Source organism: Epinephelus lanceolatus, chromosome 7, assembly GCF_041903045.1.
Source record: "Epinephelus lanceolatus isolate andai-2023 chromosome 7, ASM4190304v1, whole genome shotgun sequence".
In the NCBI taxonomy this organism is placed as follows: domain Eukaryota; kingdom Metazoa; phylum Chordata; class Actinopteri; order Perciformes; family Serranidae; genus Epinephelus; species Epinephelus lanceolatus.
This window is the reverse complement of record NC_135740.1, coordinates 30,850,982-31,139,339: the sequence shown is the minus strand read 5'-3', so window position 1 is coordinate 31,139,339 and position 288,358 is coordinate 30,850,982. Positions and strand designations below refer to the sequence as shown.

At 40.7% G+C, this 288,358-nt stretch overlaps 13 protein-coding genes and 2 non-coding genes across 28 annotated transcripts; 6 read left to right on the top strand and 9 right to left on the bottom strand.

Moving 5' to 3' along the window:
• Positions 1-64,520: 64,520 nt before the first annotated feature.
• tnmd (tenomodulin) lies at positions 64,521-140,918 on the top strand. 2 transcript variants are annotated; one of them, XM_033632804.2, is made up of 7 exons: positions 64,521-64,702; positions 70,802-70,936; positions 108,781-108,921; positions 119,704-119,811; positions 127,850-128,009; positions 133,013-133,107; positions 140,157-140,918. In XM_033632804.2, exons 1-7 carry the CDS (start codon positions 64,655-64,657, stop codon positions 140,364-140,366), a joined length of 897 nt encoding a protein of 298 aa, XP_033488695.2. In that variant the 5' UTR covers positions 64,521-64,654; the 3' UTR covers positions 140,367-140,918. The 2 variants fall into 2 exon arrangements, with proteins under 2 accessions (XP_033488695.2, XP_033488694.2); XM_033632803.2 differs by having other exon boundaries at positions 64,525-64,702; positions 127,847-128,009.
• A 5,005-nt stretch (positions 140,919-145,923) lies between these two features.
• On the bottom strand, positions 145,924-191,886 carry elf1 (E74-like ETS transcription factor 1). Of its 3 annotated transcripts, none has more exons than XM_033633219.2 (10): positions 191,095-191,886; positions 158,483-158,788; positions 157,951-158,007; positions 154,630-154,804; positions 153,640-153,744; positions 153,356-153,517; positions 153,134-153,217; positions 152,240-152,432; positions 151,714-152,073; positions 145,924-148,970 (listed from the first exon to the last, which is right to left on the bottom strand). In XM_033633219.2, exons 2-10 carry the CDS (start codon positions 158,552-158,554, stop codon positions 148,151-148,153), a joined length of 2,028 nt encoding a protein of 675 aa, XP_033489110.1. In that variant the 5' UTR covers positions 158,555-158,788; positions 191,095-191,886; the 3' UTR covers positions 145,924-148,150. The 3 variants fall into 3 exon arrangements, with proteins under 3 accessions (XP_033489110.1, XP_033489109.1, XP_033489111.1); XM_033633218.2 differs by lacking the exon at positions 191,095-191,886 and adding an exon at positions 178,937-179,246; XM_033633220.2 differs by lacking the exons at positions 157,951-158,007; positions 191,095-191,886 and adding an exon at positions 178,937-179,245.
• Positions 191,887-192,110: 224 nt separating this feature from the next.
• trnae-uuc (transfer RNA glutamic acid (anticodon UUC)) lies at positions 192,111-192,182 on the bottom strand. The gene has a single exon. It is a non-coding gene; the product is annotated as a tRNA-Glu (tRNA).
• A 697-nt stretch (positions 192,183-192,879) lies between these two features.
• Positions 192,880-198,433, top strand: ube2a (ubiquitin-conjugating enzyme E2A (RAD6 homolog)). Its single transcript, XM_033633160.2, has 6 exons — positions 192,880-193,068; positions 194,346-194,426; positions 194,647-194,672; positions 195,265-195,354; positions 195,497-195,585; positions 197,364-198,433. Exons 1-6 carry the CDS (start codon positions 193,025-193,027, stop codon positions 197,490-197,492), a joined length of 459 nt encoding a protein of 152 aa, XP_033489051.1. The 5' UTR covers positions 192,880-193,024; the 3' UTR covers positions 197,493-198,433.
• A 45-nt stretch (positions 198,434-198,478) lies between these two features.
• nkrf (NFKB repressing factor) lies at positions 198,479-204,128 on the bottom strand. The gene is made up of 3 exons (XM_033633159.2): positions 203,723-204,128; positions 202,595-202,719; positions 198,479-201,476 (listed from the first exon to the last, which is right to left on the bottom strand). Exons 2-3 carry the CDS (start codon positions 202,683-202,685, stop codon positions 199,183-199,185), a joined length of 2,385 nt encoding a protein of 794 aa, XP_033489050.2. The 5' UTR covers positions 202,686-202,719; positions 203,723-204,128; the 3' UTR covers positions 198,479-199,182.
• Positions 204,129-205,623: 1,495 nt separating this feature from the next.
• On the bottom strand, positions 205,624-227,376 carry septin6 (septin 6). Of its 5 annotated transcripts, none has more exons than XM_033632883.2 (11): positions 227,245-227,376; positions 225,315-225,429; positions 222,916-223,111; positions 220,887-221,073; positions 217,703-217,864; positions 216,332-216,428; positions 213,471-213,639; positions 213,141-213,273; positions 212,812-213,002; positions 211,719-211,771; positions 207,793-210,201 (listed from the first exon to the last, which is right to left on the bottom strand). In XM_033632883.2, exons 1-10 carry the CDS (start codon positions 227,272-227,274, stop codon positions 211,768-211,770), a joined length of 1,284 nt encoding a protein of 427 aa, XP_033488774.1. In that variant the 5' UTR covers positions 227,275-227,376; the 3' UTR covers positions 207,793-210,201; positions 211,719-211,767. The 5 variants fall into 5 exon arrangements, with proteins under 5 accessions (XP_033488771.1, XP_033488769.1, XP_078025569.1 ...); XM_033632882.2 differs by lacking the exon at positions 211,719-211,771 and adding an exon at positions 211,369-211,415; XM_033632880.2 differs by lacking the exons at positions 207,793-210,201; positions 211,719-211,771 and adding an exon at positions 205,624-206,811.
• A 1,744-nt stretch (positions 227,377-229,120) lies between these two features.
• On the top strand, positions 229,121-234,076 carry pttg1 (PTTG1 regulator of sister chromatid separation, securin). Its single transcript, XM_033632884.2, has 6 exons — positions 229,121-229,243; positions 230,792-230,884; positions 230,987-231,123; positions 231,229-231,316; positions 231,740-231,901; positions 233,944-234,076. The coding sequence occupies exons 2-6, from the start codon at positions 230,797-230,799 to the stop codon at positions 234,021-234,023; spliced, it is 555 nt and encodes a 184-aa protein (XP_033488775.2). The 5' UTR covers positions 229,121-229,243; positions 230,792-230,796; the 3' UTR covers positions 234,024-234,076.
• A 126-nt stretch (positions 234,077-234,202) lies between these two features.
• Positions 234,203-240,331, top strand: sowahd (sosondowah ankyrin repeat domain family d). Its single transcript, XM_033633028.2, has 2 exons — positions 234,203-234,431; positions 234,671-240,331. Exon 2 carries the CDS (start codon positions 234,786-234,788, stop codon positions 235,770-235,772), a length of 987 nt encoding a protein of 328 aa, XP_033488919.1. The 5' UTR covers positions 234,203-234,431; positions 234,671-234,785; the 3' UTR covers positions 235,773-240,331.
• rpl39 (ribosomal protein L39) lies at positions 237,238-241,653 on the bottom strand. The gene is made up of 3 exons (XM_033633029.2): positions 241,526-241,653; positions 241,080-241,183; positions 237,238-237,457 (listed from the first exon to the last, which is right to left on the bottom strand). Exons 1-3 carry the CDS (start codon positions 241,526-241,528, stop codon positions 237,409-237,411), a joined length of 156 nt encoding a protein of 51 aa, XP_033488920.1. The 5' UTR covers positions 241,529-241,653; the 3' UTR covers positions 237,238-237,408.
• On the bottom strand, positions 239,072-239,208 carry LOC117261515 (small nucleolar RNA SNORA69). The gene has a single exon (XR_004502048.1). It is a non-coding gene; the product is annotated as a small nucleolar RNA SNORA69 (small nucleolar RNA).
• A 1,581-nt stretch (positions 241,654-243,234) lies between the features above and the next one.
• upf3b (UPF3B regulator of nonsense mediated mRNA decay) lies at positions 243,235-246,812 on the bottom strand. Its single transcript, XM_033633027.2, has 10 exons — positions 246,572-246,812; positions 246,191-246,297; positions 245,993-246,099; positions 245,796-245,894; positions 245,420-245,530; positions 245,262-245,305; positions 244,986-245,174; positions 244,739-244,896; positions 244,338-244,656; positions 243,235-244,257 (listed from the first exon to the last, which is right to left on the bottom strand). Exons 1-10 carry the CDS (start codon positions 246,680-246,682, stop codon positions 244,108-244,110), a joined length of 1,395 nt encoding a protein of 464 aa, XP_033488918.2. The 5' UTR covers positions 246,683-246,812; the 3' UTR covers positions 243,235-244,107.
• Positions 246,813-247,416: 604 nt separating this feature from the next.
• Positions 247,417-249,746, top strand: ndufa1 (NADH:ubiquinone oxidoreductase subunit A1). Its single transcript, XM_033632780.2, has 3 exons — positions 247,417-247,665; positions 247,779-247,868; positions 249,584-249,746. The coding sequence occupies exons 1-3, from the start codon at positions 247,564-247,566 to the stop codon at positions 249,602-249,604; spliced, it is 213 nt and encodes a 70-aa protein (XP_033488671.1). The 5' UTR covers positions 247,417-247,563; the 3' UTR covers positions 249,605-249,746.
• Positions 249,747-250,764: 1,018 nt separating this feature from the next.
• nkap (NFKB activating protein) lies at positions 250,765-256,288 on the bottom strand. Of its 2 annotated transcripts, none has more exons than XM_033632517.2 (8): positions 255,709-256,288; positions 253,896-253,976; positions 253,673-253,737; positions 253,492-253,584; positions 253,361-253,403; positions 253,080-253,271; positions 251,793-251,942; positions 250,765-251,656 (listed from the first exon to the last, which is right to left on the bottom strand). In XM_033632517.2, the coding sequence occupies exons 1-8, from the start codon at positions 256,143-256,145 to the stop codon at positions 251,482-251,484; spliced, it is 1,236 nt and encodes a 411-aa protein (XP_033488408.1). In that variant the 5' UTR covers positions 256,146-256,288; the 3' UTR covers positions 250,765-251,481. The 2 variants fall into 2 exon arrangements, with proteins under 2 accessions (XP_033488408.1, XP_033488409.1); XM_033632518.2 differs by having other exon boundaries at positions 253,492-253,581; positions 255,709-256,285.
• A 1,456-nt stretch (positions 256,289-257,744) lies between these two features.
• On the top strand, positions 257,745-270,561 carry zbtb33 (zinc finger and BTB domain containing 33). Of its 3 annotated transcripts, XM_033633518.2 has the most exons (4): positions 258,224-258,357; positions 259,282-259,426; positions 262,891-262,987; positions 268,319-270,561. In XM_033633518.2, exons 1-4 carry the CDS (start codon positions 258,350-258,352, stop codon positions 270,193-270,195), a joined length of 2,127 nt encoding a protein of 708 aa, XP_033489409.1. In that variant the 5' UTR covers positions 258,224-258,349; the 3' UTR covers positions 270,196-270,561. The 3 variants fall into 3 exon arrangements, with proteins under 3 accessions (XP_033489407.1, XP_033489409.1, XP_033489406.1); XM_033633516.2 differs by lacking the exon at positions 259,282-259,426 and having other exon boundaries at positions 257,745-258,357; XM_033633515.2 differs by lacking the exon at positions 258,224-258,357 and having other exon boundaries at positions 258,744-259,426.
• Positions 270,562-272,641: 2,080 nt separating this feature from the next.
• tmem255a (transmembrane protein 255A) lies at positions 272,642-286,020 on the bottom strand. Of its 4 annotated transcripts, none has more exons than XM_033632437.2 (10): positions 285,724-286,020; positions 281,443-281,585; positions 280,232-280,294; positions 278,280-278,369; positions 276,084-276,149; positions 275,821-275,906; positions 275,575-275,646; positions 275,096-275,258; positions 274,816-274,962; positions 272,642-273,922 (listed from the first exon to the last, which is right to left on the bottom strand). In XM_033632437.2, the coding sequence occupies exons 1-10, from the start codon at positions 285,779-285,781 to the stop codon at positions 273,779-273,781; spliced, it is 1,032 nt and encodes a 343-aa protein (XP_033488328.1). In that variant the 5' UTR covers positions 285,782-286,020; the 3' UTR covers positions 272,642-273,778. The 4 variants fall into 4 exon arrangements, with proteins under 4 accessions (XP_033488328.1, XP_033488327.1, XP_033488330.1 ...); XM_033632436.2 differs by having other exon boundaries at positions 275,096-275,264; positions 285,724-286,005; XM_033632439.2 differs by lacking the exon at positions 275,575-275,646 and having other exon boundaries at positions 285,724-286,008.
• Between the last annotated feature and the right edge of the window lie 2,338 nt (positions 286,021-288,358).

The following is a 288,358-nucleotide window of genomic DNA, read 5'->3' as shown; positions in this document are numbered from 1 at the left end:
GTGATCAGGGCCTAACTGAACAATCAATAATGCAAAATTGGGGAAATTCAGAGTGCCATGACCCTGTTCCTGAGTATCTGTATGCAACAGCTGAAGTGATTAAACAAATCAAGTAGCTACACCAGGGGTGTCAAACTTATTTTAGTTCATGGGCCACAAAGACCCCAATTTGATCTCAAGTGAGCCAGTAACCGGACCGGTAAAACCATTGCATAGTAGCCTGTAAAAAACAAAGCTTTAAATTCGTCCTTCTCTGTAAGTGTAGAGAAGTAACATTACAGGAAGCTTACATCCTGAAAATGTTCACAGTTAATGAACAATCCATTTTCAAAACAAATGATGAACAGCCTGAGATGAAGGCTGAAGGATGAAAGAAAAATGGGTGCAATCAAAATCAGATCAAATCAGGCTTTAATGGTCATCTCACCAAAAAACACTAAATCAATAAATACTAAATTAGACATCAATAAAATACAATAAAACCCTAACTATCCAGCAATAAATCACAAACTAAAATCCACACATCACACATCAGCAGTGACCATTTTCAGAAAAGTGACAACTGGCATTTGGCATTTTAAGTGACCGTGTGCAGTGCTGTGCAGTGTGTATAAGGTACAAGGAATGGAGAGTCCAGTTTAAGCAACTTAAACTTTTCTGCCAACAATTAAATTATCATCTCTGTTCTTAGTTGTCCTTACAAGATGTTGTATTTTTCGCCATAATAAGTGCGGTAGTGGTGCTAAATATAATTCCTTGACCACTGAAAGGTGCTGTGAGCATACTGAACACATTACCTCTGAAGAAATAGCAACTGGTTCATTTGGACAAACTGGAATAGTGGTGCATTTAATTGAAAAAGTCTGCAATTTGTACACTTAGCAAAGTCACTGAGTGGGCCAAAGTGGACCCTTTAGTGGCCCGCGGGCCATATATTTTGACACCCCTATGCTACACAGTACATAAACAGATGGGCTAAACTCACAGATACAGCCACAGAGAGAAATTGAACCAGAAAACAAGCTAGCAAAGAGACAGAAAATGTATTTAACTGACCTTATTTGACATTGACGCTTTTTATGGAGTGGTTGATATCCATGTCACATAACATCCCTCTTCACTAGTTGCTGTTGCTTGAAGTCACCTCCATCGCTGCTAGCTGACGTTAGCTAATGTTAACGTTAACGTTATTCCTAAAAAAAACACACAGTGGTTTATATCATTAGCAACACTGGAAAACAAGATAACGTTTCCGTTTTTTACACTTAAATGACATTGTTAACGGTCTTACCGTTAGTTGAGAGTCCAGAGTATGACTGGCTTCACATACGATAAAGTCACTAACTGCTTTAATCAACTTCACCTGGCGTCCCTTTGGTAGAGTCGACCTGACTGCAATACCCCGTTTGACCACACAGGAATATAAGGGCACAGCGGGGCGCTGTTTCACTCATTTCAACAACGAAATAATCGCCCAAAATGAGAAAATGAAAATAACTGAATATTTCTCAAATTAAAATATTAGTTATCGTGAATAGTAAATCGATCCTGGCTTGCCTTTGTTTCCTGAGAGAAAACGCCACTGTATTTATGAGGGGGCACAAGAGAGTCCAGGCTTGTTGCCATAGCAACACTGAAAACCTTCAGTGGTTCAGGAAGTATTCAGGGGCCTCATTTATAAAACCTGGCGTAGGATCCATACTAAAAGTTTACCTACGCTGAAAAGCTGAAAAGTGCGTAAGCAAAAAAGAAGTCGGATTTATAAAACCATGCCTACGCACACCTGCAAGCACTTTCCCTTTATAAATCACAGTCCAACCGGAAAGTTGCGCAGCAGGATTTGATTCATGTCCCTCCCTCTCCACACCCACAATTCACCATGTATGGTCATGCAAATTACCTCATGAATGTGTTTTGCATATAAATAGGCATGATGGATCCACGGCATTTCACGCTGAATCATGGCAGCAACCAGAAGAAAGAGGAACTTTTCTGAGACAGAGATCGAGGTGCTTGTGGATGAGGTGTCAGCGAGACGGGAAACTTTATTCGGCGGCCATTTAAGTGGCATTACCAACAAACGAAAAGCCACTGAATGGCACGCTGTGGCCACGGCAGTAAGCGCGGCTGGCACAGAGCGCAGTGTCGCCGAAATAAAAAAGAAGTGGTCGGATTTAAAGGTGGAGGCAAAAAAAAAAGTGGCTTTGCACCGCCGGAGCGTGGCGGCTACAGGTGGGTCCAGAAAACACATGAAACATGCACATGTGGTGAAAGTTCTGAAGCAGCATTGTAAAAACACAAAAAGGATTTAGGCACATTTATCTTTAAACAAAATCTGATAAATGCATGTGGAATTTGTTCTCTTGCACATGTAGTCTACATTTGTAAACTAGGCAATAAAAAAATCGGAATCTGCTAAATCAAAATATTCAAAGTGAAAACTGTTGGTCACATTTCAGATTAAATGTTGTGAATAAGTCCTAAATATAGCTACATCGAAATGTTAAATCTAACGGCACCCAATAGCTGCAATGTGGTTTTATGAATGAAAAATGTAACACTACTTAATCATGCTTGCAAGGTTCATTTTCTGTGATGTTGCCGCCACCCCTTTGTGACTCTTGACTGAGCAGAAAAAGTAGTTTTACACAGGTGGCGGCCGTACCATGGAAGAACCTACACCACTTCACACCAAAGTGGCTTCCATTCTCGGACCAGCCAGCATGTCTGGTGTTGTGTCAGAGAGGGAGGGGGACACAGATTTTGCTCAAGAGGAGAGTGGTAGGTTACAATTTCATATGTTTATTCAATCAAATGTTTGTACAGACATGTGGCAATAAATGTGACTTGTGTCCTCAGTCACGTTACAGGTGGTAGCAGTGGGCGAGGAGGAGGAGGAACAGGTGGTGGAGGAGATTCCCAGCACGTCTGGCACGGACCCGTCTGTACCCAGCGCGCCCAGCGGATCCAGAGTGCGCGGAGGTGGCCGGGTTCTCACCGATCGCGTCCTGGAAACACAGCGGGAAACCATCAGTGCCATCCGTGAAGTCAGGGATGAACTAACACAAATACGCATGGTCATGCAGAATGTGTGAACTGATTTCATCTGCAACTGACGCAATAAAACAGTTACAAAAGTGAAGCGCACTTGCCTTTTTACACACGCCGCATCACTTCCTCACGTAGCCTTGCTCCATGCTGATGTTCCTCATGTCGGGGAGGTGGCTGTGGGTCGGGGTCTACGTGTTGCGGGGGGGGGGGAGGTCAGGTGGGAGAGGGATTGCATCCCTCAGTGCCAAATTGTGCAGTACTCCACACGCTCTTATAATTTTGCACACTTTTCTGGGGTGGTAGAGCAGCCTGCCACCTGAGGCATCTAAGCACCTCCATCTATTTTTTAGCAGGCCGATGGCGCGCTCCACAACGGAACGTGCACGGCCATGCGCTATGTTGAAGCGCCGTTCCTCCGCACTCTGCGGGTTTGGAAATGGTGTGAGGAGCCACCGCCTCAGTGGGTAGCCGCTGTCACCTGCAAGGTATAACCAGAGTAATTAAGAAGCAGACTCGAATTACAAAACATTCCACGAGCGCCACTCAGTGACAGTGGCAGCAACAGAATGGGCCAAATAGAGAAAAGAATTTACCCAACAGAACAAGTACAGTTGCATTATGTGAGAATGTAATACTTACCGAGGAGCCAACCATCACGACCAGCACCTGCCTGCAGTCTGTTCCCTACACCGCTGTGCGCCAAAATGAATGAATCATGTGTTGAACCAGGCCACCGTGCCACTAAATTTGTCAACATCATTGAGGGGTCACAAATTATTTGTACATTTATGGTGTGCACATTTTTTCGGTTCACATATACAAATTCGTTCTCGCTGGGGGCTCTTATAGCAATGTGGGTGCAGTCATTTGCGCCGATTACATTAGGGAAACCGGACATTGCTGCAAATTGCCTTTTGCTGTTGGCCTGTTCAACAACAGTGTAGGGAAACCTGATGTAGCGACTGGTCATTTGGATTATCCCATCCAAAACAGCTGGCAGTGCAGCACTGAGGGATGGCTGTGATATCCCAGACCTATTCGCACAGGATTTATTATTAATTTCTATTTCCTGAATAGAACAGAAATCTATAAATTGAATTTATATCAATAGACAATAAAAGAAATAGGCATACCTGTCGGATAATTCCCTCTGGAACGAGCCCGTTGCTAGGAAACCCAACGCTGTCAGCACTTTAATGTGTGCCGGTATGGCGCGGTTCCGGTGGGTTGGTCGCTCTAAAATTGGACTCAATTCAGCAATCAGATCCAAGAGCAAGGCTCTAGGTAGTCTGAAACGGCTTATTAGCCAGTCATCATCATGAGCCAGGAAATCTTCCCAATCTCGGAATACCCTCTCCAGTCGGATCCGTCCATTGGCATGGTCTTCGAGAAGTGCAAGTGCATCCATTGTGCCTTATTGCGCACGGCTGCCACTGAATGGCTATTTATATGCGCTCTTTCCATTAACCAATCGTTCTCACCTTGTCACAATTGTCTCCAAAATGTGCTTAAGCAAGGTCTGTAGTTTGCTTAAAGTTACGCACATTCCTACGCTAGTCTTTTTTTTATAAATCCCAATTCTTGCGTAAGAAGTTGCGTACGCACTTCCAAGCCCGGTTTTGTGCGTAAGCAAGCTTTATAAATGAGGCCCCAGGTCTTTAGTAAAAGTAGTAAGTCAAGGTCAGGCATTCAAAATTTTACTTCAATAAAGGAAGTATTGGCAAAATGTAGGCCTACTTAAAGTACTCTATCAGAAATAAAAAACTAAAACATCCTGTGCAGAATGGTCCATTCAAAATATATATTTCATCATTGGATGTTAGTTATTGATGCATTATTGTGTGAGCGTTGCTTTAATGTTCATCTGGTAAAGCTTATAAAGCTAGTTTGAACTACTTGATTTACTGCCAAGTAGCTCCATCAGAAATAATCAGTGTTGGGGCTTCTGCAGTGATGCAGGAATTGCGATGGACTGTTGTGGTGAAGAGTGAGCTGAGCTGGAAGGCAAAGCTTTCAATTTACTGGTCCATCTACATCCCAACCCTCACCTATGGTCATGAGCTCTGGGTAGTGACTGAAAGAATGAGTCGCAGATACAAGCGACCGAAATGAGTTTCCTCCATGGGATGGCTGGGCTCAGCTTTAGAGATAGGTTAAGGAGCTCGGACATCCAGAGGGAGCTCAGAGTAGAGCCGCTGCTCCTTCGCATCAAAAGGAGTCAGTTGAGGTGGTTCAGGCATCTGATCAGGATGCACGTCCAACTGGTAGGAGGACCCCGGGCAGACCCAGAACATGCTGGAGGGATTACATATCTCGTCTGGCCTGGGAACACCTTGGGGTCCCCCAGGAGGAGCTGGAAAGCGTTGCTGGGGAGAGGGACATCTTGGGTGCTTTGCTTGGCCTGCTGCCCCCACGACCAGATGAAAATGGATGGATGGATGTGATCAGTAACAGTAACTGAGGAAAAATGTTATTAAATAACAGTTGCTAATCAAAATGTTGGTGATTAGCCTAAAATATTCTGTTGCTTTGCGTCCTTTGACTGGGCAGGAAGGTGTTCTTTTGGCACAGCCTATTACAAAAGTACAGTAGTATTACAAAAGTAACCAAATATAAGTAGTTACATTACTTTGCTTAAGTAATTAGAACAGTTATATTACTTATAACATTTTTAACAGGGTAACTAATAATCTATATACTACTACATTTCATAAGTAACCTTCCCAACACTGATACCAACACAACACAATGTATTTGCTAATTATATTTTGCATAAGTAATCAGAATCTGCCAAGTAACTAATGAGTAAAGCTGTCATATAAATGTAGTGGAGTACAAAGTTACAATATAAGCCTCTGGAATGTAGTGAGGACACGTAGAAAGAAGCAGAAACTGGAAATACTCAGGTACCAGTATCTCAAAATTGGGTTTTATGTGTTTGTCTGAGCTTATTATAACCACACACATATTTTTCTTTGTTTCGAGTGCTGGATAATGATTGGTTGCTATATGCAAATGTTTTCTTATTTGCAAAGTGCAATGGCCATTATTTTAAATGGATGCACTTGTGTTTCTTCACTTTTTAAGTGGCATCAGCACGATGAATACTGGACAGCAGACAGACCTCTCTCCTGTAATCATTCTTTTTACCACGCACAGTTAATAATCTCGTTCATGTGTGCTTTGATGTTTTAACATTCCTCAAGTCCACACTGAAATGTCAGAGTCGTGAAGCAAACCTACAGTACACTTGTCGCTGGAGGAGGGTACTGCAGTCGCAATATTATTGCTTTAAATATCTCTCTGTCTGAATATAACAGCAGTTTTTTCTAGAAGAACGTGTTTTAAAACTTAAAGAGTTTTGTGTGTCATATCATATCATCATCATATCATATCACCAGTAGAGCCACTGGTGTCTTAAGAGACATCAAAAAATTCTCAACTTACATTGGATATCTTAATAATGACCCAGTTGCCTGAGACTGTTTAATGCTTGAATCGTGATTTTATGCTCAAACTTTAACAACAAAGAAAATTTGAATAGCATACTTTAGATAGTAGCCTCATCGGTGCTTCATCTTGAAAGGCAGTCAAGGTACCTCATTTGAAATTATAAAAATGTAAATTAAATCCACATTTTGCAGCAGCTGGTGTCTTTATGTCAACATATAAATGATGTGAGGTCAGTCGCAAAAACGATTTAGTGCAATGGTACGCACAGTAAATGATAATCATTGAGTTAGTGGCAGCTTTACTGTATAAGAGCGCATAAAATATGACAGAATGAAAAACACTGGCTGGTATTATCGTTCTGTGAAATCCAGGGATGAGATAAGTGATGTATACTAAACTGTACCCACAATGTGTGCTTTTGTGCCACCCCCAAATCCATCCACTGGATTTTGCAGATAAAAGGGGAAACCGCCTCTAACGCTAAGTGAAATGATTAAAGCTTTTATTGGGGTAGTCGGTGTGATTTTAACCTCTGAAAAGACCTTGCTTAATGTTTTAGACCAGATAAGTAGCATTAGCCTGAGACAGCTTAAGAGTTCAGACCCATGCATGTTATTGGAAATCAGTTTCAAGATGATAGGGGCCAAGAGGGAATATAGGGATACTGTATATCTTATCTGTGAACCTCGGGTGTTTAATGGGCTGTCTATAGGATTATCGCTAGCCTCAGCAGATGTTCATTTCCAAAACATATGTCAAGGCTTAAGCCTGGTGTAAACACTACCAGTGGACAGAGTTTATCAGTTTTGGAACAGGCTCCATATTTACAGCCCCTAAGCAGTTAAGCTGAATATGTCAGTGGCACAGGCCTCTCCAACAACCAGCCCATCACTTTGGCATGGCAGGGCACTGGTGAGGGCATGTTTCATCAACACTAATGTTTGTGTTTTAAGAAACAAACTTGGTTCATACTATCGATTTTGAGCTAACTGATTCAAGAATGTGAGAAAATCTATATTGATAGAGTTTCTGCAGCCAAAATCATGTTTCGTGTGTGTGTGAGAGTGTGCGCCTTTCTGGTCTGAGCTACCAAACAGTCATGAAAGGCTAAAAATGCCTCACATAACTGCCTACTGCATTTTAGAGATTGCTGAAATTCATTTTCGCTTCTCCACCATGAAAGCCACCTCACTCTCATTTAAAGGAGCTGTTCCTTGACAACCCATTTGTGATTCCACATGTAGACCCCCTTTTATAAAGCAAAGGTACGCTGATTCTTCATAGAAAAGCTCAATGTTACGGTCGAGCCTTTTCACAATCCTTTGGATTAATGGTTTCACTCTTCAAAACAATGCTAGTACTCACCAAACATGTACCCACAATGTAAGATATAGAAATAGTTGCCTGCACAGGAAATTGAGGGAGGAAGATTGGCATGAGAGCTTCCCTCAGGCTCATACAGTCACTAACGCCAATTCATGGAGAGAATTTCAGTGGGAGATAATGAACAGATTTTTCAGAACACTACAAATTGTGGCAAAGATGAATCCAAAGCAGTCAAGTACATATTGGAGGGGATGTGGAGAGACCAAGGCTACTTATTTGCATATATTTTGGCAATGCCCATTGTTAGATAACTTCTTGAAACCAATTTTTACCACTGTGAACAAGGTATTAGATGTTAAATTGATAAGGGACCCTCTGACAGCAATTCTTGGGATGAAGCCACATGTAAATCATTGTAGGAAAAGGCAGTATCTCTTACAAATATTATAAACAGCAGCAAAGAAAGCCATTAATAAGATGGCTTATAAAGGATCCCCCATCTATGCCAAGTGGTATACAATTCTAAGAAATATTTGTAAAATGCAAAAAGTTACATATAGAGGAAAAGAGGGAATTTTTTTATCAAAAGATGGACACCACTGATGGAGGTAATGGGGCAACACTGAGACTGATAATTGTAGAGTTGTATACTTAGAAAGGAACCCGACTGTAGATGGTATTCTGAGGCAGTCTAATATGACATCTTAAAAGTGAGAAATTTATTTTCAATTCAATTTTATTTACAAAGCCCAATATTACAAATCACAATTTGCCTTAGAGGGCTTTACAGCATATGACATCCCTATGGAAAAACTCTCCCAAAGAAACCCTTTAACAGGGAAATAAAGTCGTAGAAACCTTAGGAAGAACAACTGAGGAGGATCCCTCTTCCAGGACAGACAGACGTGCAATAGATGTCGTACAGAACAGATCAATATAATAAATTTACAGTTGATCCATATGACAAAATGACACATTAAGAGAGAGACAGAGAGAGATGCATGGCAAACTGTAATGACGACAGCTACAATAACATTAATTTTAGTTTTAATATTATGTAATAAGCGGCACAGTGGTACAGTGGTTAGCATTGTCGCAACAGGGTTCCTTATTCGAACCCAGGGTGGGGGAGCCCTTCTGTGTGGAGTTTACATGTTCTCCCAGTGTCAGTGTGGGTTTTCTCCGGGTACTCCAGCTTCCTCCCACAGTCCAAAGACATGCAGGTTAATTGGTGACTCTAAATTGTCCGTAGGTGTGAATGTGAGTGTGAATGGTTGTCTGTCTCTATGTGTCAGCCCTGTGATAGTCTGGTGACCTGTCCAGGGTGTACCCCACCTCTTACCCAATGTCGGCTGGGATAGGCTCCAGCCAAATCAAACAACAATAACCAATTTAGTCACAAATACAGAGTATTAGAAGAATCACAAAAAGATCAAATCAAAGTTTCATAAATTAGTGATACATAAATACAGTTACATTCCATCTACTCATCTATACAGGACTCATCAATATGTGTTTAATTAATTTTTTAAAAGATAATCTCCTACTGGTGTGTCTAACATTAAATGGGAGCATATTCCAAGCCAAAGAAGCTCTATAATGAACAGTTCTCATCATACATTTTTTTGTGGTTTTGGCACCACCTGTGCTCACTTGTCAAGTGTTATGTCCATGGCAAAAACCTGAAAATTCTATCTGTTCATGAAAAAAATGCAGTGTACCATTCCATATAACATTATGCATGACATCATGCTGGGAGGAGCTAAAATACGGTGCTGACGTATTGCGGTAAGCGAGTTGTGTCATTTCCGGTGTTTCTGTGACAGTGTCTCTGTACTGCTCTGGTGAATTCTGCTAGCCTGCTTTCTCACCTCAGTTGCTTTAACGCTGCTTTAACGTCTACTTCAAGTCATAACCCACACTGGTTCTGTTTAAGCACTTATAGCTCTCCTTCTTTCTACGACTTTCTCGCTAATCTCTTAGCTGTTGTTTGCACGCTCTTAGCCTTGTTAGCTACTTTAGCTTAGCCATGGCTTCTCCTTCTCCTGCTCTTTCTTGCCCGGTGTGCCAAATGTTCAGTTATGCCTCTGCCTCCTTTAGCGACAGTGGTAATTGTAATAAGTGTAGCTTATTTGCTGCGTTGGAGGCGAGGCTTAGTGAATTAGAAGCGCGGCTCCGCACCATGGAAAACCATTCAGTAGCTGCGGTAGTTAGCCAGCCCCCTGTAGCCGGTGCGGAGCCACATAGCATAGCCTTAGCCTCAGCTAACTGTCCTCCGGTAACTCCCGTTCAGCCGGGAGGTTGGGTTACGGTTCGCCAGAAGCACAGCTCCAAGCAGAATCCCACGGCTCACCACCAGCCTGTTCACGTTTCCAACCGCTTTTCCCCACTCAGCGACACACCCGCTGAGGATAAAACTCTGGTTATTGGCAGCTCTATTCTGACGAACGTGAAGTTAGCAACACCAGCGGCCATAGTCAAATGTATCCCTGGGGCCAGAGCGGGCGACACTGAATCAAATTTAAAACTGCTGGCTAAAGCTAAATGTAGATTCAGTAAGATTGTTATTCACGTCGGTGGCAATGACACCCGGTTACGCCAATCGGAGGTCACTAAAATTAATATTGCCTCGATGTGTGAATATGCAAAAACGATGTCGGACTCCGTAGTTTTCTCTGGACCCCTCCCAAATCTGACCAGTGATGACATGTTTAGCCACATGTCATCATTTAACCACTGGCTGTCCAGGTGGTGTCCAGCAAACGATGTGGGTTTTGTTAATAATTGGCAAACTTTCTGGGGAAAACCTGGTCTTATTAGGAGAGACGGCATTCATCCCACTTTGGATGGAGCTGCTCTCATTTCTAGGAACCTGGCAAATTTTATTAGTAATTTAAATCCCTGACAACCCAGAGTTGAGACCAGGACAGAGAGTTGCAGTCCTAAACGCCTCTCTGAGCTTCTAGTTCAGTTACCCAGCCATAGTTTTCATAGTTTTATACAAACGGTGTCTGTCCCCCGACCACCTAAATTATTTAAATCTAAAATTAAACAAAGAGGAGTTGTGCATAACAACCTCATAAAAATTAAAACCTCTTCTGTGACAGAAAGACAAAACAGGAGAATTAAATGCGGACTGTTAAATATCAGGTCTCTATCGTCTAAAGCAGTGTTAGTAAACGAATTAATATCAGATAATCATATTGATTTACTCAGTCTCACTGAAACCTGGCTGTGTCAAGATGAATATGTTAGTCTAAATGAATCCACTCCTCCCAGTCATAATAATACCCACATTCCTCGAGGCAGCGGCCGAGGAGGGGGAGTTGCGGCCATTTTTAACTCTAGTCTGTTAATCAGCCCTAAACCTAAACTAGATTATAATTCATTTGAAAGCCTCGTTCTTAGTGTTTTACATCCGACCTGGAAAACCTCGCAGCCACTTTTATTTGTTATAGTGTACCGTGCTCCTGGCCCGTATTCTGAATTTGTATCTGAATTCTCAGAGTTTTTATCCAGTTTAGTTCTTAAATCAGATAAAGTTATTATTGTAGGCGATTTTAACATTCATGTCGACGTTGATAATGACTCCCTGGCTACCGCGTTTATCTCATTAATAGACTCCATTGGCTTCAGTCAGGGTGTACATGAACCCACTCACTGTTTTAACCATACCCTCGATCTAGTTCTGACGTATGGAATTGAAATTGATAACCTAAAAGTCTTTCCACAGAATCCCTTGCTATCAGATCATTATCTGATTACTTTTGATTTCTTTTTACTCGATTACACGCCACTCAGCAACAGTTACTATACTAGATGTTTATCAGATAGTGCTGTCACAAAATTTAAGGAAAAGATTACTTCGTCGTTAAATTCAATACCAATACCTTCAGTAACAGAGGTTTCCCGTGCCGACTTTAACCTCTCCCAAATTGATCATTTTGTTGATAGCGCCGTAGGCTTGCTGCGAACAACGCTCGACTCTGTAGCTCCTCTTAAAAAGAAGTTAACAAAGCAAAGAAAGTTTGCTCCTTGGTATAACTCTCAAACCCGTAGGTTAAAACAAATATCGCGAAAATTTGAAAGGAATTGGCGATTAACCAAACTGGAAGAATCTCGTTTAATCTGGACAGACAGTCTCAAAACTTATAAGAGGGGCCTCCGCAATGCCAGAGCAAACTATTACTCAGCATTAATAGAAGAAAACAAGAACAACCCCAGGTTTCTTTTCAGCACTGTAGCCAGGCTGACTGAGAGTCAAAGCTCTATTGAGCCTTGTATTCCTTTAGCCCTTAGCAGTAATGATTTTATGAGCTTTTTTAATGACAAAATTCTAACTATTAGAGGCAAAATTCATGACCTCCTGCCCTCAGATGGTAGGCCTACCTATCTAACCTCAAACACAGCTGTAGAATCTAATATATATTTAGATTGCTTCTCCCCAATTTCTCTTCAAGAATTGACCGCAGTGATTTCTTCATCTAAATCATCAACGTGTCTCTTAGACCCCATCCCAACTAGGCTACTTAAGGAGGTCTTTCCTTTAGTTAACACTCATATATTAGATATGATCAATATATCCCTATTAACAGGCTATGTACCACAGTCTTTTAAGGTAGCTGTAATTAAACCTCTCCTAAAAAAGCCCACCCTGGATCCAGAGGTGTTAGCCAACTATAGACCAATATCTAATCTTCCCTTTATGTCAAAGATCCTTGAGAAAGTAGTCGCAGACCAGCTGTGTGATTTTCTCCAGGATAATAATTTATTTGAGGAATTTCAGTCAGGATTTAGAGTGCATCATAGCACTGAGACAGCTCTAGTTAAAATTACAAATGACCTTCTGATTGCTTCAGACAAAGGACTCGTCTCTGTTCTTGTTTTATTAGATCTTAGTGCGGCGTTTGACACAATTGACCATCAAATTCTACTGCAGAGACTGGATCACTTAATTGGCCTAAAAGGTTCAGCACTAAGCTGGTTTAAATCTTATTTATCTGATCGTTTTCAATTTGTTGACGTTCGTAATGAATCATCCTTACGTACCAAAGTTTGTTTTGGAGTTCCGCAAGGTTCTGTGCTCGGACCAATCCTATTTACTCTATATATGCTTCCTTTAGGTAACATCATTAGAAATCACTCTATAAATTTCCATTGTTATGCGGATGATACACAGTTGTATTTATCGATGAAGCCAGAAGAAAGTAATCAATTAACTAAACTCCATAACTGCCTTAAAGACATAAAAAATTGGATGAGCACCAATTTCCTGATGTTAAATTCAGACAAAACTGAAGTTATTGTTCTTGGCCCCAAACAACTCAGAGACTCTTTATCTGATGACATAGTTTCTCCAGATGGCATTGCTCTGGCCTCTAGCACTACCGTAAGAAACCTCGGAGTAATATTTGATCAAGATTTGTCTTTTAATTCTCATTTAAAGCAAACCTCACGGACTGCATTTTTTCATCTGCGTAATATTGCGAAAATTAGGCCTATCCTGACCCGAAAAGATGCAGAAAAATTGGTCCACGCTTTTGTTACCTCAAGGCTGGATTACTGTAACTCTCTATTATCAGGTAGCTCTAGTAAGTCCTTAAAAACTCTCCAGCTAATTCAGAATGCAGCAGCTCGTGTACTAACAGGAACTAAGAAACAAGATCATATTTCTCCTGTTTTAGCTTCTCTGCACTGGCTCCCTGTAAAATCCAGAATTGAATTTAAAATCCTACTGTTAACTTATAAAGCTCTAAATGGTCAAGCTCCGTCATATCTTAGAGAGCTCATAGTGCCATATTATCCCACCAGAACACTGCGCTCTGAGAACGCAGGGTTACTCGTGGTCCCTAAAGTCTCCAAAAGCAGATCAGGAGCCAGAGCCTTCAGCTATCAGGCTCCTCTCCTGTGGAATCATCTTCCTGTTACGGTCCGGGAGGCAGACACCGTCTCCACATTTAAGACTAGACTTAAGACTTTCCTCTTTGATAAAGCTTATAGTTAGGGCTGGCTCAGGCTTGCCCTGTACCAGCCCCTAGTTAGGCTGACTTAGGCCTAGTCTGCCGGAGGACCCCCTATAATACACCGGGCTCCCTCTCTCTCTCTCTCCCTCTCTCTCTCTCTCTCTCTCTCTCTCTCTCTCTCTCTCTCTCACTCTCATCCTATTACTGCATCTTGCTAACTCGGCCATTCTGGATGTCACTAACTCGGCTTCTTCTCCGGAGCCTTTGTGCTCCACTGTCTCTCAGAATAACTCATACCGCAGCGGTGCCTGGACAGTGTGACGTGTGTGGTTGTGCTGCTGCCGTGGTCCTGCCAGATGCCTCCTGCTGCTGCTGCCATCATTAGTCATTAGTCATACTTCTACTGTTATTATACACATATGACTATTGTCACACAAGTATACTGTCTGATATTAATACATACTTTCAACATATTGTACCACAGTAGCCAGAACTATAACTATAATATTATTACTTTCATTAATGTTGTTGTAAGCTACTGTCATTACCTGCATCTCTCTCTCTCTCTCTCTCTCTCTCTCTCTCTCTCTCTCTCTCTCTCTCTCTGTCTCATTGTGTCATATGGATTACTGTTAATTTATTATGCTGATCTGTTCTGTACGACATCTATTGCACGTCTGTCCGTCCAGGAAGAGGGATCCCTCCTCAGTTGCTCTTCCTGAGGTTTCTACCGTTTTTTTTTTTCCCCGTTAAAGGGGGTTTTTTTTTGGGGAGTTTTTCCTTATCCGCTGTGAGGGTCTTAAGGACAGAGGGATGTCGTATGCTGTAAAGCCCTGTGAGGCAAATTGTGATTTGTGATATTGGGCTTTATAAATAAAATTGAATTGAATTGAATCAAAAGACAATATTTTAATTTATCCTCAACAGTTAACCACGATAATTGTTTATGCATCTCAATTACATTGGCACGGAAAGAACAATGGAGAATTAATCAGGCTGCTCTATTCTGTGCAATTTGAAGTTTTTTAAGATGTTTCACAGCAACACTTGACCAAATAACAGGGCAATACTCCAAATGTGACAAAACCAGTGACCGAACAACGTCACACATAACAGAAGATGGAACATAAGCAGACCATTTCCTTGAAATTGCAATGCCCTTTCCCATCTTCGAAACAATATGATCAATCTGATCAGACCAAGACAATAAATTATCTAATTTAATACCCAGTAATCTGGCCTTAGTCACCTGCTCAACTGATACCCCATCTACAAACAAGTTAAGTGCAGTGGCATTAGCAAGAGCATTCCTACTTCCAAATACAATGTATTTAGTTTTGGCAATGTTTAATACCAGCTTGTTCATTCTTACCCATTTGGTTATGTTATACAACTCAACCTGAAGCTTCTCCCTCAGCTCAAATGCAGTTGGTGATGTACAGAACAAAGTAGAGTCATCTGCGTATATAATTAAATCAGCATTTTTAACAACACAAGGTAAATCATTTATAAAAACTGAAAATAAAAGTGGACCTAAACAACTTCCCTGTGGGACTCCACAAGACATATTACCACTGGCAGAAAAACTACCATTAAAAAATACTCGCCGTGTTCTGCCAAAGAGATAACTCCTAATCCAAGCCAGAGGTAAGGATAAATGCTATGCTATGAGAATGCTATAATCAATGACATCAAAAGCAGCAGTAAAATCCAGGAGCACAGCACCTACTAGTTCCTTGTTATCCATAGACTTTGACCATTTATCAGTCATGTGCACTAATGCTGTGCTGGTAGAGTGCCCTGGTCTATACGCATGCTGGGCATTTGTAAGTGATGCATTTCTATTAAAATAATTAAACATTTGATTGAAAATAATTTTCTCAAGCATTTTACTAACCACAGGGAGTATACAAATAGGTCTACAGTTAGAACCAGTAAAACCTGTCTTACCATCTTTAGGTAAGGGTATAATTTTAGACACCTTCCATGGCTCAGGACAGATCCCACTAAGTATGCATCTATTAAAAATATGGCAAATTGGCTTAGAAAGTAGTCCAGCTGCAACCTTAAACACTTTTCCATCCAAATTATCTGTGCCAGGGGATGTGTTATCTGAAAGGGAGAGCAACATCTTCTCCACAGTGTCTTGGTTAACCGTATCGAATGAAAAAGAACATGTTGTCTCTCATAATACTGTTAATTATGTTGTGTGTTAAATTGACATCATGTGATTGCATGCCAGATCTCAAACTGTCAACCTTATTGATAAAGAAGTTGTTAAAGTAATTAGCAATTTCATATGGCTTGGTGATGAACTGACCTGCACTTTCAACATACATTTGAGAATAGCGTGACTTCTTACACATAATTTCATTCAAAGTCATTTGCAGAATTGTAGATTTTTTGTTTAAAATATCCTTTCATTTTAATGTAATTTAACTTGGTGACTTTATTATTGTTAAAGTAATCAAATTATGGTCACTGCATCCCACTGCCACTGAGACAGCCTGTGAACACATCTACTGTATATTAGTGAAAATATGATCAATACAGGTTGACTTATTCATACCACCAACAGTTGTAGAAATTCGTGTAGGTTGACTCACAACTTGGAGCGTGATAATTATAACAGTAGTAGTAGGCAGTAGGCAGGACCAAGACAGTAGTGCAACCATGACCCACAATCCAAGCATAGCTATGTTACGAGGGAACCAGCGAGACAGTGGAGCACAAAGGCTCTGAAGAAGAAGTCGAGTTAATGACATGCAGTAATAGGACATGAATGTTAGCAAATGATGAACAACCAACTTTTCAGGATCCGAGAAAGACAGAAGGAGAGAAGGGGCTTGATGTATCATAGGAGGTCCCCCAGCAGACGAGGCCTATGTCAGCCTAACTAGGGGCTGGTCCAAAACAAGTCTGAGCCAGCCCTAACTATAAGCTTTATCAAAGAGGAAAGTCTAAAGTCTAGTCTTAAATGTGGAGACGGTGTCTGCCTCAGCTGAATCAGGTGGATGGTTCCACAGAAGAGGAGCCTGATAGCTACTGTTCTACTTTTGGAGACTTTAGGAACCACAAGTAACCCTGCATTCTCAGAGCGCAGTGATCTGGTGGGATAATATGGCACTATGAGCCTTCTAAGATATGACGGAGCCTGACCATTTAAAGCTTTGTAAGCGAGGTGAATGATTTTAAATTCAGTTCTGGATTTTACAAAATAAGGAGGATATTTATTCTCTACTTTTTAATAAATAATATGTACAGTTTCTTATATTGGATTGCATATGTATGTCTGTGTGAGATAAACTTATATATAACCCATGTTTGATTTTATTTTTGTTTGTTTATGTTATGTTTTGGTCATTTACAATGTTGTTATTTTAATTTGTTTTGATTTATTTTTATAAATGTTTCTATGCTGTATTGTTGGGACCTATAAGACCTTATAAATACTGTCAGGCCTTGTAACCAAATAGAAAAAATGTTTTAATAATAGAAAAGTGGCCTGAAATCGCCACATATACTATGTGAGTTATACAGAGGTCGCCACCTGAACAGTGGAAAATCTGCAAATAAAACATCAAGAATCATACATGACAGTGGATGCAGGCAGAATATGCAGTAACAATATTAGGGTTAAGCTCAGCACATCCAAGTGGGGTCTTAAGGGTCTAGTGCAATGTCTCTATAAAGGAAAATAAATGGGTTTTAAATACAAATGTTCCTCTGACTTTTAACAGGCTTTTCTACACTGGGACCGTTTTGTCTCTCCAGTGGCACAAGGTTCATTGACTTCAACAACTAGCAGAGAGTTTTTACAACAAATTTAACCACAATCTGGCAAACAACAAGCTACAATAACACTAGAAACAAGTTAGTAACATCTCTCTGACATAAATCCTAAAGCTTTAATTGGAGCAATTTATCAGCCTTATTCGCCTTTGCCATTTGCTCTTTCCTGTTGTGACTGTAGCTGTAGAGTATACTCACTGACAACATACTGTAACTTTCTCTGCAACAGCATTGCCTTATTTCATAAGCTTCCATTCTATATCTTTCATACCAAGGCCCTCATGATGAATACTCAATTAAGAACAGTTCAAAGATGTTATTTTTTTAGACCTAAGCATGGCCCTGATGTAACCACTTCATCACAATAAATATAGACACACATGCTTCCATTTATTTTGACCATTAAAAGGCCACTGCTTTTAGACGTGTATTAGCCCCTACAGCTGCAAAGCTCAGACTGCAGAGACTCTGTCATTGTGGTAAGAGCTCTGACTGACTGAGAGACGAACTGTGCCAAAATTGTCTCCTGATGAGTACATCTTGTGCTGTGGGTACACTAACTTGCTTCTTTATACAAGTGTCTTCCAGCTGCATTCTCCACCATGATATATATCTATTTTTTTTTTCACTTGTCGTGTATGTGACAGTGGCACCGCCGCTGAGATACTCAATGGACTGTCTGAGTCAACAAGCCAGGTGGTAGGCTTGAACAGCATGCCCAAAGTCAAGGTAGCAAAATATGTGCTCACAACAATGCTTTTATACAAATGTTATTCTATAAATACAGCATCAGGAGAGGTTAAAGGACAAGGATCGTGATAGTCTATAATTTTCTTACTGTCAGTCCGTAACCAACAAGTTGATCCTACTCACGAGTACTGTCTGTGCAGCCTAGGCCAAACACAGCTTATTCCTCTGTACCACAGAGCTCCATTGTTATCCATAAATGCATCGATGAGCTACACTGTTGCACATGATGACTTGTTCCCTTACAACGATGAATGGCCACTGTAGTTGTTGCTGCCAGAAACACTCACTAAAGCAGTGTTTCTCCAACTTTTCTCAATTAATAATGCACCCCCTTTAAAGTACTTTCCCAGCCAAGTAGCCCCTTACAAATGGCTGTATAAAGAGGTACAATAATGCACTGCACCATCAGTGTCTGATTAGCTAAACAACCTTGTAACTGAAAAACAATGAAAGCTACATTTCAGCTGTTTAGAGTCAGTAAATTCATGTCAAAATATTAACTGTCATTATGCAATAACACTAAGTGGCTGCAGTAAACGGTGTCTTTTTGATAATTTGCACTTACAATTTAGTGATGTAAATATTTTACAGATTATGCATGACTTTTATTTTTAAAATCAACATTTTTTTTAAGTATCTCACACACACCCTGCAGCACTCCAAAGTACCCCTAGGGGTACACGTACCCCCATCTGAGAAACACAACACATTCTCAATCCGACCTTGTCAGATATTGACATTTCGGTCATGGACCTTCCATGTCAACATACGGCGTGAAAGGTACCCTGGGTGTGTTGGTTGTTGACGTTCTGGGACACCGTGTCAAGTTCTGCCTGTTACATGCATTGTCCTGTCAAATTATATTTCTGTTTTCACAGGAAATTTAACATTTACATTCAGTCTCTTTCAAAATAAACACAACACCACAAATCAATGATTTTTAACCTTCAACAACAAACACACATGGTTGGGTTTAGGCAACAAAAGCACGTAGTTAGGTTTAGGAGAAAAAGGGTGAAAGTTGGTGTTTATTGGTCCCATCCACCAATAACAAAAAAATTTTTATAACAAAAAAGAGTAATTAATAAAGTCTAGATGTTTTATTAAATCATCGCTGACCTCATCCTTTAATATCTTTTCAAAATAAGCTTCTGTTCAGACATATGACATACTGCAGACATGAAAAAAATGACCCCTTTTGGGACAGCTCTCCATGTCTGAATTTTAATTCAAAAAACAATTTCCATGTATGTCAGAAAATTGACAGCTTGACTGTCAGACTGATAAATAATATAGACAGAAAAAACGTCTTTGGAGAGTGATTCAGATGCCCATTGGGAGGTATGAGTCAGGTCAATTTCAATCCAGACACTCTGAGAAGCAAGCGGGAGGAACTGACATTGTCACGGCCAATGTAAAATGATCCCTGTAGACACTGAGAAGATTAAAAAAACTCAATAACAGCAGTATGATCATGTAAGAGATCTTTTGTCCAAGAGCGTTGACAACATCAGATCACTGACCCAACAGAAAGCACAGTGGATATCTCTCAGTCACTTGTCTCCTTGATGATGTAATCACAGAGCTTGATCTCACAGTTTTTCCTGTTTTAATCTGCCTGTCACCAGAGCATATGTCGCTGTCAGGTTCTCACACATGAAACTGATATTTCTTAACACTTTTAAAAATTCTGCTGCTCAGTGGATTTTATTTATGTGCCACTGAGGCCCATGGGGCTGCAGGTTTTCATATCAACAAAATGCCAGCCCACCTGACTTCACTAATTAGTGATTCCTTTTGTGACAGAAGGCGTGCAGTCTCGGGTTTGAAGGAAAACCTGCGTACAGATGGCCCACAGTGTAACTTTGGGCTGAACGCTGACTGATGTGATAAAGAAAACATATTATTCTGCGTCTAATTTCTCTCTCTCTGTTTTCTGTTTTGGTGATTGCCTTAAGAAAAGCTGGTATTGTTTTAAATCAAACATGGCTGACTGAGGTGGAAAATTTTATTTTCCATTCCAACAATTATTAATTTAAAAAAGGGTTGAGGCCAACATAAAGTATTCATTTACTGAATTCTGAGTAAGGTTATAGACCACTGACAGCTCACTCATTCACTCATTAAATGCCTAAAAGGCTTTGACAGCATCAATGAATCCTATATATTTTATGCATTCATTTATCTTTGGTTTTACGCTCAGGTATTGGGTAGCAGCTCTATCTACTATCCCCCCTGCAACAGTTAAAACAAATGTCTTGGTATATGTATCTTTACTCCTTAGCTGCAGACTAAGACCCGTTACCCAGTCCTCTACTTTGAACCTCTATCCTTTGCAATTTGTGCTAGGCAATAGGGTTGAGCCTAATGCTCGGATGATGACTATCCAGTCCAGATAATGTACTTTTTACAAGTATATATTTCGAGTAAAATGTGTCAATATCCATGTTCTTGATGAAGGAAAATCCTGATTTGGGTAGCTTTGTCAAGTCCGTTGTGATAAAAAATGATGTGAATCTCAATCCTGATATTTTTGCTTTGTAATAGCCTAATAATAGATATTAGGGTTCAGCCGAAACATCCAGAACAGATGATGTACTTTTTACAAGTACAAGTATGATCTGAAAAAAAAAAAAAAAATGTGTCGATATACCTGTGATGAAGGAAATTCCTGACGAGGTAGCAGTTTTCTAGCAGTTTTCTATCTCTTACTAAATTCTGGGATTGTTTGTTATAAATACTGCAACTTCTGATCAACTCCCATCATTTTTAGGCTCAAAATAACAACCTCTGGTTAGGTCCCACCCATTTCCGGTATATGCCCCACCCACTTTGGATTTAGACCCCGCCCTTTCCTGGTAGAGATAAAGATAGAGATGATTAAGTCAGTTGAACAGATACAGATAGTGCACTCAGTCATCTCCAATAAATATACCATCTTCTGAGCAGCGTATCAATATCAGACTTAAAATAACAAGTTCTTGTCAGGAACCACCTGTTTTTGGTTTAAACTCCACCCTTTCTGAGCACAGATATGGACACAGAGCTGGAGCAAAGCCCTAATAAAATGTAGCAAAACGTTTATTTAAACAGAAACAGTGGTGCGTTGGACACCCTGTTGTGTTACACAGCCGCAATGCATTGTAGCATGGCAGGGTTTAGTTCAGTTCACTTAAAAAATACTTCATTGACATGGACAACACACATTTACATCGCCAAAGCAAGCATGAAATTAAAACAATGATTTTATAGATCAAGATCCACCAGAATTGGTTTTGCTGCTGATTAGGTACATCTCTGACACACCCATCAAACCAGAGATAACATACCTCAAGGCCTGTTGCACACCGTTTCACCCTGTTTCGAGGAAACATGGCGTTTAACATGGAAACCGAAGCAAAATGGTGCACACCGTTCAGCAGATTCAGATAATGGCGTACTCATTAATCCCTACTAAGTAAGATTAAAAAAACGTGAAAAAAGAAATACTTTTACACTGTGAATGCTTTAAAGTCCTCCTGCAAAGACATTATAAAGTAAGTAAAAATGGTAATTAATTTATAGCTAAATATTTTGTTTAACATGGTTTTCCTACATATAGTAAAAAAACAACTCTAAAAAGGGTCTGGAAGCACGTCTACTCCACTCCAGCATTAACCACGTTTGCTGTCAAAACCTTTACTATGCTAATGCTAACCCTCACTCGACAAGTCTGCTCTGCGATGGAGGTTTTAGGGTTTTTGTATCAAAGTCTGTGCCCTGGGTGAAATGTGTCCTAAATTAACAGCATTTGGCTTTCCTATTAGTGACGTACCTAATCTAGTTTGCCCTAACGTACATCTAAATCTCAGATTTTACAAACATTGTCCCCATCAGTAGAGGACTATGAAAACACCTATGTGACAAACTTTGCACAGTCAGTATAGTCAAAGTCAGACATTTCAGGGGAAAAAAACCTAAACAACCTTTATTAAGATGGGGTAATATGTGCAAATACGAAGGTGAAATATAGCTATTTATACTATCATCTAAAAATAAATTTAAATGACTCCCCCTGCACCCCAAATGTGTCTTGTTATTCATTACCAGTGGTATTTGAGCTAGTTAACTCCTGAGGTAAATGATCTTGTTAAGATAAATTGGAGCCTTTCCTCTCAGTTTTCCAGGTGTGATATTCTGGGAACCCTTATTTGTGAAATGAATCACATGAAATGAACCTCAGGCATCAACAGAGCCAGTTTTATTTCTTAAAATGTTTAGTTTATTTGGTCCAGGAGTTATTAAGACTATTAAAGGTGAGAGAAATAAAAGGTTGACCCTCTGTCAAAGAGTCTGTACCCTCTTTATGGAATTCCTGTGATCTGATGATTAGTAGTAATAATGGCACCTCTGCCTCTTTGTCAGAACACGAGGCACAGTCCTCCATACTGTATATAGGCGACTTACTTACGTAGTACCTAATGACCTAAATCACCTAGTTTGCATGGAAACAGGGTTTAAATACCCCCCTCGCCAGCTCTGAATAGAGCAATCAGAATTAAGCAATAATGTCCTCTAAATGTGTTAGATATAGAGTGATACAATACAAGATCTTCTATAGCACATAATGGCTGACAATCATTTTGACCGGTGCTGGTGTGGTTGTGGCAGCAGTAACTCCTTATTACATTTACTATGGGAGTGCCCAAAGGTGAGAGCTTTTTGGTCGAGATCATTTCAATAATGGGTGTCATTTATCCTGTCTATTTCTGCTGTTGTGTGCGCTAGGTCAGAAACCTGAAGTAATGTGTTCATTCACTGTTAAGTGTCCTTTACCTTGGGCTGCCTCTGAGCCAAAAGAGTGACACTGATGAAACGGAAGAAGCTCAGAATCATCTTTCTTTGCAATAAATTGATGGTTGAAAGGTTACCTCAGTTTGAGAGCAGTTGGCCTTCTTCTTAAAAACTTTAATAGGAGTTTGGGCAGCCAGTGGAACAAAGTGCTTAAAATTCTGACAAACCATTTAATTTAACTCTTAATACTTTCCGCTCTACAGGAACGTAAATGGCTCAGCATGCATTATATCTATACAGTATACTGTATGTTCTTATATATTAATGTGTGATGTCTTTCAGTAGGCTATACTGTCATGAAAAAATGATTGAGGTGTAGAGCATTGTTTATACAGCTACAACAACTTTGACATAAACAAAAGTTCCTCAGTTACATCATTAACACAGAGTGGGCTCAACGCTATAACTGATTAAAGTTTTAAAAGCATCATATTGAAGAGTTTTAAGTCTTAAATTAACAGTCAGGTGCCTACATGTCAACTGAAGCAGTGTTTCATTCCTGAAATCATTCCTCCTGTAGCCATTAAGAGATCCCTTATTGTGATTTGATTCCGATGTAAGTGATGAGGGACTTAATTGTAAAGTTTATTTGATGTTAACAAATTGAGAACCTATTCTCTAAAGGCCTAATCACTTCCACTCTGTCCTTACCTTCCCAACTGAATTATGAGCATTAGCTTCTTCTAATTTCATAAATGGTGCAAGCACGGGTAGGTCCAAGTTTGAGCAATGCAAGCCTGCTAATTAGGAAGGCCAACAAAATGATTTTTAAAGGGACAGTTCACCCCAAAATCAAAAATACATATTTTCCCTCTTACCTGTAGTGCTATTTAACAATCTAGGTTTGTTTTGGTGTGAGTTGCCGAGTGTTGGAGATATCTGCCATAGAGATATCTGCCTTCTCTCCATTATAATGTAATTAACAACAACTAACAACAGCAATCTCTCTTTTCAGAAATCATGACCCGGTTACTCAAGATAATCCACAGACCTTGTTGTGAGCAGTTTCATGTAGGACCTATTTTTTTTCTACCAAACTACACCCGCCAGCTGTATCACTGCACAGAAGGATGAGTGCATCGACTCATGGATGAGAGGCACCTGCTCATGTCAGCGCATAATGTAAACATTAATGGCGTCCTCCTCGGCTGAGTTGTAATGTTAGCTAGCTCAGTGGTGCTAGGTGAGCTAGCAGTGGATGCACGCTTCCTTCGATATGCTTTTTCAGTTGATGGTTGTAGTTCAATAGAAAGAAAATAGTTCCAACATGAAACTGCTCACAAGAAGGTCTGTGGATTATCTTAAGTAACTGCTCTAATGCTCACCAGTTAGGGGTTACGATGGACAAACAGGGACCTTTTCTGTGTTTTATGAGAGGCAATACTGTTTATTTACACCATTATTGCATTAGGTAATGAGGACAGACAAATGATGTCTGGCGATCACGGGAGCTCCTCTGAACCCCATTGACGTAAATCCCTTAAAAGTAGTTGTCAATGGGGTGTCGGTGGCTTAGTGGTAGAGCAGGCGCCCCATGTACAAGGCTGTCGCCGCAGCGGCCCGGGTTTGACCCCAGCCTGTGGCCCTTTGCTGCATGTCACTCCCTCTCTTTCTCTCCCCTTCACGCTCATCTGTCCTATCGATTAAAGGCTTAAAAATGCCCAAAAAAATATCTTTAAAAAAAAAAGTAGTTGTCAATGGCGCATGAAGACTATAACTCCAGAGGAGCTCTACAGGTTCATATGCACATTTTTTTCCAACTGCCTATCATCACCCAACAGGAGAAATAATAATAAAATCTCTAAGTGCATGCCAGTTAACTTGTCAGTGGCAGATGCCATAGACTAAAGCTAACTTAGGATGGTCAGTTCAGCAGAAGGCTGGCTGAAATTAATGCTCTCTTTTACAGTTTAACATAAGATAACATAAAACTTGATTTATCCTGAGGGAAAGTGTGCAGCAGTTGCATTGCAAGTGGTAGAGCTGCAATTACAGAGACTGCAAATACAGACTCTAAGACAACAAAGAAAGGTTAACATGACATGTTCCTTTTGTTAGTCTGGATTCCTTTTCTTTACCTACAGGTCTTTATTCTTAAAGAGACATGGTTTATAATGTAATTTCCAGATCTGACTTAAGTATAAAAAGACATTAAAAACAGCACAGCGTTGCTATTCAATACCAGCCACTGTTCACAGCCAATCAACAAGTATAGCTGGATGATTACTCAAATCCACGGAAGTGTGGAATTGGACAAATTGAAGTGCCTTTTCACCCGGCTCAGTGATTCTTATAGTGTCAGGCTAAAATTGAACTACTCCAAAGCTAATTGCGTAACAACTTAGAGTGCCTGCACCCAAGAGTTATGTCGAGAATTGAATGTTACTATGGACAAAGACACATAATGACAATCAATTCCAGAGCGAAAAAGTAAAATGGAGCTGCTTTCAAATCAAAGTGAGCTCTGGAGGAGGCCATGGCTGAGGACATCCATATGAGCCCTTTTAACTATGTTCTATTACAAAATTGCATTAGCAAATGAAAATCATTCATCAGGATCTATTGTTTGTAAAATGTGACCTTACATTAAATGAATTCCACATTGTCACTTCATTCCTAGGGAACAGAGAGAGAAAAACACAGAACAGAATCAGTTATAAAGTTTAATATATTGCCAAAGATTACCTAATGGCTGGTGGTTTGTGCTGAGGAGAAAACTCAACATTCAAGTGTAAAAGAATAAAAACATAAGTCACTTAAGGACCAGAGTGAAGAAAAGTTCTGCGATTATGTGGTTAAAGAGCACAAAGGTAACTGGGAAAAAGTAGGCAATGCAAAATGGGAAAAAAATACAACTTTAAAGGTGTAATGTAATAAACTAAGAAAAACAGTAGCCTCCTGAGACCTGAACTGTTGTTTAGCGTGCATTTTTAATTTCTCCCAGCTATAGGACCTAATAAGTATAAAACAGTAAGCACTGTCTTTGAACAGTAAGTAGATTTTGAAAAAAGATGTCCTCATAGGGGGACAATGAGTTTATATTTAATTGTCACAAGTGCATAATAAAATTTAAAAACTGATTGTTTCAATGGTTGAAAATTGCTGAACCAACCAAAACCAAAATTGCAAATCATGCAACTTATCTACAAGCCTTCCTTTTTTAAGTCTGTATACATTTTCCTTGTTTCAAATTCCAAACTAGGACTGTTAATTTTGTCCGTAGCAACAGTCAGTCACACCTAATTGTGAAATGCTACCATAATACAATAATAAAGTCCCAATGTCCTCAAATGAGTACTTCCTAATTTATAGTGTTGTAGCTGGTTACCTTTGCTAAGTATGTCAAATATGTATGCCATATTAAACTATAAACATTATGAAGCATAAATAAATAAGTTTCAAACATAATTCTGTTCCTGTATCAGGATCGTCTGTGAACTGACTTGGTAGAAATGGCCACCATCTTGTTTTTACACGGACTAGTATATTGTGCTTTTGCTACCACTAGATGGCACAAAAAGGTGCCCATGAACAAGGACATCAGGGACCGTCTTCTCAAAGCTTCCTAACACAAAGAGTTGGTCCTAGTGACAAAATTCTAAGAAAATCCTTAGATTAGATTTCTCAGAATTTCCCCTTAAAGTTAAGACTAGGTTCTTGTAAACATTAAAATTATTCACAGAGCATCTTAGACCTTAAAGGAGCTCCTAAGGTGAAAAACTGTTAAGAGCAGGGAGGAAAACTTTTAAGAGGCTTAAGAGTTTCTTAAGCAGAGGAGAAAATGGTGTAAACACAAAGAGGTTGGAGAAATATTTTCCAAACGCTGGATGACAGTGAGTCAATGAAATGCTACAGATTAAATCATGCAGGGATAATATGTGTGGTTGATCTTATTAGGGGTACGCGCACATTTCACACCTAAAGCTATAACGGCAGAAATAAAACAATCACAACACTAAGATATTTAGAAAACTGGAGAAATGCAACAGTGCATCAGTGACGACTTGGGTCTGTCTCAACCTTCCATCAGCAGAGTGATCACACTAACAATGACCGCACTTTCACAGTCAGCAGTTCATTTAATTTCCACTGGCTGTCCACACCTTGCAGGCTCACAAATGAGTGTGTCTGTGACAACCAATCACATCTGTTAAAAGAATGCATCACACCTAGCAACGGTGTCAACCACACCCCCTCACTAAGGTAAAAGTTTCTACCCCTTCCTTGCTCAGAGTCGCTCTGAGAACTTTCCTAAATCACTCCTAAGCTAGGACTCCTTACAAAGAATGTTTAGGCTAAGTTTGGAGCTCTCTGAGAGTATTCTCAGAATGTTTGTGAATATGGCCCCAGATCTAAGGGAAGCAGAATGAAGTCTAAGGTGCAGCAAACCCCAAATGTAATGTCGTCATATGAGGACACAGGGTCACAGGAGGCTACAACAAGAAATGGCAAGGCTATGTGTATGAAAATAAAGCCTTATAATGTATTTCAATAAAAGACTGGAAGCTGTATACGATAATCAAGGGTATCTTAAGGTGTTATGTGCCTCTAAATTGATATGAGAGCTCTAAAGATCAACTGAGAGACAATATCAAGTTTGCAGTATCATCTTTTCCCCCCCCTAAACTATAATAAACTCTTTTTTTTTTTTTACAAGGTCATATGCTTAATCAGGGATTATATCATATTACTACAGATAAAATATCACTGCTGACTTACCGTTAAGCCGTCTACCTGAGCAGCAGCAGAAGGGTAGCTCCATCCCACTGGGCCCTAATCTGCACCTCCATTTAGCCAATTTGTCACTCAACTAACGCCTCCTGTTCTAGGACTGCTACATATACATATCTTGTGGTCTAAAATGCTATATACAGAAACAGATCAAAGATATTAGAAACAATTGGCGAGGATTACAACATTAGCAATGACCTGATCTTGCTAGTCAACGAGATGGAGGAAGCTAATGCTAGCGGCCTAGCCAATGGGGCTACTATTTTAGCAGCCATACAATCATTGAGAACAGATTTCTCCACTCAACTAAGAGAGGTTGTCTCATCTGTGTTTTCTCTGAGAGAATAACTTTAGCCGCGACCTGCATTAGCAAAGTTGAAGACGACATTTCCTCGCTTACCAGAAACATCCCTTCAGAAGAGAGCGCATGAGCTTACCCTAGAGCTGGACCATCTCGAAAATCAACACCGGAGATCAAATCTGTGACTAATTGGCCTGCATGAAGGAGCTGACACATTTCCATCTCCAGTCACCACAGATAAACTATCACAACTTCTGCATCACTGCCCCCATAGAGATTTTATTCAGTCCATATTTAAATTGTTGAACAGACCACATGTTGCAGCAACATGTGGAAAAACTTGTGTTGCCACTGTTCTTGTTCTTTTGACCTTTCATCTACTGAATGGTCAATGGTTATATATAGACTGGAACATTTGTACACTTAAATACTTACAGAGAGCTGCAAATCCAGATAATAACAAGAATAGCAGATGGTTGAAAGGTGCACAATTACCTGAAATATCCATGAGGATGTGAAGATATTAGATATGGTTCATTAAAATTTGACACTCACCTCTCCATGTGCGCATCAGTTGCCCTGCAGTGTAACGCCTGAGAATCAGATTTCTGAACTCTGCTGTTAAAGGGTTAAATATGTGTTTGATAACTAATCCGGATTTTAAAGTGGAGGTTGTACAAGGCTATGGTGGTGCAAGAGAGATACAAAATACACATCATATACTGCTGGTTGCCAAGCAATTCTAATATAATGTCCTGCAGCTGTTACTGCACGCAGAGAAATAGTGACATGTTTCCAGCCACAATAATGAGAATAGGACTTTCATGCTATTCCCAATTCTAATTTCTAATTTTCACTCTTATTTCTGGGACAGATTGGTTTTACGACACATTTGCATCATCTTAAAGTTAATGTACTGCAGGTAATATGACTTTCACCTGTGGGCATTTTTCTCCAAAAGCCCAGCGGTCAATTCATTTTTAACAGCATATGTGCCCTCATACATCCAGCCTCTCAAAAGGAACACAGTCATATCTAATCATTGACTGGCATTTCTATAGAGTGATATTATATTTGCCTTCTCTGCTTGGCCGGTATATTATTACAGCACGTCTCCCAGAAGACCACTTCAGCCACAAGGTTTCTATGGTAACCACCATTGTACCAATACCTTTTATGAGTTCTGTGGACATCACCCCCTAATTACTTTCAGAGAACAAATCCTCATTTCAGATATATCCAGCTTTATTTCTATTCATTATGGGGGAGGGCAAAAGGTGCGAACAGCCAAAGGTGTAAGTATCACAAAACACACTGTTCCCTATGGCTGTGCTCAAAAAGTGAGATCAGGAGTGATGCAACTGGAAAGAAACTTCTCAGGATAACAAGTGTCGAGCTTTAAACTACCCTTCAGATGGCCAATATTACATGAAGGATCATGGCAATGATGCAGCAGAGATGATGTGTGTCCTGCGCGACAACCTTATGAAGGAGAGGCCAGAGTCTGCTCCAGTTCGGTTTATAGAGCTTCTCCTTCCTATAAAACTCAGCTGCACTCAGGGGGGAAATATTTCCTCATCCTAGTCACACCCAGCATGACCCAGAAAACCAAACGGATGGCCATGATTGATTCCACCTGCACCTGTTCCATATTCAAACATCAGCACGATCGCCAGAATAAATGTTGGCATTGTGCATTTCTGCAAACCATGGATATGATACATCTGTGCGTTATTATACAGCAGATATGTTCAAACATTATGTTTCTTAATGTCTCAACAACACAGTAGTTAATGTGTGGCTATGTTTAGGCACAAAAGTACTTGATAATGAATTAGGAAGGATCATGTTTTGGCTTAAAATACCTGCTTTGGATGTGGTAATGCTGCTAATGTCTCACTCAAAAACACGGTTTTGGTGGCACAGTCTCAGGCAGAAATGCTGCCGATGTCTTGCTAAAAACATTTTTATTGGTTGTTGGTGTCAAATAGTGATCTGCAGCTTGGCAACCGTCTCACCTAGGTGTCATGCCATCCACCTCCACCTCCACCTCCACCTCTGGATGACAAGTCAGCTTATATACATGTTATCAGAACTACATCACTTCAGAAACATTGACATGATATGTATGAAACATAAAAATGTAATGTAGGTGTATCCGTGGTTTGCAGAAGTGTGCAATGCCAACATTTTCTCCTGGTAATTGGGTTGCAGACAAACTGCTTACAAACAAACTACCTTATTATTTTGACACCTGACCCAACAACTGGGACCTGGCATTTATGCTTTGGATTTGTCACAGTAATAATAGCATCTAAACTTTTATTTATCAAAAGTCCAGGTGGTTAAAGGATAAGTTGGTGCTCTTCTTCTGCATATTGTTATTCTCAACGATATATCTGTTTGACCCCTGTTTGAGTGACAGTTGGTAAAGAAACTACAGTACCAATCTGATTTAGGAAAATTCTTTTCACTTTTTCAAAGAATAAAAGCATATGTTTGTGACCTGTTGAGTCTTCAGTAAGGATGAGATTTACTGGGATTTGCTGACGAGAGCAAAAATAGAGAATAAAGGCGGCCTGATCGCTTAAGATGACACAGTAAAACCTCAATATCTCCTGTCTGATTCTGGCTGGGGACTTCAGTTGCATGTGTTACCCCTCCCTCTCTCACCATGATTCCTGTCTGTGTATCTACTCTCACTATCCTACAAAGGCAAAATGCAAAATTATAGAACAAACTATTGGTGTGAAAAACAAAATACTGACAACATTTAATTAAAATCCAACCTAAAATCTGAGTTTTTCCCAGAGGCCCAAATGGATAAAACTTAACCAACTTCACCCTCAGCTGTGACAGGACCAATCTGCAAGTAATTTCCCATATAAGATGCAGCGTGTTATCTTCAGAACAGCAGAGGTCACAACTCCCCACATTTTTATGTTAGCAAAGGAAGCCAATGGTTAACCTCTGCTGAGTATCAAGTTGGCTGCCAACACGGAGCTACAAAGTTCTGCTGGAATCTGCTGACTGTGCTGAACTCTGTAATGACTATTTTGTAGAGCTTCCGAGTGTGAGGGTCGTACACCGGCCTGTCCCACTGGAAGAAGTCTCTGACTGGATCCCAACTGTGCACAGAAATTACCTCATGGACCCCAAGTCTGCTCTGCTGTAGTGCTGGTGTCAAGACACATAAGCAGAGCTGTCAATCTCACCATCAGAGCACATTTTCAATTAAGATCTTAATGACGGCAAAGCAGTTGTTCCTCGTGGTGTTAAACCGTGCATTCATCAATTCCTCCACAATGTGAGAAAATCAACAATCAGCATCTTTTAATTAACAGACTCCAAATTGGTCTGAACTGTTGACATTTGCAGGTGTGTTCATGTTTATTTACTGTGACACTCATTAAGTTTGGTTCAGAGCTGAGATCAAGCTGAGATCGAGCCTGACGAGTGATATATCCTGTACCTCCTCTGGCAGGTGTTGACGTGCGCCGCAGCTGTCTCTGCAGCTGGGCCCTGGTGGTTGTAATGAGCGAAGACAACACTCTCTCTGCGTCCTCCGATGTTCGCATCACGCGGAAAGTCAATCACAAGCTATCATTGCTACTTAGACTTTCAAAGTACATTCACAGCATGTAAAACCCGACACAGGAGAATAAAGTGGGAAGCGTGGAGGTATATGGCTGCGAGCGCATAGCATAAATATTCAAAGTGTGTGCTGTTTCAGAAAAGTAAGAAATAACGGTGGTAGCTGGATTATTTTGCAGAAATTCTCGGATTTATTAGGGGATGTGCTTTCCTGCTCTTCTGCCAGTAGTCAAGGCTGACGCTCACAGATACTACATGCCCTTTCAGCTCCTACAATCTGCAGCTCATGTTTATGAAAAAAGGCAGCTAATGCAGAGGTGTGACACACTTTAATCATCGTCTTTTTAAAGCCACGCTCATTGCATGTACTGTACAAAAAGCACTGACCTTTAAGTATAGTCCATTTGAAAATACACTTACGAATGTACATGTATAACCTTAATATACATTAACACCTCCATTTGAGAACCTTCCCCCGACATTACAGAAAAACTGTTCATAAATACCTGTCACTACTAACTTCATGTTATACATTACAACTGAGAGTCACTGTCACTTCAGATGTGTGTGGGCAGTAATGAGCTACAATCAGAATTTGATGCAATCAGTCAGATTTTTGAAGGCTCATTTACTTTGATATTTTATTTATTTATTTATTCAAATGATTGGTTGTGTTTTTTTCCAATTGCATATGATGAGGAACGATGTAGAAATGTTTATGTACTGTTAATTTTGATCTAACATAACTCCTTATGCAAGGGTGTGGGTTTTATTCGGAAATTGGGTGGACCATTGCTGGACCTAGAACATTAAGGGCCCTAGGCAAGGTTCCACTGGCACCCCCCCAAATATCATTAGTAGTACTAGTAGTAGTAGAACTTTTATTATATCTATTATATTTACTACAAACAAGAACAAGCAATTTTTAACAACTTCCCTAACAAACAATAATACATAACAAACATTAAACGGCCCCAGATGGCTGCCTTTGTCACATGTAAGAAGATCCACCACTGGGGGGGGTGGGCACATATGACACAGGGGGTTTGGGGGTCCTGCACAAGAAAATTTTCAGCATTGTTATGCTGCTATGATTAACGAGGCTTGTGAATCCTCATTCACTAAGGCTAGTAAGCACATAACTTTGTGTTTCTCCCAACATGTTGCGTCACATGGACATGAAAAATATGACCTGTGTTGTGTCTCAAATTACATACTTCCGTTAGCACACTTCTATGTAGTATACTATGTGCACTATGTATTCATTGGCGTTGTGCGCGAATTTCGACAGGGTAGTGTGCCGTTGTGCATTCACCGGAAATGACGACCGCAAATTAGCTAGTTAGCAAACTAGCATTAGCATTTGCGTTATCGTTCATGGTACCAAATCATTACAGACTGCTAAATTAACCCAGTAAACATACTGCTGGCTGATACCCAAGAACATTATAGTGGCGCTTAGTGCAAAAGACAAAGAAGTCTTTGTACAATGCGGCGACGTTCAAGGTCGCACAGTCCTCGACCGCCATCTCCTGTTTGAAAAGTGGTCCCTCCCCTTCCACTACGTAGCCAAGATGGTGACCGTTGAGGGCGAGAAGTGCCCATAGTTCCACACTCAACTTCTTGAACGTTTTGAGTGCACCATCTGGGTACTCATAGTGCACTGCATTTTTCCATACTTCTCAGTGTGAACGCACTTATGCACTCAAAATATTAAGTGTAAGTACAGAAGTACGCGATTTGAGACACAGCACTGGACTTCCCTGGATGAGCCTGTGTGTGTGTGTGTGTGGTTAACTCACCACCAAGCCACCGCTCTTGCTTCTTAAAACCGGCTCAGTCAGGCCAGGTGACTCCTATGGATACCACTCAGGTGCATTTCCAGTGGGCCAGCCGGCCAACTTGCTCTTTGATGCGGTTGTTCAGAGTAAAAGATGCATTGATAGTTCATGGTGGTGTGTGTGAGAAACACTTTCTCAGTCTCTTTTGTCTTCAGAATGTCTTGCCTCTGGCGTCTTCCTCATGGCATGCTCGATCCAGCTCAAAGGCCTGCCAAGCTCTCCCACAGGTGCCACTGATGGATGCTAATGAGTCCATGCCGACACCCCCTGAGTGTGACGTCAGTCCTGACCCTGCCTTCTATCACCTGTCTGAACAACACCCATTTTGGTGATTTTGTTATGCACCAAATTGTGCATTTTCTGCATTAACTTATGTTGTTCGTTGGCAGAGTAAAAGTCTTTTGCTACTGTAATGTTTTTATTGCCTGAATACTAAATTCACATTTATATGTGTACTGTGTTTGCCCATTAGAGAAAATCTCAAATAACTTAGCAGAAAAGTCAAGGAACAAGTGCCTGTTTGAGTCATTTTATAAACTGAATGTCAGCCAGTGAAATGTGTGTCTCTGTGCTTTCTGTAACAATTTGACTTCATCTTTTTATGTAGGGTTGTCAGCATTAAAAAGATCTATTGAAAAGAAAGAGCAGGATTATTTAATACAGAATCAACAGCACAGGAAGTCAAGGAAAATAAATTAAAAAGTTGCCATTATTTACAGTCTTCCTCTCCGTGGCATGTGGAAGGGAGGCGGGGGAGAGGAGAACAAAAGTAATGAGAAATATTTGAAATTGTTATTACGATGTGAGGGCTCCCCCCTTAGGGATAAATAGTCTGTGCAGATAGGTTCGACCTGGTACCTGGATTTTTAAGGAGCCCGGCCCATCTGCATGCGCAAGTGGACACTTATAACTGGCATATAATTATGGACCAAGGATATGGCAACCTTGCCTGGGAGTGTGTATGCTTGGATGATGCGAGACTTGTGAAAGTCAAACAGCTACTTATGAGTTGAAGGTGCATGCCAGCTGACATGAAAAATCTGGTTTGTTGGCCTAAGGGCAGCAAAGAATGTTGATGGGGGAAGCTGGAGGCTTGTGATTACTCCCTGAAGCATGCAGCGCTCTGCATGACGAGCTACCTCCACATGACTCGGACATCCACAGTGACCTCTAGACAATGGTCATACATTAGGATGGGCTCTGTGAAGCTGGGAGACAGAGAGGAGGGAGGAGGGAGACGCACTGTAACAAGGAGATCAGTCAGAAATGTTGACAGCTCTATGCTCAATCCACCTCTGTGCATCCAATCAATTACTGTAATTCGTTCCAGCTGTAGCCCCAGAGAGTAAACACTGAGCAAGGAGTATAGCAGCTAATGATGGTACCTCTAGGAATATGAATATTTTTTCCACTGCTCAATACTTGTCTAAATTTTCATCATTATTTTTGTTGGCCTGGGCAATAAAACACACGACCCAAGCCAAATTTATACGTTTCTTCAGAGTAAAACATGTCAGCTTGTGTAAAAGTTATCTGCTTTGCTGTGAATTTAATTTTGCAAAGTAAATCTCCAGCCTGTTGAAATGTCAAACGCTTAATGAAGCTTATCTGCATGCGCTGTATATTATTTTACTTACTTACCATGTATTTCCATTTCCTTAAACTAACTCAGATTTTCTGCACAAAAAAAAAAAAAAAAAAAAAAAAAAAAAATCCCAGCACAGCGAACATATCATTAAATGGCAAAGTTGTTCATGTCTCTCAGCTCACAAATGCCAATAAATTTCTTAAAAAAAGTGTATCAAAAAACACCCTCAAGACTCTTCGGTTTGGGTCTGTGTGGGTGTTTCATCATTGTAAGAAGTTTTGTCTTCAGTATTGTCCAGCATGATGGCTTACTTGTGCTCACAGAGGAAATAACTCAAACGAGGAGGTGCACGGATACAGGTGGAAAATTGGGTCTCATGAGAGTGTTTTAGATGTATTGTGGATCGGGAGTCACTAGATAAGTCAGTCTCAGTCCAAAGTTTCTGACAAGGTAATGGATGGAGGCAAAGTTGCCGGCTGTTGGTATAAAACCATGAAGACATCGCGAGCCACTTAAAAGGAAGAGCAGCTTTAATAACATGCTGTCTTGCTTTAAGCTTCCTATACAGGAGATTGCATGTGTTTTACCTTCAATTTAATTCATTCAGTTTTGGTCCGTTTTACGCAAACAAATACTTCAACTGACAGCTGTTGGGCACTGACAAGATAACAGTAAGAAAACAGAGGACAGGTTGAGGTTTAATTGGCTCCGGCTGTGATGTTTAAACTCCTCGGACATGCCTCTATGTTTGCCTTACACCGTGGGGAAAAAAAACTCTCTGAAAATGCTGGAAAAAGTACGAGCGCCAATAAATATCACCAGTTTTGTGCTAATCATGGTCTAATTATATCACAAAGTAATTACACAGCAATTATAGCTGCTATTATTTCTGAATGAGCACATTTAAAAGGGAGAATACATATGAGTTGATTAAAATTATACATTAGGTGATTCAATGAGGAAATGTTATAAAGTAAATTACTTTGTCCCTTTGCATGAAATATAGTTTAATCAGTTTAGTTCCATTTGATTAAATTCACAGATAAATGGGTAGCGTGTTCCCCGTCCCATGTTCCCACTCTGTCTTTGTAAGAAATTAACCTCTTTAACAGGAATGCACTACCTACTGCTGCAGATGCCGAATCGTCCATACATTTTCATTCTGTGCATACAAGCATAAACGGCTTGGCCTGAAATTGGCTTTTCAGTGATTTCTGCGATGTTTATTCATCCTATACAATCTGCTGCAGGCATGGCGAGCAGTCAGCTGGCTATCAGGGGAAGTCATAGCAACAACTACAATGAGAGGGAAAGCAGGAAGAAACAAATTAACATCAGCGCTCCACATACAGCGTATCAGACCTCGTTCAAAAACATACTGAACATCAGCATTAGTGTTTTTTTGCCTTTCAGTGTGCTTCATGGATGGAAGGTGCCGTAGCCTCGGGCCAGATCCTTCATCAGACTTGACCAGCTGAGGAGGAGGAGGGCAAGACTAACAATACACTTCCTGCCCCTAGGCAAAAATCAGCGCATTACAGCTGTGAGACGTTCAACAAGCTTCTCCAGCAGAACTGTTGATTTCCTAAAAATCTAAACCTTTATTTTTGTGGTTTTCTGTGTTAAATAAACATTGGGTGACACTTTGATTTCACCCCAATTATTTTGCACTCATACAAATAACAATTAATACATGGTTAATGGCAACCAACAGTTACTTCCTCTGCAGATTTTTATCTTGATTAAAGGAACGCTACACAATATTCAGGGCATTCATAAAGTAGCAAACAACTATTAGACTTGTAAAGAGATACAGTGGGTTAAAGGTGTCCTGAGCAGAGAATGAAGTCACGCTACCTTTGTTTGTGTTGTTATCCGAGCCTCTATATTTGTTGATGTGGTGGACGGTCTTGCCATGTTATTATTTCCTTTATTTCCTTTATATCCTTTATTTGGAAATACATTAAAGTAGAGACCTCATTTACAATGTAGTGGAGTAAAAATAATAAAAGATAAAAATAAAAGCACTTCGACACAGAAAAGCCAAAGAGAAACTTACATAAAAGTGGCAACAAGAAGTAAAAACAATAAAGTAAAGATGTAAAAGAAAATAAATAAAAGAATCAATAATGAATCGCATGTTAGCATACAGTATGTGAGTCGCTGTGTGTGTATCCCATGGGCTAGCTCATCACTGCCGCTCTGTACTGCACTCATATGGCTGTTTGTGCAGATTTTTGGACTGGTCGCCTTGGGAAAAAAAAGTCCTCTCTGGTCTGCAGCTGTTGTTAGCCCTGTTAGTGCTGTTAGCACCGTTAGCTGCAAGTTCAGCTACCTCCATTTTGAGAGCTATATGCAGACAACTTCTGAATTAGGCTTGGGCGGTATCATTGTATTACAGCACACCAGGGTATTTGGAAATCCAGACAATATGATTTTCAATACCATCAAAAATACAGATGCACATTCTTCTATTAACCTCATACCAGAGAGGATTTAGTGAGGATGTATTATATGTACGCGTCACCAGAGGTCAGTCTGGTGCAACAGGCAGCTGAGCGGACAAACATGGTGACTGCCAGTGGAAGGGATAACGTTACAGGACTGTAAACGGCTGGCCAACAGAAAAAAAAAGAGAGGGGCCGCAAGGGAAAACAGCATATTTTCAAATCTTACTAGGTTTTATTTTGACCAAACCAAAGTTGGTGATTCTTGAAAACTAATTGAACAGCTCTAACTGATGTAATCATGCCCATGTCGGTAATTTTGTATTTTTGTTTTTGCATTCTGTAAATACCTTCCCCACTGTGTGTGTGTTCATAGTGTCCTCTTAAAAACGTACTTGTGCGTGTGTGACTGTGCCCTGTCCAGTCCGCGACCTGGAAGCAACACAGAGGAGAACTCAAACACTGAGCCAACTGAGCAACTTGAGCAGATTGTAGCAAAGAGAATTGCTATGTCTGTCATTTGGACACATCTTGGCTTTCATGAAGCTGACACCGAACAGAAAGAAATCAAATGTAAACACTGCAGAAAAAAAACGTTTCAGTGACCAAAGGTAAAACCACAAATCTGCTTCAGCACTTGCAGAACAGTCACTTTAACGAATATGAACAGTGCACAGCTTAAAAAAGGAAAGACTGACAAGTGCCTCCGCAAAGATATATACTCTTTCATTGAGCATATTTACAGTACAAACTTTGTCAGTGAACTATGAGGGCAAAAACAAAACAAAACAAAATAATTGTTCAGTAACCTTAATTATAAATAACAAGGCAATTAAGTTAGTCTTAGTTTGGTAGAAGAACGAAACTTAAATCCAGAAGGTGTATGCTTGTATTTCTCTGTTTAATAAGTAGAATAGATTCAAGGATATTACCTGTCTGGACATTTTGTGGGTTTACTGTTTATTTAGTAATGTTAGACTGAAAAAGCTAAGCGATCTCACAAACACAAATACCATCATATACTGCATACCCTGGAGAAATGTAAGAACGGTATAAAGATATGAAAAAATGGACCACCAAGCCCACTCTGAATTATAGATACAGTCTGAATGTCTTTTACAGCACCTTAGCTGTTTGGCAAATTGTTTTCAAATGTCGGAATGTGGAACCAGAAATGTTTGGCATAAATTAGTTATTAAAATGGCTGCATATTAATTTTCCGTTGATCAGCAAGCTCTAAAATTGCTTTTAACACACAGTAATGTAAGTCACAGTACAATATATAATGACATTTCTAAGTGTTATTAGATATATGAATGTGTCAACAACTATAACACTAATGACTGACTATATAAAATAACAGTTTTTATAATGTCAAATGTGTTCATATGGATATGAAATATGAATCAGTTCAGGACTCAACTTCAGGAATCTACTTACCCAGCTTCCATTTTTACTTGCCCCTACATGAATTGTTTTATTTCTGAGTAGTTACCAAATAACAAAGACTTATGCTAATTGTCATGTTTTAAATTTATATCAGTAAATGAATCAGAACAAAGACTCAGTGTGTCACAGATGTAAAGCAACAAAAGGGCAGGTGTTAGAAGCTGCAGCTTCAGCCTACACTTTTTTTCAGGCTGCAGAAGTGTTATGTTAGAGTCATGTTAAATTACTTTATTGTAATGTTTTGCACTTGTCATTTTCTGTGAGCGGCTGTGACTTTATTTACATGAATTTGTAGAGAAATACATGATATTCTGATTTCTATTTGCAGACCGAAATAGATTCTAAACTCAACATTTTTGCATACTGAAAACAGTGTGACAATCCCCCCTTATTCTCCCCAGAGATGGACTCATTAGACGCTCACAGGAATCCTCTAACACCACCCAACTAAACTCCTGTTCGCAGGATAAATAAAATGCTCGCTTGCACTTCAGCTCATAAACTTTGCCTTTACCCGCCACCACTTTCTTGCGAGTGACCGATCAGTACTGTGCATGTGCATCACTTTACAGAGATAAGAAGAGAGTGAGATGACTCAATTCTTCCATGATCAGCTGTCCGTTCTTTTTTTTTACCACTTACTGGATCGGGCTAATGAGTTGCTAGGTTTACCAGCTCAATGTGGCATTTTACTTGCCCTGGGCAATTTGGCAATCCTGATTGTTGGGCTCTGATGATAAATTCATTCTAGTATTCATTTATTTATATAATAGTTCCTCACTCCTCATGAGCAAACTCCATCCACTAATGAAGTCCATGTCTATGAAGTCTATGAATTTATTTGTCAAACTTCTATCTGTTTTCAATAATGACGCTTCAACTCTTCAACATGCCTTCACTTTTACAGTTTTAAACCTGCTGTGAATGATTTGTGTGTGTGTATAAACCATCAATAAATGTTGTATATTATTACATATTATAACAGAATAGATGTGCCTATATCTGTTCGCAACTACAATATATAGCACTGTAAATAGACTATTAAATAAGTGTTTATACTCTGGGTATAATGTGGTCATTGGATACAAGAGATTTGATAAAATGAGATAAAAATCCAGCGCTTCCAGTCCTGCTTTCAGTGGACGTGCTGCAGCCAATTATCATTTAAACTCTGTTTCTATTACAATGATGTTTTTATATCGATGTGAGCAGCATTTTCTTGCCTGTTCACTTCTCTCGAGTGTTGCATCAGATGAGATATTGGAGAAATACTGAATTTTCTGTTGCTGTTTCATCACTAAAGTCTACCATTACTGCACCGCTGCCATTACAGACACTTCTGAACTTTATTACATTCTTGTAATAGCTCTACGAAGGTCATTTTGATCAAATATTCATAACCAATGTCCATTAAAAGTTCAGGTAACACTCGGAGAGTCTAATACTGAGACTGACAAAATGCCATGGTTGAGTATTACAGACTATGTAGCTCTGTTAAGTTCTCTCTGCATCTTAAAACTTCTCGGTGACTAACTATTACCGCTTCTGTTAAGAGTTTTAGGCGCAAACGGTTTAAAATAAAGGAAATGTGATGAATGTCTATGGCGAGCATTAGATGAGGTTTCTTCTTCTACTCTTTTTACTAGTGTCACCCTTCAGTGAATTCCCTAACGTTTGGTAGTAGCTGAGCACAGACACAAGAAGAGCCATTATTGAATTTTAAACCGTGCACGTAATTTAAAGTGATGAGGTGAATTATTCCTCTCCAGCAAATTAAAATATAGTTGTGTGCTGTTCATGGCCTCTTCTGATGAAAGGAAGAGAAAAATGACTACATTAAAATAATTTAGAGCCCTTCTTTGAATTAGGGTTCTCAGAAAGTAAAGGTCCATATGAATAGTCCACGGCCTCCAAAATACCTAATCTGTGGAGGCAAATCATGATAATTAATATGTGATGAATGGGTCTATTGTGTCCTGCTGCTCATAAGCACAAAGATAATGAAGGATTGACGTCTATTTGTCTTGTGGTGCATCCAATTTATTTCCATGGGTTTTAAAAGAAGCATGGCCCACATTAAACTAATTCACATAATAACCTTATGAATGCCACTGTCCAGCATTTCCATTACTTAATTTTTCAAATAAAATACAGTTACTTCTTTAAATTAAACTGGGAATGAAAACATGGATTTACAATCTTAAACCACACAAGGTAGATCGGCCATGTTACAGCGAGGGTGTGCCAGTTAAAACACTACCTGTAGTATTGATCTGGGTGAAAGCTGGCATCCACTGAGCTCTACTTGGTGTGTAACGCTCTTTGCTGGACAAATCAGAGTTTCTGCAGATGCTTTCAATCACAGTTGCGGGGAATCTTTCAACAGATGCTCTCATAAACCGTCGCAGGAAAACCGGAGTCTGCTGCCAAAAGCTGTGCCACAGTCATACAGCACAAAATCCAAGAGTACAGAAAGTGCAGGGCTCTCATTACTGAGGCCAGACCTCAGAGAAGCAAAGTAATATAGTATTTAATGTTAACTTTATGAGTCCTGGTTCATCAGTTTGGTTTGTTACTCAAATTCTTCAAGCTGGCCTTTTGGCAAAAAATCAAAACTGAGTAAAATTGTGAGTTATTACTATGAAGGATGTGGTGAGATATTTACTCAAGTTGACTTTAAGTCTCTCCACCACCTTTAAGAATTATTCAACTTTTTACTCCATTACATGTATCCGACAGCTCTATTTAAGATTTAATGGACAGAATACATTTAGGTTTAAAAAATATGATAAAATATAGACGTTATAGATCAAGATCTGCAGTATACACTATAGGAAAAAGGAGTTTCACTCTGACAAACTACAACAGAGATACGCTGCTTACAAATATAAATGCATACAGGGAGCATAATTGCACATTACAGGTAGCCTATTTTGACTTTTGATACTTTTAAGGTGCTGTTCACCCCAAAATCAAATATACATATTTTACACATACATATGATCTGGCCAACATTAAGATATTCCTCACGGCTAAGGAGGTGGAGGAGTCTCTGGAGGGGCAGGAGACAGCCACTTGCCTTGCCTTGTGCCATGACAATAAATCCCACCTTCGCAAGATGAAGGTAATTAATTTACAAGAGTCAGATTTGACCTTAAAGATCCAAGTTAAAGGGACAGTTCACCTCAAAATGAAAAATAGATATTTTTATTATTACTTGTAGAGCTATTTATCAGTCTAGATTATTTTGGTGTGAGTTGCTGAGTGTTGGAGATAACAGCCATAGAGATGTCTGCCTTCTCTCCATTACAATGGAATTAGATGGCACTCAGCTTGTGGTGCTCAAAGCGCCAAAAAAATACATTTGAAAAACTCAACAGCAATGTCTCTTTACAGAAATCATGACCTTGTTACTCAAGATAATCCACAGACCTTGTTGTATACAGTTTCATGTAGGAACTACTTTCTTTCTACCAAACTACACCTGCCAACCATGTCACCGTGCAGAAGAAAACATGTGTTTGGTAGCTAGTTATCCTCCTCTTCTTCTTCTTCTCCTTTATTGACGCATTGCTACATTTCTCGGCACGTTACTACCAACTGCTGATCAGTAACATATTGTGAAACCATGCTCACCAACCTACATGCATATGTGTACGTGAGTGTACTTATTTATGTCAGGATATTATATATATAGGCACTGTTGATATGTATACCAATGAAAAGTTATACACCAGAATTCATATAAAACCCATGCAATCGTGAGCCAGTTGTACATTTATAACCAGTGTTGGAAAGGTTACTTTTGGTATATCATAGTTACAGATTACTAGTTGCCCTGTTAAAATTTTAATGACTGATGTAACTATTTTAATAACTTCATCAAAGTAATGTTACCTATTACATTTGATTACAGTTACTTTTCTAACAGATGTTTTAAACTGGGAAATTAAGCCGGAAGGAAATACAGAAATAGGCTATGCAGAAAGAAAGTGTTCGTGCATGGAAAAAAGATCCAGAGCAACATAATTAATGTTTTTTCAACATATAACATACAACATACAACCTTTGGACTCACCAACATTTTGATTAGTAACTGTAATTTAATTATATGTTTTTTCTAGCAATTGTAACGGACTACAATAACATTTACTTTTTAATTTAATTACATGTAACTAGTTACTCTCCAACATTGTATACAACCCATGTAATCTTGAGGACTGAGATCACATGACAAATGCACTTACGAGAGTATAAGGAGGAAAAATGTGCATAAAAACGCAGTTTGGGGTGGTGGATCGGTCAAACAAACACAGGACTTTGCCTCAGGAGACCAGTGTTTGTGTCCCGTATTAAACCAAGTGAACTTTGAATAATTTTAAGGTACGTGATAATCCAACCATGTGGATTTTCCTAAACCTTACCTTCATAACTTCATATTAAATAAACACAACTTTATGTACATAATGTCACGACAACAAATCACGATTCTCACAATTCATGATTTTCAAGCATTTTGTGCCCAAGCTATGCCAAAGAGCAAGCCAAACTTTCAAGGCACACCTGTATTTATATCTCAGAACAATAGCTTCTATAATGTGTGTTATCACTCTTATCATGATATAAGACATAAAAGAATAAGAAAAAATAAGACAGCTAGCTTTCCTGATACTGTGGTAGGTCGTCTTTGCTGGTGCTTTGTTGTACTCTGCTCCGTACATTAAAACGTTCCATTCACTCACAGCTTTCTCATTTTAAATGTCATCATCCCTCACACTGGCTGCCAATCAGGGCTTTCAAAGTATCACATAGTTATAATTCCCACACACCAACGATGACAAATAGGTTCCCCGTAATTATTTTTTTTAATTTATTAATTAATTATTTTTAGCAAGAGTTTGCCTCTTCATTAGGAAATGGGTGCTCACAACATACAGATATAATACAAATTCATTCATAACTTTTTGTAAAGGCCAAGCTGAATATTGCCATAATAATGTGTGGATATCACAAAATCCCACAGCACACCTGGACTGGCATCACGGTACAACAGTTGGCAGTAGGGGTGTTAATTTGTTCATTGTTAACTTATTAAATTTCAAATGGAGTGCTGTATGGGAATACATTTTTTTTAAATGTACGTAAGTCACCTACAGTTCACAGTTTCGGCGCAGAGTGTCCCAGCCTATGTTGCAGATTTTATACAGACACTACAAACTGGATCAAGATTAGTAGATTATAGAGTATAATAAAGTGACAGTGCATGTCTCATAAACTTAAGAAAATGGATTTAAGTCAAGGATCTCAATACTTGTTTGAGCAATGTGCATATGTTCGATCTGGTCTGCAACACAACAATTATATCGGGCTGTCTCACTGTGCTGTTTTACTCACCACCCGCAGAGGTGGTGGATGGATCAGACGAAAGGTCAAATAAGGTATGCTCTAAGTTTAGTTGTTTGTTCCCCTCGTGTGTTTACCCTTGAATTCTGCAGTAGCAGAAGACACCGCTTCATCAACAGAGCCAACATTGTTAATCCATCTCTGCCACTGTTGTTTACTGTTCTGCCTCGTCTCGCTTACGTCACTCCACCTCAAGAGACCTGATTCAACATTCAACTTTAACTTTACTTGTTAAAGACAGACCCATTAAAAGGCCTCGTCGCTTCAACAGCAACATCCATCCTATTTCTTTTCCAGTGACTTCTCATTTGAACGTTGCAGTTTTTTCACTGCTTCGTTTTCAGGGCAGCAACAGAGGTGATATTTTGAGGCGCACACCCTGCAGTGGTGAGTTTTACAGGGAGTTTAAGATATTGAAGAATTACATGAATAATAGCTCTGCGTAATTCAGCCAGCTTGGTTGTTAATATGTACTTACTGCAAAAGACAGACAGGCTTTTTTTTGTAATGGCAGGGGTTAATTCTTGTAATGGTCCAGTTTTCAACAGGACCTCTGCGGTTCCCCACAGCGAATCAGTAATAATTGCCTGGGAACCACTTCCCTCTTTCCATGGAGCCGTTCACAGGAGCCGTCTGCACAGCCTCTACTTATTCTGCTTTCCTAAACCCTGGAGGGTTTAATGTTCTGTGTGCCATTCACCTTGTACTATTTTAACTTTTGTTTCCAGGAGATTATTGGCATCATTTAGCAAACAGTTGTTTACTTTCATCACTGGAGATCCAGATGTGTCCTCAGCAGGGGATTAAGATTACAGCTCGTGATAGCTGCATGTTATAATCCAATTAATGCATGTTCTAAGATCATTTGTGTACACTCACTGCCTGTATTATCTCATGACGAAGCCCTTTGTTCACAGTGAATGATAACAGATTGCTCACATTCACTACACTGTCTGTATTATCGTGTTAGATCTCAGATAAATTACATTATCGAGTTATTACTGTGTTGCCTGAATACGAGATGTAAGATCACAGTTTGAGAGCTGCTGCGTGCGCCTGTTGTCACAGCCCAACAGGTGTAATGGTGTTATCACAATGTTTTCACAGATCATTTAATCCTCGTTCACTATAGCTCAGTGTTGGCTTTCGCACATTGTGCCAGCTGTGACACGTTGGTTTATGCTCCGATTGCCCAAATCTCACACATTATATCGTTTGGGAATTTAAAGCTGGTGCACTTCCAATTACTGTATGTGGCCTTTAAAGTTGATGATGTATAGAACTGTTTGCTTTACCACGCTAGATTTAATTCATGAAGAGCTAATCTCATTTTTAAAATTCGATTTGTCACAATTCAATTAATTTGGTTTTAGCTAAATTAGACAAACGTGATTTTATCTATTTTACATTACATTCTTATCACCTACTTATTACTTATTTTTCAACATAAGTTTTATTATTATTATTATTAATTTTATTTAATTTTTTTTTTTACATTTCTTTCTTTCATTTTTAAAAGATTTCTCCTGTGACACTCAGTAATTATATCCATTTAGGTAACAGTAACTGCAAAATGTTAATATTAGAATTATCCATGTTTGGTTTGCTATGTTATCAAGTTCAGTACATTACCTTGTTTTCTTTTTCTGTCCTGTGTGTGTGTGTGTGTGTGTGTGTGTGTGTATTGTAAGTCACCACTGTTTTGACTGTGCATATATAACTGATTTAATAATAAAGACATTTTTTTAAAGGCACTTTTCAAACCACTCAAGGACACCCAAGTCAGCAAGACAATTAAAAAACAGGCAGCAACGTATCCAGACAACGTAAATACAAACAAAGCAGTAATATACAATGTGTTTAATTAGTTGAATTATATATTCAATCTAATTCTACTTTATCACTTTAAACAGAGATCTAAAGACTTAATATGTTGTTCAGTGATATGAAGCATGAATAAAATTCCCACATTTAGATGTTAGCTTGAGGTGTGCAGACTTCAAGTTTCAGTCTCAGCAGTTTTAAAAGCAGTAGCGACACTGACAGTCGTACTGTAGGTAGCAGTAAGTACATTTTAGCTTTTGAATAACAGCAGAGGACGGGCTGTGCCACATGACAAATTGTCAATTTCAAATCATTTAAAGCTGTAATAACTATTTTTTGGCCACTCCGGGGCAGAGAAAACAAGCCGAAAAACAACAACAACACTGTTATTAATGGTACACCTGACTAGGACTATACATAGTCGAATCTGATCGGCCAAGTCTTGCCTATTGTCGACTGATTTTTTGTTTTATGATCTTCATTTTCATTTGCAAGCATTAGTCTCCATTTTTTTCACACCAGACAAAAGAGCTGAAACATCTAACTCAACAATCTATCCTCTTGACTTGGCATAAGAACTTATTTCATAATAGGATATACTGTAGAGTCATGTTCTTATGTGAGGGCTCTGGTTAATGAATTTATCACAAAATAGGTTATGTATCATGATTTATTTGAAGAAACCAAATTATTTGATGTGAAAATCAGACATTCACCACCCCCCATATAACCATAACGGAATGATCCTTTGTTTTATATCCACATTTTCCTGCAACTGCAATGATTTGACTTTGAGACTGGCAATTAAATCTGGCTCCTTATCGAATTGTTGAATAGTCAGCTATTCAATATACTCATACAGTGGTTCATATGATAACCTATAAAAGTTCATACGCAACAGTTTGTATAAAAATCCTATGAATAAACATGAATGACGTTATGTTTTTAATGTAAAGTTAAGTAATTAACATTAAGTTTAAATGGTTAGATTCAGGCAAGTTAAGGATAGGTGTAGGAAAATAAACAGTGAGGACGTACCTTAAAAGGATTAAAAGTTCACTCAAAGCTCTGAACACCTGTGTCCTGGGGGAAAGTCCTGTGTTTTGTGACCCATCCACCCCAACCTGCCTCCCATCAGCGCATTGGTCATGTGATTGCAGCCTTCAAAACTACATGGGTTATACATGAGGCTCGTCATTATGGGATATATACAAATTTCGGAGCATTACTTTTAAAGGAAAACGTGCGAACAGTGCATGAGAACAGCCTGGATGAGTTGGGGGCACCCCAACCACATCATCAGTAGTTACAGAGCAAAATTATCATTCATTTGGAGAGATGTGTGTCCAATATTTACTGTCATTTTAGCTCTGTTTTTGGTCTCCACCAGCTCCAGCTGTCAAAGTATCCTTGGGCAAGATACTGAGCCCCAAGATGCTCCCGATGGCTGTACCATTGGTGTGTGAGTGGTTACTGAGTAGCAGGTGTCACTATGTATGGTAGTCTCGGCCACCAGTGTGTGAATGGGTGAATGTGACACTTTGAGTGGTGGGAAGACTAGAAAGGCGCTATATAAGTGCAGTCCATTTACCATTTAAATGTTCCAATATGTTCACCAGCTAGGTGCTAACTGTCTGTCTGCTGTTTGGTGCTGTAAATAGCTGAATGCTTTAAAGCTTCGTAAAGTTAAGAGGAATCGTAGAGTCAATTCATAGGAATCTGTTAATTTGTTACTACGGGTGGACGCTTAAATCAGTCGATCCATTTTGTGTTATAAATTAAAAATAGGGTTAATAGATGTTTTAAGTATGCGCAATGCCAGAAAGCACAAAAATAAAGCTGAGAGCTTTAGATTGTTTCTTTATTTTTACCAGATGGATGCAGTTGAATCAGCATAATCCATAATTAATGGATCCATGCAGTGAATGAATAATTACACCCATATTGATAGTAATTAATTTTATCAATATTTAATGAGTGACAAGAAAATGTTCTCACACTGCTTTAAGCAGGGTGAGGACGGTAATTTAAAAACAAGTTTTAGTTTAAAGGGTTCAACTTGTTTTCCATGTAAAGCAGAACTCCATTAAGCAAACAGCATTACATTTATAACTATTTAGATGGATCACTCCTTTGTTTCCAATAACACATCAGGTGCAAACAATTAACTTCTGATTTATTAATGAATGTATAATCAATAGCCCCCAAATAAATGAGTTTAGGTAGTATTTCATTACATGGGCGCAGATCATTTGTACATGATTAAATCATTTTTGGCTATTTTTCATCACCTAGGTGGCTGTAATTAGGCTGCTGTCTCTTTAGAATAGTAAATTAGTGTGGGCGTTTTTTTCACAACAATAAATTTGGAGGTTCAGTTTGAGTAAATGAAGGTGTAAAAATGAAAGTTTATGTTTAATAATGTCTGCAAAAATCATCCAGGAATTTGCAGCTTTTCGTTACCTGAAGAACGACTGACATTTTATTTGCACTTGCATCAATCACTGGTTGTTTATCATGTCCCAATATATCCTTAATCTCCTCTACATCAACAATAGCTGTCTAACGCTCATTAATTGTGGATGACTACTTAAATCACTAATGACACACTATGAGCCCAGAGCATGAAATATTATAGTAACTAATTCAATATCAAACAATTATAGGTATCCTCAATCAATAATAAATCATTTGGTAATTGGTCAGGATGCTACAACTGTAACAGAACAGCACAAACAAGTTGATATCTGGATGTACTAGACTGTGTGTGCACCGGCAGCCAACCGTGACAAGCAAAGTTTCCAGTACTGAGCAGAATTTTCCCCGTAATAAGTCCACAGAATAATAAGAGCGTAATAAGTGAAGCATATCTTCTGCCCTATATAGAGAATTCCCTCTCCCTCTGCACCAAACAAAGCTTCTGAGGCCTACGGCTAATCACTGCCCTTTACCTGTTGTCATTCATCTAGAGGAGTCAATTGGTCTGCTTCTGCAGGGTGCAGAGGTAATTACGATTTGGCTATGACTTGCGTTTGGCTCTATTGTCTGACTCTGTGGCGCACATGCTGGGATATTGGGAACTTGAAGCTCAAAGCTCATTCAGGAGAGTTCCACTTTGACTACACCACTCAATGTTCCCCCAGAGAGCTCCTCCACTAACTAAACAAAGCTCAGCCAAGATGAGTCAAGATCATCACAGTGAAAAATACCTGGGCCTATTTTTATCTTCCACTCAGAGGGCTTTATTTGTTGAAATGCCATTTTCAATGCATCCTAAGGCGCAGAATATTTTCTCTTTCACTGCTTCTGTTTCATTTATGGGTGATTGAAAAAGTTGCAAAGCAAGAAGAACAATTTCACAATATTGCTGTCTAGATAATTTTCACAGATCTGCCTCTCTTCAAACTCTGAATTGTATTAATATTTAATCGCATTATAAATTGGATGAGGAATACAATTATGTAAGTAAATACACCTGTCCCATCAAGCAAGAAATTGAGAAAATCCCCCAGCAAGTAGCTTTACTCTCAAGGTGAGATTTGGGAAATTAATGTATAAACTTGGGGAAGATTTGCAGCGCCATAATCCACATTCCTATTCATCTAGTTCCTCAGTGTGTCAGAGGAACTCTGTGGAGATGGTGCATGGCTCCCTCAACCTCCTTATTCTTCTTATTTAATGTCAGCTAGAACCAAAGTCTGAGTGAATAAAATAGCCACTATTCTAATTCCATTTCATACTTATGTCTCACAGACAAACATCTGGATTTATAAATAAGGAAAGTGGTAAAATGTGAAGCTGGGATAAATCACACACCAGATTTCAAATGTTATTATGTTGGCTCCTTACTGTCTTTTCAATTTTGTGTTTCTCATCTATAAAAGTAAATAAAAAATTGGCTTCCTCTTGAGCAAATGAGTTTCATTTTACAAAAATAGACAGGTATTGTTTGAATAAAGATACATCCAAGAATATTCCAGCATATATGACACAAATATGGTCATAAGTGCAACACACACCGCCGCCATATGCCGCGCGTCAAAACGCCTGCCTCCATAATATTCTATGAAGCAACCCACACTGGCGCCGGCCGCCGTACCGCGCCGCTCTGCTTCAGCCCACTGCTCTATTTCCAGCGCGGCCGGCGCTCATGGCGACGCTGCGAGAAAAGCCTTTTATGTACGTTTCGGCCGCTGTAGTATCAAAACCGGTTGTTTCAAATTTTTAATAAGATGACTCTGATAAGAAACTCACCCGTGAAATCCAAGTTGCTGTTGCCTCAAAGTTTTTCCTCTTCTTCTTTTGTTACTAGCAGTTGGCAACCGTTGGCAACTAGTGTAGGTACAGCCACCTAGAGGGCTGGGGTGGGAAATACACGTCAACGGTGCTGCTGCGCGCCGCTGCCAGTGTGTGTTGAGGGGGGGCACTTGACGGTCACAGCACCGCGCCGGCAGCGGTGTGTTGCACTTAACTATGGCACAAAGGCAAATATTTACGCGACATATCCTCATACAATGGTTCGTATGACATCTAACAAATTAGTGCCCCATAAATGATGTTACGTACTTACCGTGAAGTTACGTAGGTTAACTTTAGATAAGTAAAGTTATGTTTGTTAGGTTCAGGAAAAGAAACATGGTGACGATGTAATTACTTAAAAGCACATGGTTCCAAACACACGTCTCCTGGGGGAAAGTCCTGTGTTTTGTGACCCATCCACCCCCAGAACCTGCTTTCTGATGTGGACTTTGGGTCTTTATACTCCTTCCCTCTCTATACCTGTCAGTGCATTGGTCACATTATCATAGCTTTCCCAATCAGGTGGGTTGTACATGAATCACTGGCTTATGATTATGTAAGTTATACAAATTGTGGTGCATTACTTCTGTATGTAGAACAGTGCATGAGAAAAGCCTGATTTAGGCTGTACCGCTGTCCTGTGAAGTTATTAGAGCTGCACCCAACTAAGAATTTTCCCAGCCAACAAACAGTCGTCAATTAGAGCCATTAGTCGACCAGTCACCTGCATGTTTATGATATTAATTCAATTATTAAACTATATATTTTGGGCGGGGCAACACAATGGTTTGAGTTGAAGGTGTGAGAAAGAATAGTATCAGTAACATTGTTAACACTGTGCTACATTACAGAGAAATCCAAAACCGTACTAATGAACCTTCATTAATATAGGCATATATTTTATCTACAAGTGCACGTCACACACTAAGCGAGCCGCCTGTTAATGACGCTGTCGGCAAAGCAGTAATGATTGTGCTAAGCGGCTAATGGGCATGTAGCTACTTCCATGTTTCAGATGATACGTCATGTTTGTAGTCGACCAATGAAGATGAGTTTACATATCACCTTGGGTTCGTCTTTCACCTTCTCAAAGTGATCCCAAACTTTGGATTTCCTGCCCGACATGTTATTAACTAGCCTGTGGAATAACCGCAGGTACCAGCCCTGGAAATTACCCTGACTCCTGTCTGACTGCTGAGCGTGGCCACATCCTGTGTCTGTACTTTCAAATTAAATTCCCACATGGTCCAGTCATATCGGATTTGATTTATTTTGACAAGGCGCAGCTCCTAATGGACTTTGTTTGTTTGTTTGGTTTTGTTTTTTTCTGTTACTAAGTAACCAATGAAATCTTGCCCCCTAATGACCTTTCTGATTGACTAACATTTGGCCAACTAACTGCGGCAAAGAGTTTTATCCTCTGCCAGAGTTTGATTTGGTTTGGTTTGTTGGTTTGTTTATCAGCAGGATAACAACTAACAACGAACAAAAACTATGGACCTGAATTTAATGAAACTTGGTGGTAGAGTGTAGCATAGGTCAAGGAAGAACCCACTGACTTTGCAGTGGATCCCAAACACAGTTGGGCAGATACACAAATTATTTTTTACTTTTGTTAACATTGCAATTCAGGGTATTGGCCTTGGCTGAGGTCTGCGTGTTTCAAATTTAATCATTTCTAACTATAAGAATACACTCACAGCAAAGTGCAGATCAGTAAGGGCCTCTATGCAAGTCCTAAAAAATAAAAAAAAATGCTGCACATCTCTTCACTTACAGGAATCAAGACGGTATCTCTGTCAAAGAGAGGTAAAGAGTTAGAGAAGTTGAACTTTCAACTGACTATGATCAATATTATTTATTAACAATGAATCACATGGTGCTCAGAATGATGACCAGTGATGACCCCTCGACTCAAGGAAGCTTTTGCAGCAACTTTCACTTCATTGTTTTGTTTTCCAGCCTGCAGCTTTAACGATTTTGGTTCTGTATCTCAATTTGCGTCCTGACACACTTACACTTTATATTTTGAGTGCACGAGTACTTCACACTGAAAACTATGGCAAGTGCAGTGCACATCAGTACATGGATGGTGTACTCTTAACAGTCAAAATGGAATACTTCTCACCCTCAATGGTGGCCATCTTGGCTATGTAGCATTTTTTTTGTGGTTGACAATTGTGGTCAGATATTGGCAGTATGATCCATCTGCATGTAATTGCAATTAAAAAGAAGAAGAAAAAGAAGACAAAGGAGTGTTTAAATGTTGTGATCATCATATCTGGTAAGTGGTAACAGATGTGTTTAAAACAACACTACCCTGTCAAACTTCACACAGTAACACAATAGGCAAGTAAGTACATGGTGTACTACATGGAAGTGTACTCAGCATTATCCAAATTGAGACACAGCAACTCTCACCCCTCTCACAGCATCATTTTCAGCTAATATTTCTCCATATCAACTGAAATCATGATAATATGTCGGTGGTGTGTTTGCAGCTTGTTTCCACTGCCCCCAAGTGGCCAAAATATCTACTGCAAGTCTGACAGGGAGGTGTTCTGGATTTCTAAATTTGGAACTTAAACCCCAAGAGGAACTAAACTTAGGGACATTTTTTAGACCTTGTATTTGTTGTTGAATAACAGGACTTTCGTGAGAGTAGTGCAAAAAATACATATTCAATATAATACTGATTATCAGGCACAGTCTGCTTTTTCCACTATTTTAGTTCATTTTTAGTAACTCTGGTACTAATCTTACTCCTAGTGTTACTCTTTCAGGCACTTGTTTTGCTTTTGCTCATTGAAAACACTTCTTATCTTGTTTATTTGGATATTTTGCCAGATATTTAAATGAGGGAACAAAGACCACGCCTCAATCTCATCCATTCCCACACTAAAAGTATTTAAGCACACCTTATCCGTTTCCCTACCCTTTGACTCCGTTCTCACATTCTTCCCTCTCAAGCCCCTTTTTCGTTATTTGTCTTTTAGCTGTTAACTCTCGCTTTTCTCTGTTTCTCTGCAGAATAAAGGAATAACCAGGGGGCTCTATCCATAGCAGAGCAGGCGAAGAGATGACTCCCCCATACTGTTACGTCTTCCTCCCTTCAGCCAACACTTGACCGCTATCAGATTCCACCCTCCACCTGTCTGCGACCCTAATTTCTTCCATCATTCCCCCCACCTTCCTTTCTTCCCTGTCCCTACATCCCCTCATCCCTCCATCCCTCAACTCTCATCCCCATCATCCATTATACATAATAAACTAATTACTATCTATAACTCTATTGGTGTGGTCTTTGTTAGTGAATACTATTGTTAAGAATAATAATAATAATAATAATAATAATATTAATATAGTATAGTTCCTAAAACTGGGCCCAGTGAGTGACCCTGACCCGGGGAACCCACTGGTTGTTTGTTTGTTACTGGTTGTGAATCGTTTAATACTGCACTTAATGTCACTGTAATTTGAAGCATGCTCTTGCACAACAATTTCTTTTGGGATAAATAAAGTTCTATTAAACTGAATTGAAATTAAGTTAAAAGATGGATTTGTAATCAATCACAGACTAATTAATGAGTTGACGTTATTCATAAACCCAAAATATTAAGAGGTGTAGGAGATCTGAGTGTTCTGTGTCTTGAAAAATGAGGTTGAAAGAGTGCAGAATTTGCTGCTTTGTAATGAAAAAATAACCCGTTGGTGGGTGGAGATCAAAGACTGTATTTGCCAAAGAATATTCTAAAAAGTTGTTTGTAATGTTGTATGTTTTATATTTATTTCTCCTTTATCCATCAGGGGTAAATGTGGTATTATAAGAGTGTTTTAAAAGATGATGAAAATGTTGTGTAAAGTTTGTATCTGGTGGTTTAAGAGTCAAACGACTGATCAGTTAACTGCATTTAAAGCGACTATAAAAAGAAAACATGGATCAAGCATGGTGCAAGGAGAAGAGGTGTGTGATGGACTCAGATGTGCCAATTAAGAATAACTATTGCAAATGAATCTGAACTGACAAACATACAGACACATCTGAGCACTCTTCTACTACTGTTATTTTGCTGGGACTCACTGAGTATTTTTACTCTTAGGTATTTGCAGTAGTAGTATATCAGCACGACGTGTCAGGCCTTTGCCACAGTCTGTTGAAGAACCAAGTGACTCCTGGGAAAAAGAGCACTGTGTAAACTTCCTCATGCAGAGGTACACTTCCCTCCTACCGTCACTGAAGCACGAGGAGGATCCTGAAAGATGACGGATGGAGGCTCTCAGATCTTGCGTCCAGACCAAGTCAGGATCCGTGACTGCCTCTTCATCATGAGCCCGTTCTTGCCCCACCTCTGCTGCTCCTGTAATGAAAGACTGAGGTGGTGTTGTAGCTGCATCGAGCCAGGAGGCGGATAATCAAATCACACAGGATTATGTGTCACATTTGACCTGTATGGACCCAGTTTCTGTGCTCAGAAGTGTGATTCAAGCCACAGAGGAGTTTATTTTTCTGTCAGTGTCTGAGAGAAGGAGAAAAAGTGAGCAAGAGAGAGACAAATAAATTCTCAGTCCTGCTGAATTTTTCTATTTTTTTCCTGTATGTCTATCTCCCGTACACATATTCTTTCCACATCTTTTTCTCTTTCTTTAGCTGTGACAGTCTCCCTTCATGTGGGAAGGGACTGTTAATGAATGTGGATGAGCACGTGGGAAATGTGTGGGTTTCCACCGCAGCTTTCTCTCTGAGTGACAGAAGCTCGACAAGGCTTTAGAGGCTGGCTTAAGAGTTAAGAAAAGCAAACAAGGAACAGCTTCTTTCCAGATGGCCACTGCAAAATAGAGCAGAATATACTCGGCAAGTTTGTGGAGGCAGCGCCTGCCTGAAGTACGACAAGTCATTTTGAGCAAAACTACTGTTGTCTGATGGAAAACGGGTCTATTTATATATATATAAAAAACCTCACAGGATCCAACTTGGTCTGTTGGATTTGTAATGGGCCTTGCTGTTGGTCACAGCGCTCAGTCTGTGTTTGCAAAAGTGACAAATACAAAAGAGAAAAATTCCTATCAAAGCTATCAGGCCTGAAGCATGAAGAGGATAGAGTAAATGTTTATTTTGCGATTCTTCCTGGTTTGCTAAGGCTGCTCCCATCAACCTCTGCTCTAATCTGTGAGTATCTGGTATGCACTCCAAACTAAATTGCTGTTTATTCTATTCTGCGGGTGTGAAAGCCCCAGCCTGCCGCTGAATGCTATCGGGGGAATGAGGGTCCCAGGATGCTCAACTCTGCTGCTGACACAACACTATTCCTGAAAGACCTGCCGCTTGATTTACCCAAGCAAAATGTCACAGTAATTGTGAAGATTTATATCAATGGGAAAGAGCTGACGAGGTCCCACAGCTATCAGATCTGACAGACTTAATATGTGCTCAAATGTTGCCTGCCACACTAAAGGCTTGCAGGTTGACCAATTTTACCCGGAATGTTCCACCTCAGATGGTATTGACCGAGCCGTCGTTTTTCACTTCTGTAAATCGAGTGTGAAGTGGAACTTTTAGGTTGTGAAATTGTGTTTTTAATAAACTAGAATCAGGACAAAAAATTTTTTATCAGCTTTTTGCTTTGTGTGCCATCTGAGACGTTATGAAAAAAGAAAGACTGACAGGCGGTTTGTAAAAACAGGCTGATCGCAGGTGTGCTTTGATACCGTGTCCTTCACTCCCTGCCACATGATATGTTCAGATGGAATTAAACAGGCAGTGTGTGTTTTTCATGTCTTAAAACAAGTGAACAGGTGGCATGCTGTAAAGATACTGTCAGCTATACGATGCAGTGTGTCAGAAAAGTGCTGTGGTTGATAATGATGGTGGCATGATAATAAAGTTAACATTAAGGTACACAAAATGCTGAGTAGGCTAACAGCAAGAGGGCTAACACAGTAACACAATAAGTAGTTCCTGAATAACTGAGTTTAAGACAAGTTACTTGAGAACAGACTGTGTGATGAAACATTATGTAATGATGAGTCCATCAACATGTGTAAATCAACAGTTATTTCCATTTCAAACCACTTGCTAGAATAAATATTAGCACTGTGCATTTCTGCAAACCACAGGTATGTTACATTTGTATGTTTCATATGTAGTGGATATATTGAAACTTTATTTTTCTTAATGTTTCATTTTATGTTGTGACAACGCTGTGGTTAATGTGTGGTTAGGTTTAGGCACAAAAACCACTTAGTTGGAGTTAGGAAAACATCATGTTTCAGCTTAAAATACCCCACTTTTTTTCCGCTTCGAACACGATTGGAAATGTGTTGAGCTGTGGTCAAAAATACCCTCCTTTGTCGTCACAAACAAGGCTGGAAACCAGTGGCGACTGCTGGTCTTTCAAACAGGGGAAGCTCACTTTAACTTTACATCATCATTTGTCATATTGTAACGATGCAGTAACTTAAAACATTTAATTGAAGCCATTTTTTAACCACACTCATGCCATAGAATCACAGCAAAACACACCTCAATGATTTTCAGATGGGTTTAAACACCTTAACTGTGGTGAAAATGAGCTATATGGCTTATGGAAATAAGGAACTCCGGACGGCACTTTGTCAGAAGACTCCACTCGCAAATTTCCGCATGGGACTGAGCTCAAAATGCGAAGCGCTGTCAATCACAAAGGGGTTCAGCCTTTTAGACAATTCCTCCAATCATCATGCATACACCCAGCGTCCTCTCCCGCCTACCGCTCCATTAGGTCCCAGGGAAGCTGAGCCTCCCTGGAAGTGACGATTTTGTCGCATTTATCCAATGACCGTCTCACTTTGCTGCATGAAAAAACCTGCTCAGCGCTGTCTCGTATGCTTGGTGGCTCCACGTCCACCGTGCTGACACGAGAAAGAATGACAGGGAGGTCGCGTTTGAAAACTGGTGATAAACAGCTGACATTTGAACATCATAGTCATGATGTGAAACGCATCCTAGCGCACCTTTAATGCAATGTAAATTCTTATTTTAATGTAGATTCAATAGCGCATATTTGACCATTTCTTTTATGAAATTTTAGGGGAAGCTCGGCCTCCCTTGTTGTCTCAGAGCAATCGCCCCTGCTGGAAATACCCCAACCTCTCTTTAAAAAATAACCACTTTCATCACTATAAACACAACGAGGAATGTTCCCAACCCTCATTAAAAATACTATTTTTTTGCGCTACACACACAGATGGAAATGTTCCAAACTTATGTTAAAAATACCTCCCTTTGTTGCTACAAACATGGTTGGAAATGCTCCACCTCTCATTATAAAAAAATCTGCTTTCATCACTATAAACATGGCAAAGAATGTCCCCAACCCTCGTTAAAAAAAGATACCTGCTTTTTGCACTATAAACACAGCTGGAAATGTCCCAAACTTAAAATCTGTTTCTGTCACTACAAACAAAGCTGGAAATGCACTGACCTGTGGTTAAAAGTAACTATTTTTGTTGCTACACACATGGCTGGAAATGCCCCGACCTCTCGTTAAATAAGACTAGGTCAAAACATAGTGTATGGCTGGACCATGTATTAAACACTAGACAGCTTTTAATTTGAAACAGGAAGTGGTGGCATTCACTCAGTCTTGGACTAACACTAACAGTGCTGGAATCACTGTAGCAGTCCTGGCAAATATAGTACAGTAAAATGAAGAACAATACACTTAGACACACTGACACAGCAGAAGGGACCTGCTTTCTATGGAGATGTAACATTTACCACTGATCAGGTTGCTTTTTACCTGATTTAGTACAACCCATTCGATTTTGCATCGCATAAATAAGCCTTACAGCTAGCAGTCTTTCCCTCTATTTAACATTTAATAAAAGAAATGTTACAAAATTTGTCAACTGATATTGTTTACAGACAAAACAACTGTCTTAAATTTGACACGTTTTCCCAACATATATAACATGCTAACAATATTACCATAAACCTATGACATTTCCAACTGACTCTACTCATATGAAGCCAGAATAAATCACACACAAGATTACAAGTACAGCTGAAAATGTCCCGAACTCTTGTTAAAAAATGACCTGCTTTCGTCACTACAAACACAACGTGAAATGCTGACCTGTTGTTAAAAAATACCCACTTTCGTTGTTCTTGAACAGCGGTCTACTGGTTGGCTGCCATCTTGCAAAGGTGTCATGTCATACCAGATCCTCTTTATCTCCTGATTGGAAACACAACACATATACATGTAATCTGAACATCCGACTGTAAGTATGAAGCTACATATCATATTCATGTTTTGCTGAGACATAAAATAAAATGACAATATTTAATTCTGGTAAATGGACTGGCCATTTTTGTGGTTCACCATTCATTCATTCAACCTTCATTGATACAGAGAGGTTCAATGAGAGCAGTTCACCATCACATTATTGTATATTTCTTCATTATGATGACACAAAATTTCAAAGTTTGTTCATCAGTTTAATCTAGTATTCATAATGAATGGTCTATTATGTCACCAGGGTTATGGGGTAGGGTCTTGTTTTTGAGTTTTTTTATTGAGCTCTCTCTCTCAACAGGCATGAGCTTTTTTTGAATCCAACAGACCATCTAAAATTGCTGTTGTAGTCCCAGGAAGGAGACCGTAAAGGGTAAATAACACAAAACTCAAAGGTTTTATAAGGTTGTGGTTGTTGACATTAGATACCAAGCAGTAACTCACAAGAAGCTGAGCATAACAGAGAAAAACAAGGAAAAAATGAAGTCCATATGAGAGGTTTCTGCGCCTCATGATTTAGGCCTATTGCAAAATGTTCAGTACAAATGTAGGAAGTTGTGAGCCCTACATGGAGTAAGGCAGAACCGGGCCACCAGGAGGTGTGCTGAACTTTGAAGCCAATTTGACATAGTGGCAAAACCATGTAACTACAACTTCAGCATCCATCATGTGATGCCATGGGACCAGAGGTGGAAATACAGTATAGACAATGCAGGTAGTGCGGTTACACTGGGGCCCATGAGACGGGGGGCTTATAGAGAGAGTGGGCCCTCCAACAATGTGCTGGATGGAGAATGGGCCCTTATGAGTGATTCAAAGAAGAACGAGATGATTTGTGCATTATAACTACCTTACGCCACTGCATGGGATCCAGATAGATTTTTCCCATAGAGTTACAATGTAAAAAGACATCTGTAAATCAGTGGACAAATGTTTTTGAGTGTCACAACCCCTCGCAAAATGATGTGTTTCACTATCAGCATTTGATTAGGTTTGATAACATTTCGAAAGTCCAGAAGTCCCACACAATCAAATAATTTTATCCCCATTCGAGTTAGTAGTTAGAAGTTAGCTGATTGGCGGATTGAGCAACTTTTATGAGAATGAATAGGGCTGTGCCTCCAAATCTGTATCCAGTTTTCTTTATATAATCCATGGACAGAGCGTTAGAATGTGGAGTAGAGCCCTGCGCGGGACTGTTTTCTTCATCCCGCTCCTGCCCGCTCCCGCTGAATTTCTGACCATTACCTCCCGCAACTGCAACGTGTGTATTACACTCCCGCCCGCTCCCGCAATGTGTATGTCCATTCCCACCCGCACCCGCAAAACTCTGAGAATTTATGCCCGCACAATAATAGAGATCGATGATTTTGTGTCTTCTCCCGTCCCGCAGGAGAAAACACGTCATTTTATAGGCTATTAATAAAGAGATTCATGGGGTTGTTTGTTTCGTTTCCCTGGCTTGCATGTCTTTTGACGCACTGGTCAGGAATAGCGCTCCTATTTCGTTGTTTTCCTTTAGTTTTTAATGAAATAAAGGCTGTTTCATATTCTATTCTCCTCCTCTGTATTTTATTTATTTTTCTACCTTTATATAATCATGCAGTGACTGAGGTTAAGGCAGGCCTGGCGCCAGGATGACGTTACTGAGTCGGCGGTTAAAAATTACGAGGGGGCAAATCTTTATTATGCAACATAGGTTCACAGTGAGTTATAAAGAACGCGCAGCCGTGCGTAATTGTCGCGCATAATGACAGCTCGTCGCCGGTGAAACACAATAAACTGCGCGTCTTCTTTCATGTTTGTCTCATGACAGATGGAGCTTACAGACAGACAGACAGACAGACAGGTGGAGCAAGTGGCAAATTGGTATGAAAGCTGGTTCAGGGCATATTTGTCCATTTATGAATAACGCTTATGCATGTGCACCAAGATCCCGCAGTGTTTTTTTTAGCTGCCCGTTCCTGCCCGCAGCAAAGCGCGCTTCCGCAATATTTGCGTTGGGTCCCGCGGGACAGGGCGGGACCCAGTCCCAGTGCAGCCCTCTAATGTGGAGGTCAGATGGGTGTGCTGCACATCAGCCTGTGATAATGCCATGGGAGACCTTAAATTATTGACAGTAACCACAGTTATTCCCTAACCATAAACAAGTGATTTAGTTCAACTATGGTCCTACCGCATCTATAATTTATTTGTACTATCCATAACCTAGACTGAAAAGTCCAGAATTTTATAAATGTTTTGCATTAGACTTTAAAAAACGTTGGCATTTAACAAAATCCAGAACCAACCTATACTGACGTTCTTGACGGAGACAGAAAAATACAACCCTGGCTGGTGTGTTTTTAGGTGTGTAACTGGTTTGAACACTGGAGAAAGTAATTTACAGAAAGCAGCAGGGCATCCTGATGTGCCATGCCAGCACTACATCCTGGGTCTGAATCCTGCCCATGACCTTCATTATGTGTCATTATCATGATCTCGCTCTCCCAGTCGTTGCTGTCTGACTCCACTTACTTCCAGTACAAATGAATCATAGAACAGAGTGCAGAGACGTCAGTCACTCTGCGCTGTATAGGGGCTGTTAACAAGCCTTGACTTACAGAATGACATGTTACTAAAAACCTAAAAATGTATTTGTTTGTAAGTCATGGCTCACCTAAAGCTGAATAATAATAAGAAGACATTAAACAAAGCAAACAGAATGTAACAAGGTTAACGTTTCCACTGCAGTCCTGACCAAAGGAGAAAAAAACTGCAGGTGTCATTCACACCTTCCCTGAGCCACACTGACATTTTCAAAAACTATAAATGGTAATATGCGCGTATGGATGAGAGAAATGACTGGGTACCGTCGGATGGCATTATTAAGCTTGCCAAGAGCTGTATAAAGTTCTGAGGGTGCCAATACTTGAAGAGCTTCAGTTACTGCTCGTGTTTTTTAACCCCTCCCTTGTGAGCTCCTTAAACTAGTTCAATACTAATTGCATTTATTTGTATAAAAAAAACAACTAAAAGGCTTCCCACGGTGAGGTCTCAGTGTGCACGACAGAAAACATAAAGAAAAACGCATCGCTTAGTTTAAAAATTTGAGTTTTTAATCTTGTGTTTTTATTTTCCCTTTGAAAGTTGCTTTTATCACAGACACAACAACATTATTCGCAGTCTGTGGCAGGCCAGAGCTCCTCAGATGACCTCCAGATGCATTTTTACATACCCCCTCCACTCCAGAAATGGGTTTTGTTTATTGTTGCTTCACTTGGATGTTTGAGCCTCACTGTGCAGAATGATGTTTGTGCACTAGAAGGCTGTTTTTCACATTCATCACACTCTCTGTGCTCAAATCTCAGTTCAATAAGTGAATGTGTGAGCATGATTCTGTGACATTACAAGTAGTTTAGAAACCAATAATAGTCCAATATGATGTGTGATGTGGAAACTTCAAACCTCAAGTGCAAACTTTTTTACTGAGAATGGAAAGTAGGAGACATTTTGCATCCAGCAGTTAAAGGGACAGTTGACCCCCAAATCAAAAATCCATATTTTCCCTCTTACCTGTCGTTCTGTTTATCCATCTAGATTGTTTCAGTGTGAGATCCTGAGTGCTGGAGACATCTGCTGTAGAGATGTCTTTCTTCTCTCTAATATAATGGAACTAGATGGCACTCAGCATCTGGTGCTGAAAGCACCCAAAAAATAAATTATAGAAACTCAACAGCAATGTCTCTTTTCAGAAATCGCCACCCGGTTACTCAAAATAATCCACAGACCTTGTTTTGAACAGTTTTACACAGGAGCAATTTTCTTTCTACCATACAGCATGCGTCAACCATTTACCACACAAACAGTGATCTCATCCCTACTTGCTGTATTTTGCCTCTTGGGCAAAAGTGACACTAGGAGCAGCCTTTTGCATTGTGTCTTGATGCAGAAGGTAAAAGGTTTAGGCAACAGTTAAAGTTAGTTAAAGTTAGGAAAAGATTGCGGATATTGCTAAAAAAAAACCCACCTGGCTTTGCCACAAACACGGTGGTAAGAAGGGGGTCAGTGGTTAGGTTTAGGTAACAAGTGTACGTTAGAAAAAGATCACAGATGTCACTACAAAATACGTCCAGAAAGGCAGCAGTGTGACGCTAAAAAAAGTTAGCTTTGAGTACCACAAATATTGCAACCAATGTTGTTGTTTGTTGGTTTTGACCACTGCTTACCTGGGGGTCAAAATCTTGTGTTTGTTGGACCCATCTATCTCCCCTCACATCCACCATGAGTTTTACACTCTTTACTATTTATGTTGTTACACTGCTTTACTACTGACTATGTCCTTTACTCTAAGCACCTAATAATGACATGGATGGGTTTACGTATGAGTCGGTGGTAAGCTGGGTGTATCTCACACAGCCGCTAAAGGGTGGGGACATTGCCCAAGAAGGATATTTTAACGCTCTGGCACTGAGACCAGGCTGGCACAGAAGGAAGTGTTCATCTACTTATGGACAAGACGCTCATGCTCACGACAGTACGAGACGTAAATATGAATGGAGTCCTACTCTGCTGAGCTGCTCAGTGGTGCTAGGTGAGCTAACAGTAGATGCACACGTCTTTGTCCATGGTAATACGTTTGACGGGTGTAGTTCGATGGAAAGAAGGTCCTTCATGAAACTACTAACAACAAGGTCTGTGGATTATCTTGAGTAACCAGGTCATGGTTTCTGTAAAGAGACATTGCTGTTGAGTTTTTCAAATGTATTTTTTTTTTTTTTTTGGCACTTTGAGCACCACAAGCTGAGTGACATCTAGTTCCATTATACTGTATAAAAGGCAGACATCTCTACAGCCCATAACTCCAACACTTGGCAGCTCACACCGAACCTTGATTGATGAATATCACTACAGGCAGGAAAATATGTATTTTTGATTTTAGGATGACCTGTCCCTTTAAAGTTTTAAAACAAATTGCATAGATTTAGTTTGTTGTTTTATCTAAAAGAAGGAGTGGATTTTTTTTTTAATTTGGAAAAAAACATTCAGACAATAATTATTCCAATTTGAGGATTTTTATACGTCTGAAAACATGTCTGGAGGGGATCTTTAAACTTCTGTCTTCAGATTACAGCTTTTGCTTCATTCCTCTTTTACCCCCGTATGTGCACAAGTGCAAATTATTTTCATTTTTTAAGCCTGAATCTTTTCATTATGCTGCTATTCAGTCGTCTCAGTTCTTGTTTACGGTACCTATTTGTTGCAGAGTGTGCAGACTGACTGACTAGGGAACAAAAGCAAAGAGCAGGTACTTGAACTCTTTTTGATACTTCAGAAAATATAACTGAAAACATCAGCATCTGCACTATGTGGGTACAATTTACTCCTTTTTTTCCACATGCAAACTTTGTGTCCTCCATGCAGGAATCTTTTGAAAGTACTGATTCACTATAGTATTTTCATCCAAGTATAGTATGTAATTTATTCAACAGAAGGTTTGTCTTTCAGTCTGAATCCGTTCGTGGCTTCCCACCTTTGAAATGGGAGCAGGCAGGCGGGCGGGAGAGACATCTGCCTTGCTTTTAATGGGTATCACAAATGTTTCAGTAATTCCACTCCACCTGAAACTTCCCTCCCCTTCAGCACACTCCCAAATTACAGCACTGGAATGAAGCTGGGACTCTTTGCCTTGCAGTACGTTAGTATTTTCCCCAGCTAAAAGGATCGGAAAGATTCCTCCTGTGGGCTTGCATCATGGAGGCAAGCAGTCAATCCAGCAGTCAACAGATTCTTTGGAAAGATGTGAGTCCAGTTTTTTTTTCTTTTTATGGCTGACTTATTGCACTTATATTAATTGCAAAAAAATATTTAAAATAAATTCCAACATTTAGTTTCTTTATGAATACTGTGCAGAATTTTAAGTCACTGTAGTGTCATGGGAATGGGAGCACCCTTAAAATTTTACAACTCAGTAAATTAAGAGTTGGTGGCAGTAGTGGTGGTTTAAAGTGGGGAGGGGGGTTTCTGTGATATTTGAATGTAAGCTTAAAGTAAAATATGACAGAAGTCTTTCTTTAAAGGAGCTGCTGCTTGATCTCTTGCTCAGTGATCTGGGTTTTTCTCAGAATAATAATTTTTCCATCTAATTCCTTTTGGCTTCTCACCTTAGCTTCCTTTCTTTATTTCCACTCTTATATTCAGTCTCACCTGAACCATTGTATTTGCTTTATATCTACAATATCCTCCCTTCTCACACGCAAGCAGCATTAAAATATACACCAAGACTTGTCTGTATTTGAGACTTTATTATTGAGGGAGAGAGGATTTTTAGCTCTGAAATCCTTCTTCTTCCTCCACTTCTCATACTTCACTTGTTGCAGAACTTGCGAACAATAGAGCAATAGGGGTAAGTACCTACACTGCACAGTGTTATTACCTTTCTATATGTATGTGGAAAAAACTCTTTTAATGTCCATCAAAGGAAAGGCAAGTGTTCCAGCAGAATCTCATCATAGCTACACTGTAGGTGATGGATGAAAAATGATGATGATTAAGAAATCACCTGTGGCTTCATATTCCAGAACAGTTTTTTTGCAGGAATTCAAATGCTAATATGAGCGTACCCCAGTGTGATAAACCACTGCCTCTGCTTATTGGTTATGTAGGCTACTGTTTTTTTCCCCCTGTTGTTTTCTCGAGGAAGAGCTCCCTCCCTGCATGATAACAGCAGGGGGCTCCAGGCACTCTTCCTCACAAAGCTCAAGAGGAATTGCCTGGCTGATTCTGAACTCCAAAACCTTTAAACACTAGTTGGCGAGTGCTGCGCACTCAGACTGCTCACTCTGTCTCCATCCCTGCCTTTATTTCTGTCTGTCTGTCTGTCTGTCTGTCTGTCCGTCCATCTGTCTGTCCCTCAATCCCACCCTCTTCCTCTGAGTATTCGATATTCAAAGCACAGGCAGAGAGAGGTTTGTCCTCTAGTAAAGTTTCCACTGCTTATGCAACCTGCCACATGAGAGCAGAGGATTTCAACAACCGTTTTTTTTTTTTGTTGTTTTTTTTTCCCTTCACTCTGAAAAATTCACAATGAAAGGAATTTCTGGCTCTCTTATTGTAGCACCCTGTTTTTCATCATGCCTTAGGAATGTACTATACTTTGATGTGCCTCACGCTTCTGTGGCTACTGTCTCTAATATATCAAATAAAGAACGTTAACAATGTGGAATTCATTATGGCAAAGGTTTAGTGTTTAGGGGGCTATCTTGAATAATGTGTCCTCTGTCTTTCTCCAAAGTCATGCTGGTAATGTATTTACCAATCAGAAATTCAATCCATATCCAGCAAGCACACAGTCTGACTGCTGTTATTGCTGGATGCTATTTCCTCTCATGCGTCACGCCACCTACATACTTTAGTTTTTAAGAAAATAAAAAGGTTATGTGAAATATATTTCCAGGATGATTCAGGGTAGGGATGGGACTGCATATGATTGTAACACATGTTGTCATAAATGGATTTCTTTATATATGCTCCCTTCAGGTAATATCATCAGGGATCATAAACGTAATTTTCATATCTACGCTGATGACATGCAGCTATATATTTTGCTCAAGCCTGATGATAACAGTGCCCTGTGATCCCCGACTACTGGGATGGCAGCAGTTAAAAAACTGGATGAGCAATAATTTCTTGAAACTAAATGAAAATAAAACTGAGATACTCCTGGTTGGCCCCCAAGCTAAAAGAGATCTCTTATAAGCTTGTGTATCTGGCTCCAGAGATTAAATCTGAAGTAACATTCCTGGGCATTGTTCTGGATTCAGAGTAAAACTTTACTTCACACATAAAGATGGTGACCAAAACAACTTTTTATCACTTAAGAAACATCGCCAAGGTTGTTATTTAGTTTATTATCTGCTGTCTCTTTATTGTCTAATTTTATGATTTTATGTCCTTTTTGCTTTTGTTTTAATATGTGGCACTTTCACTGTGAAGCACTTTGAGCTTTTGTATGAAAAGCGCCCTGTAAAAAGAGATTATTATTATCATAATTATTATCATTTTTGTTGTGTCCTGCAAGAGGCTGCTGGGCAACCAATATTAAAAAGGACTCTGTATAAACAGGCTGAATAAGATCTTAATCCAACCAAGTCTCACTCTGAAGTTGTTGAAATCAGGTGCTTGGGCAGTATCAGACACTGACGAAAAAACCCGTCCCTTAACGTCGGCATGATGTGCGTCCAGTCACGGTTATAGTTGCGGCATCAGGGGGAAAGTTAAGGCGGTGAAAGTCTGAGTAGGGTGGGTAGGTGGGGTGTGGATGGGACCAACAAGCACTAACTTTCACCTGGGAGAGCAGTGTTTGTGTCCCGTAAGATTATGAAGCCAAACTGTGTTATTTTTTCCAAAACCTAACCATGTGTTTTTGTTGCTGTAACCAAACCATGAGTGTTTGTTGTTGGAGGAAAAAAAACGTCAATTTGCGGTGTTGTACTGAAAAATGGATGTGGATTTTAAAAGAAGACAATGCATGTAACAGGCAGAACTTGACACGGTGTCCAAGAACGCCAACAACCAACACTCCCAAGGTACCGTATCTGGACGTGACCAGACGTCGATATGTGACGAAGTCGGAGTGAGAATGTTTCGCTTGATTAAGCACTGGCGGACTTCACATTCAAAGATATAATGTAATTTCATTAGTTAAAAAGCCTGCTTTTAAGATTGATTGTTTTTCACCTTGTAAGATGTGCGTCCGCTCTGTGATGCAATAAAAACATTTGTTTCTTTATAAAGTGTAAGGTAAAGTATTTCCAGTATGTTTTAATGCCATTTCTAAAGAGTTTCAGGCATATTTAATGATTATCCGTAATCACAATTACTGCCACCAGGATAATAGTGACAATTTCATATCAGCCTATGCCTAATTCTGGATAATTATTTTAACAGCATGCAAGTCCAAATGCCAGAAAACCCATTCAAGTATTATCCAAAAATTATTCCTGCATATTATTTTAAGAAGTCAGCATGTTAAAGTGCTGTCCAATCTACTGCAGCTTAACTATGGTAGCAGCCTCAGCCACAATAGGAAACCAAAGCTGCTTTATCATCGTTTTAAAAGAGACGAAGATAAGCAACACCAATTTTGCTAATTGAAGTTGGTTCGTTCTTTTTTTTTATTTTACATATCTGCTTTTCTGTTGTCCTCTGAGACCTTCAAAAGTGGTCCAGTGTGAATGAGAAGCTTTCATTTTCTCCCTGCTGGAGCTCTTGTGGAACAAAAGCCCGTCTTTATTAATTTGTGGCCTGAGCTTGGGGAATTGACTACAGTGGGCAGAGTTTTCATTTAAGGAAAAGTTTAATAAACGTAACCTTTCTGTAGCACTTGTAGCTGTCTGTTCTTTCCTGCACTTGGCATTGGGATGGTTATATTTTTGTCATTAGTAGCCTCGCTGGCGGAAACATTTTACAGATGAGAGACCATATCAAATGGCCTCTCTTTGGAGTAAATGCAATACTGATAAAAAGGAAAACTGAAAGGGGGAAATATGCATTCAGACATGAAAATGATACATTGAAGCAATAGTTGGACATTTTGGGAAATGCGCTTATAAGCGTTCTTGCTGAGAGTTAGATGAGAGGATTGATTCCACTCTCATATATCTCCGTTAAATAGAGTTGTGGAGGGAAATATTTCAGGCGTCCCTTGCTCCGAATGTAAAAGTCCCATTTGTTTCTTCCCGTAGACAAAGATACGTGACTCACAGTTGGAGCACTTCTACAGCTTGAATGGACATGAAACTCTTCTTCTTTGATAATAAAAAAAAAAAAAATCAAAAGCATGAGCCTATGTATTTAAAGGGTAACATCAGTATTTATTTAAACCTGAACCCTTTTCCAATGTCTTTGTGTGTAAATGACTAATAGGAGCTTTTAAAACTGGTCCAGTTTCAAGTGACAGAGCAGCAGCTGTGAGACAGGCTGCAATGTAATACCTTGGGGCAACTGAGCATCATCAATTTACATCAACCAAAAGAGCTTGTTTCACCACTGACAGACTCAGATTATTATTCTATGTGTTTACACAACATTACGGAAAGGATCCCTACAGAGATAGACCTTTAAGTTTAAGGGTAATTTCCTTTTTGTTCTACCAGAAACAGCCCCAAAATCTGGGGGTTTGGCTGAATTCTGCCACTACTGCATCGTGATTTGTTCACAAAATCTGGTGACTATAGCATCAGCCTGTGTGATCATTATATTATCCAGTTCTGTGTTTCAAAGTGAGGTAACATTGAAGATATTGTTGAAAAAAACATGTTGAACTGGGGCATCTGTGGCTTGGTGGTGGAGTGGGCGCCCCATGTGCAGGGCTGTTGCCGCGGCGGCCCAGGTTTGGCTCTGGCCTGTGGCCCTTTGCTGTGTATCACTCCCTCTCTCTCTCCCCCTATCGCACTTGTCTCTCCTATCCATTAAAGGGTAAAAATGCCCCCAAAAATATCTTTAAAAAAAATAAAAAAATGTTGAACTGGAAATACAGAATGGGGGGAGACAATTCCAGACTCAGCAGCTCCTCGCACTCTACAACTATATCTGAGGCTACAGCCAGCAGCAAGTTAGCATAGCTTAGCATCAAGACTGGAAACTGCCAGATTCTGTGTAATGATAACAAAATCTGTCCACCAGCACCTGTAAAGCACACACATTAACCCATCATGTCTCATTTCTTTAATCCCGACAAAAACCTAATAGTTAAAACAACAACATGAGGTTTCATGAAGGGTTGTTTTGGGTTACCAACCACAAACCAGTGAGCTTTAGCAGCCCAGTCACCAGAAGAAAATGTTGGCGTTGTACATTCATATCATATCAATGTTTCTACAGTGATGCAGTATATGATGTGACTTACGTCGGAATTCCACTGGATGCATGTTGGTTGCGGAACGATCCGCTGCGTGCTCCGCCGTCCGTCCGTCAACACCCACCGGCTGCGTTTGTGACACGACTTCCTGCCCCGCACAATCTGCTCTGTGCTGAACTGCTGCATTGTGCTCCGGCATCCGGCGAAAATAGAAGTCCTGTGTATCTGTTGTGGAGGGCTCCGGAGCGCCGCAGCTGTGACGGAGCTGGAACGCAGCACAGTCGGTGGAAACACACACATTGACTAGAATTGAAACGTATAGGCTCCGCTGCCATTCCGGAGCACAGACGCAACCCACACGCATCTGGTGGAATTTGGGGGTAAGATGCCTGCCGAGCTGCAGACCACTGCAGACATTCGAGACCAACAAACAACAAAACTGGTTGTTTTTTAGTGAGTCATTGCTGCATTTCCAGTGGCATTTTAGGCACCAAATGTGGGTGCTTTTTTAGCGACCGTCCCTCTTTTTCCAGCGTGGATATTGCCCCAAAAAGCAGCTGTTTTTACCAAGACATTGCTGCGTTTCCAGTGGAGATTGTGCCACCTAAATCTGGTATTTTAAGCCAAAATATGTTCTTTTCGTAACCATACCCCAGAGGTTTTGGTGCCTAAATCTAACCACCGTTAAACTGTAACATTGTTGAAATGTAAAGAAGCATAAAGTTTTAAGATATCTGCTACATAATAATGTACACACGTAATGTATCCATGGTTTGCAGAACATATGCCGACATTTATTCTGGCAATTGGGTTGGCTTTGGAGGTGCTGCTATGCTGTGTTTTTTTTTTTTTTTACATTAGAACAGAGCCAGGTTCACTGTTTCCAGTCCAGAGAGTGATCTTCTTATCTATGTCTTGGCAAGAAAGCAAGAAAGCATATTTTCCACAACGTCAAACTATCAACTCATTCTTACCAACGGGCTGTGAGGTATTGTGTTAACACCATGTATAATATTGAACCTACAGTATGTTGTTCACAGGTAGAGGCGGGAAAAGAGAAGAAGGCCAAGTACCACACCTATCAGCGAGTGGCTCTGGTTCTGGCTCTGGTCTTCCTCGTTCTGGCTCTGTGTGTTTTCAGCCTGAGATATCTGTGGAGCCCAAGTCTGGGGAAGGTAAGACATAATTATCACCTCATTGTTTGCCAGTCACCAGCCTTATTGCCACTGTCTGTGGTTAAGTGTGGTCTTCAGATGAAAGACGCATCAGCAAATCATACGTCAAAGACATAGAAAAACCAGAGTAAGGAAAATGGACAGCCACACAAAGAGCCAAAGGCAGTCTCTGTCGTGTGCATTGTATCCCACTAGATTTAAAGATGTGTGGGCTATGGAAAAGACAGCTGTGTTTTGCTCTGCTCGTGTTTTGGCTGTCAGATCTGTAATTTCATGAATTCTTGGACCAAACCACAAACCGCTTTTTGCTGTTGCGAATGTCGGCCTGTTGCATTTATCTACTTTCTGCTCGCATTGTAAACATCTTCTCACAATGAAGGATTCTGATAACTCAAAGCTGACCCTAATTGCTGTTGACCAGAGTGGCTGCAGCAGGACTGAAACCTCTTGGCAATGTAATTGGGATAAACTCTTGTCCTGGCAATTCATCTTGTAAAATCCAATTCAATCACACTTGATGGAGAACATTTTCACTCGGCTCTTTTCCCCTCATTTTCCCAAGGGGCCAAAAAAGCTAATTTACCAAAGCTAGGAGGAAAAATACATCAATAATTTCACATCCAGGAATTGGAAGCTCTATACGTTCTGAGCACTTTGCGAATGAGAGAGAAATGATTACAATGAAATGATGGTTAACACATACATTTCAAACCTGAGTGTCTGCTTTGTGCAATAAATGCTATGAGGTGAACAGAGGGAAATGTACCGTGCAGGATGTTGCTCGCTGTTACACCAACATCTTTGTTATGCCTAATAAACATTAATTCAGAACACCCTCTTTCACCATTCTGCTCTTTCTGCCTCCATTAAGACACAAATTTCAAGTGCCGACAGTCTCTTCTAAGCCCGGGTTAACCAAGGTTCATCTGCACTTCCTGCGTAGCCGGTATTGTCCACGTTCCCTCCTTTCAACACAGATATGAATCACCTTTGAGCCATCTCCTTTGTCCTTGTTAAATATTTCATGCCGGAGGTAGAGCAGTCATTATTTCCACTTTAATAAGCTGTGATCATTCTCACGTGGCACAAAATGTGTTGATGGCAGAGGTTGCCCAGGCGATGAATATCAAACCTGTGGACCCTGGGTTTTGCTTTAATGGGGTCTTGAGGGGGAGGCTCGTTCTCTGGCCTCCCCATCAGTGAGTGAGACGGAGCCACTTCAAAGGAGATTGACCTGTCTGTCAGATGGGAAGGACGCTCCCTCAGACACAGCAGGACAGTAAAACTCAGGTATGTATCCTCAGTAAAACTATCTGGAGACGACTCTGAAGGTAAAAAGATGGATTGATATGGATGCATTAGTTCTCCTGCATCGACGTGGCAGCCGGCAGCACCTTGTTTGGTGAATGGGTATTGGGTCCAATGCAGCAGGACACTTGACTCACCAGCTAATCCTGAGCAGCGTCTGGCACCTACATGTATAGACTCTGGGCAGCAGAGCACAGGATCTGAAGCCAAGGGGAGTGTACATCATTTATTTTAAGAAGCAGCTGAGTGGGGGTTGTTTTTTTATTTGAGCACATAGATGAGCATTCTGGTGACAACTCATATTCAACTAAAGTAAAATGCTTCCCTCGGATTCCTTTCACACATGGAATATATTAGATCTGATACAACAAAGACACACAGACACATACATAACTGTAACCATGGCTCTGATGGTTTTAATTATCTCCCCAGCTCCAGGCTGCCAGGAAACATACTCAAATCAAGATTAACCAGAGTCCACGGACGGTCCTTATATAAGATGATGTTGAATTAGTTACTCTTTAAAGCTGCACTGATCAATATTTCTATATTAACAATGCATCAAAACATAATGTGTAATGTAAAAGCATGGATGGATTACTGAATGGGTCTATCGGGCACAGGCACAGGGGCCAAAAGTGACAGAGAGCCTCCTGGCCTTCAATGGCAAAATGTCGCTCACATTAACACCTAATGACCAGAAAGAGAGTAAACATGATGACGCAGACTCACAAAAAGACCTCGAAGACATGCAGAGGAACTGCAAAGAGACAGAAAATAATGACAAAGAGACAAAAAAACAACAAGGAGATACATAACGAATACAAAGAGACACAAAACAACTAAAATGACATAAAATTACCTCAAAAAGACCCAAACAACTACAAACTGATGCAAAACAATCACAAGAAAACACAAAATGACTACAATGAGACACAAAAGGACTTGAGAGAGACACAAAATCACCTTAAATTTCCCCCAACAACTACAAAGGAAACAAAATGACAACAAAGAGACAAAGATGAGTAAAATGCTGACATAAGAATTCCCCAAAGACACACAATACCACCATGAGGAGAGACAAAATGACTACAACCACTCAACAACAACCCAAAAAATTAATTAAAATTACCTCATAGAGACCCAAACAACTACAAAAAGACACAAAACAACCACAGGGAGAGACAAAATTACCTTAAAGAGACCGAAACAACTACAAAAAGACATAAAATTACCACAGAGACACACAAAACAATCATGAGGAGACCTGAAATGACCACAAAGAGAAACAAAACAACCAAAAAAAAAAGACTTAAAATTACCTCAAAGCCACCATAGCAACTATAAACACACACAAAACAACCACAAGGAAACACAAAATTACTACAATCAGACACAACTTGAAAGAGACACACAATTAAAGAGGCCCAAAGAGGCCATAACAACGAGACAGGAAACAAAATGGCTAAAATTCTGACACACAAAATTACCACTTAAGCCCTATTCGGACGGGATTAGTTTTGCATAGGGACGAGGGGTAAAGTAATAATTACCATAGATTTTAGTCCCGTCCGAATGTGCCATGTCAGTAATCATTACCGCATGATGTCAGTAAAGATTACCGCGACTTTTACCTTCTGTAAAAGGGTCCAGGACAATTACCTCAGGTAATACTAATCCCGTGCGAATAGACCAGCAGTAAATATGTGTGTTAGGGCGGTCAAAAAAAAAAATCGAAGTTAGAAATATATTCAAATATATTTATTTTTTTATAAGTTCGAACCTAAATTTGATCATTCGAATATCATTAATAATTAATTAATACTATCAATAATGTATATCACGGCAAATCCCGTTCGGGCGGAGATGGCTCGCGCACGAGCCGGGCCAGAGAGGGACACAGCGGGAGGGAGAGGCGCCGACAGAGGAGCCCGCTGCACCAACACCACCCACTGCGCTGTCCGTGATGTGTGACCTGTTCGGGGAGACATACAGGGAGAGTGTTGTACCTGCTGCCTCCCTGCCTACCCTTTTTGAAGAAGAGATGAAACGTTACCAGAATGAGACACCACTACGAACCGACCAGGATCCACTCTTGTGGTGGAAAACTACGCACTGAAGTATCCAAACATTGCTCAGATAGCGAGACAGAAGTTGATCATACCTGGCACTATAGTGAGGTCAGAACGGGTGTTTTCATCCGAGTGTCACGTTCATATTGCGTCAGCAATAAGCATCTTATTTTTTGTGTGTTTTTTTTTTTGTAAAAATAAATAAATAATAATAATAATAATAAATTCTAATATTATTCAAACTCTACTAAATTAATTCGAAAATATTCGAACCCAATTTCATGGTGCTTTTGACAGTCCCATCATACGCACATGACGGCAGGACGGGACGGCGGTGCGTGAATGGATTTACCCCTCCCACTTGTGGTAGTTTTACTGATATTTCTTATCCCGTGCGAATCGGCCATTAATATTACTGACGTCCTGTGGTAAAGTGACATTACCCCACGTGCCCATGTAAAACTAATCCCATCCAAATAGTGCTTTAGACACACGAAACAGCAAGGAGACACAAAACAACCCAAAAAAAGAGACAAAACAATCACAAAGAAACACAAAATTACTACAAAGAGACTAAAAGATGCCCAACGACTACAAAGAGATGCCAAATTGGCTCAGGGTCTGTGTGTCTTGCTCCTATGTAGGAGGTGGTGGGGACCTTTAAATGACCATGTGCCCAGGGACCTGTTGTCTCACAATCCGCCCATGTGTAAAAGGTGTCATTTGAAGCTCTCATAAACTCACTGTACACTTCCTGCCCAGCACTACGAGGCTGACAGACAAAGTTAGCTGGTGAACATAGTGGAACATGTAGCAGCTCAAGAGCCAGATATTTCCCTCGGGAGTTAATAGAGAATGAAAGAGCGAAAAAGGAGACTGAATATTGGACTCACATTGGCAGGTGGACAGAAATGTCCCCGTATGAATGCTAATGTTGCCATAACAACTTTATAATATGATAATATATTGGTGTTGTTTTCACAGCCTGTCGTGCCAAAATATCAATTAATGCAGGTTTAAAGGTCCAGTGTGTGGGATTTAGGGGCATCTATTGGCAGGAATGGAATATAATCATCAGAACTATGTTTTCATGAGTTAATAATCACCTGAAAATATTGATTCTTGTTGTCTTGGAATGAGCCATTTATATTTACATATCAAGTGGGTCTCTTTCAAGGAGTCCACCATGTTGTTTAGGTGACTGTAAAGCTGCTTTCACACTGCCGCGCAGTAATCGTCCTGACAACCACCTACCTGCAAGAGCATTCCTCCAATAAGCAAAGCACTTTTAAAAGCAGCTGCAAGACAACGGAAATCAGTGAAATTACCAAAGGTTTCTACATATTTGGACAGTTTACCAGTCATCTGAAGTTTGGTGAAAAAGTTTTCCCAGGTCTAGTTTTTCTTCTGGTTGTCCTTACAAGTTGCTGGCACCATAACTCCAGGGGCTCTAGTTTCGCAGACCGGGCGAGGCGGGGGCGCAGCGCACTTGCGCTTCGCCAACTGGGTGTGGCCAGGTAGATTTTGCAAGTTTGGCACACCGTGCACCTGGCGTAGCTACTCCTGTTTCCCACCTCCGTCCCTCCTACCTGCGCAAGTCGGAAAGAGGGAGGAGAGAAGGCGTGGAGTGGGTTTTACACACATCACACCAATCAAATGAGCCCCTCTCCTCGTCCTTAAAGGGAAATTTCGGTTTATTTCAACCTGTCTCCTATCGTCCTAAATTTGTTTCAAGTCACTAGTGACATAGAAATAATAGTTAGCATGTTAGCCGTTAGCCTAGATACAGCTGTAGCGTCAGACCTGTTAAAACGTAATTGAACGGGCATCCTTTCAAGTGCAAAGTTAGTCCACTAAACAAGCTTTTTCTCCACAAAGACCACCTCATATCGTTAGGATGAATGTCAGAGAACATATAGAAAACGACATGTAAACGTGTTGTCTTACCTTACCGGTGTGCTGCCATGTTTGTTGTTTACCATTTAGCTAAGGTTGCAAACGGTCCCATTCCTTGCAACAGAGGCATTCCTCTTCTGTGGGCACTGGGGTACAGCATTCACAGGTAACGTTACACCACCAATCTCCAGAGCTAAAGCCTTCCAGCAGCCATGCCAACAGGTAACATTAGAGGACGACAGAGGAGGAATGGCTGCTGGCACACCGTCCTTCCAGTTTAAAGTTGGTGGTTGCTGGACCCATCCATCACCACTCCCACCCATCCTACTTGTATTTTCGCCCCATTAATTGACATTGTTGTCCCGTTGTGTTTCCCCCGATGCTGCCAGCACCGTTACACAGTAACAGAAACCTGCCGCATATCATGCTGACATGAAAGGATGGCTTTTTTGGCTATGTCTAATGCCAAAAGTCACTGCCCAAGTGCTAATAATCATTGACTTCAAAATGAGACTAGGTTGGCGCAGCAGTGTGAAAGCCCCTTTATTGTCATTACAGAAACCTCTAAATAGCTCTAAATAGGACCATTCATGTTTTTGCATCAGCCATTGTAGTTCTCCTACAAGCTCCACACATGTAAAAAAATGTCAGTTCTGCAACCTCACCACTAGATGCCATTGAATCCCACGCACTGGACCCTTAAAACACAAATGGAACATGTGCTCCTAGTACATGCATAAAGACCTCAAAACCTGCCAGTGCATTGATGACCAAACTGTAGAGAGCACACAATGTATTGAAGAAGCTCTATATGATATTAACAGAGATTGTCTGCACACGGCTCTCAACATGGAGATGGCTGGCAGCTAATTGGACAAACAATGCAAACAACGGTAACATTGCTAACAGAGCTAACAGTGAAGCAGAAGTAGGGCGCTACACTTCTGCAACGATTCTTTCCAGGTATCAGCTTTATGAGCACAGTGCAGAGTGTTAGCAATTAGCTAACCCATGGGACACACTCACATGCACTGATGCACAGGCAGCTGGATTGTCTACCACAACAAAGAACAGAGAAGCGCAGATTACAACACTTACACAGAAGGAGCGTGACTTCATTCTCTGCTCAGGACACCATTACTCCACTATATCTTCACAAAGTTAATAGCTGTTTGCTGCTGTATTAATGCTCTGAATGTTTCTTTAAAGTAATAATCATTGGAAAAGAAGTGTGCAGGAACTGATTCACAAGTGTAAAACAAGTTTGCAGAGAGAGCTCCTGATGTGATCCCCTCTCAGCTTGAATTCACTTCCTCCTCCAGCTGTTTTGACAGATTCTGAGACTGTGAGAGGTGCAAACTAGCTGCAAAAGTCACATCCCTTTCACAGCTGAAAAATGAAAGAGGTGCCGGAGCACACTAGGAAGTACTCTAATGTTAGGTGGTGTTGAACAGTATGGCGCCTTACTTCCAGCTTTAAAACAAGGGATACTCCGCTCTCAACTGGACTTTTTTCAAGTGAAGGATCAAAACTGACAAATCCGAGGATCCACAGCTTTGAAGATAACAAGCAAAGGAAACTCTAATGCTGCCCTGGATCTAATTACTAAAAACATTGATTAGAAAATGTGTTCTGCACCCAAAAAAATCGGTTCTTGCACACTCTCATGCATATTGACGACTGCTTAAATTACTTTTATGCTCAGTCAATAGTTTAACTCGTGTACTCGCACTAAAAACAATTACTTATGGCTATCACTCAAATAAAACACATATTATATCTAACATATTACAGAGCACTTTGATGTCAGCACTTCTAATTAAAGTTAAAACCACAGCCTGACTGCAGCCACGAAACACTTCTCGTCTCCTCTCTCACGTGACCTCATGCACCCGGCTTTATATAAATAACCACAGAATGGTAATTTGCTCTGTGCATTGTATTTCAATATGACATGACAACCACTTGGGATCGTCTTTTAATTACCTGAAAACATATGTTGTTACACAGGCCTGGGGAAGATAGTTTGCCATCGTTTTCTCTGCATGTGTGTGTGTGTGTGTGTGTGTGTGAGGGCGTGGTTGTGCATGCAAATGTGTACGCATCGGTGTGCACTGTGTGTTTCAGTGTGTAGATTAGGTGCCTCTGCATTCTCTTTTGGCTTACGGCAAATTTCTGTTTACTATGTGCTCATTATTGTTCTGGGCCACAAGTCTCACTGGGGGATTTTGCCTCCTTGTAAATTAATCCTCTGTTATTACCAGTTTACATCAGCAACTCCGTGAAAATGGAATCTGGCGGGTGAATCCAAGAGAAAACTGAGAATAATTTGCCTTGACGAAGTTATTTTTAAAAAATTGTAAAGAGTAAAAATGAGACGTCGACGTTGCCTTACAGTGCACGGCAGCCAACATCTAAATTTTCACATCATTACATTTGACATATTTAGTGCTATTTTTAATTCATGAACCACTTTGAACGAGATTATCTGCAGACCAGCAGCCAGGCGCAGAGTGATTGTGGACCTGTAGACATTGTAAACCAGTTTTTCCTGTGGAACATTGAAGAGCTCACAGGTGTTGTTGGGCTGTATGGCAAAACTGCCTGAGAAATACATGAATGTCAGACCTGAGGAAAGTGCTCCATTATTCAAGCTGAAATTGCATTGCTCACCTTGATGCCTTTCCCTCTCCGGTCCCAAGGTAGCTGCTGAGTTGTCGCTCCTGATGGCCTCTTAAATGCCTCACTGTCAGGCCCGGCTTCTTTAATGAACACTGCTGCGCCTGCTGCTTTTCCACTGGTCACAGGTGTATGGGTTTTCAAGGCCGGGCCCCCCTTTGTTTATTTATTGCTCGTAGACTGTGTATACCCAACAGTCCCCTCAGTGTCCAGATGTCAACATGCAACAGGGGAGAGAGACACAAGATTTGATCATGATATGATTCTATCGTCTTTTTTTTGTCTCCAGGAACAAAACAAGACAGCTTCTCCTTACTCTGTGTTTGTTTACCGTGTCTCACATGGAGGAATTATTATTCTGGGGAGGCAACAGGGCTTATCTAAACAGCTGGTTTGGCGGGACCTTTTGGGGGGCCTGCCCCTCAGTCTGTAATCTTTTCTGATTTTACACGTCAGGCTCATTCATTCATTAGCAGGCCAGTGTCCACTGGTGTTTCTCCCTGACTGTTAAATTAGGCCGCTACGGGCTCCCTCCTAAGATGATGCATTATGCCCTCTATTCAGGGAGCAGTCAGGAAGAGGGAGGGGATGCAGACTGGGAAGAACAAAAGAGAGTTGTTTTAAATTGTTGCCAGTGGAGTGCCTGAGGTAGGAAGGCTTCATGGCGGTTGTGGCACATTGCCTTCTTCTGGGACAGTGACTGCTACAGAGAGTGTGACAGCACTGCAAAGCCCACTGGGAGTTATTTATTGTGCCATACAGCACTTTAGCACGTCTGTGATTTTCTTTTTAGAAGCTAGAATAGCACGAGTGTAGGAAGGATCAGCATCTTAATTGCCAGTACTTCATTTTGCCAATCCACCAGCAGCTCATGTGCAGCATGTTGTATGTACAGTGCGCTGGGTAAACAGACACAAATGCTCGCCTTTTCTTTTTTCCAGACTCTGTGTTTCTCTCTCGTCTCTGTCTCACCACTGTGACTGCCAAGAAGACTCCTCTGCTCTGTTGTACAATTTAGAATGTGATTGAGCTTTCACATCCACTTTCGCTCTCCCAGTAAGTCTGCACCGCTTATAGCCTCGACGTGCATTCACAGCCACAATGCTGAGGCAGGGAAGTGAACAACAAACTGGAAATACTCTGTTCGTCTGTCGTTTCTCAACATATTTGAGGTTGCAGATCAAAAATCTGCTTTTATGTTGCTGTAAACTCTCATGATTTTAGAAACGAGTAAATCTCTATTCTGAGAAATGGGTATGTCAGAGTGCTCGGCTATATATCTGTCAGCAATTAAAAGGTTGCATTGACTTTTTGTGAGTTTGCCCCATTAGTCACCTTGCTCAATGTGTGAGCAGAGAGCGGCAGTTAAATCATCCCTTCAGGTCTCTGTCTGCTGCTCAGTCTAACACTTCATGTTAAATAACCTGAGCTGATTAGCCATATTTTAATGTGAGAAAATGAGAACTTGTAACAGCTCTAAAAGTTGGAATGTTAGCTAATTTTAATGACATGCATCCAGACCTGCCAGGCTCGTTAGGGCCTTTTTTTTTTAAATTGGTGAAATAAACATGAAAAATCAGCAAAAATAACACTATTTAAAGGAGATCTTTCATCCAGGGAAACTTCAAGTGTTTACTCAGGAAATGAGCAAAGTAAGCCAGACAGCTCACTTTTCAGAGCTGTAATGAAGCTCATTAATGATGAGGTAGTCATTCCAGATGTTGTGAAGTCACAGTATAAAAAATTATTCTTCAACATACTGGATAATACAGCTGGTGGGCTGACCTACTGGGACTTAATGCAGGTATCACTTCAGCATCACATGTGACAGTTTGAAAACAAAGGAGGGGACGTGACCCTACAGGGGGGGAAGACAAAATAGCTTAAGCAGCACAAAAAATGATTATAGGGATACTTTGCCGATTTCCAGCTTTGTATCATAACAATGTGGGTAATATGTGTAATGAACTATGTTAAACTTCCCTCCATCTTACCAGCGCCCAGATCTCCCTGCTCAAATTTTCACTGGCTCTCAGGCTGTTGCTCGAACTGCAGGGTGTATTTTCACATTTTCATATGCCGCCACCACAGACAGAGTATAGAAGCTGTATGTGCTGATCATACAGGAACCAAGATTCCTCCACAGTATTGCCTATGTCTCCCCTAAATTGTGTTCAGGAACATGTTTAAGTGCACTGTTTGGCTGTAACACTAGAATGTGTGAACAGGAAGGGGGCTCCATACTGTTTCCTGTATTGTAAAAACAGGCTGAAAAAGCTGAGGTCAAAGGGTAAAACTAGGCAGTGCTGATTAAATATAAACCAGGTTTCTGATACTGTGTTTGCTATGTCTCACCTCAGATGTTTTCAGAAACTGTAACTCCAGATTGTTTGTTACCAGCTGGCTGCCATATTGTTTCCTGTGGAAAAACGTCCCAGCTCGCATTACATCACCCACCAGCAGGAGCGCTTATTGGTCCAGTGTGGCGCAGTGCATTCTGGTAGTTGTAGGCTTTATACCTCTTGAAGCAAAAGCAAATGCCAGCAGCCATTTTTCCTCTGTTTTCTCTGATCATATAGAGCCCATTTTAAAAGTATTTCCATCTTTCTACTGTATAGACAGCTTACTCTAATGAGAAGACTATCTCTCTTTAATAATTACACTCTCCTGTGGAGTTTTCTTGTAAACAAACACAGTTTATATTAATGTGTGTCACACCACCTGTGTCCGTGCATGCATGAATTTATGTTTTTCATTGGGCCTGCGGTAGTAGAACACAAACAAAACAGGGACTAGCTCATGTAAACATTGCCCACTAGCAAAAGAGAGAGATGACTGGTTGCTCTATACAAACGTAGTCAGATGCTTGTGGAGAACGGGAAACAACAAGAGCGACAGGAAGGCATTCCAAGCACTCCGAAAAAATATAGAAAAATGAGGAAGTAAATATTAAAAAGCAGTTACTGTTGTGGGTAAATCGTAAAAAGAGCCAACATGCTTGGACCACTGCAGGTCTTCATCAGGGCTTTTTTGTTCAATAGCAGCACTTGTGGTCAAAAACTCTACAGAGCATCTTGTAGTCTGTGCTGGAACACCTGTAATCACCCTCTGTCTGAGAAGGCTCAGTCTCTTTGAGTTCCCCTCCTGACAAAACCCAGTCTGCTCTGATTGGTCACCATTTTCAGGTCTTCCGTATCTCTGCGTCTCTGTCATTGCAGCCCTAGAGTGATGGTGACAGTGTAAAGCGGTACTACTGTGAAAGCCTCTAAACCAAAATGTTACAACCGGACATGTCCCAGCAGGAATGTGACCCAAAACCTTGGAGAAATTAAAAACAACAGCAACCAAGATTATATGTTTCCCTGCAGTTAGCATGTAGCTACATGCCACAGTGTTCTGGCAGCAAGGGAATGATTGTTTAAAGTGGCACTTTCTCCCATTAAGAAAACCAACAATAAAAGCTTCTCAACACAGCTGGACATGATCCCAAAGTGGGAGGAAATTAACAACACTGGCTACCGAGATTATATGTTTCCCTGCTGTTAGCATGCAGCTTCATGTAGCAGTGTATGTAATGTAGACACTTACAGTTGGGTGCCTGGAGCAGATGACCATGTAATAATATCTTTCAAGAGCTGACGTTGGCTCGTCTCGATAGTAGGGAAAATGCTGGAAATGGAGTATTCGAAGTGGTGTGAAGCCTTAAGTTTTAGCTCAGGGGGATTACTTTGACATATGTCAACCTCATTATTTGAAGCTTTAATATGAACATCCATCATTCTAACATTATACATATGACAGAATATAAGGAAAAGCATAATAGGGGACCTATTATGCTTTAGGCAGACATGTCAGTCAGAACCAAGGGATGAAGAAGCCTATCTTGGTCAGTAAGTATTTGTCATGACCATCTCAAGAACGATGGCAAATAAAGGGAGAGAGACCAAACATGCACTCCATTTAATTGATTTATTCACAAAAACAAATTAAATTGCAAAAGAGATGAGATGTGGATGGCACTAAAGTCCGGGGTGTAAGTGAGTGGATGTGTGGGAAGTACTGGTGGGCAAAATGCTAAGGGAAGCAAACAAAGCTCATGGAGAGTGTCTCCCTGGGAGGCCTAATGTGGCAGCTTTTATAGTGACTGGGAGCACTGGGCTCAGGTGCTCCCAGTTAGCCTACCAATTATGTACCTGCAAGAGAAGAGCAAACAAGGCACAATGACACAGGCCGGAGGGTCGTCACAATGGAGTAGGGAAATTTTGTCTTTTGTGTTTGAAAACTCAGTTTGGGCAGAATTTAACTTCCACTTTTCATTTGCACAGAAATTAATGAGAAAAATGCATGAAAAGAAACGGTTCATGATCTGATTTTAATAACTCCAACTTGTGACTGGCTTATTAAAGTTAAGTTGATTTTCACATCAGGGGGCGTAAAATCTTGTCGGCCTCCAAAGCAGGCCACAACAGAAACAATAATAATGTGCTGTCTAATTAGCAGCTGGACCTCCTTATATACATGTACTGTGCGTCCATGTTGTTCCTCTTTGTGTCTCGGTGTTTGACACACGGTCATGATTTTTCAATGGTCCACTTGCCCAAAGAACCACTTAATACCATGTTTAGAATGCATTATATTTTGATGTGCCTGAACACTCTGAAGTATTGTACAGTGATTTTTTTTTCATATTGTGTGGTGGATGTGTAGTTATCCAGCACTCATCACAACGAGTATGATGGATGACAGCTGCTGCTTGGCTGCTGTGTCTCATTTGCCCAGAAAATGTACTTCACTTTGTCAGCTGACGGTGATAAAGCTTGTCAAGATCTCTTTCCTGGTATTCATGGTGGCAGCGGAGCTGACCCACTGACCTGCCTGAGCTGCTGCAACATGAATGTATGAAATGGAAAGGTCCAATTCATGTTAAATGTAAAAGGAGGAGGATGGCTGGTTTTTTTTGTTGTTTTTTTCCCTGCTCCCTCTGCTCACAGAAGCATCGTTTTGGAAACGCTGCTTTCTTCCCACCAGTTTTGCGAGGGGTCTCAGGCTCCTTAAAGTACAGTGTGTCCTCTGGGCTTTTGTCTCTCGCTGAGATAATGTGGGGCTCATTAGCTGTCTGGCAGGAACAAATAATAGCCTGGGTGAAATGTTGCAGGGTTTAATTAACAACAATACTGTCATACACTACATATTAATATCAAAATTCATTCCTGCTGAGAAACAGATTTTTACACTGTCTATCAGGACTGGAGTTTGAACATCCTAACACATGCTGTGTGACTTTACCAGTTTACACCTCTAAAACTGCATTATTATTATCACTGGACAATTACACTGTATAGTCATATTAACAAAGTAACTAAAGAAAGAAACAGCTCATTTTCTTATATTTCTGCAGTAATAATTACATGGGACAGGTTTCATATATGTATATATCAAGGTGCAGACGTTCTGAAGGTGGTAATTGGAATTTCAGTTATATTATAAACTTGCAAAGAGCATTTGTTAACGATGGTAACAATGTTTTGTCTCATTTAGACGTGTGTGTGGAAGTTGAATAGCTGCTGTCCTCTTCCCCGGTGTATCTTCACCTGATTTTAGCTTATTTCTTATCTCTAAAGCACGCGACCAGTCGTATCTATGAGTAAATTCTGACCACAGGATTTTGTTTTATCAAAGAAGATGGGGAAATTAAGTAAATGTTTACTTTTTGGGGATTGCAAACTTCGAACAAAATTCAAATTCTGAAAATTTGTGTGAACATGCACAACACTGCTTGTAAAACAATATCTACGTGTAGTGCAGGTCGTTGTCATCCACTACTCATAGGTATACTACGGGAAGTAATGCACCACAACTCATACATAACCCATGTAATCATGAGCCAGTAATTTGTGTATATCACATATAATTGAGAGGGCTGAGATCACGTGACCGAGACATTGACAGAAATAAAGAAGGAAGTAGTATAAAGGCTGAAAGTGAGCGTATGGAGGCAGGTCAGGGTGGTGGATGGGTCAAACAAACACATGACTTTCCCCAAGGAGACTGGTGTTTGGCACCATGTGAAACCAGGTGAACTTTAAGTTGTTTTAAGGATACGTCGCAATCATGTCTCTTTTCTGAGACCTAACCAAAATACGTTAGATATCATACAAATCATTGCATGAGGATACGTTGCATAGTGACTTTAGCGTTATTAAACTTTTTGGTTATGTCTAGGTATTGGCAGCACTTGTTGAGATGCAGAAAAAGTCAACATAGATGTGAGTCACAAAACATAATATGATTATAAACATTTAATTGAAACCATGATCTCTCCATAACCTCAAGGGGTTTAGCTTCCTGGACACAACCACAGATCTCTCCTCACGATTCTGTTGAGGTAGATGAATGTAGTGCTTCATGTAAGAAGAAGCAAAAAAGGCCCAAATTGTAATGCACAAATTGGAGGAGCTGCATTTCGCTTCACTGGTGTTGCACGATTTCACATGACAAACAATTGAAATGCTTAAGGGGTTGATTATTCACTCAAAAAGTTGTTCCATATAAATATAATCCAGGCAGCGATTATGTTTTTGCAGAACAACATAACTGACCCTTCGCTAAGCCCCGCCCCTTTGTGATGGTCAGACAAGCTGTCGCAGTTAGCATGGAGCCCACACTGTAACTAACTGCACTCCCTGAAGAAATATCATATTTTTGGAAAAATTAAACAGTGATTCCAGAGAGAAGCAGACAGAGGGGTCTACAGTCTGTGTTCGAAGGATATATCCAGGATGTCAAACTGACTCAGCAGCAACAACAGGTTAAAAAGACAAAGATAGTTAGAAGCTAAAGCCAAACTATAGGCTACAAATCACAGTGTAAAAGTGAACCACCACATCACTGCTGATTGCCACAGAAGACAATGAAAATAATCTCCTTCCAACCTCTCCAGCTAACAAGTATCACCGTTACACATGCCCCAGGCTCAATGTTTAGCTCGAAATCCACAAAACCAGCCATATCAGACCCTTGTCTGAACTGGCCAATGCTACACTATGATTGGCCACTCTGCGTTCAAGGGATGGGATGTAGCAAAGGGTCAGTTGGGAGTATAATTAATACTATGTTGTCATAATTTGGGTTAGAATTCGTAATTGGGAAGGCTGCAATCACATGATCAATTCGCTGATGGGAGCGAAGGGGAAAGTTGTATCAAGAGTGATTATAAGGCACGTCATCACCATGTTTCTTTTCCCTAAACCTGACCTATGTTACTTAAACACGTTCTCACTCCAACCTTGTCACACACCAATGTTTGGTCATGAACCGTCCAGATATGATGTGAAAGGTACCCTGAGTGTGTTGGTTGCTGACGTTCTGGGAAGCCATGTCACCCTACTTGGAGTTTCACCACTTTGACTTTCGTTCTTGTCCCGCCACGTTCCCCCGACAGCGCCTGGCACGTATCATGCTGACGATAAAGGGCGGCTTTATCGTGAGGGTCTGACACCACAAGTCACTACCCAAAAGCCGGATTTGGACGTTTCGGAGTGAGACCAGGTTGGTAACTTTACTTACTTAAACCTTACTCACCAAACGTAACATTAAGCACATATCTTCATTAGCGGGGCGCTAATTTGTTAGATATTATACAAACCATTGTATGAGGATACATTGGTTAGCACATAACCTTCAAAATGCAGCTTCCTGGAAACTACCTCAGCTGTGACGGTAATAGATCTGACCTCAGCGTGTTTTTTTAAATCTTATGTAGTCAAAGGTCCGCCCTGCATCCACCCCATTACAGTAATCTCATGGTAATTAATAAATTGTCAACTGTAATCGTTGCAAAAAGTATTTAATTAGCCTCTAAGTAAATCGTCAATAAGTGTCTTCAGTTTCCAACACTTGACCTAAACTGGCCACATAACAGGTTGTTAATGGAAGTGACATTAGCTAATAGTCGATGAAGGGCGTTTAATGTTTATACTTAAACCAAAGCAACCTCATGACCCCACTTGACACCAACTTGCTCATTTACCTCATTCACAGAAAACAGTCATATTGGCTGCTCCCTCTCCTCATGTTCCACTCCCAACCAGTGGCAAAAACACTAAAAAGCATTAATTTGCTCTTGTAGAGTGCTTAATTTGCATGTCTTTGATTAGTGTCTGACCGTGATGGACCACATAGTTTTCAAATAATGATGCTCCAGAGTTTGTTTTTTTTGTAATTGTATGAGACAATGTTAAGCTGCATAGACAGACCCAGACCACTGGGAGCATAGTGTGTTGTGTTCCCCCATTGGGTCTTCAAAGTATTTTTCAGTGTTATTAAAAAAAGGGCAGAGCAGCAGTGACATGCAACCCACTCAGGGGCCATGGCAACAGACCAAGAGCCTCTCATCAGTACCCATAGTCCCAGTGTGATGGCCCAGTGTCTCTGCATAGGACTATCACTGCCTCTTTTATTGTGTCTTCAAGGCAGAGGCATGGTGTGAACAATGTTTGAACAATTATGAGCCTGTATATCTCCCAGAAGCTCTGTTAGGAATTGTTCTAACAGCCTACCTTGTTACAGGCAGCACTGGCTCGTTCTATATGTTATAAGGCACAGATGAAGTAACACTGGGAATATCAGATGTGTTAGGATAAAAGAAGAGAGGTGATCGTGCTCTTGTTGTAGCGATTCCTGACTTTGATCATCCTGACTAAACCACGGATGTGTGCCGAAGCTGCTGTTATTGGTATATGTAGCAGAAACATTATCTTGGCATTTTTGCAGTAAGCTGAATGCAAACCGGCTTTTATTGCTTTCCACACACATTTTTTTTATGCATACGTTGGCACGCAGATAAATGCACTACATGCGCTACTGATAAATAGCAAGGCGACTATCTATTGTCATCTGTTGGTGAATTGCCACTGAATTTTAAAGTGTCACATCCCCAGTATTGAGTGAACCTGAGCAAATGGAAAGCATTTTTTTTTTGCCCTTATGAACCACAAGAAGTTCAGCCTTCATTGACTTTTAACAAAATGCTACTTTCTTTTCCTTTAGTGGCTTGAGTGGCTTAAAAACTTTCCAGTTGCTGTTAATGCCGTTCATCTGGCCAAATTATTGCCTCGCGTCTAAATGATCCAAATTGCAGCCTTACAGCTCTCACAAGCTGTTTCTTAAATGCCACTTAGCTGCTGGATCCCAGAGTGTGCTCTTGTTGATTTATTAGGAGGTGGAATGGCTGAAAACCAGCAGAGCAACAAGGAGACGTATCCATTATAGAGGTCGTTCACCTTGTGACTGTCTGCCTCATACTTCAGAAGCTTGCTTGCAGTCACTCCTTGCAGTCTTTTGTCTGCTGAAGCCTGTGTCAGATTGTGAGATAACAATAAGCAACAGGATTCATTCAGCGCTCCTGACAAGCCGCAGACTGTTCTTCAGCTCGACACACAGTGGTTACCAGGCAGGGAAAGGCACAAAGGGAAGATGCAACATGAAACAATACAATGACAGGGAGAAAAGAGAAATGGCACAACACAGTCGAAGCCCAGGCCTTTATGTCGTTTAATTCTCTTTTACCACTTTCTAGTCGTTGATACTGAGGAAGCCATATCTAACTCATGTTGGCTTGTGGAATTTGAGGGATGTTACATCATTTGTCATGTCCCCAAAAAAAAGGTGCTTTACCACCATCTTTAAAGGCCTTGTGAAGTCCCTCTGTTCTCTCTTACAGTTGGCAGGTGAAGATAAAAAAGAAAAAAAAACTCTTGGCCATTTTTGAGGCACTTTTTTCTCCATGTTATTGAGGTGAAGAAAAAAGCCACTATTTCCCCTTTCTAGTTTATCTGGGGTTTGGCTAAAACTTTAAAAAAAGAAAGTTGAAAGCAGATCAAACATTGGTTAAATGTACGTTAGCAACATTTCATTTTCAGCCCGGGTCGGTGTCACATTTGCTTCAGCCCACACAACTTTGTGTCTTGGAAAGCCTCTATGGCGTATTTATAGCAGTAAGATTGTGTGTTATGGATTTTGTACAAGTTGTAACTGCAAAATAAAAAAGATAAAAAGAAAGGAAAATATTTACTTTTTAAGCAGAAAGTCCAGGGAAACATCATATTCCCTGAGCTGTTGTATAAAGGAAATGCAACCCTTTGTTGTTCTCACTTTGATTTTTATTGAGATCATAGAAACAAACAACACATCGAAGAACAATATGTCCCAGTCCCTGAGTTTGTTTCACAATAGTGTGTTGACCAAAAGTACTGAATAGCTCCCAAAGTTCCCCCAGCACTCCTCCCTCCTGAACGCAGCTCTATTATGGGCACAGTAGCACGTATCAAGGTGATTTATTGCCAGAGAGAGCTCAAGTTGTTTAAAATGACTGGTGTGATTAGTCATATATGCTTCAGAGCTGAAAAAGGGGTGCACAGTGCTCCTGTAAATTAACAGCAGCTGCAGACTGTAGTCGACCACAGCAAGGTGGTCAAACGTGGTAAGCGGCGGAGTCGCCGGGGGACAAGGAGAGAAAGTGGGTCATTACACCCCTTTCAGGTATGAGTAGGTTGACAGAAGATAAAAGGTAGGCTACGTTAAAGATTCAGCAGCTCTGAGATGAATTGATTTCAGCAATGAAAATAAAACAGGAGAAGTGTGATAGTCTGTGAGTTCTGCCAAAATTCCACTTGAGTTACTGCACAAATATGCTCCATATATTCCCCCAAGCCTTCCGATATCGCCACGCTCTATTATTCCTGACAAAAAGGTGCTACTGAAAGAAGCCTTTTATTTGGTAACTGTTTTTTGTTTTTTGCCTTTTTTAAAAAGTATTATTTCCTCTTTCCTCGTTTTTTCAGCCTATAAAGAATCTACAGAAAATAGTTTTACTGAACCTGTGGATGCCTGGCTTCACATTGAGCCAACAGAGAAGAGCCAAGCAATGATTTTTGGTATGCCTGTTTATATGAGATGATTTACAGGAATAGTTTCTGCATTTTTTCACCAACAATGCAAGAAGAATTTCACTGCTGGAAAGATGGTCTTTTCATAAAACTGGGCTGTCGATGCAGTAGAAAGATGCAAATACTTTTGAAATCGGTGCTACATGACCTGAGAAGACGGAGAAAAAATGGCTGTGGCATTTAGTTTTGCACAAGTGGTGGAAAACCTACAAATACCAGAATACACTGTGTCACACTGACCAATAAACGCTCCTGTTAGTGGGGAACATAAAGATAGTTGCTCAACCTCATCAAAAACAACATGGTGGCCAGCCAGTAACAAAGGATCTTGTTTTAGATTTTCTAAAACCATTTGAGGCAATCTTAGCTCATGTTTGATCTGCACTGCTTAGTTTTGATGGGTCCATCAAACCCCGGACTTTCAGTCAGGAGCCCAGTGTTTGTTTCCCATATGAATGTAGAGCCAAACCATGATTTTTATGATATGCTTTTTTGTTGCCTAAACCTAACTATGTGCTTTTGTTGACCTAACCAACCCAACTAACAAAGGCAACGAATACTAGCCAATCAGAGGGAAAGAAGGACAGGACATGTCTTTGCCATCCTAGGAAAAGGTAGTTTTTGTTCTGGGCACAGCACGCAAGTGAGGTCAGGGCAGTATAACAAAGTAGGGTTCAGGTGCCAGACCAAGCAGCATGCATCCAGTCGGAGGCTATGAAAATCGTGCATACAGTGCCAAAAAAAAGAAAAAATAGAATAGTGAGGCAAAAGACCAAACAGGATAAAACTGGGGTTAGCTTTCACTTAGGCCTCATTTACACCGCAAGTGATGCATTCGCATAGTGCTCGTGAACAGTCGCTGTTAACTTGCGTTTTCATTTCGGCGAGCATGTTAACAGTTTAGAGCATTCACACCGCATCCGTTCTACACGCTGCTCGAGTCACGCCGCTTTCACGAGCAAGCCTGAAAATAGAAGAGATGCCAATTTTTTGTGCGAGTCCCGAGTGAATGGTCGCTGTATTCAACAAAAAACACAAGTTTGCGTGTGTTGTGACCTCTCTCGGCCACCGTCAACATCTCCCCCTTAAAGCTCCAGTAGGCAACATTGTTTTTGTATAATTGAGTAAAAATTTTATAATATCCTCTAAACATAATGTAAATCAAGTGGTCTGAGACAAACAATAGGTTTCTGCACCTCACCATGGCTCTGTGTTCAGCCTCTAAAGAATCAGTATCATGCCGATGTACATCAACCAATCAAAGGTCAGCTCAGACCACTGCGTTCCTATTGGCTGTTCTACTGCATATGTGCGTTCCCGTGCCGCCGGCAGAAGGGGAGAGCAAGTGGCAATGGCGAACAGTGCACCAGGTAAAATAGCTATTCCAGCATTGGCTACAACTGCCTTCACGGCTAAACCCAAAAAAAGGAAGACAGAACTTGGTTCCCAGGAGCCCCGGAGTGAGGGGAAGGGTGAGGTGGGGCCGGGCCCGGCTGGAGGGCACGAGGGTCGGCCGTGGGAGCAGAGCTGAGGGCTCTCCACGGAGAGAGAGAGCCGAGCCTCGGGAGTATGTGCAGGTCTGCGAGGGAAGGATGGGGCAGGCTGCTGCGCGGTGAGGGAGAGCGAGGCTCGGGAGTATGTGCGGGGCCACGAGGGAGGGATGGGGAGGGCTGCTGCGCGGTGAGGGAGAGCCAAAGCTCCCAGAGAGGGAGAAATAGAACCAAGTAGGATAAAATACTCGCGTGCTAGTCTGGTAGGAGGGGCTCAGGGCGGAGACGAACGAAACCTAACTCAGATGAGACTCAAAAATCAACCGTTTTCAGGCTTTCTACCTACTGCAGCTTTAACCAAGCGAGACCTGACACATGTTTCATGTACCCATATCTGTGCTAAATATTAATTCTCCAAGCGTTGGAATAATCACTGGCACGCGAACCTGTTCACCCTGGGCTTTGGGTTCAGACTCACTTCTTCTTCTTTGGGGTTTATTGGAGATTTGCAAACACGGTGCACTACCACCACCAACTGATTTGTATTTTGACGGGACAGCGGCCGCTGCTGTCCCATCGGTTTTGGTGTGAATACACGTGTGCTGCCGCTACGCTTGTGGACCGCATCGCTTGCGGTGTAAATGAGGCCTTATACTTTCATTGGCAATAGTTCCAGCATAGTATACCTTTAACACTAGAACTGCTAATGGGTGAAATTTACCTACAGCTGTTTTTGACTGTACATGACATTGTTTCAATAAAACATTCAAGTTCCCCAATCTGTGACTTTTCTTAAAACTATGTTATGTAGCACCTCTATTGATAAAACATGTCAAGATGAAGAAAGATAAAGAAAAAGATAAAGAAAAAAAAAACTTTTTACCGACACGCATCAGCTGGTAAAATGTACCTCTGTGGAGAATACAGTCATTTTTTAATCTATTAGTGTAATGTCACTCGTTTCGATAAAAAATCTTTGTTGCTACAACTGTGCATAAGAGAGCAGCATCATAAATCATAGGCTAACCTTCACTATGGACAAGATAAGAGACTGATGGATGTACATCAGGGATAAGACCTTTCCAATGCAAGTTTATATTTTTTGTTATATTGTCATTTTGCAAGTACCATCCAGGGACTACAACCATGGCATTCCACTTTACAACCCTGTGCTGTAGAATAATAAATAAAGAGCCGTGTACAAGGTTCATTTAGGCTGATTTATCATTCTACAACTTTTTGTACCTTGAAAATCAATGTATTCTAATAGTGGATAAATTTTACTCATTGGCAGTTGTGGGGATACAGCATATGGAATATGGAGCTACAGCTGGGAGGTGATTAGCTTAGCTCAGAAGAAGACTTGAAGAAGCTGGACATGCCCAGCTTGGCTCACCGCAAAGATCAAAAGTAGGCCCACACCCATATATGTATCTTATTTGTTTACACCTTGCACAAAAAAATAATACAAATTTGTGATTTTAGAGTGATTTACATGCTGTAGCTATTTCTGAACAAAGAGCATTTTATCCATATTCCCAGTTAACTAGCTAACATATAGGCTAGTTACAACTCTGATTTTAGATTTTTATTTCTATATGAATTCAACAAACCAGATGTAGTGTGTTAATTGAGCTTTAGAAGTGGTGATATTTCTGGTTTTGAACGTTGGAGAGACCCAGACTAGCTGCCACTGCCTCCAGTTTTTATGCTGAACTGAGGTAATCATCTCCAGACTTCCTGTTTAGTGTAGGTCACAGACATGAAAAAGGTATTGATCTTCTTGTCTAACAGTTTGCAAGAAAGCAGATAGGCATATTTCCCATAAAGCTGTGTGCACCCTGTTCCCTTAAAGTCCTTGGAGAACTATCTACATAACCTGCTGTACATCTGTGAAGAACTCAGAGGGAAGAGTTCATAAATCTCGCAGTAATACTTCATGAAACAGATGGCCATCTGTGCTACCTGACACCTATCTGATACCAATCTGATTAAAGGCAGGAGACGTAAACCCATTACCCTGTGAAGCTCAAGCATTCTCACGACCACTATGCCTACTGTGTATAAACAGCTTTTTTTGAGGAGGAGGAGGAGGAGGAGGAGGAGGAGGAGGAGGAGGAGGAAGAAGGGGAGGAGGAGGAGGAGGAGGTGGTTGTCGATAGACTTACACTAATATAGTTTTCCAGTCTGCTGCACATAGAAGGAAAAATTTCACCCTCAGACACTCTTGAGCTGTTAAGTATCATCACTTTGTGATATTTAATGTACTTCAGGAGTGTTTTTGGTAGTAAATGCACTTCTTTCAACCTGCGGCTATATCACAGTCTGCATGGAGTTTTTTCTTTTTCACCTTTTTTTCCTTGTACAGTGGATTTGTGTGATTATTGAACATCAGTGTAAAAAATAGTGGGCTCAGAAAGAAGCTTCTGCTCTTTGCTCCTGTAAGATTGACTCCAAAATCTGACCTTTATCACTGATGTTTTTAAGTGTATGAACTCCTCTGTGGCTCTGCTACAAATATCTGAGAGTGGCATCATACTGTCTACAGTATGTGCTGGCGAGTTGTCTGCTAAATGAGAAAAATACACTATTAAGCGACGAAATTGGCTCCGATGGGAGGTACATGTGAGGTACGTTGCCAGTAGCTGTTTGTTTTAACAGTGTTAATGTGCTTTAGGAAGATGGCTCCATTAAGCTTTTGCAAGTTGACACATTGTAGATTATTCTTTGAGAGGCTAATGACCTTAGCGTTTTCCTTAACTGGCCTTTGGCATTGGCAGCTGTAAAACATTTTAACATCAAATTGATGCTTAAAGTAATTGCTTGGGTGAATTGCCAAAAGCACTTTCACCCCGGTGCCAGCCTAGTTTTAGCTTTCCATTTAATGCTACATACACCGCATGCTCAGATTGTGATTTTTTATATGGCCTCCAAAAACATATTAAGATCCCACAAAAATGCAAGAGTACACAAGTGCATGAGTTGAAGCTCAAGTATGCACAACGTGATAAAGTTCAGCAAGATCAAAATAGGTTTTCATTATTTTTTATGCCAGTGTAGTGAGTAGTAAATATTCAAGGTTGAGTTAAAACATCCATGGGTGTTTGTTGGCACTATTGATAGAACTTCCTGCAGATAAAAAGAGGGCACGGTTTCTTAATTGCTTGCATGCAGTTATTTACCTCCACATATAGCCGAGAGAAACCACAGAAAAGACTGGTGCTAATTACAATGCAGAAATGTCTCAGTGCCTTACAAATGTTTATATTTAGAGCCAGAGTCTGACTTTGCGTCCTCTCATTACACACTGAGTGGGCCCGTGCACACAGCTTCCAGACAAAAGTTGAGACTACATGTTTTGGCTTTATATTTGGAAGATTTCTCTGAATTTGCTTCCAAGAAAGCTCAGCGTGGTTGCTGATTTGAATGTTAAGCATATTTTAAGTGAGTAAAAATTTAAAAAACAAAAAAGAGATGGAGACTTACCTGAAATAAACTCTTGTTCTAGTCTCAAAACTCCCTGCACAGTTTCCTTCTGTAACATTCAGGTGTTGGACTGAACGGTAACTGTTCTGTCACCAGCAGTTGGTTTCAGTTGGACATCCTGTTGCTAATAGTAACCATGACTGACACAGTTCCACCGTAGTTGAAGTTTAACTGACACTGTTACTGTCATTTTGTCAGCTCTGTGTCAAATATTTTATCCACCAGACCACACTATAGGATTTTGTAACTGCTGTTTCTGAGATACTGAAACAATTAAGAATTACATTATAGTAGTTTTGCGAGGCTGATGTCACTAATGCAACTTTCTAACATTCTGTCGGGCTAACTACACTGCTCAAAAAAATTAAGGGAACACCTAAATCACACATCAGATCTCAAACAAAATATTCAAGTTGAAAATCTTCACTGATGTACATTGTATTATTTGTTAAGAACAAAATGATGCAACAACGATCAGTGGAATCCAAATTTCATCAACCCACTGAGGGCTGGGTTCAAAATCACACAGAATATCAAAGTAAAAAATTTACATCACAGGCTGATCCAACTTGTTTGAATTTTATCACAGTATTCTGTGGCGAATCCCAGTCAAGCTGCACGCTGCTGGGCTATGAGCACAAGTCCCACTAGAGGACGTCGGGCCCTTGTGCCACCCTCATAGAGTCTGTTTCTAACAGTTTGCTCAGAAACATGCACACCAGTAGCCTGCTGGAGGTCCCTCTGTAGGGCTCTGGCATTGCTCGTCCTGCTCCTCCTCACCCAGAGACGATGACGGTGACAGTGGGTGTGTCTGTAAATACACTAAAATGAGAGCACTGTTCGCTCCACTGCTCTGTTTCCTGGGAGTGCCTGGAGTATGCTCTGCTGCTCTGAGTTTTGTGCTCTGAATAACAGGACACTACATTCCAACGCGCTTTGAAATTATGAACAGTCCAGTTTGTGCCAGAGTGCACTGCAACACTTGGAGTTAGTATTTCCAAACACACCCAGTGAATAAAGACCTATTTCTTCAGGGAGTGTCAGTGGGCTCCATACTAGCTTCGACAGCTTGACAGTGTAGCCGTAGCTAACGAAGGGGCAGGGCTTAGCGAAGGGTAAACTCCTTCAGTGCTGCGGTTTAAAAATGGTCAATTAAACCGCAACTTTAGCCAACAACTCTTCTGTCAGTAGTAAATCTGTCTGCTATGTTGTGTTGCTGTCTATCGTTCTGTTTTGTTTGGACTAAATTGCTTTTTTTGTTTCATTTTTTTTCTTTTGCCAAGATATGTCTTTGTAGCCATTTCCTGACTTAAATCATTTTCATTGTCAGTATACATGTATGTAAATGTACTCACACAAGAACGGGTGTCATCATGAAATGAATGATGCACAGCCACATACTGTATTTCCACTATTCGCAACATGTTGCACCGTGTTGTATTCAGCTCGCTGTCAGGTTATCTTCAGTAAGATTGATGTCGTGCACTGCCAGTGGGCTCATTTTACCCTGTACCAACTAAGTTGATGACGCATTAGTGACTGACCAGTATTTTCTAAATTGAATTTTCGAAGCTGGCGCCTGCCCAAAACCAGCTGCCTGTATTCAGGAGGCATCACCAAACAGCAGACTGCATGTGTTTGGCAGCCGGAGAGCATTCCTACTTCATTTATCCGAATTCTCCAGGCCTTGAGAGTTGACAGGCTTGGTAATCAGTGTCCACAAGCATAATCCCCATAGTCTCAAGACACCACACAATCAGATCTGTGTGTGTGTGTGTGTGTGTGTGTGTGTGTGTGTGTGTGCGCGCGTGTGTGTATGTGCTCTCCCTCTCCTTCTCTCAGACTTTATAAATAAAATCTGTTAAAATCACCTTGTGAGAGAAAACACATCCACAAATATGCATACCACACAGTGTCTGACAGCGAATATAGAGAACATGTGTTCATATGTGTGAAGGCCATCTGCACCACTGTTCCTGGGTGGCAAATCTATACCAGCTGTAATTATTTCCCTCGCGGATCCTCATTTTCCAGTAATATCTCCATAGGAAGCTGCTCCTGCACTTCCCTCGGTGTCATGTGTTCTGTCTCAGAGAATTCTCACTCACAGGTTTGTTTTGATTACCTGTAATTTTTGTCGTGTCTCTGGTAAAACATCTTGGTGCGTGCGTCTCTTTGATTGTCATAATTCTGGCAGTAACCGTGCTCACTTTTATTTGTAAAGGTTACACCTCTGCAGTGGCAAGTTCCAATGTGCCTAACAGAGATGTTCCATTTTTACTCCTGAGAAAATGAGAAACTCTAATAAAAACAGCTAGAGTGCAACCAGAGTACTTGGGAGACATTAGTCGTTCTCATGTGACTGCCCATGTGAAGAGACTTGAGCTCTGAAAAATAAGTCTGGCATAGGCTGCTTGAGGACAAGGAGCCAGCAGTGGAGACAAGGGAAACACACAGAGAGCGAAAGCTTCCTCTGCAACATTGGCAAGAACGCCAAGGTGATCCGGTGACTCTGCTTTTCCAGGCCCAGCTGATTTGAGTTTAAGCACTCCAGTTAAAAAAGCAGTCCAGCAGACAAACCTCATTACTACAGCAGTGTTTTTTTTCCTCTTGCTCTATCTCTCACTTTTGGTTCTGTAATTAATTTAAAAGGACATTTGGACACTGTGCTGGAGCTAAATTTCACTGCAAAATATTAGCCAATAATAACACTTTACAGTAGGGTTGGGCCAGTGTAAAAACCGGTTTAATATTAAGAGCCAAACTGGACCAGTAGTTTACCACGAGCTGTCGCACTTGACTCAACAGCTGCTCCCAAGAGGAACATACTGACACTGTGTCCTAACAGCAAAGAAGTGTCAGACTATAGCGTCACTTAACGTAACACCAGAGCTCTTTGTTCACATTGAATCCCTTAAATATGCACTTATGTCATATACACAAACCACGTAAATATCAGCTATGCGCTCGAGATGAGACCGGAGATGTAACCACTTAAAAGATGGGTGACTAGCCTACTTGCCATCTTCCTACGTTTGCACTTTTTAAACCAAAAAAGTGAGATAAAGAGGTATCATATAATTAACTCCTCATTTCAACTTCATAAATCAGCAGCTCTTCGTCCATTGCTATGCTTTCAAAGCATACGACAGGAGTAAACAGAATCAGGGTGTCTGACAAAAGTTCAGCTCAAAACTGTTGCATCGCGCTGACTGTAGCCAGTTAGGACACCTCTTTAGTCAGCTCCAAATCCAAAATATTGCCATATTGGCACGGTTTTAGTTTTCTTGAGAGACTAACTCTGCAGTGTCAACCCTTTCTCATTGATCAAATACTGCCGCTTGGTGGGTGATTTCCGCATCTGACACCTACGAGAAATGCCACCTTTTGCGCTGTATAAAGCCACCAGGCAGCATAAGTTTATAACGTCCCTGGGCAGCGTCAGTTTGAAACACTGCCAGAAAACAACGTAACCTAAGGAGATACAGAAAAAGATAGAGAAAAAAGAGATGACGTGGGGCACTTTTCCGCTGAGTTGAAGTTTTTTCAACTCCAGAAGCTCAGGGTGCTCTTGCAAGAGGACCTGGTGCCTAGAGCACAGAAACCTGAGGCATGTAGCAATTCAAAAAGCTTCTGTGTGATTGGGGCCATAGGGTGGGTGAAATGGGTGGTGGATGGGTCCAACAATCACCAGACTTTAACACAGGAACCCAGTGTTCACATCCTGTAGGAATGATGAGCCAAACCAGGACATTTATTTCTAAAGCTAACCATGTGTGTTTATTGCACAAAGAAAAAATACATAAATATGACATGTTTTCCAACGTTTTAGGTTTATTTTTTTAAAAAGTAGCATCTACTGAACATTTCCTGTGAAAACGGGAGTGCATTTTGAGAAGACACACATTAATTAACACAGCGTCCCAGAACATCAACCACAGATGCACCCAGGATACTTAACGCATCATATGTAGACGTCAAAAGTCCACTGAACAAGTGGTGATATGTGACAAGTTGGGACTGAGTATACGTTGGCCATGTCTTCTCTTGTCACCCCAAAACACACATGACCTTTCTGGTAAACAAACACAGCATGCGCTGCTCTTCCCCCTCCCACCTCTACTGACATGACCTCCATGTCGCTATGCTCAGCTCACGCCCTGTCATTGTTCATGGCAATAAAACAAACCATAAATATCTGAAGTCTTCTAGTTTGACATCACACTGACAACAATGCAACTTCTGGCACAGTACAACAGAGAGGATCTGGAGACTTCAAACTCTGTGTGACTCAGCACTCTGACAGCACAACTATCTGCAGCTTCATTGTGAGTGAAACTCAGGAATCTACTAAAAATAAAAAAATTTAAAAAAAAAAACACACTTTAGGAAATGTCAGCTTCTTCCAATCAAATATGGCTGAGTGTTCCATTCACTGCCTATTAAAATCAGCTCTGCAGCGGGCGAAGCACACCGGCATTTTCAGCCAGTTGAAGGCACAATCTGTTATTCAAATGTGAACTAATGGCTCGGCCCATTACCAAAATTTGAATCACAGGTTTAAAACAAGCTCTCACCCCAAATTGGCAGACAGGTCTTTTGATACACAGACTATTGCTAAACAACTAAATCTGAGTTATGAATGTTCCCTGATGCTGATTAAGGTTTATTTACACTTGTTTGTTTGTTTGTTTGTAAACACAGGCCTATAATTTAAATTATGGTCAGCTGAGTCAAACAAATTCACAAATATATATGTCAATAAACCTGCTGTTTTTATTGTCAAAACCAAAGAGTGACAGAGATCCAACATGAACAATACCAGGAATCTGATGCAGCTAAATGGACCTCAGCCATCATTCATTTTATTATTTACACCTGTGCTTTTCCTATTGAACTGTCAAAATGCTTTTGGCCATTAACCTTCCATTGAGCAGGCTTATTTGTAGGTGCACACATTTTGTTCGAAAATGCAATGTCAAGCAAAGATCATGATATTTTTATGTGAATTCTATGTAGAGCATGTCTGCAAAATGACTGCGATAAAATGAATGCAAAGACGGTCCCCTCATCCTAAAATGGGACAGTTCTCATCAAATAACCGCTGGCGTTTATCAGTTGTTTATAAACAATTCTATTTTTACATTTTCTTGACAAGAAACTGGTTGCAAGTAGGAAACAAGTGTCGCACACTCTGTCTCTGTACGCATTTCTCTTTCATTCTGATGACGTTCAGGCCCTCAGGCCTTCCTCAAGATCAACAATCATCGTCTGACACAGGCCCACTGATCTGTTATATAGGCCGCACCTTCGTCACACACCTGATGGTGATTAGATAATCATGCTACACCACCAAGACAAGCAGTTTCAGTTTAACATGTTATTTTTTGGTTCAGTGTATTAAAAAATGTCAAAATACTTTAGCATTAATTAGTTTCCTATTAAATAAATAGCAAACATTAAAGCATCTGCTCTTAATCAGCATCACAAACGGCTTCATCTAAACATCCAATAACCAGAAGTCAATTACAAAAAGCATTTCAAGTCATAATTAAAATTCAATCCATGAGGTGACGGTGGATCAAGAATAAACATCCAATAATAAACATCCAAATTACCTCCTCTTGAGGTAGAAAACAACTGCAGCCATGCAATTAATGGCTGTCTAGAGAACAAGCATGATTGGTCATTTACTTAAAGAATATAAAATACAATATGTTCACAGTCAGTAGCAAAGCCAAATGAAGTGCGACCATCATAACCATCGCAAATAGTTTGCTTGGATAGTTGGGCGTGCAGAGGCTCTGCTCACCAGCAGGTCACAGTCCGTCATCCACCAACAGTGACCAGTGTTTGTTTTACTGTAATAAAGAATGTGATTTTTCCCCTAACCTTGTAGTTTGAGTTTACAACTCTCCATAACTTAAACAAGGGGAGTAGAAACCACTCAAATTAGTGGTAGTTGCTGCCTTGATTATGTTCAGGCATTGTTGACTATTTCTGTATTAAACCAAGACCACGATCTTTCAGTGGCTTTAATTAGGTGCTGTGACTGCCTAAATCTAATAGGTAAAATGTTTTATCAGGCTGTATTTATGAGGAGTGAATATTGAATTGCAGTAGCAGATACTGTAGGAAAAACTAAGGATGAGAACATTTTACAGTATAAACATTTTGCTCCTTGGCCAGCCCAGTCACCAAGAGAAAATGTTGGCATTATATGTTTCTGAAAACCATGAATATGTAAAAGGACGTGCACTTGTTCATAGTCTTGTATTTTAGTCTCCCAACCAGTCAAAGAGCTTTTACACTACAGAGCCACATTCACACACATTTACACATTGGTGGCCGAGGCTACGGTAAAAGGTGCCACCTGCTACTGAATTTAACATTCATACACAATGACACTCTGACGGCTCAACCATTGGGAGAAAACTGGAGTTCAGTATTTTGCCCAAGGACACTTCGACATGAGGAGTTCTGTTTTGAAACAAAATTTTGAACTGAGCCATGTTGGTTTTAAAAAAAAATGGCAGTGGCGTTCAGAATGATACAGACTACTTCTCAAGTTTCATATGTATCATACCAACGTTTCTACAGTGATGTAGCTATGATTACATATACATGAGCTGACTTCCTCATTGGGAGGCAGAGGGGATGGTGGATGGCGTGACACCTGGCGACACAGCTGCCAAGACCAACGGTTGTATTTTAAGCAAAACATCAATACATTTCCTGCTGGGATTGTGCCATTAACAGTGGGTGGTTTTTAGCGAAAGTATTGCCACATTTCCAGCAGTGATTTTGGCACCAAAATTAGGCATTTTACACCAAATCGTGATCTTTTCCTAACCCTAACCAAGAGTTTTATCTGAATTGGTCTCACTCCAAAGTCATCCAAATCCGTCGCTTGGGCAATGGCTTGTGGCGTCAGACACAAAGTCCGAGAAGGCGGGTGGGAACCAACTTTCACCCGAGAGAGCAGTGTTCGTGTCCCATAAGATTATGAAGCCAAACCTGTTCTTTTCTCCTGAACGCAACCATGTGTGTTTGTTGTTGAGGGCAAAAAAATGTCAATTTGCTTTGTTTTACTGACGTAGTGCTTTTATTTTGAAAGAGACTGTATGTAACCGGTAAATTTCCTGTGAAAGCGGGAACGTATTTTGAAAGAAGACGATGCATGTAACAGGCAGAACTTGACACGGCATCCCAGAACGTCAACAACCAACGCAGGGTACCTTTCATGTTGTATCTAGACGTGGAAAGTCCTTGACCAAACATCGTGACGAGGTCGGAGTGAGAATGTGTTGTTTTTTTTGTGCCTAAACATAACCACATGTTAATCAAAGTGTTACTGAAATGTAAATTAGTATATAGGATTAGTACAGAGGATGTTTTTGTCTTTAATATATGCTTGCTGATATGTTGTTAAACTGTATCATACTGTAGATAAGTATAGATATATTAAGTGGCTTATTCTTGACAAGTTTTGTCAAACAGGATCTGAAGCCACAAGTCTCTGAGTGTTTTAAAACCAGCGAGGACTTTAAAAAGGACTAAAACCAAAGGAACACGATGTTCGCCACTGTGACTGTCTAAGCTGCTGCCCACCTCAATCTATCACAGAACTCCCAATGGCTCCCAGGAGGCCCATGCACTGTGCAGCCCTACACCACAATGCAGCCCCCCACACCTTCCACAATCCCGCCCTTCCGCCTCCACCGCCATCACCACCCCACCGTGAGTGACAGGCATCCAGTTCCGCCTGACTGGAGCTTCTATCTCCTAACCCTCAAGGACAACTAAGACGACGTATTGCCATCAAGTCATCTCTCTCATTCCCACGGCCACCTCCTTCATAGATGCACATATGCGCACCCCCACCACACACACACACACATTTACACACCTACACACACAGTACCGACTGCGACCCACTCACCTGTAACAAGATCTACGTGACCTTTGCTTAATGTCCTTGGGTGCCACACCACAACCCGTTTGCACAAACAACCCTGGCTGTGCCTGCCGCTTCTCATTCACTCCGTTCTCTGTGAGTCTGTGTTTGAAACCGTCTAGGTGGAGGTTGTTAAGAACCACTTCAGACAGAAACCTTGAACAGAGGAAATAAATAAGGCATTGTCTGTGAAGACTTCCACACAGATCGCCTCACACTCCTGAGCTTGACTGTTTTTTCCTGGCTGCGGAGATCTGAATTCTTTATCTCATACTGTACAACAGTCTGAGGCGTCTTGTGATGTGAGAAAGGACCAGCTGTTCCAGAGGGATATCGGACAAGGCAGTTTTTCAAACAAATAACAAGACTTGGTTTCGCAGTAATGTTTCTTGGCAATTAGTACAGTGTCAGATTTTTTGCTGTGTAACCTTTATGTGTTCAAATACATTATTCAGTTCTGTAAAATAACAATAACATCCAAAGACATCATTGTATTGTTGTTGCTGCTCTGCTGTCTGATAAACAGCAGTTATAAACAACTGCTCTTATTCCTGCGAGTTGTTTTTGCACTTCAGCGTGCTCTTAGAAGTTGCTGCGCTGGTGGGACAACAGGGAGAGGATGCTGAACTTCAGATTAAAGTCTGTTGCTTATTGCTGCAGTAGGAAGCTTCACATGCTGACAGGAAACTCTTTCGAATTTTGAAAATGTCAAATCCCAGAAATCATGAAATGTGATTTCAGAGAGCTGTGCAGTCTTTCAAAGAATGGCCGGATTCATTAACTAGGACAGTTTCTTCTAAAATAGTGTTTTTTAGAAGACAAGCTAAGGCTAGAGAGGTTATACTAAAGGACGTTTTTCTGAAGAAAGTTGTGAAGTAAATATAAATTTGTCCTAAAAAAAGTAAAAGGTCAGAGTTCATGTCTGTAGTTGAAGTTGCACCAATCCGTATTTTCATATTAGCAATGAATAAATGATGAACCCACAGATAATTATCAGCTGACTCTGCAGCTCCCTACACTGAATTTCAACAACTTTTAGCTCAATGTTTTGGTTTTACACCCTCCAACTTTACTGTTTTGGTTCACCCTGCTCCCATCATCATTTTCAAAGAAGCAGGCAGCTGATTTTGGCTAAAAAATAAACTCTGATGAACCCTATGCAGCCAGCTCAGCCCAAACAGCAGACAAAGTTAGCTAAAAGCTGTTGAACATAGTTGAACTTGTAGCAGCTTAAAGGAATACATCACCCCCCACAAATCACCATTTGTACATCAAGTACTTGCCCTGTGTTACTCTGAATGCATGAAGAAAACTGTTTTTTCTGCATGCCTCGGGTGAACGAAGAATCCAAAAAAAGAGGAAATTCTTGAATTAAAGTCAGAGGGGTCAACCTTAACAACAGCAAAACTATATCAAAACATCTGTTTACAATCTCTCACACAACTCGTGGAGAATGTTCCAAGTCTCATTTATCCACTCGTATGCTCAGTACTTCTGAGACCCTATGCAGACCCTACGCTGTAGCTTACACACATGGTCTACACCGCTGTGAGCATTTATACTTGTGCTGTGGTGTGTCTGTGTCACTCTGCAGTTGCACGTCCAAAACACTAGTCTGTGTCAGGGTTTCTGTGAAGTGCTGTAAAGTTTAGTTGATTCAAAAAACATCCAAAACACACCTTTAACACACATTAAACATGGCTTAATAGCAACAATTTCAAACAAGTACACAAATCAGCTTCACTATAACTCACAGCATTCACAGACAAACACTTGTCTTTATCTGGACACATTTTCCCCACAAATACAACATGCTGATGTTATTAGCACAAGCCTATGGCATTTTACATTGCATAAACTAGCTTAGTTGCTAGCGGACTTTTCCTCTACTCATAAGAAGCCAGGGAAAACCTCAACATTAACAAAGGTAACGTGACAAAATTTGGCTCCATTACAACTCATAAGGTTCACCAACAAAACAACTGTCTTATACTAAACACGTTTTCCAAACAAATATAAAATGCTAACGTTGTTAGCACAAGCCTATGGCATGTTACATTGTATAAAATAGCCTAATGGCTAGCAGACTTTTCCTCTACTCATATGCAGCCAGGATAAATCATACACAAGACTTAAAATGCTCTTTTGTGGAGGCTTTATTGTCTTCACAATTTATTGTTTCTTATCTGTAAAATTAAAGTAAATCAAAGCTCCACTGAGGGAAATGGTTTCAGCTTACAAAATAGACAGAAGGTCTACGTCACTGTGACATGTAGTTACGAGACATTAATATACAGATAATCATCTGGGCGAGGGAAGCATTCCTTTAAGAGCCAGATATTTATCTGAGGAGTACAGAGACAGAGTTAAAAGGAGAGTGAGTACTGGACTTAAAATGATCAGGTGACCAAAACACAAGTCCAAATAAATCTGGATAAATATCCGCCAGATAAAATAATTTTAATTTAAAGTTTGCTTTTATTTGCAACAACAATTTTTATGGTATGTCAGTGTGTTTATAGTGTGTTGCAATGCCTGCAAGAGGCCAAAAAAACAACCCCAAAAAAATGCAGGCAAAAACTTGCCTACTGCAGCTTAACGTCACAGTGGTTTTCAAGAGTTTCAAGTCTTCAAGTATAAAAGTCTTTGTGACCAAAGTAATCATATAGTGGCCTTTGTACAAAGAGTGTAGCTTAAATTGGAGCCTCTCATATGTGCTGGCCTTTCATATTCCTGCTCAGTGTCATATGGGAAGCTAATTAACTTTCACACAAAATATTTTCTGAAAGGTTTTGCAGCCAAGTGACGTTCCTGTGAATTGCTGTTTAGAAACGGTACCAGTAAATTATGCAAAACAAGCCCTCTTTAAATCTCCCATTGCTATATTTTCAAACCAAAACGCACGATGTAAATAATCAGAGTCAGCATAAAAACAAATTATAACGATCATTGTCATTACAGCCAGGCAAAATATTGTGCTGTGTTCTAAACTCTCATTCTTATTGCAGCATAAATCACACTGCAAGTTTCCCAATGTACTGAAGCACCTATAAGTATCAGAAGAGGCCGTACAGAGGCTATTCATTTCTATTTTCAGAATGCCAATTATGGTGCACAGCAGCAGCTTTGGATATTGAACCAGTTGAAGTCAAACTGTTGTAATACATTATTATCTATTTCAACCCGGTGCAGTGGGGAGATTCTCACCGTTGGATTTTCATCAAAAGTGATAGCCTGCTGAAAATGTAATTCACTGTTTTAGTATAAATCAATAGGCCTCCAGAATCTATTCCTCCATTCCACCTTTATGTTAATATAAAAGAAATGCTCAAATAGAACTTTAATTCACCACACAGACTTTCAGACTGTTTAATAGCCCCAATTTTATCCATAACTGCTCAATTGACACTTAAATTTCAAGCCCATCTTAATTTGGCTTCTCCTGACGATTTTAAGTTCTACTTCTCTTTGGAGCCAAGGCTACTGTGACCCATGTTAATGGAGATTTATAGGCGAGTGCCATTCTAACAGTGATCTTCTATTAAGAATTACATCCCATTTGATCATTATTACTCCCAGCAGAAGAAAAGTCATCACTGCGTGTGATGCGGTGTGTTTAAATGTGCTGGATACTACGTGTAAGCAAGCAGACACAAAACATGTTAAATGCTGAATGTGAGTGTGGAGTGAGAGCTAATTTTGCATCGGAGCGTTGCAGGGCATTCTGATGTTTCTGATGAGGGATATAAATCCTGATGGACTCCCATCTGAGTGTATTCATTAATCATGCGTCTCATTGGCGAGGCTCTGATTTGCCACTGAGACAGATGAAGATGAACTCAGCAATATATTTCTCATCATAACACAACCCTCACATAAATATTAATAGCATATTTTCAGCTGGTGGGCATGAATCATTTTTCAGACAGGGAATTTTAAGAGCCATCCATGCATATCCAAGAACAGTACATAAGCAAGCAGTTGTGATAAACAACACTGCTTCAAGGCAACAGTGAAGAGAAGGCTTTAACTGTACCAGGGATTCAAAAGGTCTTTATTTTACTTACTTAAGGCTCCTTCTATCAATACATTTTATTATTTAACTTCACATCTTGTCAGTGTAAATGTTTTAATTGCATTAAGTATTTCTTATCACTGATGTTAGTTTATGACTAACTGTAGCTGCTGTGATGTTTCAGATCATGGATGTTGCTAGTGTAACTAATATGGGAAGTCAAGGAAATTTACAGCTTTTTATCGTTTTGAGCTGTTATATATGTTTTATTGACTTTCAGCTCATTGTTTTGGTTTTTGCCGTCCACAACATTAAAGGAATATTTCATCCTCCAAAATGATCATTTGTATGTCAATTACTCAGCCAGTGTTACCTTGAACTTAGGAAGAAAACTTTGTTTTTCTCACACATGTCTTCGGTAAAGAAAGAATCCCAAAATTAAGTATTCTTGAATCGGAGTACCCGTGTAGCTATGGGTGTGCCTGTGCCGCCCAAAGAGGCAGCTGGCACACCCAAAAATCAGACAAAGAATGAATTTTTAATTATAGCCTTACTAAAATGTTTTGTTTTTAACTTAGCCCACTTCCCTGTCATTCTCCTTCTGTCTGTGCATTGCTATAATGGTGTTAAACAGGAAGTGAAGGCAAAAATTCTGTTTACCACAATGCAAAGCAGGCAGGCTATGAATCTCCACAGTCAGTATGTTTACACGCACAGTTTAGTCGAGCTACAGTTACACTCATCTGGGCCATTTATTGGACTACTGTTCCTGTCCCAGTATACAAGCATGTGAGGGGCATTGATTTATTGACTAAAGTAAGTCCGACTCCGCTATGATAGGTGGCGTTATTCCCCCTTTCAGCTTGTTAATATTGAACCCTTTTCCAGCTGACTTATTACATCACAGACCAAACTAGCAACAAACGAGTTAGACTTGGTTAGCTAACACTAACTGGTACCATGATGGACAACTTTACAGGTCTGTATATTTTGTCCGTCCAAAAATGCACAGCTCTGGATGTCGATTTCTATGTTGTTTCCTGCCTCTTCTTCTGTTATGCATTTAACGCTTTCTTCGTCTGGGTCAAAGCCTGGGCGGATACTGTGGGGCAGAAACTATTGTTACCATGGAGATGGTAGTTTTTCATCCACACTGACCCCTTCTTGCATTCAGTGTCCCTGTCCACAGAGGCAGCTGTCTGTCAGCAGCAACTGTGCCACTTCGCAACTTTCATAGGAATGAGCAAGGCCCCGCCTCTAATGCTGTATCCAGTTCTTTTTACACATCCATGGTCAATTTCTACTTGTGTCTTTACAAAAGAAGAAACTACTTGATTAGGTTTAGAAACTGGCAAGTGCTATTTCACTTCATTATTCAGTCAGACATCATGTTTATGTCAGCTGTTTTTTCATTTCAGTCAGGAGCAAGTGACATATCAAGGCAGTTGTTGTCATCTTCAGTCAAACTAGTATTAGTTTGTAGGAGAAATTAACTTGACGACTTTCCTGATTAAAAAAAAAAAATGCTGATTTAGACTCTAAGGTGTGTTATGTCTGTAAATTGACTTGAAACAATCTGTGGAGATGTAGAAATTTCATGGACACTTGTTGCTATTGTTGTGGCATTTTCCTGTCCATGGATGTAGCTATTTTTTGGATCTGGCAGATGACATCAGGAGGACGGTGCTCACATTCTACAAAACTCCTTTTGGCTTTATTTTTTTTGACAACTTGGGGAACAGCTGTCAATACCACATCTATTTGAATCACTGAAAAAATCTGACGTGTTGGCAACTATTTATAAGTCTGCACAGGCGATTCTTAATTCTGACTGTCATGTTGGATGGACTCCTCAAAAATTGTCCTTCTTTTTATGCTTTTACTGACCTTGTACTATTCTTTGGTGGAAAATGATGATACAGTGAGTGGTAAATGCACCACTGTGACATTGATCTAACGGTCACAATGATGAAAGGTTTTTTTGTGCCGTTGCAGGTGTATGACCACCAGTACAAGGCTGTGTTGGATGGCGTAGAGACGGACGGTTTGCTGGAGATCGACCCCGGTCAGCGCATTGAGATCTTCAGAATGGGAAATGGGAGTGAGGAGGTACTTGAAGTGCACGACTTCAAAAATGTAAGTGAAAGGTTTTAACAAGGCTGCGGGAGCTATTCTTCTTTTACTGAAAACGTGATGCTGTAATTGTGTCTTCTCTTCAGTGGAAGGATTATGATTTTCACATCCTGCCCTTTTCAAAGAGGCGGTTGACAACATTTATCCTTTGTTGAAATCATATTTTCTTCTTCAGCAATATTTTCTCCTCTTTTGTCACTCTCTCAGTGAAAACAGGTGTGACAAACCTTTTAAACATCTGAGAAACTAAATAATGGAAATTATACTCAGCGAGGTGTACACACGGATCAGGATTATATTTTTAAAAACACCTACCTGAATCAGTAACTGTACTACTTGAGATTATGTGAGTGCACACACACACAAAGCAGCCTAAAGAGAAAGTCTTTTACTATAAGACTGTTTTCCTCCTGTTAATTTATACAGTAACTTCTTTGCACTACAGAGACAAACACCATTAAAAAGCCCATCTCTATTTGTTTCTCACACCTTTTTTTCAACTGCAATTTTGTCTCCAGCAGAACTCATTAACTTACTTTTCATTCCTAAATCCTTCCTCGAGTGTGCAGGAGGTTACACACGCTGCACCTCGGAGAGGGGAGCGTGCTGTTTGACTGGTTAATGAGTGCTCTTATTCTCACGTCGTTATTTACTGTGAAATGTTAAGTCGCGAGGCTGAACGTTAAAGGATGCTGCTCATCCCAAACAAAACCCACAATGAGTTGTTATTGTTTTTGGTACAATGGTCTGTGTGAATCTAAAGCGGCTCTATATGATGGAAACCCAGCACAGCACCGGAAAACTTTAACCTCTGCAATCAATCTCTATTTCTTTCACTCTCCCTCACCAAGTACCAGAATGTGTGTGTGCATGTGTGTCCCACTTACCCACACACACACATACACGCATAAACACATGTGCCTGTTGCTTGTTCCACTTCCTGTTAGTGAAGCACAGCCCCCGAGGAGATTTGTGTGATTCAGTGCTCCACCATGGAAGACTAAGAAACAAGCGAGTGAGCAGAGTAATTCAAACCTCATTGTGATTTTTTTCTTAAAGGAGGGGAAGGAAATCCACAGAAAAACAATGGGTTGTACTAAGTGGTAGCTTGTGTGCTGATGTTAGAGTAGATTTTTTAATATAAAAAAAAGGGGATGTTGCATGTTGTTACACAGACTAAAGCCACCTCTAAAACAATCTCCATCAAGCCTGAGGGCTGTGTGAGGAATGGAAAATGAGGGGATTATGCCACCAGGACTGTGGACCGAGGAAAAATCTATTCGCTGTTGTTTCAGACCAACACTGCACTCATTTTAACAGGAGAGAAAGTTACAAAAAAGAGAGCAAAAGAGACATGCTGAGAAATTATCAGCAGGGTCACTTTTACATTAAAATAATACTCAGAATAAATATTCTTTGACAGGTGAACTGAAGCTCATTTGGTCTTTAACATGCTCATTTTAGTTCAATTAAATGACCTCTGATTTAGTGTTACAGCACAAATTACTCTCGACATTTTAACTGTGCATGAAAGGAAAGCTATAATAAGTACTGGGTGGTTTCTATTTTTTCATACTTTCCTGATGTTTCAGAGGGATAGCCTAAATGGTATAGGATGGTATGCATATGTTGTGTGGCGCCCACAGCACTCCATAGCTTCTTTAGTCTAGTAAATAAACAAAAAAATAAACTTAAAATGTCAAGAAAGGGAATATCCTAACATCTGTTTCACAGAAAAATACAACTGTACATATTCTGAATTCAAATTTCTCACTTTCATGGAGCTGCAACGAGTTTAATTTCCTTAACTCATCACAAAACATGCTTTGTTCAAACTCCAGCCCAGTTACCAAAAGCAAATGTTGGTGTTGTGTGTTTCTGCAAACCACAAATACATTACATTTGTATTTTTCATACCTATATCAAAATTTCTAAAGGGACACAGCATATGAGCTGATGTCACCTGGAAGTGGAGGGGATGATGGATGGCGTGACACCTACACGAGACACCTGACAAGCTGCAGACCAACAAACAACAAAAGCACTTGTGATTTAGCAAGTCACTGCTGTTTTCCCAGTCGCTTTTTAGGAACAAAACATGGGTGTCTTGTAGCAACTTGTTGCTGTGTTTCCAGAGGCTTTTAAAAAAGGTACAATAGTGGTTATTTTGAACCAAGACATTGCTGCTTTTCCTCCCAGGTTTGTACCCCCAAAATGGTCATTTTAAGCCAAAACATGACCTTTCCCTAACTATGACCAAGTGCCTCTGTGCCTGGACCTCACCACAGGGTAACCACAGTGCTGGTGAAACATCTTCTACATAATAATGTGCGAATGTAACAGATCTGTTAGTGTGAAAATGTGAATGTGAAAATGTGAAAATATGCTGGCTCTGCCACCATTTTTCCATGTGGTCTTTCTATGCTGTTTCAGGCCGGCTGTTTACGGTCCTGTCTGTCAGCTAAGCTCCCTGTTCCAGCAGGAGAGACTGACCTCTGGTGGCGCGTGCTGTGCACTGCATCACCTCAGTACAGCATCTCCGTATCAGTTTAACAGAAAGAAGAGCATCTGTATTTTTGACAATATTGAAAATCTAACAATCAGGACTCCACATGTCCTGGTATATCGTATTACCATGATACCGCCCAAGCCTAGATATGATACAGTCAGACAAAAATAATGGTTGAAGCTACATAAACGTTGACATTTTGGTTGAGGTTTAGTCGTGGTAAGACAAGAAAATGTTCTGCTAAATGATTTTTGTCATGCTGTCACTCACAGCTAAGTTTAACTAACTGAACTGATCCACCATGACACTACTGTATGCTGCTGTATTTCAGTCATTGCTGTCAGCATATGAAGTGTGTAGTTCTGTTGTTTTTTTTTCAGATTCGAGCACAAAATTCCTGCAAGGCGCCAAAGTTGCAAAGTTCTCTTCTCTACATATAGTCCGTGATTGTGCCTTTACAGAACAAAGAACTGGTCTCTGCTGATTTTTACATGTTAATTTGATCGGGCCAAATATTTTTGTTTTTCTGACCTTTTACCAATAATTTCCAACAATGTGCACAGTGTGCATAAAAGGCGTTCAACAAATCAACATGAGAGCCCTCAAGAACTGATTTCTGTGATGCCCTGAAGCCAGTTTCACAGGGAACAGCCCTGAGCATTCACGGACTTATTGTAAAGCACACATCTGATGGTTTGTTTTACAGATGTTTATAATTTTACATACAGATTTACAGATTTAAATTCATGTATATTTATAGATGTTTGTTATATTAGCAGGTGTTTCTAATATTATGTCCATATGTGTGGATCCATCCAGTATCTGTGCCCACTTATCCTTTACTGGATCACAGGCACCTGGGGGCCCATCACAGGGCTAATACTAATACTATGGACAAATAGGATAACACTATCAATTACAACTACTGGCAGCTTTAGAGCCGCAATTACCCTAATCTGTGTATTTGTGGATTGTGGGAGGACACCCGAGGACCCAGAGCCTTCTTGCTGTACCGCACCACTTTGCCACCTTGTATGCAGAGTGGACAAAACATTTTGTGTCTCAGCACCACAATTGTTTCTGGCATTCCCTCTTTCTTCTCTTTCACTTGTCACCAGACCTACTCGATCTGTTTCAACACACCCAGAACAGCCACCAGCCCCTCAGCACAGATATTGCCAGCTACACCAGATTCAGTTATGGTGAAGTCCACACTGCAGCAATTGTCAATCATCTTGTTTTAGCCACTTACCTTCAGATTGCATCATGCCTGAAGCTTGAACAAAATCCATAAATCACCACAGATGTTGGAAGAAACAGCTGGTGAATACAGTCAATCTGTAATAAGTAATACTAATGTCAAGGTTTTGTTTCTCAATAGATTTAGTTTACATTTTTGTTAATTTCTCACTGTTTTGCACCGATGTTGCTCTTATAGACTCTCTGTAGTGTAGCTGCTAACCTCACCTTGATAACTAGACCTGTCTGTGCCAATATGACTTTTCAGCCACTTATTATCTCTGAGCAATACAATAGAACAAAGAGGCACACATTTGGAGAACATCAGTCACAATGGTCATACATCTATGTATATATATATATACAGTACAGGCCAAAAGTTTGGACACACCTTCTCATTCAATGCGTTTTCTTTATTTTCATGACTATTTACATTGTAGATTCTCACTGAAGGCATCAAAACTATGAATGAACACATGTGGAGTTATGTACTTAACAAAAAAAGGTGAAATAACTGAAAACATGTTTTATATTCTAGTTTCTTCAAAATAGCCACCCTTTGCTCTGATTACTGCTTTGCACACTCTTGGCATTCTCTCCATGAGCTTCAAGAGGTAGTCACCTGAAATGGTTTCCACTTCACAGGTGTGCCTTATCAGGGTTAATTAGTGGAATTTCTTGCTTTATCAATGGGGTTGGGACCATCAGTTGTGTTGTGCAGAAGTCAGGTTAATACACAGCCGACAGCCCTATTGGACAACTGTTAAAATTCATATTATGGCAAGAACCAATCAGCTAACTAAAGAAAAACGAGTGGCCATCATTACTTTAAGAAATGAAGGTCAGTCAGTCCGGAAAATTGCAAAAACTTTAAATGTGTCCCCAAGTGGAGTCGCAAAAACCATCAAGCGCTACAACGAAACTGGCACACATGAGGACCGACCCAGGAAAGGAAGACCAAGAGTCACCTCTGCTTCTGAGGATAAGTTCATCCAAGTCACCAGCCTCAGAAATCGCAAGTTAACAGCAGCTCAGATCAGAGACCAGATGAATGCCACACAGAGTTCTAGCAGCAGACTCATCTCTAGAACAACTGTTAAGAGGAGACTGCGCGAATCAGGCCTTCATGGTCAAATAGCTGCTAGGAAACCACTGCTAAGGAGAGGCAACAAGCAGAAGAGATTTGTTTGGGCCAAGAAACACAAGGAATGGACATTAGACCAGTGGAAATCTGTGCTTTGGTCTGATGAGTCCAAATTTGAGATCTTTGGTTCCAACCGCCGTGTCTTTGTGAGACGCAGAAAAGGTGAACGGATGGATTCCACATGCCTGGTTCCCACTGTGAAGCATGGAGGAGGAGGTGTGATGGTGTGGGGGTGTTTTGCTGGTGACACTGTTGGGGATTTATTCAAAATTGAAGGCACACTGAACCAGCATGGCTACCACAGCATCCTGCAGCGACATGCCATCCCATCCGGTTTGCGTTTAGTTGGACGATCATTTATTTTTCAACAGGACAATGACCCCAAACACACCTCCAGGCTGTGTAAGGGCTATTTGACCAAGAAGGAGAGTGATGGAGTGCTGCGGCAGATGACCTGGCCTCCACAGTCACCGGACCTGAACCCAATCGAGATGGTTTGGGGTGAGCTGGACCGCAGAGTGAAGTCAAAGGGGCCAACAAATGCTAAACACCTCTGGGAACTCCTTCAAGACTGTTGGAAAACCATTTCAGGTGACTACCTCTTGAAGCTCATCGAGAGAATGCCAAGAGTGTGCAAAGCAGTAATCAGAGCAAAGGGTGGCTATTTTGAAGAAACTAGAATATAAAACATGTTTTCAGTTATTTCACCTTTTTTTGTTAAGTACATAACTCCACATGTGTTCATTCATAGTTTTGATGCCTTCAGTGAGAATCTACAATGTAAATAGACATGAAAATAAAGAAAGCGCATTGAATGAGAAGGTGTGTCCAAACTTTTGGCCTGTACTGTATATATATATATATATATATATATATACATAGATGTATGACCAGATGTGTGTGTGTGTGTGTATATATATATATATATATATAGACAAGAAGTAATGTGACAACAGCAAGAAGTGGTAGTTTTGTCTTTTTGGAAAAAAAGGCCAGCCTGTTCTTACTTCCAACTCATGAAATACTTCTGCTTTGTCAGTTAGTTCAGCGTCAGATAATGATGCAAAGAGACACCTTTCTTGGTGGTATGATACACACTGGGCAGCGGCAGTTGTTGACACATTAGGCATCAACGCAACTTGTGAAATACTGCCACTTTGTGAGTGGACATCCAACGCACAGAGGTATCTTTCTCTTAAGAAACGCCTGGCCAGTTGGACTTTCACCCAAGAGCCCACTGTTTGTCTCTCGTCTATAACCAAAATGTGTTCTAGAATGTGTAACATGCCGCCGTAGCGACTTATGTCACATGATGTGTGTCATGAGAACATGGTGAAAAAGCAGAGAAAGGACCCTTTTCTGCTTTTTCTATCATCTGTGGTTCATTTTTAATCAGTAATTAAAATAAAAGCAACTGTACCCACCTAATTGTAGCACATGTAAAGTTTATATAACCTGAACCTTATTTCTAACTAGCTTGTTTAATGTTAATGTGTAAGACATCAATTTTCATTTAATGAGTTACATTAAGATTCAACTTTATTTTGTAATGTTTAAATTAAGAAAACACATTATGTACCATGTGACTTAAACAATTTGTAATGTCTAATTACTCAGTTTTATTGTTAAACATAATTACTTAAATACTGTTTACCTGACTGAAGCTCAGCACCGGGGCACGCTGTCGGGTCAGAGTATGTGGCTGTATGTAAATAAAATCCATGGAAACTAACCTAAAGTACAAAGTATGTGGACAGGAGGATCTGTGAACAAAAGTGTGGGTGGAAATGGGCTCTGAGACTAATGAGGGAAATGGGGAACAGGTGAGCAATGGGGGTGGGGAAGGTCAGGTGATGGGAGTGAAAGGAGAGGGGTTACTACAGGCCAGGAGGGAGGAGCTGGAAGTGGGAGTCAGGTGACTGGGACAGGTGGGAAGGTCTGAGGGCATCTTGTGGACAAGTAGAGAATAACACTGAAAGAAGGGGCCTGGAGAGTGTGGCCGACAGGAGGGACAAGCAGACATTGTGACACTGTAAATATTTCACTGGCTAATTTACAAGTATCTCTGAATTCTCTGTGAAATGAAAAAAAACATAACACTTAAGACACAAATTTATTTTACCACGTCACTACTGGAGGTGTTACTGTTGGAGCACAGTGCAAGAAATAACTTCCTGCAAGCTGAAAAAATAGAGGAGTTTGTTCGAAATTGCAAACTAACATATTACTCAGGAGTGCAGTTTCCTGCTGTAGAGTGAGTGACTAATGGACAGAGATGGCAAACTAGCTTGATCACATGTCCAAACACAAGTATGACACTGAATATATTAAACTGTGTGGATCATGAACTAATGACTTAGAAGAAATCTGGACCCTGTGGCTGGACCAGTTGGGAACCACTGCACTAAATTAGCAAGAATGTCATGAGCATGAGATGTGAACTTATCTGACATACTCAACTGCCCCAAAATACATTGTGACTCTTCAGACTGCAAGGCAAACATTTAAAATAATTAAAGTGGACTTCAGTTACTTCTGTTGTTCCACTGTCCGCCATCTCCTCTACTGGGGACTGCAAAGACCTTAAATTAACACTCTTAGATAACTGGGAATAACTTCCACTATCCTCTTCCTGTTGTTTGCGCAATGCTTGACACACCTCCTTTGCACCATGAATCAAGCCTTTATTTTTTTCAGGAGATCGTACTAGGTGGCAGACAGAATTGCATAGTGAAAGTGAGTCATATAGTTAACCAAACTAAACGCTGATGGTGTCATTATTCTGTAGCCATTACATTTTGCAGTCAACATTTACTTCATAATAAGTAAAAGCAAAAAACTGGTCTATTTCCACTTTAAACTGTTTTGATAATTTAATTATGAATAAAGATAAGGAGAAAAAAGCAGGAGCTCATTTGTATAAAATACTTAAATTTAACATTGAAATATTTTAATTTGCCTTAAGATAATACTGAAGTGAAAGCCTTAATGTTGACTTTCATTTGTGATAAACAGTTTTTACTGAATGGTAGCTCAGATTAGTAACCATAACATCGTGATTGATATAGTCCTGTGATGAAGAACAGACGTATTGCTTGTGTATACATCAGTGTGAACAGTCAACACATTCTCATCCAAAGTTGTCACATATTACCATTCTGTCAGTGGCCTTTCATGTCTACATGTTACACACAAGGTATTCTCCTGCATCTGCTGTTCCAGGACACGCTGCCAATGTCGGACGTCAATAAAAGCACATGGTTAGGTTTAGATAAAAAAAAACATCATGGTTTGGCATTCGGACAGTGAACACCAGGCTCCCGGGTGAAAGTCCAGGGTTTGTTGTATATTGTTCCATTTCCAGGTTGTCAAATACCAATGCTTTGTCACACTCCTCTGCATGAAGCACAGGGTACTCTTTAGCATCTCTATGTGACGCACAGCTTAAAAAAACATTGTAACATATGATTAATGTTGTGAAACAGTCGCAGTTAAGTTCATGCAAGAGAAAAAGATCATGTTTTGAGTTAAGATGAATAAGTTTGTCACATAATGGGATGTAAATACGTCAAGTGAGTGACGTCAGTGTGCATAGATTGTACGAAAATTGCATAATGTTATATTCAAACAACAATGATGTTTGCTTTCACACGGGATGTAGGTATGTAAGTTACATAATGTTACCTCACCGTGGATGAGATTTACACTGGAGTTAGTTGAAAGCCCGGCACACAAGGGTGTCAAATACCACCGAGAATGGGCTGATTTCGACAGCAGTGTGACTCTTTCAAAAGACAGACACTGTATGAGACGTATATGGTTGAACAAATAAAAATATATAAGAATGACATAACAATTAAAGGCAAAATAAGAAAAAAAAAGGTTTGCTGACCAAATTGGCAAAGATTATCCAATTATCTAAACAATACCAGGTGAAATTTTGTCACTCAGTTATTGTAAAATTTTCCTTCTTTAATCCTCTCACTGTATTTGAAATACCATTCTTTAAGTGTATAGTTGTTTGTGTCTCATGTAGTCAGTGCTGCCTCTCTGTCAGATCGCCTTTAGCCATGAGGATGTGGAAGTCAGAGGGGAATTTAAAAAAAAACAAGGCTAACCTTTTCTCTTCTCAGAGCAAATAATACGGAAGCAACAAAAATCCCCTCCAGCGTTTCATCCGGCCAAATATTTTTTGGAGTACTTTGGAAAATCCATGACTGCAGGAGAACTACTGATGATATTGAGGATAGCCTCCGGTAATATTACATCCTGCTCAGATGCTGGCGCTCCACTGTGATGTCCAGATATTGTGGAGAGGCCTATTACAAACATGATTTATGTGATTTATAAGAAGATTTAGCTAAACATGAGGTTAGAGACAGACACAGACATGCAGATTATATGTAATATGTTACATTTGCTGCATTTTTATGTTGTGATTTTAACACATGAAGCCATTTTCATTCTGTGGCCTAAAGCACAAAGAAGTAAGAGTAAGAAATGTGCCTCTGATACATAAAATTATGTTGATAATATAAAGACATCAACCAGACTAATACCTGCCGACATGACTTTACTTCCCTATTCCCAGGAGCTGAGTGATGCATGCAGGTACATGTTCTCTATCCTCTTGAATGAGCATCTTCCATGTGGATGCTCCGAGTGGATATTATATCACTGTGTGTTTAAATGACATCGCTTCTCCATTCCTCATTCTCGTGTTAATGTGCCTGTCTTCATTTTCTGATTGACCAACCCCGGTAATCATCATATCTCATCACAACATTGCCCTCTCCTCTTCTGCCGTGGCTCGCCAATACACAAGACCCAAATTAAACAGAGACTCATCACAATAAAGCCTGGCATAAACATTATGCTTTTGTGCTTGAGACCATTATTGCCCCATCCCTTTTTCCCGCGCAGACGAAATTACACGCAGTACATTATGACAGGCATCACTTTGTATCATGTCATGTATGGCTGGGATCTGGTCCTCAGACTGACAGCACCACAGAAAATGTGGAAAAAAGGCACCCGCATGGTCAAGTTAACCGATTCAAAGGAGATGTCATTGCAATCACCGTGTTACTGTAATTAAATTTAGATTGAATCAAGTCCATTTTCATGGTGCCGCTCATACAATTTTCAGTTGATACAATTCTAAAGCAGCCGTGGCAGATGTAGATCCTGCCGTCTGTTCTAATACAGTGTGCTGAATGAGCAGCTCTACTCTGCAGAAAATAAATTGGATACAATCTGAGATACTGAGAGTCTTTCAGACTTATTCCGGCTGAATATCTTAGATTAACACAGAATGGCAGCGGGAGAGAATTAACAGATCTTTCTTGCCTATTGAGGCTCTATGTGTCAGACTGAATAGAGCTACAGTCCACATGGTGGAGGATCATCAGTGGAGCTGAAGAGAGTGACTCCACACTTGACTGCGTAGATTAAGAGAGTGACAGGGACCTATGACTGCCTAATTCAATGGGGGCACTCTCTGTAGAAAACACTTCATTCTCAACAATGTCACTTTGCTCTCCTGTGCAATACATGCTGCTATCTGCTAAGTATTATACATCCACGGAGGAACACCCCCGCTTTTTTACTTCCATTCAGCCTGAAAGCAAGAGCTGTGTTGCCAGGGCCAGGCAGTCATCAGTTTTATACCATGCTAAAAGGAAAAAAAGATCAAAACACACCTCTTCTCACTCATTAGGTTTTAACTTCTTTGACTTTTTTAACAGCTTTGATTATCAGCAAAAAGCTGAGCATTTTAAAACGATTGCCCCGGTGCTTATGGGATACCCACATCACAGAGAGCTAATGAATGATACATATATCTGAATTCATGAGTAACCCTTCATTTCTTTTCCTTTTTTTTTTTTCAAAGGGAATCACTGGGATCCGGTTTGCCGAACATCAGAGGTGCTACATCAGGACCCAAACTAGGAAGCTACCCACAGTGGCAGAGGTGGAGGCTGAGGACACAGAGTTACTGGTACGCCTCCTCCCCTCGTCTGTCTGTACCTCAGACTCTCTGTAGTCCTACAGAGGCTGTCATGCATATTGTAGGGGGATAACCAGAGAAGAGCTCTGCGAGCACCACACCAATCCCCCCGTCTGTCCATCTTATCCCATCTCCCCCACCCCTTTCACTGAAGAGTAAACTGTGGTTTGTGGTGCCTGTGAAACCGTCAGACAGCTGCCCACAAACCCATAACATCTTTGTGGCTCACATCAAATAGTGTTTGCTGTCAATCTTGAGCCAATATTAATTTTTAATCATCTCCTCCAAAGGCTCTACCCAAATAGCCTAAAGGGGGAAGGGTTGCAGGAGAGGTCTGAGTGAGAGGTAAGCCATTAAAATGGTATTTTTTAAGAGATGATTTCTTTGTAAAATTCACAAGGCTCTCTCTCTCCAAGTTGAGAGTGATTCTCATAGTTGTATGTGAACTTGTGAAAAAGCAATGGAAGAAATTCAATCAATCAAAATTCCCAATTTTTTCAGTGTCACAGTGCAATTCACTGAGTGGGCCGTATGTTCAAAGAGAAAATCCCTCTCTCAAATGTCTCTACCGCTTGCATGCTCTCATTTACATTTCACATTGTAGCTGGGAAGAAGTGGCTGGCAAATATCTGACGCTCCCCGCTCACGGCTTCATTTTAAAAACAGAATAAGCCAATTGTCAGTTCAAGCAAAACCCAGTCTCAGTTTTAACTTTAAGAACACAAGCTGTTACACCCAAAAACCAAACGCTGTTTTGTTTTTTTCCCCCCTCTCATCTTCATAATGTCTGATCCACGTTTACAGATACTAATTGCCCAGGCAGCACCATATGTCCATGCCATTTCTGTCTTCTTTTGTGCACTGTGAAGCCTAATTGGCTTAATTCACAGCTCCAAAGTGAATCATCTAAGGCCAGGAGAGTGACTAGGGCTTATAGCAGTAGATACCGAAGCCCTTATCAGGACTGCCATGAGTAAAATAGACTTTACACCAAGTTCTACTAAATACAAAAAATGTGTATATGGTATGCTATACATGATGTTGTTCTAATCAATCTCTGTGAAAAGTCATTCACAGCCTTTTCTTATGTGACACTGAAGTACACTCAGCAAGGAGCCTTGAATCAACAGTCAGACATCAACCCTGTCTGCTAGACTTTACATACGTATATATACTAATGTGTTACATTGAATGAGAAAAACTTAATTGCTGTCTGGATTTCATTCACAGGCAATGCTTGTTTGAGTATCTGCACCACATGCTAGTTATAAGGAGGTGGTTAAAGGTATATAAAGGATTGTCAGTTACTGTTTGGAAACAAGCTCGCCTGCAAAAGTGAAAGTAAAGCCAGCAACAGATTCACTCCCATTTGGCATTTTGCCTTATATGTGGGTTTTTTTCTTTGTTTGTTTGTTTCGGGGTGGGTTTTTGTTGGTGCTGTGTCTCTTGGATGCCTGCTGCTTACAGTCTGGCACCTGGCCGCTACCTTTTTATAAAGCACGACCTCACCTGAGCACCCATAAACGTCCCAAGCACAGAAAATAGAAAGAAAATAAGAACATACAGTCAGAGGGCAGAGTCTCTGCTGATAAACACACCGCCACACACTTCAAGTGAGTCATAAGTGATGATTGAGAGGGATTACTTCTGTATGAGTCCATACATTGTTTTGTTTTTTTTAACTAAATCTTGCTTTTTATATCTTAAAAGGTAGATGGCGGGCATACAGATTGCAGGAGTTTGATCAGGATTTGCATCCCAGGTCCAGCATGTGATTAGGTTTAGCACTTTGTGAACAATGCTTCAGTTGCTACATGTAGATTTTGTATTGAAAAACAATTGAAATATGTTGTAATGGCTCAGAAAAACATCAAGCTTGAAGTCAAAAGCATAACTCACAGACAGATTTATATTGACTTGAATTAATAAACAGCTTACCTATAGAAAGGGGTTAGGTTAGCTTAAGCTGGGGAGAACAAAGGCTGGAAACTGGCAGGTATATATACTGTGAAGTGAGACTGATAAGGGAAGTGGGGAACAGGTGAACAGGTGATGGGAATGGCAGGAAAGGGGGTTACTGCAGCACTGGGGGAGTGGCTTGATGTGGAATGACAGGAGAAGTAGCATAAGGCAGGGAAACCAGAGCAGGCAACAGGATGAAAAGAAAAAGCTGGCTGAATTTGTATTCAACATATGTTGTGGCTGAAAGTTTAGCAGATACACTTTGTGGTTTGGCAAATATTTTCATTAAAAATGTGTACTCTTCATGTTGATAAAAAAAAACACAAACATTTCGCTTATTTGCTGTTGCAAAGTCTTTCTGGCAATGTGGAGTTCACAGTCTCTACAATAGTCTAGTCTTTAAAGGAACAGTTGGACATTTTGGGGGAGTCCACAAACCAATAAACCAATAGGTGACGTCACGGTAGCTATGTCCATTATTTTATTAGATGAGAAAACTGATGCAACACTCGTGGCTGGATGCTTAATTTTAAACGACAGCCAGGAGCATGTTATCTTGGTTTGGCGTTAAAGGCTGGAAACAGGGTGAAACAGCAAGCCTGGCTCAGTGTGAAGATTAAATCTGCCTATGTGCACCTCTAAACCTAACTTGTTCGTAGACTATGTTATATTGCATTTGAAATAATAATCTGTTAAAGTAAATTAATTAGTAAGGGTGATCTAGATATTTCTTGTGTGCACTGGAGTTCCTGTGCTTGTAGCTGTGCATTTTACCATGATTTGTTGGGGATCAATGGAGGAAACCAAATCAACATACACCCCAAAATGTCAATCTATGTCCAACTAACTGTTCAGTTTAAAAAATGACATACAATATTCCCACACCAATTTCATCTATATGAAGTGTATTTTTGTATATTTATTGCTGCAGAGGATGTTTTTCACCACAAAAACACAGGATTTCAGAAGAGAAACTATAAATATCAGTGGAGGGAATATTTTGGTAATAAAAAGTGACCTTGGCCTGACCTCACCATGGTCTGTTATCACATTAAACAGCGGCCTCTGATCCGTCCTCTGTTAGAATCCACCCACGTGGGACACTGGAGAAGATCAGCACAAGTTCCTCCTCAGGTGGTGAAACACATGATGCTCACAGGGGTTAAAGCCAAGCACTAATGGTTCCTAGCTTAACCCAGCCGCAGGCTTTCAGGAAAAAGGGCTCAGAGCAGCCATGGCAGGCTTTAGAGCTGAGGTGAAAAACAATGGAAAAAATTGCGGAAAAACTGCAAGTGGCTGATAAGGAAATGCAGCCCCTGCGAGGGAAAACCAGGTGACAAACATGAATTGTTTGCCAGGATTTTTTCCTCCCTTTTCAATTTGCCTCCTCTATGAAACGTCTGAGGGAGTAATCCCTGAGCTTCATTCCAGTTCCCCCAGTCTGACATGGAAATCGCCATCCACCTCCCTCACAGCCCTTAACATTGTCAACTGATGCTGCTTGCTCCATTAAACAGCCACTTAATATGGATGACCAAAGCTCACCCAGCAACCCAAAACCTCCCACTCAGACAAACAACTGCAAACAGAAAAACAGAGTGCGCCGAGGAACAACACCACAGCAGAGGATGTGAATACACCAAAGTCCTGCAAGCACACAGTACGGATTGTTTTGTCTCATGTTTGTCTGCATGAAGATAGGAGCTCAATTCATGACAGGGTGACCAGTGGGACTGTTTTGCAACAAAAAACTAAAACTTCAGTTCCTGCAGCTGGTGGCATATTCAGTCTTAAGGCCAGAAAGTGGCAAAGCAAAATTCATCCACGTGTCTTTGTAAAGGAGTGATTACTCGTAGGCAAACTAGTGAAGCTGTTGAGCGAACTGCTAACATGCTAGCAAGCCAGGAACATGTCATCATAATAAAAGCATCTTTCTATTCCTATTCTATCCAAGCTAGCAAGTTAGCTCAGTGTCAGTTAGCTAGCATGCTAGCACTGTTGCTAACAAGAGCAGGGCAGTTTATAGGCTTACTTCCTCATAATATACCTCCACTAAATAACAGTGGAAGATGCAGCCAATATACCTAATAAACTTATGGATGTAGCCTATAAAGAAAACTGGATACAGTGTTTGAGGTGGGGCCTGTTCATTCATATAAAAAGGTGCTCAGTGGTGCATGGAACCAAAAAAGTTCAACTTCCTGGGTATAAAATTACCCAGACCTTCTGCATCGTGGGGCCCATAGAGCAAGTGCACCAGTGACTTCCACCAGCCAAGTGGCTAATTTCCGGTTTCGCCCTCTACTAACCCAAATGGGGATAAAATTATTAAGTCATGGGGCTCTTCTAGACTTTCAAAATGTTATTGGAACTAATAGATCAAATTCTGATTTTGAAACAAGTCATTTCATGGGGGTTGAGGTGCCCAAAAAAAATATCAGTTGATTTACAGACGTCTCTTTCACATTGCAAGTCTATGGGGAAAAGTTTTTTTGGTCCCATGACACCCCATGATGGAAATTGTAATTTCACTGTTTGGCCGCGATGAAAATTGGCTTCAAAGCTAAGTGCTGCTCCTGGGGGCCTGAATAAAATAGCTACAATACCTCCCTCTGTTCTGTATTTTCACTCCGTCTGATCCCTCAACAGTCAGCACTGTAAAGATAGGTTGCTATTTGTCTTCAACACACATTTGCAGTTAAAGTTTACAAAAGTTGAACTCAAATGGGGTTTATATTACTGTAGTGTTCTCAGTTGTGAAAAAGAAAATGTACCCACAATGACTGCATCACTGTGACAACAACAACAGTCCCTCCCAGGGAGAGGACTAGCTTGATTTGAATCGTGAAGATATGTGAAATCGGCAAATTTGTTTATTTCTGTTGTCATTTTAAGCCGTAACTGTAACGTTCAAAGATTTAAAGTTAAACACAGTGGTCCAACCTATTTGATGTTTCTGCTGTGCTTATTGTAAGGCAGGTCTCTCTTACCTATAACCTTGCTAGTTACTGAATTAACTATCAAAGGGCTGTGGGTGAAGTAAGAGCTCGGGGACAAGTTCTCTGTTTTACTTGATCCACTTTAATGTCCAAAAAGAGAATATAGGTCAACTGAACATTGGCAACAATAGTGGCATCTCACATCTTATATCACTCTGCCAAACTTAATCCTAATTCTCATTACCTCCATGTAAGGTGCACAATATTCCAAATATAACGTAAAGAGCAAAATAAAATATGTAAATAATATATGAATGTAGTTAACATTAAATTATGTAGATGCAAAATAACGAACAGAGAAAAACAAGACAATCTACTGGATACATTTCACGAAAATAAATCTCATCTTACATTATTTTATGTAGGCACTGTGTTGCTTTGCTCTCATCCTTGATAAACTAAATCTACCAGCATGAAAGCTAAAAAATATACTGCTGTGAATGGGCCGCAGCAAAACGTATATTAGCCACACACATGAATCAATGTCGGTGTACAGTATATTTGAATATTTGCTCCGCTTTACCTTTCACACTAACCAATCTAGGCTGCAGTAGACAGTAGTAAAAAATCCTGTGCTCTGCAAAGTAAAATGACTGTTTTTGTGAGTGGAGTCTGTTGGCTTCATGATAATGGCTTCAGTTCCCCAACAGCAAGGGCTGTCGGATGGCAAGGTAAAGTGGAGAAAATGTTATGTATTGTGACTTTTCTTTAGGTGTCTAAAAACTAACCAATTGAGGCAGCATTTGCTCAGCGCCATTTTATTGTATCTTTGTGAAATGGGGGTTTTATATCTGGAAGTTAATGTGAATTGTGGTTCAGTCTATACTCAGAACATTCCCCTGGGTGCTCTCAGTGTCATCTATAACATCTTTCCTGGGTCACTGTCTATGGAGCAGCTCCAGACTTTATACTTGTTGACATCACAAATTAGAGATTTAGGATATGAGAGAGAGTGATTATTGCTTACTAATTTTTTTATTTTTTTTTAAAGATTTTTTTGGGGCATTTTTTAAGCCTTTAATTGATAGGACAGATGAGTGTGAAGGGGGGAGAGAGAGAGAGGGAGTGACATGCAGCAAAGGGCCACAGGCTGGAGTTGAACCCGGGCCACTGCGGCAACAGCTTTGTACATGGGGCGCCTGCTCTACCACTAAGCCACCGACGTCCCGCTTACTAATATTTTTGTATTAGCTTAGACCATGGGAATAATGTGTATGAATGTACAATGTGCGTAGTTCCCCTTTAATATGCGTATGAACTCAAATGAACCACCTGGTACACTGCATAATGAAACCCCCTGCCTTTGTTCTGTACAGTTATGTGAAAGCTTTTGGGTATCATGAGAAAATCTTTGTTGATCTCTGGCAAACATAGCACCACTTTAAACAATGTGCCATGTAGACAGTGTTTCCCCCCTTGGGACTCAGTGGCAGGAGAGGGTAAATTCATTAACTACAGCACAACTGGTGTATAATTAAGTTGTGCACTGTGGGCAGAAAGCAAACATACACCAGAAGCAGGCCGCACAAAACAAATTACCGTCATTCCCAAGGTCCAATACTTGATAAAAACTTGCTTGTGTCCTAATAATATATCATTTGTCAATAGCAAAATGGAAAAGCCTTTCAGAAGTGTGTATAAACTGGAGAACTGTAATCATGTTGTCTTTGTGCTTGTCAACTGGCATTTAGAAATCCCTGCCCCATGCTAAAATGCTGACCTTTACCACTTCCCCCCCAGGCCCTCTCCTGCAAGTTATTGGAGTCGTTTCTCAACTGTGAAGTCAAAGTCATGTTGTGCGCCCTGTGTCGTGACCTCCATTTACTTTCCAGAGAAGACTCACTTGGCTTCAGTAGTTAAGAGGTCCAATTAGAGTGTGCTGTTTGTGTTCCTCCAGTTTGATTTTAATTTCTGCGGCCACGGGAATGGCGAGTGCACCAGCTCATTGCCAGAGCACCCCCTCTGATGTACCACCACAACCCTGCTGCACCAGTCCTCGGAGTCGTAATTAGTCAACTGGACAGCGCCTAAAAAGTGGGGGAAAGTGTGTCAAAGCTTGGACCAAACACCTCCCGCGCCCAAACACAATCTTTGATGTGACAGAATGCGCTTAAGTCTTTTTTCCCCCCCCTTCTCTGCAGGTCACAGCTCGATGACAAACAAGAAGCAGCACGGATAGTAAATCTCTAATTCAAGCGAGAGTGACTGGGGTGAACATGAGGGAGGGGGCGCGACCCAATATAAATGATTCTTGCTCCTACTATAGCCCCAGGATTCTACGTCAAGCTTAACTAATGTGCAATTAAGCTTTAGACTGGGAGAAAATCACCTTGTAAAAACATTTGTCAAGTGAACTGTTTTTCTGTTCTGGGTAGCTAATTAACAAGGGAACGGGAAGAGGGGGTTTGTTTGTGTGTGTATTTACATATACATGAAGAAAATAAATATCAGCACTGTTAGGGAAGAGCATTACCAAATCCCCTTCATATGTCTCTATTAGACAACACTGACATGTAGTCCCTATCATTAAGCAATAATAGTTTACTTTACAGCTCATGAACTACAGTATCAACAAATTAAGCCCACTGATAGTGCTGGGTGCCAAGCGAAGCATTGTGGCGGAGGTGGTGGGGGGGGGGGGGGGGGGGGGGGGGGTGGAAGAGGAGATGGGGGAGGAGAATGCAAGGCTTTATTGTGTCTGTCACATTAAACGATATTGCAGCCACACTCAGAGTAATGAAGACCACTTCTAAAGTCATTTAAAAGTCAAATCATCACTGTCTGTGAATTTCAATGATGTATAATAGAAAGAGCATGCCGCAGGCTCGAGGAGAGAGTGAGGGAGAGAAAGAGGAGGCAGTCGGGGCAGTGGGAGTCAGGAGTCAGGAAGTTGCCGCCCTCTCAGCGGACAGAAAGGTGATAGATAAAAACGATGAGTCTGGAGCTGCTGCGTGGCTCATGGGAGGAGAGTGCGAATGCAGGACTATACTTTGTGTGGGGCCGGGGCAGGCTCTGACATGCTATATTATATAAGTGTGCACATCTGCGTGTGTGTTGTTTTCCAGCAGGTGGGTGAGACTGAGGCCATGGATATGAAGATGGAGGACTCCCAAGTGTGGGTTCCTGCCGAGGAGCCCATCGTTAACCCAGCTTTCCTCTTCGACTCCAAGATCTGGGAGATTTGCCAGGAGCTGCCCATCCACTGGATCCATCCCTCCCCTCTGAGCGGTGAGAGCAAGGGGCATCTCTGCCTCTAAATGCAGACTATTAACAATCTCACTGGAGGGAGGGCATCCCTGCAGGCCATATGAAGGTCCACCGGGACCACATGTTTTCCCAACCACATGAGTATCCAGCCCGGGCTATTCTCAGTGTGTCTGGAAGTTGAGAGACTGATGGTCAGTGTTTGAAGAAACATTCAGATCCTTTCCCTAAAGGTCCAGTGCTTAGTGCGATTTAGTGGCATCTGGTGGTGAGGTTGGTGATTGCAACCAACCGACACATTCTCACTCCAACCTCGTCACATATTGAGGTGCTTGGTCATGGACTTTCCATGTCCACATACGACATGCAAGGTACCCTGGGTATTACATGCATTGTCTTCTTTCAAGGTACACCTCCGTTTTCACAGGAAATTTAACATTTACATACAGTCTTTTTCAAAATAAGCGCACTACGTCAATACACCAAAAATTGACGTTTTTGTTTCCTTCAACAATAAACACACATGGTTAGGTTTAGGAAAAAAGGTTTGGCTTTATAATCTTACAGTACATGAGCACCACTCTCTCAGGTGAAAGTCAGTGTTTGTTGGACCCATTGACCACCCCTATGCCCCTGGCACTGACCGGGCGCCATTAAACTATAACAGCAACTGGTCGCGTATAATGCCAGCATTAAAGGGTGCCTTTTTTTAATTTCTGACACTGTAAGTCACTGCCCAAGTGCTGGATCTCAATGACTTTGGAGTGAGACCGGGCTGAACCAACTGAAACTTCTCCATGTGCCACGCGCAAATGCAAAAGGCTCTATCCAGAGCCAGTGTTTGATTTGTCCATTTTGGGCTACTGTAGAAACAACATGGCAGACTCCATGGGAGAGAACCCACTCCCTATGTAGATATAAATGGCTCATTCTAAGGTGACGAAAACACAACAGTTCTTATTTTCATTTATGTAAAGGTATAGTGTCCAGCCATGGTTGCATGTTAGTGTATGTGAGTCCCCTTAAGTGTATCCAACTGTTTAGCTAATCACCACCACTCTACACTGCACTGATTCAGCAGATACCACTGATATAGGGACAACGTTGTCACAAAAGTGTAGTGCCCATCGTACAGTTTCCCCCAGGTTAACACTGTTAGCTCTGTCAGCATTGTTCATAGAAATAAAATGAAAGTAGAGCGGACATTCCCATCCAAATCAGCATAGCGGGATGGTCAGAGTGGCTGTTCCGTTCCCATTAGCCGTCTTTGCTGCTGCTCTCCCTGCCTTAGGCTTCCCATGTAGGCGCATGGAAGGGCAGGGAGGTGTGCTCTCTCTGCCTTAGGCTTTCTGCGTAGGTCAGAGTCCTGCACGAGTCCAGTTTTCAAGATCCGCCCCGACCCGACCCGGCGACGTACAAACCCGCACCCGAACCGCAAACCCGCGCATCAGGCTAATTAGTACTGCAACCCGGTCCGACCCGTTGAAACACGACCCGCAGCCCGACCTGTAACGCGGATTTAAAGTAATCATTTTGGGTCATATTGGCTGAATATTGAACAGCATATCGCCACAGTTAAGGTGCCAGTAAGTAAGTAAAAACCTGACTTCAGCTCTATCATCAACCCTCTGTGTTCTTCTCCCATACGAGTGTAAACGCACTCGTTTGTTACGTTTAATGCTTTTAAACTTTTAATCTATGCAAAGGAACTTTACATGTGTAATAATAGACTTACTTTCTGTCCAGAGCGACGTTCAGCAGTTACGAGCCGTCACGTGTTTTTAGAATCCATTGAGGAGAGAAGTAATCCATCAGGGAAACACTTCAGAAACATTATAAAGTGATAGCTGTACGTTTTATCCACTTATTTCTCAAATACCTTAATAATTATTTACTGTTTTGGAAGCGGCGCTTGTTAGACGGTGGCAGCCATGTTGATTTTGTCGTCCAATCACAAACTGTGTTATTACATGGTGAAACGCGTGTAAACAGCTAAACCAATGACCGCTGCGAAATAGCGGAGGTGATCCTCAGAGAGTAAATAATGACCAAGATAGTTAACTGTAGTTTACCGAACTAATGACTGATGTGTTTATCTAAAACCCGCGATCCCACCCACATGTTATTTTTTCCACCCAGATCCGAACCCGGGAAAAAATGTTTTTTTAAAAACCACCCGACCCAGTGCAGGACTCTGGCATAGGCCTAGGAAATCAGAGAGGCCACAGAACAGAGCCATACCGCCAAATATAATACTGCAAATGGAAATAAACTTTTCTTTAACTAGTGTCCTGACTAAATTTTACAAAAGAGAATAATGAAGTCACATGATCAATAGTGTTAGTAACTTAGGGGTGTAATTATAGCCTAAGCTCTCTTATAAACCTCACATGAACAGGAACAGTATTAAAATTCTGAACAAAGCAAAGGATATGTTGGATTATATGGCCCTTCAAACATTGTATTTCTCACTTATCTTATCATATTTCAGTGACTGTGTAGAGGTGTGTGGTGACACACTTACTGTACAACTACAACAGATCTGATATATATACACTACAGAAAAGAGAAATACAAATTATAAATGAGGAGGATTCGAGGGAACCGACTGTTTATCAAGTCAAGGGTAATAAAACTTTAAAAATGTGTCAAATGTTGTTCATCTATTATTCAGCTTCAGAAAATGTATAGATACCAAATAACTGAACAATATGACGTATAATATTCTGTCGTCGACTGTGTGCGTGTTCAGTTGGAAGTGTGCACTGTGTCTTATAAAAGATTGTTGAAAGTACTGGCAGACTATCTACAGTAGACCGTTTCTGATACTTGTGTTGAGAGGGGAAGTAAAATAAGTTTTTGTCCTACCTGCTAATTTTTCGATCGTCCATTATGTTGTAACATTTTGTAGCTTATATAGTTTGTGTGGAAAAAAATAAATAATGAAAAAACGAATCTCAAAAGTAGGCAGAATAAAAGATGCTGTAAAAAGAAATATTTCACCTTTTTCCACAAAGCTTGTAAAAACCAGTTGAATTCTATTATGTTGTGTTTTTCACATCTTTCAAGAAAGTAAGACTTTTAGGACTCAATAAAAGATTAGGAAGAAAAAACTTGCCAAGAAGATTTTTGCAGTGTGTGCACTATATATTAAATCTACAAAGTAACTCCAGCGATCAGAGAAATTAAGTTTTTAAAAAAATAAGTACAGTATTTCCCTCTGAAGTGTAGTTGGTGTATAGATGTATACGGAAGCAGATTAAAGTGTTTGCTTTCTTCACCAGCACTCATCTACTGTGTTAAGATATCTGAATTTCATCAAGTTTGCTGTAACATTTAGCTATTCAGCTACATTTTAATGTAAGATTTGAAAGTATGTGATGAGTGATTGTAGCTGGCTGAAATAATTTCATCACAAAGTTGGGTCAAATGTGAGTGGGGTTGGTTGGCACACTGATTTTGGGGTTTGTTGGCACATGTGCAAACCAACTGACCCTTGATTTTGGTTTTGGAATGGAGGAGAAACATGTATTTCCTTCCAACCTCTCCAAGTAATGAGTTTAATTGATACTTTGCACCAGGCGCAACATTTATCTCAAAATCCACAAAACCAGCATGAAAATGAAGGAAATCTGAATGATTGCATGAGAGTCAATCGAGCACAGCTGCATAGATGTTGGACTCTTGTTGGAGAGATGCTCTGGTAACGATGCTATGCTATGATTGGCCAGTCTGCATTCAAAGGACAGTACTTAGCGAAGGGTCAGTTGCAACAGTAACTATAACTGTATATTAACCAGTTTAAAAGTTTGAAAACAGTGCTTTACATGTCAATAATTAAAACAGACAAGACATGAAAACAACGACTTTTAAAAGAGCTGATAAAAACACTTAAGTGTATAAAAACAAAAGACAGTCTAAATGAACTTAGAACTCAAGTAAAATCAGGAAAGGCTCGCCGATAAAAGTATGTTTTAAGAAGGGACTTACGACAGATCACTGACTCGGCCGGCCTGATTTCCTCGGGCAGATTGTTCCACAGCCTCGGGGCCCTGACAGCAAACGCTCTGCCCCCTTTAGTATTCAGCCGGGCCTCTGAAACAGGTAAAAGACCTCTGCCCAAGGACCTCAAAGTACGTCCTCGTGTCTACGATGCTAAGAGGTCTGAGATATAGCTGAGAGAGAGAGAGACAATGAAGAGCCTATAAGTAATCCTTAAAATCTTAAAATCGACTCTACAGCCCAGTTCAGGCCAAAGATTGGCAACGAGACAAAACCATTTTAGAACATTGCAGAGAAAAGTTGCGATTCAAGCCGGCTGATAGTGTCACCTGCAACTCCGCTGGTAAAACTGCCAGCGGCTGGTTTTCGGATGTAATGCACGTCGACTGTTTCAGCAGCCAATATGTGCATAACAAAAATGGGAGCCAGTGTAAAGAGGCTAAAACTGGAGTGATGTGAACAATGTGCCAACCAACCCTGTGAAGGGGCCGGTTTGCACAGTGAATCACAAATCACCTGATTTTGGAAAACATCTGTGAACATTAAAACATGTTATTTATAGCTGAGACTGTGACCTTTTATTTGCTGCTGGTTTGAACATTCTAACATAAATGACGCCAAAGAAATAAGTAAGACTGAAAAGTGTGCCAACCACCCCCCTACAGATACCTCCTCACTGTACACAAGTAAATGTACTTACTTACATTCCATCGGTGCTGATGGTCATCTGGAGATTGGCTTTCTAGGGATTTTCCTCTAAAGGATGTGTAGGCTTTACTAATTAGGATCTGTGGAAAGTGATTTGTGTGTTAGTATCACAACAGCAACAACACCATTGTTTGACAGAAGCATGAAAAAGCTTTGGAATGAGTTCCAGCGTATTTCTCCTGAATGTTAGTAATTAACAACAAGCCACTGGGAAAATAGAGTGTACGAGCCAAAATTTAATCTAAGAGCTTCACTTCAAACAATAGAAGAACTGTTGCAAGCACATAAACATCTCCTCACTCTTCCTGCTGTCTCAGATGCCGAGGTGGGAAATGAGGACACGCCCGACGCGGAGGCCACGGGTCAGCGTTTCACCCGAGATGTCCTGGACCACCAGCCCGTAAACGACTATGTAAGTGGGCCCCTATGCACCGCATCAACTGGGGACCACACCACGAGATACAGTGGAGCCACTTCAATCAGCTCCAGTTCTGCCTCGACTCTTTCTGCATATAAATCGCTCACTAATTGATGTTAAAACTGACTTTGTGCACCAGAGGGCATAGCAATTGCTCTATATATCTGTTTAAGTAAGGCCAGTTCATTGAAGACTCCCTTAATGTCTCTCCATTAATTGAGAGGAATATCTAGCCTTTCAAAGGCAGAAACTTGTGCCTTACAGCGCCCGTTAGTTCCTCTTCTCACTTCCTTTTTTCTCAGGGACTACAAAGGAGCACTCTCAAGGTCACTCAGTGCTGCACAGATAAGTTACATTTATTAATAATGCTTTAATTATCAAAGCGTATGAAATGACTGGAAAGGCCAAGTGGCATATTTTGCTGTGCCGCATGCACACCTCTCAATACTGTACGCTTAATCATCCCTGACTCTGAGGGGAAATCATATAAAGCGGCACACAGGAATTACGCACTCACACCGACACAAAAAACATAGCAGTTGCACACTAAAGATATCAGGAACATACGCAGGTGCAAAGATATCCGACACAGACATTCAGCACTCACAGGTGAATAGCCACTAAAGTTAAATTCAAGGATAATGAGTCAGGCTCCCTCTCCGTCTCAGAGCTGTGAGAAATGGTGAGAGACACGCAGAGAAATGAGACGTCCTATAATGTTGACATTTATCAGGCCCGTCCCAGAAACACCTCCCGCTCAACTCCTCAATCCCCTGCCCCCCCTCCCCACAGCCTCCTCTGTCTTCTCCCTCATCGTCTGCGGCAGGAGATGCAGTGCTATGCAATTAAAACATACCAGGGGATGAAAAACTCGGCTCTCCTTTTGAAACGTTCTGGCACTATCAGCTGAGTAATGCATACCACTGCAATCCATTCCAGCAGCACATCCAGGCTCTGTTTGTGGGTCCGGCGATAACAAAGGCCTTTGTGGCCAAGCAGAGGGCAGGCAGCAGTCTGTAATTGGGAGTCTGAACTCTCGCTCATTCCAGTGGGATGCCACATGTGTTAGCCAAACCTTTTTTTTTTTTTTTTCATTCATCCAGAACTCATGTAAATGTGCACACAGTCTGAAAACAAGCACACACACACACACACACACACACACACACACACACACACACACACACACACAGTCTGTTTAGCTTTCTACCTACATCCTTTTATCCATCACTCTCACACAAACACGCAGACACATAATAACATGCATTCACTTCATCTGCGTTTCATAAGTCTGAATCTCAGCCCGGCAGTTCACGTCTGTAAAGCAGAATAATCGCCTGAGTCCTTGTGACAGAGGCTGACAGATATATGAAACTGACCTTTGCCACGGCTGCCATGTCATAGTGCAGTGTGTATCAGAGGTGGCCCTGGAAATTTCAAACTGAATAACTACCATCCGACAAGGCTGAAGGGATGGTACCACCGTCCTTGACCCGTAAAGCAAGGAGAGGCCTCCAATATGGAGTGACCTCACATGCATGTAAACATGTTTGGTGTGTGTTTCTGCTCGCGTTGAGGTGTTTGGACCACACTCAGGGTCAGGCTGGATGGCTCCTCGTGCATAGTAGATGTGTAAAAAGCTGAAGGAATTCAAATCTATAAATGCAGGAGCTGTTTGTGCCTCCAGAGGAATCTTTACACTGAAGCTAAAGCCCCTTATCACTCTGGTAAACCAGCAGTGTTTACTGAAATACATGACTATCTCCTTATTCAATTACATCCAATTGCAGTGTCATTCCACCTCACTGTAGAGCACAGTGAGATAAAAATCTGAGATCAGGGAGAAGCACTGAGGCATTTTTATACGTTGCACTGTCCTGTGCCTCCACATAAAAACCCCACTTGGAATACAAAGCAGGGTATGAAACAGAAATGTTATCTCTGCTGTTTTGATCCCAGAATGAATGTGATGAGCTCGGCTATGAGATTTAATACCACATCCAGGCACGTGCTTGAAGCTCATGAAGAGCGGTGATCAGCGTGTGTGAAATAACACCAACAAGTGTGGAGATTAGAGGAGTCGTGCTTTGATTCATTACATCTTATTGAATGACTGACGCAGTTTTCTACTCTGCAGACTCATTCATATCCACCGCCTCATATTATGCACAGAGGTGCCTCTGTGTGTGCGAGTGTGTGTTTGCATGTGTATACGTGAGCCGGGGTGTGTGATGAAATCAGATGCAGCATGGGGGTAATGGCTTTTACTCTTCATTAATGCTGCTTGTTTTTGAGTGACTGCCTCAGATTTCCCAAGGTGAACCATTCTTATCACCGCGGCATCCCACTAGAGACGGCAACTCAAAGCCAGAATGATTAATATGTACCCTCCGTTTTAAAAGGATAGCTCTGATTAATTGTCTTTAAGGTACAATGCTGCCTATTGGCTGTTTGTTTTGATAAACGCAGCATCATTTGAATAAAATATTTTCTTCATTTTCCGAGCCGGAGCTCCAGATTTGGTAACATCCCAGTTTGGGCTGCGAGGAGCTGATAAGATTATCGCTGGTCCATTGACAGCTTTCGTGTTGTTTCCATAACAGATTGTTGCCTGGAAGCTGATGACCTGAAACTTGACTGAAACAATAAATCATTAAAAGCCTACCTGCGCTTGTCATAGCAATAAATCAAACAGGGCTATTCTCGATATCATCCGTCGCACCCTGTCCATGTGTTTTAAGTATGTCTCACGAGTGTGTAATTTCACTCAATTTATCATCGCTCACATCAGATGCATGCTGCACTTTTTGATTTTATTAGTCATGCTTACCAGTGGAGGATCTTCCTATAGGCGACCTAGGTGGTTGCCTGGGGTGCCACACAGAACAGGGAGCCAACCTCCAAATAAATACATAAATGAATGTTTAAAAAAATGTAAACATAAGGGGAAAATGATCCAATTATCTAATGCTAAAGGTCGATCTGCAGGGGGGTGCAACCTGTACTCCTGGCAGTGCAGCTCACTGTAATGTGTGTCAGGCTTTATGGTTCAGAAAGAGGACTCAAATGCATAAATGCACGGTCACACATGAGCGAATGCAGGCGAATAACTATCACCTGCTGAGCCAGTAATATGGGCAGTGCTGGTTGTGATGCAAACAGAAAGCTAGCTTGCTGGCTAATGTTAGCTGGCTTGCTAATCTAGAAAGCAACATGATGTTGCTGGTAAATTTTCCATTTTCTTGCAATTTATCAATGTCTGCAGACTCATCTCTCGTGTTGGGCAGTTTGCATTTTTCGTGGCCAACATGATCCAAAATGGCTGGTTAGACTCACCAAGAATCACTGGCTCCTCCACACGTACTTCTCTTTTATTTGTTGAGGCTGCGACTGGTCAGAGTTCACCAAAGTTAACTCCGTACGATGCTTAGATGTGAATTTGCTTTGCCACCACAAGCAATATTTTTATTGGCTCCTTTGCTCATATTAAATGGAAGTGAACGGGAGGCAGATATTCACCCGTGTTAATTTCATGTGTGACTGTGCCCAAACACCAAGCAGGCAGGTTTCAGGAACAAAAGGAGAGCTGATACCAAAAGACAAAAACAATCAGGCAACAAAACGGAGGGAACAGACTGAAGTAAAACAAATAAGAAACACAAAAACTTAACTGGGAATAAAGCGGTAATCGAGGAGCGTGGAGGGAACCCAGCAAGGAGCACAGAAGACCAACGCAGACGACAAAAGACAAGGGGAGCAAAGACCAAAAACACAAGGACAGCAGGGAGATAACGAGGGACAGGTGAAACAAATCAGGGCGGGGCAGACAATCACCAAGGCGGGAAAACACGTACACAAAGGCAGGAAGAAAAACCCAACACATGGGGAGTTAAACTACAAAATATAACAGGAAACATGTTGAACATGAACATGAAACAACAAAAAAGACAACACAGAACACCCAAAACCCAGAAAACAAAGTCCTCAAGATAAGAGACGCCAAACACAAACCCAGGATCATGACAATGTGTGAGTGATCATAGCAGTCAGAACATGCTGGAGCACTGAAGGGTATGGTGGAGTGCAGCACATGTAGAGACCGAAATGAAAATGCAAAAGCCATCAGCATCAAAAAAATATATAAAAGAAGAAGAAATTGACTTGTTTTGTATCAGTATGTTTTGTGAGCTAAGTTGTTTGTTTGTGTTGATCTCTCATTACCTCCTTCTCTTGTTCTCAGAAACAATTACTGCTGCCCTCACTGGCAAAATTAACTGGAGACCAACATTACTGTTTTTAAGAGACTGTGGCATGCTCATTTTTTAAGCTCATACAAAGGGAGAGATATCCTGTGACACTAGACAACCAATGGCACCTGTTTGTGCAGACCATGTTTGTACAGCTTGCTGGTAATGGGGCTAAAGTTTTGACAAGGGAAAAACTCACATGGCTTAAATGGGTCCCTTGAACTCTCACCTCAAGATATCTAAATAAAAGTGGGTTCTGGGCGGGCTGGTCTCATAAACTGTTTGTATAATTTACTACAAAAAATAATGCACCCAAATATCCCACGTCCTTTGAAAGCCTGCGATCATGCGACCAAGGCACTGACAAGAGTGAATAAGAAATGCAGAAAGTCTCCCCAGGAGTATCATGTGCAGAACAGTGTGAACTCTGAGTAAACTTTGAATCCTTTTAACCTTTTGAAACCTGGAGTAACATCAATTTTCTTGTGCTGCTTTTGAACCCTGAGAGCACTGATTTCTTTCAAAAACATGGGAGGAAAGGCAATGAGCAACTTGGTTGGAAATGTCCCATAAATTGCACAAATATAATAGATTTAGAAAATTATTAAAAAAAAATAAACTAAGGGAAAAAAAGGTAGGAAAAACTATTATTATTATTATTATGTTTAAAATGATGTCACAGAACATTTTAAAGCACTCTTTCCAGTTCATGTCCTTGTTTGTTTGTTTTTTTAAATGTCCTTTCTTTCTTTCTTTCTTTCTTTCTTTTTTTCTTTCTTCGAATTTTCTTTTTTTTTGGGGGGGTCATTTCTTCTTTCGTTGCCAAGTGCCTTTTTTCCATGCTTTTAAGAGACATCAAGCCAATTTTCTCTGGTTTTAAAGGATTAAGTTACATAGTCACCATGTTTTTTTTCCTAAACCTAACCACATTAACTTTACTTGCCTAAACCTAACCTCTGTGAATTTATGTTAATCAAGTAACTGTACATTAAGGATGTAACATCATTTGTAGGGCACTAATTCGTAGGATATTGAATGAACTGTTGTGTCTCCATTTTTGTAGGGTATAATACAAACCATTCGATGAGAATATGTTGTTCTGGGGTACCCACAAGTCTCCCCCAAGCTTGAGAAGGCTTCCCAGTAACTATCTTTTCCTTAGAATTGATGTACTCTTTCAGATTAAAGCTGTATATTTGTCTTTTTTTAAGGAGAAGGACAACCAGCCTATTTAAAGAACACAAAAACACCTAACACATGCAGATACATTAAAACAAAATTGTTGTGGAACTTAATATGTAAACTGATATTCATCCACATTGGATAATTAGTAATATTAGCTGTAAAATAAGGAACCAAAGTATATCAGTATATGATTCCTCAACTCTCCATAATGACATAGTTTTCAACTAGCTTATAACTAGCCTATATACTTCGACAGCATTACTGAATTGCTGAAATTCAGTTATGGCTTTTGGTTCTGGTTTGCCACCCCAAGATTTTCAGTGGCCCTATTTGTGACGTGATTGTAGCTGGGACAGAAAAGAAATCAAATAATGTGTGTAAACTCACTCTGATTGACTTCCCACCGACTTGTACAGTGGATGCAAGAAAGCCCCTAATTCCCACACTTAATGTAGCAGGGGACTGAAGGGACTCAGCCATGTGTTCCTGCGGGTCCTGTCCTCTTAAACAATTCCCACGCATTCCTTATTCCCAACAGTGGATGTGTTTTGTTCTGCCCTGTTGCATGTAGCTGAGTCACTGTAGGAGCTTGGCAAAGAATTATGCCAGTTTGTTCTGCACGTGAAGTCATCGACTCCTGGATCCATGCAGTTTAACGAGACAGTGGCGGATTGTCTCTGAGGATTCATTTACTAAAAGAGATTGAAATGTGGTCAAATGCGTACTGAGGGCAGTCGCTGCCTCAACTTGCGCGGCGAGTTAAGTGGCACTTCTCCGAACCCCATTTGGAGTTGCTCTTGATCAAAGGCATGGCACTCAGCCCCCATGAGTCTACGGGGGCATGAACCAACCAGCACAATGGAAAAATCCAAGGGCCATTAATTCTACCCAATTTACCTTTCGTTTGGATTTCATTTGGCCCCTCTATAAATTCAGAGGCAGCCAGCAAGAGCAAATGAAAGAATCCTTGTTAGGCGATCATTACTCTGCTAATTGCTTTAGGAATGTGCCATGCACTTAAAGTCAAGGTCAGGGGGAGGGCGCCAAGACGTGGGGAGCTCTAATTTGAATGCTCTATTGGAGGAGGGGCTGCCATTTTGGTGCAGTGTGTGGGCCTCGGTCGAGGGAGTTAAGAGGTCAAAGATGAAAGAAATAGTGTAATTATGCTGGTAACTACCAACGTTAGAGTCCCTTTGATTGAAGATAGCACTGGTGGAGAGGCTGTGAATGCCGGATCCAGAGACAGGGGCATTGTGCAGTCTTGCTACCGCTGGTATAATAGAAAGGTCAAGGGTATTATATCATGTTTTATGCTCCTGCAGCTTAAATCAAGCTCGCTCACTCTCCCTGCTATCTTGATCTCTTTGTCACAGTCATCAAGCACGGCACAAGTTTGCATTTTCACAGACATCAATTCTGATCTTTTCACTCTTGTTTGGTTTTTACATATATTCTGCTGACCTACAAGGAAAGCAGGCTCATCAATTCACGCCATCCCCTCCTCCTCCTCTTCCTCTTTTCCTTCGTCTTCTTCCCCTGCCCTTGCCGTAGGAGGACTGGCATTTGTCATGTGTGTGATTGTAACCCTGCCCACTGCTGTGTCCTCTGCAGAGAGACGTTGGAATTGAGCTGGATAACCGTCTGGATGACCACGGCTACTGCTGCCAGCACTGTCGCCGTGGTTACCGCTACTGCCGCCGCTACCACGAGCCCCTGGGTGGCTTCAACCCGTGGCCATACTACTACCAAGGAGGCCGGGTCATCTGTCAGGTTGTCATGCCGTGCAACTGGTGGATCGCCCGCATGCTGGGGAGGATCTGAGGAGGGCGCGTGCTGTCTGGGATTTAAACTGTTTGTGTCGACACAGGTGCAACTTCTCCTTTTGATAAATATTCCAGACCACGTTGTGAGACCAAAGCAGTCCATTGCACACAATTATTATCCAATCTTAAAGTTGGCCCACAGAGTATTAGCCAGTTTAAACAGTCTAAATGGCATTTGAGGCGTTTTGATTCTTTCTTAAAAGGCATTGCTCGTTTACAGCTGTCTAATTTTCTCTGCTTATCTACCCATTTAGTGTCTTTGCTGTTTGATCCTGTTGAATAGGTGCAATTTAGTCTGGAAGATGTCACCAAAAACTAATCTGCTTAAAAAAAACAACTTCAGCACTGCCTGTCCATACATTTTTCACCTCATAGATTTAAAAGACTTGTTCAACTTACACTATAATGTATGAAAATGTACATGCAGTATAACAATATGTGCAGCAGTCTGAGTGGTGCTATCACATTTAGTCAATGAACTACTTGTATTTGTCTCAGTTGTTTGTGATCAGTTATTTTATGTTTGATTAAAGAGTTGTGCACAGCTCAATCGCTCAGCCTCTCCTTGCTCTACTCTTTGTCTTTCTCACACCACAAATGAGACAGGAAGTAACCAGCTAAACATTAGCCACCTCACCATCACGTTGCCTTGCTCCCTGCCGCTGTGGACTGTTTCCCTGGGAGGTGAGTGGGCAGTAGCTGCTCAAATTCGAATTCGGCCAGCAGCAGCACTGCGTCTACCAGGTGGCTAACCTTTCAGCTGCGGCTGTCTGGTCCCCTGCAGCTGGAGTTTGTGCTAGCTGGATTCAGGTTGCTGCGGCCACTGACTTGGGGTCCATCTCCGGAGCTGCTGCCCACTCTCCTCCAGGTATAGTGGTCTGTAGAGGCGGGGAGTGAGGCAGACATACTGTGATTTGACACTCCAGCTAACGTTAGCTACATAAACTTGAGCACGAAGCCAATCAGCAGAAGGCAAAACAATTAGCAGCATTTTTGGTCCATGTCTGAAAAACTTTGCTGATATTGACAGGTGTTGGCTAATTCTTCTTTTTGGCTTGCTTTGCAGTGTAGGCAGTTGATGCTAATGCTGGAACAGCAACTTTCTCTGCAGGATCCTCCGCCATTGAATCAGGCTTTCACTGAGGGGATGCATTTGTAGAACAGCCAACAGGAACTCTGTCTCTGAAACGACCTGTGATTGACCAAAGTCCCCCGTCATGGGTTGGATTTTCTAAAGCCTGAGGTGCAGAAGTCTACTTTTCTCTCAGTTCACTTGAATTACAATATGCTTTGTTATGGGATTTTTGCCAAATGACACCAAAATTAAACTCCCTACTTGAGCTTTAAAGCAGATACAAAGCCTCCCCATATTCACATGCAATTAGAGCAGTGTGCGCAACATAATCAAACTAAAGTGAAATGAGGGAAAGAAACAAACAAGCTAAAAGATAAAATACTAACACGCCAGCCCAGAATTAAAGGAAGCTTTCTTTGCTGGCTTTCTGTATCCTAACAATTCTTTTATCTGTTTTTAAGATCATGTTAAACTAAGGAGGTACAGTATATGATGCACAGGCCTCAGCTGTCTCTTGTGATGTAGTTACTGTTGTCTTATCCTCCATTGTTTTCCCTCTTGTTGCAATCCACAAAATGCTTTAAATAGTGCTACTGTTCAAACACATTCCTCTTTGCTGAGGCGATTTTAATCTGTAACACCACGTCTCAATCTGTCGAGCTGAAATAACTCTCATCTGCAAGTAACAGATAAGCAAGCGAGATAGGCATTCACAATTGATGTTCTGTCATCAGAATAACAAGGTGCATAAATGCCCAAGAGTATTCAAGCAATGTGAGATATTCAAAAGTTAAACCGAGAGACAAAAATGGAGCACTCATGTTGTCATGGTTTGCTTTGAAGCCTTCTGTATGTTCCCGTCTCTTTCCTGATTTTTTTCCCCCAATTAAAATTGCATTGTATGAATAATGTGAGCTGTCCTATCATATGAAACAATATGATTTGAAAGCTGATGAAGTGTGGGCTTGAATCTGACTCATGCACTCCATACAATAGACAGGCCTCTTCTCCATTAGTCCCATTGCTCATTAGCAAAAACATTTAGCATCAAATTGACAAGGAAAAACTAGACGTGCATGCTTTTATTGTTCCTATTTCATAACCCGAGTCTCTCTTGTGTATCTGATGCATAATAATGCATTGTTTACAGTAATATAAAAGCAGCTCGCCTGCTAAGTAAAGCTGGATGTTGACTCATGTTGGCTCAGTGTGATAATAATGTCAGTGATATCAATAATATTTGGCAGCCAAATGGATTTTGTGAAAAAGAGGGCGAAACATATTACTGTATGTAAATGTTTTATGGATATGCTCATAAATGGAGTTCACACTGCAACCGTATTGTTATTTTTAAATCAATAATGTCAATAGCCCAAAGCAACATGTCAAGTAAAAAATAGTGGCATGAGTTAACAAATGCAATAATTGCAAACATACTTCAAATAAACTGACAAGTGTACAGCAAAGCCCCCGAGGCATTTCTGAAAAGTTCATAAAATCAGTGTTTATATAATTCATTTCTCACTATGTCCCGATTATCACAACAAATAGTGGAGTGTTTATTAAAACGGATGCATGAAGCGTGCTGGTTGCTGCTGCTGCTGCTGTGGAGCGTTTGCCTTCACAACGTTAGGAAATAGTGTAAAGTGTTCCCTTTTCGTAAGATGCTGTTAGTTGTCTATCTGCCGAGGTCTCTGAGGACTTTGAGGACTCTTTTGTGTAGTCGTGAGAGTAAATTGCCATGGAAGCCCTGAGAGTCGGTCTGAATGGGATGGCTCACCCTGACTGGAGAGGCTGATACAGATATTACAGCCGGCTCCCCGAGAGCTCCTCGTGCCTGATGGGACAAAAGTCCAATATTAACCATGAAAGTCAAACTTTAAAAGTACTTACAATTAAAAATCATCAAGGAGGAGACCCAGAAAAGAAACAGGATGGTGGCGATACTGCAGTTACATCTATACAGTCCAATTGTGTGCTTAAAAAAGTGAATCAGCATTTGGTATGTGATACATATATCTCCAGAGGTCATTGAAAGCCTCTTGAGGTAACCAGTTGAATCGAATCTACAACAGAAAAAAATATCCCCAGAATCCCCTTTTGAATTCAGTGTTCAGTGGTTTCACTTTCAAATGAAATGTAAATAATGTGATGTTAAGTAAACCTGTGTAGCTCAGTTAAAGAGATATTTATTAGTGATTGCATTTAAAGACCACTTTGGACATGTAGAGAGGAAGGAAAACAAGGCAGAGTCGGTGGAGTTCAGCTTGAAAAAGGATGTTTTTCATCTACAAAAGCAAACACTTGAACTACTCCAAATGATCTCTGATTATTAGTATGGGGCTTTTTTTTATACCCCCTACATCTAATTAAATAAAGGTTTATTTGCATTCCCATACCATGCATGATGTGGTTTAGTACTGTCTACATTAGATATGGGGCAAATCTGTGAGTCAGTGACAGTGAGCACCAGAATGAAAGAATATATCATCTCAAATGAAGCCCCGCACAGTTTTTTTCTCATGCATTTTATACACTGTCTAGGAAAAAAAACCCTCCAGCACTTGTTTATCAGTGTTTTGATGGGGAGAGGAAACAAGATCGACTACTCTGCAGGAAAAACAGAGATACCGAGCGTCTACCGGGTTGGCATAGTTCAAAGGATTTTGCCTACCTGGCCCGAGGAATGGCCACTATCATTGAGGTTCACAAGTGAATTAATTCCTTTTGTTACTTATCAAAAAAATGCAGTGAAACTTCACTCCCAGCTGCTTATTTTCATTTCAAATAATCTCTCGTTCATTTAGATCAATGAGTTGCTATTCTGGGGCGGAGGAGAGTGAAAACCAATGTATGAGGAGTGTCTGTATTTAGATTAGTAACCTGAAGGAATAGCTTGCTGCAACCCAGACTGAGGCTCAGGCTCAGCTGAGGACACATGTATCACCAGTGCCATCTTGTGTAGAGAGAGGTGTACTGCTGCAATATCAAACCAGACACTGTTCACTCTTTTTTTTTTTTTTCTTTTTTACATTTTGAATCCATGCTACACCTGCTGTCCTTAAATACATCTCTTCTTCTCGGAGAAGACCCTCAAAATTTAAAAGTGGTCTATTTAAATCTAACCTTGGCTGCAGGTTGTCAAGTTAACAGACTGCGCACGGCTGCAATGGCCATGAGACTGCAGTCATCAACTCCTTTTTTCTGTAATGTTGCAGTCAGTCTGGTGACCTGATGGTTAAATAAGCTCTCCCTGTACTGTTCCTGCTACAGGCTGGAGGCACAATAATGTCAGCCGTCATCCTTCAACTGCTCCCACTGTGAGAGGCAGCATGGCACAGCAGTAAACACTCGCGCTGTGTCAGTGGCTGCAGGCGACACAGAAATAGTCCTCCTCTCCCAGGACCCGACTCTCGCTCCATCTTCAGGGTCTCTGACTCACTAACCAAAGGAATAGCGCAGACGTAACGGCTGCTAGTAGCCTTTCATTATTTTAGTAATCTATAACAACCTCCGCTTACCATATGGCAGGCGATCGATGAACCGCTGAACAGAAAAGCAAAGTGTCTGTTTAGATGTAATGGAGGGCTGTTGATTTTCATTGTCATTTCAAACCATATTCCCACCTGCAAAAGGTTGAGAAGGATGTTTGCTGGAGTGAAGAAGGCTGGAGTGGTGGACGTGGCTGTGACTGAACTCCTGGCCTTATTTTCTGCGTTCATATATGTGTGTGTGTGAGTGTGTGTGATAACCCTATGGCAACACTGGATTGTGTGGTACACAGCTGTGCATGTGGGTGTAGACAGAGCTAGGCACAGTAGGCAAGCCCTGCTGCCAGACAGCTTCCTCAACACCACCACCCCTCCTCTTTCTCCCCGACCCTGAACACACACACACACACAGTCAATCCAAGCCAATGCACACACCCCGACACACATCCACCACGCACACACACACAAACACATCAACATAACACATGCTCAAACTGAATCAGTCCAAGTCAGTGTAACCCCTCCACTCGCCAGCCACACACACACACAGACACACACACTTCACTCTGCAAGCTGTGGTGACAGACTCGGCTGTCTTCAGTTCTGGGCATGTCACATGCTAATGTATTCATCCACCCACAGCAACTGGAGAAGCAGCGCTCTTAAGTACAGTCCAATCAGTCTCTGGCCTGCTAATGGCTCCAATCCAGTTCCCTACAGTAGCTTTTTCTTTCTCTTCAAATGTCATGTGGTTGAATGTCCCTCAAAGCCGCAACAGCCCGACAATACAGAAGAGAACGGGGACAGAAATGCTTCATTTTCATTATCTCGACAGTAGAAATTAATTGACATAGTAACCCGCCTCGCGTGCTATTTGTTTCCAAGTTTAATTTTGTTTTGTTTAATTTTTTTCAGAGTGACATTTTATCTGCATCTCGCGCCGACTCAAAACCACTCTGTCTGCAACAAAGACGACAAATGAAAATATATTCAGTGACCAAGATTTTGTTTTTAATTAGTACATTGACTTTTTCTTGAAAATCTACTCTATATTCAGCATAAGGGAGGCAACCCCAAGATAACAGAAGCAACAAAACATAAGCAGTGGACATACCTCAACATCTCACAGACAACAGTGCTTTAGGGGAAAAGGCAGGGCAGATACGGGAATATATACAACACAAAAAAAAAAAAAGAAGAAGAAAAAAAAAAAGAAAGCAGCAAATCCCCACTCAAAAGATTTCTATGCAAATGTAACCCAGTGTAATTATTGATTGTCAAAAAATTTGCATGTACTTTAAGTATACATTCAGAGTGTCTTTGCAGACCCAGAGCCCCTTTGGCTGATGTGGGGTTGTAAAGCAGCGTTTAACTCCTGTCCTTAGGTGCCAGTGCGGATGGAGGTCAGTATGTCTGAATGTCCTCACTCTACAGCTACAGTCCGGGTGGAAAATACAACCAATTTAGCCGTGATACCACTCAGGATCAATATGGCTTCATCCCCGGCAGGACCGAGGGGCCAATCGGATGGCTGGCCTGAGAGGTCCTTAACAAAGTGGGACAGCAAATAAAGAAGGCACAGACTGGTCTGACCCGAGAGCAGGAGAGGAAAAAGAGGAGAGGAGAGGAAGAGAAGAAAGGAGAGGAGCTTTAAAAACAGCACTGGTACATCTTAGTACCAAATAACTAAAGAAACTTGAGCTATGATTTCAAAGACATACTGATTGATACATGTGATGCTTTGTGCAGGACACAGAACGTAATCTTTGTGAATGCATAGTCCCGACTGCTTAACTGTTGATAAGGTAAAGAGGTATGTCTGCTGAAAAGAAGGAACCAAAAGCACATTCAGTACATGTTCAAATCAGACACACAACAGAGGATATCTACAATACGAGAATATAACAGTGGAATAATGATGCTGCACTGAGCATGAGAGTCCAAAAACTCAAGAAAATACCAAAGCTGATTACATGGAATGCTATACAACTGAAAAATGTTGGTCTTTAAAAAAGAAAAAAGAGAAAACCTAATAAGCTTCCTGGTATTAACGTTCATATTCTTTGTATTTTCCCTCATGTTTACACATGTAAATAGAAGACAAATGTGCCTTTTTTTATACAGAATTTAGAAATTCACAAAATAAATAAATTCACTATGGCCTTAAAATTGAATCTCAATTGTATATTATATGTATATATATATATATATATATATATATATCCATATATATTCCATTTCATATAAACAGGATTTAAACCTTGGAGCCTCTGAAGCAGAGGCTGATAAAATCTGTTTTATCCTGCGTATTCTTTCTCTCCGTTTGTGCCTCCCTATCTTGCTGTGCCTCCAGTCTGCAGCTCTATACAAACAGTTTTGATGTCGGACTGTCCTTGGTGGACAGAAAATGCCCATTTCCATAGTAACACAGTGTTTTAAGGCCAGGAGTAATAGAGAGAGAATGCATACCTTATTTTTGTTTATATGAAAATAAATGAGTAATAAGTTCGTAAAAGTCTGAAACCCATTTAGTCCGTTTTTCATCTTTTTCCCAGACATTTCCACAAAAGAGTCTTTACGGTTTGAACTTCCTGTAAGGCACTCTTCAATTAAACTCTGAGATGTGTGTGTTTTTTCCCCAATGGATTGGACACTGTGACACAGCATCCTAAAAACACACACACATGTCCTCTGCACGTTCTCAGAAGTCTGATTTCATTGCACCGTTTGGCATCCAGTCCCCAGTTTTGGTTTGTTGCGTTTTCCTGTTTAAACATACGAGTCCAATGAGATGTAAAGTACGAAAATGATTAACTGGCACATTTGGTAGACAGGGATCCCTGGTTCATCCAATGGCTGTTCTCCTAGAAGGGGAGGCTGTGTTATGTTTGCATGTGTGTATGTGTTTCTGTATCTGTGTGTATGTGTGTGTGTTGGGGTTAATGTCTATGGAAAATAATCCCAAGTCTAAAAAGTGACTTTTTAGAAAACCTAAACACTCCTTTGATTCTTTTAAAATTAGGCACATGGTCACAAAATATGTGAGTAAACAATAAATCCTGAGGCTGAACTGACCAACCTTTAAGAGCAACATGCTGCAAAGATCCCTCGCTCTGATCTTTGATCAGATCACTGTGGTACGAAAAAGAAAATTTTAAGTCTGTGGTCAAAATGGATTCAATTGTTGTTTTTTGGTTCAGCTTGTGTCCTGCAGCACTAAGCCTCCGCAGGCTCTGTCTTTATCTGGATAAAGTTTGCAGGCAATTGGACAGACAGTGGCAGCTCCTGCAGGCCTTTGATTCCCTGCTCAGGCTGCAGGGACATCTCCCCACGCACTTCCAGCTCCTCCACAGGGGTCAGGCCCTCGCTGGGGCTGCTGCTCTGGGAGAAATGTCCATTAATTATAGTTTCACTCACAGCCTCGTGGCCCCGGCTTTGACTGGTATCAATGATCACAGTCCTATACTGCAGCTCTGCCTCCCCTACCTCAATCTCTTCTTTCTCAAACGTATTTGCCGCCAGTGATGGATCCCCATTCACCATCGACTCAAAGTAACTGGGGTCCAGCATCTCCTCTTTGACCTGCAGCCCCGAGAGGTCGCTGGGTTTGAGCACGGTGGCAATTACAGTGCCGGGCTGCTGGGCCACCATGGTCTGCCCACAGGTCGTGTTGATGGTGACCAGGCGGGGGAGACCGTTGAGGTTGGAAGCAGTGGAACTAATGACTCCTGGAGGGGAAGTGCAGCAGGAGGAGATGGAGGAGGAGGAAGAGGAGACGGTGGAGCCCAGACTGGTGACCAGGAGGTGCTGAGGGAGGCCGTCCTGCAGGCTGTTGGCTCCGCCTGCTAGAGAGGCCGTCTGGATGGTCAACACATCTTTACCACCTGCAGTGGTGGAGGGCACAGTGTGGAGGATAACCCGAGGGGGGGGGGAGTGGCAGGAGTCCCCGTTGGCCAGGACAGTGGTGAGGGGAACAGACTGAAGAGAGCCAGGTGATGTCAGCACCATGGGAACTGATGCAGGAGTAGCGATGGCCCTGGGAAGACAAAATAAACTGAGTGCGTACTCGTGTTTCTTCATCTTCTCTGACAGAGCTGTTGTAATTGAATTTTCAGTTTGTATCTCTGCAAATACAGACAAGGATTATTTTTTAATGGAACCCTATTGAGAAAGTTACCCAGTGCACAGCTATGATCCTAAACAGCAGAACTAATGCCCTTATTAATATAACAAACGGCGTTGTCAGCTGTACTGCAGAAGTCATTATTCTCCTTGATTCCTATCTGCAGACAATGTTTAACAGCTTAGAAAAAAAGCCAGATGACTGATAATACATTGATTATTCAGGAAGTATGAAAACAAAAAACAAAGAATACCAAAGAGTTGGGCCAACACCTCTTTGACATCACCAACAAATGAGCATTGTAAGCTCTATAAAGGTAGTATTTGCTGCAGGGCGACTTGATTACATTGGATTATATTACATGTTTTACTGCGTCCAGCCCTCTGCAGCAAAGGTTCAAGCAAACAGTTTATCTCAATTTCTGAAAAGCTGACAAGGTTTAGAGTCAGAATTGAATTCCCTTTAAAGACGCAGCCATTAACAAAAGGTCGACACGGGTTGAGTCAGTCATATTATGTGAATTTCAAGGACAAGTGAATTTTTGTGCATGTGCATTTGTGTGTGAGCGCCATCTTCGAGTAATTTTGTGTGTGTCAGGGGTTCTCACATTTTGTAAATTTCCAGGCCCACCAAATAAAATGTGCTTCACACCTCAAACACTGCTCTGAAAAGATTTTTTTTCCCATCAAAGCATCCTGTGGGTTTCAAATACCTCCCATCTGATGCTGGATTTTTTTTTAGGTCCACACTAGCTGTGGTTACACGGACAATATTTCTTCAGTCTGATCAGAAATGTTCTGGTTAGAGATTCCAACTGACCTGTTTACATGTACGCTAATTAAAGTGCTCCCATATGATGTGCGTTTTCATGCCCCAAAGCATTTCATCAGAAAATAACATTTTTTGACTTGCGCATAGTGCCTCCTGCTGTGAAGCGTCTAATCTGCAGGAAATAAAACTAAACAAGTTTTTTAATTCAAGGCATAAAGTACACATGGAGAAGAAGTGTTTTTGCCTGTTAACACTTGTAATGCAAGTGTAACCCCAGTTATTTTCTATAGGTATAAATTACAGATGTCCCCTAAACACCTCATATGTGGATTTATCGGTGGACGCTACAATTTACTGATGTTCCCCCAAGTGTCCCTTATGCAGGCTACTACTACCAGTGATGATCGATGATTGATATGTCCTGCAATTATTCTTTTTCGATTCTCTTTCCAAATCAGACGAGGGAGGCACATAGAAACAGCTCTTGCGGCATGTTGCGTGTGGTGCACGCACCAGCTCCATCACCATATGTTACCTCCACCTGGGGCAAACATGCACATTGTTCCAACCAAAAAGAAACCGAGAGAAATCGAAAAAATCGGACTTGGCATTTACATGGTTATAAGGCACTAATATTTTTCCATTGAATGGATTTTGAAGGTTTACACTACCCCTCTCAACTTGTTTGAAAATTCCTTCAGATCAGACCAGGTCTGGACAGTCTCCTCTGATTAAGGTGGTACATGAGACATTTGTGTTCTGACTGGGCTATTATTTTGATTATTAGTAGAATATTAGGGTCCTTGTAAATGCACCTACGGATATGTATGATATGACATGTAACAGTTACAAAAAACATGATTATATATTGACTGATACGATTTTGTCACGTGGCGTCCCATGTCTTGGCTGGGAACAGTGACTTTATGGAGTCTTTCTGTCACTGTAAGGGTAGCCATACAACCAGCAGAGCCAGGCTAGCTGGCTTAGCGCCACCCAAAATTATTGTGATTAGTTTATATAATGATCCCAGAGTGTTTTGTTTTCCCATAGTGCGAAATCATAATGGGTTCAGTCAGATCTTTCTCCAGCACTGGCACAAACGGATAGGTAGGCCTGCCACGATAATTAACTGATAGACATATCAAGGTCAGCAAAAAGAAGATCAAGGTCATGTCCATATATCGTGCAATATTGCCCTCGTGTTTACATGTGTATTGGTTTACATAAGAGTGTCATCACAATCTTAGCCAACATGATGCCAGAATAAACAGCAGGATTTTCCTGAACGTTCTAAGACTTGGCTGCAGCACCTGAGCATTTATTTTAACAGTGAATGAACAGAAACAAATATGCCACATTTTGCTGTAATTTGTGGTCAAATTAAAAGTTCATTGCTCTTTGAAAGGGTGTGGCATAAATGTGGCATAAAATGATCTTTAAATGACACTAATATTATTTCGCACAACTATTCCTTGGACAATATATCGTCAACAAAAGTTGTTATTGTGAATGGCCAAGAGATAAGTCTGGCAATGTGAGACTATATTCAGCGTGCAGACATGAGAGTGGTATAAATTAGTCGATATATGATCTCCAACATATCCTTGACCTGCAATTTTGTGTTACCTATTTGCCGATATCAACATGACAGATTAAAGATAATGATATCACCTTGGTCAGTTCATCCATCTAGCTTTGGTTTGAAAGATCACAATCAGAAATCAATGTTCTCTAGCACCTACCGTGCTACTTTCAAGTAAATGAGAAATGAAACCTCATTTTTAATTTAGCTGACAGTGCCTCTCAACAGACCTGTGTATAATTCACGGTGTGGAAAACAGCTCTTTTAAAGAGTGTGTCTTCCTCTTGCCAAATCTCCTACCTCATAGCTTGTGCTGGATCGTGGGCAGCCGACCCTTGGTTGCTCTGCAACATATGGACAGAGTGGAGGAGCTGCTCAGCCTGTCCTCCGTTAGCTTCCTGGTACATATATTCATCGTGAGGCTCCTTCTTCATGTGCTTCACCGAGACGTGGTGTTGACCATGAGCCCTCCCGTGCCCTTTGGAGCCTCCGCGCACCATAGACCGCCCGTTGGTGGACCTCTGATTCCCATAGCTGACGTTGGCATCAGAGCTGCCGTCCTCATCCTCGATCACCACCAGATCCGCCGGCATCTCTTTAAACTGATAAACGAGCCGCTGCCCTTCCACTTTGGCCAGGATGCCTCTCTGATAGTAGTACCTGAAAGAGATAGAGAGCTGTTTATCACAGAATCGTCATTCAAATTTAACAGCCCCATAAAACGTCACTGTAGGGTGCAGGGTCCCCACATGGGTCATGTCATTGGAGATGATGTGCATGTTGACAAAGCTTTAGAAAATGGTGCTCATTCGTATGTTCCCCTTACCTGAGAGCTCGTCCCATGGTCTCATAGTTCATGTCAGGCTTGTTTTTGTGTTTGCCCCACAGCTTTGAAACAGCCTTGGAGTCCACCAGCTTAAAGATGCCTTTCTCCCGCTGTGTCCACTTGATGTATTTGGGACAGGTGTTCTTATCCTGCAGTAAAGCCAGAAGGAATTCCCACAGGTAGATCGTGTTGCCTGCAAATTGAGGGGGAGGGGGGGGGGACTAAATTAAGTCATGTTTTTAACACCCGAGCACATCAGACATTCGTGGTGGGGCCTGCGAGCTGCGCTATAGGCATCTATAATTCATTTAGTAATTTAGAGTCTTGCATAAAAATGTGTGTACAAGGTGGCTAAAGGGTTGCAGGAGAAATAACTCTTTTCTAATAACTATTGTTGTGTCAGTCGTACGTGTACATGTGTGCCTTGGAAGGAAATCAATTACACCAGGCCTGGGAGTAGATTACTCTAATTTGTGAGATGCTTTGGCCAGAAGTGGTTAAAAACAGCAACGCTCCCAGTAGTCACTTGAATCCCAGACACAGTGACAGGGTGATGTATATGTGTGCAGCTGAACCTGCGGTCCCCAGCCCCCTCCTCTTTGTGTCACACTGTATGGTGCAATGAGGGCTCACATCGAGCAGCACTAGTCTGCTTCTATCGGTAGAGCATCAATGTGCCCTCCAGCCTGCAATCACTTCTGTTTCCCTGCGAAACACAGCACTCTGAGATCCCCTCATCCATTAACTCGCCCAGATTCAACCCCGCCGGACTGCAGGGGTTGAGGACTGCTGTTTGCACACTCCACAGGAGGAAACAGAGCATACACAAGAGGAGGGGAGACCTTGATTTTTATTGGCTCATTACAGAGAAGCGGACAAGTTAGTGAGGCCTACCTTTGCCCTCTTTGCTCTTCTTCCTGAGTGGCAGGTTAGGGGTGGTGATAGGGGAGCAGGGACGCACCGCCCGCGGCTTCCGCACTGCGATTCAAATTGAGGGGTGGTGTGTTATGAGGTGAGAGGTCACAGTGAAATCATCCAATTACCTATAAGGCTGAAATTTTAGCAGAAGAGATCATTCCCGTGTTCTAACGAGGAGGAGGAGGACAGCTGTGTTACCTTTAGTTTTTTTCGGATGTTTTAAGGGGCACTTTTGGGGTATCTCATCCATGGATGAAGTGTCCTCGTCGAGGGACACGTCAAGGGCACTATTATCCATCTGGTCAGGCCTCAGAGGGGCGTACGTCAAGTCTGGCTCCAGCAGAGTGCCATAGGTGTGAACTATACATAAAGAGGATAGATAGAAGCACAGACGAACCATGAATAGAGTGTTAATGACGCATCTCAAGCTCAACATACGACCACTGATCAAAGTTAAATGTAGAATATGCAAAATGACTCACTCATGCGCTTCTCGTCCAAAATGTTGTTTGGAGACTCCATGTTAAGGAGAGCTGCTGCAGCCTCGTTCGTCTCCATGCTGTCCTCTGGTCCAGAGACTGTTGTTTCTGTCCAACAGACAACAAATTAATCAATAAGAAAACCTTGTTGGTAACTGCTTTGTATATTGTGGTGCTTTGGGCACTTGTATGTCTGAGTCTTTGTCTGATACAGCTGAATGGTAAGCACAAGTACCAGGCTCCTTTTTTATGGCTGCTGGCATTAAATGAGTTTTAAGGTAACATCCTGATCAGTTTTGTTTGTGCTGAGGAACATGGGCACAATCAAGACATCGTGGTTGCAAGGTAAAGAAGAATTAGGCGGAAAGGTCTGTAATTACCAAAGAAATTACTAATAATGTTAAATAAGTTTCTCAGAAAGATGTATTTTTTGACTCATTCCTCTTTTCACAAAAAATGAGTAAAAAATAAGTCTTTTAAATAATAAATTCTCCAATAATTTATCAGTAAAGAGGTTTTTGCATTCTCGTGCGACCTAATGTGCCCTGTCTTGAGACTCTCTAGGTTATGCTGGCAATTAATTGGAATTAATTGATTGGAGCGGTACCAAGTGAACGTACCTTCAATCAAACATGTCTTTATTTTCCCAATAATTAGTATCAATCACAATCGTATTTCTAGAAACTTTTTAATGATGGACCCAGGGTGTCTACAGGTATCAGTAACTTAAATCTAATGCTTTTTAAGGTATTTTCAAGATAATTTTTGACTACATTTAAGGTTGATTTTTGGACAAATCATCATTTTCTTAATCGAGCATTGTGGTTAATTTTAAAAGTACAAAGTATATATATATATAAGAATATATATCTTTATGTAAATCTTCGAGATTTACATTTGTTATAGTTGTGAATCTGAGAACACTAGTGTATTTTAAATGCACCTCACTGAGCACAGTTCCCTTTAAATGACAGTTGAGTCAAACATCTTTACCTGTGAGGTCAACGCCTCCCACCAAGATAGAGGGCTCCTCCACGACATGAAGAGTTGTGTCCACCATAATGCCGTTGGTCACCTCGTCGGACTCCAGGCCTGAGTAGACCTGCAGCAGATCAGCCGCAGGCACCTGCTCGACAATGACTGCTGGGAATACTGACGGGTCATCCAGCTGAACAGAGAAAGGACACACACACATACAGAGGAAGGTGAGACGTTGTGATGCAGGAGCTGTCACAGGGAGGCAGGGGTCTGACGGTCTTTGCACATACGTACTCTGTGTGTATATGCAATAAAAACGCCTTTTATTCCTTCACTACACATCATAAATGCAATTTAAAAACCCCAGATGACATCAGATTAATGCTATAACCAGATTTGGTTCCTTATTTTTATTGCCTTGTAAAAATACTGTAGATTCATACTCAATTTCAGCTAATGTGGAGGCACACGGCATGGCGGAGAGCTCATTTCTGTGGTGTTGCAGCGGTCCACAGGGACCCGCTGAAGAAGACAGGAACCAGCTGTTTGATTTGGCCTACTTCTCCTGAGAAGTTAATCTTATGCTCAGAAATTATATAAGCCCAATTGAATGTTAATGGATCAATCGTGAGTTGCAGGCGAGCACCTCTTTCATCATGTCCTAAACGTGCTTTGGGAATTCTCAGCTTGCCGTCTCATTTCAGGCATGGCTCAGCCTGATGCAGGAAGGAGTCGGGGGACGGAGGGGAATTATTGGAGCTCGTGCCAAACCGTTGAAACTAAGGAGCCCAAAATACTCGAGAGCTCCTCAAACACAGACTGGGTCAAGAGTGCTCACAGGGCGCTTGGTTCGTGTCAATGGGAGGGACATGGGGACTAATTCAGTCCTTTGAATAAGTCATGCAGTCCTCTAAAACTCTTATTTTGATGACTTTCTGGATTTGACATCTGCTCATTTGTGTAATCATAAGAGACTGACAGGCGGATCTGATTTGGAAAGCATCAACAAAACTTAACTTTTTACGCTACATGTTGCCTTTTGTTTTAAATGGAAAGGTCACCTCAGGTACTTTGATGCAAAACAACTCAGGTTAACACCAGCAGATGGCAGCAGACTACACTTCAAAAGTGAACTGATAATTTCTTTTACCATGTCACTGCCAAGCAGCTAATGCAACTGCTCTGGCCTGTAAGTATATAATGTGTCTAGACCGCACTGAAACTTATCAGATTTGGATAAAATATTTATCTTAGCAGGACTGTTTCGGTCCACCAGGGATAAGAGACGTGCAACCTCTGAAAATATTCTCTGAAGTTGAAAGATTAATAAAAGAAATTAGGTCAAATGTGTCCAAACAAAAGATGAATGTTTGCAAAACCTGACAAACACCTTCTTGATATCACACTGCCTACAATCAGGGTGTAACTTACACTGCTGCCCCACAAATAACAAGCTCTGTCAACTAGAACTTTTGCACTGCTGACTGGACTGTATCACAAAACTCTTAAAACACTCAACAGAATGTATGTTTGTATTATTTTTTAAATTTTAACCAGATCAATTAAGAAGACATTTGTACAGTCCTGACCTAATTAAAGGGGGAACAGGGTAGAGAAAAGGTGCAGTAGGAGGAACAAGAATAAAGGCTTATCTGTCTCTTTGCACAAGTGTCCATTGTTGCTTTGGACCTCTGGGGCATACCAGGTGTCTGGGCTCTGAGCCTTAGGGGTGAAAAGAGGGGGCGATGGATACACTCCCATTTCGGCTACACTTTAACCAGGAAACTAACAGATCGACTCATTATTTGGACACGGTTAAGAAAGGTTGGGCCTCCCGGGCAGGACCAGGAGCGACTACCAAAGGATTGTTTATTTGTAACTTGATACACTGTACATAATGTAGGTGTCTGTGAGTCTGGAGCAAAATGCCTCCACACTCCAGATCATAACTTTGAAGATCAACAACAAACAGCTGAGTGACATCTCAGCAGCGAGAAACCTCAAGGGGCTAATAAAAAGCCTGAGTTTTGCTTTGACTACAGTCAATGTCTCACTGACGTACACTGAATGTTTCCCATTAATCAGAGTCTTTGGTAGACACATTATCAGATAGCGAGACAGTGAGGCTACCACATCTCCACGTCTGGGCTTAAATGATGTTTGCTGTCCTTGAGTGGGAGTCAAGCGTGTGTGTGTGTAGACAAAGGCATTTTGACTATTGGTCTGCTGAGCTCCTGAAACAGCTCCCCTCCTCCCATTCAGCGCACAAAGTATCCACTCAGTTTGCTGACAGAGCATTAGACATCTGAAGCTGCTGTCTCCGCTGTTGTTTTGATGGGGTTTTTTTGCTGGGAACACCTCAGACTGGTCTTGTATTGTCACGTAAACGAAACACTCTGCAATGTGAAAGATAATCACTATGGAGGAGAAAGAGACAGTGTTGTTTAAAGGTTGATAAGGTGGGGCTCTCAGGAGAAGCGGCGCCCGACATGCAACCCGGTCTGACAAATAATATTGAACACCATAAAGGCCTTAACTGCCCTCTTCCTCTTTGTTGAAGTGAAGAGTGTTTCTAGTAGGGAAACGGTAGGCGATACGAATCAGGCACGATTTGCATTTCTAAGTTCCCCATTCTGCCTTTGAAAGCAACAGCATCTGTGCAAGCTGTTCCCTCCACACCCCGCTCTCTTCTGCTTTACCTGCCCAACCACAATGAGTCCAACTGTCTGTACACTTTATATATCCTTATTACCATGATATGTGAGAGTGCAGCAGTCTGTGTAGCATGACTGACACTACTGTGTTGTTCACCTAAAATCCAAATGTCAGTTTCTGTGGCTTGAAAGTGCTATATGTTTTATAGCTATATGTTACAGCTATCCTGCAGTTATTACATGATACACCTTAGGGAGCTTCTTATTGGCTTGAAAAACCAATATAGCGTGGCTAATCATTAGAGAACACTAAGATTTCACTCAGCTGAAACAGCTTTATTGTGGCTTAAATAAATCTTTACAACAGACAGCAGATACAAAATGGCTACTGCACTAGTGTGTCAGTGTGCTGTTCCTTTTGGGGGTATTTCCAGGACTTGGTAAATAGGGGCATGATGCTTACATAACAGGCTGAGTGGGTGCAGCAAGGAACAAAACTGTAGCGCTGGAACAATGCAAGACCTTTTATCCCATCCCTTCCAAGCAGCCTTGTAACTCGTCCATCAGGTTAGACCTGAGTCGGTGCTATTCAGGGATCCAGTGACAACTTGTCGCTCTAGATACACACGCACACACACACACAGATACCAGCACACACAAACATGCATACGACCACACTTACAATCAAGCCTGCTCCACAGGATTCAGACACGGTTGTGGGGATGAGATAACTGCAAACCTGACCGGGCAATGAAAAAACACATAGGCACACAGGTTCACATAGTATGCACACACAGTAACCTTTGTGCCACTACACACATTCATGGCCAAGCCCCACCCTTTCCCTCCCACGCACCCTAACCTCGCTGCAGGTTTTTCAGTCTTTCCATGTCTGCACTCCCAGCAGCCCCACACTCCTCTTCCCAGACCTCCTCTCCGCTCCATCCTCCCCTCCGCCTACCTCCTTCCCCAACATGTTGTCACAGTTAAAGATCACAGGCTCTGAGCTACAGCTAATCCTACCCCAGTGACCATGATGTTTACATAAGTTTTTATTTGCCCTTTTACATCTATCAACAAAATCTGGTTGAAAAACGATAGATAGTCATGAGTGAAATAAAAAAAATGCAGTCTAAAAGCCCAGTTAAGCCTAAAAGCAACAAACAAATGGATTAAGAAAGTTTTACATGTGGTTTCTCCAGTGTGATACCTACCTGGTTGATTTCGTCCATCCCGTTGCTGGCGAATTCGAACACCAGCTCGCTGGGCTGAACTGCAGTCGTCATGTTCAGTTCAGAGGGCAAGGAGCAGCCTAAAATATCCTGACTACTCCTGGCTCCCGACACTCAGCTTCACCTCACAAAATGGCCTCCCTGTCGTCGTCCTGTTCTCTAATCTGGGCGCTTAGTGAGAGAGAGACCACGGGCCGAGTTTCAGAGGAGTGCTGTGGCCCAGGTGGGAGCAGCCTCGTCCCTCTCTGACACGGAGGCTGGGTCCCGCTGCGCCTGGAGCATCTACACCTGGCAGAGGGAGAGAAAGAGATAGGGGCTAAGGTCAGGAGACATATTAGATCAGTTTAATTTCACTGAGAGACAAGAGAGGCAGGGAGGAGCGGGGACAGTGCAGAGGAAGAGTGCCTGTGTGAGAGGATAAAAACCCAGAGTATGTCTGAGGCCTGAGAACTCACCATTCAACTAATAACAGACCTGCACAGCTTCAGGCAGGACATACTGTACGTATCTAGGCTATGTTTAGCTCTGAAATTGGAAAAGGCCACAAATCTCAGCAGAGAAATCAGATCACTGTCTAACTCCTGCCTCCCTGCCTGACAAACCCTCTAGTGAACTCACAAAACTAGTCAAGACCAAGCTAAAAACTCATCTTTTCTCCCCCCTCCAAAAAGTTTGCACAAGGTTTCAGGCTTATTGACTACTTAAATATATTCCTGCAAGCAATAGAAATCTGTTTGATGTTGTACAGTTGCTTTTACGCATCTTAATTCAAATATCAGAGATGTGACGCCAAAATATATAAAAGCTCAGCCTCAATCGTCCAAAAAAGTTCAGGCTCTGAGGCTTAAAAGTTGAAACTATTATGGATGTTGTTAAAGTGATCTTTTAAATAAGGCAGGTCTGCAACAAATTACCAATTGATGTAATCCTTGGGTCTATGAAACATCAGAAAACAATGGAAAATGATGATCACAAAATCCCAGAGCACAAAGTGACACCTTCAGATGGCTTGTTTTGTCGGACCATCAATACAAACACCCAAATATTAAATTTACTTTAACTTAAGACCAAGAAAAGCAGCATATTCTCACATTTAAGTGCCTGGAACCATCAAATGTTCAGCTTGAGAAATGACTTTTAACTCAATTATCACAATAGTTTTCAATTCAAATCAGCTAATTGATTAATTTCCTTTGCTCTAAAACAAGCACATCAACACATAAGTGTATAGTCAGGATGATCTCAGAGTACAACTCCTCCTTATTTCAACACCAATGCCTCTCATTTCATGTCTGTGTCCATCCCTGAAATGAAGACACCCCTCAGCACACCACCCTAGATCATAAGACTCAAGGGGCTGATATTATGATCACATGAGAGGGTCTGAACAAGCCCTCCCTCTACACAGAAACACACACACAAAGGCGAGCGATCACTTGTCTGATGATGCTCTGGAAGCCCCTCTGTGCTGACCCTCGGGGAGTTACTGTGATCACAGGCAGCGGGGGAGGGAAACTGGTGGTCGAGTTGCTTGTTAGCGTGTGTATGTGCTGAGGTGTGTCCCAAAAACACAATGCCCAAAGGCAGGTTTCAGGGCTGAAGGTTGGGAGGGGCTGAAAAATAAACGGACACCCCTGAGCCAAAAGCCCCCCACCCTCCTCTTTCCCTGAGACCAAAGAGCTGGCAGCAGTAGAGAAGTAAGAGATGGCAGTGTTTAGTACACCCCCTCAACACACATGCACCATCCCTGCTTTTTCCACTGTTGCAGGGTGGAGCTCATTTGCTTTGAAATGCCTGTGTGACTGACGAAGTCGCATACCAGGCCCAATTGTATTTTGAAGTTTTGAAAAAGGGGGGGGGGTAACAGGAGGAGAGGAGGTGATAGCAGACTAAACTTCTGAGCAGCTCGCGGGGCGCAGGGGCCAAACACATTTTACGATTTAGTTTATCTTCCTGCTAAGCATCCAGACAGAATAGTAACATGTGGCCGTGGTCTGGAAAGCATCGCTTTGGGAAACAGAAGAGAGAGAGATGGGGATACTAAATCTTTTTGAAGGCTGGCGTTTCATTCCAGTCAGTCCCCCCTCTTGCTGTCTCTGCTGGGCAGTGTCCATGCCCACCTCTGCCAAAGCTGGACGCTGCTGCCATCTGTCTGGAGCTCTTCAGTGCCCTGGTCTTCCTGGCATGTTTGTGCCGGGAGAGTGTGACAAGCCATTACCAGACTTGAGTGGAAAAGAGGGGATGTATCACATGAGGCTTCCAAATGGAGGAAGATGTATAAATCATGTTAAAAAAAAACGCAGATGGACACGTGTCTGCATGCTGAGCGACTTCATTTGTAATTTCACATGGACCACATACACACATTTGCAGCAGATGCCCTTATCTGCCCTCTGCTGAGAGCAGGACACCTCATGTGAGATGAGGGAGGAGTGCAGCGGCCTGTATCATATGGGATCACTCTGATATTGCCCTGCCCAGCCTCGCTGCCTTCTCCCACATATAGGGAGCTAAAACAACGTGTGTCCTCTGTAACAGAGCATCTTTGTTCTTCTTTTGTTGTTGTCACAGTTTGTGTTACTTTTAAGGATATTTATGGAGCTGTTAGGGCAAAAACTTCAGCTTATGATCCCATGGACACGACTTTTATTAAACTATGGACAAATCAGATGACAGGAAACAAACTGTGGGAGATCACAGGAGTCAGGATAGATGTAAACAGTAAATCCTCTTTCCTGTGTTTTGTATTTGTGTCTAATTGACTTGCTGCATTCGCACTATAATGCATCAGGCTGTGTCAGTGTTTGCATGTGTGTATTTTCCATACCCCTCCTATCAGTGCTTCATTGATCTGAATGGCCCAGTTGGCATCGTGCTAACAGCAGACAGGGATACAAGAGAGCCAGCCATTAGTCAGACGCAGCCTGCACATTATCCCAGAGCACATGACAACAGCTGCCTTGTCCCAGCACAGGGGCAGGGTTGTAAGTGAACGTACTACGTCATGAAGAGGAGAAGAGGAGGAGAACAGCAAAGGGAGGGATTTTACTGGGATGTTAGTCAATGCATAATAGTCCACAGAGCAAATAGACTGCCTGTGACTCATGGGTGGGGCGTTCTTTTGACAGACTTGAGTATTTTAGTGTGGTTACCAGGCGGCATCCTGAGATCTGCGGCATGAAATGTGTAACAGTGGTGTCCTGGGTTTAAATCAAGCCAAACACGTGATGCATGTCAGCCCCCCACCCCCTTCTTATTCCTATTGCTCTCCACTTTTAAAATCTCAATGAAGGCACAACTGCTAATCACACACTTTGTGCTGAAACTATTTGTCATTTAGGAAGTAATCATGTATAAACAACTATCTTCATAACCAGTTTCAAAACAGCACCAACTGAATTTTGGCCACTTGGAACACAATATTAGGCATTTTCGGACTGGAGCTTTTTCATAGTTTCAAGAACCCCCCTTTTAGCTGTGTCTGCACCACAAGAACAAGGAACGATCATAGTTGTTAGAGCGCTGTTTTGAGGGACTTTTTTAAGCTATTTCAGAGTAGATACTCTCACAGCACAAGAGGAACCATGAGTGATGCAAGTGTATGGTGACTGGTCGACCACAGCCAATGCAGCACCAGCAACCACCATCTTAAAAAACACCATAGCCATGTAGACAACAGACAACACAAAACACCAAACAACAGCTTTTAACTACAAACTTTGAAGAAATACGTGAACAAATGGACTGACAGTGAAGACCAGGTTATGCTGAGTATATGTGACTGTAAACACGATGCAAGACGATGATTTTGACTCGTCAACACAAAAGGGTCGTTGCTACACCAACTGCCAGCCAGCCTTCCTATTAGTGGTGCAAATAGAGCAAAAGAAAAATAGCCCTTGAAGGTATGAAGTTCTCGAGGGAGCTCGAGAACCTGTCAACCTATTGACATGTTATCATCCTAAGACGTTTTATGGCTAGCCTACAGTTGGCTATTTCCCTGATTTAAAGTCATGTTTTTGTCCACCTGATGAATTCACGTCATGTTTACTCTTATTTCAGCTCTAAAATATCTGCCTCTTTAGCTCCTAAATGCTCTACTATGTTCACCGGCTAGTCGCTAGCTATCTATGTCATCTGTTTGGTGCTGAACAGGTAGCATACAGTCATTTTTTGGAACATTTTTTGTTGAAAACAGCTGCCTGCTGCATCTGGAGAGAATTCTGATGAAAGCTGTATAAGTGAACCAGAACTGCAATGGTGTAAATCCAAAGCAATGAGCTGAAAGATGCTAAAATGCTCAATAAAGCTGAGCGAAAGCTGTGGTTATGACTCATTTGGCATTACACAGGCAGGTAATTATACACTAATGAAAACAAAGTAATGAGTATTATATTCCATTCCTGCCAATACATCCCCCTAAATCCTACACACTGGACCTTTAAGAAGCTTATCAAACAAAAATCTGTAAACAGCCTGAGCAATTTGAGGATTACTTTAATATCTTATAAAATAAATAAAATGATTGCTTTCGTTAATATTTGCTTAATTCAATTATTATTTGAACCCTAGGTCAACACATGTCAGTAGCCCCAAAGATAATCACCAATATGACTAAATGATAGTATGGCTCCATCATGGCCCTTCTCTGCAACCATGGTGACCTGATCTTTTTATCAGTCGCCTCTCCTCCGGTGATTACAGCTGTCTGTTATATATGGCAGGCTGGTGTGCAGCAGACTGAGGAGGAGCATGAAGCAAACACTGGCCTACTCCACCCCTACAGCATGGTGACTGCCAGTCGCAATAACAACCAATTAGAGTCAGGATTCATGAACAAATGGAGCATTCCCAGAAGGCCCTACTTCCCCCGCTTTAGTCTCTTCAGCTGAGCTCATTGTTGACCATGAAAGGAGGTAATTTAAGCCAATTGAATGACTATGCAATGACTCACCCTGCATGTGGTGAGTGCAAACATTGCGAGATGCGAGAAAAGGACCAGGGCAAACTTTACTTATCAGCCATTTTCAGCTCAGGTTACAAATATCTAGATTTCTTCAGGTGACATAGCAGGGGTGTTCTAGATTGGCTGCGCTACAGCGGTCATAGGGCTTGAAGATGTGAGAGAGCGGGTGGTATTCCTGGTATTTGAAATGAGTCCTCTCTGCACTCACTAAACACCTGCAAAGGCTTAAAAACTGACAGAAGCAGTGATTTTGCTCTGAATCACGCAGTGCTGAGAGACACATTTTAGTACTAACAGAAAACCTTAAATGAGTCCTGCAATGCTTTAGTTTTCCCGACTCAGCTGTGCGGAGAAACACCGGTGTGCAAGATGGCAGAAAATGCGTGGGCTTACCACTACCATGTTATTGAATGGTTGTCAGCACAGACATGCTGTTTTTGCAGGATCCTCTGGGTTCCTGTAAAGGAAATGACTCAGTGATATGAGGCTCGAGCTCATTCCTGGAGCCCTGTGATAGCTCATATGGGCATCAGAGGATCCTGGTCATCATTTCTGGACAGCAATTCCTTTTTGGGCATGTTATGGTACAGATGTCATTGAACTGCGCACAACTATGTGACAATAACACATTTAGCGCCAGGAAAAATAGTTGTGGCAAGGTAAAAACATGGCTTAGTTAAGGGAAATAATGAGAAAAGTAAGTAATGTCAGCTTATGTATATTCATCTATCCTATTTCAAGACAACAAGAAAGCAGGTAAAGTGGTGGTTGAATTATAGCAGGAGAAGGTCAAAGTGCTGGAAACATGTTTGTCAGAGCAAGAGTGGGTAGACGGTAATTAAGGAGTTGCATCAATGCCAGACAAAAAACACACAGAGGTGCTACACACACTATGTCAGCTCTGTAAAAACTGTTTTGAATACAGTATTTTACTTTGCATTCTACATTTTACTCACCACACAGTGTTGCACAATGCAGCATGTCTCACCATGTTCCAAACTCCACTTTATTGAGCTAAATAAAGGAGTGCTTTCACTGCAATCCTGAGGCCACACCATGCGTGTGGCGATAAAATTGCAGAGACGGGCACAGAGGCCCGCACAGAGACACTGGCTAATAGCACGCAGCTGCAGAACACAAGGCAGCAGAAACACAAGCGAGAGGGCACTGCGTCGGAGCCAGCAGCTCTGGCACCGTGTCTGTCTTAAAAGTGGGAGGCATTTGGCCTCTGCTGTGCCAGGGCCAAGTGAAGACTGAAAGAAAAACGTCACCTCGAGCCCCGGCTTTCAGAAGGAGAATGGAATTTAATCTCATCTCCTGTGAACCTTGTACTTTTCCACTCTGGGCTGGAGGCTCCAGGAGAAGGACCCATGCCTTCCTGTGACAACAGTTGTTTGTGCCAACTAATAGGCCTACACTATCACATTTGGCTTTGGCGTTAGTAGAATATTATGGTCTGTAGGGCAGGGATGAAAGCTCAGTAACGTCCCCAGTGACAAAAATTTTACAAAGGTCTCCAAAGACCAAATTCCACTTCTTTTTTGGTCAATTTTCATGCAAATATGTACGAGGCATGTTTCCTGCTGAGACGTTGCAAGCTGTTCTCTGTCCCATATATACTCAACTAACATGCCCTTTATCACAGCACAGTGTACTGGACTTGCTTGTTTCAGGGCATACAAGAGAAATAATGGCAGCCATAAATAGCAGGGACATATTTTAAAAGCGGGTAGAACACACACACACACACAAAAAAAAAAGAAAAAGAAAAAAAAAAAACACCCACAAACTGACCTGTGAATCTTGCACTCACAGGAACAGCATCACTGAACAGTTGGTTTCTGCTGCTTCCTGTCTGTTAAACCACACTCAGAAGAAAATGTCTTCCTCTGTGTAAGAGCGGAAAGTTCTCAACTCCCCCTCCTTCCTTCTCAAACAACATGCTATTGCTCTCGTAGATGTGAGGCTTGTGACATAGGTAGCATTTCCTACATGAATAATATAGTAACTATGTCTACGACTGACGTAAAGAAGATAAAAATAATCGACTTTCTTTGGACTGTTTTTAAATAATAACAAAGTCTGGTACGTTCACAATGAATTTCAGTGTTTTAGTCGCATGCAAGAGTCAAAATCTCCAGTACTTTAAGCACAGATGTGATGTAACCCATAAACACAACATGTTAGGCTGAAAATTTATTTCTAAAATATGATCTGCAAATGAGACACCGACATTTTCATGCCTGCTACACACTCAAGTTGTTTAATGACACTGATGGTGAATTAAAAAGGATCACAATAGTGCTCTCGAAGCCACACCTACCAATTGCAGACATGTCTTCCCCACAATGCTGACACAAGGTGTACAAACACAGACAGCATTACTAACCCCCCACCCATCCCCACACACGCACATGCACACACACATCCCTCACTGGGCCCCATGAGTCGGTTTTACAGAAATTCTCAGAACAAACTACAAAGTTCCTGTCACACAGTTTTCACTTATAGGTCAGACTGCGAGCGCATATCAGTACGCGAGTTGCAGTGTGTGCAACTACAGCACCCCGCAAACTTTTTATGAGCCACAGAGAACAACCGCCCTGGCCTAAAGCACGTACAAGCCATTCATTAACAATGTATAAAAATTCCATCTGCTGCATTAACTTCTGCTCCTGGTTAATAAGAACAAAAAATAACCCTGGAAATGTACTCATTCAAATCCTTCAAAGCTGCATGCGTCATTAATTTCCATATTGACTGTATTACTGCTGTTTTATCAGATGAATCCAGAACTAGCTTTTCACCACAGAGAAGCTTGTTTTAGCTTCACAGATGTGGCCCATTCGTCAAAAAATTACCCCCAGTGGCCTATTTCTATTATGTGGCAACCAGCCACATGTCACACATAGGAAGGACCAATGAAGTTGTGAAAACAGGACAGGAAATTGCAGCGAAGTTTTTAGAAGAGTTATCTGCACATGCAAACATCACAGTTTGATGTGCTGTGTGCTGCTGTGATGTCCACAAGGCTGTAAGGGTTTATTAGAGCATCTGGACATTATTAGTAAGATGTGGAGCGAGAAGACAAGGTGTGTCAGAGGAGGGGAAAGTGCCATCGTTTCAAAATTAACACTCAAGGCAACAAAATTTTGACAGCCTGTTCTTCCAGCTGATATGATCAACCGCTAGTGATGTTTTACCTTTTAACCGGTGAAAGCAACACCACACACAACCCTGGCATCAAAATGGTTTCTATATTACTCTTTGCTAATGAAAAAAGAACAAGGAGTGATTAAAGGTTTAGTAAGAGATCTGTTGGTGTCAGAGCAAAGCAAATCTTGGTATTCGCCCAACCAGGACTGGATCCAGACTTGTCCTAGCTATTAGAACACAACCCTCTCCACCGCAGGCCAAAGCATTGGCCTTTAACACTAAATGACAACACCTTCTCTAAAAATCCCAAAATAAGATGTGCAAATGTATATTTTAGAATACAAAGAAGCTTAGTCAAACAGTCCTTATTATTGAGTTTGTGTGCAGATCAGTATTCTTTCTATTTTGGTCTCTGCAGGCTGCAGTCAGACTTGGTGCTGAAATACATGTAGAGAAAAGCACTTAAAAAATGTCAAGCATCCATTGTTTCTTATAGATCTGTTTCTTTTCTGGTCAAATAACAACCTACGTTTGGGTTGACACATACTGTCATGAGGTCAAGCAGCAACAATGTCAAACACAGTCTCACAGAAATATGTGAAATTCTTCACACATTATGGTGGTGGGTACAAAATGCCTTAAAACATGAAAACACAACACTTAGTTAGGTTTAGAGAACACAAAAGTACTTAGTTAAGTTAAGGAAACGATTGTGGTTTCAGTTAAAATAACTACGTTACGGGGCGGGAGTTATGGTTTCACACAGGACACAGCAGTCCCCTGGTTGAAAGTCCATGTTTGTTTGACCCATCCCAACAACAAAAGATCCTCACTGGCTTTGCACTGGCATCATTTTCGTATTGCTGACACTTAATTTTTACACAGTTTGTGGAATCCACCATTAAAGTGTTGTTAGGACATCGTGTCCATTTCAAGTATTTCCATGAGACAGGGCTGCAGTATATGACACTGTTCAGGTGCTCTTGTCAAGAACACTGTGTTGCAGGAAATGTTGATCACGCCACGACCACGTCTACATAACTCTTTTACCATCTGCCCCAAAAAGACAGAAGACAGAAAATTTGTTAAGTTCTGGAGATCTAAAATGACATCATAAACAACATAAACGTGCCAGGTGGAAGCAGATATATCGCTCCCTACAGATTCACTTGTGTCTCAGCTTGATTACGTAATTTCAGATAATGATTCGTAATGATTCCAAGTAAAAAGACACAAAATGTAAGGGATAAAAACATGCAAGTCTGTGCTTGTGTGTGAGTTGCCTCACATTGCCCTGCTGATTCCTTTCTTGCAGACATATTTGAAATGCTTCATCCTGACTCTGCTGTTGTTTTGGCTGCTGTGTGGGAGCAATTTGATGCATGACTAGACTGGAAAAGCTAAATTCTCCCCTTTTTATACAGTAAGCAAACCTCCCACAGGCATTAGACATGAACGGGAGGCTACTGCACAGAACATCTGTAAAAGAAAAAATAAAACAATCATATACAAACCCTCCTAAAAAATAATAACCAAAGCTAAATTCAAATGCATAAGTGTTCCTTAGAGCAGTGCTACTGTGCATAATGTACTTGCGTTTTCACATGCCCATCCCTGATGTGTTTACATTCATACCGATACTAACATGTCACAGCACAGGTATACTGGCAGCTGCAAGGAGTAACAGAGGACATCATACCAATAAAATACCAGCAGGGTACTCTCAACCAAGCTTGAATAAAAACAAGGATGACATTCCTGTTGCTTTCTTAAACTATAAACCACGGTGCCAATTCTAACCCTGATAGCAGCCATCAGATTACGTAACTTCCCACACAGCAAATTTTCTCTAAGGGAGAAATTCCAGTTGGAGCTTATATACTGTACGAACTTTGCCAAGATACTTTCCACACCAGCCTTGCAGCACGCCACAAGGTACATGTTCAGATGGAGCTCTGAAATCTCAGGGATCCAAGTCTGAGTCAAGGTTGGTAACAGGGGACCCGGCTGCTGCAGAGGAGGCTGCATACCAAACAGGTCTGGACACAAGCAGGCTAATGTGTCCACCCATAGCCAGGCATGCAGCAATACGCCTAGAGAGGGAATAAAACCAAACATGAGATGAAATTATCTCATTTTTCTCTGCCTTGTCAAACACTTTGGGGTCAAGCTCTTCTTATCGTCCAACATTTTGGGCGCTTACTCGCTTTTTGCCAAGAGGGAGGTGATAAAATCTGCACCACTCTCACATCTGTACAGCAGGTATGTAGAAGGAGCCAGTGGCCAGTTAGCATAGTTTAGCATAAAGACTGGAAACAGCTGTCAACAGCTAGTCTGGGCTTAAAACTGACAAGATATAACAAATTATCGAGTGAGATTTGAAAGGTGCTGGTATTTTGTTCTCGTTGGACAGAGACAGGCTTGGTGTCTCCACTTGTTTCTAGTCTTTATGCTAAGTTAAGCTCAGACAGATCAAACCAACATCAAGGAACTAGTGGCGACGAAGGCCAACTGTTGCGTCGCCTCAGATAGCCTGTGTCTTGGGCAAAAAGTTGCACCTGAACACACCACACAGGCTACAGCCGATGGCCACCTAGCATGTACCTTCTGCGCCTTCGTGAGCAGAAATAACTCTCGCTAGCAGAAGGCAGTGATAGTCTATATTCAAAAAGGAAGACCGGAAGACCAAGAGGATGGATTCAAGATGCCAGTTAGCACATTTAAAACACAACCCAATGTTAAAAGGACAAATTATATTCACTGTGCAGTAGTGATCAACACAAACAATTATGAACAGTTTCTGCTGAAGAGCTCAATGGCTAAAAATCATCTTACTTAATATAACAAGTTTGTCTCAATCTCACGGTATCTTTACTTTAGCCATTAGTTTGCTTTCTTCACTTCCATTTCTCTTCTTGTACACAGAGCTGAACTACCATTTAGGGTGATTTCTCTCTCCAACACCTTTCCGCCTTCTCTAACACCTATTCCATACGCTGAATCTGTCAAAAAACGGATGACAAGGGCTGACTAGAGTCAATGATGCGGGACACACCACAAAAACTAGGGTGACAGATGCTCCCTGATGACGACTGACAGCCGACTGTTGGCTTGGTGCGTCAGGGCATCAACTGTCTCCAACAAAACAAATAAGGCTTTTTTCCAAAAATGTTGAATTATTCCTTTAAATCCACTCTCAATTTTGTCAGCTTACAGTATGTCACACTGGAGAATATCTATCTATTATGTATGATAACATGTCCTCTGTGTGAATGGCTAAAACACCATGAAAGCTTGAGCAAAGCCGTTTTTAAGATTCCCGCAGATCAAGCTTCAGTTTAGAAGCTAATAACGCCTAAATCAGCTCTTCTCATCTGATCCCTCGTAAAGCCTCGCAGATAGGACCACTCACACTGAGACAGCTTAGCCCCCTTCAAGAGAGCTTATCTGATTTCACACAATTGGATACTAGGTCAGTGTGGTATTAGGTATCACTGGCCAATGTTTCGATGTAATCTTGGAGCCAGTGAACGTCTGCCACGCTGCTGGATCTCAGGACCGCGGTGCTGAGTCATGATCTCAGCTGCATACTTCAAATAGGGACAAAAACTGTTAAGCCATGTGACTGAACTAACAAGCCTAAACTACTACTCGTGAGGTCATGTTTGGATTGCATGCTTTAGGTACTACATCATCGTCGGTTAACTTCTTGACATGTTCTCTGTAACTGTGTCTGAACTGTTACTAATCATGTAAAAGTCAGGATTACTGAACTAATCCCAGCCATTGTCATTTAGATCATGTATATCAGCTGTTGCAAACATCAATCAGAGGCTCGTTTCCCGTCTTTGGAGAAGTATCTGAGCTTGTACAGGAAGCAGAAGGACAGCCAGGTCAATATTTGAGAAGGCTTTATGAAATACGTTCATTTATGACAGTCAGGTGATGAGGAAGGTGCAGCATGGGTGCAGGAGATGAGGACAATAAAGTGCCTGGCTCAAGCGAGAGACGTGCTCAATCGTGTTATATAAGAAAATATTTACATGCTGTTATTGTTTAACCATATTAAAGACTTGTAATAATTATGTGCTGGGAGTGCAAGCAGATATGGGTTTAATAAAACTGGCTCTGTATCTACTTCTTTCTCAGGATACATACATTGACTACTTATGTACACACTAACCTCTGCCTCGGCACTACTTTGAATAAAGAGGCCTGACAATCAGCCTCCCGAGGGGCTGGGGTTATGTTGTTCTGACGAGAATCACAATGCAAAAACGCAAAGGTAAACAAGGAGTGGCTGTTGCTTAGGAACAAGCAGAGGGAGAGGGCTTGTAAAGTAGGCTGTGTGGTACAAGAAAGAGTGAGAAGGTGGGCCTCACTCAGCTCAGCCCGGTGTGTTTGCAGTGTTTGCAAGGACGCATGTGGAAGACAAAGCATGACGAGCATAAACAGACGACTGAGTGGATTTTAAAACTGCTTCTGCCTGCACTGCTCTTACTAAATGAATCAAAGAAATGAATTGTGAAATAAGTTAAAGATATTTGTTCAAGCAGAGATACTGTGACTCACTGAGAAACTGGAAGATTAAGTTGTTTAAACACCACTCGCACTATTATAAATTTTCAGATACAGTTATGAGGTTGTGTTAATGTGATGTAAATGGAGCTGCACTGGTGACAAGCAGTCGACTGCCATGAAAAGAATAGTTTAACATTTTGGGAAATAGGCTTCTTCGCTTTCATGCCGAGAATTAGATGGCACAATCAATACCACTGTGATATGCCTGGTAGATAAGAAGCTAGAGGAAGGAGACAGTTAGCTTAGCATAAAGACTCTGTCCAGGGCTGAAAACTGAAGCCAAAGCAGAAGTGTCAAAAACTGCTGTTTACAGGCGAGTACAAAAAAATGGCTTTGGTCTCTGAGGCTAATTTCCCTATTCAACACAGCTACAGAAGGGTTGATTTTTGTCTGTATGCCGATAGTGTCCTTGGGCTTTCGTCCAAATATGGTCACTTCTGGCTCCAAAAAAACCCCCAAAATGGCGATGTCACGGTAGCTACATCCATCATTTTAATACACTCTATGATCCAAAGGTGCAAAATCTGCCAGCCAGAACATTTCAATCTCACTAATTAACACATTAGGCTTTATCCTGTTTGTTTAATCTGTGCCAAGCCAAGAAAAAAAATGCAGCAAATAACAATCTATAAAATCACAGAGTTTCCTTTTTATATCTTCTGGTTATTGCGTGAATTGAACAAACAAGATATCATGTGTTATTTGGTGAACTTTGGAAGTTCTAGTAGGTGGATTTCATTACCCTGGACAAACCAGTCAACATGTTTCCCACTCTTTCCAGTCTTTATGCTAAGCTAACTAGCTGCTGCCTGTAGCTTCATATTTAACGGACAGATGTGAAATGGGTATCAATCCTCTCGTCCAACTCTTAGCAAGAAAGTGAATAAGCATATTTCACAAAATGTCAAACAATAGCGTTAAGTAAAAGTAAACTGTTCGATTTGATGTGAATGAGGCAGCACTACTGAGCAGCCATTAAGCTAAAATGTAAGAATTTACAGTTTCAACTGGGAGATGCTTGATGGGCAAATTTAAGGAGAAATGAAAATGTCACTGGAAAGTTACTGTCCCTAAAATCTGTCATTTTTTGCATGCAGCCCTATGAGTGTGAACTGACGTGTTCGTGGCATTCGTCTGTCAAACCTGAGGTTCGGCCTCTTGTTTTTCACACATCGTTTCCACCACACCAACCGCATGACAAATTTTCACAAAAAAGGCACCTTCATGCTTGTAAATGTGGCTCTGTGAGGCTCAATTTGAGCTAAATTAAATGCCCGAGCTTTCACCACAGTGTTCTCGTTCATGGTTAGAGAGCATTACATGAACATGCAGGAGAAGGTGATGAGAGGGAAAAAGTGACATTCAAACAGTATGACAGCAAAGCATCAAGGAAAAAGGAGGAGAGGTTTCAAGACAAACATAAATAAATTAGGAAACAAATGAACTTTAACTTCAGCCTCCATAACTAAGACCTTTCCACTCAGACAGGAGTTCAGCAGATCACTTGAGTGCTGGAGTCATTATGGGCATGGCCAGTTTTCCATATAGCAGCCTGCTGCTGAGGCTTGCAGACACAGACACCACTGCAGCTGGGTGTCTGGGACCAAAGCCTCTGAAAACCATGTGGGAAATCGATTTCCCTCTGTGCCTGGGTCAGAATGCCTCTTTGTACCAAGTGATACTGCATTAAAGCAGCATGCTGTTTAAATTAGCATGAGGGAGTGTGAGCGAGTTGGCAACGGACACCAGCTAAAACGTATTTCACTGAGGATGTCAGTTTTATGTTCAAATGCATCTCACAGCCTTTTTTTCAGGCATGTTACCTCAAGCAGGGTGGAACCAACATAATTGGAAAGAAAAACAGTGCAATGTAAATACGTCTCAGGCCACCGCATTATATAGTGCAGTGCTAGCAATTTATAGTAGTCAGCTAGCTGTATCAAATTCCCGTATTTACAATTACCATACAGTCACAAATATCCGTGCTTCAAACAACAACAGAGCCAACAGAAAGCTGTAATGGAAATTTTTATGAGGTTTACATGCTGCGTTTATCTGGCACAAAATAAACTTACACCTCAAACCTGCCTCCACCCACACAAGTACTACAACAGATAGACGTTAATCAAGATATATGCACTACCACGATTTCCATAGTAAAGCAGCTAACTACAGAAAATAGTGGAGTGTATTAAAAAACTTTAAAGTTAGTTATATGAACTGCAGGGTACTGAAAGGGAAGTCATTTCCAAAAATACAATTTAAATATTACAGTATTAGTAAGTTAAGTTAAATTCTAGTAGCTCATAAAACGGCTTCTTACCCTGCTGTCTGATGGCATCATCATAACCTGATCATCACACTATCTACTGACAAAAAACAACTTTTAATTCTGAAATTCACAGGAAGCACTTTGCATCCACTTTCAATTGTAAATCCAGCATTATCAATGGTGAAAGAAGTACTCAGATCCTTTACGAGAGCAAAACTAACAGGCAGAGGTGTGGACTTCAGTCACATGACTTGAACTCAAGTCAGACTCAAGTCAAAGTCTAAGACTTTAGACTCAACTTGACAATTCAAAACGTACTTGCCTCTTGACTAAAGATTAAAACGTTTATTTAAAGTGTGCCATGAATCAATTCATTTGACTTCATTTCTTGAATCAACTAATGTTAATGCTTTTTATTTCCAGCACTTTGTTTGAACCAATCTGACAGCATCCAATCAAGATGCGGGAGAGGAACATGAACTAATGTTACAATTCTGAGCACCAGCTGGAAAAAAACGACACCAAAGATAATTTTCTTTGTATACAAAAGTTGCCTGGTGGTCAACAGAAAACAAACTGCAGCATGAAAAACATGCAGGTCAAAAAATACATACTGAGAGGCACCATTTTCCAGCTTCCTTCAATATTTGAAGCTGCACAAAGAACGTCAAGTAGACTATTAATATAGTTAGCGTACTAATGCTTAGCTAATGTTAGCTTAACAACCAAGTAACTTTTTAACAAACTTGCTATAACAAAAAAAGTTAAGCAGTCATTATTTCTGTAAATTTAAATTTAACATATAATACTCTGTCGTTAAAATGGCATTACATTTGATGAAGAGCGCATTATGACTTGTTTTTGACACGGTTTGGTCGTTGATCCTGTAAAAGTGCAAATTTTATAATGTCATTATTGGTTTTGTGTGAAGACTCTTAATCTAAGAAGAAACTTTAACTATAGCTTTCAAAAAGGTGAAGTAAAAGGTGAACATTCCCTCTAAAAATGTGGTGGAGTAACTTAAAAGCTGTACTTAAGTACAGTAGTTGAGTTAATGCACTTAGTTACTTTCCACTACAGTAAGCTACTCGACTCTGCAGTACGCTAACCTATTTACAGCCACGTTCAGAGGAAAGTTGCTTTTACTTGCACAGAATCTGTGCCCTGACCGGCATGGTACGTTACATAACCAGGAGTGTTATCAAAAGGTGTGACCTGATATTCTGCATATCATCTCTCTCTCTCTCTTACACACATGCACACACACACACACTCTTTCTCTGTGTGTCTGAAAACATGGCGTTCTTGTCTTTCACCCATTCCTGCCAGGTGGGTGTTATGAGTCTCGTACAAGTAAGGGGAGAGAGTTCACATCTTTTACAGTGTCCAGTGGATTTAAGCTGGTTTTAATGTGATAAATTAGAGTGAAAATTTTGGCAAATGAGGCCCATCATCAAAAGTGACATGTGAAACTTTGTAGTTACGTGACATGGAGTGCACTCAGAGTCTTGTCTCTTCACCATACATCAACCACAAAAGCAAAAATAAAAATCTCTGACAGACCTATGCCAACCTTTGAACATTCTGGAGCATGAAGGTGTTCATCATCACTGAAAAGTCCAGCATTACATCACATCACATCCTTTCTTGTTCTCACGAAATATGAGACAACAAGAGGAATAAAAACCAACATCGCTGCTTCCCTGTTGCAAATCACGATTTTCAGGGCTGAAATCAAATCTGTCTGGATAGAGAAACACTGAGCTTTCTCTGGGCTCTGTGTTCAGATGTGATGATCACAGCTCTGGTTCGTTGTGTTCTTCAGAACAGCGGGCTGCCAGTCCCAGCACGCTCTGAGTGTGAGAGTTGCAACACGGGGAGACAGTTGCTCAATCGATTTCACTTTATTTATCAAGGGAGGGTTTCCTGCGCGTACCTGCAACACATTAACACCGATACACCACCGGCTTTGACCTGCCGAGTGTAGAGCAGCTGGAGACGCACAGTGTGTGTGCCTTGCTCAGAGGCACCTTGACAGCAGCCGTTAGGGCAGAGGAGAGTGTTACACATTAACTTTCCCCACCCAGTTTTTTCCAGCTGGTCAGAGGAGTTCAAACTTCCCGTCACAAGCCCACTTCTTCAAACTTTAAGCCTCCATCCACTCCAGAAAAAGAGAGTGCTACGGAAATTTAAATGGCACAGAAGAAATGGAGAAACTGACATGATGCATGATGCAAATTGATCCTCGAGCGATATAAAAACAGCCAAACAAACCACTGAAACAGGATAGGAGCCCTGACTTGGCTTTCACATGTTAACATTTTCCAGCCAGGTTTATTTAAAGATAATGACAGTGGGTAAACAAGGCCTATGTGTCTACAAGTTTCAGTTTGAGTCCACTGGTTTTCGGCATCCCCCTCAATAAATGGGCAGTTAACCAGGGGTTGTGGTAAAAGTAAGAGACCTGGTAGACAGAAGTGAAAGAGCTGAAAGTTATTAACATAAAGAGAAAGAAATCAGTCTCGTCACTAGACACTATGAACAGACACTTTTCTCTGTAATAACTTCAACCCAATCTCCAAGAAATACTGGCGTTGTAAGTTTTTGTAAACAACAGATACATTAAATGTCTTTGGCATAATGTAGCGAATATGTTAAAGTTTTATGTTTCTTTAGTTTAAACAACGCTGTGGTTAACATGGTTAGGTTTAGGCACAAAAACAACTTGGTTATTCTTAGGAAAAGCTCATGTTTTGGCTTAAAATACCCGCTTTTGATGGCACTGTGCTGGCAAGAAAGTCAGCAATGTCTCGGTAAAAAACAGCTGCTTTTGATTCCCTCTCCCAGATGGAAACACAGCAATGTCTCAGGTAAAAACAGTCGCTTTTCGTGGCACCATCCTGGCTGGAAATGCAGCAATGTCTTGATAAAAAACAACCACTTTTTGTGGCACTATCACTGGTAGAAACACAACGAGTCACTAAAAACACCCACGTTTGGTGGCTAAAAAGCTGCTGGAAACACAGCGATGGCTCACTCAACCCCCATTCCCTCCACCTACCCTTGACAATGTTAGCTCATGTACTCCATCACTTTAGAAACGTTGATACAATTCGTATGAAACTCACAAATGTAACATATCCATGGTTTGCAGAAACATACAATGCCACCATTTTCTTCTGGCAACCAGGCCGTATAACATCCAAGTTTAAAAGCTTCTTTATGCCACCAACTTACAATCAGTATATTAATACTTTGCCAATGCATTATGTTTGCATTAGTGCTGCCAAAAGATAGGACGACATGAACACAAAGAAAGAAATACTTTTGATCCTTCTTGTGATAAAGAACAGTTTGTACCTGTCCATGTGAAACTGAATCTGGCTTGTGTGTTTTGTTCAATTCAAGGCGTAGAAAAACAGTTTGTATCGAACTATACAAACTTGGCTTTAGGTCTATTCTATTGGAAGCATGTGTCTGTAACATGAAACTAGATAAATCCTCAATTTTTACATATCTCGGCATGCTAGGACTGTAGTAATAAACTCCACCCCACCTCCTCCTCTCGTCATGCCCTTCTCTTGCAACGCCTCCGTCATCTTGCCCAAGCATAATGATCTAATTACAGGCTAAGACTTGTTGACTTTGTATTGAAAGAGGAGCCTACCTGACAATACCGTCCAGCCCCCCTCTCTCTGCCTCCTCATCAGCCTCTGTGTCCTCTGAGTGAGACACAAATTAAACAGCATCTACGGTATGAGTTCATCCTCTGAGACGCGAAGGCCTCATTTACAATCCAAATCAGGGTGGGCACACAGTATGATGAAAAAGTTAGGGCAAATGCAAACTCATACCTACTCAAAGACAACAGGGCCATTCACTCACTGGGTCATGTGCTGATGCACAGCAGGTGATAAATACAAACAGAGTGCAAGGCCAATTGATCCAAATATAATAATAGCTCAGTGACGGAGCCGAAAGTACACAGATATTTATTTGGTATCTCTGCAGTGATCTGTTCTAAGTTGCCTGTCTTGGGCCCCAACTGCAAGTTACGTCAGACATTACATCAACAAAATCAATTCTGAATGCCAAACTGATGAAACAATCACAAGCTTTAGTCTTTTGCATATAACTATGTAAAAAATTGACCAAAATTGGATGGAAATCTTTTCTATAAGTGTAGTGCTCTGTGCAGCACGCAGCAGCAGCAATTGTAGACAGATTAAATAAAAAGAGGGTGTGAAATCGAGTTGTTGCTCAAACTGTAGCCATGTTGATTCAGTGATGTAGAATGTGCACATTGTCTGGTGTGGTCTAAAAAAGTGCAGAGTAGATTTCTGGTGAAACAGGAAGTGTGCTTTTATCTCTGCTGCACTGAGCAGCTTTTAGAGACAGATTCTCATCAGCATTAAGAAGAATATTTCAACTGGTTGCTGGGAAAAAAAAACCAACTGACTTTGGGGAAGGTCATCTAATTTCTGCATAAAAGAGGAAGCACAGTACTGTGGGTTCAAACTTCCCTCTGAGTTAAAATGAAGAGCCTCTACTTTACAAGATGAGCAACATTCTGTTCTGATGGCCTCAAGATTTTGATGCATGAGGCGGTGCATGACTGACTCCACGCACTAGACTGTGGAGAGCAACAACAGCAAAACCGCAGCAGTTTTGGTGTCAACTCAATGCAGCATTTGACATTTTAAATAATGGCTGTATTAGATTTGGAGAGCAATCACGGATCAAAATCGACATGGTGCGTAATTACTGATTACTACACCATAAAAAAATACATGTGGGCTTGGTCAAGGGGCTTGCAAAACGCTGTTCCCGCCCTTGCTTCAGCACACCCTTATAAGGCAACAACTCATAAATGAAAAGCAACAATCAGACACATCAGCAAAGGATCATTCGTAGTAGTTGTTAAAAAGACAAATGCAGAAATTCAAACCTATCACACGGTCTCACATGTTGTCAAGCTGTAGAAAGTGTCAGCCGAGTTTGAAACCGGTTGAGCGCCCCAACATTAAAACTTAATGTATAGAACTCCCATGATCATGGTTCTATAAATAGCATCTGCTATTAATTTGAACATAGTTTGATTTAAAGTATGCTTGGAAGACATTTGATGGGGAAAACATGTAACTACATATCACTGTACTTGCATGACTTGTTAAAGTTCACTTAAAAAAACCTTAACATGTCAAATGTGCCGATGAAAGAGCGACGATAAAGTTAAAGGTGCATTATGGCAAACTAACTACATAGCTGCGTGTCCACCAACAAAAACAACTCTACATTATGCAAACATATTAAGCCTTTAATACAGAAATACTTATTTAAAATTCTTGAATTTAAAAACTCCTAGAAATCCATTTTAAACCATTTGTTTCAACTAACATGAACCAACAAAATAGGTAAGGTGTGAAGAAGAGTAGGAATGGAAGAACTATTCATCACTAACCTCAAAGACTCAGGATTCGGGTGACAATGTCCATAATAGCACCCGAACAAGTGTCGATCACAGTAACCAATGAAAATCAAGAGTAAAGTAGACAACAAAAGGCAAAAAGGGGAATAATCCAAGGTGCGTTCAGAGGGGGACAAAGCTGTCTGAAGGTGTGGACCACTGGCCAGCCCCACACCTCTTTCTCACAGCGACAAAACAAAACTGGAGAGGAGGGAGGGAAAAAAAAGACAATGCAATGGCTGCTGTTAGAAGCAGAAAAAGGAGAAGTGTAGTGAAGCAACTTGTCCTCTCCCTATGAGTCACGCAGCACTGTCGCCATTGGTAGGGGAGCCCTGAGGAAGAGTGCTTTCACCTGGCCAATCAGCGATGAGTATCGGCCCTAAATGCAAATCCTTTCAGGTGAGTTCTTCATGTGGCAGGGATTGGACGGGGCTGCAGCGGGGGAGGGGAGAGCAGAGAGGTCCAACCAGAGGGCCACACCTCAAACAGCATGAAAGACGATAGACGGGTTTCTCCTGCAGAGGCGGAGGAGTGCTGGAGGTGCAGGTAAACAGTTGGGCAGGTATGCGCTTACTTTAGACTTTGACCATACAATAGGGGCCAGGCACGGTGATTAAAATCTGTGTGGCAGCTCAGAAGTAAAGTTCACATCTCTTTGTGTCCCATTAAAACATTCATAGTGAATTGTGAGTCTACTAGCCGTGTCAGGGAGCCAGTTACGCTGCTGACTTGTGGGGGAGTTGTTCTCCCTGTAACAGAAAGCCCCATAAAACAACTTCTACCAGTGGGAGGTACAAAGAAATGAAACTGTAAAGTCGACTGCGTTTAGGTATGAGCAAGTGTTTCACCTCAGAGGCCCGAAATAATCTCTCTTCCTCCTCCTCCTCCTCCTCCTCCTCCTCTGCTCTCTTCAAGATTCAGTGATCATGGGAAAGGTCCTGCTGTGAGCAATCATCACATGCAAGTTAAACTCAGGTATTCACGTCTCAAATTTTACATTTAAAGTTATTACATTATGCAGAAAGTGCCACGGAGCAGCAGCAGATGGTAACAGATCATTTTTACTGACACATATTTTTTAAAGTTCAGTGCGTACAGATATAGCCAAGACTTGATAAGAATCTTTATCAGAAATGACACTCAAGCAAACAGGAAGTGGTGGTCTGTGGTGAGTGGTGAGCACTCTGTGTCTTCAAACTCTCGTCTGTGCATCAATTTGTACACGCTTTCCACTGAAAAGCCTCACGTAGTGTATTCAACAGAAGCAAAAGTCAAATATTTAAATAAAACTTGGCTCAAATTGGGATTGTTGGGAAAGAACATAAACAAACACAAGACTTGGGAGATTGATATTTAAAAAATGAACCCATTAAACTCAATTGCAACTGTGGCGGGGTCTGTTTGTCAGGGACGCCCAAATCACCCTCTCAGTCTCCACTGAGTGCTCTCATCATCACATTAATTCTTCCTGGCCTCCTTTCAATGTAGTTCAGCTCAGAGTAGAAAGCAGCTGTTTGCCTCGGAGCAAATTGATAGCCTTGCTGTGGGGGAAAGTTACACCAAACAAGCCCCATTTATCACCGCCTTTGGAAATACTGTCCACAACCCCAGAGCCTTGGAGGAAACTGTTCACTTCTTGTGATATAAACTCTAAAGGCTAACGCACTGCAGTGCTGCCGAAATCCAGGACAACTATGTAAACATACAAAAACACACACATGCATGTACACAAGCAAATTTAATTCCTATGTTACTCCCCTATGTAAGCCTTACAGACGAGTTTAAAACAGTATCTGAGGCCTAACGGAGAGCTGCATACATTTAGTACAATATTAGGGATGTAATGCAAATAGGGGCGTTTTTATCTTTTAGGTTTTCTGCATCTTTAGTTCGCCCTTATTTTATTATGTTAAAATCCTATTAACATATTCACACAGTTTATCAGAAAGAAAGCCATCAAAGGAAACATTTTCAATAAACTGGGGAAATATTTTAGAGCTGCAGCACTGAGCTGTGACTGTAAGCTTTTATATTCCTGACACACAAATTCTGCATGTTCTTTACAAAATCTGAAAAAAGGGAGAAAACTGAAATGAGCCCGCGCTGCATTCCAGTGATCTGTTAATTGTGGGTAATCACCTGTGTCGGAAAAATATTTCCTCGACAGAGTCAGGGAGCAAACAAGTAGAGGAGAGGGTAGGGCATCACAAACACTTCATGGCTCTCCTTCAGTGAATACTAAGGAGCACGTGATATTCCTCTGTGTGTGCCAGTATCGTTTAAACTGTCCTTGAAGTTTTGGTTTGAGGATCTACGGTGACATGAATGAACTAAATGTCTGTACATGTCCTGTAAAGGTTTCATTGAGCGATGCAGAGCGAGAACCACCACCTACACCTGCACATCAGCTATAATTACATATTATAGATAGATATGTACTGTGTATAGGGCTGGGTTTCGGTATCAAGGAACATGAGCTCAAGGGGTAGACCTGGCCTCCAGATTCTCCCAGATCTGATCAAGCACTTGTAGGACGTGCCGATACCCCACCTCACAACCCACAGGACTCAAGGTCGTAGTGCCAGATACCACAGGACACCCCAGAGGTACTGTGTCCATGCCTCAAGAGTTCAGATGCCCCACTGCCGATTGGACTTAGCTCTGACCTGTGGAGGCAAGGACACAGGGCCTTTGGGGTACCAGTGCTCCCAACGGATGCTCGATCAGATTGGGATGTGGGGAATTTGGAAGCCAAGTCGATGCCTTGAGCTCTTTGTCATGTTCTCAGGCCGTTCCTGAGCAGTTTTTGCAGTGTGGCATGATGCATTGTCCTGCTGGGGGAGTGTCGTTGCCATGAGGGGGTGTACTTGGTCTCCAGTGGTGTTTGGGTGGCTGGGGCACGTCTAACGCCAGGACCCAAGGATTCCCAACAGAACATTGCATTGTAATAAGATGATCAATGATATTCGTTTCACCTGTCAGTGGTTTTAATATTGTTGCTGGTCGGTGTATATAGACGCATCTGATGTTTGGGCACAAACCGACACTAGACTGTTACAAAATCACAGCTCAAAAGTTTGGACTCGATTAAATAGAAACAGAAAAGCAGCACAAATGTTACTTAGTTACACCAGACACGCGTCTTTGCTCTGTGGTTTACAGTGTTTGTCGAGGCACATTCATGCCATCGAATCTAGACTAAACTGCAAAGCCTCATGAATGTGAATAATGTGTTATTGTGTATTTTTATAAATGCCAAAAAAAAAACTGTTTGCATGTATTCTCTCCAAAGAATTTACAATCCCTCCAATTATCCTCTGTAATACTGAACTCAAACTCCTCCAGAAGTGCGCAACAAATCACATCCACGCTCTGGGGAAAAAGCAATAAAAGTGAAGATGTTTAAATTGCTGGTGCTTCATGACATGTCAGTGGGATACAATTAAAATCAGCCCACAGTGTGAAAACACAAAAGGCCTGTCTCACATAGTACATTGTGCTCTCTTTATTTCTGAGTGGTGTATTAACTCAAGCCAGAAAAAGAGAAAGCTTTGATGAGTGATCAGTGCCGAGCCACGTGACCCTGTAGACTCAGACACACCTTTCCTTTACAGCCTGAGAATGAAAAAATTCTTGACTCTTTTGTACTAGCTCTGCACAACAGAGGCCAGCCAACAGAAGCGGGCCTCGAAGCCTGCGCTATGTCCCCATTAAAGGGCAGAGCACAGCAATACTGTGCACCACAAAGCTGATGTGGTTAAGGCCTGTGTCAGGGAATTCCCTTTATCCCAAAAGGGGGGCATGATCAATAATTGCATGCTGTTAATCTTCCTGCTTGTTTATCCAAATGTTAATGCACTTTTTAGCACCTAGATCCACATTATAATGCTAATATTTTAATTGCAATATAACAGTATTTGTGTTATTATCATTATGTTATTCAGGTTGCTACATAAATGTCAATGACAGTAAATTTTATGCTTAATTTATAGATAAAAGTTGAGTATATAGGTCCCTGCAAATACAGTATGACTAGTGCCCACTGCATTTTATATATTTGCCCCCATTCAAACTTGATTTATATGACACACTTTATCTAGGAATGAACTACATTTGTACCTGACAAACCATTCCACTATGTACTGCACTCAGAAAATCTAGATCACTCGGTGCACAGTTATTTTGGAGAGACTCATAAAACCTGACAAACATTTGGAACAATCCTTGACAAGATGAGATACGGGAGCCTTTGGAGGACAAACAGAATTATTTGTGTAGTTTCGAGGTCATCTGATGACTGCTCTAGCCGCTCAAATACAGATCAGGGAAGCTTTTAGACGAGGCTGAGGGACGCCTGCTAACAGGACAGAAGTGCATCCCACAAGAGATATACTCTGAGGTCAAAGAGAGGGCAACGAGGCTTCATAATTAACCCCGCTGAGATGGACAAATAATTATTCCAGGACAAAACACTCAAAAAAGCATCTGCCATGTGTAGATTGTTATGAAAGATTAAAGGGAGGTAAGGTGTTAAACAAATATTGCAGTTTAAAACTCTGCCAGCTGGTTGAGGTCAGACTTTATTGTTGCAACAATCTGGTTTGTTCAAGAAGCTGACGGCTAATAGTGCTGTCAAAACTTCATCATTCTCCGACAGTGAGCATCCTGAGCTGAGCCAGGATCTAACATGATTCACTGTGCTGATTGAGTATGACTATAGTATGACATACAGACCTGGTAAAGAGCTCTGTAGGTTTAGAGCTATAAACACAAAAATGCATTTAGTGTGCAACAGCTCATCCAACTGAATGTCGGTGATTCAGCAGCACCTCGGAGCAGACAATGATGCATAGGCCACAGGCCTTTAGCAGAAATATTTATTGTGCTATTTGATTTACCGAAGCTCTGATTTTGCTGCCTTGCCAGAACATTACGTGATTACTCTAAAATAAAACACTTTGGGAAAATCAAACCAGGAAGAAATAAAATAATTTGTGGACCGGATTTTAAGCTGCATTACTTTGGGGCAGCAGAAACAAGCTGTAAAACAACAGTGACATAATTATCACCTTTTCTGTGGGTAAGTAGAATTTGTTAGCAAAAGGAAACAGTTACAAAGCACCATTAACATCCACTTGGAGTCATGTGTCTGGCCATTTGATGAATGGAAGTCCAATATTTTCTCTTATTTTGCTCTTCATCACCTCCTGACAGAAATATCTGACTCTGTAGCTGCTAAATGCTCCACTATGTTAACCAGCCTGTCCCTAACTGCATCTGTCCGCCGATTAAAGTTGAGCAGGTAGTGTGTAGTGGGTTTACAGAGCTTCTTGCTACATACAGCTGCCTGTTGCATCTGGAAACGGTGTTGATGAGAGCACTGAAACTGAACCAAAACAGTAAATCTATCTATCTATAAGATGCTAAACTACTCCTCAGAGCTGAGGGGAACTGCAGAGTCAGGTGATATTTATCTGTGTTTCACAAACATGTAGTTATTTGATCCACTGTCAGCACAGAGAGGGGAGAATTCCCGCACACTGGCCTTTACTTGCAATAAAAAGTTTTTTAATGTTTCAGTACTTAGAACTAAATGAAGGTTTAAAGACTGAAATATAAAAATAAAGTATATTGCAGGTAAAGGACAGTGTGTGTGAATTCTCTCCTCTCTTCCCTGAGGACATTTTCTCCTATGAACCTGTCTACAAGAAATTGAGGGTGTGCATGAACCTCCACAGTGAGGATCCACTGTTAGTGTAAAAATATTGATTATAGCAGCTTTAACAATAAATTCTAAACATGTGAAGAGCCTTATTAAAGTGTTTCATGCATTAAATCTAGCACCTTGGCCAACAGTTTGAGACCCCTTGTATATATAAGGGGTTAGTTGGAGTTTCCATAGTATTAAATTTATCCTCTCTGTGGGTTTAGTTTATAATACAACATACAGTAGCTGTTGAACAGACGAGCAGTGGCTAGCTGCTGTAGTAGCATTAGATCTATTGCTGGTGAATCCACATAGACACACACAGACTGCAACTCATTAATTAGTAAATAGAGAGAGCAGGCCAACAATCCAGATCATCCACATCACACCTCTGTGGACTGTAACAGCTACCTGCAGTCAGATACAGGTGGACAGCATTCATTGCTACATCACATGACTGAACCACATAACTGCTGCTTCTCATACAGACATCTTATCATAAACAATCACTGAGGATTTGAAAAGTCCATCTGTGTCACATGAGCTGATTCAGGGCTAAAGGTGCGGGCCTGCTCCAGTAGTTTCTAACCCGAGAGCTCTAGTTTATCTCAAGCTCATTATTTATAAAATGCCATGAGGCCCTAAGAGCATATTGCTCTGTCACTCAGGGCCTAGATTATAATACCCATTGGCTGCGAGCACTTAAATAATTCAACAAGCCTGAGGTCTGCCTGTCACTCTGAAATTAACCCAAAAGGAAAAAATAATAATTTTACCGACGGTGAAGACAGACAACTGCCTCTCAGCAGATGTGATGAGCTGCCAGAGCTCACTGCAAATTCTGTCAACCCTGTCTTCGCTCATATTAGTCACATTTGTTGAAAGAGTTTGTTAAAACTTGAATGAGGAAAGATCATTTGCCGTCTTCGAGCAAAGCTTACTCTTTGAAAACAAGCACCAGTGGCTGAGCTGACTCATGAAAGGCCTCTGTGAACCTCTCACTGCTACCTCATTAGCTCCAAGAGACATGAAAAATGACAGGGTGAAATATCATTATGCGCCAAAGTTGCAGGCTAAGCCAGTTTCTATTTTTGTGAGGAGCTACTTTGTGTGGTCAAACTACAGTAAGCTAGAACATTACAACCCAAGCCATCACTCCTTAATGTAATTACACATACATCAGTGGTATGGCCTACTACGCTGTCTGCTTACATGGACCTCAGAGGGCACCATAAAAATATCAAAGTAATGTGGTTAACTAATCTCATGATGTCAACATGCTGCCAGAGTGGACATGTTAGACTCTGATTCATCCTTGAGTAGTTCTCCCTGTAGACAAAGTCATATGTTGAGACTAAGGGTTTCTTACTCTCCCCATGCTATCTGAAGGATTTCAGCCTTTTCAGCTGAATAGAAACTAATTCGATGTCTTATATTTTAATCTAAGGCAATAGTTTGACATGTAAGAAAATACACTTAGTTTTTAGCCAAGAATTAGATGTGAAAACCGAAACTACTCTCATATCTGTTCAATATGAAGCTATGAGCCAGTTAGCTTTGCCTAGACTAAAGCCTGGAAACAGGGGAGAAAAGCTAACCCTGTTGGAAAAATTAAATGTAATTAACACAATCTAATTAATCAGATTAACACATTATATCTTGTTTAATCCATACAAAAACTACAATACAAAAACAACTATTTGTGGGTTTACAGACAGATTTTGTGAACCTACCGCTAGCTATCTTTATGCTAAGCTAGTGGTGGCTTCTTATTCACTGCACGGATATCTGTCAGCCAGTAGCTGGTTAGCTTAGCTTTTTTTTAAAGCTTGGCTTAGTTTATCTTATTTTAGCTTAGCTTATTTTAGCGTAAAGGTTGGAATGAGATGGGAACAGCTAGCCCATATCTGTCCAAGGGTGACAAAGGTACCAGCCTACCAGCACCTATTAAGCTTACAAAGATCTGCTGGTTGTTTGGCAACCTCATGATGACAAAAAATACTCTGGCATTAATCCCACAAAACCACAATTTGTCACGGACAACTTGATGAGATTTAACTTACAAATTAGTAGGGATAGACCGATATGGATTTTTTAGGGCCGATGCCGATACTGATTTTTTTTCCATCGCCCTTAGCCGATAACCGATTATGGACTGCCGATTTTCTTGAGCCGATAATTGGGGCCGATACTGCTTTTGCTCCCTCAATTTACATCAAAAAAATGACACAATGATAACAAATATTACAGGTCTCAAGTTTAAAATAAGAAACATTTATTGAACAGTAAAAAATACTAAAACAAGATGGAAAGTTGAGGTAGAACAGGTAGAATATTATTATTATTATTATTATTATTATTACACATTCAAATAAAAAAAAAGAGTTCAGTGCTCTTAAATCTTGCAGTAATGTCTTTATAAAATAAACAAATATTTAAGTTGAAGCATAAATAAAACAACAACTACTGTACACAGTAGGATTCGCTGCATGTGCACTGCAGGGTCTTCCGGCAACACAGAGCTGCCCGTGGATGCCTGTCTGTAAATCATGCCAGGGAAAAATAAATCCGCGAACCCACGCGCGTATCGGCCGATGCCGATACAAGTAAAAAAACTCAAATATCGGCCCGATATATCGGCCGGCCGATGTATCGGTCTATCCTTACAAATTAGTGAGCTTTAGAGTTGCTGGTAGGCAGATTTTGTTACATTTGGACAGAGCCAGGCTAGCTGTTTCCCCTTGTTTCCAGTCATTGTCCTAAGCTAAGCTAAGCTAAGCTAAGATAGCTGGTTGTTGGCAGTATCTATATCATGAGTGGTATCAATCTTCTCATCGAACTCTCAGCATGAAAGCATATTTCCCAAAATGCTGAGCTATAACTTTAACGCTTTCATTCAAATATAGTCTGTTCTCACTTGATTATCACCACCATCCATGGATTACTGACAGACAGACACATCCCCAGAGGTCTTAAGTGTCAGGAGCCCACCTGGCCCTACCGTTTGCTCAAAATATTACATACTGATCAGGAAGAGACCACAAAGAGATCCAAATGAGCTGCAAAGGGACACAAAAATAACTACAAAAAGGGGCAAAACAACCACCAAGAGACACAAATTACCTCCAAGAAATACAAAATGACCACAAAGAGACACAAAAATTGGTACAGTGACGACAAAGAGGCAAAAAACAAAACATAAAAAGGAGTCAGCACCACTATAAAGTCTGTGTTTCTTGCTCCCATGTGGGGGAGGTCGTGAAGCCTCTTGCATATCTGTGACCAGGGGCCTGTTGTCTCATAATCAGCCCATGATCACCACAAAGTCTTTATTATTGCCTCAATATTTAATTTTATGACTACTGAATCAAAAAATCCCCTACATCATTGAAAACAATGTTTTTTTTGTATAGCTTCTATCAGTCTATGTTCCACCTTCTGAATCACTCCGACTCATTTAACAAGACTAACCCTTACTAACACATTTACATAACAACTACATACTTACAACACAAAGTCCAGGCCTCTTCTACGTGCTAAAAATAGCTTTACAGGAACCCTACATTACATCATGACAATGCACAGATTCAGGGAGAAACTCGGGCATGATGACTCGTCCAAGTCACATGCCTGTGAGGCAGGCAGCATGAGAGCAGAATGAGGTTACAGGTGGAATTTCCCTCGTCTCTCCTTTCTCTCTGACGTCATGTCCAGTGGCAGCGGTTTACTGCTGCCGCTGCCTAGCAATCAAACATGTCCGACAAGGTGATATTCAGGTGTCAAAAGCCCGGGTGGTGAAGCAGCAGCGTACAATTAAGGAACTTTGCAAACCAGCAGTTCCCCTGCAAGCCCTCAACAGAAAACAGGCCAGCACAGGGTGTTTTTTTCCCTACACCTGAAAAAGGGAAGTTTAACAGTTTTATTTCTCTTTTCACGAGTCAGTTCCTGCATTTCTGCAAGTCATTTGAGGTGTCAGCCATCTCATATGATTGATTGTTTAGTCGAAGCATATGAACATTGCCATCTTGTGGTTATTTCTAAGGCACCCAATTACACACAGTGACACCTAAGGAAGGATCATTCATTAAAGATGGAGGTGGCCTTTATTTGTAGTTGCATGTGTGGATGCTTGACATTAACTCTTTGTCTTATTTACACCTGTATGCTCAAATATATCTGAACACTGTAACACTGAACCCTTTTTACAGATTACCCCATATGCCAACTTGCAAAAGATTCCCTGTCTCTTGCAAGGCCACTCTGAAAGCTTTTGCGAAACTGGAGTGCTGCTTACTAAATAGATAAAAGCTCAGATCTTCTTTTTGTGTAGCCAAATCAATATCCAGCAGCCCATTAAGACAGGCGGGTACGTCTTGGGAAAGGAGAAGAAGTGTCTAATGTCTAAGGAGCTCCTCGTCACTGAGGGGAGAACAGCACGGGAAAGCTCTCCATTATTGCCCTCGGTCATCCTTGCACTCCTCAGACTACTGATGGTGACATCACTGTCACAGGATAAAAAGACTACCGGGAACTGCTTTGGCCTCAACCACACAGTCTTCCATCTGCAGTGTGTGCACACACACACACACACACACACACACACACACACACACACACACACACATACATCACTCACAGCCTGTGCAGCATTAAAGCTATCAATGCACAGAGGACAGGGGCAAAAGAGGCTGAATGTAAGGGCAGAGGCTTGTCTCTAAAACAAGGGCACATGCTCGGAACAAACAAGACGACTCCACACTGGCATATATTTGGAAAGTCTTGCTCTGGATAATTGCTTTCAGTGGACTGAAGTTTCCAATTATCTGCAGGCCTCTGCCAGAGTTCCCACCATAGGAAGGTTCCAGGGGAGGGGAGAGATGGTGGTTGAAGGGCTGGTGGGTCCAGCTGGTCCTGTCTCTAGTGGGACTGACAAGCTGAGCTCATAACTCTTCCCCTCCCTCTGCGTCACAGCCGCCTCCTCTGAAGGGTGAGACTGCTGACGGGCCAATGAGAATGTGTTTGTCTGTCCCATGATACAAGCATCTTAACTGAAAAATGTAAACATCTGGCAAACATTTAGACTTAGCCACAGAATAGGGTTGATACTATAAAAAAAGACTTTTTTGTCTGGCAAAGCAGACCTGTATGTGTAGAAATTGGGGAAAACAGCAAACAATCATTGATATTTGTAGTCCAAAGAAGCTCAGTGAGAATCTGAGACTCACTCTCAGGGCAACTCTTTCCCATTTCAGTGAGTATATTCAGTCTGAGGGCTCCTCGGTGGAATGAGTGACACACAGTGGAGTCAGATTATCAGTGACTGCTGTGGAAATAGTTCAAAAGTGATCATCACAATTTCCTTGAGCAGAATTTGACATATTTCAGCTGCTTATTATAAAACCAACACTCCAAAACAAAGATAATCAGTTTACTATCGCTGAAGACTAAAATATAGCAAATATCCACCTTTTAGAAGCTGGTGGCTTAGGACTGGGTAAGGGAGACTGAGTTTACAGGGCCCTCTTGTGAGGAGGGTCCACAAAGATACTTGAATAAATAGCTGTGGATGCGAGGGATCCACAGTATTATATTAAGTACAGGGTCCAGGATTTTGTGCTACACCCCTGGCTGGGACTAGTAATTTTTTGCCATTCATGCTTAAAATACTTTGAATGATTAGTCACTTTTCTGTTGCTTAACTAATGGATTAATTGATTCATCATTCTAGCTTTCAAGCCAGTGAACTCCATGTTCGGTATATCTACAGTAGATAAACTTTTTCCAGTGTTTTCAGGACAAGGCCACACCTGGCATCAGGGTCAAGGCAGACTATTTCTGGCTATGGTGGACAAATTATGGGCTCTCTGTTTATATTAACTATATATAATATAACCCTAAACACATATAAGCACTAAAAACTGCACTGAAATTTGTTCTGAAAGTGCTCTCTGATGTATAAAGGGATGATTATTACAGTTGTAGCTGCGGCATTGTGAAGGGGGCATCTCCTGGCACTAATTGTGAAGATTTTCAGCGCGCACACACACATACACACACCCACATCAGTGCAGTCACATGCTGGCTGGCTGTCTGACACAAAGGGGAGTCACAATAATCTATGGAGTAGTAGGCTGCAGCAGGTCATGTATCCCAGAGGCTAGTGCTAACATCATATGAGTTCAGTCATGCTTCTTTAGTTGAGGTGTGATAACTTTCAGAGCACTGAGTGTAGGCATTGTGCTATAAAAGGCCCAAACTGATATAATATTCTACAATTGTAGCTATTATCTGCGGAAGTTTTGATTATTTGGCATGAAAAGCACCAATATGAGGAAAAATATAAATTTAGTATAGAACAGATAGGTCACATTATGTACAGATAGTTTCATTGTTAGTTACAAGAGAGCATGAAATAAGAATAAAACATGCCTGACTGTGGACTCACCCTTGTAGAAGTTGTCATCAGCACAGCATGTCCCCTGGCTTTATGCAGGCAGTTTTAGTGGCTGTCCTCATGAAAACACGGCGACGTTAGAAAAACATTATTATCCCTGGGGTGCGAGTTGGGAGACAGACGGTCCTATAACTCCATCATGGCAGAGTCACCGGTCGGCTGTAGTCTCCTGCTGTTTTCGTATGCTTCCCTGATACAAGGTTGCAGTTTTCTCCGACAGGGGCTGATGCGTGGGGAATTCCTAGCAGTCACATTTTCCTGGGAAATGATTGGCCCAGCACCAAGTTTGGCTGCAGCCTGGTAGTAGTAAGACCAGAGGAATCAGGAGGTTTCACTATTGAGCAATAAGCAGCGAGGGACGACACACCAAAAAACGTTTGGAAAAAGTTGTTCAAGGTCCGCGTGCCTAAAAAGTAAAGAATTATCAATATTTAATTGTTAATGGATATTAATATAAGTTAAGTGCAGACTGACGCTAAGTAACAGCTATGGGTTTTGCACTGCAACTTAACGAACCGTTAAACAAACTGGTATCTAAGCGACGGGTCGGTTAACGTTAATGTTTAGTAAACCGTTACGCGGTCACAGGTGTCACTTTACAGGCAATTTTGTCCACAGCTGAACTCGGTTTAGACAAATTAGGTTGCTGACGGATAAAAATATCGGTTGTACGTTAAAAAAAAAAGTAGCGTTTGAGTCGAGTTTATTTTCCTGTACTACGTTAAACAACGATAAATGTTAGTACGGGGAGATATAAGTGGGACTGGGTATCTTCCGGGAAGGTCCAAGCCCTTGTGAGATGAGAGCAAATGAGGATAACTCCTCAACGGGCGGGGTTTACAGTAGGTTCCCTGGAAATGATGAGCTTATGGTGGGATGGTGTATCAAATAAAGTGGAACTGGAGCACTCAACATGTGCCAGTAATTATCTGCTTCCTGCTGAGATAAAATGGTAGATAGTCGGTATCATAAAACATTAGTTTGTTGAAAGTGGACAAAAGCATATATTCCCATACCGGGAGTCGAACCCGGGCCGCCTGGGTGAAAACCAGGAATCCTAACCGCTAGACCATATGGGAAGCGTGCTTTAAAACGACGTAAGATTTCTATTTATAGTGTAGTATACGAGATATGTATTGCTGTTTTTCTGTCTGTTTTCAGAATTATTATCTTTACAATGGCATAATAAACCAACAAACTATAGTTACCGTGATAGTTACACGTTACATTAAAGGCAAACGTCTTATTATTCTTGTTCGGGGTTGTGTGCCGTATCATTTACAACACTCAGGGGCTAGGTACCATCTAGTGGTCTTTTAGCGTTACTGCAACTTGAATCCAGGATGTCAGCCATAAATACCTTGTGTTAGAAACAGTCGCTGGTTATACTCAAAGTGATTAACTGAACTAGATTCAATTAATCGGAAAATTGGCCGCGGTATAAAAAAAAATGCATATGAGGAAAAACTGAGGGGTAAAACCTTAAAATCACACGAACCTTAGCCGTGTTCCGATCAAACTAAATATGGTTGCTAAACATATGACGTAATTTTCTGTGGAATGATACAAGTGTAGAGACGGTGTCTTTTTAGGTAAATGCAAAATATTCTAACGATAATCACAACGAGCTAAAACTGGTTCAAACTTGTAACTAGACAAACTCATAATACCACGTTCAGTCATACTGTTAGCTCGCCTCTATGTAGCCACACAGCTCACCAATTTAGCGCCAGTCGATGTTAGCGTCCCCCGTCGAAGTGGTTGCGCCCTCAGACGAGCAGATCCAGCCAAATATTTGACAAACTAGCAATCGTTGGCTAGCCAGCTAGGAGTTGAAATAATACGCCGGTTAAAAAATACACTTCCTCACACTTGAGCCGGTTACGTTTATGCCAAGGATTTAGGTTTCCGTGTGAGCAGGATGTCAACTCCAGCAAGACGACGTTTAATGAGAGATTTTAAACGGTAAGCGTGAAGAAAACAACAGAGAAGTAGCTGTAGCTAATGTTAGCAGCCGAAGGCTAGCCTGTTAGCTTCAGCCTAGACGGTATTCTAAACTAAACATCGCCATGAAATAATAACACAAATAGACATTGAAACATCGGTGGATTATAACCGTGTTTTTGTCTTTGATTAGAGTATCTACCGCTTAATTAGGGTGGTGTTAATAAGTGGATGACTGGTAAGATATTGACAGGTAACGATAATTGTTAACGTTACCGGTAAAAGCCGTTGGTAAGGCAGCCAGGAGTTGTAACATAGACGTTGTGAAACTTATGGTCACTGCTCGCTTTCGAGGATGGATGTCGTTAAACTGCGACGTATTATCCTTTGCAACATAACAGTTAATGGCTCTGTTCATATGATATCAGTGGGTTTCATATGTAACTGGTTATTGAGAATACAGTTCAAGTCCTTGGCCAGATGGCCCCTCACAGGCAGATGAAACGTAGTGGTAGATATACACTGTGTAAATACACCCTGATCAAGGGAGCTCCTCTTCGCGGCCCTGATAGATCACTATCTAAGCCTGAGGATAAACAACCATCTGCCATGCAGTCACTGAAAACCTGCAGACAGTCAACACAGCCCGCTATGGCACATGGTTTCTTTTCCCTGATCTCTAGTATGTTCAGCTGAACAAAATGCATGGTCATAGAGTCCAAGACTTAATCCTGTTGGCCCACTGTCTAAATCATACACCAGTCTTTTAGACAACGTGCGTAATGGATTAAACTTTAATAAATATGAATTAGGAATGTGGTTGTAAAGGCCAAACACATAAAAGCATTGTTTGTGTTCATTCAGGTAGGACAGTACACTATAAGTAACACTTTCCAGCGGCACTACAGCATGATTGCTGTCATTGTTTTTTCATTATGATGTAAAGATTAATGTTGTGTAGATATATACCACCCAGCTGTAAATCCTGCTGAGGTGTTTACCATTGGAGAATTTGCATACAATTACCCACCCAGGTTTAGAGACACAATTCAGGGCCTGTACTCCTGGTTTCGTATTCACTGGAGCCTTGCTGTCTGCTGATTTGTACATTAGAGTCTTCACCCCTACTTTTTAATGTTAGTTATTATTATTAATCACCTGCGTGGTTGACCACCATCAGCAGCATTATGCCGTATTATGCCCCTGATGTTGGTCTAGCAGTAATGACTTTGATGTCTGTGTGGTATGCTCTGTCTGATATCACCTGCATGTTGTGATGCTTTCACTGTTCCTGTTAGGCTGCAAGAGGATCCTCCAGCTGGAGTTAGTGGGGCCCCATCAGAAAACAATATCATGGTATGGAACGCTGTCATTTTTGGGTAAGTTGATTTGTTAAAATAAAACATATAAATGGGAGGTTTTTGGCAATTTTAGTAATCAAATGTTTTGTAGAGCTGTCACTGCTTGTTTTTGGACATATGTTATAAAGCTGTAGTTCATGTCAGCAGGTTTTTTGAGTATTTCAGACTAGAATCTGAAAAGTTATTTGGAGCTTTTTGTAAGTGATGATCTACAACCTGTTTGTTACCTCTCTTTCAGACCGGAGGGAACACCTTTTGAAGATGGTATGTATTCTGAAAAGCTCTTCACATTCAAATAATTTGTCTTTCCAACTCTGATATGACAAAGATTAGGCAAATACTCATGCTGATTTTAACCATCAGATATTGGAAGTTAGATTATATTGATTGATATCAGTAGCTTTTAAATGGGCCCTTGAAAGTGAATCAGGAGAGAGTTTTGTTTTGCTTGTTAACTAGTGATCGGCTCTCCAACATCGATCAGATGGAGTGTATTTAAAGAAGTTTAGATGTTTAAACGAATAACTTATTGCACTGGACTCTGTCCAAGAAGGCAAACTTTGACTTGGGAGTTAATTCCCTTACTGTTGCCCTCAGCATCTGTGGACAATAAAAATAAGTGTTATAAATACAGCTTTCATTGGTCTTTACTTTAAGCAGCACCATTTCACTACAGATATCAGTTTCTGATCACTAACTAGGCAGCTGAGTTACAAAAATGATTTAATGTTGCTTTTGATCACCAAAACAGTCAGGTCCACAAACTGATACCTGCACTTTCTACTTGGTTACTGGATTGGACTGTTTTTAGTTAATGTATTTTAATCCAGTCTGTGTCATTACTTATTACTTTCAGGAACCTTCAAACTTACCATTGAATTCACAGAGGAATATCCAAATAAACCTCCAACAGTGCGATTTGTCTCCAAAATGTTTCATCCAAATGGTATGTACTTCAACGCCACTAACAATTTCAATAGCAGCAATTAAGTGTTTTAAATGTATCTTTTATTTTCCCCAAGAACACTGACTTGTTTTCTGTAATATCTGCAGAGTAAACGCTTTATATTCTGTGTGCTCTTTTGCAGTGTATGCAGATGGCAGCATATGCTTAGATATACTTCAGAATCGTTGGAGTCCAACCTATGATGTCTCTTCAATCTTAACTTCAATACAGGTAATCTAACATTCTTACTTACACATGAACACATCCTGTGCTAATGCAAATTAATGAAGATCAAATTTGTAGTGATAAAGAGAAATACCTGCACAATATACGTATTGCCATTTACACACGACTGTCCAGTGCTGAAATGACTGTTTGTTAAAAGTAGGGCTGGTTGTTGTTTAATAAATTATGATACCAGAACCACTACCACTTCAAGTACCCTCAAAGTTATACCAATACCAGTAGAGTACTTTATTTGATACCTTTTTTCCCCACTCAATTCGATACTCTGTGAATGGAAGCATTCTGTAGCATAAAAACACCACCAGATGCCACAGGTATTAGAATAGCCACACTTTCTAACATTTTGGTGACATCTCGGCGCGCTGAACTCAGGGTTCCTACGCAATATGAAAAAGTATGGAATTTGATTTTAGTAATTACCAGGTCTGGGTATGCATTGAAAAAAAAGAGAGTATATAAATGTAATTCTTTGGTTCCAATTCTGTTTTCTAAAGTATTACATTTCTAAAAATAAATTCATCAAACAAGCAGAGTGTTTTTCATGGCATTTGGAGCAGGCAGCCAGCGCAGACAAAATGTTTACCACTGTGTCAGAGAGTGTGTGCCGGAGTGAGCTTGATGTTGAAAGCAAGGCAGGAAATATAGCGTGTGATTGAACACTCCTACACAGAGCTGCCTGTACATTACAGCCTGCAAAACAGCTCTGGACCAAATCCAGATATTCACAACCAAATTAGTTTGAAAGAAAATGCAGCAGTATCTGTGAACTGCACATATTTGAAAGCATCACAAATACAAGTATCAAGCTTCTCTGAATGTTTGAGTTACACAGTGATTAGGTTATCAGAAAAGTAAACGGACTGTCTTTTCTGCACAAGGAATCCCTAACTTTATGGCTGTGTTCATTGTCATATCCATGGACACAGTAAATAAACAAGGTTGCACAGATGCTGTGAAAATGAATTAGTTCACTTTTCTCAACAGATTTTTTTTGGGGGGAAGAATAATATAACAGCTAATGACACAATGTGAGTGGACTTCAGTTCTCTTTTTTAGTTCCCCGGCGAATTGCACATGAACATCCCTTCTGTTACTGAAGTGGTGGAAGGTTTACAGTTATTTAAATAGCATTGTATTGTTTTAGTGTTGCAGCTTGAATCAAATGCTGTGTGTTGAAGTCAGTTCAGTTTTGTGTTAATCAGTTTGTATGAGCAACAGTACCTAGTTACAATCCTGTGGCAATTAGTTGGCAACATAGTCAGTGTGTAACATACAGTACATGTTAACAGTTGGATTTTAAAACCATTAATCTACATCATAAACATCTAGCTATTAGAACTCAGATGAATAATATGGTCTGAAAAATGTACACAGAAGTTTGGAAATTTGACTCAGGAAAAGTATGGAACTTTGAAAAGGAAAATGTGTAGGAACCCTGTGAATCGCCAACTCGACCTCACCCATATACTGAATGGGTTGTAGTTTCGGTGGTAGTGAGGCAGTCATACGTTGCATTTAACTGATGAACGCCTCCAGTGATTGGCAGCGAGCAAAACCATATCAGTGGTCATTTCTTCCTCAATCTGGGTACAAACAGGATCGAATGCAGGTAGTGTTTGACTAGATAAGTTTCAATACTACTTGGTACTGGGTTATTTCTGTCCCCCCAAAGGTATCATGTACCAATACCCAGCCCTAAGTTATAATATCATAAAACTTTATTAGAAACCTAACCCTCTGACATTTTTTTTTTATATTTAAAGTCTTTACTGGACGAGCCAAACCCAAACAGTCCCGCCAACAGCCAAGCAGCCCAGCTGTACCAGGAAAACAAGCGGGAGTACGAGAAGAGGGTTTCTGCTATTGTTGAACAGAGTTGGCGTGACTGTTGACCCCTGTTATTGTTCGAGTACGAACAGTGTCCGGCCCAGAATCAAGAAACCACCGATCAAGAAAACTGAGCTCACAAAAAAATAAAAAATAATAAAACGACACATCTTAAAAATCCTTCTCAGTATATTTGTCCCATAACTGTTGCTAAGTTTGTATGCTGTTGTGTTGTGGCATTCACTCCTGCCGAATGCTATTGTTGGGCGATAGCGTATGTTTGTTAAAAGTTAATGTACCTTGTTATATCTGGGTTACTTGCTACATGCCCCGACTCTTTTTCTTTTTTTAAAAACAGGCGGTCTCTCAGCTGTCGCTTTTCTACCTGTTTATTTATACATGAAGTAAACTGGTTGGTTGACACGGCGACAGTTTATTAGATGTGCTTGCTGTGTGGTTTGCTGTGTAGATACCGACAGGTCAGTTTTACAAAACAAAAAAAAAAAAAACAAAGGCGTTCATGGGAGTTTCTCCTTCTGTTTCAGTGGCCTCACTCCGTTTGGTTTTGTTTCTTTCTGTCTTTTGAAAGCCTTTCAGAGGGATAGAAAATTACCCTGGCATGGACATCCATCCCTCGAACAAGTTGTCAACTCAACAGATGCCTTTGAGGGTCGTTTTTCTCTCAACTGTGCTTGTAAAGCCATGCCTTTGATTTTAAAAGAGATATTGGTGAATACACACGTCCCTCTTCAACACAGAAACAAGACATGTAGTACCCTCTGTGGGTGCTTAACTTTGTTTCATGCACAGTTTCATAATGCTGATGTTTTAAGGCTGTGTGAGAACATTTCTATGCTATTTTACAATCTTACAGGTCAGCCGACATAATAGGCTGATACTACTGTTTAAAACAGGATGGTGTCTGTTTTCAGATTATAAGACTTTGCACTGGTAACCCATGTAACAAACTGTACATTTTCTTGTAAATAAAATAAATATACATCAATTGTCTTTGTTGCCTTTTTAACTCAGCACAAAAATATCCATCTGATGGTTATCAGTTTTAATTTATTCAGTCATTACAGCTGTGAAAACAAGCAGACAAGTTAACTGTACTCACATAAACCAACACATCTGACACTAAACAAAGATCACAGCTTACAATTTCCAGGTGAAGATTTTTCCGATAATGGTTGCAGCTTGTACTTGTAGAACGACCTCCGAGTGTTGAAAGAGCAGATGACATTGCTGGTATTGCTGTATAGAGATGTAACACTACAGTGAGACTGATATGAGCACCTAGCTACGGTTGGATGTTGATGCCTCTCACGAGTCTACTGTCAACAATGTTCACAAACAAGCAGTGGAAAGCTGCATATTCTGCCAGGTTCCTTAAATAGCCACAAAACAAAAAGTGGATTTTAGTGACCAAGAAAAAACAAAAAAACTCAGAGTCATCATCAGGACATGATACCACAAAGTACTGAACACAAGCTCGTTGTGCAAAAGTGAAACGAATAAGACACGGAATGACAGGAGACAAAACAGACACTTATCCTACAGCCCCTGCTAAAGCTAAAGTACAGTTTATGGCAAAGGAATGCAGAAACCACAGGTGATCCCTGAAGGATTCGCATGTGTTAACATGTTGTAAATTGTCACACAAGTATAAACACAGCTGTTACACTTGTGATTTGTAATGAAGTCCGAGCCGATGTCTGATGATTTTTTTTTAAATTTTGCCCTGCATGCAAGTCAGTGAGAGGCCTGAGGTTTCACAAGTTCATATCGTCCCACCTGTCCCTCCTGTAACAGCTGACCAATCAGCTGGTCTTTGTGTACTTTGCGGCTGACAACGAGGAACCGCTGCCGTCCCTGTCCGTACGACTTGCTCCGTAGGCCGTATTTCTGTGATATCTGATGGATCTGCTTGCGTTCGTCATTGGTGAGATCAGTGGAGAAGCGAAGATCGTCCTGACGGTCTGAGCTGGCATAGTTACGAATGATGTCCTCGATATCACGCTTGCTGAGCTGGTTCCCAGTTTTGTCCGTGTCCATACCCAATCCCTCTCTGGAGAACTGTTCCTTCACTCTGATTGGTTCTGCGATGCCCTCCCCATCTCGGCCCAGGCCGCCTCCTTTCCAGCCCATCTTGCGGAGCAGCTGGTTTCCGATGTTGTCTTCCTTAATCTCCTGCCTTGTGGCCTCCTCACCAGAGCGAGCCAGGATCTGGGATCGGGATATGGCGTCGTTGTGACCTTCCTTTCTCAAGTTGGATTTGACCACAGCCTGTGTTTGCCTCAAGGTGGCCAAGGCTTCCTTTGCTGCAATGTGCTTCACTATTTTTTTGGGCCCGATTCCTGCTGCTACATACTGTCCTTCCAAGTAGACTTCACACCTCCAGCGATGATCAGGCAGAACTGTGAACTTGTAATCAGCAGACACTTTATTAAACTGCGCTGTGTCATTAATGATACAGATTGCATTGTCAGAGTTTTCCAGGATGACCAATTCACTCAGATGCTTCTTTTTGCCAACCGGTGGCCCAAAGCGTCCCCCAGAATCTGACTGATTATTTTCTCTGGAGTATTGTGATAGTTGTTGCGGCTGTTGTTGTTGTTGTTGTTGTTGGTGGTGGTGGTAGTGTTGCTGCTGCTGCTGCTGTTGTTGTCGTTGTGCCTGATTCATGCGAAGTTTCCTCACTGCCTCCTGAGCTGCTGCATGCTTTGAACTCTTTTTGGTACCTGTTGCCTGAGCGACCAGTTCATCCTGCAGGAAAACACTGCACAGCCAAGAGTTGTTGGGGAGCAGGTCGAACTTGTAGTCTATCTTCATGCGATTAAAAGCCGCAGAATTGTTGAGTATGCAGATGGCGTCATGAGCATTATCCATAACCACAAACTCTGTCCAGTGCTTCCGTTTGTCAGGCTCGTATTGGCCCTTGGAGCTGGGTGTGGGTTTATCCTCTGGGTTTCGGAGTGCAGGTAAAAAGCCTGGGGTTGGGCTGTGCACCTGGCACACAACCATGTCAGTGACTACCAAGTGCCTGAATTTGCGCTGCACCACACGAACCTCGACTGCTTTCAGGAAGAGTTTCACAGCCTGCTCAGAGGCCCGGTCCCTCGCTCCATTTTTACTACCAGAGTATCCGGTAGCAAGATACACACCCTGACATCTCAGTTCACAGGCATAACCATCTGTTGGTACTTTCCTGTTCTTCGGTAGGTCTGCCTGAGGAATGTCCTTCAGGTTGACATAAATATACTCAGGATTGGTCTTGCAGGCCTGAATGCTGCGGCTCAGCATGAAATTATAGTTTGGCGATTCACTTCCGGTCATGAACATAGGGTCCCTAAAAGCAACAGCCAAAGCAGACGCTACATTGGAGATCAGCCTTTGCTTCTCATCTAACGTTGACTGAGATATGGGAACAGGCTGCAACGAAGAGCCCAGCTGAGATGTGGTGGGACTGCTCCTGCCCGGGCTGTTGTAGACTCGGCTGAATGGCCTGCTTGATGACGGCCGGTCCTGATGACCGTACCCCAATCCCTGACGTCCAGATTCCCAACCTCCTGATCTGCTCCCTCCCCCATATCCATTGTATCTGTGGGGGAGAGAATAGGAGTCCGAAGTTCGTGAGGAGTGGGCTTCATACTTGGCTGCGTATTCCTGCTGTGTTTTTGCCATGAAGTTTGAAGTGGACCCACGTCCTCCATATCCCAGCCCACTTGTGCTACCTGAAAAACTCTCTCTGTCTCTTTCTCTGTCTCTGTCTCTATGGGGACCCCATGAGTCAGAACTGTATGAGGGCACTCTGTCAAAAGCAGGCCTCAGAGAGGAGGAGCCCTGCGCTCTGCTAGTGCTGCTGTACGAAGAGTGTTCAGAGTCCCGTCTCGCACTGTATGACTCACTCCTCCTGCGCTCCTTATCGTTCTCCTTCTCATCAGCGCCAGTTCCTCCGCTGCTTCCACCACTGACAAAGTGTACAGGCTCGAATCGAGGCCTGGAACCAAATTTTGACACAGGCATTTTCCTCATGGGCTCGTCTCCTGCAGGAACAGGACACAGGCGGGCAGTTAGAAAACCAAAAAGGACGTCTGACTTTACTTGAATGAATGGGCACACCAGGGTTAATGTGATAAAAGTCCTATGAGGCTAGTGTGATAGATAGCATTCATATCTTCAAACAGGATGCTGTGACAGGACTTAATGGTCAAGTTTCTGAAGTAGGCAGGTCAAAGTCTGTTCAATGGGCACTTAAGTCATCGTGCGTAGGCAGCATTTACCTCCTCAACCATCCCTACTCACAGAGGAGGTAGAAGTACATGTTTTAAGTGCTGAGCAATACAGATCTAATCCTTTAATGGAAATGGCTGGTAAAAGTCTGTATTTTTTTTATTGTCAATGAATCCCATGAAAAAGTGCAAGAATTAATTGATCCTGTATCATCTGTAAAGCCAAAGCCTGATATATCTTATTCCTCTGTGCCATAGGCTTCCATCGGTGTAGCAAAAACTGCTAGAGACACATACATAAGCCACACAGCTGCACCCCCTGACATGTTCCTTCATAAAGATGAACATGGGCACTGACTGTGGTGTATTAAGAGCCAATCCTACATAGCCTAAACTGTCCTTCTGCCTTAAATATTCATTTAGGCATCTGAAAATAAATGCCAACAAATACATTATATATTCGTGTTTGAGTGACATTTGTTAAAAATAACAGTGCCCAAATGAGAATTTATATGTGTGGCCTGTTTTTAAAGATTTACACATTCAGTGGGAATGAATGGGCTCGGCCTGAAAGCCACAGACAGGCTGGAGAGGTTTGAGAAAAGTGAAAAGGCAGACATAAAACTTAACTGGTCTTTTCATGTGTAGTAAACATGAAGAATAGTGTCAGCCTTATTATTGCAGCCTGATATATGTTACTACTGTAAAATGTTTGGATTGTCCCCCAAAAAAGCAAACCAGTCTTCTGTTCAATTACTTGACTTTCCTCATGTCCAAGAGCAGTTATAAAAGTGTGATATGAATTATGTATATATATATATATATATATATATATATATATATATATATTAAACACAAACAGTAGACAACAATGTGGATATGGAAAACTTTTAAACTCAAACACATACTACACAACCCAGATCAACACTCACTGCCATCAGAAGAAGTAGGTCTCTTTTTTGCTTCAGAACTAGGACTTTGGTCAAAGGAGGGCATTTCGCCAGTGTCAGTCCCTTCTGCCATCACCAGCGCCGTCCAAATCAAATCCAGGCCATACCTGTCATTGAGGCCAGAAATGTAAGTTAGACACAAACGCACAAATGGATTAAACAAACAAACACAACATCTGGTCATAATGAGTTTATGCTCCATGCTGCCTTTAGAGGCTCAAAACATCTCCTGGAAAACAAACACCACATGGGCCGTTCCTGTTTTGCAGCAATGTTTCAGCCTCATTACTTTTGGAGAAGGGAAAAAAAAGATGGGATTTTCATGGGGGATTTTTTATTCATATAAAAATAGTGACATGTAACTGTCAGGAAAACATTAGCCAATCTTAGGCACTCAAAGAATAATCCTTATGGGTGGGGATTAGTTTTTGGTCTACAGACCCATCCCAGACACATGATCAATGATAGAAATGGTAAAAATGTATAAATAAATAGCCATATTTGTAAGTATTTATATGTATGTCTGTATGTATAGAGAGGTAGTGAGATTGATAAATAGGTATTGATAGTTAAACATGGCCTGTAAGTTAATATTATCTAAAACATTTTGAGCATTTTATAATCTTATGGCTCATAGTTCTTGAGTTAAGTTGTTAACTTTGCACTGTGAGCATGGAAAAATGACCCACATGTGCTTAAAAAAGATCTGTAAAGTAAAAAGAAGTGTTTTAACGTACATTAATATGTGTTTATGTGATACAGAAGACCTTAAACCATTTGTTAGAAATGTTTAACATATTTTAGAGTAGAGAAATATGAATAATTCATGGGGAGATAAATGTTGATGCATGACAGGGATGGACTGGCAGCAGCATGCAGAGACTGAAACACAAACCATGTGTCTGGACAAAACATTATATTGTACAATTAAAAATATAATGAATATGATGGTAAATGAGATAAAACAGGTGCATGTTGTGCCACCACAAGGCCCTGACAGAGTGACGCAGTAGGCCGACATACAGTGCATCTCTCACAACCAAACATGTTCAAAAAAAATAATTTGTCAACAATTAAAGGTGTCACTACTGAGCTGTGTCATATTCCTACCTTAAGGTGTAGCCTTTGGTCCGATTTATATCACTGTTCTTCCGCTGAGTGAGAGACAGTACATTTATTTCTATGATCAGTTGTCTGTTATTATCGTGTTAGCCTCTTTTAGCTAACTTAGCTAACACTGGCAAACCGGTGGTGTCTGCTAGCATTAGCCAGCTAGCTGCTAGCTGACCCAGCTCCACTTCAGCCACAACAGCCTCCTCATATAGTTTTATATTAGCTTCAGCTCGTCTCTAGAGGAACCAGACATGTAGGCTTGTGTCGTCTGAGTGTGATATCCGAGGCGGGTGGTTTAAAGTGCTGCGCAAAATCTGCTGGGAGCTACAGACAGCGACTCAGCTAACTATCAGGAAGCATCCATTTTCTGGTCCAGCTCAGCTACAGTAAAAATCATGGCGTCGGTCCGTCACCACACTGACCCAGAATGCTTTGCCGCCGGACGGTTCAAGCACAGCGGGCTGATGCTGCTCTACGTCATTCATGTGTACATGTGGTTCAGAAACTGAATGAGATAAATGTAGAAACATCATTCATGACATTGTTAGTCAGTATCCCAGCACGTGTTATCAAGGAGTTGGATAAAATTATATCTGATTATCTTCGGATGAAGAAAAAAATATATAAAAAACAAAAAAAAATTAAAAATTATTTATTATAGTAGTAGATCACAAGGTGATCTGGAGATCTTGGATATTAATATCTTAAATAATACATTCAAAATTAAATGGATTTTTTTTAATCCTGTCTTTGTAATGCTTTCCTCACATATTTATTTAAATCTACATGTGGCATGATTTGTTAAAATGCATTTTTTCTGTGATAATATCCCAATTAAATTAGGCAACTTTCATAAGCAAGCCTTTTCAGCCTGGCTATTAGTATATAAACACAATTTTAGTCCCCATAGATACTTAATCTGGAATAAGGATATTCTATCGAAAAATAAATCGACAGGTGATAACCAGTGGAACCTGTAAAGTTGTATTTCAGATTTTCATGAAATTCAAATCTCCTTTTTGACATTATCTATGGTCTACTTTCTTTTTCTTTTTGGGGGGAGAATAGTCATTGAACATATTTACATTCCATAATAATAGTCTTGATTGTTAGTGGCGGGGTCCGCCATTCCTGAGGTGGATTAATTTTGCCTTTAAATGGATGGAAAAGATACACATTATCCAGTGTTACTGTAATTTTGAATAACTGGAATCAGACTCACTGTTTACCATTAACTCTCGGGTCTCCTTTATAAAACAGTGCATAGGGTCCATACTAAAATTGTATATGTGAACAAAAGCTGAAAAGGGTGTGCGCCAAAAAAAAGTCTGATTTATAAAACCCTGTGTACGCCTGGTAATCTCTTTGGAACTGTCCACACTTGGATCAACCTCATATCCATATTCTATACAAAAATAAATCACTGTTTTATCACCCATGGTTTGACAATGGTCCATCCAATAGGTATCAATGCATTGTTTTCACCACTTAAATGTTGCAGCTGGTGAAGATGCAGCTCATTTTAATTACTGTGTATACCGCTGGGTTGTTTAACCTATTATATATCATACTCTATTGGTTGATTATACTTTGTATTTATAGTCTAAATCTACAAAGAAAAGTTAACTAAAGCTGTCACACAAATTTAGTGAAGAGTATGATATTTTCCTCCAGCATGTAGTGAGTAGAGGTATAAAGTAGCTGGAACTAGGACCTAGTGAAGTAAAGCACAAGTGCCTCAAAATTGCACTTGAGCACAGTAAATGAGATGTATTTTTATTTTATTTTCATTTTTATTTTTATTTACAGCCCATAAAAACAGTGCTATCTCCAAAATACATTATTTGGGGTAACCATGAGATTCAAACACTGTAAATAAATGACAAAAGCTTAACATGTTCGGATCATATTTTTTATTGAAAATGTACATCAATGGAATCAAACTAAAGTAAGATATTTAATTATTTGTAGTGTGGGAGAGTTTCTGACTACAAGAGGTGATGACTGATACTAGAAAAATGTATGGCATTTTCTGACACCAAAATGTTACTTTACACTCAGAGTCACGTCCAAAGGTCATAGGTAATAAACAACAAGTCTCCACTTCAATACACAAAATATATCCTTATAAATTATACAAATGCATGAGCATCTTTTTTTTTCTTAATACTCCTAACTGGGATTTAGTCCAACTCCATCTTATACTAATATTTGGCAAAAAGGGAGCTGAAATCATAGGACAGAGCAAATATACATTAATAATATGCACCATTTGAAGAAAACAGCGATGAAGATGAAATAGACTGTAAAACTGTAAAGTTATTAGGGGATAAAATCAAGCAGGTTCAAAGATCACAGCGGTAATGAAATAAAAAGATGCATGCAAAAAAATATACAGAATAGGCTGGTGAATATTAAAGCACAATGTGTAATAAAAGGCCATGACATGTGACCTCCATGGTATTAAACAGTGACATGTAAACATGGGCACCATAAGATGAAGTGCTAAGTAGAAATATTGCTTTGGCTTTTGCATGATTATGACTCTTTATTTAATTTTAATGTTGAGAAAAAACCCTGACGGCAGGAGGTTTTTATTACATGTTGTGCATTAAATGCTTCTGTCCTTTATGAGTGTTTTTTTAATCAGCAAGACTCAGTGTTTCAGTTTTATCTTAATGTGCGCTTTGTATTAAGAATCCTGTTAAAAAGATGAGTGCATAGTGCAGGTCATTGCAAATTTAGTTTCAAGTAAAGATCAAATAATGATTTCACCTGTGAGTCCTGCAACCCCAACTGATGATGACTCCCTAGTAACTACAGGAGTCTCTTTATTTACATTAAGACATAACAGCAGATTTAAACTGTGCCCGGTTCCCAACCTGCATGCTTTAGAGCTTCACTAGGTGGTCAGAAATACCATGCGAGTCCACATAAGACCATAATCAACGAAAAGAGATGCGATGGGAAGAATAAAAAAAGGGTGTTGAGACAGTGAGAAAAAACGGGAGGAGGTAAAGGGTGCTTAGTTCTTGCTGAAGCTGCAAACATCCCCTCTTCAGTTGGTCAAGACAGATTAAAAGAAGCTAAAGAGACAAAGAGAGAGAAAGCCAGCAGTTAGAGAGGTGGCAAAGCAGAGACGTTTACAAAAAAGACAAGCTTGAGGTTTAGAGGTGCATCTGGTATCAGGTAGAAAATAGATTTGATGATTATCAATATAAAAGTAGCTGGTAACATCCCTGGGATTGTTTTCAAACAACACATTAAGCATGAAATCATGAGATTATATTGTGCCTGCTGATGATTTTCAAACAGTGAATTAATTAAAGTGATTGTCTTCTCATCTGTGGTCCGTTTAGGTGTGGAAAAAATGTTAATAACAATCCAACTTTGACAACAAATGAACAAGTGCGCATGTAATATCCACCACGTGGAAAAGGTGTTAGTCACAGCATACAAAAAAAAAAAAAACACATAAATACAAGCGGAGGCAAAAACACAGCGAGAATTAGAAAGCTGAGGTTAGAGCTGCAGTGACACACGGATACACATTAATCATATTATAGCAGAGCAGGTAATGATTAAGAAACCCTGAAGGACGGGGTCCACAAAGCCTCTGGTCACATTTGAGGTACTCAGTACCCACAAAGGCTGGTCCCTTAGCAAAGCTTGAGGGCTGAGGACCTACTCAGTGCAGAGCCAGGGATTACTGCAAAGGAAAGTGACACCACACAGACCAGTGAGCTGAGGATTAGGAGGGAATGGCTCTTTGACTTGATGTATTTTGACCCTTGTGTCATGTGGAATATGTTGTCATGCAGCAGTGTCTGGAATCCAAGACAGTTTTCTCTTTTTAAAGACAATTAAACAACCTTGAACCTTTGGGCAGCGTTAAAACAAGGAATAACTGAGGTCAACAGAAGGCGACACGTATTGGCATCGACATTCCTTCACTGTTCAAGTCAAGCAAACCCACTGTCCCCATTTGGAGTTATTAAACTTTCATCTAATCTCCTGATTTAGAGTAATATTAGTCATACACAATGATTATGGCCACAGTTGTAATATTTGGTGAAAAATTGGCCTTTATTTTCTTTTGAGATAATAATTCTTTTATGTTTAACATTGATACAAAACAACACCGGTCCCTGCAGGACAACGGACATGATGGTGATTGACTTTCAAATGTGCCTTCATAATAAGTAAAATAAAAAAGAAAGTTACAATTGCACTGACAACATTAATACATATATATATATATATATATATACTTAAAAAACATCACATTTGTGTATAAAAAAAAAGTGCAAATGTGAAAGCTAATACAGGTATGCACATGACACATGACAATGAACGAGGTATGGGAGAAGTGGCAAAGAGATTAGGCTCACAACTACTCATGCATCTGGATAAAGTGAAACAGCATCAGCAGAGGGACAAAAATACTAAACAGATTAAATAAATTCATACTGTTTTGGAAGTCTGGTACATACACGGCAGAGGTGATAACCAGTAGGACCTTTAAAGCTGTTTTTCAGATTTTCATTAAAAAATAAAATCTCCTTTTTGATCTTATTTATGGTCTGCATTTTTTCCTGAAATAGTCATTGAATGCATCTACATTCTGTAATAATAGTCTACACTGTTGGTGGCGGGGTCCGCCATTCCTGAGGTGGATTCATTTTGCCCTTAGATGGACAAGGGATTATGGGGAAAAGATGTGTGTTATCCAGTGTTACTGTCATTAAAAATCAACAATATCAGACTCACTGTTTACTGTTCCCTCTCACACAGCTGGATCAGGGCTCTCGTTTATAAAACACTACTAAAATTGTATGTGCGGGCAAAAGCGGAAAAAGGCGCCAGAGTTTCCATACAGGTGCAGTCACAGGAAATGCAATGTACTCGTCACTACGATGAGCGCTAACAAAGACAGCTGATCAAAAATGTGTCTACAAAAGAAGACCACTGTCATTTATTAGCACCGTTTGACAAATTAAGGTAAACTGAGTAACTCGCACTGTGTGTATACTTATCACACTACTAAAAAAGTGTTTGGCTGACAGTGTGAGTTTCTTTTGTCTTGGCTGTAAACATACACCAGTTGCTAGTCTGTTGTATTTCTGACAAAGCAGCTGCTAAGCAAGGCCCTGACACACCAAGCCGATAGTTGGCCGTCAGTCGTTGTTGGTCTGTCAGTGAGCGTCTTTTGCCCTAGTTTTTGCGGTACGTCCCACACCATTGCCCCTTCATCAGCCCCCCTTGGCTTTGTTTTAGCCGATTCAGCATGTTGAACCGACGTCATAGACAGCAGAGTCCGTCGGCGAATGAAATCACTCTGATTGGCAGTTCAGCTCAGTGCACGAGAAGAGAAACGGAAGTGAAGAAAGTAAACAAACAGCTAAAGTCAAGAGGGAGTCAAACCAAACCAAACATGTTACATTTAGTTTACTTTAGCCATTGAGCTTTTTAGCAGACACGTTTCATGAAGGTTTGTGTTATTGTTCACTGGCGTACAGTAAATATACTCAGTTCTTTCAACACTGGATTGTGTTGTTAATGTGCTAACTGGCTAACTAGCATTGAGATAGCCTTCCAGTTTCCCTTCCCTTTTTCCCATCTGCTGGTATAAAGAGTTATTTCCTCTCACGCAAGTGCAGAACATTCAGGCTGGTCGTCTTTGCGTCGTGTTTATGTGGAATATTTTGGCCGAGACACAGGTGATGCAGCAGTCGGCTTTCGTTGCCGCTAGTTCTTTGAAGTTGGCACCTGCGGGTGTTGCTAAAATAAACCAGGACTGAAATCTTAAGGATTATAATTATCCCTACCCCGAGCCCAAGCTCATGACTAATTACTAACAAGTACGTTGTTGTTAACATTGTCAAGGTAAGTAGATATTTCAGAAACAGCTACTGAATAGAGTTTGTAACATTGAAACAGACAAAGCCGATTGCTGTTCTTTAATCTGAAGATGGATCAACATTTACTTAATCCAATCCTCAGATGTCTTAATTCTGTCTTCTCTGTAATCTACTGCAGACCACACAAACATCCTCAAGTCCCACCGTCTGATGCGTGTTTCACTTTACCCTCAACACATTTCTGCCCATCACAACAGTAGTCATGTATGTTAATATTCAAAAAAGCTCACTCCGTCATGCAATTAAGCACTGAATACAAAACAAACATGGAATGCATTATTTTGTAAATTCATATAAAAAGACAAGCCGAATAATTGCTTGTACAAATCATATAACAGACAAGCATCATTCAGCAAAAAAAAAAAAAAGTGATGTCAAACTGATAGCAATGCCCAGCGTCTTCCAGAGAGCAGGGAGGGGCATGTGGAGGGTTGAATTATGGGGGTTGGGTGAAGGTGAGGGTGGGGAAGGGGTACTGTAAAAAGGATGATGGGGTGGAAACTCATTCACAGCAGGATGGCCACAAGGGAGCACTTTTTCTACAGGAATCCTAAGCTGGAAATGAGAGAGAAGGGGCTGTTATTGCTTTCTTTTGAGTTAAAACATCATCACGACACACACTGTTTCACATGGGTGACATCACATTAACATTAGTGACCACATGACATTTAGAGGAGATCGTGCTTTCAAGGCAACTCAAAGAGGTTTGAGTGTACAGAGGTTAGGGTGCAAGTACAGTCGTGTATTTTGTGTCATCAGAAGAAGAAATTTTGTCCCGCCCCTGAGCTTTAAACAATGTGTCTGATTGTACTCTTCGAACAGCAGCTTGTTTTCATCTATTTTAACAGTCCTGAGCTGCTTGAGGAGTTTACAGATTGTGAGACAGATGTCTTGGTTCGATTCCACCCTCCCCAGCGGTTGAGTCTCAACAACATCTCCCTCTGTGGATTTGGCTCTTGTATCCACTCAAGAGGGAGGGGTGGGCGGAGGGGGTCGTCATATGGCTGTGAGATCAACAAAACATGTCATCTCCACAAACAGAGACGAGCCCCGAGGCTGGTTGCTGCTCTGGTGTGACCTGTTAGTCTCAGTTCAGCCTTGAATGGCTCTTTGTGCGATCGCAAGGCCGGGTGGGGAAGTAGAGCCACAAAAAAAGAGACTGTTGTGGATTTAGGGAGGCAGATGGGGCAGTATATCAAATGGGTGTGTGGGGAGCTAATAAACTGGTTAATTTAGAAGCTGGCGCAAGGACAGTAAACACTGCCAGCTCAAGGATATGATCGACACAGATGTTAGCAATGATATACTGTAGCCCTGTGAATATCTTAATGCCTGTGCCCAATTATCACAATCTAACATAACTTTAAAGAGCAAATTAAATGCATGTTAATTTTGATAATATTCAAACAGCTTTGAAAGGTTCATTGATTTTTGTTAAAGTCTAATGTGGAGATGCAGCCTGTTCTATATTTAGGTGAGGAGCAGGATGTCACATTCAATGAAGGACAAAAATGGAGAGTATCCACAGAACAGATTAAATCTCCAGACAATAGGCAGCGGAGAAACATTTTCGGTTCTTTGATCTACCTTTTTTTAGCAACAATTTATTTATTTATTGTATTTAGCAGTGATCCTTTTTCATGTACATGTCACATATTAAAAGTATAAACCTCATTTATATTTTTTCATAGTTGTATTTTTAGATCGTCGGTGGTGTCTTACCAGAAGAGATGCCCCATGCAGCATGCAGAAAGTGTGGGAGGAGTTAACTGGAAAACATTATGGATGCAACATAGGTGACACATGCACTCACAGGACAGATTCACATCTACACAACAAGCAGAGATCAATCACAGTGTCATCTGGGAACTGAAGAAAACACTGACAGATACAAACAAACATTAACGTGTGCAAGACCTCTCTAGTCAGTTTTAATCAGTGACCCACAGACAAAAGTTGCACAGCTGCCCCTTTTTGGGAAGAGGAACTTTCCAGGCAGAGCTCATAAAGAGAAGAAGTGGCTGTGAAGAAAATAAATTAACAAGGAAGGAAAAAAATAAAGCAACAAGAACCTTCTCAGTGCAAGTGTCTTCTTCCTTTTCTAACAGGCACGGCGTCACATCAGCTTCAACACAAAACCAGGAGTTGATTACCAACATGAAGGGACCAACAATGTCAACAGCACGCTACAACCATATGAGAACACATCTGGCTTCAAACGCTGTCTGAAACATGTTGTGGAGAACAGTCACATACACTAATTATTTAAAGAAACCATTTATATTAACCATGTGAGGAAAAACAAATATGGAAAACTGAGAGTTCATGCTGTCGGTTCATTAAAACCAGAGGAGTGGCCACTGTGAGGGACGATTTAGTAGTTTCCATGACGCAACTGTAACAATATGAACTCTGATTCTTAATCATCAGCTCACTTTCAAGTTAATGAGACTGTCCAGTGACTGTTAACAGAGTTGCAATATAGTTATTTGCACAAATCTGTTCGGAGTATTAATTTCATAATGTGTGATGATTTCTGACAGTTGGCAACTTCTCAACTATTTAGATGAGGACAGCGACTCATTGTCACCAGTCTCTCCCCCTCTCTGCTCCTCGTAATTCCCCCCTTTGGTCATAAATTATAATTCTGCTCAGCTCTTTGAGCATGGAATTTAGCGTTGAACATAATGTAGAGAGGGTACACTAGAGCAGAGAGAAGTCTGAGGCTTAGCCGGAGCCTTTCACTACGCATTAAATATTAGGCAGATTATTAACAAGTGGTGACAGAGAAACCATTAAGTGCTTGATATTAGTGGGACAGACGAAGATTAAGTTCTGTCTGCAGCACATGTGCACAAAGCAGCATAAAGGCTCAAGGAATTTGCACTTTTATCAGAATACAGCTACACATTTTAGACTAATGCACAATATAAGGACCCCAAAGGCTTTACAAACAACTTCTCACACATTGGCAATAATATTTATGCACTCATCTGGCAAATTATCTACATCCTGAAATGTCAGTGTTATAATATGTGGCCTTGTTCCTCCCAGCTTCAAAGTATCCAGACTTTTCCAGTCCTTACACAACTGGAGCTCGTCTCCTGCACCTAAGATGTCAGGACAGATGTAAGGAAGGCACAGGAGGAAGAGAACAATACTTACTTTTTCCTCTCTTTGTCCCTCTTGAGTGTGGTGGAGCCCCCTGCCTGCTGGGCTTGGTTCTGCAAGAGCTCTGCAGCAGTCTTTTTCTGTTTGAACATGTTGAGCTCATCATCCAGGGACTTCTTCTTCTCCTCCAGTTTCTTTTTCTCATCCTGGTGGAGCTTCTTCAGACGGTCGAACTTCTCGTGCAGCTATGTGCCAGTGACAGAAAAAAACAACAACAATGCTGTGTGTTATTCAAGACAAGAGTGGAAGCTTCCTTGAACAAGTGAAGCACATGATGTTTCAGGATTTCAGGATGGTGTCAGATCTAAGTTTGAGGACAGTACCTCTTTCTCTGCTTCTTTGAGCTCGGCCTCCTTCTCTTTGACTCTTTGGACGAACATTTGCCTCATTTCCTCTTCTTTCTTCTGCAGCTCACCCATGAACTCGTTCCTCTTTGCTTCGTACGTCTCCTGCAGACTAGCACAGGAAAAAAGGAACACAAATTAATTATGAACTGTGCACTGCACAAAACACAAACTCAAACTGGTGCACTCTAACAAAAAAATAAAGGGCTTACATGGAAGTAGAAAAATGCAAAGTGAGAGAGCAGAGTACGAACAAGCAGATGTAGGTGGAGAGCAACATGATCAAAGAAAACCTAGCTGGTCTACTACCTGAAGGGCTTGCTGTCAGGGTCTGTGTCTTTAAAGCCCATCTCCTCGAGTTTGCATCGGCGGTAGAGCTCATAATGACGCGTGTGAGTCTGCTCTCGCAGGTCCTCCATGTTAACTCTGATGAGCATTTCACGCAGTTTGACGAAATCGCAGTGATTCTCATTCTCCACTGTGAGAGACAAACATCATAGTGACATATGAATGTTTTACCCGACACATTAGATGGCATCCTGTTTATTATGGATTATAATTTATATACACATATATATATATATATATATATATATATATATATATATATATATATATATATATGTATGTATATTTATAATTTATAATTTGCAATGAGAGTAAAGTAACAAAAATCAGATAATCTTGCATCACTTAAGCCAGGATAGGTAGGTTTTTTTTGGACAAAGGCAAAAAAGCCACAGTTTGAGAATCAGAATCAGAATCAGAAAAGCTTTATTGTCTGGCATGACAGAAAATCGTCTTAGACGTTGCTCATACAACAAACAACACAACACAACACAACACAGAAACACACAATTCCTAAAAAACCTAGTGAGATAAAATACAAATACAAGAATACAATCTTCCTGCAGCTCTCCACTCTCAGCTTTCCACTCTCAGTCCAACGCCTCTCAAACCAGATGAACAAGAAGATATGTACACATTTTATACAGTAACCTGTCCATCATTCTGAGTGTGATGCCGTTATATAGCAGCCTTTCTAAAAGAATTACTGTCCTGTTTACTTTGCGAAATTGTGGGCATGTAAAGCCCTTTGAGCTGACACTGTGATTCAACGCTCTTGCTAACTATCTTAACATGAACCTGAATTTGCTGCAGCTGTGAGCCTTTGGCTCCGGTTAGCAAAAGGCTAAAGTTTTAGCAACATTTTCTCTAGATCTTTGAAACACTTTGCTTATATTGCTTTGCCTATATATGACACTCATTTAGAATCTCTTTTTAATAGGTCCGTCCTCCTTTTTTGTGTTGCCTCTAGGGATGTCAGTGGTTAACTGTTAACAAATTAATAGCAAAGAATATTTTTGACCGGTTACACGTGTTTGTTTGCAGGTTAATTCTGGTAATCTTCAGTTTACTGCACTGCGCACCACCTGGATCTGGTGGGAGACAGCCAGTCACGTAGCTGCGTCAACATGCTGAAACATAGTGCCCACTGCTAGTAACACCATCCCGACATAACAGAGTTGCTGTGGAAACATTCTGCTCACCCGGTGGTCGCTCCCCACGTTAACCCAATGAGTAAGTGGCTCAAATTCAAGCCACAAAGCAACTTTAGCATCATCGTTAGCTCTGTTAGCACCATTACCAGTGTCAGCACAACTAGTGGGACTAACATAGTCAACAATGGTAAAAAGGTTTTGCAGCACAAAATGACTAATTAGACTAACTACACTAAAAGGAAAGGCCTCTCTTATTTCACATTATTTAGTTTTCTTCCTGAAAATTAACCGGTTAGTTACTGGTTGATGGGTGTCAGGCTATCAAAAGCAATATTAACCAAAACTGACATCCCTAGTTGCTTTGCAGTGTGTTGCCAATGCAGGGATAGCAACATTTTCTGCAGGATTTACCACCAGTGAATCAGGCTTTCACTATCTGAATGTGCACCTTATCTAACAGCCCTCTCTCTGAAATAACCTGTGATTCGCCAAACTTTCCCGCCATGGGCTAGACTTTTTCCTGTAAAAAGAGCCACAAGGAGGTGCTGAAGTCTAGTGTTCTCTCAGACCACTTGAATCGCAATATGCTCAAAGTTTGGACTTTTTTCCCCAGTGACACAAGAAAGTCTACCCCAACTTTACGGTTTATGTTAACTAACAGCAACAGTCTCATGTATTAAACAAGGAGAGTATTTCAAAGACCCAGTGCTACCAACAGTACCTGTATATGAAGAACAGAAAAGAGCAGTGTTCATGTCCTGTGGTTCATCTATTGATTTTGTTATTGGGCAGAGCACCACACTCACCACACTCCCACAGACCATGTGACATCATGTGAGTATGCACGCACACTGCCGGCCTTTGATAAACAATGTCAGATAAAGCCCCTGGCCAGAAATATAATACAGTCAGTGCAGCCTGTAAGCGTTAGGACAGTGATATGTTTTTCATTGTTTTGGCTGTAACTCAACACATTGAATTTTAGATGAAACAATGGCTTTGAGGTTAAAGTGCTGACGGGGCTGTTTGACTGTGTTCACATCCATATTGGGTAAACAGTGTAGAAACCGTAGCCTGATTCACCCTCCAGTGTTGTGTATAAAAAGGGCTTTGATTTCTACATGGATCATTGGATGTGGATGTAAACACCTCTGAATTAGAGCTAAAGCAAATGACAGTCAACCTTGTGGGCAACAATACATTTTAAATCCAATTTGCTGGAACACAGTACTAGAGATTGATTAGTCAGTCTGCATAATATGAAACTGCAACTATTCTGATAACTGTTAAAATGTTTTAGAAAAGTATCAAATCGCTAAAGAGCCGATCAGTGAAACATGAGCTTTGCCACACATTTCAGTTTAACTATCAATCTACTTGTGATGTATTTGCAACACATTGCAAAGACTCAATTATGGATTGATCAAATCAATTAAAACACTGCTAGTGACATAAAAATCTGTAGGCACCAAAAGCTGCTGCAGCTCTAACACAGTGTGATGGCAGAGAGGGTGCTGCTGCTAAATGAGGTTATATAACAGGTTATCAACGAGTTTGCAGCAGCTGTCGGAGCTGAGGAGGACTATGATGGGGGAGGGAGTAGCTGCGGCAGCTCTGACGAGAGGGAGCATACTCTCATTTCCTGTGTAGGATGTGACCTAGGCTTACCCTGAACTGTTCCCCAGGGGTACTGCCGGGCCTTCACCATCTTGTTCCCAATCTTTACTTCCTCTGTGCTCCCCACCACGGCAAATGGCAAATGGCTCTGTGGAGCAGAGGGGAAAGCAGCGTTGGTATACTGTGAAACATGCCTGAGAGCTGTGCTGATTCAACTCAATTCTCATCAGAAACCACTGATAAATTTGTACATACATGCTGCAGCTCTGCTAACATGTCATTACTCACAAATCAGAGAGAATTACTGCAACTATCTCATTCACAAATGCTAAGTATACGTTTCTAAACAGTGTCAACATGACTGAGAAAAGAGAGGAAAATGTGTTGTGTTCATTACGTGACCTGACCATTAAGGGCCAATTTTCACAGACACCAAGAAGCAGCTCTGACAGGAAGATGTATGACATTTTCATCAGAACAGAGTCGTGGTCAGACTGTACAACAACAGCCCAGAGGCAACGGTCTAACACAGTCATTTAGGGTGAGTTCAGGCATTTCCACAGATCAGACCTCATAAACAGCTGAGTGAGCCGCTTGGCTCATCTGTCAGTGAGCACAGGCCCTTTCCCACACTGCCGGCTTCCTGCAGAGTGAGCTGCAGACTGTGCTCCCCTGAACACACTCCTCCCTGCATGGGGCGGCATCCTGGCTGTCTCAGCAGACACAGACTCTGCCTGTCCTGATTCTACATCACATCTTCCGGTAACACATAACAGAATTTGTGCTAAAACTTACAAGAAATGTGTTGCGTATGATACTGTTCTTCCTTGAAATAAAATTGAAGTTTGAGTCTGACAAACATGACCTTACACGACATCTCTAATGTGAACTAAATAACATATTCTGTGTAAAAGTAGGTGATGCAGCAGGGTTTCTACAGCTTAAAGCAAGTTAGATTTAAGATTTTGTTAATGCCAAGTGGTATGAAATGTAAGACCAATTTTACAATACCAGAAACTGAAGAAAAAAACATATGAACCAACATCAAATACTTAGGGTTAGCGAAAATTCTGCCAAAAGAGGAGGGAAGAACCGAACTGGGAAATACCTGGTGTTTGTTGGCGACTTTTCCTTTTTTTTTTGGTTTTTCACTCTGCATGTGGGATTCCACTGCCTTGACTCCCATCATGCCAAGTTTGAAAAACATTTTGCACCAAATACACGGAGACTCGTATGCGTTGCCTTGTACCAACAAAATCCTACTTCTCACATCTGAGCATTTAAGACGTTTCAAAGATTGGTTCAAGACATTTTAATACCAATGAAGGCCTTATTTTTAGCTTAATAAATTTAATGTTATTTAAGACTTTTTACTGATCTGCGGGAACGCTGCGTAAATAAAAAAGTAGCTGTGATGCTCACGTTCATGGTGGAGTTTATCTCTGCCACCGACTCGTCATCAGTGGGGAACTGGTAGATCTGGACTCCGTTGCTGACCAGCTCACTGGTGATTTTGATTTTGAACTTGGCCAGCTCACTCTTGGAGATGGCATCCGACTTGGCAACGATTGGGATAATGTTGACCTGCAGTTGAGAAAAGAGAGATTTAATGTAGGCTAAAAAACAATGACAAGGTGCAGACCATGCTTTCAGATACGCTGCTAAAACTGAATCCGTTTTAAAGCTTCCTCACCCCATTTATGTAGTCCAAATTTGGAAATAAGTTGGTGTATTTTTAAAAATTAAAATGTTAAAAGACATTACAAACCAAGACGTAGTAGCTCCAACTGAACAACATTCAGGTTTAGTAGCTGAATAAAATATACCTTTACCCTTTTCCTTTATGCCCCTTCCAATCACAGGTTGCCCAGGATTGTAAAAAATATTAAGCACAATTTCATTCAGGAAAAAGTACTGAGTAACTCATGCTCTCTTAATCATTTCAACACGTCACTGTACCTCTCTCTAGCCCCAGGCCTTTGTGTATCGCAAACAATTACACATTCCTAAGCTCAGAGATAAAAATAGTAAAAGCTGCAAAGGGAGCTGCAGGCCTCCATCTTCTGCTCAACATCACTCTCCAAACATGGTGTTAATAGTCCAACTCAAATGATTTCAGTAGCTATCCGTGTTATCCAAACAAGGGAAGAACAGGCAGGGTCATTCTTATACATGCACTCACAACTGGCTGGTGAAAAATGTGTCTTCCACTCACACTCCCACACAACTATTTTCTACAAACCCTGTCGCCTACACAATCCCAAATTATTTGCTCTCCAACTGGGGGCCCCTTTAACTAACGGCAGGGCACGCTCAGGGTCATGTGAACGAGTAATACTTTACTGTCTGGTGAGGGCTTAACGTCTTGCTCATGGACACTTCAGCAGAGTATTGTTTGAACCCCGCCCCAGGTGAATGTGTAAACAGAGAGGAGGCTCTGCTCTGCATCACGTTGGTGTGAGCGTTTGCCAGAGGGCACAGCTGCTCTGGCAAACACTGAGCCGACTCTTTGTACAAAAGCCAGGAGGTCCATGCAAATCAGCTACTGTGGAAAGGCCCTCACATAAAAAACCGAGGCTGGAGTCACTGAGCTGACTGCATTTCACAGCTGACCTACACCGACGCAGTAACAAGACCAGAGCCAATCTGCATGCAGGCAGATGGCCTAGAAAAGGTTTATGGCCCGTGACTACAGCATATAGATCAGATGCTGCAAACAACAATGCAGTGCCAAAGGATTTACCTACAGTATGTCTGTGACGTGCTACAGTAAGTCTAGTCATGTTCGTAAGCATTGAAACAGTTATCCTGTCCATGTAACACTAAAAAACTATACAAACCATGGCTATTAGATTTGTGAATCTTGCACGATTGCAAATGATGATTGCTGTATGAAGTTTTTATATTAAAGCCCTCCATCCAATAAAAATCAAGTTTTCAACACCACATGGAAAAGTTAACAGGTCCATGTGGTGTTTGTTATATGTTACAAGACATATCATGAGCGAAATATGCAGTCAACGCCATGGCTCAGCATTTCCACCTCAGAGCTGTAGTGTACCAATGACAGTCATCATGACCTGTCAACTTTCTGGGTGGAGCGTCCAATATCATTAGCAAAACGCTATGATGAAACAAGGAGGAAGCCAGGTGTAGCTACGAATCAGTATTTTTAGGGCTGTATCGAACTCAGAATTTTGTCAGTCGAATCAGATTTGGCTGTTCAATATGAATATTCATCTATTTGTTTCATTGTTTCCATACAAAGTTTGAAAGTTTGAGGAAGGTTTGGCAGGACGTTCAGGGTGACAGCAACGTAGCCCTCCAAGCTAATGCGTGCTAACTATGCTAACAACAGATTGGAAATGTGAAACAACATTTCACTGGATATTAAACAAAAACTAGAGACTGTATCATATCAAGTTGCTGTGAGCTGTAAAGTCACCATTTCTAAGTAGAGGGCAGAAGAAAACATTATCTCAGAGCCTAACAGTGCAAAGCTTGTCTTCCTCCAGGCAGCCAGAGAGCAGTGTGAAAGCAAGGAGCGCACACTCTGCGGCTAAATCTGGGGACCCAAACTTACCCCAGAAGTACACTGTATTACATTGACTGACAGAAAAGAAACCTGCTCAACCTGAAGAGCCTCAGTCGACCGAGGGGGTTTCTGACTGATGAGTCAAATCTTCGACTTTTAGATCGTAGCCCTAAGTATTTTTCAAGTTAATTTCAATTTGTCAGAGCTGGTGGAACAAAGTTTATCTAGCATTGGCAACACATTATCAGCCATTTGATAACGTAGTCAAGTTGTAAGCCCATGCTATGTATTACTGTTACATTTCCAATGTGATAGAGAGTGATGAGCAGGTATACTCGAGCTGCAGTGGCTGAAATACTAAATGTGACCAAGTTGTAGAGTTCCATCTAAGCCATTTTAAGGTATGAAGGGATTTTTTCGTAGGATAAACTTCCATATGTGTAATTGTGATGAACAGAGACAAGTGTTTAGGGGTTTAATCAATGCCAGGAGAGGAACTTTAACAGAGCCCTAATTAAGCCTAACACTCACTGGAATTGATCTGGAACTGATGGAAAACACTCAGAGCTGAAAGTGGATCTCTGAATGAACAAATGATCCCCAGCTTACAAACACACAACTAGGGCTGCCACAATTAGACGACTAATCGATGACTAATCGACTATTAAAATAATCGATGACTATTTTAGTAGTCGACTAATCGGTTTGAGTCATTTTTCATAGAAAAGTACTATAGAAGTACTCCAAAATACTCTTACTGCAGCTTCTTACATTCAAATATTGGCAGCTTTACACACTCTCCCGTGACGGTGAACTAAAAGCCTTTGGCGTGAGTAAAAAACAAGACATTAGATGATGTAATTTTGGGGTTTGGGAGAGACAGACCGACATTTTTCAACATTTTAACACATTTTTCGATGAAATGATTAGTCGACTAATCGAAGAAATAATCGACAGATTAGACAATGAAAATAATCGTTAGTGGCAGCCCTACACACAACAAAAGAAATTCTACTGGAAATTCTGAGACAAACAAATGGCTTCTGGCTGATGAAGTGAAGTAAAGCTCACCTTGCTATCGAGTTTCTTCATGGTCACCAAGTCCAGGGATTTGAGCGAGTGTCCTGTTGGAGCTATAAAGTAAAGGCATGCGTGGATGCGGGTGTCGTGGTAGCTGTGTAGCGTGCGCTTGATTTTCAGCTCCTCTTGTAGATATGCTTCAAACTGGGCATCAATGAACTCCACGATTGACTTGTAGCTGTCAGAAAACGGAGAAACAAGGAAGTGATTTAAGCATCTTAGCACCTGTCCTGTTCAGAAATTATGTCACACCATTACAGCATATAAAAAGGTGAACACTGGCTGGATGTAGACACAATTTGGAAAACAAAGGCGAAGTATGTTGTGGGGCCCTTATCCTCATAATCCATTGTGAAGTTTAAATTGCTTAATGAAGCATTCAGGTCACCCTCATCAACTCCTGAAGCTGAGAAATATTATGTACCAATTATGTGTTTTTACAAGGTATTAGTATTCAGTTGGTCATCACCAGTAAAAACATCACTTAAACTAAACCAGTGAAAGAGTCACTGCAAAGTGTACATTTTAGACAGCAGACATATTTGTTCTCAAACCAGCCCGTATATGTTGCTACTAGTAATGTTTACTATTAACATGCTACAATTTGCCAATTGTCTGTCATGTGTATAAGTGTAATGTCCCATCTCATACTGTTAATCTAGATATCATGTAATTTGTCCCACTTCGCACCTGGTGTTTATACTTCATTCATTTGAGAGCAACTTCCTGGTAAACGCTTAATTTTTAACTCAACAAGCTGATGCAATCCATCATCAGTTTCGGTCTCTGTGAGGATAGACCATCTCATGTGAGGAGAAGGTGACGTCTCAGTCTGGCCTTAAGATCCCACCTTCAAGGGTTGCATCCATTTGAGAGGGTTTAACTTCCAAATGTTTAGTATTTTATTTGAAGTCCAGATGAAACAACATTTTGAGAGTATCTAACTTCAGCACTGTGATGTATTTCCAAGTAAAACAGGATAGACGGGCAGGATATAACGTTGGGAGGACCCTGATTAGATTGTTGGAAAGTGGGTGTTTCATAACCGTGAAGGGCTGACGGTGTAATGCTGAATGGAGAGCATGTCCACTGTATGCTCCATTAACGTGAGTTGCTGAAGCAGCGCGTAATCTGAAGCTGTCACATTTATCACTTTCCTTAAAAGTGAATATATTCTAGCCTGAGGTGCAGTAACCACAGTATTTTGGGGAAACGAAGACACCAGTGTAGCATGTTGTTGCTAGCTAGCTAACTTGATCTTTGCTCTGTGAGGCTAAAAGTTGCAGATTGATTGATGGGTGGATGTCATGATATAATTGGTTCAAACTGGCTGGCATTAGAATATGTAAACATGTGCCATATTTTATTTTACAGGAGAAAACACGATCGGATTTTGTTATAAGAAAACAAAGAAATTCATCTTTGTAATTTTTCCCATATATTGTTAAATAGGTGTATAATTTGGGTGGAGATGTGATCTAAGAGGGTTGAAAAGGCATTCTTCATTTCATCTTGACTTAATTGAATGATTAGAGTGACAAATAGATTTTTTAAATTGTTATTAATTTTCAACCAACAGACTAATACAAAGATTATTTCAGCATTACATGCAAACATGAAAAGGACACATACTACAGAAAGATATTTCAACCTGATGTGCACTGAGCTTCACCAATGAAAAAGAAGGGGAAAAAAAGCATCTACATCTGATTTCTGTTTGTAAAACTCGATACTATGAACGTTCTCAGAAAACCCCAGATGGAGACTTGATTCCACATCCTACGGGTACGGTTTCATTCAGTCCTGATCCTGAATGAAACCCAAGCTCCCAAAAGGCTCAGAGCTCTGACAGAGTCATTGTTTGTCAGAAATGTTGTGTGCACAATCAAGTGTGGATTTCTGGTGTTGCTCACAAAGACAGAGCCTGCCAGCAAAAATAGAACTGTATGAAAGAAACCAGTTTTCTGAGATCAGACCTTTACGTCTGTTAAAGAAATGGCAGTTATCCAGACTTGTTTACCTGTCCTCTTTATTGATCTGGTCTCCAAAGCCCACGGTGTTGACGACAGTGAGTTTGAGGCGCACGTTACTCTCCTGGAGCTCGTAGGTGTTGGACTTGAGCGTGACTCCTGGCTGGTTGTGCTGAGTGGGCTCGCCTTCAAACTTGGTGTTGAACAACGTGTCCATGAGGGTGGACTTCCCCAGACCCGTCTCGCCTAGACGACACAGAGACAATACATCATGTTAATGGGATCCTATAAAACCCTGATCTTGTGCTCAGTCAGCTATTGCCTTGTTGATTATGTAAATTACATCAATGGCGTGTTTTCAGTCACACTGAATTGTCCTCTTCACCTCCACTTACATAGTAATGTCTATCACTTCACACTGCAGATTTTCCTTGAGTGTCCCATTTTAGTTTTTAGCGTCTGACACATTTTCGCTGAGCTCATCAGCCATTTTTATTTACCACCTATTTAATGGAACTAAAAAATAAAGCCTTAAAAGGAAGGTGTCGAATAAAAGTGAGAGTAGATTAAATATGACATTTTGAAGATGCTCTGGACAAAATATATCATTTTCAAGTGCTTACAGTCACAAAAGCAGCAGCAGAAGCTGCTCATTTGCCGATGTCTTCTGACATCCATTTGCTGTTGGAGGCTGTCAGATGACTCAGATACAGAGCACGCTCTGTAAGAACTTCTATTTTTATTCATCACAGCCTGACCTACAGTCTCAGCACCATAGCCCATTTTTATAGGATATCTCACAATGTTCCATATTTCTAATCTTTCCCTCAAAATCCAAAGTAACAGACGCATCAACGGTCTTTCTGCCTGTTTCTAAGCTCTGTTTAAGTCACTATAGAGAAGTCTCTCATGCTGAAGGCAATTTGGCATCTTGTTTAAAGAAATGAAGGGACAAACTGTAGAAGGGTCGAATCAAACGTCCTGAAATCGTAAATAACATAATAAAAACCCTGTGCAGAAATATCAGTCGTCTTTAACCCCAATGGAAACAATCATCTCCACATTTCTGATTCCCTCTTCGGAATTTTAGACCACAACCAAATTATGAAAAACAAAGATCACATGTCTTTGCCTCGAGCAATGCTTGTGCGACTGTGAAATGCTGCACTCGTGAGTCACACAACAGCATTTACAGTTTGCAACAAAAGCTGTTGTCAGCCCTCTGCTAGGACCAATATAAATTAACAATGACAATAGTTTTATTTAAATTATGACAAACAAATTGTTGTTGGCCTTTTCCCACTTTTCAATCCGACACTAATCTAAAACCGACTCATGCTAAATTACACCACTAAAAAATGGTCACAAGGGATTTCCGCTGATAAAAACGCTTTAAAAAACAGACACAGACTGTAGTATTCTAGATCTCTAAATAGCATCACATGACAAACAGATAGCACACAGAGTCTTAGAAAAATAGAAACGTTTGACATTTGCCGCTGCTCTGTGACCAGTAACTGAAGCTTTATCATCACAAATTCAATCAACAAAAATATCAGTGTAGAATTCAGAGATTGAAAGTGTTTACATATTGGTGTTCACCACATTTGTGCGTCTGTATGCCGTGTCTCCTTTCCTCTGTGTTCTAAAATTAGAAGATGTGATGGGTAAAATCAAACAAAAGGCAGGGGAAGAAAAGATGGCCAACAAATTGGTTACACATTTCCATTGCTGCTTGGGGATTTCATGTGCTAAAACTACATGATTCCAAAAAGCAAAAATTGCTTGTGTGCAGCAGGCAGAGATGAAATGTTGCCAAAAATTGAAACATCTTAAGTCCTAGCCAGCACTCACTGGTGCAAATGGAAAGGAAAAATATTAGAAGCACCTCTCACACTGTAGCAGCACCACAAAGAACAGCCATTAAAATGACCATAAAGTTGAATTGACGCCTCTCTATTACAGCTTAAATGCAAACTGAACTTCATCCCCTCCATAAAGCTCTGATTTATTGCAGGACTGTTGTATTAAATTTCATTAGTTGTAGCTGGGTGCATCTAATAAACTGGCGACTGAGTGTACCTGAGTGAATAATCCTGGCACTCAATGAAGCTGAAGTGACTTGTTTTGTCGATAAAACAGATGTACAGTCTGACAAATCTTTCAAAAGGCTTGTATTCTGTTAACCACAATGCAAATGAATAATGTCATACTGAAACTGAATAACTACCTGCAGACATTTCTAAACTTCCTCTCTGGACCCAGAGCATCTTACTCATCATGTTAACCACTGCTGACTGGTCCAAAGCAGTCTAAGCAGATCAAGTACTGAGCAATGTGCTTTGCATCTTGTGGAAAAGCCAGACGTTCATTGAAGCAAATAAGTTGTCTTTTAGCCTCAGGAGAGAGAGAGAGAGGGTAAAAGCATTTTCACGCATGACGTACTCACCAACACAGAGGATGTTAAAGCAGAATCCGTGGTTGACAGACTTGTTGACCAGCTGGTCAGGCATACTGTCAAAGCCGACATGGCCTGCCAGAGGGACAGCACGAGCACCTTCACCCTAAAAACAAACATCAGGCAAATACAAATCAACTACCGACCATCTTATGCATTGATATACCTTGTTAAGACACTATGCTCTCACGTCTGTAAACATGTACACACTTCTCTGTCATCTGCAGTACATTTTGATAATAGTTTCCTGTTGAAAACTAACATTATATTACCAAATAATGCTGAAATTACCAAACTTTCCAGCATCTTCGATTATGTTCGTCTTTGAGACTGACTTCAGGTGCAATGTTGCTCACTTCCTGTTTCCTGAGCTGTGACTTTCTTCCCACCAACGAGACAGTTACAAACCACAATGTACATATATGGAGAGGTGTCGCTGTTGTTGTCAAGATAGCTGCAAAAACAGCAAAGAACGCTGACAATATATAAAAGCTGATTGTTTTAAGGGCCAAAGAGTCCATTTAACATAGCCCACTGTGCATGACTGTGGTGTCACTCTGACTTGAACCCTTAAACTCACTATTTTTGGCTGGCTGCACTTCCCTTCACTCTACTTTTACACTGTTTGTACACAGGCTATCTCTGGACCAGAGACACAAAACACCAAAGTGTAAAAGCACAGTTGTTACATGTGTGTGGGGGCGTGTGGCTGCTGGTGAGTATCTCCATCTCTGCGAATCTCATTTCTGCAGCCCACGTCTACATTACGAGGTGCAGGAAAGCAAAGAATTTAGATTATATGGCGAAGCAAGAGCGCTCAACCAGCTAAACCTCAGCCAACCGGCCATTATGTGGCTTAACATAACACAGCGTTGCTTTCCAATGTGGCTTTGAGAGGAAAACATTCCGTTTGAGGGTCAATTTAAAATAACTGGTCAAGCTGACGGTGCCGGACAGTTGTGGATTATTTGGATAGTTGAAATGGGGTTTAAACAGCTGAAGGGAGTATTTGGAAAACTGGGGGTAATGTGACTGGACAAACAGCCTTTCCTCTTCAGCTGCAAGTGCAACATTCCTGAAACCATTCCTGCTTTTCAAGACAGTCACAGCCAAGCTACACACAGCGGGTTTTCATTCAATGAGCCGCAAAGGGATATCAAGCTGCAAAACCTGGCTATTCTGAGCACTCCTTCTGGGTGTAGTGGCTTCCTTTTTCTCCCCAGACAAAAATACAGGCAAACTTTACACACACTTCTCAAACTGCTGAGCCTAAATGCCTGTAGCTAGTGGGATTCTGTTTGTCCATATTTTCTTTGACCATCAGACAACGCCCGACTCAAAGTTAACGGGACTTACATGAAACAACATAACGGAAATGAGCACCGTAGCTGTGCTGAAATGGGGGCGTGCAGAATGAATGGCCTACCGATGGCTCTATAATAGGTTATAGCTTTACCGTGAGCTAATACAGTCTACTACATAGTGTTTAAAACGTTTCATCACACGTAAAAAACCATCTCGTTTGATATGTAACGTCAGTTTTAGCTAGCGATATCAGCACAGGAAATCTGCAGCCGTTAGCTCACGAAAATGAAAATACTAGAATGAAGATATTTAAAAGAAAGATTTAAAAGAACGATTTATCAGCCTCGGGCCTCACTTTAAAAGATTTTAAAAATGCTTTATCCTATTTCTAATCGCAAACCGTCACTAGAAGCCGTTTCTTTAGCGACGTTACATTGAATTGAGGATGGGATATAACCACGAAAAGCGGATGCTAGCCAACCTAAATCTACCCCAAAATACAGCCTCTTACGTAAAGCTTAAAATACATACATGCCGTTATCGAGGACAGAAAATAAATTTCAAGAGGTACGTATTTGCAGTGACGATGGCATCCTGAGTAAAATAGGCTACTCACCGCTTGCCTTGCTATCTCGGTTGACGCCATGGTAGTAGCTGTTAGCCGGAGGACGAAACCTCTGCTGCTCTCTCTGGTTAGCAAAGGAAGCTGCACCGCTCAAGTTACGCCGAAAGATGGCCTAGTAGGAATGTACCACTGTTCAACAGGCTAATTTACGATTGTATAACACGGCGATAACTCTGTGTGTGTGTTTAGTTTAAGGCAATTATAAAAGCCACATACACTCCAATTCGTGTTTGGGAAAAAAACGTCCGAATTTTTATGATTAAAAGATGAGCTCTACCCACTGAGCTCCCCCACGGGATGCGTTCATGGTGTCGTCCAGTGTGAAGTGAGCCGCAGTCAATGAACGTTACAAACGGAGATTATTGGAAACTGATAAGAGTATAACTTTACCTCACACACGGTTTCTATTTGGAATAATAGAAGTATTTTAATTTTAAAAAATCATTTTATCACAAGGAATGGATGGAGAGGGGTGTCTGGTCCATTATTCATTTATTAGATAATCATGGCAGCATTTTAACATATATAGTGTTGTGAGAAAATACAATCTTGGTTGTACTGACAGGCAATGTAACACAGTAATTAAGGCAATTCCACAAGCTAATTAGAGGCATGCTGTTTTATTCTGCGGTTATTCCACAAAATCCTTCATAAGTAATAGATGGATGTAATTTTCTTTTAGATAAAAAAAAAGCAATAATAAATTATCAATGTTCTCACTTTAGTTTGTTTCCCATCACGATTAAAAACATATGTTCCAAAAACACAGCAGTAATCTGACAGTTAAAATAAGACCCAGATACCTCTCTTTACCAATTCAACCCAAGGCTAAAGAAGTTCAGCTTAAAATGATGAATGAGATTTACATATATAATGACTTATTACACCAAAGGTTTCATTTAGATTTGAATATTTTTGAATATATTTTCTGCAACACAGACATTAAAACCTCAGAACATCTTTTTTTTCTCTTGTAATGTCACTAAGTAATTTTGGGACATTTTTCCAATAGTTGTTGACTTATAACGATCGAAATTATGATTGTAAATTATGAAAATATAAAGGTTGGTGTAAAACTAGCCCAATATCTCCCGCATTTCTAAATGAGATTACTCAAACAAATATGTAAAATGTTGTAAAAGTGGAAAGGCCCTATGCCTTTATGAATATCTGTGTACTGTAATTGCTAAATACGGAAGAGGATTAGGGCCACTGTGGGGGGAAAAAACTGAGTTCTGACTTTTTTCTCAGAATTTTTCTAAGAATTCTGAGAAAAAAGTCAGAACTCACTTTTTTCCACAGTGGCCCTACTCCTCTTCCGTAACTAAATGACCACTTGTATTTTGTTCTTTTTATTAAATTTTTTGAAACATTTATTATTAGCCTATTATTATTTTTATTATTATTATTTTTGTCTTTCATTGTTATTTATCTCTGACTTGCAGTTAGCTCAGTTATATTAATACTGTGATCTGTATTCAAATGTCACATGATTTTCTAATTCTATTTTGTATCTGTATTCAAATGTCACATATTATTAATTTTTTTTATTATTATAATGTTTTTGTCTTTCATTGTTATTTATCTGTCTTGCAGTTCCCTCAGTTATATCAGTACTATAATGTGTATTCAACACGGGAAATACTGAATATAAAAGCAACATATAGATGACAACGATATGACTTCATAAACACATGAGGTGTTTCATCATATGAGGAAGTAAGGCTGATTATGATAACAGTTGCATCTCTGTGTATAATGACGCTATTGTATATTTTTAGCTGTGTTGTAACCATATACTGTATAAAAATTGTAACGTTAGTGTACATTATTTTGGGTAACGCCCACTGAAGTCACGTGTGCTTCAGTGACCAATAGGAAGAAGGCAGTGAATTTAAAACGGAAGCGCGGTCCGTCCGAACCAAACCATAACAACTTTTCGGTGTGAGAGGAAAACAGCAACCAACGGCGTTTAGCACATCTGACCGAGGTAATGTTACGTTAACACCGGTGTATCTAGGTTATTGTTGAGTTTATCATCACTTTTAACAAATACCTTTAGGTTTTATAGCTCTACGAAGACGAGACGTCACTAATGTTAGCTAGCTAGCTTAGCTAAATTCGGTCAGATATTGAGTATGTATCCTCATCTTGCGCACATGGAAGCCTGATAACTTGACCTAATTAAGCTATCAGTAAGTCAGTCAATGTTAACTTTAATTAGCTGTAGACTGTCTGTGTGTTTGCTTGTTAAACTTTAACCTAAGCTGAAGTTTCTTATAAAGAAACTGCGAAAATGACGTTAGCATTATGATGATTGACAAACGTTCCCGACCGTTATGTTTGCAAACGTTTCACAGACGTTGTGTAACGTTTCTTTAACTGGTCGCCATGACAAACAGAAATCTTACGAACGTTAATTAAATTATGTCTTAAGACAGAACATGTAGCACGACAACAACGTGAAGTCAAAGTGCTAACGTTTATCTACAAACAGGGAGACAGCCAGCTTTTATTTCAGCCCTCAGCACAGGACCAGTGTCATTCATTAGTGGTAGCTACAGCTATTAGTGCTGTAACACTGCCAGGTTGGCTATTAGCCGCAGTACACTTTACTGTTACTTGAATGTTTAATGTCGGAGGCTGAGTAAACACAGGCTGGCTACCAGCCATAGTGGCTATTAGCACCAAGACCTTTCACTCTAGTTTTGATTTCACATGACCTGATCCATTGGAAACACAGTTTTCCTGTGAAGGTGCCAGAACTCGATGTAATATGATGTTTGTTTTGATTAACCTTATAACATGAAGTATATCTGTGCTCAATTAAGATAACACACTAAAATGACAAAATAAAATCTTGACTTGAAGTCCACTTGCTAGCTTTTTTCCAGAGTTTCAACCCCTTCTTAATCAGCAGATTGCGTCTGCTCAGTTATCACAAATTACCTTTTGATAAAGACCTGAGATGCTGTTTAAAGCTAGTATGTGTCTCTTGATTTGGTACTTTATTTTGTCAAACTACTCACAAAGTGAAGAATAAACTTTCACCAACATTAAGGGAAGCAACTAATGTGTTTTAATTGATTAATGTTCCTAATTATTTGTTCATAGAATGTTAGAAAAATGATTATGCCCAATCCCAGAGCCCAAAGTGACATCTTCAAATTACTTGTTTCATACAACAGTAGAAACTACTGAAATATATGACAATGAAAAGCTGGAACTGTGGATTATTTCACATTTTTGCTTAGTATATGACTGAAAATGTTAATTGATTATCAAAATAGTGGATTATTTTCTGCTGATTTTATTAATTACTTTATTTGTTTCAGCCCTAAAAACATTAATGATGGCTTGGTTGCATTACAGTGTCCCATGAGCCTGCATGCACAATACCATGGCCCTGCAAATACAGCAATTACACCTGTGTACTTACAATGTGTCAAAACAGCTGCCACAGAAAGGCCTCTTCCATTGTGATGGTTTTTAATATGTAACAATAGATATATGATATAATATCTGGTTGTCTTTTCAGATAAAATGGCCAACATAATCTTTGCAGAGCGAGAAAATGCATGTCTTCATCCGCCGTCTCTGAAGATGCGACAGCGGCTTCAGTCTGCTCCAGGTATGGAAATGCCAACCTTGTGCATACATATAATTATTTTTCTAGCAGTAGTATTGGTCTGTATGACAATATGCATTAAGCTTTCATTTTTTCCCCCTCTAGAGAAACTCTTATCCCCTATGACTGCCAAAACCTTACACACCCCTCTGCCATCTGGTCGTAAGGCGTTTGGCGCTGTCAACAAAAAAGTCTCAACCCCTGCTGTAAACACACAAGAGAAGAAACTCCTAAAGCCACAGGTTGGAATAAAGCATCATAGTTATATTCTAAAAGTATTGCCAGACTATAATGGGATTGTTGTGCTCTAACCTCTCTACATGTAAAAACGTTTTTGTTCCGCACAGGAAACTAAAGTCAAACATGCTTCAGACCAGAAGACCAAAGTGGAGGAATATCCAGAAATTGAGAAGTTCATCCCTTATGACCCACTAGGTGACTATCACACCGCAATTCTCACTGCTTGCAGAGAAGGTCGTATTTCAAAATTGTATAGTTATAAAAGGCACAGTTTAAAGAAAAGTCTAATATGTACCATCACACTATAATCAGCTGTACAATCACATCTCAGTTATGTGTATTAGTTGTAAATGCTGCTCAATCAGAAATGACATGGACATTTTCTGTATAAATCCCACTGCAGCAGCACATTAGCTTTGCTTCCTTTGAGTTCATTCATGATTTATTCCCTCAGGACTCAACCCACTGAGGCTCATCTGTATATAAGAACGTGCATGTGCCAAATATATTATGGAGTCTGTGTATAAGGTTCATCCACCGATCTTGTGCCCCTTTTTTTTCCTACAATGTTTTAAAACATTTGATCTAAAACATGTGATTTGATGTGTATTTTTCCAGAGTTTGAGAAGTATGGCATACCTGAGGATCTGATCCCTCTCAGTGGCTTTGCCCTGCCTGGACTGGCCTGTTTCCCACAAGCTTCACATCTGTGTGAAGAGGAGGTGGAAAAGTTTGATCCACTCCCAGACCTGTCACCTGTAAAGATGCCAAAACATTCAGGTATCCTGACTTCCTAACAGGGCTGCAGCCACACTTACTGTTTGGGTTTGAAAACATATTTCTTGATTAAGATTTTTTTTAAGTTTGCTGGTCATGCAGTCTGTTTTTGCAGAGTCTCTTATCATTTGTTGCTCAGCAGTCTCTTTGGGCACTGCTGGACACAATATTTACAATTATCCCAATAATGGAAATTCACCATGATCAACTTATTGTGTTTTGTTGTTTTGTTTTTTTTTTAAATCACAATCCACAATGAAATCTTGCGTGAACCCATCCATAAGTATACGTAACATGATGTCATGACATTTGTTACTGTTATTATAGTAGATTTCTGGAACAATCGATCAAAAAATTGTTTATGGATGAAATACCTAGATAGGATTGTCTGTTTTTGGCGGTACGTAAAATTAAATACCCAACGAATCCATGCACAAATCAGTGTATCCAGAATTGTTATAAAACAGTCTGACTGATTTGCAACATTTTTCTATGATTATCAAATATCACCCCTATCATTATGGTAACATCTGACCACTTGCACATTTGTTTTCTCCTGTTGTGTGATGCCCAACCTTGATGTATAGTGTTAAGCCAGAGAGATGCTTGATTTTTCACCATGTGTTTGTGTGTGCATGATGGCTGCCTTGTGTATTATGCCTCCACCTTGTTGTTTGGAGCGTTGGGTTGTGCACATCCTCAGAAATTACTGTGACGTGTTGGCCACATGCCATATGCACATGAGCAGGAGGGGCAGTGAACACTGGCTGAGCGAGAGATCCATTCTTGTTATTGTCAGGATGTGCTTGTTTTATCATCTCTAATGGCACCACTATTTTTTGCCTTGATCTTAGAATTGACAATACAATAATGTCCTTTAGTGTCGCCATGTTCAGGATGCAGCATTAATGCGTTTTTTTTTTGTTTGTTTGTTTGTTTTTTCATTTGCCTGGGAAACTTCAGACATTTTCTTCCCTGAAGTCAGTTTTTACTAACCCCTACTGTTTTTTATTTATTAGCAGTTATCACATTTTTCAGAAACTTGACATGCTTGGAATAAGTTTTGCCCACCTCCTTTAACACCACCTAAACATCTGTTTCCAGGATAACTGAAATGCTCACTTTTGCTCATAAACTTTGTCCTTAACCATGGCCATTTTCTCATGAGTGCCTGACTGATACTACGCACATGCAGCTGTGAACAGAGATGAGAGGGAAGCAAGATGGCTCACTCCTTAGCTACTTATATCAGCTTTAAAAACAATGCTTTTTAATTAGTTTTTTCACCTCTTGCTTATCAGGCAAGTGATTTGCTAAATATACTAACCTCCCCTGGCACTTAACTTGCTACAGGCGATCCTTATTGTTGAGCCCAGTCTGAGTCCTCTGGTGTCCCCTCTAGTGCACTGGTTTCTAACTGGTGGGTGGTGGGTCCTCCCCTGAATGGACCACAAGTGACTTGCAAACTTGTCAAGTTTGTAAAAAAAAAAAAAAATTTTTAAGTACAGATAATTTCTAGCACACAGCTTTCATTTTGAAGTGTGGTCTCCTGCTGTAGATTGAGTGACAAACGGACAAATACTTGACAGACGGCAAACTCACTTGACAACATGGCCGAACGCAAGTGTGGCGCTGACTGTTAAACTGTGTGGACCTTGAATTTTCTGTTTGTCCTATTTAAAATATATACAGCGTGACTTCTCAGACACAGTGCCCTTGTTATGGTGAATAATCCAGACTTCTAAAGTTTTCATTGAAGCCACTTTGTTGCAAATTAATTGTGCCATATGCTATCAGAAATTCACTGTACTTTTTTTTTTTTTTTTAAACTGTAAAAAATAACCAGAGTCATTATGTGGAGGAACAAGTTTTAATGAGTAAATTGTTATCTGATATGAATGATGATTTCAAAAGCAACATGCAGCACTAAATAAGAAGTTACCATTGCCTGGCAGCTGCAGCCATTAAGTACAGGGCACAGGTTTGAAACTACAAGTATCATTAACCACAGGTATCATTAACTTGACTGTATCTCCCCTCTCCAGATTACTGCCCCGAGCTGGACGCCTTCCTTCAAACACTTGATGAGCTGACTGTTGAGCTTCCCCCAGAGTCTTCTGACTGAATGTTAATGCGTAATTCTGACATTTTTTACTGAAATAAAGTTGTTTTATCTTTTATCTGTCTCCGCTATCTTTATTTGCTTTGCACTGATGATTCATGGCTGGTGACAGGCTGTGAGAGTATCAGGGGAGTGAGCATTGTACTTACTTCCTGCTTTTGAAGTCCATCAGTGGTCACATGTGAGGGATTCTTGCCATTGGTTTTGCCTGAGATTAGAATGAACTTTGTCTCAGTTCCTCTTGTAAAGGAAGGGAGACTCGCGGTATGCGTCTGTAGCTCGGTATGCAGGAGAAATACTTTAAATAAGTGTTTTATCAATGGACCAAATATGTTTGACAAAGAGTGAGGCGCTTAATGGTTAATAGCAGACACAGCTGGAGAGTCGGTGTGCGCTTTGGACACAGAACAGGTGAGTAACATTGGCGCGGGATCAACCGGATGCGCACAGGACTGAGTTAAACATTAATTGTTTTTAAGGTGTTTTTTGGAAAAGGTAATGCATTTAAACGTCTTACTTGTGCTTACAAAAAGAGGAACTTGGTCATTTTGCGGTTAAGACGCTTAAAATTGCATGTTTGCGCATTACCAAAATGATTTAGATGTGTGTACATATATATTAAAAATAGACTGTTTGCTCCTATGACACAGGGAATGAGTCCAGCGGAATGGAGGGAAATGGTTCCCAGTTTCTAGCCTGACACTGCTATCTTCGGGGTGTTGTCTAAATAAAGGAAGTAGCCTCGGAGTCATCGTGTAGGGAGGCATGTATGAGAACAGATCGGATGATGTTGGATGTGAACCAGCTGTCAGTGACACTGACGCCCACGGCAGCGGGAGGTCCAAACAGGGCACCGTTGTGGAGCGACTCTCGCGGTATGGCATGCAGGTCATGCCCAGTGCTTTCCAGCGTAGGTCGCGGCTGCAGAGGCAGCATGAGGTCACTGACAGCTCCGCGCCCGGAGGCTCTGAGGACAGGGAGCCTCCGGAGAGAGTCTCTATCACACCCGCTATGCGTAAAAAGTACCTGAAGGAGCTGCTTTTGAGCAACCCGTCACACAGCGGCTTCAGCAGCGTGCTGTCACACACTCCCAGCGTGTCCTCTGAGCAGGACGCGAGCTGGGCTCTGTACCCGATGGAGCACGCGTGGATGCTTTCTGCAGTGGAGGGCAGCTATGAGACCATCCTGGACTTCATCTCAGAGGACCCCCATCTGCTGACCAGGAGGGATTTCATCAGCGGGTACTCGGTGCTGCACTGGCTGGCCAAGAGAGGACAGGACGAGACTCTGCTCAAACTTTTGCGGTACGCGGAGAGCGCGGGGATCCCGGTGAATGTGAACGTGCGGGGCAGCGGCGGGCTCACCCCGCTGCATGTCGCCAGCATGCACAGACAGTACATGGTCGTCAAGCTGCTGGTGGGAGCTTTCAGCGCCAACGTCGATGCCATGGATTACAATGGGAAGAGACCGTGGCAGTATCTGCAGGGAGACGCCCCGCTGGAGATGAAGGAGCTGCTGGGGACCTGGGACGATGAGCACAGCTGTGCGTGTGCGCCACTAAATGTCAACAGGAACGTCAACAATAACAGCGCTGGTGCTGGTGCCATGAACTCTGCTGCATATGATGAGGTGGATCATGGAGGGACAGATGAGGTGGACTCGTGTGACCGGACTCAGAGAGCAGGCGGCTGGAGGCTTGGGTCTTTAAGGAAGCTGCTGCCCTCGTTTTCATTTTTTGGAAGCAAAGGCTGAGTGATTATGACACAAGCCTCCAAATATGTGCATTACTTCACTCTCGGAGACTCCTTGCCAAGTCATTACCAAGTCATTTCTGCCTATGAATGAGTCCTTACAGTGGGACAAGCCAGGGTGAATCTATTTGTTTAATCAAAATTATTTTTTTCGACAGCAACAACCTGGTTTGACCTTTTAAGACAAACAGCAATTTGTAATATATTCTTTAAAACAAGTTCTCTTTTGGAAACAGACTAAAATTTCCTGCTGTAGGCCTACTTGCAGATTTTTAAGAAAACAGGTTTTCAGGCTTTAATTACAGGCAGAAATGGCTGGATATATTATCAGTGAACTAAAGGATAACAAGCTTTTTTCTTGAAATGTTTTCCTTGTCAAATACTTGATATTTTCCATTTTAAAGCTTCTAAAAATCCTTCAAATGAAACTGCTCATGACTCATGTCCTCTTGTGAGAGGGTCACCAAATACATATTCACCCTCTGAAACCTGAGCACACTGGCTTGGGTTCCTTCAAAAACATGGGATGAAGGCAGTTAAAAGAAATAACCCAAAAAAACGGCAAGAATGTAGTAAAAAGAAAAAAATTAAAAGGAAATTAGTAAAGTAAATAATAAAAAGTATATACGACCAGGAAAAGAACTAAAAATTTTGTATCATTATTTTAAATACATATTTTTTACCCTAGCGTCTTTAATCCCCTAGCTTTTTTAAAAAAAAATATTGTTCTAAATCTATTATTTTTTTCCAATTTGTGGAACATTTCCTACCAAGCTGCTCTTTGTCTTTTTCCCCACGTTCTTCAAAGAAACTGCACCAATTTGCTCAGGGCTCAAAGCTTTGAATATTTACAAAAGGCGTCTGAAAGCAGCACAGGAAAAGTGATGTTTCTACAGGGTTTCAAAGGATTAACTGGACTCAAGCCAAAAAGGAGACACTGCACAGTTTCACCAATAATCCACTCAGTGTCAATATTGCTTTTTAGATGGTCCCCGAGTTTCATCTGGTTTGAGTACTGGCACATTACGCTGCATTAACTTTCACTGAACCCCACTTTAATAAAACACTTAATACACATACTGAGCTTATTCTTAACATGTCTTGCAGCTGACCCAGTTCTGCTTGTGTACACAAATGTAAGCAATTACTGACGTGGCGTACGTTTTCCCCCAGTTTTTAACACTTTAAGTAAACATATCATAGTTTGTCCTGCTACTACATTAGGCTCCTTGAATAGCAGTGCTGTGTTTGGCACAAGCAACAAAGCCAGAGCTCAGATTCTGACCACAATCTTCCATGAAACAGTGATTCACAAACTATTTGCTGTGTGGCCAAGAGTGAGACCCCTTCAGAGTGAGTACTTCTGTTTCAGCAGAGCTGTGTCAGCACCACCCCTACCCATGCCATGTTTGGTTTGCCTCAGAAAAACACTCAACTAGTAGATGGATTACAAAAACAGCCTCGTATCAAGTTTGATCACAGATCTTTTATTGTCAAACATGGGCACAACCAGAGTTTCTGTACAAAACGACTGCTGCTCCAGATAACATGGCTCCCTCCCCGCGGTCAGGCCCAGCAGCTGGAGGTCCTGGCAGATGTTGGGATGGAGGGACTCTGGGATCCTGGGACCCTCATGTTTACAGGCCCAGCTTGGTCCTCCTCCAGTGTCTCCTCTTGGAGTTGTACCTAAAGACATGAACAACAAATTTCAGATGATGTCATGATGACAAATGAACTATAAAACAGGGCTCAAAAGAGGGATGAATTTATAGTGACAACAGATGACAGCTGAACTAAGATCGAGTCTGAGTAGTAAAGCTTGTCATAACATTTTAAGAGATTAAAAACTCCACCCTGAGTTATGCTGTCAAACTGTGGTTTCCATGTTCATGATAAACACTGAAGCAGAACATGTATCTTGCAGTTGGTTGTGCCATTTTTGCAATTAAAGGGACACATTAGATTTTTTAACCTAGTTTTCCCAGTTTTGTGTCTATATGACTGATGGGAACCATTGTTGAGATTGGTCCAGTATTGACAAGAGCATGGCAGCCACACCAGTGAAACAGGCTGCAATGTAGTTCCTGAGGGCAATTGTGCATCGTCAATTTATGTCTCCTTAAAGTGCTTTGAAGTGTCTGACTACATTACAGAAAGGACCCTACAGAGAAGTGAAACCTTTTCCTTGCCTTTCACTGATCTGATCTGTTTTTAATGTGTGTAACCAAGTCTTGCTCAAGGAGAAGTCGCGTTCTGAAATCTAACATTCCTCGTCATCTAAATCAGTCGAACATTTAGCCATGGCACTGAAAATTTTTTAGACAACACTATGCTACGCTTTCTGTTCTCAAACACAAACTCTCCCAGGCACTCCTCTCTCCCAACTGTCAATGTTTCCACCATTGTTTCCTGCAACAACTCAAGATTTCACAAGACTTCTCCTTGAGCAAGACTTTGCCAAAATAACAAATGGATCAGCAAAGTGCGAGGGAAAATGTTTAACTTCTCCATAGGGTCCTTTTCATAATGTCATCAGACACTTGTGGCAAAAACAAGCATTTTTAATGGACATAAATTGACGATGCACTATTGCTCTCAGGGTTTACTTTTCAGCCTATTCCGCCACGGCGGTCTCTCAATACTGGACGAAAAATTGTTGTCTCTCTTAATAACTTAAGACACAAAACCATGGGAAAGTAGGGTCCAGGTTCAAAAGCACAGAAGTTTCCCTTAAGTCTTAATTCAATGGCAAGAGCTTAACTAACAAAGACAGAATCCACCTATTACTACACAGGTCTGGGAATTTATGTTCAGGCCCAAGCCTCATTGATTTTACAGGTTGTAATTATGTCCTGTATTAATGGTGTTCTCTTGGACATGTCAGGACTAACTGGGTAGTCGAAAACTACGAAACCGATGATAACCAGGCTTCTCATTCAAATACGGAAAAGTAAAATTAAGGGCAGGTTCAAGGGTTCAGCTGAAACTATGCAAATTCTGTTGGTGCTGCTCTGATTTCAGAGGCTACAAACTGACACCACGTCCCGATAGAAACAGTCGGTTTGATACACACTCCATCACTAAAGTCACTGCAATAATAACATTTAAAGCGACTGTAAATCTACTTGTAAATCCCCCTCTGAAGAAACAATTACACATACAATCTCTTTCCACTGGCACCAAATCACTGAGGCCACTGTGGGAATTGTTCCAGACCTCAGTAATTCCAGAAAAGAAATACCATGGAAATCCTTCAGGAAAGCAATTAAGTGGGCAGATCAGCCGATTGGGCAAACAGTGAAATGTTCGGCTACAGAGAGCCTCCTAATCACCACCACAGTGAGCAGGAGTCAGAGCTCTGTAGCAGAAAGATGCTCTCAGCAGGGTTAATGACAGCACTCTACTGCAATGGAGTGCTGCAATTGCAGACCTGCTTTACATGACATGAAGTTCCAGTTCCTTCCTCGCATTAGTCAGTCATACATCTCTGCACTTAGTGATAACAGAGAGCTCAGAGGCAGCTTGACAATGAAACAGTACTGGGGTGCAATTTTAAACCCATTAGAAAACAGACAAGCTCTCGAGTAGAAGGTTGGACAATCCTGCAAACCTCTGAAGGACATTTCTTCTTTTGAATGCTCATTTTATTGTACTGCTGAAATTACCTAAGTGCATGTTATGTGTAACTGAATATAACAGGCTATTACATAGGTTTTATGTAAACACTCAATTGTCAGTTTATAACAGTAAATCTCCAGAGAGCAAGTAATGCAATATAATACAACAGCCCATATGTTCTTTTTAATGACCATTTTGGAGGCTGGAGTTTGTGGTGCTGTTGAATTATGTCCCATTATGATATTGTTTAACATTTAGCTGACTGTCTTTAATGTAAAACATCTCAATATGACAGCACAAGTCAACACCACCACACACTAGCAACTGCAGCCTCTAAAATGATCATAACACTGAATAAAGACCACTCTGAACAGTCTTAGCAGAAACTGAACATTGTAACTTACATGGAGGTCAGATTAAGAGCAGGACTGTTGTATAAAGAGTGCATTCATTTGAGATATGTGTACCTAATAAAATGGCAACTGAGTGTACATGGTGAATACATCTAGCACTTAATGGAGCTGCAGTGACTGGGCTTCTCATGACGTGGCTGCACAATTAATCGAAATATTATCAAAATCACAGTAGTGTGGTATCAAAACCACAGGAGATGCAGTTTTTTTTAAATAAAAGGTAAAATATGTCACAATATATCATTGTAAATGAAGCATTGTGGTGCTAAAGAGACACATATATACACATATTATAGTGGTAAGGTAACATGCCTCTTTGGCTCTTTTTATTCTCCAAGTGAAAGTGACATGTACAATTACCATTCCCACTAAAACTGTGACTCATATTGCTTTATCTTTGTTTTTTGGCGCCTGTGTAGTCCTAACTTGTAAATATATGTGTAATGGACAAAATGCCCAGTATCTGAGAAATTGTGCAAAACACCTGTATTCTGCATAAAGCATTGAAGTAAATTTACTATCGAGAGTAGTCCATTGTGTGTTGTCATTTAGTAACTTCCTATCCTGACAGTGTTTGTGAGCATCTTTTTCATCCTAACTGAACATTAAAATGACAGATGGAAATTATTGCACAGTTATTCTGGTAGAGTGTATTAACGCAAGTAAATGTACCTCATTAACTGGCAAATGGTATAAATAGGAGTGAATTACTGGGGCTCAACACACTAGGATATTCTTTAAAGTATGTGCTACTGCTGCACTATATACAATGTTATATTGAGGTACTATACTTTACATTAAAATGTGTCATGACAATTCAACTTTTGCTATTTCTCATCCTTTACTATATCATAAACCATGTTATACTATATTATGTTAATATAAAACTGACTATTGCATTACATTCTATTATAATAATACAAACACTGAGCACCATTACTTGGTTGTACTTTAATCAGGTGTACCGTTTACATTGACTTACTAAGTCTGCAGCTACTGATCACACTGTCACTCCATCCTATTATTTGCCTCCAAATGTTGAATTGTTTGTTTTTGCTCTATTCTCATTTTAAATAATCTACTTCCTTCTGTACTTGCTTGTACTTCTGTTCATTCTGTTGTAAAAGCCTAATGTCCCCACAGAGGATCAATACAGGTACACCTTATCTAGTCATATACACACGCAGCGTCCACATGCACAGACTGTTAGCCTTCAGCACACAGCATCCCTACTTAATACGGTTCTCTGCACACAATAACACACATTAGAAACTGACCTGATCTTGTTGCCAGTCTTCATTCTGATCCACTGGGGAATGGGCCTGTTCTGTTTCTGCTTCTTGGCGAGGAAGCGCTTGATCCTGAAAGTCTTGTGGGACGACTACAAACAACAGAGAGCGCCATTAATACCACATCAATGCACAATATTTCTACCTTTTATGAAATGAGTGCTACATTCAAAAGGAACATATTCAAGGCAAATAACGTAAAACTGAACAAGCTAGCAGGTAACCCATATGAAGGAAGTCACAGGCTAACATGCGTAGCTCTACAGAGTGGGTACCGGGTAGCAACATCGAGCAACTTTAATACGCTCATATTCCTTCTTTTTACACGACATACAGATTTATAAGGCACCAATGAGATATTTATTAATCATACAATACATCTGTACAGGTTTACAGGGGCTGCTGACACGGATGGTTAAAGATTTTGTATTTACCATTTTGTCCACAGTCCTTTCACGAACTATGGCGGTAGTAGAAGAGGAAGAAGGAAGTGACGTCGGCTCTTTTATCCAATCAGCGTCCGCCGAGCGGGCTGCGAGTTCTACACACAGCGACACCACGAGGCGAGTTGGGTTACTACACCTGAGGAGCTTCAGGTTTGATGCGATTACTTTAATACAATTCTGCCAACTGGCTTCATAACCTCATCACACTGCAACTCAAATATGTATGACAATATTACTGTAGTCAGTTACAGCATTAATGTGGATGGAATCTCAATTATGGACAAAAAAAAATCAATAATACTTTAATTAGACATTCACTTAAACAGTACCACCTGCAAAATATTAATAGACAGACCAGACTCTTGATGGTGATGCTGCCCAACAAATCAGAGAGTTGCTTTTTGAAATTAATATTTAAAAAAAAAAAAAAAAAAAAAACAATATAAAACTTAAAAATATGTCATAAAAAATAACTAAGCGACTGATTAATGCATATTTTACAGCTTTATGACCAATTAGCTAAACCCCTGATTGTGTGTGCTCATACTTGTGGCTTTATTTTATTCTGTTTTATTTATTTGGTTTTGTATGATTTCATTTATTACTGAAGATTTTGCTCATTTATTACATTATTCTCATTTATGGTTTACAATCATCGCTTTTGACTTTGTATGCAAATTGAATGTATTAACCACCAGATACATTGTGTGGACACTGGTAATACAAAAACTTATATACAATCCTGAGGTGTATGCACTATACTTGAGTATATTTCATGCTACTTAATGCTTATACTCCACTACAATTCAGAGGGAATCATTGCACTGTTTACTCCTCTGACAGCTGTAGCTACTTTGCAGATAAAAATAAACATACAAACCAATGAAAAGCTCATTAAAAAGATACATTACTACAGATGAGAGTAGCCAACAATATTTAAAGTGGTTAAAACTGGCTCCATTTCCATCTCCTGCAATACTGAAACTCAACTTAATGCATTAAATGAAACTTTGAAAAGAGCCATCTATGTCGGTGCTTCTACTTTTGACACTTTAATGGTGTACTTCAGTACTTTTTATATCTTGGTATACCAGTAACTATATATATATATACATATACATTAGGATCTGAGTTCTGCTTCCACAACTGCCAGGGGCTAATCCCCTCTGATTAAGTCCTATTTCCCATTACTGATGGGATATCTGGAGAATATTCGGATACCAAAAAAGTAAAATGTATTCAGTGTGACTGTTTATATGAACAGATCAAAATGTTTTGGACTAAAGGATCCAACAAAAACCCAAGATTTACTCCATGTCAGTTTTGTTTTGGTAAATGTAATAATTGCACATTTGTTTGGTAATGTGCACCACTGTTAGCAGTTGGCTAAAGCTGGATCTGCATCATAAGGTCATTATGTGGGCATGAGAGAAGGACCCGTTGTCACATATAGTGCTCAAATAATACATACTCAACTTTGTTAAATATAATTAAATAATACAGGAGTATTCTGAGGTGGTCAGCAGGGGCCTGACAGGAACTTTCTGCCCCAGTCCCAAAGATTCAAGTCTATTCTCAGCAGCTAATTAGGCCTACATAGCCTAGTTAAATGGAGGATGAGGTGCAGTGTTATCAAATAGCTCAAAAGCCTTTAACTTAAAACAAAAATAAATTAAAAAGAGGAAAAACAAGACATGTACACATTAGCAAAGGCCTCTTTTATTTCCAGTCAAAAGTAGCAACTGTATGTTAGCATCACCAGCAGGGATGCGTTCTCATGCTGCATTCAGTTTAGTGCATCACACGTTAATGTTTAAGGGGAGTTTCACATTAGAAAAAAGGGGGAAAGGCCACAGGTTGATATCTCTGATTAAGGTCTGCATGCAGGCGAGGCTGTCACATGGCAGTCTAGGCAGGAATGGCTATTTCTCCTCGGTCACTGTATGAACAAAACACATGATCCCAAACCAGGTGAGCACAGACTGTTGTGTCTGAGGCGGTTTTACAGTTACAGACCATGAAAGCTTTGAATTAAAGCTCTGCACATACATTAGGATTGTCTAACCCCCGGGCAGAGTAAGATGTAACTTCAATGTGTACACTTCAAACTGAAAATGGCAATGCAACAACAGATATCGAGACAGTGTATAAACAATACTGATGGGCTTGGCAATGCTGACATGTTGAGTAATTGGTAGGTTTACACCTGTGATATGAACTGACATGTTGTCGTGTGTATGACACCTAACATTGGAGAAACAATACTGAAATAAGGTCACTTTGAGCTCATATGGTCCAAGAAAGCTTTGGCTCCGCCCAGTGTGCCCTGCAGCCAAACTCTTTCCAAAGGTTACTGTTACCTCTCCTAACAAATTAAACTAAAGAGCGTCACATTCAGGCACTAAGAGGCTCCACAATCGCATCTCTGCCTCTGAGACCGGGAGAGCCGGATGCAGCCCTGCTTGAAATGCAGTGCGTGTCACCCTGAGGCGCCACAGCGCTGCTCTGAGCCTCACAGGCCTGTCTCCCCTCTCCTCACCAAACTTAAAATGCCATAAGTAGAAATCTGCTCAATCGTCTCCTTTGTCAGCCACTTTTTGGGTCTCAGTGTCTGGCTTCCTGTCAGCGGGGCTGGATTCTGCTCCTCCTCCTCCTCCTCCTCCTCCACCTCGATTTCGGCTTCTTGCTCCTGGCTGGTACAGCTGAATCGCAGGACGGTCCTGGTGCAAAGAAACAACTCTCTTAGACAAACTGAAAATACTTACAAAAATGACTTGATTTAAGAGGCTGGGGTCGTTACCTTATTTCTCAGTCGCTCTCTTTTACCACTGTCCTCCTTCTTGTCTTTGGCAGGTTTCTCAGGCCTCTCAGAGTGAGCGGAGTCTCCAGTGTTATCACCCTTTTTCTTCTCCAAGACACGCTCTTTATCTTTTTTGACCTCATCCTCCCGTTTCCTGCATGAGTTCTCTCCATCCTGCCGTTCCCTCCTTCTCCGCCGATCTTCGTCCTGTCGCCTGATGCGCTCCTTCTCTCTCTGCCGCCTCTCCTTCTCCCGATCGCGCTCTCTATCTCGATCTGGGTCACGCTCCCTGAACTCCTTCCTCCCATCTTCGTCCCCTCTGTGTGTAAAGCACAAATCTGGTATAAGCATTCTGCTCATAGTGAGAAATGTATTTAAAAAAATAAATGAATCCAACTAACTTCCTTCCTCGATCCTCCTTGTTTTCACCGTGCTGACGCCTCTTATGATCACTGCTCCCTGTGGATCTCTCCTCTTTATTCGGCCTCTCTGGCTTCTTGGCCTTTTCCTTGGGCTTTTCAGAATCAGCATCCTCCCCTCTGTCAGGCTTCTTCAGGAGCTTCACAGTTGAAAATTAAGACAAAATTCTTATGAGATATTGAAAATGACACACTATCTTTAATCACTTCAGTCCACTGCAGCACATACCTTAATCTTTGGTTCCTCTTTAACTTGGTCCTTATCTTTCTCCAGTGGTTTCTCAAGTCTCTTCATCTTATCGGCCTCTTTGCGCTTCCTTCTCTCCTCCTCCCTCCACTTGCGACGCTCTTCGTCACGCAGACGCTTGCGTTCAAGCTCCCTCCTTCTTCTCTCCTCTTTCTTTTCCTCCCTTATTCTCTGTACAGCATTTAAAGAGAATATGAGGCCAGCTTTCATCATGCAACTAAAAAAATCACAACTAGGAACACCACAATGTTAATTTACCTGTTTATTCTTCAGGAAGTCCAGCAGAGGAGTTGTTTTTTTAGCTTGAAGGGGGGAAAAATATGTTTAAATGAATCACTCCAGCAGTGTGTCTGTTTCAATATTCATACAATGATCTTTCAGGTGCATATTTTAAATTTAAGGGACTGTTCACCTACCAACAAGTTCCTTTGACTTTGCCTCAATCTCTTCCAGCAGGGTCTCAGGTGTTGATGCCAACTTGTCTTCATCACCATTGTAAAATTCAAGAAACTTCTTGTAATCAGGATCTGAAAGAAAATATACAACATACATATAAAGACATATTGCTGCTCCTGTTAAGACTGCTTATCTGTAGCTTAATATGGCGCAACTTATTTTAGAGCTATTTTTGGTCAAACAGAGCCATCATCTTAAGAACAGTACTACCACAAGCATTAATCCAGACTTTTTACAGGACTCTTTGATGAATAAATGCCAAGTCCTACTCAACTCCACCATCATCAAATCTTACTTTTCTATCTTAACATAACCTTTACGAGTAAATGTCTCTACCTTCAGTAATTGTTCCACACTTTGCATCCTTCTTCTTGCTTCTTTTCTTGGCCGTCTTTTGGAAAGGTGCAAACTCCACGATGGCAGGATACTCCTGTCCTGTTAAAAACAACATGAAGACAAGCATGAAGCCTCAACTAAGGTCTGAGAAAATCCTCCAGGTTGTCTTTTAAGCTGTAAATGTGTGCTCTTCATACCTCTGCTGTCAATGAACACGTATCCATCAAATCGATCTCTGAAGAGAACAATATCCTCTTGGTTTTTGAAGTTTATGTAAGCCCTTGCAAAGAGGTGAGGGTACAGGCTGAAAGGAAAGAAAACTCATGCCAGGTTACACCGTTGGAGACACTTATATGACTTTTTTTTAATGATGCAGCGTCTTTATACTAACTCACCTGGTGTCATTGGAGAAGAATTCCAGGTAGTCCACCTCTGGGAGAGGCTGCAACTGCTCCTCCAGCTCCTCCTTGGTCAGACTAGGTGGTAATCGTCTGATCACGATCTAAAGGAAACATTTTTGACAGGTGAAGATATTACTATAATTGGGAGAACTGTCAGACTGAGGAAATGAAAACAGTTAACTAATAATAACATTAAGTTTTGGTTGCCCAGGTGAAAATCTGTCTTCCTCACTATATAAATTACAAAAGTAGACTAAGCATGTTGTATCTGACAAAACAAAGCTATTTTAAAACATCCTGTTATTTCATGAAACTAGAAATATCCATAACTGACGGTTTGTAGCAACCGTAGCTAACACAGCTAGCAAGTTTTACCTTTGTCATGGCCTCTTTCTTTTCCTTGGACTTCTCCGTCTTTTCTCCATCTTCACACTTTATTTCCACCTTTCTCTCCTTGGGCCGAGCGTTTTCCTTGTCTTCCTTCATAGTTGAAAAGCTTCGTCCCGCGGTTGTATTTCACCTCATTCCGCAGACTTGTTTACTTTTTTAGCAAGTTAGCCGGCTAGTAGCAAACGAACTAACCTTAACTTCCTCTCTGACCGTTGGGCCTGCACTTCCGCCTTACCGCCGTGCGGGGGCGCTGTGAATGAAAACCGTTGTACAAAAGAAGCGTATAAAGTGAATTTTAAATCATGATTAAATTTATTTTTTGTCCATTTGTTCCTGACTGTTTCGTTTGTTTGTTAGAAATTTGACTGGTATGTTATATTTCGTCGTTTTGATAAATAAAAAAAGGAACATCGAAACCAGCAAAATGAAGCTTCCCCTTTTCAGGTGCCCTTCGAAATAAAAGCTTGCAAGTTTAAGTTAATGTTTTTGAGCGGTTTATATTGTATTTGACACCGATTGTCACATCGACTAAGCAAGTTCTCAGTCAGTATCTGATGCCATTATGTTAATTTAATCCAAAAACAGCGGTACACGGTATATTCGTTGCAAAGTAAACGTTTCTCTAAAAAATCCATTTGTAGTCTAAACTGTACTTCCTCTATTTACCTGTGGAAGCAATCTTTCAACAAATATATAAACATAAACTATTTCCCGGAATGTACACTAACGTTTGACGGCATATTACTCTATTTTTTGTTACAATAATGGCGATTTTCATCATCTTTACAGAGCTTTTGCTTTTCTTTTGAAAACCCCGACAGGAAGTATTTGTCTTCTTCTGCTTGCGGAACATAGGTCGTCAGGAGAGGCGACATTTTGTTAGCTTCTTAGCAAAATAAACCATCGGAGATAGTCTTTGGGCAACTTGGTTGTCATTATAGTTGCTCTCTGTCGCATGACAGTTACCAGCTGCAATCATGTGGTATGAAATCCTGCCCAGCTTCGGCATCATGACCGTGTGTATGATCATTCCTGGCGTCGCCACAGCCTGGATCCACAAGGGCACCAACGGAGGGAAGGTGAGGAGGATGCTGGACGCTAATGTGGCTCTGACCATGCTAACATGTAGCAAACATGTCAGTGTTTTGTCCTCTAAACTACTTAATTAAAGTAGTACTTATTTTTTTTGTAGGAAAAGAGGATTGTCCGGCAGCCGTGGCAGTGGTACCTGTTGGAGAGAGACAGGCGAGTGTCGGGAACAGGACGACACTATGATTCCAAGGCAAGTGTCCATGTGTCTATAACTATGGTATTATAATCTTTTACAAGGAAACTTCTTCTTTGAAATGTGTGTTATTTGCACAGAAAGCGTATTGTTTCGTGCTGTTTTATTTTGTATACACTCCCTCACCCTCCACCTAGTCACTAGTTTCTTTAGTTGGGCTGTCTCTCAGCTATTAACTGACGTCACAAGTGTCTTTATGTACAATATTCGTCTTCTGTTTGAATTTTATTTTTACCAGCATCCCTATTACCTTGCTCAACAAAGTTTTTACTATTAAGCACCTTCTATAAAAAATAATCAAATTAAAAAAATGTTTATTTGCATTGGCATCTGTACATATATTTATCTTCAGTTGCATTTATATTATCCATAGCAAAGTATTCATTACTCCTACACTGCTCTTACACTCTCATTTAATCACCTTACATTGCAATACCTGCACTGTCCACCACTTACATTTGCACTACCATCAACACATTGCAAAAACAGGTTCGATTAAAAGCAGAAGTTATTTGTAACTTGCAGGAACATGTACATCAGCATGCCATCAAAATCTGCCAGTAATCTTTAGACTTATTTACATAAATAACTCAAAATTGCTTTTTTAGTTTAGTTAAAGTTAAGTCACTGTTTCATGGGGCAGAAGCTGCAACATATTTGAAAAAAGTCTGGTATAATGATGACATTATTTTGGGGAGGTAAAATCCACCTAAAACCACAGTTTGAGTGTCAGCTGCTGAACTTTGTTGTGTTCATGAGCTATGAAAATAATGATAATAAAAACATGAGGCTGCTCTCAAATCTTAAAATGAATTATGTTATGATAATCACATATCTGAGTGTTAATGGAAACAATTAAAGCTTTTATTGGGGAAATTGTAGGTAATATTGGATGATGTAATGTTTCTTTTTAATTCTTTTTTTTCCCCCTTTATTTGTTGAAGTAAAAATTCAAATATACAATCATTTGAGTCTTTGAACTTAAAATCTCACACACTGCTCTTGCTCAGCTCCACAATTTATTAGTAACACTAATCTTTCTGTCCTGCAGGACCTTTGTCGAGTGTTCAACAGGTCCAGGAGGACCGAAATGTTAGTGTTACAATAAATTGTGAAGCTGAGCGAGAGCAGTGTGAAGGATTGTTTGTTCAAAGATTCAAGTGCTATTTTCCAGTGTACCTGCATCTGAGACAGTTGGGTGTGCGAATACCTTTCTTCAAATAAATGTGAAATCATTAAAAGGAGAGTTATTTCCAATAGACCACTAAACCTCACTCAGTCAGACTACAAAACAGACTACTTAAACCAATTAAATCAACACAAACACACACGTGGTGTTTTTTTTTTATATTTGGCTGATTATGCCTCTGCTCAGGTTCAAGGTGGACAGAGCTTTGCTAGAAACTACTTGAGGTCACCAAAACCCATTTATGTTGAAAAGCACCCACACAGGGGGGTGCAGTGGTAGAAGAAGTGTGATCAAACACCTGTGTGAGAGGACAGTGTGTACGACATGGTCATTATCATTTCCGTTAAGTTTCTAGTTTGTGCAACATGAGTTTCATTCAGTGAATGAACTATAACAAAAAGCTGTATGGACGGCAGAGAAATGTCAAAAACAACTAGAAAAAAAGGTCGGTTAATGAAAATGATGCCATGTTTTGTAATTGTAAAAGACTGTAGTTTTGATACTCTTTTGTTTTTCCCCACAGGGACTTGAGAACATCAACTGATGACGAGGAATGTGGAGACCCTGATGAGAAGAAAGTTGTACAATAAAAGATTATATTTAACATCCAGCTGTTTGTTTTTTCAGTCTTTTAAGACACTTGTCTCTTGTCCATTAAAATGTTCCACTGTGGAAATATTCTGAGACTTCTTGGCTCATATGTTTAATTTCAAAAGCAGCTGACAAGAGATTGATGCTCTGATCAAATAAATATTTTGCAACTGTTCATATACTGTTAGGTGTCATGTTTCCTGTTCAGGTGATAATTCAGTGTTGCAGTTTAGAAACATATCAATATCTGCAGTAAGATTAGACATTGTCTGAGATATGTAGTTGTGATACAGCTTAAAGGAAGACTTTACCCATAAAATGACTATTTGTAAATCAATTTGTCGTGCTGTGTTACACTGTGTGAAAAAAACTTGTCTACAGAAACAAACAAAACTATAACTCACAAAAGCAAAACTATCAAATCATCTACTTATAAACTCTCACAAAACTCGTTCAGTATAAATGAAATCTCATTTAACCATCCGTATGCTCAGTGCTTTTCAAACACTTGCATTTTCACTAAAACCGTACTATTTAAAACTGAAGTGAAGGTAAAACTAATCTTGCCATCTTCAAAGCTAGACTCCAGTACAAAAATATATTTGCCATTGTTCATGGAGGATGTGAGCGATTTAAAGTTCTCTTCACAAATTCAAGGTAACCTGTCATGACTAACTGATATACAAATAGTTATTTTGTGGGTGAAGTGCTCCTTTAAATGTTTTCTTCTCATGAGCAAAATGAAAACTCTCCAAACTAATTAAATTTTTCATAGCACACGGAGTCCCTCTGCCTGCCAACAGAGCTGAAAATAAATCAGCAACTATTTACATAATTGCATCTCCAATGCGACAAATTGCTGCTTTTCAACGTTTTATTTCATCAGTTGAAAGTTTTTGAGTTTGTTCATTCATCTCAAGACATTTGAAGATGTTACTTTTGGTTTTGAGGAGCATTTTTCAGAACTCTGACATTTAACAGAGAATTTTCAACTGATTCATTGATTAAAAGAGTCCAGTTGAAATAGAGTCATATTCCAAATATATGGAGGTATTTGAGCAAGTAAAACTCGAACACTGAATCCACACCCACAAATTCTGAAGACATCGGCGCAGGTTTAGAAAAAAAAAGTTTTTTAATATATGTTTCATGATATAAGCAAACAAAACATTGTGCAGGATTCAACAGATTTTCATTCTGGATTGCTAAGAACTGTAAGAAAAATCTGCAGATTTCATTTAGGTCTGGTTACTAAACTATCAGTGAGCTACACTGAAAGTTATCCAGCTGAAATATTTACAATTAGAAGCTCAGGTAAACAAGGAAATCAAATGACTATTAATTAAAAGATTGCTCTTAAACTGTGTCTCAGAACAACAGAATAAGGAGTTGAAAGATAAATCTGAATAGGAAAGACAAAAAAATGTTAAACACAATGTTAAGTTTTTCTTATCTTTCCTTTTTTGCTTCAGAATTACTGTAAATGTTTATCTCTTAGTGCAACCACAACTATGAAAAAGAACTGTGAAAACTACAGCCTGGTGATGCGAATTTATCAACCATTTTAATCAGGATCATTCACAAAATATTTACAACAGAAAATTAAGGTTGAACACTGCAGAGACTAATTCCAGTGAGTAGATATGATGGAGAATATAATACAACAGAAAACTTCTCAGACTCATTCAACACATATCTTTACAATTAAAATTCTCTCTCCACAGTTTACATTCGGTTTAAACTGAATATATTCATCCTCCAAAAAAATAAAACATTAATACGTCAAGACAGGAAGTAAAGGTGTTTTCTGATCTGTAGAGATGTGTGATGTCACTTCTCCTCCTTGCCTTTGGTCTTCCTGTACACCATCTCCCTGAAGCTCGACAGGATCTTGCTCTCTCTCTTCCTCCTCTCCTCCTGGTTGAAGGACGCCAGCGCTCTCTTCTCGTCTGCACTGTAGATCTGGTTTTCCTTTCTCAGACGCACGGCCTCCATACGGCGATGTCTGCGGGGTTACATGTCAAATATGTCAGTGTAACAGTAATGACATCTGAAACATCAGCAGCTATTGAACTGCTGCCGTACAAATCATTTCACAGCCATGGTGATAAAATAGAGTTGTATTTCTAAACATCACGTACCTGCTGCCGCTCATCACGTAGCCAGACTTCTCGAAGTTTGCGATCTCATCGCTGGTGAGACCGATCTCACCTCTTCTGGGGATACGTTTGCCTGCTTTCACGTACTCCGCCATCGCAGCACCTTCACCTGGCAACAGTGCATGACCAAAACTGGGAGAAGAGGAAAAATGCACTTGTTAAACTTGAGTTAGGGAGGAGCTTTTGCTTATTCTTAGCAGAGCTCATACCACTGCCAGTGATACTGCAAAGCAACAACTGCAACTAATGATTAATTTCATCATCCTGCAGATAATTTTATTGACTGTTTGACCAACGACATGTAGGAAAATGGTGAAAAAATGGACATCAACAGTTCCGACTGTCCAAGCTGACCTTTTTAAATGTCTTGTTTGTCCAATTGCCGGCCTTTCAGCAAGCTTCTTGCCATGCGATTTTATTGTCGCATACATATTTCCAATCTCAGAATAAGCTCAAGCATTTTATCTCAGGTGGTGCACGCTCCTATGATCTCCATAGTTTTGTGTAAGGTGATCATAAAACCGAGAGTCCTAAGTCAGTCTTTATCTCACCTTGACGTTCCAACAAAATCAACATGTTTAATATTATCCTAGTTTTTAGTCTTGGCTCATACAGATACTGACATTGAATGACATGAACATTGCCAACAACCACAGCTGCACTATTTCCAGCACCCAACTGCGTAGACAGTAAACATGGAGGGGACTACAGGGAGGCGAAAGAACGTGAACAAGTCTTGGAGGAGAAGGACTAAATGCACAAACCTGCTATATTTAACTGGTAAAGACTGAGGAAAGGAGTAAATACAGTGAGTGCTGGGCGGAGCAGTGAGTGACAACAACCCTGCCCACATTTAAGGGTACTGTTTGCAGTGAAGGGTCTAAGTACCATGTCTGAAGGGTTACTTTTGGTTCCAAAGGTAGCATACCGAAAGTGTTTGGTGGAAACAGGGCTAAAGAAAAACAGCAAACAGTCACATTTCATTCGCTGGAATCACTGAATTTACGAGCCTAAAAGTCCACAGCCTTGTTAGCATGTCTGTGAGGCTGCACAGTGGTGCTTTCAGGTACATTTTTAATGGTAAAAACATGATTGAGTCACATTTATTTTGCTCTAAACTATACTGAAACAGAATAACTACAGAGAGTTTGCGAACATTAGGTGTTACCAGAAAACCCTCTGCAGTGTTTTTATTGTGTAAATTCTAGTTGCAGTGCTGTAAACTGTGTTAGTAACGTCACATAAAGTGCAACAGCTGAACAGACTCACTCCAAAGGTCGGTCGTCCTGCGACAAATGTGTGAGCGGAGCTTCGGGGCCGACCACGTGTTCATCCATGCAGGTTTTCTCCACCCACATCACCCCGTTGGGATCCTCCTCCTCCTCCTCTGACTCTTCACTGCTGGAGTTGCTGGACTCCTTGCGGCTCTTCTTCGCCTTCTTCTTCTTGGACTTCTTCGACCTGTTAAGAAACGTGGGATGTTTTGTTAATCTGATGCCCCTTTTTTCTGTGTGAATGAAGCTGGTATTTAGTTGGAGGTTGGCACTTACTTCTTGCTCTTCTTTTTCTTTTTCTTCTTCTTTATTTCTTCCTCTGAAAGATAATAACATGACAGTTGAGCTGATGAAACTCATGGAGAAAGACTTCATGTTATTACACTATGACAATTAAATTGGGATACCATCTGAATCTGACTCCAGCTCGCTGTCCTCTGAGTGTTTCTTGTTCTTCTTCTTCTTGGATTTCTTCTTCTTCTTTTTCTTCTTCCTTTCTTCTGTGAATGAGACAGAATTATTTGTAAATTCAATCAGCATTAAATATCACAGTTATTTAATCATGTTCAAACACTGTGCCTGCTCTACCTTCTGAGCTCGACTCTGAGCTGCTGTTTTTCTCATCTTCTTCAACTGGTGTGAACTCATCAGAGCTGGTGAAAAACAGAGAAAGAAATTCATGCTTTCTGCACCCGAACACACAAAGAGGAGAGCGAGGTGTTTCGCTCTAGAGAAACAAACTCTAGTACTTCTAAAAAACAACATAATACAATAAATGTGTTGCAGACAGTGAAGGAGCATCTCAACTCACTCTGGCTCCTTCACTCTGGGTGAATATCCCCAAACTTCAGGACAACCTAACTCCCCGATCCTCTCCCTCTCCTGCAGACGCCTGTAACAGAGACACAAACAGATGCAGCAAATAACTATTTTACAGTGTCAGTTAGATAAATGTGGGAAAACCACTGAGGCAGCATCACATCAGTTCCTATAATCCTTAAAAACCTAATTACATCATTTGTCAGATCAGCTGTAGAGCTGTGCAACAATTCAGTACTGGCAATGACAAACAATACCCAAATTGTATAGTGACAGTGATTTCAACTGTGTCTCTTGAACTGTATCAGGATAAGTTACCAAGCAAATATCTATTGGTTTAACTGTCCTGGAAGGTTTTGAAGGACTGAGGACTATTCCAAGAGTTTGTTGTTTTTTGTTGATATTGTATCAAACATGTCCACATCATATATTACAGATTATATTGTCTTTACTCAAAAGATTTAGAGGTCTCTTGTCAGGTTTTTCTGAGATCTTGGAAAAACAGGGAAGAATTAGTGGAAGCGTTAAACATACACATGAGAAAACAATTCTGCTTTTGTTTTACTGAATTAATGACATAATAAATTCATAAATTCATTCTATTATCTCATTAATTCAGAAAAACTGGGCAACAATTTTTAAGTGGATGCATTAGACCTCCATTGGGACTGGGTATTAATTGAAGAAGGTAGGTACTGGGAAGATTTTAGCTAACTTCAGAGCACTGGGTACAATCACTATACTTAATGATACATCAAAAAAAAATCAGTAAAGGGCTTGATTATTACAATCAAACCCTTGACTTTAATATTGCACATACAGTATGCTGTAATTTATAACATACTTTACATTCCCAAGTAAATTAGCCTTTATTAAAAATAACCTGTAGACTGTTAAGCAGGGTAACGTTAATTGAAAGATGGGTGATCTCCTTTGATGAATTCTAAAAGGACAACCCATTGTGTTAGATACTTTTCTTACAAAATAATGACCTATACTACCATAAAAATAAATTAAACAGGGCAACAATATTCTTAGACTGTGAAAAGCTTGTCATCCGCCATCGAGGTGGGACTTTTAATAGATTTTTCTCTCTCTATGTTATAACTGACTGACAGTTCTCCACTTGATGTTATTTTGTGATTCAATAAATCTTTTGATATGTTTCAGGCATTTCATAATAGAGCTGGTCAATATATCAATATTATATTGACATCATAATACGAGATTAAATATCGCCTTAATTTTTGGATATCATAATATTATAAGTGCTGTCTTGTCCTAGTAATAAAGGCTGGAAAAGACTGCTGCTGCTATTTTATTATTTCCCTTTACCCACCTTATCATTATATCCACAGGGATTAATAAAGTATCTCGTCAAGTAAATATTTTGTGAAAGCACCAACAGCCAACCCTACGATATAGTTGCAATGTTGATATCAGAGTATCAGACCATTTCTGCATGTCACCCCCCGCCCTCTCTCTCACCCCTCTTCGCTCTGTCCTACATAATAAAAGGCAAAAAAGCCCCAAAAATAATCGTAAAAAAAAAATATGTAATGATATTTAATATTTTCCATATCGCTCAGCCCTTCATCATATCTGAATGAATTTATTCTTGTAGAATTTATTTGTTCCAAGATTCAGAGTAGTTCTTTTGGGTCATATCTATTTTTTTCTAGTAGAAATCCCTGAAAATATATTTATAAAAGCATTACTATTATCAGGCTTTGCTATTTGAGGAACCCTTTAAATACTTAATGAAATAAACCGGTTAATCGACAGTTTGTGTCTTCATGTGTTACCTGGCGATGAAGGCCTCCTGTCTCTGTCTCTGAGCGTCGTCCCGCTGCTGCTCATAGTAATAATCATCTTTGAAGCTGCCATGTTTTCCAGGACCGTCCCGCTGCTCGGACCAGTGGTTGTTGTTAGCACCGTGACGATCCCTGGATCTGGATCTGGACCTTGACCTGGACCGAGACCGACTCCTACGGGGGCTTCCTATGCGGATCCTCCGGATGTTTCTGGCCTCTTTGAACCGGCGATCCCGCTCCTCATGCTCCTTCTCCCTATTACGAGGCTTCGGCAGTTTGGGTCCGAAGCTGTACGGAGACAGGCTCCGCTCACGGCTGTCGCTGCGGTGGCGGCTGCGGGAGCGAGTGCGAGGTCTCCGGGCCCGAGGACTCCGAGGACTCCGGGGCTCCCCGCCGCCGTCTGAGCTCGAACGATCGGACATAGGCATATCCACCGACCGCTGTAGATTCTCACTGAAACTACGGGACACACTGAAGATAAAAAGTAAATGAATTGAGGGAGATTTAGAGAGAAATTAACACGCGTCCATGTTGATGCTTCTTCTCTTCTTCTCTGCGTTTAATAACAGGAAGTGCTAATACGTCCGTCCCCAAATAGGAACCGGTCTATCACAACCATTGATGAACATAGTTCCGCTTGTCCTTTGAGGCACTATGGTTTGTCAAAATAGAATAAATAAAAAGATATCTTTTAAAAGATGAATGAAGCACAAAAGGTACTATATCCAAAAATGACTTATAGTTAGTTACTTGAGACTAAATTGTTAATCGTTTCTCAATGTTTTGGTTTCATTTTATTTTTTGTCTTTATCTTTATTTTTATTAATTAGTAACTAGTGACATGTAAGTAAATTACAAAATGGTTTAATTTTAATCAGTTACAATTACTGAGGAATAGTGAAATACTGAATACTGAATAGTTAAATTACAGTTATCAATCAAAATGATGGGGATAATAAAGGGATTATATCTGAATATATTCTTTTTGGTAAAAGGTTTGTATGTAGAATAAGACATTTAAATTCTGTTGCTTCGCATTTTCGTGATGTGCAGGAAAACCTTTTTTAGGCATAGTATATTTCCAAACATTTTTCTCGCTTTACTGCCCAGTTTAAAACATTTGTTATTAAGTGATAAAAAATAATAAAATCTAATAAGCTACATTAGTTCAATTACTCATCATATTTTTGACAGTGTAATAAATAACTATTTGGTAAACAATTACATTTCCAAAGTAACCTTCCCCCATTATTGAAAACCACTCCATTCTCTGTATAACACAATACACTAGGGAATCAGCTACAATACACGTCAAGGAAAGTATGAAAGCGTCAACTGGTTTTATAATAACAGCAGGAACAATAGAAATAAATGAGTTGTTTGTACGTTTTGTTTTGTTTTCTCCTGCCAATCAACCGCTCACCACTCCAGTCAAGTAGGTGGCGGTGATGCGCTTAAAAGTTGGTGTGTTAGCTGCCGTTAAATCTCACCAGAAGAAGGAATTAAAAGGTTATGAATGTGCAGAAAGAACACTTAGTATAAGACATGTAACTAATATTCCATTTGGAAAAGGTGAAGGAAAAGCACTTATCAAAAAGAAAATATCAGAATTTTGGCAGAAGAAAGTGGGATGAGGACAGTAAGGGCAGCACTTATTACAGAATACAAAGCACAGTCAGAGCGCAGAGTATTAAGGGAATAAGTAGAAGAGAGGAGGTAGTTCTATCAAGATTATGGTTTGATCATACTGGTTTAAATAAGACTTTATTTTTATTGGGAAAAGTAAACTCACAAGTTTGCACATATTGTAATATTATTGGAAAATGTTGAACATGTAATTATGTACTGTAGTAAATATAACGAAGAAAGGGTAAGGTTGCAACAAAGGGTGAGAGAGGCAGGACGGGATTGGAATTTGGTAGGGATACTGGGAACTAAGGGAGATAAGGTGTGGGAGATACAGAGAGGGGTAATAGATTACCTATATAACACTGGTTTGTTCTATGGAATATAGCGGTTGGCGTTTCTTTCTTTTTTTTTTTTTTTGTTTGTTTTGTTTTATTTTGTTTTGTTTCTTTATTATTTATCCATGATAGTAATGTAAAACTAGATCCTGTCTTACATACTCCGGTCCAGTAGGTGGCGGTATGCACCTTTAAAGTTGGTATTGCAATCCACCAGAAAACACAAAGAAGAAGAAGAAGAAGAAGCGTCAACAGTTCAGTTACCGCCCGATTTGATATTTGACAGGTAGCTCAGCTTTCTGTGGGCGGAATCGATCATGTTCATTTATTAGTGGAAAACAAACATCGTAATTAACTGTGACGTTACAGGATGGGTCGTCAGTGTAGTTTCCCCGGCTGTAAGAACACCTCCGGACTACACAGCTTCCCATCGGACGAAGAGACGAGGCGTCAGTGGTTACGGGCTCTGGGTTTACCAGACTGCGACCTCCCGCCCAGATCTGGAGTTTGTAACCGTCACTTCTCTCAGGACTGCTTCTCTAATCTCATGGAGGTGAGCATGGGTTTCTCTAAACTCCCCCAGCTAAAGAACAACGCAGTGCCAAACATCGGTCTCCCGAAGAGACCTTCATCACAGCAGCGGTACATCCTGCCAGCACCTCAGCTACATGACCAGGTGAGTGTATAAACAGCTTGTAACAAGCATTGTAATAACCGTGACATGACTAGCTAAAAGTGTATGGCTGAAGCAAGGCTAAACTCAGAGCCTGTTTACACCTGGTATTATAATGGTCTTATCTGATGCGATCAAAGTGGACAGCTCTGTTGTGTTCACACCTGATATGTGTCTCCACATGTGTCTCACGTGATCACTTATAACCTGAATTCTTACATTTTATGTAAAGAAACACCCTTGGTTAGCTTACATAATGTTTCCACATACCGTATATTTCCAAAAAGCCGCCGGGGTTTTGACCCCATTTTGCGTATTAAACGCTGGTGTGTCCGATTAAATGCCGGGGCAATTATTTGATATGGGAGTCACGTGACATCACGTCTTCTATTCTCGCGTCACTAAGAACGAAACAGCCAGCATGGCGGACGCGAGGGAAGTTTACACCGGTGGAGAGGAAAACACAGAGATGGAGTTGAATGAGGAGAATAGTCAGGAGAGGGACAAAAACGATAAGCTAAGAGGGAAGAAAAACAGAAAGTTTGACATGAAGTTTAAGCTAGCAGTTGTGAAATATGCAGAGCAGCACTCCGGAGAAGCAGCTGCCAGAGAGTTTAACGTAGACCCGAGGCGCGTCCGTGAATGGAAGAAAAAAAAAGGTGAAATGGCATCGCAGGCGGCCACAGATGCCAAGCGGCTTCGCTTGTCAGGTGGAGGGAGGAAAAAAAAGAGCGAAGAGCTTGAGAATAACTTGTGCAAGTGGATACACCAAACTCGTGGACGGAACCTCCGGGTCTCCCGCACGATGATTATCAGGAAGGCCAAGGAGTTGTATGCCACAGCGGGGGACAAGAGAGGTGGGGACGTGTTTGGAGCGACTAATGGATGGCTTGACCGATTCCTCCGACGTAACAATTTTTCCCACAGGAGGAGAACAACTGTTGCTCAGAAGGAAGCTCCTATTGAGAAGCAAGTCAACTGTGCCATCTGCTCCAGTCACCAGATGGAGAGTAAGAAGATCCAGCCGAAGAATATCATCGCCATGGACGAAACAGCTGTGCGGTTCGACATGGTGGGTGTGGAGATGTGTGTGTGTGTGTGTGTGTGTGTGTGTGTGTGTGTGTGTGTGTACACGGTAGCCGGCTGATAGCTGATTTTGGTACCGGTATCTTACAAGGTGTGTGGGTTGACGGTTGCAGCTGGTGGGAGTGAGGACCAACTCATTCATTGCCTCAAGGAGGGACAGCCATGCCAGGCAGGGAGAGAGCAGCTCGCGAGGGCTAGGCAGCAGGCTGCAGTGGCTGAGGAAGAGGATGAGAGCGATGAGGAACAGCAGTTCCTCAACGAACTTGTGATCGAGGAAGATGATGATGAGGGAGAGGAGGAGGAGGATGAGATTGCTACAGTATTATTGTTGCTGTGTTGTTTTGATTGTTTTATACAGTACTTGGTGCCATAATTTTATTATATGCACTGTTTTATTTAAAAGGTAGTGTACCGTAGCTTTGATTTACAGTATTTTTAGTACTGGTATGTGGTACCGTATTTTATTTTTTATTACAGTATTAGACAGTTGTTTCACTACATGTTGATTTACCTCTTGTTAGCACACAGTATCTTGTGCACTGCACATGTTGATGTCTTGGCTACGTCTTGTTTGAAGAATACCGTAATACTGTACTTGTTCTTGTTCATGTTTGTATCGTACCGTATGTACGGATATGTTTACCGTTACCTTATGCCTTATACAGTATTTTTGCACTAAAAAACATACTGGACTGGAGCTGTAGCCAAATAACGGCCTGGTGCAGGTCAGTGCAAAAAAAACAAAGCCTTGAGCAAATAGCCGCCTTGTCCTTTTAAACGCCTGAGGTCAAAATCGATTTTGTGAAATAAACACCCGGGCTACTATTTGGAAAAATATGGTAACCTTATCTCTGTGTACATATGCGGCCCCACATGGTGCTCAGCCTGGCAGCAAATTTTCCCCAGTGGACACTTGAGAGAGCTCATAGTGCCATATTATCCCACCAGAACACTGCGCTCTGAGAACGCTGGGTTACTCGTGGTCCCTAAAGTCTCCAAAAGTAGATCAGGAGCCAGAGCCTTCAGCTATCAGGCTCCTCTCCTGTGGAATCATCTTCCTGTTACGGTCCAGGAGGCAGACACCGTCTCCACATTTAAGACTAGACTTAAGACTTTCCTCTTTGATAAAGCTTATAGTTAGGGCTGGCTCAGGCTTGCCTTGTACCAGCCCCTAGTTAGGCTGACTTAGGCCTAGTCTGCCGGAGGACCCCCTATAATACACCGGGCACCTTCTCTCCTTCTCTCTCGTATTCTATTACTGCATCTTGCTAACTCGGCCATTCTGGATGTCACTAACTCGGCTTCTTCTCCGGAGCCTTTGTGCTCCACTGTCTCTCAGATTAACTCATATAGCAGCGGTGCCTGGACAGTGTGACGTGTGTGGTTGTGCTGCTGCCGTGGTCCTGCCAGATGCCTCCTGCTGCTACTGCTGCCATCATTAGTTATCAGTCATACTTCTACTGTTATTATACACATATGACTATTGGAAGAGCCAAAATATATATTTTGCTTATGTTTATTGTTTATTTGTATGTATGCACAGGTATGTCACATCCGGTGGTTGACACATGGGTGTGGTTTAAGTTATTTAACTGGGCATTTAAATCCCTGGCGGGAATGGAGACAATAGGGTTGAGTGAGCTCTGATATTTTCTGTTGACCGTCATGTCGGATCACTGCATTCTAAGTCTTCTTTCGTTTGCAAAATAAAACTTATACAACTGTCAAGTGGACTGATTCAATGAAGGAACGAGTCACAGATGCGAGCCCACTTAAGCCTCTCAGAGGCCTTTTTATTGATAGCAGTCGCTACAACTATTGTCACACATGTATACTGCCAGATATTAATACATACTTTCAACATACTGTACCACAGTAGCCAGAACTATAACTATAATATTATTACTTTCAATAATGTTGTTGTAAGCTACTGTCATTACCGTTTGTCCTGCATCTCTCTCTCTCTCTCTGTCTCTCTCTCTGTCTCATTGTGTCATGCGGATTACTGTTAATTTATTATGCTGATCTGTTCTGTACGACATCTATTGCACGTCTGTCCGTCCTGGAAGAGGGATCCCTCCTCAGTTGCTCTTCCTGAGGTTTCTACCGTTTTTTTTTCCCCGTTAAAGGGTTTTTTTGGGGGAGTTTTTCCTTATCCGCTGCGAGGGTCATAAGGACAGAGGGATGTCGTATGCTGTAAAGCCCTGTGAGGCAAATTGTGATTTGTGATATTGGGCTTTATAAATAAAATTGATTGAATTGATTGATTGATTGTGGTATTGCAGCAAAAATCCTAGACCACCATTGTAAAACGAGACGTCTGTAAAACTGTTGACAGGACACCTCGAACTGCAAACAAGCTCAGTTATGACTCTTTCTATCATCAATTTTTGAGCCACGGTGGTTAGAAATCCATGATGTCGTCACTAGTCTATGAGGAGCGGGAACTCGCAGATGAGAGAAACACTACTGCTGTACTCAGTTGGCCATATACCGCAGAAGTAAACGTGGAAGCCAGAAAATACTGTTGGTGTTTGCGCCAAGTGAGCAATTCCATGGGAAGGAATAGGCGTCATCTTGCTAATATCTAGGTGTTATTAAAATCCATGGTACTTATGCAGTCAACCAGAGGTCCATTTATTTCTCTGAGTACCTCCATGACGTGTTTGCAAAACTCCTTCTGTTTTTTTTTTTTTTTTGTCCAAAATTTGCCAGAAGTATCCTGAAAATGTTGAACTTTTGCAGCAGATTTCGGACAGACAGATTTTCTGAGTGAAAAGATTGCTGCATGTTTAGCTAGTTTAGCATGCTAGCTGCATAAGGAATAGAGGGCATGCATAGTAGCTCATACCTCTTGTTACAAAATATTTCACAAAACTGGCTACACACCTTTTGAGCCTGTTTAGTCCTGGTATTAATCACAGGTTTCTGTGATGCGAAAACAAGTGGACAGCCTGCGTCTCAGCTGACGCACACACATAGCATTTACACTACAAAAGGTATGTGGACAAATGCATCGCAGACCACCTCAGCAAGTGATTTGAGTGATCCGATCACAATGCATCATGGTGGTCGTTTAGACTTGTGTTTAGCACTGTCCACTTGTGATCAGTTCACCCATAACACATGTTAATACCAGGTGTAAACAGGACCTGTGCGCGTCTATTGCCAGTTGCCTAACGTTATCCAACTGACAGGCTGGTAACATGATGAATATTGCAATAATAAAGCTGTGCTGTAACCATGAGAGTGTGTAATATGGCAGCCATTGATAATGTTAATCTATACCTTCACTGAAAGCTGTTGTGACAGTTTATGTGAATTGTACAGTTGGTTAGAACATTGCTTTGACTAATACGACTGCACATTTAACATCTATAACGTGGTTATTTAAAAAAAATAAATAAATTTTAATGTGGATAAACTTGAATTCTTTCTGTTCTTTTTCAGCCTAAACACACCGGAGAGATCGGGTGCCAGGCAGGACTCGTCAACACACAACATGCTGCTGAGCAGGCCGACATAAAGCTCAACATAAAACAACAAGGTGAGTCATAATATGAGGTAGTTTCATGTATCATGAATGGGCTGAAGGGAGGGACACAGTTGTGGTCTCAAAGAGTGATGCAGATATATGCTCTCCTATGAGGTGACTGAAGGACAGGTTTTATGGGCAGCCTTATGCATATGATGGAAAACTCCACTCGCAAGGCAACAAGCATGCACCTGCCATAGCCTTTCCATATCCCTCCGCTCTCAGAATTTCAGTTTGTATAACAACATGTAGCGCTGGCTCAAAGGTAATGTAAGCGCTCTCACCAGAAGGGAGCGGTTATGTATCAGAAGGGCAGAACTTTATAAATTTATAAATTATTAAATTTATACATTATAAATTTAGTTGGAAAACATGGCTGAAATTCAGTGGGGTTTGTAGTCACTGAGGTAACAGACACTGAAGGTGGCATGCACTGGCATCGAGTGTCTGATTGGAAATTTCTTTTAACTGATGAACTGCCTGTTTTTGGTGTTGGGATTGCTGAAGGTGTGCTCCCCAGCTGGCAATCGCCACAGGGCTTCCATGTAGATTTTCAAATGACTTTTACCTGACTGCTGACAAGCTCTCAAACTTCCACAAATCCCAGTCTGATCGAGTACCGGTGAGACGTGCTAGAATGCCAGAGGTCCTGTGTCCATGCTTCGACAGGTCAGAGCCAAGTTCAGTCGAAAGTGGGGCCTCTGACCTGTCAAGGCATAGACACAGGACCTCTGGGTGTGTCCTGTGGTGTCTGGCACCAAGGCGTTTGTGGTGGATCCAGGGTGTCCACGGGTCCTTATATTATATCACCACAACTCAACAGGTGAACTCCCACTGCACCAGCCGCTCATGTCACCAGAGGCCAACACCAACTGCAGCACTAAAAGATAAAACTATATGTTAATAAGTTAAATTTACTAAAATACACATAAAACAATGTACAATGAATAACATATAATATAAAATAAACCAGCTGGTGGCGGTAGCGCATTAAGTCCTTGCTGTCCAACTGCCATTTAATTTCAGAGAAAAAGAAGTGACCCAAATTGTAGAGTTGTGACTGGAAGTGAAAAACAATGTGGACTACAGTGGACTTTTAACCACAGTTGTAACCGAGCAACGACACTGAATGAATGAGCTGGGGACGCTACACAACTACACTGGTACTCTGTGAAGTAGTCCGTGAGTTTTTCCAGCCTAACAACAGAGACTCTCGTTAAAACATCTTAAGAAATCAAGATGTCTTCTGATATTAAAGTGAAGACAAACTTGGAGCCGGTGACCAACAAAGTGAAGGAGGCACTGGCACTGGAGTTCTTCTTCACAGAGCTGAACTCCACCGCTATGTGCCTCATCTGCAGGAAGAAAGTACTGTACAGAGAGTTTAATATGAAGCAGCATTACATCGCCAGACACGCTGTGGAGTATGATAAATACAAGGGATGGAGGAGGAAGATGATGTCCGATGAGCTGCATGCAGACTTCAGCCACTCCACAGGGACCTCAGCAGGCCTCGGTCTGAGAAGACCATCTGAACCTCAACAGAGCGCCCCAGGTACTTTGATTAATTTTTATTTAATGTGTGTAGTTATAGGAGCAGATACTTTTATTTTGAAGGGAGTGAACCGGTAGTTATCACTCTTAATACTGTCTTATTACTGGGGGAGTTTTTCATTCATAAAAGTAGATGCATTAAGACTAAACCCTGCTTCAGCCATTGGAATAATGAATTTAAACTCTGTGTAAGTCACTGGAACTTGTTTATTACCATAATTTTTTTAAATTAATTTGAGATAGCCCTGCTTTTCTGTCATTTGTATGTATGTTTAGTTATTTTCTTTTTTTGTTAGACTTTGGTATGTAGTTTACTTTGTTAGCTCAACCAAAGGCAGATGATACCTGAGCTAAAGGACTTGAAAATGACCCTTTGTTTGTATTTGTTAAGCTCAATAAAGAATTATTTTAGAAAAAATTATACTAAAATTATAGGTGCTGCACAGCGATGGGTCGGCTCCGGGCATTTTTAGTCAATTCTGAGCAACAAGCAGAAGAATTGGAAGACATTTAGGAATTTAGCAACACAATCTGCCTTTTGCATCAGCTGAGACTTGAACTCACAACTTCTGAGACTAAGAATCAATTTCTATTTCACTGAGCTAATTAGTCAGTGACAATTCATGTGTAGCTTCACAAACTGACTAAGCCAGACGTGCAGGTTTAGCAGCCGTCCATGCATGGAAAAGCAGATTTCAAACCACTGTAAAAAATTCAGTTATCGAAACAAAAATCTGAAAATACACATATTGCATCTAGACAGCATGGAGATGTTGGTAATTTGTTTAAACTGATGTTTAAATTTGCCATTTTTACATTGACTCCAATTGTTCACATTAGAGCAAAATTCAAAATGCTGTCAAAAATTCAGTTTTTGAGATAAAATTCTGAAATTTGCCACACATCATCTACCATGACTCTAGAATATTGTCATTTTTTTCATGAACATTGAAAATTTATTTAGCAAGAATTTGCATGTATAGGTTTACAGTACCGTTTACAGTCAAACATTTTGATGCACTGTAGACTCAATTTTTGATAAATCAAAAATCAGAGTTTTTGTAGGACAGTCTGTAGCAAGTTTGGTGTCAGTTGAACAAAAATTGTGGGAGGAGATAGGTTTAAGAAGTTTTACAGTTTTTAAAAAAAACAGAGTGATGAACTTCAGAATTTTTAATAGGTTTAAATGTACAAACGTTTTTTCAGTATTGGGGCTACAGTTTGATCAAAGTTGTAGCACATATGGTTGATTTGTTATGAATTTTCAATGTTTTGAACTTTAGACGCTTGCTGTAGTGCCACCATCAGGACTATTGGCTTGAGTTTACAGCTGAGGATATCTGGCATGAGACTGGACCTTTGGGCAAAGTTTGGTGAGTTTTCACCCATGGGAAGTATGATTTCCTCAGAAGAAAAAAGAAGAAGAAGAAGAAGAATACCTAGGATTACAATAGTGCTGCCAGGACCCTAATAAGATAATAAGATATATTGTAATAGATGTAAGAAAAAGTACCAACTGTGAAAAGTCTGCAGAGAGTGCTGTATGATTTAGTGCCATTAGACTGCCTTACATGCATATTACATTTAAAAATAGATCAATTATATACAACTTAGGTACCCTACCTGGACTATTTAAAGCCTGGTGTCTTTGCCATCATGCTGCAGGGATTTTCTTGGTTGTTTTTGCACAATATTGTAACCTCTGGTGTTAAATCTGAGTTAATTTGTACTCTTTTTCTGATTTATTTGTTGTAAAAGTGACTAAACTAATAAATGTATGTTATTAAACATGTCTTGTGATGGTATGCAGTTTTAATTGTGTGGTTGTTAATGCAACCCGAGGGCGCCCCCTCGTGGCAGCTCAATCAATGAGGCTGTAGTGCAGCTGGCAGGGGAAGCTGTCTGTTCTGTTGTTAGCCATTGTCTGTAACGTTAGACAGTTAACACTCACTACAGCCGGCGGTAGCGGTCCTGCTAGGTCTTGGCAGTGAACACCAGGGTCGCAGGTAAACATAAATCATTTTAAGCGCAGCCTTTTAAAGTAGCAGCTTTTAACGCATGCATTGTGGTGTTGCATTTGGAGCTAGCATGCTAACTAGATGCTAAACAGTAGGCCGCGCTGCTCATTAAAGAGGAAGAGGAAACACGGCTAGCGCTACCTTTGTTAGCTAGCTAACAGCAGCGGTTCAATATTACTTTAAACGCTTAAAGAGCAACAATAATAGATATGTCAAATTAGTTAACCTTAACGTGCTCGTACAGGTGAAGTAAATATGGTTGTGCACGTGTGCAGTGTCACTCGAGACTAACATTTCAGCTACAACTTTGTTAAATGAGCCTGAAGCTAACGTCAGCTATGGTAACGTTATTGTTTTGTAGCCTGATATGATTAACATTTTCATGCCTAACATTTGTTTGCACCACGACAAATACTGATGTTCACATTTATACTCACTCTTCCTGTTTGCATCAGTTACTGAAGAGTATTTTTCTGCTAATAATTAACATGTAATTGCACCTGAACTGTAGCCGGTTTATAGGGCACAGTTATTAGAATATGGTTTAATTGTCCAGCAGGTTTTAATTCACAAGAAATTTGCCTTGATGTTTGGTGCATACAATAAACAGTAAGATGAAAAACAAACACGTGCTGCAAAAGTCAAGAAAATTGGCTAAATATAGAATGGATGAATTGTATTAAAAGTATAAAGCTACTATGAACACTGTAACGTGTATAATAGATCTATAGACCTTTAACTGTGTTTAAATGAGAGACTTGAACAGTTTTGTTCAGGATGTGCAAAAACTCTTGAAAAGGGGATGTGGAAAAAGTCACAGTATAAAGAACATGTGCAGTGTGCAGAGTTACTTGTCCAAAATATGCATTAATGTGTAATGTATAGGGATAGATGTCTATGGGAGGCAAGAGGCCGTGTCAGTGGTGGTAGGTTTTGGTCCTGATGGACTGAAGCCTCCTCCTGCTGGAGGGGAGTGACCCAAAAAAAATCTGTTAAAACAGCCAACGGCAGCCATAAATCAAGCCTTGACTTACTATTTTTGCTTAAACTGTTTTGATTCAGCTTAATGGTTTTTGATTTTGGAGCTTTTAGCTTGTGTTGCTTGCTGTTTCATTTTGTCATGAGATAAACAGAGAAAACTGCTTTCTAATATTTTGTTCATGTCTTTTTCTGGTGTGGATAAAGTAAGTATTAGAAACTAGAGTTAGACCAATTTATATTTATTGAAATTGGTGTATATGTTGACTGACAAGTTACAGCTAATGTCAGCGTAGAAAAGCCAAACACACATTTTTGTCACATACGCTGACCTCATAGATCGTTTATTGGTCAGGTATGCTGCACTACACTTCAACAGCATCTCCACAGCTTACATGATACGGTCATGAACTTGAATCAACACATCTATAAGACAGTTTCCCCCAAAAGAACAGATATTATAACCCTCATGGATGTTGGACTTACAGTTGGCAAATACACTGAAAACTGGGTGTAACACGCAGTAAAGCATAGACAAAAGAAACCGAAAGTGCTTTGATGTTAAAATTCCTTTAGCAAACTTTGTGTTGTTTACCTGTTGTCTTCTTGGGTGTCAAAGGTAATTGACTGTTAAACTGGAAAAGCAGGTTAATTTGAGCCAAACCCTTTAACTACATGGTTTGTTGCAGTGCCTCATGATATTCTACACGTCACTACAGTGAAATTAACCGACTTTTTTGTGCATTCAGAAATGTGATTCTGACTTGTTCTCTTTCTGTTTTTCTCTCTGCAGCCATGCCAAGTCTGAAGCTGATATCTGCGACCGACACACAGTATTCAGCAGCTGTGCTGAAGTCAATGAATGAGCAGCGAAACCATGGATTATTTTGTGATGTCACCATTATCATACAGGACAAGAAATTCAGGGCTCACAAAACAATCCTGTCTGCCTCAAGCACATATTTCCACCAGCTCTTCAGTGTCGCTGGACAAGTGATTGAGTTAAACTTCATCAGAGCAGAAATCTTTGAGGAGATTCTCAATTACATTTACACCTCCAAGATTGTCCGTGTCCGCTCCGACATGCTGGAGGAGCTCATCAACGCTGGACAGATCCTGGGGGTCAAGTTCATTGCAAACCTGGGGTCTCCGTTATCACAAGTTAAGGGTCTGCCTGGTTTGTCGAAGGAGACGGAAAGCAAAGCAGAGATGATGCCCATCATCACAGAGTCTTTCTCAATATCTGCAGAGGAATTCAATCAGACAAGCAGGGTTGGAGGTAACGATGAGGACTCGGACAGTGATGTTATGTTTGTGTCACAAACAGATGCTCAAACCAGAGCTGCCAGTCAGAAATCCAGCTCTGGTGAGATCATCGATTTGGACACAGCTGATTCAGAAAATGCAGCATCAACGCAAACTGAATCAAATCATACAGCTGCAAAACCGAAAGAGAAGGAGAAAGCCAAACCCCCCTTGAAATCATTCGCTCCAAAGCCTCCCAGCATCAGTTCTGCAAACTCCAGTTTGCCCAACAGCAGCCCTCTGCGCAGTCCAGACAGCAGCTCCAATAACTCGTCTTCCCCTGCCAGAGTTTCCTCAGGAAGTGCTCCCACAACACCAGCCAGGTCAAGCAGTTTCACCCCTGAGCCCTCGAGTGCCTCTCAGTCCTCTGAAAGCAGCGACATAATGGGAGTCCACAAGAAGCAAGTCTCAGCATCATCTCAGCAAGGGGATTTCAAAATAAGGATTGTAGATGTAGATGGAGGCGAAACAAATCAGACCAACAGTCCCAAATCAGCTATAGCAGCAAAAAAGACAGTGACCCTCAACACAGCCACAGAGATTGATTCAATTTCATCAGGCTGTAAAGTGTATGCCAATATTGGAGAAGACACTTATGACATTGTCCCCGTGAAAGAAGATCCAGGTGAAGGAGGCTCTAAGTCCAGTAAAGGGAAGAGATCATTAATGGCAACGCCTATCAAACCCTTTGATAAAACTCCCATGTCACAGAAAGGCAGCCCAAACAAGAAGAAGGCCAAAACAGAGCTCGAGGATCACTACGAGCTGATCATGGACGGGAAGACTTTCTACGTGTGCATCGTCTGCAAGCGCCCCTACGTGTGTCTGACGAGTCTCCGCCGTCACTTCAACACCCACTCATGGGAAAAGAAATACCCGTGTCGCTACTGTAACAAGGTGTTTGCACTAGCTGAGTACAGAACTAAACACGAAATCCACCACACAGGAGAGAGGAGGTACCAGTGCTTGGTGTGCAACGACATGTTCATGAACTACCAGCTACTGTCCACCCACTGCAAGCAAGTCCACAACCAGGACCCCAGTGGGAGGAAAGAGAAAGACGAGACGGATAACAACTTATACCGACTCCTGCCGTGTAAAACAGTGCAGATGAGGCCGTACTCGTGGAGTACTGAGGGGCAGGGGGTCCCCGTCATATCCGAGGATGGCAGCGTGCACCACATAACCAGCGTCAGCGAAGACGTCCACTCCTCCACCCAGAGCAGGATGTTGAACTGGGACGACATCTTTATCGAGCCCGATGCTCACATGCCACCTGATGCTCATGGCAGACCGGCGTCAGCCATGAACAGTCCTACACAGGGGGCCACAGAGTTTGACTTTGTTATACCAGAGACCTACTGAGCAGCACCTGCTGCTGTATTACCTGTGCCTTTTAGGTGCCCCCCCACCCTTTACTCCTCTTTGCTTCCATGTCAACAATATTCTTCTGTAATTCTCAATAGTGTCAGCTCGAGGTAAGCTCACATTAGCCTTTTTGTTGAATGAAATATGTGGGGTACGCACAGTGAACTGTGAATTATGAGTCCGCTGGAGTGTTTGAATTCGTCAGCCATGCCATCTTCAGTCAAAGTGAAAGGGAGACGGAGCGGATTGCGGCAGGAAGGAAGTGTAATGTGACCGTACCTTTACTCATATTACTCTGCTTGTGTAGTAGCCTTTATCTTTTGTATCATTGGAATAAATGATAGTCACACTAGCCAAAAAAAACCCATAGAAGTGGTTCACACACAGCAAAGGAAATAATTAGTTCATATGAATCATGCAAGAATCAAAAACTGCCCCCCAAAATAAGGCAGAGTGTAAGACCTATCACAACAGCTGTAATAAAATCATGTATGTTTAACTTATCAGCTAGAACATCTCAGCTACACGATCTGAAGCACAAAGCATTGAATTAAGACCTTTGAATGATGCTCTCTTGTTTCAGCAGTAGATTTTTTAAGGCCTCAATGCCTAAAGCAGCTCGCTGAGCTCTGTTATATAAAATATGAATGGGGTTCACCTATTTAAGAAACTTCAACTGATGAGTTTGTGTGTAACCATGTGACTTTTTTTTCCACAGGATACATTATAATGCATTTTGTGGTTTCACCAGATTTGTGTAAAATACAGGATGTGATCCATAATGAAATAAAGTTGCTCAGAACTGACCGGCTGCATCAATCATGACTCTCAGCCTGTTTTTGAGGATTAAATGCAACATTTCCCAGACTGATCGTTCCTTGTCCCCAGCTGAAACTGTTTTAATCTGAATTCTGTACAAGAGAATGTTCATTATGATCTGAAATATATTTTTTCATTGCGTGACTGTTGGCAATCCCGCATGTGGGTGTTGTAGCAGGGAAGATATTTAATTTTAAACTGGTTGGAAAAACAAATGGCTTTATTATTTTTTTTTTTCATTAAACGCCCTCTGTTTTATTTTGATACACCTGTACACTTTGATTTCCTGTGCTTGCCATGTTTCCTAAATGTTCTTTTAATGCAACATCTGCCTGCTACAGAGCACAGGCTAGAGATTTTGCATACAAATGTGATAATAGGAGACATAAATTGAGGATTTCTTCAGTCCGTACACATAGCACTTAGTGTTGGATCATGCAGAAGAATTTGTTTTTGTATTATTTTTACTTTTTCACTTTTGTTTTCCATTGTGTTAAAATGTAGTGATTGGTCAGTATGAGTAAAAAAAAAAGTAGTGCTAACATGGGGATCTGTTCTACTTTGTCATTCAATAAAGTAATGCAGGATTTGTTTTTTAATTGACAGATTAACATAGGTGTGTGATGTACAGTATATTTGTGTTAATCCTGCTTTTTTAAAAGAAACTGTCTCAGATGTATTTATTAGGTTTATAGCAGTAGACAAAATGAAATAGTTATTAAATACTCGGTTCTGTTTGCAATGTACAAAATGTCCCTTTTCTGTCAATTAGCAATGACGGTTCCCTGATGGTAAATAAATTATTCTTTTACTATTTTAACTTAATTGTATTGCACTACCTGCATATAAACATCTGCTATTTTATTCACTGGTGTGTCATTGTGATGTGTCTGAAATCAAACACAAAATCTTTATCACCTTATCTCACACTGTTATATAAATATTTACTGATATTGAGAGAAATGGGTAAACTTCCCCATTAACCACAGTCCCTGGTAAACAATTATGAACTTCTAAATCAGTGTTGGTTAAATTACGCCAATGTTGCTGGTGTAATTAAGTTAAAACGAGACTAGTCTGTACCCATAGTGTGAGGCTATACTTACAGATGTGGGTCCTTTGAGCTAAATGCTAACATGTTAATGTTAAGCAGGTATGAATTTAGCATGTTAGCATGCTAACATTTTCTTCTCAGCACTTAACCCCCCAAATAGAACCATAAAAAAAGCAGAGGACTGTTTTTTCTTGACAAAATTGAAGACATTTACACCATGAATTGATGCATCAACAACCCAAATTTGAGCATTAAAATTCACCAGAATGCAGGAAATAAAGTGATACCCGAAAGTTTCTGGTGGAGGACCCCTACATCCTGTTTCATATGTGTCCCCCTTAAAGCGGTACAGAAACCTACACCCTTGTGCTCATAAACCCAACGTTTTGCAACTCAATAATCTGACCTGATGATGGTGTTGTGTGTGAAGTCAAGGAATAATCAACGTTGTATCGTGACAGGGGGAAATGAAAATCTTCACTATCCAGTAGCTACTGGGATGTTTCAGCTTGTACCAAAATGGTGAACTGCCTGACCGTGTTGCCTGCTTGTCTAAAAAGAAACACACCATTTGAATTACACAAAACATTTTTAATGACAAGACAAAAAGGAACTGACAATCAGCCCCTGAGAATGTGTTTAAATTATAAAAAGCAGTGATTAAAGCTGACACAGACCCGTCTCACAGACATGGACTAAGTTTACTCCTCTTCCTCAGTGAACAACAGTTCTTTCACTTAACATGATTTCCAATGTCGTGTCAGTGAATCCAGCACCGACTTAACACTCAGTTTCACTGATGTGTATTCCTGACAAAGACATTTAAACTTATAGATGTGATATTGCGACTACTTACAGAGAGAGACGATATATGCTTACCTGCTTTGCTGCTTTGAGTGAAAATACAATAAATAGGGTTTGGAGTGTAACTGTTAACCGTCCTTTCTTAATAAGTTATTACTAACTACTAAGATACCATGATCTGTTTGTATATCTTCAGCTTAACTGCTAAAAGAGCTTCTGTATATCATACTGCTGTACATACATTATGAGCATGTAATACCTCCATTACTGCTGACTTTGCCTAATTCATTGCTAAAGAAAGCTTGGGCCTACGACTAGGTTGTAATTCTCTAGCTTATTGAGGGGAAGACACCAAAGCTTTCATGTAACAGGTTAGATTTCACGTGAGGGCTGAAGCTGTGCTCCTCAGACCAGATCCTCACAGTGCAGACAGCGAGGACAGTGAGTGACACCTGTGCCTCTCAAGGCAGGAAGCATTTACAGTGTGTACTAAAGAGAGGTGAACATAAAGCATGAGCTGGAGGAGAGTTTCTGACCCTGTACAGGATAGGTCCAGATGACAGAGAGCTGCTGCGCTGGAAGTCCGTTTGCATTAAGGCAGATAGATGTGTAAACAGTCCTGGCTTTGGACCGGTTGTCTCTCTCTAGATGTGTATATGTGCACACACACACAGTGCAGGCATGAGTGTGAGTGGTGCCCAGGGAGACAAACACTCCTCGTGTTGGGCTGAACTCAAAGTTAGTGTGCTCCGTGCCCATCCTCCTCTTCCTCACCACCTTTCCTTCGACACAGTTCTCAAAGATAGTGAGGAAAAGATCAGAGGAGTTGTGCATTCAAACCATTCATTCAGCATCCAATGACAACCGATGACGTCTCAGATGCCTTCTTAGCTCGAGGCCATCTTACGGGCTGTACGGTGGGGGCTTCTCATCGGGATGGTTGTGAGGAGGAGAGTAGCGTGGAGGGACCATGGTGGGCCACAAGTGGCTGGCTCCAGACTGGGAGTCATCTGACAGGCCTGAGGAGTCGGGGAACAAGTAGGAGCCCTGCAGGAAATACAAACATTCATCAGAATGACGTTTTTAGAGGTTTTTAATCACTTAATTTGTCCCTGAAGAGCAAAGATAGAATCACAAAGCACATAAATACAAGATAATAAAATTTAAAATTTGTCAGCCTCTCGTTTGGCATCCTCTCAACAAATGAGCAGATGCCATTTCCCTGTGTGTGGTGATACAGTCGGCAGGGGTAGTTCAGTAAAAAGAAAATAGTTCCTGCATTAAACTGCTCACAACAAGGCCTGTGGATTATTTTGAGTAACCGGGTCATAATTTTTGAAAACTGACATTGCTGTTGAGTTTTTCAACTTTACTTTTTTAGCAGTTTGAGCCCTACAAGCCGAGTGCCCTCTAGTTTCATTATTATTTGAGAGAAGGCAGACATCTCTAAGGCCGATATCCAACAACTCAGTTACTCATACCAAAACAATCTAGACTGATAAACAGCACTACAAGTAAGAGGGAAAATATAGATTTTTGATTTGGGGTTGATCTGCCCCCTTAAAAATCAAGATAATCCTCTCACTTACTTTTACCCATTTCTAAGTATCATACAGACAAAAACTGAAACTCTGCTTTCTTTATCAACTGTTTAATTTAGCTGTAGAGAACATTTTTATTTTGACAGTGAGATAATAAAACCAACAGATTAACAGGAAGTGAGAGAACGAAGAATACTGCTGGTATTAAAACATTAAGGTACATGCCGTTTCAAGTCATGGTATAGCCCGACTAATTTCATGTATGTTTCCTTTTTTAAAAAATAGCATTTTAAAGAAACCTTTCATTTGAAGTAGTCATCACTGATAAAGCAGCTGCCAATAAGAAATCAATAACTGTTGGGATGCAGACCAAGCACTGCAGGTTTTCAGTGTCTGTACCTGCAGATCGTAGGCAGTGTAAGGCGGCAGGCAGGGGGCAGTGTTGTAATACGAGTTGAGGGAGGTGTTGGGCGGAGGAGGCTGTGAGGGGACTGGAGCTGTGATGGCCTCTGGTTCAGATGTACTCTCTATAGCAGCAGAGGGAGTCTGACAAGGATATAAAGGATATTGATCAGTTTCTAAAAAACACCAGAGAACTGCAAAACAAAAGCCTCTACATCAGCTCATACCAACAAATTGCATTCTCATCTTTGTAGGTAAATATAGTAAATGCACCCACCATGTCTTTAAAGCCTCCCAGCACTGCAGCAGTAATGATGCCCAGAAAGAGGGCCACGATGTTGAGGATGGTAGCGGACCACAGCAGGTGATAGAGGTGCACCACGTCCTGGCAGCTCTTCACATCTGTGTATTCATGGTAGCCTCCAATCACCTCTACACGGCTGGCCCAGTGGGTGGGACAGAGAGGGAGACGGCATACAGTCAAGCCACAAACGTCACTATAAAGTGTTTCCTTCTTGTATTCAGGACACAATGAAGACAATCATGTTTGATTTATAGAGATAAATGAGTCAATGAAAGATAGAGACACAGAGGATATGGGTGGGTATTTGGTCAGACACAAAAAGGACATGCAAAGGAAATGGCACCCTAAAAACACATCTCTGTGGTGGATTACACCATAAATATTCTACACCATTATGTCAAGCATGAGTTGATCATGAATGGCCAACATGGCTCTAGAAAAAAGGGACCTACTTCCAAATCATGGATGATTTCCTAAACTTTTTCAAAACATCTTTATTCTGAAGTCCCATAAGAGGATGTTCTCTGAAACAAAGGTTAAAAGAAAAAACAAACATTCTTGTTCTAATACAATCAAGGTAGCAGTGCAAAAAAATCTCCCACAAAAATGGCACAAAGGTACACATCAAAAGTCCAAACAATCAAAGCAGCACAGCAAAGTAAGCAGCAGCTGATTCACAGGTTTGTCGGCATACTCACTTCCCGCAGTTGTAGAGGTCGCAACAGTAACAGGTGTTGCCCTTCACACGCAAGTTACAGGATGTGCGCGATGTCTGACAGGGCACCTGAAGGTCACAAATTATTTTATAGTCCCTTCACTTTGAGTCGACCTCTGGCTCATAACAGTGTCCCTACACATCTTAAAGGCTGAAAAGCTAATAACAGTTCAGGTCACACACACACACACTGAGGGTTAATTCAACAGATTTCTGTGGACAGACAGTGAAGTGTGTGTTTCTTACATCACGTTCAGATGAAGTCTCACTGGAGTGATACTCACAGCGCCCAGCATACAGAGGCCTGAGGTCCTGCAGTACAATAAACAACAATTTTGTATATTTTACTGCATGATTTACCACTGGTCTGCTTACAAACACACACTGAATTATGGGTAGCAAAACAAATACAAGACCCTGCACTTAATTAGTGCTGCATGATTAATGACTGTGATGTTAATCATGATTATGGGGGGGAAACTTCATCCATCAAAACCTCGTAGAAGGCTAATAAGCAAGGCTGGATGAGTAACTCGGAAAGATACAGGTTTATTATGTCAATTAGGTTGCAGTAATAGGATTAATTACAGATGTGTTTGGTAATACTGTATGACAACTCACTAAAACATGAGGTGAATGATTAGGGCTTTAAGGCAGCTCATGTATTTTTTGATTTTTTGTTATTTAACATATTTTAAGGAAGACATAGATCACAGCAAAATTCCTCACAGTTACCATTACTGTTTTAAATTTTTACTATCATTAAAACCCTGTTTGAGTACCACGCTTGGAAATACTGTCCAGCATCAACCAAAGTTAGCAGCATTTTGTTTACAGAGTGGGCGTGTAGCAGAGATGCTACCGGTCCCTTGTCCTCATCTAGATTCACACAGACACTCGAGCAAGCATTTAAGAGACAGGCTATCTTAAACATTAATGTGCATTTGCTATTGTTTTCATGTCTTTACATGAGGTTCTTACTATATTATGATTTTTTTCTTCATGCAAACAAAAAGTGCACACTTTTTGGACATGTTCAGCTTATTTTAATAACACTGTTATGATACTGATAACTAAAAAGTTTTGATATTGAGATCAAGAATATCAATTAATATCTGGAAGAAAATGACCTTTATTTCCACACAATCCCTATAAAAACTATAAAGCTATACAACTCAGAAGAGTGGCCTGTCATGAAACTTGTACGAGACTTCACACTAACTAAAAGACTGCTGAAATTGAAGACACTTATTTAAATACTGAAACTGTCCCAGACAACCAGTTATTCTTACTTTTTATGTATTTTTATTTGATTTATGTATTGCACTGTATTGTTTTTGTGTCAGTGTGTTTGTGCTGTTCATATATCTGTGGGAAAAAAAACAACTGAAAATGTTGTCTGTCTAGTTTATTGCCTGGTGCTCCAAACATCCCTTTGCACTTGACTGGAAGCAAGCACTTAAGATGCAAATCATTAACATTGCACATAATTGAATCAATTAACTTATAAAAATATGACTGATGGTTATTTATTATGAGGGATAATTCTGCACTTAAAGGTCCAGTGTGTAGGATCTCGTGGCATCTGGCAGTGAAACTTCTCCTGTGGACTTTGTGGAAGAGGATGCACTTGGTATGTAGATAGAAACGGCTCATTCTAAGTTCACAAATACACAACGATTCTTATTTTCAGGTGGTTATAAACTAATGTGAATATTATATACCATTTCTGCCAGTAGATGCCCCTGAATCCTACACACCGGCCCTTTAATTGTGCAGCCCTTTATGTCACGAATAGTCGGGGTAAAGCAAGAAAGGATCATGTCCTTTGGCACCAAAAATGTGAGCTAGTTTCAAAGGTAAAATTCTGCACCAAACAAATAGATCCATGTAACAAATAGTCTGAACAATTACAATGTGCTGTATGATCATCTGACAGCATCACATTACCTCATCTGTCACTGCCTCACGTTGCTTTCTGCTGTGTACCACCACTTTATAGTTATTTGTACAAAAACATGTCTGAACAGAAATGTAACATTTTCCATTTCACTGACGCCACTGGCAAATGAAATCTGCTAATGGTGCTGAGCTCCCTCTCCCCCGACCCACAACTTATTTTAGCATAATTGTTTTAGAGTGCATTAGTGGTTATTTATTGTTTCGAGTACTTTGCGTCATGACAGAATAATCTCCCTCTACCACAAAATATATTTGTCCTGCTGAGCAGGGTGCAGCAGCTACTACACAGGGCCAATATGCGAGCACTGTCCTTACAGAAGGGCATACGTTTTACCGTATGTCTGATGCAGACAGAGTATATTAAGCTTTAATGGGGATGGCATTGATTAATCAGCTTGTTATAGGTCGGGGCCATAAGTGTTATCTGTATTCATAATTTATCAGTTTGGTTAAATAAGTAGAAGCTTCAGTGATACTTACAATGTGCCTCGCAGCAAACACTCCATCCACAATAGCACAGCAGAAGGCAGCCACCACTCCGAAACTGATGAAGACGATAGATGCCACCAACTGTGCAAGAAAACACCAGCTTCATCAATCTCCATCAGGCTAAAATGATTTTCTTTTTACAGACTATAAAGACAAACGTGGTATTTTAATTTTTAATCGCTTCCTCTCACCACTTTTGTATCAGGTTACATCCTCAACACTAATCTGTATCATCCTGCACATGTGCTCCTCTCTGAGTATGAATACCTCTGAATGGGATGAGGGTGGAGGGGGCTATGCGGGTAGAGGACAACAGTGACAGAGCGCTGTGGCTGTCACCTAGCTCCAGTGGTGTTGGTGGCTGGCGTAGTGCCCAGCTCTTCAGAAGCACTGCAACCCTTAATACCCTCCCTGTTCACCTAACTCTCTTCCTTTCACTCCTCAATGTAAGCAGCATGTATTCAATTACACCATCACCCCACCCTGTCTGCAGCCAGCCTAGCTCACAGGAGGGAGGCAGTGCGAGTGACACAACAGCTAGAGGTAACAGGGATTAATGCCTGTGCCAAGATTTCTATGATGCTGACATGAATACATCCGGTGGCACGTGACTGAAAACCGAGGAATGATCAACAACTCATTCAATATTTAGACAGCTGGGCTTGTCATCCTTAGTTTCTCACTCTCAGCAATGTGGTCCTCCATCAACATACCTTTTTCTGACAAACTAAGAACAATTGTAGTTATTTTAATTGGTTGAAATTTAAATTAGTTTTTGTAAGTGCATTTTTTTTCTGTGTTCCAAACATTTGAATCAAGGTCTGATGACAGCTATAGGGTTGTTTGCTTATGTTGCAAGGCCTCTGTCAATCAGATTGGATCAAAGCACACCCACATAGTCATGATGAAGCAGGTTTTGAGTGTAAAACTCTTAATAAATAGTCCCAGAAGATGTTTTTCTATTGTTACAAAGTTAGTCACGAATACTTGATGGTATGGTGAAATATGTTAGATTTGAAACCAAGCTGACAGGGGCTTTATAGGGATAGTTCACCCTGAAAACCCAAAATACATATTTATCCTCTTACCCGTAGTGCGATTTATCAATCTAGATCGTTTAGGTGTGAGATGCCGAGTGTTGGATATATTGACCATAGAGACGTCTGCCTTCTCTAAAATATAATGGAACTAGATGGCACTCCGCTAGTGATGCTCAAAGTGGGACTCAACAGTCCAAAATCTAAATTTTTTTAATTTACTATCACAAAAGACAAAGGCAGAGTGTAAATATTCACACTTGAGAGGCAGTAAGCCGTGAATTGTTGTGCTTAAAAAATGAATGAAACGATGCACTGTTTATCAAACTACTCAAATAATTTTCAACTAATCATTTTAGCTCTACTGAAAATGTAAGAATACAAAAGTTATGAGTTCCTCTAAAACCCCAAACCATAAAATATGTCAACACATTTTATCCTATCATAACATTTTATGGGAAACAACACATGAGGGACAGCGTGGCGTTTCATGTCATAGCTCAGTCAGCTGAGGGCTCCAGGCATCAAAACTCTGCTGCGCTCTGTGAAAAGGTGTCACCGTACAAACCCATTCTTCATTTCAGCCCTGACAGTCCTCGCCCAGCACCTCCCACCTGCTGCCCTCATCTGCAGTTTCCTTCCCCGCATTCCAGTGTGGACATCCGTCCTCCTCCACTTACACCCCAGTTCTATTTCTGTCTCCGTCTCCCTTGAAGCCCAGGATACTTGCTCCGATACCTAAACCTCCTCAGGCCAAGTGGGACTCACAGTCTGGGTTGGGTGTGCTCTGTCTATTGTCACACTAACAACATAATCAGGCCTGTAGGCTGCCGTAAGGTAATTGGGACTGATGCGTAGTTTTCCGACAGTGATCTCAATGCACAGAGGTAATATAAATCCTCTTACCATCTGCCTCTTGTTCTCTATCAAATGAGCGCCGATAATTCCCAGAAAGGAGCCAAAGCCCAGCTAAAAAGGAGAGAAAATAGCTGTTAGGGTGTTTATTTAATTAGACTACAGAGCTTTGATTTCATAGTGTGGCAAGATAAATCAAGCGTTAAGTGTTTCTGCCGTGCCCTGAGGGAGGCATTTCAGCATGTTTACAATGTTATAAGCTATTATATTATCACTTTTACAGATATTCAATATAAATTTCACATCTTTGTACATCTCTGTATATCATTATTATTATTATTATTATTATTAATACTTATATGTTTTTATTAGGTTTTTTTTTCCACATTATACAGTATGCCATCATCACCCAGCTGGGAGACACACCAAGAGTGGGGGAAAAATAAATTAAAAATTACAAAAAATAAAGTAAGATAAAATAAAAATTAAATAAAATAATAATAATAACATAAATAAAGAATTAAACAGTTAAAATAAACAAAATAATAGTAATCATAGAAACAAATATTATCAAGAATGTAAATAAAAATGAATAAAATCACATGCTAAATAAATAAAATAAAATAAGACTAAATTAAATTAAATTAGATTAGATTAGATTAGATTAGATTAAATTAAATTAAATTAAGATTCTAAAGTGATTGTGGTTATCAGTTACTGGCATCACATTAAGTTTCTTGCAGTGTAGAATTACATCACAACATAGTAGTCCAGATTGCCATTATGTCCTTGATTTTATAAACTGAGCCCTGAGTGGTATATCAGATCCTTTCAAACTTCAAATGAACCACTGCCTCCTAAGTCTCTGTCCATCACATTATATTTTAATGATTTAAACTATGAATCTGAGGAATTTGAGGTCAAAGTTAGAAGAAGCATCTTTAGAAATGTAGCTGACGTTCAGTTGGTTGCTTCCCTGCCCGCTCTTTACTTAAGGCAGAAAGCTAAAAGCTGAGTACTGTGAAGAAAACACATTTATGGACTGAGATACTTTACCTCACTCAGCCTCTAATGACAGCGATGCTGAATAATGAATGTGGGGAAAATTCACCCCGAAGAGACCTCCAGTAATTAGGTTCATGAGGAGTCCAGGGGCGGAAAGAGCTGGCTGGAGATACTCTCACATCACTCACACCTCACTTATGAACTCTGACAGTGGACGGGCCTGCTGCTGTGGCATGCAGATGTGAATGTGCACTCACAATGACTCCTGGGTAGTAGCCGCCCACTGTGATGTTCTGCGTCCTGGTAGTCGCTGCCAGGCCAAAGATGAGGATGAGCACGGATACGATGAGCAGCAGCACCGTCACGATTATGGATTTCCTCTTCCTCCTCTTAAAGGAACCTACGAGACAACAAATGAGGGAACCTTACTGCTGTGACGTGAATGGAAAAGTAATGAGTAAGATGAGGCTGAAGCTGGAATCCACCACAAGCATTGATGCAATTGGAAGAAGTTAAAGAGACTAATGACTGGACTGGGCTCTCTCAGTATCACTGACATTAAGTGGCCAATTCTGTTGAAGTAGTTCATTCTAAAAATGTCAATAACTGCTAATGTTGCTCATGATGGGAGAAAAACATGGCTTTTACGCCAACATTAATAACAAAGATCACAGATAATTTGGTTGAGTAGGAAAACTTCCTTACATGCTCCAAAACTATTTGCAGCCATTTACAATGATTTTTTGTTGCTTTTTTTTTCACCTCAAAGCACATGTAAGACTTAAAGTAAATATACCAGTGACCAGCTGTCATGACATTTACAGTAAAGAGGCTTTTTCTAGCCTCTCTAAGTTTAAATAAGGGGCGTCCAGATGTCAGAAGACTTTGAGATGATCAAATAATCGCAACATTAAAAAGCTGCTTAAAAGGGCCCCCCATCTAAATTAAGAATTCCAGTATGTTATTTCCATGGCCTCGGAAAGTTCAATCAATATTTGTGAACATGAGCTACTCTCTCTCAAAGCCAAGTCTCAAACTTGTGATGTCATCAAGAATAAAGTCTGGAGCTGCACCATAGGCAATGAATGGAAGACTGATTTTGTGAAGTCACACGATGATTAACTGTTTTTTATACCAAAATAAGCTTGCCTGGGTCCAGATCTTTGAATCCATATTCTCCATTGAGTTCCTATTTACTGATTCTTCTAGCGCTGTGACATGAAACAGTGGTTTCTAGTCAAGCGGTGCACTGGAGTTGTTTGTCATTGCGTAGTCAAGCAGTGCATTGGAGTTGTTCATCATTGTTGTTATAGACAAGATAGATGGTGCTACTGAGGATGTTCTAAGCCAACATATCTTCTCGATATCCTCCCAAAACCTAAGTTTATTTTACTCTGCTCCCCTCCAATCCCACAACCCTGGCAAAACAGGTATGTTGGTGTGACTATGCATCAGCATGAACTTAATATAACATTAGATTCAGGCGAATACGTTGGTCTCTATTGATATGTTAGGAAAAATTAAATCCCCCTCCCCCAAAGAAATCAGGTAGTGTGGACACAATGCCAGACTGAAGACTGAAATGCAGTGTACAGAGTTGACAATTCTGTCTGATATCAGACAACGATCGACAATGATTGGCACCCTGATTCTGTGTCAAACCACAGAACGTTTTCCTTTGTTTTACACATAAATGAGCTTTATTCTACGATAGTTTTCTCAATTGTGACACAGAAAATGTACCCACCTAATCAGAACATCTCCCTGGGTGCACTTATACCCCTTTTCCACCAAATTAGCTCCAGTTCTTGAACCGATTCTGTTCAGCATTCTTGGAACCTTGGTGCTATCTACTGAACCAGCCCCTATAATATCGGCATCAACATGCTTTTTCTTATTTTGCACAATGAATGAATATTACATACATTGAAAATTATTGTACTTCTTGTCTCCATCTTCTGGTGGGCCATCACGCATCATCATAATCATAATCATCATGCATAATATGATGTTAAAGCCACCACAGAGGAGACTTGATGATCACTAAAATTTGGTATGGAAAAAAGTGGATATATCGATATCAGTATCAGTCATGGGCCATGTAAGTTGTTATATATCTGCATATCGGATATTGGCATCAAATCCAATATTGTGTATCCCTATATTTGATTTTACAAAAAAACCCAAATATGGACCAACTCTGAATGAGACCACTGCAAGCTCTTTTTTTCTTTTGTCTCATATACCCACTGATGTTGTCACAGTTCGCACTTCAAGTCAAGAAAAACCTGCTATGTTTTGATTCCTGCAGAGAACCAAATCCTCAGGTTCCAAACCGATTTATTTTTGGCTGAAATGCTCTGAATGGTTCAACATTACGTGCAGGGCCTGGACAGGAGCCAGTTCCATGTTGGTGGAAAAGGGGTATCAGTGTCATCCCAATTTGTTGTCCGTGTTGCAGCCTTGGACTTTATTCATGATGACATCATAAATTTTAATTTTAGCACTCTAGTTTTTGAATATGGAGGAGAGTTGTTCATGTTTACTAATAGTTTTGGATTGTCTCACACCATAGGGATACCCTGTTTGAATTTTAAAAATGGGTCTTGTTGTCTGACGACCTTTGTTGCATGTGCTTATGTCCACACAACTGTCTGCTGTATTCTGACTTAAAAAGGCATTAGAGTGTTTTTAAAGGTCTAAATAGGTGTGAATACCTAACATACATACATAAACATAAACAATACTAAAAATATAACAATATGCACAATCAACAACAAAGGCAACTATAAACTCAAAATGTGCCAAAGATTTTCCATTCAAGGGTCAAATAGCCTTAAAGTATGCACTTCTTATGTAGTGTAGGGCAGCACAGATATAACCTCCTCCCTGCTGGCTGAAAATCACCTCTTACCACGTTCAGGCCCTTTTGGTGAGGTAAAATTATATAAACCGAGGAGAGATGGGAGGGAGCGGCCTGTCATTTTAGATGAAGCCTTAACTAGTTTCTCTGTAGCATTTGTTTTGGCATGACCGACAGAGGGAGGTCCATCTGCTTCTGACTAAAACACTCAATCTACTTTATCTTCCTGTATTTCATTCTGCAGTGCTCAGAAAGCTCATCACAACATTGTCATAGATCAACTAATAGATCATCCACATCACCTCTATATTCTGTTTTATCAATTTTTGGAAATAGAGCAAGCCATGGACGTCACTGCTACTGAATTATGATGCCCCCGCTTCGTGATCAATAAGAACTCAGAACTCACTGAACAGGAACAGCAAATGGTTTCTGTCAAATTTTCTCACCGGGGGGCCAGCATAATGACAGCCTCTGATGTTAATGATCCCGAAATGTATGTAGAGCTGGGTGTTATATTACAGTAACAATTATATTGTGATGGGACTACATTTCCTCTGGGAATGCATTTATTGTCATTCAGTATTGCAGATTGTTTTCACTTCCCGGTCTCAAATGCTAAATTACAGTTAATTGAAATAATGCGGCTGTTTGCCATAAGTGAAATTAATAATAAATGTCTCGTTTTTCCATTATATCACATCCCCATAGTTTCAATCTAAGAGACAAAATCATCCTCTTTATCTTTACCTCATTATCTGATTGTCAATATAGGTTTGCAGCAAAACACTGTTGATACGTTTAACAATGTCAGCTTCTTCTGGCTCTAACTCAAAACCATGCAATGCTAAATTTGTTTGTTACTGTAGGAGGTCTGCCTGAGATCAGGGGACTAAAAGCATGCATGCAGTTATGGGAACTGTTATTTGACTTATAGTGAATGCTGCTCATGTAGAGGTGAGATTACTTTTGTTCAACATTACCTGCATACTATTACAAAAGTAGCTATTTTAAGATTAATCCATACAACAGTTATATATGATCTGTGTGAATGAGTGATTTCGATTACACCACCAAGATGTGCCTCTTCAGTCCAGTGATGCTCAAATAAGTGACCACTATTATTTCTGAAACACTGCCTCACAAGGAATAAGACATCTAAAGCTAACTTGCACACATGCTTCCCTGACTACAACAATGAACAATCTACTATCTAGTGAGAGTTACCTGTTATTGACTGCACTAACATGAGCAAAATACATTCAGAGATTTTCCCCTACATGCATTTATTTCTTTGATTTTCATGTCAGCAGCCGAGCATCCTGCCAAAATCTGTGTCAGGCAGTTAACCATCAGAGCTAAATACATCCAGGCTCCTGTGGTTACTCAACGTCGCCGCACCTGCAGTGACGCGCTGCGGCCTGGACCAAAAAAAAAAAAAACCCACAACGGTCTGGTGATGCAACGAGTGTTTTTGTCTGCTTTTGAGAAGGAAAAAACAAGCTATATTTATCATCGGACATAAATATCAAATGTGAATGATCTAAATGTTAGCCTTGATGTGATTAAAATAAGATTCAGCGTGCAATAAAATCCCTGCAGTGTGGTAAAGCGAGTTTATTATTTAATTGGTAAAACCTGCTGCAGACACACCGGTGACCTTGCACACACCTACCTATGCTTGTTTCAGAGAGGGTCAGTCCGCTGGATTGAAGGCTCTGAGAAGGAGGCATGCTGGCTGGAGGATGTTTAACGTAATCCGCCGGACGGTCCTCTTGGAAATTAAATTTTAAGAAAACAATAATCACGACTCCGTGTTGTTCGCTATGTTATTTAACTGTGAATAATCATAAGCTAACGCAGACGGCGTGTTCGCTTGCTGTGGCATTCTCTGACAATATCAACAGCCCTCCGTCCGAGCACAGCCCGAGCCCGTCTCATTTACATCCTCGCTGCTGCTGATTCGTCTGTCGGTCTCCGTCCTCACGGTGTGTCGGTGTCGGGACGGTGGGTCGCTGCTGCTGCTGCTGCTGGTTGTATGTGCGCATGTGTCACACACATACTCAAAAAACAAAAACAAAGTACTCAGTCGTTACTTGTTTTAGAGCAAGTGTAACGACACTTAGCTAACATATTATCAGTTTTCCCCGGAGTATGTGACCGTTACAGCAATTAACGTTACAAATAATGAGAATGCATTTTAACAACGTTAACGTTACTAATACAGGAAAGTAACCTAATCAGCTTACAGGTCAATAGCATACATGCTCAGGGTTAAAAAAAAAAAAAAAAAAGTTCATGGGACAGCCTGCTTTACATCACAGAGTCCAATAAATCATATTTGAGGTCACAGAATAAAATGGTGAATGATGACAGTAATTTATATAGTTGATATTCTCCTAATAATGTCATCTCTGTCGATAAAATACACATATACATTCACCAAATCTTCCGCCATTTTGAAGATAATTAGCTTCTTTAACGGTTAACATTAACCTTACAAGATGAGCTAGGCAAGCTTTAAGGTAACTAAACAAATCGGGAAAATGGGATTGTGATTTTAAATAAAGGCTGTACAATTTCCTCATTGTCTTAAAGTTATGGTAACAAACGTTACAAATAGTGGGAATACCTTCTTAAAAAACGTTACTAATATAGGGAAGTAACTGTAGTCGGTTTACTGGTAAATACCATACATGCTCAGAACTTGATAGGACAGCCTGCTTTACATCACATATAAATCATGTTTAAGCTAGCATAATACCAGTTTTCCCCGGAGTACGTGACCATTACACCGCCATGTCAGTTACTTTCCCTTACAACCTGTCAGTGGGTCACAAAATAAAATGGTGAACAGGTAATTAGTTGATACTCTCATAATAATGTCGTCTCTATCGATAAAATACATATATATACATTCACCAAACCTTCCGCCATCTTTACGATAGCAAGCTTCTTTAACGTTAACGTTCCAAGCTAACGTTACAAGATGAACTACGGCAAGCTTTAAGGTAACGGAACAAATCGGAAAAATGGGTTTGGGATTTAAAACAAAGGCTGTTCATCTTCATAACTGTCTTAAATGTATAGCAACTAACGTTACAAATAATATAATGCATTTTAAAACGTAACCAATATAGGAAGGTAACTAATCTGTTAAGATATCAATAGTACCTGAGGGTTTATCAAGCAGAGGAAAAAGGTTTACGTGACAATCTGCTTTATATTACATAGAGTCCAATAAATCATGTTTAATATGTTAAATTATTCCATAGTATTATTTGTGTCATAGACGTGGAGGTTCTTCTGGTGGTCTGGGAGACAGTTGAAGTTGGAGCAGACACAGGTCAGGGCCGTGTTCAAGCCGAGCACCGAGCGCCATCATGTGTCCACAGTACAACGTTGCGTTCAAAACTATCAGACATTCGGGGAACTGCCTGGGAACAGCACATGAATTATCTAATAAAGTGGCATATGCTGCGTTCAGGCACGTCTCTTAGGGTTTTAAGCGGGTTTTAGGTTTTAATCCCTGAAGACAATTTTTTACACAATTCCTTCTAGTCCGGAATAAAAAAAAGGAACTCATACGTTTTGTTTTGTACATTATATTTTATTTTAGGTAAGCTATTAAGGTAGACAGTACCATTTGTAATAGCAGCATTAAAAAGGAGAAAATCTAAGTTAGATATGACACTGAAAATGCACAGCAACCAGACATAAATATGTTGCCTAAATTTTCCTTTTTAATCATTCTCCGCCTTTGTACATTTATTTTTTTTACACCCGGTTTGCAAATTTATCTGCTATATTGTCAGGGCTATAGCTTCTTCTTTTCTTCTGGGAATTTGAGGGTTTTACCAGCAACAAACTAATAAATGACCAGATAAATTAATATGATCAAGTGTAACTTTGTTCCTGGCCCCGTTAAAAAGTTTTTGAAACATTATTTAAACATTATTTATACCTTAATGCAGGGGAAATACATATTCTGTTTGATTTATTATATGCCTTAAATTCATTAAAACATCCAGAATTTAGTTAACTGAATAAATTATATATAAATATTGGCTACAGCTCTGCAAATGCAGCATTCATACAGCCTAATAATTAAAACATGTTTTGGGCTATTTCCCAATACAATGTCATGTTGCTTAAGTAGCATACCCCTGCCCAAAAAACTTGTATATGTCAGGAACACTTGACTGACATAAAGTTCAGTGATGAATTTTTTGGAATTTGCGAAGGTAATGTTTTTTCAGAAGCAACAGAGTGCTTGTTGACAATTACCTGAAAGGCTGCTGATTTGATCT

Coding starts and splice junctions, on each gene's coding strand:
- tnmd (XM_033632803.2), top strand. CDS start 64,655: ATGGAGGCAAGCAGTCAATCCAGCAGTCAACAGATTCTTTGGAAAGAT. Junction 64,703..70,801: donor AACAGATTCTTTGGAAAGAT/GTGAGTCCAGTT, acceptor TGTTGTTCACAG/GTAGAGGCGGGAAAAGAGAA. Junction 119,812..127,846: donor CTGAGGACACAGAGTTACTG/GTACGCCTCCTC, acceptor GTTGTTTTCCAG/CAGGTGGGTGAGACTGAGGC.
- elf1 (XM_033633219.2), bottom strand. CDS start 158,554: ATGACGACTGCAGTTCAGCCCAGCGAGCTGGTGTTCGAATTCGCCAGC. Junction 152,433..153,133: donor GAAGAGCAAAGAGGGCAAAG/GTAGGCCTCACT, acceptor CTCAATTTGCAG/GCAACACGATCTACCTGTGG. Junction 152,074..152,239: donor ACCATGGGACGAGCTCTCAG/GTAAGGGGAACA, acceptor TATCTCTTTCAG/GTACTACTATCAGAGAGGCA.
- ube2a (XM_033633160.2), top strand. CDS start 193,025: ATGTCAACTCCAGCAAGACGACGTTTAATGAGAGATTTTAAACG. Junction 193,069..194,345: donor TTAATGAGAGATTTTAAACG/GTAAGCGTGAAG, acceptor TGTTCCTGTTAG/GCTGCAAGAGGATCCTCCAG. Junction 195,586..197,363: donor CAATCTTAACTTCAATACAG/GTAATCTAACAT, acceptor TTATATTTAAAG/TCTTTACTGGACGAGCCAAA.
- nkrf (XM_033633159.2), bottom strand. CDS start 202,685: ATGGCAGAAGGGACTGACACTGGCGAAATGCCCTCCTTTGACCAAAGT. Junction 201,477..202,594: donor ACCTACTTCTTCTGATGGCA/GTGAGTGTTGAT, acceptor CTGTTCCTGCAG/GAGACGAGCCCATGAGGAAA.
- septin6 (XM_033632878.2), bottom strand. CDS start 227,274: ATGGCGTCAACCGAGATAGCAAGGCAAGCG. Junction 213,640..216,331: donor CCCCTGGGGAACAGTTCAGG/GTAAGCCTAGGT, acceptor TGTCTCTCACAG/TGGAGAATGAGAATCACTGC. Junction 213,274..213,470: donor CCTGACAGCAAGCCCTTCAG/GTAGTAGACCAG, acceptor TTCCTGTGCTAG/TCTGCAGGAGACGTACGAAG.
- pttg1 (XM_033632884.2), top strand. CDS start 230,797: ATGGCCAACATAATCTTTGCAGAGCGAGAAAATGCATGTCTTCATCCG. Junction 231,124..231,228: donor AGAAACTCCTAAAGCCACAG/GTTGGAATAAAG, acceptor TGTTCCGCACAG/GAAACTAAAGTCAAACATGC. Junction 231,317..231,739: donor CATCCCTTATGACCCACTAG/GTGACTATCACA, acceptor GTATTTTTCCAG/AGTTTGAGAAGTATGGCATA.
- sowahd (XM_033633028.2), top strand. CDS start 234,786: ATGTATGAGAACAGATCGGATGATGTTGGATGTGAACCAGCTGTCAGT.
- rpl39 (XM_033633029.2), bottom strand. Junction 237,458..241,079: donor AAGACTGGCAACAAGATCAG/GTCAGTTTCTAA, acceptor TCATGTCTTTAG/GTACAACTCCAAGAGGAGAC.
- upf3b (XM_033633027.2), bottom strand. CDS start 246,682: ATGAAGGAAGACAAGGAAAACGCTCGGCCCAAGGAGAGAAAGGTGGAA. Junction 244,897..244,985: donor AAGAGGAACCAAAGATTAAG/GTATGTGCTGCA, acceptor TCAACTGTGAAG/CTCCTGAAGAAGCCTGACAG. Junction 244,258..244,337: donor GAGAGCGACTGAGAAATAAG/GTAACGACCCCA, acceptor TCTTTGCACCAG/GACCGTCCTGCGATTCAGCT.
- ndufa1 (XM_033632780.2), top strand. CDS start 247,564: ATGTGGTATGAAATCCTGCCCAGCTTCGGCATCATGACCGTGTGTATG. Junction 247,666..247,778: donor AGGGCACCAACGGAGGGAAG/GTGAGGAGGATG, acceptor TTTTTTTTGTAG/GAAAAGAGGATTGTCCGGCA. Junction 247,869..249,583: donor GACGACACTATGATTCCAAG/GCAAGTGTCCAT, acceptor TTTTCCCCACAG/GGACTTGAGAACATCAACTG.
- nkap (XM_033632517.2), bottom strand. CDS start 256,145: ATGCCTATGTCCGATCGTTCGAGCTCAGACGGCGGCGGGGAGCCCCGG. Junction 253,977..255,708: donor CAGGAGGCCTTCATCGCCAG/GTAACACATGAA, acceptor TCTCTGTTACAG/GCGTCTGCAGGAGAGGGAGA. Junction 253,272..253,360: donor AAGAAAAAGAAGAGCAAGAA/GTAAGTGCCAAC, acceptor GTTTCTTAACAG/GTCGAAGAAGTCCAAGAAGA.
- zbtb33 (XM_033633515.2), top strand. CDS start 258,776: ATGGCGGACGCGAGGGAAGTTTACACCGGTGGAGAGGAAAACACAGAG. Junction 259,427..262,890: donor CAGCTGTGCGGTTCGACATG/GTGGGTGTGGAG, acceptor GTTCTTTTTCAG/CCTAAACACACCGGAGAGAT. Junction 262,988..268,318: donor GCTCAACATAAAACAACAAG/GTGAGTCATAAT, acceptor TTCTCTCTGCAG/CCATGCCAAGTCTGAAGCTG.
- tmem255a (XM_033632436.2), bottom strand. CDS start 285,781: ATGCCTCCTTCTCAGAGCCTTCAATCCAGCGGACTGACCCTCTCTGAA. Junction 278,370..280,231: donor TAGAGAACAAGAGGCAGATG/GTAAGAGGATTT, acceptor TTTCTTGCACAG/TTGGTGGCATCTATCGTCTT. Junction 273,923..274,815: donor ACACTGCCTACGATCTGCAG/GTACAGACACTG, acceptor TATTTCCTGCAG/GGCTCCTACTTGTTCCCCGA.